The sequence below is a fragment of the Mustelus asterias genome, chromosome 8 (assembly GCF_964213995.1).
Source record: "Mustelus asterias chromosome 8, sMusAst1.hap1.1, whole genome shotgun sequence".
Taxonomy (NCBI): domain Eukaryota; kingdom Metazoa; phylum Chordata; class Chondrichthyes; order Carcharhiniformes; family Triakidae; genus Mustelus; species Mustelus asterias.
This window is the reverse complement of record NC_135808.1, coordinates 134,472,500-134,760,857: the sequence shown is the minus strand read 5'-3', so window position 1 is coordinate 134,760,857 and position 288,358 is coordinate 134,472,500. Positions and strand designations below refer to the sequence as shown.

General features: G+C 43.8%; 2 protein-coding genes across 2 annotated transcripts in view; both read left to right on the top strand.

Moving 5' to 3' along the window:
• Positions 1 to 1,913, top strand: part of c8h1orf52 (chromosome 8 C1orf52 homolog) — an 8,160-nt gene extending 6,247 nt beyond the window's left edge. Inside the window, exon 3 of the mRNA XM_078219012.1 lies at positions 1 to 1,913. This exon is cut by the window's left edge and continues 124 nt beyond it. Within this exon, the coding sequence (XP_078075138.1) occupies positions 1 to 37 (37 nt within the window). The 3' untranslated portion in view covers positions 38 to 1,913.
• A 165,383-nt stretch (positions 1,914 to 167,296) lies between these two features.
• Positions 167,297 to 285,987, top strand: syde2 (synapse defective 1, Rho GTPase, homolog 2 (C. elegans)). Its single transcript, XM_078219005.1, has 7 exons — positions 167,297 to 168,896; positions 181,490 to 182,188; positions 222,209 to 223,314; positions 237,329 to 237,455; positions 266,011 to 266,192; positions 275,358 to 275,589; positions 281,925 to 285,987. Exons 1-7 carry the CDS (start codon positions 167,354 to 167,356, stop codon positions 282,425 to 282,427), a joined length of 4,392 nt encoding a protein of 1,463 aa, XP_078075131.1. The 5' UTR covers positions 167,297 to 167,353; the 3' UTR covers positions 282,428 to 285,987.
• Positions 285,988 to 288,358: the final 2,371 nt, after the last annotated feature.

Sequence of the window (288,358 nt, the reverse complement as noted above, 5' to 3'; positions counted from 1 at the left end):
GCGAATTCTCAGACAGGAGTTTTGCTTAAAGGATTGATGAGAACGGTAACTGGGTAACCCCCGTCCCCCATCCAGCTTGTCCTACTCTGCCTGAAGACGAGTGGCTCACTTCTCTTCAGAAGATCAGATCACAGACTTGGTGTTCCAGATTAAACTGTTTTGTGAATGCTGTGTGGAGCCTGCAGTTGTGTGAAATAAAGCTGTATATATATTGTTCGCTCGTTCATCTCAAATAAACAGTCAAACCTTTTGGCTGAATGCTAAAAGAAAGCAGCGTGAAATCTACCTGCTGGTGCTGACTTCTCGGTGTGAACTTAACAAATTGCCCCTTGATTTGGTACTTTGATGTCATGCAGCCAAGACAAGCACTTTGATTAAGGAAACACTTCAAAAATGAAACTTGTGCAGCTGGCTCAAGAATCGAAAAACAGGCTTAATTTGTCTCCTATTAGTCGTACTTGTTGCACCACTCCTAATCTACAGAACACAAGAGCGTGAAGCCTTGGCACAACCTGCGCAGACTTGTCATCCATTGTTCTGACCACGTGTTCTGGTATTCTGTTGACTTTTTAATCCTGTCACATTTAGCATTGACAGTTTCATGTCTGCGGTTATGTATAAATTCCATCCTGTGTGAAACAATGTGGCCATGGTGTATGAATTAGACAGTTAATACAGACTAGAACAAGGGCCCATACTTAAAAACTGTTCAGTCACTAATAAATCCAATAGGGAATTCTTTACCCAGAGAATGGTGAGAATATGGGACTCGCTCCCACTGTGAGTGGTTGATGCAAATCATACGGATATGTTTAACGGGAAAGCTGGATACACCCAAGGGAGAAAGGGACAGAAGGATATTCTAATAGGGTGAGGTGAAAGGGGTAGAAGGGTGCTCATGGAGCAGAAACACCAGCATGGTCAGGCCGAACAGCCTGTTTGTGTGATGTAAGTACTTTCTAAATTGAGTTTCAATATTTAGTTGGCGTTAAGATTTGGAGCTTTTTTGGGTGAATGCAAAATACAGTTTTGGATGCTTATCATGCACACGTGGACATGCTGATCTTAATTAAATCCTTGTTTCTACATAAAATGGCCTCTCAAATGTACATGACTGAATCTGTTATGTGGTAATTAACTTGTCATTTGACTACTAACCATTGTGGTTTCAGTTGCGAAAGGGTTGTGTGGTAGCTTAGTTATGTCTCTGCTGAATGCAAGCTGTAGAGCAAGGGGATCAGGGGTTATGGGGGAAAGGCAAGAGAATGGGGATGGGAAAAAAAAATCAGCCATGATTGAATGGCTGAGCAGGTTCGATGGGCCGAGTGGCCTAATTCTGCTCCTATGTCTTATGGTAGACTTCAGGAGCAGGTGAAAAAGTAATGACCGGATAACTTTGACATGAGCAGAAAGACATCACGGGTTAACTAGTACAGAGGGTACAGCATGTGTTTAAAACATCTCTGTAGAACAAACAGCTCACATAGGATCAGACAGCTGGTGTAGGAATTAACCGTCCTTGCATGGAAATTGAAACACGTGACTTTAGGAGTGTGTCAAATAGTTAAGTGTGGTTACCACGAGTACAGAAGTAGAAAGGAGAAAGCACTGAAGAGAAACTTTGAGGAGATGAAGTTTTACAATCTGAATTACAGTACTGGATCAAAACCAGTTTGTACCACATTTCAGACTAGCTGATAGTGGCCGTCACAGCATTGGAGGAGAGGAGTTTGACGGTTGGTGTTCTCCGTCCTGTAGCTAGATATTGCACCTTGGCTGCCAGAGTTCAAACTCTGTGTCTAATTTAAGTTATTGTGGATGTGTGGGACTTGTATGTTTACTATGCTTGATATATCAATATGAGACAAGGCAGAGACTCAATCTTGTATTCCTTAATAAAGTATTTAAGTTGATTAATTCTTGGACTTATTAATTAATAAACACAATCTGGCACCGGGATTCTGTGTGAAGTGAGTTTAGGTATTTTCAGCCCAGTTATGCTATTTGGCTTTGAAGCAGCTGTGACTTCAATAGGATTGTCACTAAGCATCCACCTTCACTCTAGCCTGCACCAATTCATTAATTCGTAAACGTCTATCACTCTGTCTTGAATATACTCAATGACTGAGCATTCACAACTCAAGGGTGGGTGAGAGGAATAGAGAATTTCGAAGGTTCACAGCTCTGTGAGTGAAGAAATTGCTGCTCATCTCAGTCCCAAATAACTAACATCGTATTCTGACATTGTGAGCCTGTGTTCTCGACTGCCTTCTTCTTTGGGAAATATTCAAGGTCACTTCGGGCATTCGGCCTCTGATATTCGGGTAAGCGTTCTCCAAGGCGGCCTTCGCGACACACGATGGCGCAGAGTCGCTGAGCAGAAACTGATAGCCAAGTTCCCATTCCACACGAGGACGGTCTCAACCGGGATATTGGGTTCATGTCACACTATTTGTAACCCCCACAGTTGCCTGGACCTGCAGAGTTTCACTGGCTGTCTTGTCTGGAGACAATACACATCTTTTTAGCCTGCCTTGATGCTCTCTCCACTCACGTTTTGTTTCTTAAAGACTTGATTAGTTGTAAGTATTCGCATTCCAACCATTATTCATGTAAATTGAGTTTGTGTCTTTATATGCTCTGTTTGTGAACAGAATTCCCACTCACCTGAAGAAGGGGCTTGGAGCTCCGAAAGCTTGTGTGGCTTTTGCTACCAAATAAACCTGTTGGACTTTAACATGGTGTTGTTAAACTTCTCGACTGTCCAGCCAGGGGAAGCATTTCCTCAGCATCGACATTTAAGAATTTTATGTTTCAATTCGATATCTCATTCTTCTAAATTCCAAGGAATATATTTCTAGTCTATTCAATGGCTGGAATTCTCCCAAAAACGATTTTAGTGTTGAATTTGCGGGAAAACTGGAATAAATCACGCTAGTTTTTTCAGTGGGAGTTCATACTAAAATCTCCCACACTTTGTGCAATGCGGAGGCCACCAGTGCGAATGTCATTAGATTTCAGGGGGTGGGGCCTATTCCCACCTGAGAGGCTAACAGTTCAGGGTCTCTGCGCAGTGGCCCTGAACTGTCAGCCTCCTTTTTGCCGACCAGTTCAATTACTGGCCAGCCTGGGACCCCTGCAGTGCTGCCCCCTGTCCTGGACCGCCCAATCTCCAGCCCTGCCCCCCCCCCCCCTGCCCCACAGTGACGATCCCCCCCACTCCCGGGTGACCCCCCGCCACGATTGCTGGCCTCCCTCCTGCCCCTACTGGATCCCAATGCAGAGTGGTAGCGGGACCCCCCGATTGCCCCCTAGGTCCCACCCTCCATGGCTGATGGGCAGTGCCAAGGTTTCCCTGGGCATGGGCACTTTGCCCCTTGGGCAGTGCCAGGGGGCACAGGCTGGCACTGCCAGGATGCCTATGTCCAGGGGACACCACCCCTCTGTCGTCTGACTCTGGGGGGTCCCGATTGCCCCCCCTTCAGTTCCCCAAAAGTGGGGAGCTAGTTTGAACCCTGCTGGAGCGAAATATTCCTGGCAGAGTGGGAGATGCTGTCCCGGGCCCCCGAATAGCAATTAAACAGTATGCTAAATACTATTTAAATGCTCGCCCCGCCTCCCAGCTGACTTCTGGCAGTGTGCAGACATTGCCGGAAATCCAGGCCTGGGAGATGCAAGTGTGGTGTGAACACTCACGGGAATCCTACGAATTGGCCAACATGCGATTCTCCCGGCCTGCACAGCAGGATGGGAGAAACACCCCCTGTGAGTGTTAAGGATTTTCAATGCACTGCCTGAGTGTGTGGTGGGTGGAATAGCTGTCGGGATATTATTCTGTATTGCAGTGTGGTCAACATAATTACTTAAATAGTCAATCTAACTACTTAAACATTTCATACAACCTGATGATATGTTATATACTTGGAAATCTTTTATTCGTATTTCTTTGACATTGTTTTATCCCAGTTCTGCATTTATTTTCTTTCTCTAGGTATTTTCCGACTAACGTGACAACATTAGACTTACAAGAGAAAGTTGAATGATTATCAGAAAGTAGAAAAATATCCCTTGGTTGCTTGGCTGTTGGGAATCAGATGGGGCAGCGACTTGGGAAGCCCCTGATGTCTATCTACCTGCATTATCAGAGGAGCAGCAGGAAGGTCTCTATGGGCTATGGTAGTCAGGGAATGCTTTTTTGGCATAGGAAAATCTAAAGGAAAGCAGACAAAACACGCAGGACTGGGATAAAAAGATATCTAAGATAGAAGTCTCCCAAGTGTGTAGAGTACAGGACATATATCGCCACGTGCAGGATGTTTAATTATGTTGATTACACTGCGATACAGAATATCCTTTCAACCCTTTGCTTTCCCTGAATCGGAGTCACAGTTCAGTGTTTGCACCAAGGTGCAGCTGCTGAATTGCCCCCAAACACCAATGTGAGCTGCTAGCTCTGTGGATGTCCATGCTGGTCACACATCCAGACTCTTCGCTCATGGGAGGACCCACAGAAGACATTGAAGTCACTCACAGGATGGACGTACTCGAACAATGAAGAGTCAGCAGCTGAGTGGACAGTGAGGAAGGTTATTTCCAATTGCAGCGGGATCTTGATCAATTGGGCCAGTGGGCTGACAAATGGCAGATGGAGTTTAATTTAGACAAATGCGAGGTAATGCATTTTGGTAGATTGAACCAGGGCAGGACTTACTCAGTTAATGGTAGGGCGTTAGGGAGAGTTACAGAACAAAGAGATCCAGGGGTACATGTTCATAGCTCCTTGAAAGTGGAGTCACGGGTGGACAGAGTGGTGAAGAAGGCATTCGGCATGCTTGGTTTCATCAGTCAGAACATTGAATACAGGAGTTGGGACGTCTTGTTGAAGTTGTACAAGACATTGGTAAGGCCACACTTGGAATACTGTGTGCAATTCTGGTCACCCTATTATAGAAGGGATATAATTAAACTAGAAAGAGTGCAGGAAAGATTTACTAGGATGCTACCAGGACTTGATGGTTTGAGTTATAAGGAGAGGCTGAATAGACTGGGACTTTTTTCTCTGGAGCGTAGGAGGCTGAGGCGTGACCTTATTGAGGTCTATAAAATAATGAGGGGCATAGACAAGGTAGATAGTCAATATCTTTTCCCAAAGGTAGGGGAGTCTAAAACTAGAGGGCATAGGTTTAAGGTGAGAGGGGGGAGATACAAAAGTGTCCAGAGGGGCAATTTTTTCACATAGAGGGTGGTGAGTGTCTGGAACAAGCTGCAAGCGGTAGTAGTAGAGGCGGGTACAATTTTATCTTTTAAAAAGCATTTAGATAGTTACATGGGTACGATGGGTGTAGAGGGATATGGGCCAAATGTGGGCAATTGGGATTAGCTTAGGGGTTTAAAAAAAATAGGGCGGCATGGACAAGTTGGGCCGAAGGGCCTGTTTCCATGCTGTAAACCTCTATGACTCTGAGGAGCTTGAATTGAATTGATTAATAAACCTGCAATAAAAAGCTAGACTCATTAACACTGATCGTTATACCACCGGCTTGTTGTAAAAACCTCAAACAGGTTCACCAATGTCCTTCAGGAGAGAAAATCTGGCGTTCTTGCCTGGCCTGGCCTGGCCTACACGTGACTCCAGACTCGAGCAAGCCACTCAGTTTCGGGGCAGTAATGGATGAACAATAAACGCTGGTCTTACCAGTGAAGATCACCATCTCAAGAACACATTTAAAAACCATTTCAGTGAAGAGCAGGGAGCGCGCTCCAAAGTCCTGACCAACATGTGTCATTCAATCAGTCCCACAAAAACAAATGATCTCACCATTTATGTTGCTGCTGTTTGTGGGATCTTGCTGTGCGCATATTGGCTGCCACATTTCCTACGTTACCACAGTGACCACACAAATTCAAAAGCACTTGGGGAGATCCTGTGGTAGTGAATAGCACCAAAGAAGGGCAAGTCTTTCTTTAAATTGAAGGCTTGTTTTCAGACAGTGTGAGAGGGAGGCGATGACAAGTACTGACATGAGGAGAAATGTTTCTGCCCAGATTGAGACCGTGATCACCCACGGGAACTGCCTCTGAGGTCAGGTCAACTAGACTCAGGAAAAATAATCCTTCAGCGCTCCAGGCAGCTTGTGTCTTGCACGAATGGAGATAGATAAACATTCACTGGCGGTTTCGTGACAAATCTCAACAACTTTGACATGTCACTCAGATATGGCAGCGCCATCCTGCACCAGAGGAGCCCCCCTAGTTGTTTCACCAAAATGTGACCTCTCGCTTGAGGTAATGTATTATTAGCAATTTTCATAAGTGCCAGACACAGTCTACACTCACAAGCAGCGGCCTTTGTTGCAACAAGTATTTAAGTCCCTTCAGGCTACAGGCTGCCAGACTGGAGACTATCGTGAGAATTGTACATACTCTTAGCACAGCTATCAGTCTTTAAGATCTCCTTCTGTGACTGAGATATTTAGCTTTCAGTGTGGGTTTTTGCATGCCTTTTATAAAAACATTCTCGGGTTTAATGGAGCTGTTGGTGATCCCTTTGTCCACTAGGTAGCAGTCACTCACTGAGTTGCTTCAAACAAGGAATTCAATGAGCGGTTCTCAAATCATCAGCCCAAATCAATTCTTCATTGGTGATAACCCCAAAGCTAGAAAGTGGGTCAGAAAGGCCAGTCTTGGCCAACAAGAGGAGGTAGTTTGGTAGCCTAGCTTCGGCGGCACAGTGGTTAGCACTGCTGCCTCACAGCACCAAGGACCCAGGTTTGATTCCCGGCTTGGGTCACTGTCTGTGTGGAGTTTGCACGTTCTCCCCGTGTCTGTGTGGGTTTCCTCCGGGTGCTCCGGTTTCCTCCCACAGTCCAAAGATACCCAGGTTGGGTGAATTGGCCATGCTAAATTCTCCCTCAGTATTCCTGAACAGGCACCAAAGTGTAGCGATTAGGGGATTTTCACAGTAACTTCATTGCAGTATTGTAAGCCTTCTTGTGACTAATAAACTTTTTACTTTTACTCTCATACCTGAAGCATTAATGCTGCCTAGTCAAACAATCTCATTACCAAGAATCATAGAATCACTGCATCATAGAATCCCTACAGTGCAGAAGGAGGCCATTTGGCCCATCAAGCCTGCACCAACAATAATCCCACCCCGGCCCCATCCCCGTAACCCTGTACTTACCCTGCTAATCCTCCTAACACTAGGGGCAATTTAGCATGGCCAATCAACCTAACCCGCACATCTTTGGACTGTGGGAGGAAACCGGAGTGCCCGGAGGAAACCCACACAGACACGGGGAGAACATGCAAACTCCACACAGGCAGTCACCCAAGGCTGGAATTGAACCCGGGTCCCTGGCGCTGTGAGGCAGTAGTGCTAACCACTGTGCCACTGTTTCAAGCTTTTAAAATTATTTTCACAGGATCTGGGTGTTGCTGGCTCAACCAGCATTTATTGTCCATTCCTAGTTGATAGAAACATAGAAAATAAAAGAAGAGTCGGCCATTCAATCCTTCGAGCCTGCTGCACCATTCATTTGATCACGGCTGATCATCAAATTTAATATCCTGATCCTGCCTTCCCCTCATATCCCTTAATCCCTATAGAAACCTAGAAATAAAGAAACATAACTGCCCTTGAGAAGGTGGTGGTGAGCTGCCTTCTTGAACCGCTGCAGACCCTGAGGTGTAGGTACACCCTCAATGCTGTTAAGGAGGGAGTTCCAGGATTCAGCGACAGCGAAGGAATGGCAATATATTTCCAAGTCAGGATGGTGTGTGGCTGGGAGGGAACCTCTAGGAGGTGGTGTTCCCAGGTATCTGCTACGCTTGTCCTTCTAGATGGTGGTAGTTGTGGGTTTGGAATGTGCTGTTGCAGGAACCTTGATGAGTTCCTGCAGTGCATCTTGTAGATGGTACACATGGCTGCTGCTGTATTGAGGGGAATTAATTTTGAAAGTGATGAATGGGGTGTCATTCAAGCGGGGCTGCTTTCTCCTGGATGGTGTTGAACTTCTTGAGTGTTGATGGAGCTGCACCCATCCAGGCAAGTGGAGAATATTCCATCACACTCCTGGCTTGTGCCTTGTAGCTGATGGACAGGCTTTGAGAAGTCAGGAGGTGTGTTATTCGCCGCAGGATTCCCAGACTCTGACCTGCTCTGGTAGCCACAGTATTTATATGGCTGCGTCCAGTTCATTTTCTGCTCAATGGTAACCCTCAGGATGTTAACAGTAAAGGATTCAGCGATGGTAATGCCATTAAATGTCAAGGGGCAATAGTTAGATTCTCTCCTGTTGGAGATGGTCATTGCCTGGCACTTGTGTGGCGTGAATGTTATTTGCCACCTGTCAGCCCGAGCCTGGATATTGTCCAGGTCTTGCTGCATTTGGACATGGACTGCTTCAGTAGCTGAGGAGTTGCGAATGGTGCTGAACACTGTGCAATCATCAGTGAACATCCCCACTTCTGACCTTATGATGGGAGGAAATATCCCTGTAACCTCCCCCAGTCTGACAACCCTCCAAGATCTCTGCACTCCTCCAATTTTGGCCTTGTACATGCCTGATTTCCCCTGGTGTGCCTTCAGCTGCCTGGGCCCTGAGATCTAGAATTCCCTCCTGAAGCCTCTTGTCCCTCTCTCCCATCCTCTCCTCCTATAAAATGCATCTTATAAACCTACCTCTTCGATCTTTCCTGTTAACTCCTTACATGACTGGTTGTCAAAGTTTGTTTGATAACTTTCCCGTAAAGCACATTGGGATGTTTGCTACGTTGAGGGTGCTATAGAAACGTGTGCTGTTGTTGGTATCCCTATAGTAACACATATCTCAAGATCCAATTTAGCTTTGCTGACTGCTGTTCCACCCACCCTCCCCACCACTCCTCCCACTGCCTCACCGCACTGTGAGCTGTTCACCAATACTTGTATCACCTCTACCCATTACTTACCTCAGTCCATACCTCAGTCCATTTTCATCATTGGGTTTTTGCTGAACTCCCCTCTCCTGTTGTCCAATCCGGCACTAACACTTGCCTTCTCCATAGAACCACTGAATCCCTACAGTGCAGAAGGAGGCCATTTGGCCCATCAAGTCGGCACTGACTCTCTGAAAGAAATCAGGCCCACAACTCCCCCACCCCCCCGCCCTATCCCCAGAACCCTGCGCAATTACCATGGCCAGTCCGCCTAAACTACACATCTCCCTAAACCTCGATCTCAGCTATGGTTCAATGGCTCTTGCCTGGCTCTGACATCTGTGGATTCACCTCGCTATCCAGAGACTTGGGCAGAATAATCCAGGCGGATTACTCCCAGTGTGGTATGGAAAGAATGCCAAGCCTGAACATAATTTGAAGTTACTCATCAAGTGTCTGGCACCGAGGTTTAAAATATTGATTATGCTTGGCTGGTGGAGTGAAAACATGATTGTTTTTAAGTTTAAGTTTATTTATTAGTGGGCTTACATTAACGCTGCAATGAAGTTACTATGAAAATCCCCATAGTTTTCACATCAGAAAAACTAATGGGACTGAAATTGTACTGCTGTATACGTTTACAGATGCACCATAGATTGGTTGTATCACAGTTTGGTCTGGCTCCTGCTCTGCCCCAGACCGCAAGGAACTACAAAAGGTCATGAATGTAGCCCAATCCATCACGCAAACCAGCCTCCCATCCATTGACTCTGTCTACACATCCTGCTGCCTCGGCAAAGCAGCCAGCATAATTAAGGACCCCACGCACCACGGACATTCTCCCTTCCACCTTCTTCCTTTGGAAAAAGGTACAAAAGTCTGAGGTCACATACCAACCGACCCAAGAACAGCTTCTTCCCTGCTGCTGTCAGACTTTTGAATGGACTTCCTTGCATTAAGTTGATCTTTCTCTACACCCTAGCTATGACTGTAACACTACATTCTGCACTCTCTCCTTTCCTTCTCTATGAACGGTATGTTTTGTCTGTATAGCGCGCAAGGAACAATACTTTTCACTGTAAATACATGTGACAATAATAAATCAAATCAAATCAAAATGGCTGTGGTTAAATTTTGGAGCGTGTGACTTATTTCTCCCCGCTGGACATCTGAATTACATTAGAGGCAAAATCCCTGGCGGTCACAGCTATTAGGGCCTTAGATAGGCAAACAAAGGGCCTGACGTCTCATTGAGGTCCCCTCGCAGAAACTGTGAGTGCCAGGGGATCTCCAATCAGCAGCTGAGATTGGGCCCAGACATCCCCCAGCGTGTGTCATCCGGACAACGGCATTGCCGGTGACCGAGATTCCATTCGCTCCATCAAAGGCTACATACCCGCATGTTTCTGAGGTTTATCTTTGCACTCTGCATGATGTTGGAAACACAATTTTCCACATCTTGGTAATTGCTGTCAATCGTTCTGGGCTGCGATACGGTTCACCGAGAATGAAAATATCAAGCAGCCAGCAGAAATGGAGATCAAATGAGACAGAAAAGCTCACAGTAACCCCGGTGAACTTCAATCAAGGGAATGATTGCCAGCAAAAACGTAAATTAATGACGCACGTTTAACATAGTAAGATGTCCCAGGGTGCTTAACAAGAATGATAAAAGCATTTTTGGAATGTTTGACATCTAGCCATAGAAGCGAAGGTGACTAAAAGCATGATCAAAGCTGTAAGTTTTAAAGAGCAGCTTCACAGAGGAAAGAGAGGGAACAAGGTTTAAGCAGGGAATTTTAGAGTCATAGAGTTTGGCAGCACCGAATGTGGCCCTTCGGCTCATCATGTCTCTGCCAGCCATTAGACAGGTTAGTGCCGAGGCAGCTGAAAGCACAGGCACTGATGGTGGAGCAATGGAAATCGCGGATGAGCAAGTGGTTAGAATCAGAGGAGCACAGAGATCTCAGATGATCGTGGGACTGGAGGAGGTCTCAGAGATAGGGAGGGGTTGGGGCTGGAAGAGGTTTCCGAGATAGGGAAAGGTGTAAGAGCTGGAGGGGGTTACAGAGTTAGGGAGGGTTTAGGGGCTGGAGGAGATTGCAGAGATAGGGAGGTTTAGAGGCTGGAGGAGGTTACAGAGATAGGGAGTGGTGTAGGGGCTGGAGGAGGTTTACAGAGATAGGAAAGGTTGTAGGGGCTGGAGGAGGTTTACAGAGATAGGGAGGGGTGTTGGGGCTGGAGGAGGTTACAGAGATAGGTTTCCTCCTACAGTCTAAGGATGTGCAGGTAAGGTGGTTTGGCTGTGCTCAATTGCCCCTCAGTTTGTCTGTGTGTGTGTGTGTCCTGTGATGGGCTAATGTCCCATCCTGGATATATCCTGCCTGATGCCCAGTGTCTGTCAGGATAGGCTCCGACTCCCTTCGACCCTGAATTGGAGTGAGTGAAGTGACAATTCTAGTCTCTACAGCCTATCGTTATAATTTAACCCTTTTAGCCCCAGTCTCATTCTGGTAAATCTACACTGCAACCCCTTCAAGGCCAATATCTCCTTCCTGTGGTCTGGGACCCAGAACTGAACACTGTGCTCTAGATAGGGGTCTAACTAGAACTCTCTACACCAATAGCAGAACTTACATTTATAGAATTGTATCAATTGCTTAGTTTTAATCTCTCACTAGATTGCACTGTTTCCAAGTGTCTGGCAGTGAAATGGAGTTAGCTGAACCGTCCAACGATATGTAAAGGTTTTGTATGCAGCAACATAAATAATTTTTCACTAACAATGCTAAAGGTAGTTGTGAAATTAACAATCCTTTTCCTGCTTCAATTAGAATCACCGGGTTTGCTATCTGCCCTTGCTGTGTGTATTTCCAGCAGTTTCTGGTATTTCTTTTTCCAGAGTTCCTTCTTCAATCGCATGCTTTTATTGTTGTTGGCATTACTGCCATTGATCGAGCTGTTACCATGGGTCTCATCCCAATGTGAGTTTAGAGATTGCTTATACCCTCCTGTCGTAAATTACTTGGGTGACGGCTTGCCGAGACCTTGCTCAGGAACTGTGTCTGCTCTCACACGCAATGTGCCTCACTTTGTTTGTACGGCAGATGTTCTTTTGGACTTCTTTATGGGAGTCTGTAACCACTAGGAACAAGCCGAGAGTGGAATGCTTAGCGGGCATGATGCAAAACAGATGTTGTAAATCATAGAAATTCCTTTGTCCGTTTATGTGACGACAATGTGCGCCATTGAAAAATTACAATACATGTTATTTCAGTGACTAGTTTGCAAAAAGAAACCCTTTGAATTCCCAACCTATTTTCTTTACATGATTCTGAGCGTGTAACGCAATCCAGCAATATATTCCCCGCAGATGATAGGAATTGATTGCGAAAAGCACCCTTTTAACCTTTCAGGAGAATACTGACAAAACATTTCAGGTTTTCAAATTTCAGGCAAATGATCCCGAGACTCACATGAGAAGTATGTGTATGTTTTTGACACAGTGAGTTGTTGTGAGCTGGAATGTGCTGCCAGAAAGGGCGGTGCAAAAATATCCTTCATACTTTTCAGAAGGGATTGGATAATTACCCAAAGGCGTTTAAAAAAAAATTGCAGGGCGGGGGAGTGACATTAATTGGATAGCAAAGGGCTTGCATAGGTACGATGGGTTGAATGGACTCCATCTTTACTGCAAAATTCTATGGAAGTCGCAGAATGTTGGACTCCCTTCATTGTGAGGTCCAGCTATAACTGGAGATGAGGGGTACAGGTGAGTGAGGGGAATGGCGGTGATTGTGCCACCATTGGGATTGGTGACTGTGTCATCTATGTAGTGAAAACATTTCACCAGAACATCTAGGGTCAGCATTTCACTATTGTGTCAGACTGTTGTTGGGGCTTTTCCGGGAAGATGTGTAGGTTAGGTGGATTGGTCACGGTGTATGTGTGGGGTGGCAGGGATGGGGTGGGGTGATGGGCCTGGGTGAGATGCTCTTTTGGAGAGACGGTGCAGACTTGATGGGTTGAATGGCCTCCTTCTGCACTGTAGGGATTCTATGTGTCGGTACACCCACAGTATTGTTAGGGAGGAAGTATGACCCAGCAACAGTGAAGGAACGACGATATATTTCTAAGTCAGGATAGACATAGAACATAGAACAGTACTGCACAGAACAGGCCCTTCGGCCCACGATGTTGTGCCGAGCTTTATCTGAAACCAAGATCAAGCTATCCCACTCCCTATCATCCTGGTGTGCTCCATGTGCCTATCCAATAACCGCTTAAATGTTCCTAAAGTGTCTGACTCCACTATCACTGCAGGCAGTCCATTCCACTCTCTGCGTAAAGAACCTACCTCTGATATCCTTCCTGTATCTCCCACCACGAACCCTATAGTTATGTCCCCTTGTAATAGCTCCATCCACCCGAGGAAATAGTCTTTGAACGTTCACTCTATCTATCCCCTTCATCATTTTATAAACCTCTATTAAGTCTCCCCTCAGCCTCCTCTGCTCCAGAGAGAACAGCCCTAGCTCTCGCAACCTTTCCTCATAAGACCTACCCTCCAAACCAGGCAGCATCCTGGTAAATCTCCTCCAGCGCTTCCACATCCTTCCTATAGTGAGGTGACCAGAACTGCACACAATACTCCAAATGTGGTCTCACCAAGGTCCTGTACAGTTGCAGCATAACCCCACGGCTCTTAAACTCCAACCCCCTGTTAATAAAAGCTAACACACTATAGGCCTTCTTCACAGCTCTATCCACTTGAGTGGCAACCTTCAGAGATCTGTGGATATGAACCCCAAGATCTCTCTGTTCCTCCACAGTCTTCAGAACCCTACCTTTGACCCTGTAATCCACATTTAAATTAGTCCTACCAAAATGAATCACCTCACATTTATCAGGGTTAAACTCCATTTGCCATTTTTCAGCCCAGCTTTGCATCCTATCTATGTCTCTTTGCAGCCTACAACAGCCCTCCACCTCATCCACTACTCCACCCATCTTGGTGTCATCAGCAAATTTACTGATCCACCCTTCAGCCCCCTCCTCTAAGTCATTCATAAAAATCACAAAGAGCAGAGGACCAAGCACTGATCCCTGCGGCACTCCGCTAGCAACCTGCCTCCAATCCAAAAATTTTCCATCGACCACCACCCTCTGTCTTCGATCAGACAGCCAGTTACCTATCCAATCGGCCAACTTTCCCTCTATCCCACACCTCCTCACTTTCATCAGAAGCCGACCATGGGGGACCTTATCAAACGCCTTACTAAAATCCATGTATATGACATCAACTGCCCTACCTTCATCAACACACTTAGTTACCTCCTCAAAAAATTCTATCAAATTTGTGAGGCACGACTTGCCCTTCACAAATCCATGCTGACTATCCCGGATTAATCCGCATCTTTCTAAATGGTCGTAAATCCCATCTCTAAGGACCTTTTCCATCAATTTACCAACCACCGAAGTAAGACTAACCGGTCTATAATTACCAGGATCATTTCTATTCCCTTTCTTAAACAGAGGAACAACATTCGCCATTCTCCAGTCCTCTGGCACCATCCCCGTGGACAGCGAGGACCCAAAGATCAAAGCCAAAGGCTCTGCAATCTCATCCCTTGCCTCCCAAAGAATCCTAGGATACATTTCATCAGGCCCAGGGGACTTATCGACCTTCAGTTTATTCAAAACTGCCAGGACATCCTCCCTCCGAACATCTATTTCCTCCAGCCTATTAGCCTGTAACACCTTCTCTTCCTCAAAAACATGGCCCCTCTCCTTGGTGAACACTGAAGAAAAGTATTCATTCATCACCTCGCCTATCTCTACTGACTCCATACACAAGTTCCCACTACTGTCCTTGACCGGCCCTAACCTCACCCTGGTCATTCTTTTATTCCTCACATAAGAGTAAACATAAGGATGGTGTGTGACTTGGAGGGGAACTTGCAGATGGTGGCCCTTCTATATGGTAGTGGTTGCAGGTTTGGAAGATGCTGTCTAAGAAGCTTTGGTGAGTTGCTGCAGTAAGTGGTACACAATGCTTCTACTGTGTATCTGTGGGAGAGGGTGTGAACATTTAAGTTGGGGGATGGAGTGCTAATCAAGCTTTGTCCTGGATGGTATCGAGATTCTTGAGTGTTGTTGAGCTGCACTCATCCAGGTAAGAGGAGAGTATTCCATTTCACTCCTGACTTGTGCCTTATTGATGGTGGACAGACTTTAGGGAGTTGGGGATGGGTTACTTGTCACAAGATTCCCAGCATCTGACCTGCTCTGATAGCCTCAGTATTTAATGGTTAGTCCAGTCCAGATTCTGGTCAATGGTAACCCCCAAAAATTCCCTACTTTATATTTCATTCCCCTTGTAATAAATAACAATGTTCCATTGGCCTTCCTAATTCATGCTGTACCTGCATACTAACTTCTTGTGATTCATGCAATGCATTATTGTGTAACGAGATGATAAACTATCGGTCTTTATCTCATTTTGCTCATTGCAAAAGCTGGCAGGGGGATTGGAGGAGTGCTCCAATTCTGGACTATTAGGGATGTCAGCCCATCCAGTTCTGCTGGTTTTATTCTGGAAATTATAAACTGACCTCAATCATAATTGCAGCTTCAACCAAAGCCCTTCCTCCGTGCCAAAATCACAAAACCCTCACATTCCTGCTGAGGGAAATGTGAAATTCCTGCTGAGGTGAGAATGGTGCGATGTACTGCCCGGTGAACTATCTAAAAAGCTTTCGTTGCTAACAGTCTGAAAATCTGATTGTACACCACTTCCTCTTGAAGGTTTTGCAACCCCCAAATTGAGATAAAGACGGTCAGATAGATTAACATCTAAATTATGCAATTATACATTCCTTTCAAAAACTGTGCTCGTAAATGGTTTCTACATGATAATTTCTCACCTCTTGAGATTCCTGTTTCCTTCTGTGCTCTGAGGACTCATTCTACACAAACCTACCATCCAATTGAGCAACTCTGCAACGAGGTCTCAAATAGTCGTGTCTGCAGGTTTCTGGTTTATAACCTGCAAACATAAAACTTCAAACCGAATATCTGAAATCTCAGAATGTGAAGATTTGGAACAATAGCTGATTGTACTGAAACAATAAGAAAGATTAACCCAGGAAGCATACCTCTAACTAAACAGATTAGATTATGAGATAGGTGTCCTCATTAATAACCCAGACAGTTAGAGCCCAGTCAGCCAGACAGGGAGATATGGACAGAGAGGGAGATGTGGACAGAGAGAGAGATGTGGACAGAGAGGGAGATGTGGACAGAGAGAGAGATGTGGACAGAGAGGGAGACGTGGACAGAGAGAGAAATGTGGACCGAGAGGGAGATGTGGACAGAGAGGTGGATGCAGACAGAGAGGTGGTTGCAGACAGAGAGGTGGATGCGGACAGAGAGGTGGATGCGGACAGAGAGGTGAATGCGGACAGAGAGGTGGATGCGGACAGAGAGGTGGATGCGGACAGAGAGGTGGATGCAGACAGAGAGGAGGATGTGGACAGAGAGGAAGATGTGGACAGAGAGGTGGATGCAGACAGAGAGGAGGATGTGGACAGAGAGGAAGATGTGGACAAAGAGGGGGATGCAGACAGAGAGGGAGATGTGGACAGAGAGGGAGATGTGGACAGAGAGGGAGATGTGGACAGAGAGGTGGATGCAGACAGAGAGGGAGATGTGGACAGAGAGGTGGATGCAGACAGAGAGGGAGATGTGGACAGAGAGGTGGATGCAGACAGAGAGGGAGATGTGGACAGAGAGGTGGATGCAGACAGAGAGGGAGATGTGGACAGAGAGGTGGATGCAGACAGAGAGGAGGATGTGGACAGAGAGGTGGATGCAGACAGAGAGGGGGATGTGGACAGAGAGGGAGACGTGGACAAAGAGGGGGATGTAGACAGAGAGGGAAATGTGGACAGAGAGATGGATGTGGACAGAGAGGGAGAGACAGAGAGGGGACGTGGACAGAGAGGGGCATGTGTTCAGAGAGGGGGACGTGGACAGAGAGGGAGAAACAGAGAGGGGGATGTGGACCGAGAGGGGAATGTGGATAGAGAGGGGGATGTGGACAGAGAGGGGGATGTGGACAGAGAGGGAGATGTGGACAGAGAGATGGATGTGGACAGAGAGGGAGAGACAGAGAGGGGGATGTGGACAGAGAGAGAGAGACAGAGAGGGGGATGTGGACAGAGGGGGGACGTGGACAGAGAGGTGGACGTGGACAGAGAGGGAGAGACAGAGAGGGAGACATGGACAGAGAGGGAGACATGGACAGAGAGGGAGACGTGGACAGAGAGGGGCATGTGGACAGAGAGGGAGAGAGAGAGAGGGAGATGTGGACAGAGAGGGGGACGTGGACAGAGTGGGAGAAACAGAGAGGAGGATCATAGAAATCATAGAAATCATAGAAACCCTACAGTGCAGAAACAGGCCATTCGGCCCATCAAGTCTGCACCGACCACAATCCCACCCAGGCCCTACTCCCATATCCCTACACATATTACCCGCTAATCCCTCTAACTTACGCATCTCCAGACACTAAGGGCAATTTTAGCATGGCCAATCAACCTAACCCGCACATCTTTGGACTGTTGGAGGAAACCGGAGCACCCGGAGGAAACCCACGCAGACACGAGGAGAATGTGCAAACTCCACACAGACAGTGACCCAAGCCGGGAATCGAACCCAGGACCCTGGAGCTGTGAAGCAGCAGTGCTAACCACTGTGCTACCGTGCCGCCCTAGGATGTGGACAGAGAGGGGGACATGGACAGAGAGGGGGATGTGGACAGAGAAAGGGACATGGACAGAGAGAGGGATATGGACAGAGAGGGAGATGTGGATAGCGAGGGAGATGTGAACAGAGAGGGGGACGTGGACCGAAAGGGCGACATGAACAGAGAGGGGGATGTGGATAGAGAGGGGCATGTGGACAGAGAGGGGGATGTGGACAGAGAGGGGGATGTGGATAGAGAGGGGCATGTGGACAATGAGGGGGATGTGGACAGAGAGGGGGATGTGGACAGAGATGGGGATGTGGATAGAGAGGGGGATGTGGACAGAGAGGGGGATGTGGACAGAGAGGGGGATGTGGACAGAGAGGGGGATGTGGACAGAGATGGGGATGTGGATAGAGAGGGGGGTGTGGACAGAGATGGGGATGTGGACAGAGAGGGGGATGTGGACAGAGAGGGAACTTGGGTATTATAGCTGTTGCCCTTGTCCTTCTTGGTGATAGATGTAGAAATTTGGCAAAAGACCATTTGAAATTCTGCTACCTGTATGACTGAAAGTTATTTGAATAATACAGAAGGTAGGAGATAGCCCGAAGGAGCAAACTGGTTAGCACTGCTGCCTCACAGCGCCAGGGACCCGGGTTCGATTTCTGACTTGGGTCGCTGTCTGTGCGGAGTTTGCACATTCACCCCATGTCTGCATGGGTTTCCTCCGGGTGCTCCGGTTTCCTCCCACAGTCCGAAAGACCTGTTGGTTGGGTGCATTGGCCATGCTAAATTCTCCCTCAGTGTACCCGAACAGGCGCCAGAGTGGGGATTTTCACAATAACTTCATTGCAGTGTTAATGTAAGCCTATTTGTGACATTAAAAAATAAACTTTGAACTATAATCAGACCTGACACAAGAATACAGCAGCTACAATTGCTATTACAGGTTTTTTTTTTAATGACTCTTCTCCCTTGGATAAGAAGAAGAAAATGTAATTTTTGAACAATTTGAAACATCATTGCTGGTATCCTTGAAATTTAAAACAATTGCTTTGCACGATTGATGTGAAACATTGACATTCAACATTCTTTACTCAGAGTTACTGTACTGAATATCTATGCGTTTTAAGGTCACATGAACCAAGTGGTAAAGTTTTCACTCGCACTGACGAAATAGCCACTAATCTGGTCAAATGTTGAATCAAAATATTGTATATCATGCAGAGAATTAGCAATAGAGACAGAGCGAGGTAGTGAGAACACGGGAGACAGAGAGAGAGAGAGAGAGAATCAGAATTGGAGAGATAGAAACAGAGAGATAGAATGGGAAATAGATGGAGAGAGAGAGAGAGAGAGAGAGAATGGAAACAAGGGAGATGGAGAGATAAAGAGAATGGGAACGAGGGAGATAGTAAAGAGGGGGCAATGCCCCAATACCAGCGAAGTGTGTTGGGGAGGGGGGTAGGGAAACATGCTGCTGATGACGGGGGGTTCCTGATGTCTGTGGGAGGAGGGCAGGAGTCACCCAGTGCACTGTGAGACTGGGGTGCCCTTCCAAGACGACGCCCGGGTGCTTGCAACTGGGCTGACTGGCGTGTTTAGCACCCCCACCCCCCCTGCACCTCCCACTGAGAACCAGTTCTTAATTCACCACCCTCTAAAAAAACAAAGACATAGTGTGGGGCGACTGCGGACCGGACCATGCCACACAGACTGATGTGGATTGCTTCAGTATTCTCACCGATAAGTTTTTTTGGGGGAAAATCACAGCCCTTACTCCTGGTCCATCTTTGTCCTTTTCCATAGCTACCTGAAATCTTACTGAGTTATGGTCACTATCATGACACTGCTCCCCCACTGACACTTCCAGCACCTGTCCGGCTTCACTCCCTAAAATTTGGTTAAGTACCACCCATATCTTGAGCTTTTTACATGCTGGCTCAAAAAGCTCTCCTGGATGCACTTTAAGAATTCCACCCCCTCTAAGTCTTTCACACTTTGCCTTTCCCAATTAATATTTGGAAGTGGGAACCCCTATTGTTATTACCCTATTGTCCTTACCCTTCTCTGAGATTTGCTTACCTAACTGCTCTTGGTGAATATGCCTTACCTTTATTAACTTCTGGCCTGTGTCTAATTGCCCACTCGATCCTGTATCGACTTCGCTTGTTACAGTGGCTATAAACCTATTATTGAAAAACTATTCACTTTGGTTTTGATTTGATTTGATTTACTATTGTCACATGTATTCGTATACAGTGTTTCTTGCACATTATACAGACAAGGCATACCGTACATAGAAAAGGAAAGGAGAGAGTGCAGAATGTAATGTCACAGTCATAGCTTAGGTGTAGATTTAGATCACCTTAATGCAAGGTAGGTCTATTTAAAAGTCTGATGGCAGCAGGGAAGAAGTTGTTCTTGAGTCGGTTGGAACACGTCCTCAGACTTTTGTACCTTTTTCCCGATGGAAGAAGGTGGAAGAGAGAATGTCCGGGATGCGTGGGATCCTTGATTATGCTGGCTGCTTTGCCGAGGCAGCAGGAAGTACAGACAGTCCATGGATGGGAGGCTGATTTGAGTGATGTACTGGGCTTCGTTCACAACCCTATGTAGTTCCTTGCGGTCTTGGACAGAGCAGGAGCCATACCAAGCTGTGATACAACCAGAAAGAATGCTTTCAATGGTGTAACTGTAGAAGCTGGTGAGAGTTTAGTGGACATGCCAAATTTCCTCAGTCTCCTGAGAAAGTAGAGTCGTTGGTGGGGCTTTCTTAACTATAGTGTCAGCATGGGGGGGCACCAGGACAGGTTGTTGGTGATCTGGACACCTAGAAACTTGAAGCTCTCAACCATTTCTACTTTGTCCCCATTGACGTAGACAGGGGCATGTTCTCCTTTACGCTTTCTGAAGTCGATGACTATCTCCTTTATTTTGCTGACATTGAGGGAGAGATCATTGTTGCTGCACCAGTTCACCAGATTCTCTGTCTCATTCCTGTACTCTGTCTTGTCATTGTTTGCGATCGGACCCACAACAATGGTGTCGTCAGCAAACTTGAAAATTGAGTATCAAGAAGGTACCAAGAATAGAAAAGCAGAACTTTTGTATGGCTGTTAGGGCCTTCGGTTTACTCAGCTGCAGCTTATTTAAGTCAGCAGACGATTGACGGTTGTTAACTCTCACTTCTCTTGGCTCATTTCCCACCATGTAGGATTCTGCACTGTAGGATTCTATGATTCTATGACCATAGACAATGCCATTTGGAAAGTTGTGTCCAAAGTTAACTTTGGCAATGTCAGCAACTCACTTTATAAACCACACCCAAATCTGTGATTCTCCAAAATGACAATGGATGGACAGCTTTTTCAAAGCCACAATAAACTCTCCAATGTCCTCACTGGACAACTGATTCCTTGTTGCAAATCAATAGCTTTCTGCAATCATCAATAGCGTGGGAATGTAGTATTGCTCAAGTTACACAAAATGTCTGACAGCACCTCCGACTGCATGTGTCTTCTGGCTTAGCAAGGGCAAACATGTTCTTGTGCATACACTCCTGGATCTGTTTCTGCCAGAAATACCGCCCTTTTCCTTTCTCCCACTGCCTGATTAACACCTGGATTATCAAAATCTTTGAGGATATTATTAGCAGTAAAACAAACCTCGAGCCACTCCACATGGAAACCAAGTGACTATAATCTCCCCGTCATTGAATAATTCCTGCCGATGCAGCCATTTTCAATGTTTAGTTCCCCAAGTGTAGTCTTTTCACTAAGATCAGATTTTTAAGCTAATTTCTCAGCAAAAGTAACCTCATTGTTCCTCTGCAGGTCTGCTGGAAGCTTCTCCAACTAAATTTATTCACATAAGGAATCTATAATCATCTCTTCATCACTGTGATATCTTTGCAGGACAAATATACTGGAGCACATACAGTTCTGATACCCAACTAAACTGGTTTATTCCACTTTGAATTTTATATGCATACATATATAAATGGCCGCAAGAAGGTGCTGCAAATCTGACAGTGTAGCACTCCCTCGGTACTGACCCTGTGATGTAATGCAGCGCTCCCTCAGTACTGACTCTGCACTGCAATGTGGTGCTCCCTCAGTACTGACCCTGCGATGCAATGCGGCACTCCCTGGAATGTCAGTCTGTGTGCTGTTTACTAATATCACAGCTGTACACCTCGGAGGGCTCATTCAGCGAGGCAATATGGGTAGAGCTCAGGAATAGGAAAGGTGTAGTCACAATGTTGGGGGTTTACTATAGGCCACCCAACTGCCAGCGGGAGATTGAGGAACAGATATGTAGGCAGATTTTGGCAAGGTGTAAAAAAACAGGGTTGTTGTGGTGGGAGATTTTAATTTCCCCTATATTGACTGGGACTCACTTAGTGCTAGGGGAGTTGATGGGGTAGAATTTGTTAGGAGCATCCAGGAGGGCTTCCTGAAACAGTATGGAGATAGTCCAACGAGAGAAGGGGCCATACTGGACCTGGTATTGGGGAATGAGACCGACCAGGTGGTTGATGTTTCAGTAGGGGAGCAGTTCGGGAACAGTGACCACATTTCAGTAAGCTTTGAGGTACTGATGGATAAAGATAAGTGTCATCCTCAAGTTAAGGTGCTAAATTGGGGGAAGGCTAATTACAACAATATTAGGCAGGAACTGAAGAATATCGATTGGGGGCAGATGTTTGAGGGCAAATCAACATCTGGCATGTGGGAGGCTTTCAAATGTAAGTTGATAGGGATTCAGGACCGGCACATTCCTGCAAGGATGAAGGATAAGTATGGCAAGTTTTGGGAACCTTGGATAACGAGAGATATTGTGAGCCTAATCAAAGAGAAAAAGGAAGCATTTGTCAAAGCTAGGAGGCTGGGAACACACAAAGCAAGTGTGGAATACAAGGAAAGCAGAAAGAAACTTAAGCAAGGAGTAAGAAGGGCTAAAACATAGAACATAGAACATTACAGTGCAGTACAGGCCCTTCGGCCCTCGATGTTGCGCCGACCAGTGAAACCAATCTAAAGCCCATCTAACCTACACTATTCCAATATCATCCATATGTTTATCAATGACCATTTAAATGCCCTTAATGTTGGCGAGTCCACTACTGCTGCAGGCAGGGCATTCCACGCCCTTACTACTCTCTGAGTGAAGAACCAACCTCTGACATCTGTCCTATATCTATCACCCCTCAATTTAAAGCTATGTCCCCTCGTGCTAGCTATCACCATCTGAGGAAAAAGGCTCTCACTATCCACCCTATCTAATCCTCTGATCATCTTGTATGTCTCTATTAAGCCGCCTCTTAACCGTCTTCTCTCTAACGAAAACAACCTCAAGTCCCTCAGCCTTTCCTCATAAGACCTTCCCACCATACCAGGCAACATCCTAGTAAATCTCCTCTGCACCCTTTCCAGCGCATCCACACCTTTCCTATAATGCAGTGACCAGAACTGTATGCAATACTCCAAGTGCGGCCGCACCAGAGTTTTGTACAGCTGCAACATGACCTCCTGGCTCCGAAACTCAATCGCTCTACAGGGGTCATGAAAAAGCATTGGCCAGCAGGATTAAAGAAAATCCCAAGGCTTTTTATACATATATAAAGAGCAAGAGGGTAGCCAGGGAGAGAGTTGACCCACTCAAGGACAAGGGAGGGAATCTATGCGTGGAGCCAGAGGAAATGGACGAGGTATTAAATGAGTACTTTGCGTCAATATTCACCAAAGAGAAGGACTTGGTGGATGATGAGTCTGGGAAAGGATGTCTAGATAGTTTGAGTCATGTTGAGATCAGAAAGGAGGAGGTATTGGGGTTCTTGAGAAACATTAAGGTAGACAAGGCCCCAGGGCCTGATAGGATATACCCCAGAATACTGAGAGAGGCAAGGGAGGAAATTGCTGGGGCCTTGAGAGCAATCTTTGTATCCTCACTGGCTACAGGGGAGGTCCCAGAGGATTGGAGAATAGCCAAGGTTGTTCCTTTGTTTAAGAAGGGTAGAACATAGAACATAGAAAGCCACAGCACAAACAGGCCCTTCGGCCCACAAGTTGCGCTGATCATATCCCTACCTCTAGGCCTATCTATAGCCCTCAATCCCATTAAATCCCATGTACTCATCCAGAAGTCTCTTAAAAGACCCCAACGAGTTTGCCTCCACCACCACCGACGTCAGCCGATTCCACTCACCCACCACCCTCTGAGTGAAAAACTTACCCCTGACATCTCCTCTGTACCTACCCCCCAGCACCTTAAACCTGTGTCCTCTCAGAGGAAATAGCCTCTGAGAGTCTACCCTATCCAGACCTCTCAACATCTTGTAAACCTCTATCAGGTCACCTCTCATCCTTCGTCTCTCCAGGGAGAAGAGACCAAGCTCCCTCAACCTATCCTCATAAGGCATGCCCCCCAATCCAGGCACCATCCTTGTAAATCTCCTCTGCACCCTTTCAATGGCTTCAACATCTTTCCTGTAATGAGGTGACCAGAACTGCGCGCAGTACTCCAAGTGGGGTCTAACCAGGGTCCTATAAAGCTGCAGCATTATCTCCCGACTCCTAAACTCAATCCCTCGATTAATGAAGGCCAGTACGCCGTATGCCTTCTTGACCGCATCCTCCACCTGCGAGGCCGATTTAAGAGTCCTATGGACCCGGACCCCAAGGTCCTTCTGATCCTCTACACTGCTAAGAATGGTACCCTTCATATTATACTGCTGCTTCATCCCATTGGATCTGCCAAAATGGATCACTACACACTTATCCGGGTTGAAGTCCATCTGCCACTTCTCCGCCCAGTCTTGCATTCTATCTATGTCTCGCTGCAACTTCTGACATCCCTCCAAACTATCCACAACACCACCTACCTTTGAAGGTGACGTCACAGGTGGAGAAGGTGGTGAAGAAGGCATATGGCATGCTTGCCTTTATAGGACGGGGCATAGAGTATAAAAGTTGGGGTCTGATGTTGCAGATGTATAGAACGTTGGTTCGGCCGCATTTGGAATACTGCGTCCAGTTCTGGTCGCCACACTACCAGAAGGACGTGGAGGCTTTGGAGAGAGTACAGAGGAGGTTTACCAGGATGTTGCCTGGTATGGAGGGGCTTGGTTATGAGGAGAGATTGGGGAAACTGGGGTTGTTCTCCTTGGAAAGACGGAGGATGAGGGGAGACTTAATAGAGGTGTATAAAATTATGAAAGGCATAGATAGGGTGAACGGTGGGAAGCTTTTCCCCGGGTCGGTGGTGACGTTCACGAGGGGTCATAGGTTCAAGGTGAAGGGGGGGAGGTTTAACACAGATATCAGAAGGACATATTTCACACAGAGGGTCGTGGGGGCCTGGAATGTGTTGCCGGGCAAGGTGGTGGAGGCGGACACACTGGGAACGTTTAAGACTTATCTAGACAGCTATATGAACGGAGTGGGAATGGAGGGATACAAAAGAGTGATCTAGTTTGGACCAGGGAGCGGCGCGGGCTAATTGTTCCTGGTTTCTCGTTTCAAGGCTTCATTCTACGATCATCTTGCTGGTGCCAGTACAGAGTGATACTGCGGATAGTTGGGAACCTGTCTCGGGGGCAGGGGATTCATATGGTGTTCGTGGAAGTGGAAATGACTAGGGTTGGGAAGCATTTTCCGATCGGGGCCATTGTGATCTCCTGGACTCGTTTCGATCGCCTCAGGGGGTCGGAGAGGAATTTCCCAGATTTTTTTTTCCCCATATTGGCCCTGGGGTTTTTCACTCTGGGTTTTCGCCTCTCCCTGGAGATCACATGGTCTGGAATGGGGGGGTGGGGGTAAGTTAATAGGTTGTAATGAACAAAGCATCGTAGCTGTGAGGGACAGCTCGGTGGATAGGATATTGGTATGTAGATAGGCTGGAAAATTGGGTGGGGATCCTGGATTCAGGATTCAATCCTGGACTGGGGAGCGGCGCGGGCTTGGAGGGCCGAAGGGCCTGTTCCTGTGCTGTATTGTTCTTTGTTCTTGTTGTTCTTTGGTGTCGTCAGCAAACTTACCAACCCATCCCTCCACTTCCTCATCCAGGTCATTTATGAAAATGACAAACAGCAAGGGTCCCAGAACAGATCCCTGGGGCACTCCACTGGTCACTGACCTCCATGCAGAGAAAGACCCCTCCACAGCCACTCTCTGCCTTCTGCAGGCAAGCCAGTTCTGGATCCACAAGGCAACAGCCCCTTGGATCCCATGCCCTCTCACTTTCTCAAGAAGTCTTGCATGGGGGACCTTATCGAACGCCTTGCTGAAGTCCATATAGACCACATCCACCGCTCTTCCTTCGTCAATGTGTTTGGTCACATTTTCAAAGAACTCAACCAGGCTCGTAAGGCACGACCTGCCCTTGACAAAGCCGTGCTGACTACTTTTGATCATACTAAACTTCTCTAGATGATCATAAATCCTGTCTCTCAGGATCCTCTCCATCAACTTACCAACCACTGAGGTTAGACTCACCGGTCGGTAATTTCCCGGGCTGTCCCTGTTCCCTTTCTTGAATATAGGGACCACATCTGCAATCCTCCAATCCTCCGGAACCTCTCCCGTCTCCATCGACGATGCAAAGATCATCGCCAAAGGCTCCGCAATCTCCTCCCTCGCCTCCCACAGTAACCTGGGGTACATCCCATCCGGTCCCGGCGACTTACCAACCTTGATGCCATTCAATAGTTCCAACACATCCTCTTTCTTTATGTCCACATGCTCGATCCTTTCTGTCCACTGCAAACCAGCAGTACAACCACCCAGATCCCTTTCCACCGTGAATACCGAGGTAAAGTATTCATTAAGCACCTCCACCATTTCTAACGGTTCCGCACAAACTTTTCCCCCTTCACCTTTTAAGGGTCCTATGCCTTCACATCTCATCCTTTTACTCTTGACATATTTGTAGAAAGCCTTGGGATTCTCCTTAATCTTACCCGCCAAGGTCTTCTCATGACCCCTTCTCGCTCTCCTAATTTCCTTCTTAAGCTCCTTCCTACATCCCGTATACTCCTCTAAATCCTTAACACCTCCTAGCTCTCTGAACCTTCTGTACGCCTCTCTTTTCTTATTCACCAGGTTCATCACAACCTTCGTGCACCACGGTTCCCGTACCCTACCAACACCCCCCTGTCTCATCGGAACGTTGTCATGCAGAGCTCCAGACAAACATTCCTTGAAAATCCTCCACTTTCCTTCGGTACTTTTCCCCAAGAATGCCTCCTTCCAATTTACCCGTCTAATTTCCTCCCTGATGACACTGTATTTCCCTTTACTCCAGAGAAACACTTTCCTAGCCTGCCTGATCCTATCTCTTTCCAATGCTATCGTGAAGGAGATAGAATTATGATCGCTATCCCCAAGATGCTCACCCACCGAGAGATCCTCCACCTGTCCAGGTTCATTAGCCAGCAACAGATCAAGTACAGCCTCTCCTCTAGTAGGCTTATCCACATACTGTGTCAGGAAACTCTCCTGGACACACCTAACAAACTCCTCTCCATCCAAACCCCTAGCCCTAGGGATATTCCAATCTATGTTTGGGAAATTAAAATCTCCCATCACGACAACTCTGTTATTCCTACATCTCTCCAGGATCTGTTTCCCCATCTGCTCCTCAACATCTCTGTTACTATTGGGCGGCCTATAGAAAACACCCAGCAAAGTTACCGACCCCTTCCTGTTCCTAACCTCCACCCACAGAGACTCCGTAGTCAATCCCTCCACGGCGTCCACCTTCTCTACAGCCGTGACACTATCCCTGATCAACAGTGCCACTCCCCCCCGCTCTCTTGCCTCCCTCCCTGTCCTTCCTGAAACATCTAAAACCCGGCACCTGAAGCACCCAGTCCTGTCCCTGAGACATCCAAGTCTCCGTAATGGCCACCACATCACAATTCGAAGCAGCAATCCACGCTCTAAGCTCATCCACTTTATTCACTACACTCCTGGCATTAAAATAGACACATCTCAGACCTTCAGCCTGAGCACTTCCCTTCTCCATCACTCGTCTAACCTCCCTCTTACCCTGTCTACATTCCTTATCTATTTGCGAGCTAACCTCCTCGCTCTCAGTCCCCTCATTTCGATTCCCTCCCCCCAACCTTTCTAGTTTAAAGTCTCTCCAGTAGCCTTAGCCAACCTTCCCGCCAGGATATTGGTCCCCCTGGGATTCAAGTGCCACCCGTCTTTTTTAAACAGGTCACACCTGGTAGCAAGAATAATCCAGGTAATTACAGGCCGGTGAGCCTTCCATCAGTGGTAGGGAAATTATTGGAGAGGATTCTCCGAGACAGGATTTATTAGTGAGAGGCAACATGGTTTTGTGAAGGGGAGGTCGTGTCTCACGAACTTGATCAAGTTTTTCGAGGAAGTGACGAAGATTATTGATGAGGGTAGGGCAGTGGATGTTGTCGACATGGACTTCAGTAAGGCCTTTGACAAGGTCCCTCATGGCAGACTGGTGCAGAAGGTGAAGTCGCATGGGATCAGAGGTGAGCTGTCAAGGTGGATACAAAACTGGCTCGGTCAAAGAAGACAGAGGGTAGCAGTGGAAGGGTGTGTTTCTGAATGGAGGGCTGTGACAAGTGGTGTTCCTCAGCGATCAGTGCTGGAACCTTTGCTGTTTGTAATATATATAAATGATTTGGAGGAAAATGTAACTGGATTGATTAGTAAGTTTGCGGATGACACAAAGGTTGGTGGATTTGCTGATAGCGATGAGGACTATCAGAGGATACAGCAGGATATAGATCAGTTGGAGACTTGGACGGAGAGATGGCAGATGGAGTTTAAGCCGGACAAATGTGAGGTAATGCATTTTGGAAGGTCTAATACAGATAGGAAATATATAGTAAATGGCAGAACCCTTAAGAGTATTGATAGGCAAAGGGATCTGGGTGTACAGGTACACAGGTCACTGAAAGGTGGCAATGCAGGTGGAGGAGGTAGTCAAGAAGGCATACGGCATGCTTGCCTTCATCGGCCAGGGTATTGAGTTTAAAAATTGGCAAGTCATATTGCAGCTTTATACAACCTTAGTTAGGCCGCACTTAGAATATAGTATTCAATTCTGGTCGCCACACTACCAGAAGGATGTGGAGGATTTGGAGAAGGTACAGAAAAGATTTACCAGGATGTTGCCTGGTATGGAGGGCAGTAGCTATGAGGAGAGGTTGGAGAAACTTGGTTTGTTCTCACTGGAGGTTGAGGGGAGACCTGATAGAAGTTTACAAGATTATGAGAGGCATGGACAGAGTGGATAGTCAGAAGCTTTTTCCAAGGGTGGAAGAGTCAATTACTCGGGGGCATAGGTTTAAGCTGCGAGAGGCAAGGTTTAAAGGAGATGTACGAGGCAGATTTTTTACACAGAGAGTAGTGGGTGCCTGAAACTTGTTGCTGGGGGAGGTAGTGGAAGCGGATACGGTAGTGACTTTTAAGGGGTGTCTTGACAAGTACATGAATAGGATGGGAATAGAGGAATATGGTCCCCAGAAGGGTAGGGGGTTTTAGTTAAGTCGGGCAGCATGGTCAGTGCAGGTTTGGAGGGCTGAAGGGCCTGTTCCTGTGCTGTAATTTTCTTTATTCTTTGTTCTTTGTTCTAATGTCTAATCCCTGACACCATCATTCCAATCCACAATCAGTCTGCAAAATTATTCTAGTTTGAGGTAGATAATTGAGATAAAAGCATTTCTTTTCCATTTGGTCTCATTCCTGAGGCTGAAATTCCTCAGTGCCTCTGAACTGGTTAACTGAGAGAGTCAGATATAAGAAACCAAAGGAACAAAAACACCCACAATGTTCTAGTTAGGAGCCAAACGCTGGTTCACAAGCTCTTTTCTGTTTTTGTGATTAAAAATGAGATCTTTAACCTCGAGTTCCAACCTAATTAGAGGAGTGCACATATTACAGAGAAGGAGGTGCTGGAAGTCTGAAAGCGCATCAAGGTAGATAAATCCGTCTATATGGACTTCAGCAAAGCGTTCGATAAGGTCCCCCATGCAAGACTTCTTGAGAAAGTGAGAGGGCATGGGATCCAAGGGGCTGTTGCCTTGTGGATCCAGAACTGGCTTGCCTGCAGAAGGCAGAGAGTGGCTGTGGAGGGGTCTTTCTCTGCATGGAGGTCAGTGACCAGTGGAGTGCCCCAGGGATCTGTTCTGGGACCCTTGCTGTTTGTCATTTTCATAAATGACCTGGATGAGGAAGTGGAGGGATGGGTTGGTAAGTTTGCTGACGACACCAAGGTAGGTGGTGTTGTGGATAGTTTGGAGGGATGTCAGAAGTTGCAGCGAGACATAGATAGAATGCAAGACTGGGCGGAGAAGTGGCAGATGGACTTCAACCCGGATAAGTGTGTAGTGATCCATTTTGGCAGATCCAATGGGATGGAGCAGCAGTATAAAATGAAGGGTACCATTCTTAGCAGTGTAGAGGATCAGAAGGACCTTGGGGTCCGGGTCCATAGGACTCTTAAATCGGCCTCGCAGGTGGAGGATGCGGTCAAGAAGGCGTATGGCGTACTGGCCTTCATTAATCGAGGGATTGAGTTTAGGAGTCGGGAGATAATGCTGCAGCTTTATAGGACCCTGGTTAGACCCCACTTGGAGTACTGCGCGCAGTTCTGGTCACCTCATTACAGGAAAGATGTTGAAGCCATTGAAAGGGTGCAGAGGAGATTTACAAGGATGTTGCCTGGATTGGGGGGCATGCCTTATGAGGATAGGTTGAGGGAGCTTGGTCTCTTCTCCCTGGAGAGACGAAGGATGAGAGGTGACCTGATAGAGGTTTACAAGATGTTGAGGGGTCTGGATAGGGTGGACTCTCAGAGGCTATTTCCAAGGGCTGAAATGGTTGCTACGAGAGGACACAGGTTTAAGGTGCTGGGGGGTAGGTACAGGGGGGATGTCAGGGGTAAGCTTTTCACTCAGAGGGTGGTGGGTGAGTGGAATCGGCTGACGTCGGTGGTGGTGGAGGCAAACTCGTTGGGGTCTTTTAAGAGACTTCTGGATGAGTACATGGGATTTAATGGGATTGAGGGCTATAGATAGGCCTAGAGGTGGGGGTGTGATCGGCGCAACTTGTGGGCCGAAGGGCCTGTTTGTGCTGTGGCTTTCTATGTTCTATTTTAATCCCCGGGACCTGATGAAGCGTATCCCAGGACGTTGTGGGAGGCTAGGGAGGAAATTGCGGGTCCCCTAGCCGAGATATTTGAATCATCGATAGTCACAGGTGAGGTGCCTGAAGATTGGAGAGTGGCAAATGTTGTGCCTTTGTTTAAAAAGGGCTGCAGGGAAAAGCCTGGGAACTACAAGCCAGTGAGCCTCACATCTGTGGTGGGTAAATTGTTGGAAGGTATTTTGAGAGACAGGATCTACAGGCATTTAGAGATGCAAGGACTGATTAGGGACAGTCGGCATGGCTTTGTGAGTGGAAAATCATGTCTCACAAATTTAATTGAGTTTTTTGAAGGGGTAACCAAGAAGGTAGATGAGGGCAGTGCAGTTGATGTTGTCTACATGGACTTTAGCAAGGCCTTTGACAAGGTACCGCATGGTAGGTTGTTGCATAAAGTTAAATCTCACGGGATCCAGGGTGAGGTATCTAAATGGATACAAAATTGGCTTCTTGACAGAATGTGGCGATGCCGGCGTTGGACTGGGGTGAACACAGTAAGAGTTTTAACAACAGGTTAAAGTCCAACAGGTTTATTTGGTAGCAAATACCATTAGCTTTCGGAGCGCTGCTTGTGAGAGCACATTTGAGATGAAATGTGAGAGCACATTTCCACTCCATCTGACGAAGGAGCAGCGCTCCGAAAGCTAATGGTATTTGCTACCAAATAAACCTGTTGGACTTTAACCTGGTGTTGTTCAAACTCTTACTGTGTTCTTGACAGAAGCCAGAGGGTGGTTGTAGAGAGTTGTTTTTCAAATTGGAGGCCTGTGACCAGCGGTGTGCCTCAGGGATCAGTGCATGGCCCACTGTCATTTGTCATTTATATTAATGATTTGGATGAGAATATCGGGGGCATGGTTAGTAAGTTTGCAGATGACACCAAGATTGGTGGCATAGTGGACAGTGAAGAAAGTTTTCTCCAATTGCAATGGGATCTTGATCAATTGGGCCAGTGGGCTGACGAATGGCAGATGGAGTTTAATTTAGACAAATGCGAAGTGATGCATTTTGGTAGATTGAACCAGGGCAGGACTTACTCAGTTAATGGTAGGGCGTTGGGTAGTGTTACCGAACAAAGAGATCTAGGGGTACATGTTCATAGCTCCTTGAAAGTGGAGTCACAGATGGACAGAGTGGTGAAGAAGGCATTTGGCATGCTTGGTTTCATCGGTCAGAACATTGAATACAGGAGTTGGGACGTCTTGTTGAAGCTGTACAAGACATTGAACATAGAACATAGAACATTACAGCGCAGTACAGGCCCTTCGGCCCTCGATGTTGCACCGACCAGTGAAACCAATCTAAAGCCCATCTAACCTACACTATTCCAATATCATCCAAATGTTTATCCAATGACCATTTAAATGCCCTTAATGTTGGCGAGTCCACTACTGCTGCACGCAGGGCATTCCATGCCCTTACCACTCTCTGAGTGAAGAACCTACCTCTGACATCTGTCCTATATCTATCACCCTTCAATTTAAAGCTATGTCCCCTCGTGCTAGCTATCACCATCTGAGGAAAAAGGCTCTCACTATCCACCCTATCTAATCCTCTGATCACCTTGTATGCCTCTATTAAGTCACCTCTTAACCTTCTTCTCTCTAATGAAAACAACGTCAAGTCCCTCAGCCTTTCCTCATAAGACCTTCCCACCATACCAGGCAACATCCTAGTAAATCTCCTCTCCATCCTTTGCAATGCATCCACATCCTTCCTATAATGCGGTGACCAGAACTGTACGCAATATTCCAAGTGCGGCCGCACCAGAGTTTTGTACAGCTGCAACATGACCTCCTGGCTCCAAAACTCAATCCCTCTACCAATAAAAGCTAACACTCCATACGCCTTCTTAACAACCCTATCAACCTGGGTGCCAACTTTCAGGGATCTATGCACATGGACACCGAGATCTCTCTGTTTATCCACACTACCAAGTATCTTACCATTAGCCCAGTACTCTGTAATCCTGTTACTCCTTCCAAAGTGAATCACCTCACACTTTTCCGCATTGAACTCCATTTGCCACCTCTCAGCCCAGCACTGCAGCTTATCTATGTCCCTCTGTAACCTGCAACAACTTTCCACACTGTCCACAACTCCACCGACTTTAGTAAGGCCACACTTGGAATACCGTATGCAATTCTGGTCACCCTATTATAGAAAGGATATAATTAAACTAGAAAAAGTGCAGAAAAGATTTACTAGGATGCTACCGGGACTTGATGGATTAAGTTATAAGGAGAGGCTGAATAGACTGGGACTTTTTTCTCTGGAGCGTAGGAGGCTGAGGGGTGACCTTATAGAGGTCTATAAAATAATGAGGGGCATAGACAAGGTAGATAGTCAATATCTTTTCCCAAAGGTAGGGGAGTCTAAAACTAGAGGGCATAGGTTTAAGGTGAGAGGGAAGAGATACAAAAGAGGGGCAATTTTTTCACACAGAGGGTGGTGAGTGTCTGGAACAAGCTGCCAGAGGTAGTAGTAGAGGCGGGTACAATTTTATCTTTTAAAAAGCAATTAGATAGTTACATGGGTACGATGGGTATAGAGGGATATGGGCCAAATGCGGACAATTGGGATTAGCTTAGGGGTTTTTAAAAAAAAGGGCAGATGGAGAAGTTGGGCCGAAGGGCCTGTTTCCATGCTGTAGATCTCTATGACTATGACCTCTATGACTCTATGTGCCTGTTGCACTTTGAAATCCTTTACATTTTAGCAGCTGCCAAAAATTGCCAATATGACATTAATCAGATAAAAATATTTCAAAAAGTGAAAATTGCTTTGTCAACTTTCTTGATCTTACAGTTCCGAAAGCATTAGAGAGACACCACTAAGTTAACGTGAATTGACAAGACTGTGGCCCGAGATTGACCTTGTTCTCATTTCATACCGATCCGTTTCAGATGAGAAGGGCTAACAATAATGCTCAAAATGTAATGTTACCTTTGACTGTGAATTTGGTTTCTACCCAAGGCTCTGCAAGTTAATTAAGTTAATTAAAGGCACTAAAATAGTTGTTTCAAGAGATTACAGGATAACAATCCTTCGGCCTACTAACTGTAGATTAGAAATGACTATTGGTGGTTTGCAGGATGAATACTAAGTGCGATGCTGTGACACTCCTTTACCATTGTTCTAATTTAATCCATTGTCCTTTGTCATTTAATGCTACAACTAAAATACCAGAATGTTTCTATGAATGAGAAATCTATCTTTAAGGTATTGAGAAAGATGGGGGAGATAATATTTATATAGTCCTTTACACATCCCCATGATTCTTGAAAGTGCATCAGAACTAATGAAATAGTTTTGAAGTATGGATAACTGGCATTGACAGTGCCTTTAACCAGCAAACCCTCTGATCAACATTTCTACCTCTCCTCAGCTCTGCAGACGAGTCATATTGGACTTGAAATGTGAACTCTGTTTCTCCCTCCACAGACCTGCTGAGTTTATCCAGCATTTTCTGTTTTTAAATCCTCTCATCTATTTCATATAATGTACGGCCAATTCCCTTATGTTCGTAGGTCCTTTAAATTGTTTTTGTGCAATCACGATCAGACAGTAACTCCAAGGGGCAGCTTGGCCTGTGGGAGAACTTCCAGGCTGCTGCATGGTCACCCAGCTTAGAGGGAACATTACAAACATACAAAATAGGAGCAAGAGTAGGCCATCAGCAGTTCAAATCTGCTCCGCTATTCAATAAGATGGGATCTGCTTTAAAGTTTATTTATTAGTCACAAGTAAAGCTCACATTAACACCGCAATGAAGTTACTGTGAAATTCCCCTAGTCGCCACTGTCTGGCACCTGTTTGGGTCAATGCACCTAACCAGCACGCCTTTCAGAGTGTGCAAGGAACCCGGAGCACCCGGAGGAAACCCATGCAGACACGGAGAGAATGTGCAAACTCCACACAGACAGTGACCCAAGCTGGGAATCGAACCCGGGTCCCTGGCGCTGTGAAGCAGCAGTGCTAACCACTGTGCTACCGTGCTGCTTGTGTTTCAAATTCCACATTCCCATCTACCCCTGACAAATATGAACATTGCTCATTACTTGGTCAAGTGTTCCCAACATTTCTGATACAATCAAACCAAATTTTGCACTAAGTGAGGTGTGATGTGATCAAAAGTAGGCTTTGAGGAGGCTCTAAGGAGTAGAGAGAAGCGGGGAGGTTTAGGGAGGGACTTCCAGAGCTTAGGGCCCAGACAGCTGAAGGCATGACTGTTTGTGGTGGAGCTGTTAAAATCCAGGCTCTCCAGGATACCAGAATTTGAGGAGCATGGGTTTCAAAAACGGCAACCAGACTGCATGGCAAGATCTTTAAATAGCAAGGTGATAAAAGGGCTGATTAACCTGTTTCTGTGATTTAGGAATATTTGGCTAGGAAAAATGGAAAGTTCCTCTGCTCTTTTACAGAAAGAAAATGCCTTGGGATCTTTCAGGTCCGCCGGAGAGAACAGATAAGGCCTTATCCCATCTGAATGGCGGTACCTCCAACAGTGTAGCACTCTCTCAATACAGCGCGGAAATGTCAGCCATGGCTATTTGCTTAGCTATTGGATTGGGATATGGACCCCTTCACTTTCTGACCCACTGGAGTGCTACCAAAAAAACCAAGCTAATACTAAAATGTGAGTATCCTAAGAGTCATATTGTGTTTTCTTTTCTCGAGTAGTTTTCCTTTTGACTTTAGCGGTAAATCTACCCATTGCAGATAAACTCCATATTAGGAATTTACTAACAGTAATTGTGTCAGTGGTAAGATCAAAGTGTTGAGATAATTACCAGAGTCTATGAGATATGATAGATTGACCATGTTTTCTTGTTGTTCTGCCAACAGTGTGTAATGTTGTAGCTCAGAGAGATTAAAGTTTCTTCACCAGTTAGCTGCTTCTACAAGACTTAACAAAACAGGAGTAGGTCATTCAACTCCTCCAACATGTTCCAGCATTCAGTTAGATCATGGCTGATCTGTATCATAGCTCCATTTACCAGCCTTGGCTCTGTAACATTTCATACCCTCAGTTAACAAGAATCTATTTATTTCGGTTTTGAGATTTCCTGTTAACCCCCGCCTGCTTTTTAATGGAGAGAGTTCCAGATGCCCCCTGCCCTTTGTGTGAAGTAATGCCTCCTGATCTCACACCCCCGAATAGCCTGGCTCTAACTCTCGGGCTGATGCCCCCATGTTCTGGACTCTCCTCTGTCCCCAGCACCAGATGAAATTGTGTAACCGGAGCATTTTAGGCTGAGGCACAAATCCATACAGAGCAAAAGCTGTAACTTCCTCAGAGTGGCGATCAGCATCAGATTGCTACTCCATACCTAATTTCTTATGCAAAATTTCTTGTGTACCTGTCTCGCCCGATTTTCCGACTCAGGTTGGGTGAGATTTAAGCAGCAGTGCATCAGCTCGGAAGTCCAGCCTCGAAGTGCAGGCGAGGCGAGTTGAAGGAGGACACGCCACTCTTTTTACAGCACTAGCTACTGTAAAACAGGTAGGCTTAAAGCTGCAGTGAGGTTTATAGGCCAAGGAGGGGTAAGTGGATAGGATTGGGGGAGGGGGTGGGGGTTAACGGGAGATCGGCAGTCAGGTGGGGGTGGGGAGGGAATGGGTGTCATACATCGGGAGGGGGAATGTGCTTGGTGCCGGACAACGGGGAGATGGGACATTGGGAAGATGTTCGGACATTGTGGGGGGGGGTCGGATGTCAAGAGTGTCAGATATGGGGTGGAATGGGGGGGTAAGACATCAGGTTGGTGAACTTTAGGGGGGGGTTGGAAATTGGTGGATTGGGGGGTCGGTTATCAGGGTATCAGAAGTCGGGGGGAGGCCCAGCTGAGTTGGAAGAGGGGTTGGCGGGAATCTTATGGGGAGTGGTGAGGATCTTAAGGAATACTGTTTGTGGGCATTAGGGTGGTGGATTGGGGAGTCCCATGGGGTAGGGGGAGAGTAATTGGGGGTGAGGGGAATCCCCTGGGAAGTCGGTGTGTGCTTAGGAGTCCTTTGGGGTGGGGGAGGCCATCTGTGTCATTATCGTAGTTACTTGGACATTCTTCTAACTTTTTAAAGTTACAGTTTATTTATTCGTGTCACAAGTTGCCTTACATTAACACTGCAATGAAGTTACTGTGAAAATCCCCTAGTCATCACCCTCAGCCATCTGTTCGGGTACACTGAGGGGGAATTTAGCATGGCCAATGCACCCTAACCAGAGGTACTTCAGACTGTGGGAGGAAACCGGAGCACCCGGAGGAAACCCACGCAGACACGGTGAGAATGTGCAGACTCCACGCACACAGTGATTCAAGCTGGGCATTGAACCCAGGTCCCTGGTGCTGTGAGGCAGCAGTGCTAACCCACTGTGTCACCGTGCGGGTAACTATTTGTGTAACACAACCGGAACCATCCGAATTTGTGATTTAATCGAATTTTCAGATGGTTCCCAGCACTGGACGATTTCCCAGAGGAAGTTCGCACTTCTTGGCAATTGCCATTCCCTTACCCTTGTTGTTGAACTTCCGAGAGGGATTCCCCAGCGCTTCTTTGGTGTACGTCTCAAATCCAACACAGGGGAGCTCAGGACTTATGGCCAATTAATTTACCCACGCTTGAACCTGATGTGTCTAGCAGTGTCAGATAATCGGTCTTAATCAGTGTAGAACATTGTACTGTCGGCTCAATTGTTTAATCCCAGAAGGGAAGTCGTCTCCCATTAACAGCTTCCGAAAAGGAAATAATATTCTGCTAAAATATCCAGGGGAAATCTTCAAAACACCAGGACACAAGAGTGGAACATGATAATCAGCAGGAAGTTCAGAGGAGTACAGTCTGAACTGAGCTATTCTGGAGTCTGTGATCCCTGGCTAGACTACAGTCTGCCCCCACCCCCCCACCCCCCCACCCATCCAACTCCCTTGTGTATCCTGCGGCGAGTGGCCCCTGGCTAAACTACAGTCTGTGAACGCCCTGTCCACCAACCTCCGCCAAGAATATCCTGCGGAGTGTGACCTCAGCTAGACTACATTCTGTAACCCCGCCACCGGCCAGCATATCCTGCAGACTGTGGCCCCCAGCTAAGACAACAGTCTTTGAACCCCCCCAGTATAGGAACATAGGAATTAGGAACAGAAGTAGGCAAATTCAGCCCTTCAAGCCTGCTCCGCCATTCAATCATATCATGGCTGATCTCTCCCTGGTCTCAAATCCACCTCCCCACCTGTTCCCCATATCCTCTTTCCCTTTTTTATTAGAAATGTATCTATCTCCTTCTTGAAACCATTCAATGATTCAGACTCCACCGCGCTATGGGGCAGCGAGTTCCACAAATTCACCACCCTCTGTGAGAAGTAGTTCCTCCTCATCTCAGTTTTAAACCTACCATCTCTCAATCTATACCTGTGATGTCTTGTTCCAGATTGCCCCAGAAGAGGAAACATTGGGTCCACATTTACTTTATCAATCCCTTTTAAGATTTTATATATCTCGATCAGATCCCCTCTTATCCTTCTAAACTCCAGCGAGTATAAACCCAAACTGTTTAACCTCTCCTCATACGTCAACCCTTTCATTCCGGAATCAACCTGGTGAACCTCCTCTGAACTGCCTCCAATGCCATCACATCCTTCCTCAAATAAGGAGACCAAAACTACACACAATACTCCAGATGTGGGCCCACCAACACCTGTACAATTGCAACAACACTTCTCTACTTTTATATTGCGGAGTAGTATATCCTGCAGAGTGCGACCACCGACTAGACTACAGTCTGTAACCCCCTGCCCCTACTCCCCAGAATGTCCAGTGGAGTGTGGCACTCGGCTAGGTTACAGCGTGTGACACCTCCCCACCCCCCCCAACCCCCACCCCAGAATATCTAGCGGATTGTGATTCTCGGCTAGACTGCAGTCTGTGACCCCCTGCCGTCCTGCCTTGTCATTGTCGATCATTTGAGAATCACCTTGATTCTGGACGATAACCGAAAGGCAGGAACACAACATAAGATGCAGATGTAAATTACGTCTTGACCTGTTCTTTTGAATGTCATTCTGAGGGAGCATTCTCAGGATGGTGAGGGGCCTGGAAGGGATCTTGCAGGTGGTAGTATTCTGAGGTATCTGCTGCTCTTGTCCTTCTAGATTATCGAGGTTGTGTGTTTGGATGGTACTGTTAAAGGAGCCTTGATGAGTTCCTGCAGCGCATCTTGTAGATGGTGCACACGGCTGCCACTGTTTATCAGTGGTGGAGGCACTGAGTATTTAAGGTGGTGGATGGGGTGTCAATCAAGCGGGCTACTTTGTCCTGGATGTTGAGTTTCTTCAGTGTTGTCGGAGCCGCACTCATCCAAACAAGTGTGGAGTATTCCATCACACTCCTGACTTGTGCTTTGTAGATGGTGGACAGGCTTTGGGTAGTCAAGAGGTCAGTTATTCCCCACAGGATTCCCAGCTTCTGACCTGCTCTGGTAGCCACAGTATTTATATGGCTAGTCCAGTTCAGTTTAACATAGAAACATAGAAACTAGAAGCAGGATTAGGCCACTCAGCCCTTCAAGCCTGCTCAACCATTCATTTTGATCATGGTTGATCATTGAATTCAATATCCTGATCCCTCCTTCCCCCCACATCCCTTGATCCTTTTAGCCCCAAGAACTATATCTAATTTCTTCTTGAAATCACACAATGTTTTGGCCTCAACTACTTCCTATGGTAATGAATTTCACACATTTTCTTCTCACCTCAGTTCTAAAAGGTTTACCCTTTATCCTCAAACTATAAGAACATAAGAACTAGGAGCAGGAGTATGCCATCTGGCCCCTCGAGCCTGCTCCGCCATTCAATAAGATAATGGCTGATCTTTTTGTGGACTCAGCTCCACTTACCCGCCCGCTCACCAGAGCCCTTAATTCCTTTACCGTTCAAAAATTTATCTATCCTTGCATTAAAAACATTCAATGAGGTAGCCTCAACTGGGCAGGGAATTCCACAGATTCACAACCCTTTGTGTGAAGGAGTTCCTCCTCAACTCAGTCCTAAATCTACTCCCCCTTATGTTGAGGCTATGCTCCCTAGTTCTAGTTTCACCTGTCAGTGGAAACAACTTCCCTGCTTCTATCTTATTTATCCCCTTCATAATCTTATATGTTTCTCCCACTCTTTTTCATTTTATATATTTGTAGAAACTTTTGCTATCGTTTTTTATATTCTGAGCTCGTTTATTCTCATAATCCATCTTACATTTCTTCATAGCTTTTTTCATGGCTTTCTGTTGACCATCCCTAGTTGCCCATGAGAAGGTGGTGGTGAGCTGCCTTTTTGAATAGCTACAGTCCATGTTCTGTGGGTTGACCCACAATACCATTAGGGAGAGAATTTCAGGATTTTGACCCAACGATTGCGAAGGAATGGCGATATATTTCCAAGTCAGGATGGTGAGTGACTTGGATTGAAGGGGTTGGGGGTAAAGTAGTGACTTGGATTGATGATTGGCTGACTGATAGAAAGCTGAGCATTAGAATGACTGGGTCCTTCTCCAGTTGGCGATCTGTAACTAGTGGGTTCCCGTAGGGTTCAGTTCTCGGACCACAACCAATTACAATCTATATCAATGATCTACAAGCAGGGACAGAAAGTAACATAGCGAAATTTGCTGATGACACGAAAATAGGTGGGAAAGCAGGCTGTGATGAGGAGATAAAAAGTTTACAAATGGATATTGACAGGCTATGGGAATGGGCAGAATCTGGCAGATGGAGTTTAATGTGGATAAATGTGAGGTTATCCATTTTGGCCAGAAAAATGAAAGGGCAAATTACTATTTAAATTGGAAACAGATTCAAAAGGCATCTGTGCAGAGGGATCTGAGTGTCCTTGTGCATGAGTCTCAGAAAGTGGGTTTGCAGATACAGAATGTTATAAGGAAAGTAAATGGAATCTTGACATTTATTGCAAAGGGTCTAGAGTATAAAAGTAGAGAAGTGTTGTTACAGTTGTATAAGGCATTGGTGAGACCACGCTTGGAGTATTGTGTTCAGTTTTGGTCATCTTCGTTGAGGTAGGATGTGGTGGCACTGGAGGTGGTTCGGAAGAGGTTCACTAGATTGACTCCAGGTTTGAAGGGGCTGTCATATGAGGAGCGGTTGAGTAGCTTATGCTTGTACTCACTGGAGTACAAAAGAATAAGGGGGGATTTGATTGAGGTATATAAAATACTCAACGGGATTGATAAAGTAAATGTTGAACAAATATTCCCCCTTCTAGAAGAGTCTAGGACAAGAGGTCACAGTTGTAAAGTAAGAGGGGGAGGTTCAAGACAGAGATAAGGAGCAGCTACTTCTGACAGAGGTTTGTGAATCTATGGAACTCACTGCCCCAGAGTGCAGTGAATACAGAATCAATCAATGGATTCAAGAAAGAAATAGATAAATATTTGATCAAAAGTGGGATAAATGGCTATGGGGAAAAGGCAGGGAAGTGGAATTAGGATGTGATGGAGATCAACCATGATCATATTGAATGGCGGAGTGGGCTCGAAGGGCTGAATTGCAACTCTCACTCCTAATTCCTATGTTCCTAAATTCCTGTGAACTTGCAGGTGGTGGTGTTCTCATGTATCTGCTGCCCTTGTCCTTCCAGGTGGAAGTGCGTTTGAAAGGTGCTGTCTAAAGTGCTGGTTAATTGCTACAGTACATCTTGTAGACGTTACACACTGCTGCTACTGAGTTTCAGTGGTGGAGGGAGTGATGTTTGTAGATGTGGTGCCAATTGAGTGGGCTGCTTTGTCCTGGATGGTTTTGATTTGATTTGATTTGATTTATTATTGTCACATGTATTAACATACAGTGAAAAGTACTGTTTCTTGCGTGCTATATAGACAAAGCATATCGTCCATAGAGAAGGAAACGAGAGAGTGCAGAATGTAGTGTTACAGTCATAGCTAGGGTGTAGAGAAAGATCAAAGGTAAGTCCATTCAAAATTCTGACAGCAGCAGGGAAGAAGCTGTTCTTGAGTCGGTTGGTACGTGACCTCAGACTTCTGAATCTTTTTCCTGATGGAAGAAGGTGGAAGAGAGAATGTCCGGGTTACGTGGGGTCCTTAATTATGCTGGCTGCTTTGCCGAGTCAGCGGGAAGTGTAGACAGAGTCAATGGATGGGAGGCTGGTTTGCCCAATGGATTGGGCTACATTCACAACCTTTTGTAGTTCCTTGCGGTCTTGGGCAGAGCAGGAGCCATACCAAGCTGTGATACAACCAGAAAGGTGTCGAACTTCTTGAGTGCTGTTGGAGAAACATCTATCCGGGCAAGTGGGGAGTATTCCATCACACTCCTGATTTGCGCCTTATAGATGGTGGGTAGGCTTTGGAGAGCTAGGAGGTGAGTTACTCGCTGCAGTATTCGTAACCTCTGATCTGCACTTGCAGCCACTGTGTTCATGTAGCGAGTCCAGTTGAGTTTCTGATCAATGGTAACCCCAAGGATGTTAACAGTGGAGGATTTTCAGCGACTGATGCACTAGGCCACCAAGGTCTCGCTGGGTATCCACTTCTCTCAATTTACACCCATTCAAGTAATAATCTGTCTTCCTATTATTGCCACCAAAGTGGATAACCTCATTATACTGCATTTGCCATGCTTAGGCCCACACACTCAACCTGTTCAAATCACACTGAAGCATCTCTGCGTCCTCCTCACAGCTTACCCTCCCACCCAACTTTGTATCATCTGCAAATTTTGAGATAATACATTCAGTTCCCTCTTCTAAACCATTAGAAACACAGAAACATAGTAAATAGATGCAGGAGTAGGCATTCAGCCCTTCGAGCCTGTACCACCATTCAATATGGTCATGGTTGATCATGCACTTTCAGTATCCCACTCCCGCTTTCTCTCCAGACCCCTTGATCCCTTTCACCACAAGGGCCACGTCCAGCTCCCTCTTGAACATATCTAACCAACTGGTAGAGAATTCCACAGGTTCACAACTCTCTGAGTGAAGAAGTTCCTCCTCATCTCAGTCCTGAATGGCTTACCCCTTATTCTTAGACTGTGACCCCTAGTACTGGACTTCCCCAACATCAGGAACATTCTTCCCACTTCCAGTCTCATCAAAATTTTATATATTTCTATGAGATCCCCTCTCATTCTTCTAAATTCCAGTGAGTACAAGCCCAGTCGATCCAATCTCTCTTCATATGTCAGTCCTGCCATTCCAGGAATCAGTCTGGTGAACCTTCACTGGACTCCCTCAATAACAAGAATGTCCTTCTTCAGGCTAGTAGACCAAATTTTCACACAATATCAAGGTGTGGCCTCACCAAAGCCCTGTATAACTGCAGCAAGGCATCCTTACTCCTATACTCAAATTCTCTTGCTATGAAGGCCAGCATGCCATTAGCTTTCCTCACCGCCTGCTGTTCCTGCATGCCAACCTTCAGTGACTGTTCCACCATGATACCTAGGTCATGTTGCGCTTCCCCTTTTCCTAAACTGCCACCATTCAGATAATAATCTTCCTCCCTTTTTTGCCACCAAAGTGGATAACCTCACATTTATCCATATTATATTGCATGTGCCAAGTTTTTGCCCAGTCAGACAGCCGGTCCAAGTCACCCTGCAGCCTCTTAGCATCCTCCTCACAGCACACACTGCCACCAAGTTTAGTGTCATCTTCAAATTTAAGATATTGCATTCAATTCTTTTGTCCAAATCATGAATGTATATTGTGAATAGCTGGGATCCCAGCACTGAACCCTGTGGTACCCCACTAGTCACTGACTGCCACTCTGAAAAGGACCTGTTTATTCCCACTCTCTGCTTCCTGTCTTCCTATCTCTATCCACAACAATACATTACCCCCAATACCATGAGCTTTAATTTACTCACTAATCTCTTGTGTGGGACCTTGTTAAAAGCCTTTTGAAAGTCCAGATACACTGCATCCACTGGTTCACCCTTGTCCACTCTACTGGTCACATCCTCAAAAAATTCCAGAAGATTTGTCAAGCACGATTTCCCTTTAGTGAATCCATGCTGACTTGGACCAATCCTGTAATTTCTTTCTAAATGCTCAGTTATTACATCCTTGATAATTGACTCCAGCATTTTCCCCACCATAGCTGTCAGGCTAACCAGTCTGTAATTCCCCATTTTCTCTCTCCCTCCTTTTTGAAAAAGTAGGGTTACATTAGCTACCCTCCAATCCATTGGAATTCTTCCAGAGTCTATCGAATGCTGGAAACTGATCACCAATGTGTCCACTATTTCTAAGGCCACTTCCTTGAGTACTCTGGGACTTATCGGGTTTTAATCCCAGCAATTTCCCCAATACAATTTCCTGACTAATAAGGATTTCCTTCAGTTTCTCCTTCATGTTAAACCCTCGGTCCCCTAGTATTTCTGGGTGGTTATTTGTGTCTTCCTTAAAACAGATCCAAAGTATTTATTCAGCTGGTCTGCCATCTTTTTGTTGCCCTTTATGAATTCACCTGATTCACCCTTGAATCCCAGAAGACATTTGTCTTCCCCAGTTTTTTTCTCTCCACATATCTTTAGCAGTCAGTTTTCAGTCAGTTAATATTTAACGTGAACAGTTGGGATCCTAGCACAGATCCCTGCTGAGTGCCAATCAGAAAAAGACCTATTTACGCTAACTCTTTACTTCCTCCTATCTGCTAACCAGCTTTCTATCCATCTCAAGACTTACCTGCAATCCCATGTGCTTTAAGTTTACATAGTAGTCTGTTATGTGACATCTTGTCGAAACCCTCTAAGAGTCTAAATAAACCACATCCACTGGTTCTCCTCAGTCAACTCTACTAGTTACATCCTCAAAGACTTCCAATAGATTTGTCAAGCATGATTCACTTTTGTAAACCCATGCTGACTTTGTCTGATTATACCGCTGCCTTCCCAATGCTGAGTTATGAAATCCTTGATAATGGACTCTAGCAACTTCCCCAGTATCGACGTTAGGCTCACTGGTCTATAGGTCCCTGTTTTCTCCCTCCCTCCCTTTTTGAATAACGGGCTTACATTAGCTACCCTCCAATCTGTAGGAACCGGGTCTGAGTCTAAAAAATTTGGAAAATAACCACCCATGGAGCAACTATTTCTAGGGCCACTTCCTTAAGTACTCTGGGATGAAGATTATCAGAACCTGGAGATTTATCCACCTTCAATCCCATCAATTTCCCCAAAACCATTTCTCTACTAATGCTGATTTCCTTCAGCTCCTCATTGAAACATGTTTCTCTCAGAACTTAAGGTTAAATGTGTTTGAAATATTTGCTGAGCCTCCTCATTAACCGTATTTGGCTATAATTCTGAGAAGTATTATTGGGTAAGATATTTCATGTTATTTTACATTCCAAATCTGTTGTAATTATCAGAGAATTCCAAAGCACTTAGCAATTTCCTGCTCCTTCAGTACCCTTTATCATATCTTGTATGAATATACAATTCAGTTCTGTTTTCCTTTCCCGTTCATTCATGTTATTCTGATTCTGAAATAAGAAATTTCTCTAATCTCTGCAGAAATCAGTTTTCAGCTTCTTTTGCAAAGTGGAACTGCTGTAAGTTCTGGGTCACAGTTTCCTGTCAATGTGCCTGTGGCTATTGCATTGCTTGGGTGTAAGGAACATGAGAATGTCAGGACCTGGAGGAGGGGAGTTTTGTAAAGAAGCCTGACACATTGTTCACCCATTCAAGTAGATGTAATTTCCTGCCAGTTCCTTTCCTCCACTCCTGAAGACAGTCGGTGGCTTCACGAGCACGTGCAGCAACATCAAATTGCATTTGTATAGCACTTCTTAGTTAGCAAAATGTCCCAGGATGCTTCACAGGAATCATTATTCAATATAATTTGACACCGAGCTACATAAGGAGATATTCGGTTGGTTGATCAAAAGCATGGTCAAGGAGGTAAGTTTTAAGGAGTGTCTTATCAGAGTGATGAGACCAGAGTGAGAGAGAGGTTTGGGGAGGGAATTCCAGAACTTGGAGCTCAGACAGCTGAAAGCATGACCACTGGGGAGGCAGTGGCGTAGTGATATTGTCATTGGACAAATAATCCAGAGACAAAAACAGAAAATGCTGGAAAATCTCAGCAGATCTGACAGCATTTGTGAAGAGAGAATAGAGCCAAAGTTAAATGTCCCCCCCACTCCCCCCACCCCAATGTCCACCCTCCTGATGTCTCATCCCCACAACTCCATCCCATGTCCGATATTCCTGATGTCTGACCCCCCCCACAATGTCCGACACGCCTCCCAATGGCCCATCACTTCCATTGTCCGGCACCACCCACGTGCCCTCCCCACCCCCCCCCCCCCACCCCCGTGTCTGCAATGTCTGACACCCCTCCCCTATCCACCCCAGCTAACCTGTGATCTCCCCTACCCCCAAATCCAATCCACTTGTCTTAGGTACTTACCTCCTCCCCAGCCTATCAATTCACTGCATCTTTAAGCCTGCCTGCTTTACAGCAGCTAGTGCTGTGAAGAAGGTGGTATGTCCTTAAATTTGCCCGTCCTGCACTTTGAGGCTGATCTTCCGAGACTGATGCGCTGCCTGAATCTCACCTTGCCTGAGTTGGGAGATCGAACGAGACAGGCACGCATGAAATTTTAGGTAATTAGTAATTAGGTATGGAGTAGCAATCTGACACTGATCGCCACTTTGAGGAAGTTAGGAGGACGTTGAACATTGGCTCTATTCTCTCTCCACAGATGCTGGCAGACCTGCTGAGATTTTCCAGCATTTTCTATTTTTGTTTCAGCTTCCAGCATCCACAGTATTTTGCCTTTACCTATCATAATCCAGAGACCCAGGGTAATGCTCTGAGTACCCAAGTTCGAATTCCACTACGGCAGATGGTGAAATTTGAATTCAATAAAAATCTGGAATTAAAAGTCTACTGATCACTATGAAACCATTGTCGATTGTCATAAAAAGGCATCTGGTTCACTAATATCCTTTAGGGATGGAAATCTGCCATCCTTACCTGGTTTGGCCTACATGTAACTCCAGAGCCACAGCAATGTGGTTGACTATTAAATTCCTCAGTTCAATTAGGGATGGGCAATAAATGCTGGCCCAGCCAGCGACTCCCATATTTTATCCATTCATATCTCATGAATGGATTTTTTAAAAATCGAGGATGCACAAGTGACTAGAATTAGAAGAGTGCAGATATCTCAGAGAATTAGGGCTGTAGGTGATGCCAGAGATAGAGAGGGGTAAGGCCCTGGAGGCATTTAAAGGAAAGGAAAGTTTGAAAATTGTACCATTGTCGACCTAGGACCCATGGGCATGAGGGCAACGGATGAACAAGTCTTGATGCAAGAAAGGATACAGGGAGGGCAGTGGTGTTAGATAGAATGACAATGAAGCCCAGAATCAGACCATGCCATCCAATTAGTCTATGCCAGTGTCTATACTCCACACAAACCTCCTCCTATCTACTTCACCTAAACTTGTTAGGGATGCAACTGCTCTACCAGGCCTATCATTGTCCTTTTGCAAATGCTTAATCCACTAAAGTTTGTATTAACCAGCATATTTATTACCATCTGACACTCCACTCGGCAGAAGAAAACAACCATCAGATATCAAATATTCCCAGTTATGCAAAGCACAAACTGAGGAGGATCCATAAATTGACCTGATTCAGTAAATAGTGAAACAATTAAACCAGGTTCAACACAGACAATATGGAAGTTGTCCAAGTACACCAGCCCGTGATGTTTAACCAAGTGATATTGATTAAGAATCTAAGTAGCAACAAAGCTAAATGTAATGAAACATTTTCACTGTTTTGCAGGAGGTTTCGCTGGTATTCTGTTGACTACTTTACAAATTAAACAACAGTGATCATAGAATTAACGAATGATACCAGCACAGTATGCAGAGATTTGGGTCCATTAGATGGGTCCTGTCTCTTGAAAGAACTATCCACTTGGTCCCACTCCCCAACCTTGATCTTCACATCCTGTAAACATTTTTTCCTCAAGTATTATCCCATTCCCTTTGAAAACTGACAGAATCTTTACAGTGCAGAAGGAAGCCATTCAGCTCGTTGGATCTGCACAGGGCTCTCTGAAAGAACATTCTACCCAAACCCACTCCCCCTGCCTTATCCCCATAACCTTGCATATTCTTTCTTTTCAGAAAGCAATCCAATTCCCTTTTGAATACCTCGATCGAACCTGCCTCCTCCCTCTCAGGAAGTTCATTCCAGACTCCAACCACTCTTTGGGTGCAAAATCTTTTCTCACAACATTCTACTCCTTTTGCCATTATTTTGAATCTGTGCCCTCTAGTTCTTGGTGCTCTCTTGAGAGGGAACAGTTTCTCACTATTTACCCTATCCATACCCCTCAGGATCTTGAATACCTCTAACAAGTCTCCTCTCAGCCTTCCTTTTGCCAAGGAAAACAGCCCCAGCCTCTCCAATCTATCCTCATAGCTACAGCTCTTTAACCCTGGAATCATTCTTGTGAACCTCCTCTGTACTCTCTCCAATATCTTCACATCTTTCTCAAGTACTGCGCCCAGAACTGGACACAGTCTCCAGTTGTCTTATACAATTTCAAGGGTGGTTCATTTCCCATTCCCTTCTCTCAATCTACATCCATTCATATAATATTCCGTTTCCCTTTTTTTGTGACCAGCGTGGATAACCTCACATTCATCCGCATGATATTGCATCTGCCATGCATTTGCCCAGTCACTAAACTTGTCCAAATCACACTGCAGGATCTCTGCATCCTCCTCACAGCTCACCCTCCCACCCAGCTTTGTGTCATCTGCAAATTTGGAGATATTACGTTTAGTTCCATCATCTAAATCATTAGTATATGTTGTGAATAGCTGGAGCACTGATCCCTGCAGCACCCTGCAGATAGGGTGAACGGTGGGAAGCTTTTCCCCAGGTCGGTGGTGACGTTCACAAGGGGTCATAGGTTCAAGGTGAAGGGGGGGAAGTTTAACACAGATATCAGAAGGACATATTTTACACAGAGGGTGGTGGGGGCCTGGAATGCACTGCCAGGCAAGGTGGTGGAGGCGGACACACTGGGAACGTTTAAGACTTATCTAGACAGCCATATGAACGGAGTGGGAATGGAGGGATACAAAAGAATGGTCTAGTTTGGACCAGGGAGCGGCACGGGCTTGGAGGGCCGAAGGGCCTGTTCCTGTGCTGTATTGTTCTTTGTTTTTTGTTAGCACCCCACTAGTCACTGCTTGCCATTTGGAAAATAACCCATTTGTTCCTACTCTTTGTTTCCTGTCTGCCAACCAGTTTTCTACCCAGTTCACTACACCCAATCTCATGTTCTTTAATTTTACGCTCATCTCTTATGTGGGAGTTTATCAAAAGTCTTCTGAAAGTCCAAATAAACCACAGCCACTGGCTCCTCCTAATCAACTCTACTAGTTATATCCTCGAAGATTTATCAAGCATGATTTCCCTTTTGCAAATTTTTTGTAAGTCTTTGCGTGGCACGGTGTTGTGTGACTTGAGTTACTTCAGGAGCAGATGCAATGGACTGGAGGGAGTCACTGTGGAGGGGGCACTGGGGTGTGGATGGGGAAGGTGTATACTGCGATGGGCAGGAAACCTGGAAGTAAGGACAACACTTCACAACAGCATTGTAACTGAGGCAGCTCATTAACATTCACCGTCCAGCGTGCGGCAGCAAGTGAAATCTCAATTCCAGGAATTAAAGGGCCAGTTCAAAGCTGCAGTTTGGAGGAGTTTGGAGTTGCCAAGTAAACAAGAGCACTTGTTTTCAGATTAGATATGTCTGTCTGGAATTCATTAAATAGTGATAGCAGCTCTCTAGCTTTCAACAGCTGCAGGTTTCATGTTTACCCACCATGTCACAAAAGCCTGATTAAATATATCGACAGGAGACCAACATCAGCCTCTGCACGTGCCGGGCAGCTGTGTAATCAAGCCATAGTACCTGTAACCATGTCAACCATCAGAGCTGTAGATAAGACACGTTGGCCTGGATATTTGATTAAAATCCAAAATTGAGCTGGAAAGGGCTATTCAGGTGGTCACAGAAATGATAGTGAAATGGGTGGACAGCTTATTATCATGAGCTCGGTAAGTAATTTTAATTTCCTGCATGTCTTTTTTGGGGGTGTCGTATGGTCTGAAAACTGGGAGCATTGACAGCCCTTAAAGGCAGCCAGCTCCTCCTAAAGTGGAGATGCATTCTGGCCGCAGACACCAAGAAAACCTTGCTGGAGAGGAAATAGTTGGAGGAGGTTTAAGCAGGGCACCAAGACCCTGGTCCATGCAGGCAACAGCTCCACCAAGGAGGTCAATGCCAGGAGCTAAGCTCCCGGAATATGATTGCAAGGTGAAAAGAAATTCAATAAGCTCAGCAGAGTTGCAGAGTTGCCCAGGTAAAAATCTTATCTTTCAGCTGAACTACTCTCTCCTTACATCTATTTTACCTCCAGCCTCGCTACTCACAATGTTCTCCTCCCCCTAAAATCCCCGACAATCATCAAACCACATTTCACACTGCCACCTCCTCCTACTCAGATACTGCACAATTATTTTTCTCACTATTATCACAACTCTGACTTCAAACACCTCACATACTATTGAGGAGAATGTTGCGGTGCTAAAGAGAGAGGATGTTCGAGAGGAGTCAAGGATTAATTCTATTTAGTTAGTGTTAATTAACAATATACTGGATGGAGTTCTCCGGCCATGCTGGTCTAAAAGCTGGAAATTCCCGCCCGACCGTCAATGACATTTCACGTTCTGCGCAACCCGCCCGCTAAAATTCCAGTGGCGGGTGAGATGGGAGAATTCCGGCCATGAGTTTATTCTTCAGATCACTGATTAATGGAAAGATATTGAGGAACAAATTAGCAAGGAATTCAGAAAGGCGCAAGAACAAAATGTTGTGATAATGCTGGACTTTTATGATCCTAATATAGACTGGGATAGTAATAATTTTTATTCGTGGGACATGGGTGTTGTTGGCTGGTCAGCATTTATTGCCCGTCCCTAGTTGTCCTTGAACTGAATGGCTTGTTAGACTATTTCAGAGGGCAGTTGAGGGTCAACCACATTGCTTTGGCTCTGGAGTCACATGTAGGCCAGACCAAGTAAGGAAGGCAGATTTCCTTCTCTATAGGACATTAGTGAACCAGATGGATTTTTCTGACAATCGACAATGGTTTCATGGTTCTCAGTATTTTTTTATTCATTCAAATTCCACCATTTGTCATGGCAGGATTTGAACCTTGGTCTTCAGGATATTGGCTGAGTTTCGGGATTAATAGTCTAGCGATAATGCCACTAGGCTATCGCCTCCCCATAATAGTGTAAAGAGCCGAGTTTAAGAAATGTGTTCAGGAGCATCATCGACATCAATATGCTCCCAGTCCAATGAAGAAGGAGGCAGTAGGTTCTGGGGAATGAGGTGGAGCAGATGTTTGTTGGCGAACATTTAGGAAAAAGTGATCATAGTATCTATGTTACTATGGCAAAGGACAAGGGGCAATCTAGAGTAAAGGCTAATAGGCTGGAGGAAATAGATGTTCGGAGGGAGGATGTCCTGGCAGTTTTAAATAAACTGAAGGTCGATAAGTCCCCTGGGCCTGATGAAATATATCCTAGGATTCTTTGGGAGGCAAGGGATGAGATTGCAGAGCCTTTGGCTTTGATCTTTGGGTCCTTGCTGTCCACGGGGATGGTGCCAGAGGACTGGAGAATGGCGAATGTTGTTCCTCTGTTTAAGAAAGGGAATAGAAATGACCCTGGTAATTATAGACCGGTTAGTCTTACTTTGGTGGTTGGTAAATTGATGGAAAAGGTCCTTAGGGATGGGATTTACGACCATTTAGAAAGATGCGGATTAATCCGGGATAGTCAGCACGGATTCGTGAAGGTCAAGTCGTGCCTCACAAATTTGATAGAATTTTTTGAGGAGGTAACTAAGTGTGTTGATGAAGGTAGGGCAGTTGATGTCATATACATGGATTTTAGTAAGGCGTTTGATAAGGTCCCCCATGGTCGGCTTATGATGAAAGTGAGGAGGTGTGGGATAGAGGGAAAGTTGGCCGATTGGATAGGTAACTGGCTGTCTGATCGAAGACAGAGGGTGGTGGTGGATGGAAAATTTTCGGATTGGAGGCAGGTTGCTAGCGGAGTGCCGCAGGGATCAGTGCTTGGTCCTCTGCTCTTTGTGATTTTTATTAATGACTTAGAGGAGGGGGCTGAAGGGTGGATCAGTAAATTTGCTGATGACACCAAGATTGGTGGAGTAGTGGATGAGGTGGAGGGCTGTTGTAGGCTGCAAAGAGACATAGATAGGATGCAAAGCTGGGCTGAAAAATGGCAAATGGAGTTTAACCCTGATAAATGTGAGGTGATTCATTTTGGTGGGACTAATTTAAATGTGGATTACAGGGTCAAAGGTAGGGTCCTGAAGACTGTGGAGGAACAGAGAGATCTTGGGGTCCATATCCACAGATCTCTAAAGGTTGCCACTCAAGTGGATAGAGCTGTGAAGAAGGCCTATAGTGTGTTAGCTTTTATTAACAGGGGGTTGGAGTTTAAGAGCCGTGGGGTTATGCTGCAACTGTACAGGACCTCGGTGAGACCACATTTGGAATATTGTGTGCAGTTCTGCTCACCTCACTATAAGAAGGATGATTTACCAGGATGCTGCCTGGTTTGGAGGGTAGGTCTTATGAGGAAAGGTTGAGGGAGCTAGGGCTGTTCTCTCTGGAGCGGAGGAGGCTGAGGGGAGACTTAATAGAGGTTTATAAAATGATGAAGGGGATAGATAGAGTGAACGTTCAACGACTATTTCCTCGGGTGGATGGAGCTATTACAAGGGGGCATAACTATAGGGTTCGTGGTGGGAGATACAGGAAGGATATCAGAGATAGGTTCTTTACGCAGAGAGTGGTTGGGGTGTGGAATGGACTGCCTGCAGTGATAGTGGAGTCAGACACTTTAGAAACATTTAAGAGGTTATTGGATAGGCACATGGAGCACACCAGGATGATAGGGAGTGGGATAGCTTGATCTTGGTTTCAGATAAAGCTCGGCACAACATCATGGGCCGAAGGGCCTGTTCTGTGCTGTACTGTTCTATGTTCTATAATTAGTTGGGGAGAGTGAGTTTCAATGAGATAAGACTGGATCTGGCCCAGGTAATCTAGACTCAAAACCTAGCAGACAATATTGTAACAGGTCAATGGACTGCCTTTAAAGAGGAGATAGTACGGATACAGTCAAGGTACATTCCCACAAAGGGAAAAGATTGGAGAGACAAATCCAGAGTTCCCTAAATGACTAAAGAGATAGCGAGTAAGATGAAGCAGACCGAGGGCATATGACAGACTTCAGATTGATAAGTGACAGGCTCAATGAATGGAGAAAGTGCAGAGAGGAAATGGAAAAGAAAATTAGAGGGGTAAAGAGGGAGTATGAGAAGAAACTGGCAGCTAATATATAAGGTAATCCAAAAGTCTTCTATATGCATCTAAATAGTAAAAGGATGGAAAGAGGAGGGGTCGGGTAGATTAGGGACCTAAAAGGGGGTTTACCCACGGAGGCGGGGGCATGGTTGAGATAGGAAATGAACGTTTTGTATCCGTCTTCACTAAGGAAGAAGATGCTGCCAGAGCTGTCATAAAAGAGAAGGGAATTAAGATATTGGATGTAGTAACAATTGATAAAGATGAGGTATTCGAAAAGCTGGTTGAACTTCAAGTGGACAGTTGACAAGTACCCGATCAGATGCATCTGACGATACTGAGAGAACTACAGGTGAAAATAGGAGAGACGCTGGCCAAAATCTTCCAATCCTCCTTGGATAGAGAGGTGGTGGCAGAGGACTGGAGAATTGCAAATGTTTCACCCTTGCTTGAAAAAGGGTGCTTGGGTAAAACTGAGCAACTACAGATCTGTCTGTTTAACCTCAGCAGTGGGAAAGATTGCACAAATGATAATTCAGGAAAAAACTAACAGTCAGTCAATTGAACAAGTTTGGAATAATTAAGGAAAGTGATGAGGTAGCAGAGAGGGGTAACGCTGTTGATGTGGTGTACATGGATTTTCAAAAGGCATTTGATGAAGTGTCACATAACAGGCTTGTCAGCAAAGTTGAAGCCCAAGGAATAAAAATGACAGCATGGATACAAAGTTGCCTGAGAGACAGGAAACAGAGAGTAGTGGTGAGTAGTTCTTTTTCAGACTGGCGGAAGGTTTATAGTGGGATTCCTTGGGTTCAGTGTTAGGATCACTGCATTTCTCTATATATTGATGACCTAGAATTGGGTTTACAAGACACAATTTCAAAATTTTCAGACGCCATAATGCTTGGAAGTATTGTGAATTTTGAGGAGGATAATGATAGAGTTCAAGAGTACATAGACTAGTGGAATACGCAGACACATGAGTTACCCTTTACTGTACATCTCCCCACAAGGCCTCAGACTTCACAGGGTTTGATACTGTGATCTGCTTCTCATTTCATTTTGAGGTTTAGGACGAATTGCACTTTCTCATCGTTGCACAGAAGTGTTTTCCAACTAGATGGTTGTGGAGTTTCTACTTGTTCCTTGGCTCCATCAAGATCTGAATATTCTGTACAAGGGTCCATTGGTTTCCTTCCCAATGATATTGAGGCTCTCTGGTTCATTTTGATATTTCTATGGTCTGTCTCAATTCTATAAGATCTCCAAAGAAGTCATACAGACTCAAAATGTTAACTGTTTCTCTCTTCACAGATGATGCCAGACCTGCTGAACTTTTCCAACATTTTCTGTTTCTGTAAGATCTCAGTTGTGGAGCTTTCTATTACAATCCAAGCTTTCTGTCGATCTTGTATCCACACTCTCTGCCCGGGCTGTAGCATTTTCCAGTTTGTGCTCTGTGCCTGATGTTGAAATTAGAAGCTTGACAGTGTCTTTGTTGCTCCTCACGCTTCCCAACTTTCTCAGGATCATCTGAAGCAATGTCAGGCTGTAGTGTTTGTTATGGAGCTGGAAGCTGTCTTCACATCAATGGTTCTGATGGTGGGAACTGTTTTTTAACAGTGAGGTTTTGTAGTGAAGGAAAGCTAAGTTAATATCTTTGAATTTTTCATCAATTCCGTCACTGCTCAAACTCCTCTTTCTGCTCCTCTGTTAGACTGAGGATATCTGGGTGAACTAGTCACATGCATGAAACCATGTTCCTACACAAAGTTTTGGAACAACTTGTTAGCAAACTGAGGATGAATATCTGACATCACAACGTCCAGGATGCCATGAGTCACAAAGATTCTTCTCCACTATGATATTGTGCCATCTACCCATCTCAAACCATCTGGAGTAGTAATGAATGACAATGATAAAAATTTTGCCTTTGAACTCAAATAAATCCATTCCATTTAAGCAGTTGAAGCACCATGACATATAAGACTATGGACTAAGTGCTAGAAAATGGTGTCTGGTGCTTGATGGCTGGTGCAGACACAATGGGCTGAAGGGCTTCTTTCAGTGTTCTAATCACGTTATGGACCAGATGCTCCCACGGTAGTTAGTGCAAGTGGTTAGCTTTGCTATTTGATATTCTTTTTTAAAAATTAATTCATGGGACGTGGCTGTCACTGGCTGGATCAGCATTGCTGCCCATCCCTAATTGTCCCTGAACTGAGTGGCTTGCTAGGCCAGTTCGGAAGGTAGTTAAGAGTCAACCACATTGCTGTGGGTCTGGAGTCACATGTAAGCCAGATCAGGTAAGGATGTCAGATTTCCTTCCCTAAGGGACATTAATAAATCAGATGGGTTCTCATGATGATCGACAATGGTTTTAGTTCTACCGTGGTGGGATTCAAACCCAAGTCTCCAGAACATTACTCTGTGTCTCTGAATTACTAGCCCAGTGACAATACCACTGTGCACAACCTTCCCCTCTACTCTGCATACATAAAGCAATTTGTGATTAACGCTTCAGTGGAGTGACTGATGCCTGCTGGGTTCTTGTTCTGCATTTCACTGCTCCCACACGATAGCCTGGTAATTATCTGTCCAGCAAGTGTCCTGTTTAACTGAGCTTTTTTTGGTTGCATATATCTCACTATAACCGTATAAACCCAGAATGTAATAGTGACTAATGGACTGATGGGGTATAAACAGGTCGTAACAGTATCAGTGGAGAAGTATAATGGTGAAATCTTTCTTCCTGTAATGAAGCACTTGCTGAATTCACATGTGAGGCAACCATTGACTCGACATGTGAAATTCAGCTGGTGGAATTAAATTCATTCTTGTTTGAATCTGGAATATAAAGCTAGTCTCAGTAATGATGACCATGAAGCTAAAAACCCATCTGGTTCACTGATGTCCTTTAGAGAAGGAAATCTGTCTGACCGACATGTGACTCCAGAGCCACAGCAATGTGGTTGACACTTAACAGTTCTCCAAAATAGTCTAACAATCCACTTAGTTCAAGGGCAATTAGGGATGGGCAAGAAATGCTGGTCGAGCCAGCGATGTCCACATCCTATGAAAAAATAAATCAAATAAAAATCTGACATCAGGCACAAAACAGGATGAATATCGAAGAGACATGAAGACGACAAAAAGTACATCAAAATGGGATTTATTTGAACTGGAATGAGTGAATACCCTTAACATGCTGTGTTTTGTGATGTAGTCCCCTTGAATAACAGCCTTAAACCATCTTTTCTACACAGGCACTTCGATACAAAACATAACTCAAGGACCACCAAAATGTTTCACGCAGTCAGCTAAAGGTGAGTAAGACATTTCTGCACTCTGCTATTGCTGGTGACCATATTGAGCCCCTCAGGGGCTCACAGTTAGTGAGTTACAAGTCAGGAAAGTCTAACATCATAGCAGAGGTACTAATACTACCTTTGGATGCAGACATGGTGAGTATTATGCTTGGAAAGGAGGTCCAGACATTCAGTCAGTTCGTACCGTTATCAAACTTCACATTAATGTCATGTTTAATGTTATCCTGACTCAATTAGTGAATTGCGTCATCAGCAGCCAGTATTTGTACTGCAGCCAAATAAATTGACAGACATTAAATTCAGAGATGATATATCTCACTGTCTGGTGCATGTATATTTATGAAGGTGCAATATAGGAGGGCAGCACGGTGGGATAGTGGTTAGCTCTACCACCTCACAGCATCAGGGACACGGGTTCGATTCTTAGCTTAGGTCACTGTCTGTGCGGAGTCTGCACGTTCTCCCCGTGTCTGCGTGGGTTTCCTCCGGCCGCTCCAGTTTCCTCCCACAGTCTGAAAGACATGCTGGTTAGATGCATTGGCCATGGTAAATTCTCCCTCAGTGTACCCGAACAGGCGCTAGAGTGTGGCGACTAGGGGATTTTCACAGTATCTTCATTGCAGTGTTACTGGAAGCTTACTTGTGACAATAATAAATAAACTTAAACATTGTGTCTTGCCAGATGCTGCCTACCAGGAGATTTTCCCATTGCTTGACAGCTTCATGCATCGACAGGATATCATCACCTGGTCACAATATGTTGATGTTTGCATCAATGGAATTAAGTCAATGGTTGGTAGGAGCTTGTGCATTGACCTGTATCAGTGCAGTCACTCCAAATTGTTTTTTTAATTCATTCATGGGGCATGGACATCACTGGCTGGCCAGCATTTATTGCCCATCTCTAGTTTCCCTTGGTTGGTCCCTCCAAGGGCAGTTGAGGGTCAACCACATTGCTGTGGCTCTGGAGTCACATGTAGGCCAGACCAGGTAAGGATGGCAGATTTCCTTCCCTAAAGGACATTAGTGAACCAGATGGGTTTTTCCGACAATCGACAATGGTTTGATGGTCATCGGTAGATTCTTAATTCCAGATATTTTTTATTGAATTCAAATTTCACCATCTGCTGTGATGGGATTTGAACCCAGGTCCCCAGAACATTAGCTGAGTTTCTGGATTAACTGACTCGCGATAATCCCACTAGGCCATCACCTCCCCACAATTTGGGTGCACTGCAGTATACATAGGGTAGCAATCACTGCCCATAAACATACCTACCAACTTGAATTCCAAGAATATGATTTGCTCAATGGGTGGGATTTTATGGCCTCACTCGAGTGAGACCAGAAATTCCCATCCGAAGTCAATAGCCATTTCCGTTATCTGGCCCTCACCCGCTCCAATTCAGTGGTGGGCGGGACGGCAGAATTCTGGCGAATGTGTTGAAAAGGGAATTGGATTGCTATTTGAAAAGAAAGAATGTGCACGGTTATGGGGATAAGGCAGGGGAGTGGGACTGGGTAGAATATTCTTACAGTGAGCCAGTGCAGACCCAATGGGCTGAATGGCCTCCTTCTGCACTGTAAAGAGTCTGTGATTCTGTGATGCGATGAGATGAGAAGTGAACATCTTGATCGACTGCTCCACACGGGGGTTCGATGGCTGTTACGTGGCATGGCCTTAGCATGTTTCTTTGAACGTCACTCTGAGGTCAGACATCCAATCCCACCCTCTCACTGGTTGCAGGTCATGGCCTGACTCTCACGGATAGATTATATTCTCTTGCCTGAATAAGCTAAATCTAGGATTTGAGCTGCGAAATCATCAATGACCAGAACAAAACTGAGATTGTGTAAAAAAAGAACACCTTGAAATTGAGAGTGTTCCATCACACTCCTGACTTGTGCGTTGTAGATGGTGGAGATGATAGACGTTGGAGAGTCAGGAGGTGAGATACTCGCAGCAGGATTACATTAGGCTTTCATCGATGTTTTGCCTAGTATGTATACCTCAACTAACTTCTCTTTCTCTCTCTCTCTCTGATTTATTTCATCAATACATCTTTGAATGTAGCCATGAGGTGTCTCTGACTCAATGCACCAAATTCCTAAGGTAACATGATGCTTAATTTCATAAAAGCAAATTACTGAATCATTTCCTGTGGGAGCCACTTGTTTATGAGAGTTGCTGTTAAAAAGCACAACCAGAGTGGTTTCTTTACTGGTCTCCAAATATTAAAGATTTATTTTAACAAAATAAAAATATTTTGGCAAACTTCTAATTCGACATTCATCCCACCAATGGGAGATAGATTCAAATTCAGATCCTAAATACAAAAGGACAGTTTGGGGACTCATTCGACCATTCAGTTCACATGCTTGAATTGCTCTTGCATCTGAAGATTCTAGGTATAGCATCAAATATATTCATGGAATGTACTAAAGATATACATCAGTAATATCATCATGTGCTCAAAACCCGACAAGACTGGACAAAGATGGATTTTGTTCTTCATTCTTCCATGGGATGTGGGCATCGTTGGCAAGGCCAGCATTTGTTGTCCATCCCTAATTGCCCTTGAACTGAGTGCTAGGTCATTTCAGAGGGCAGTTAATAGTCAACCACATTGCTATGGATCTGGGGTTAAGCATAAGCCAGACCAAGTAAGGATGGCAGATTTAACTAAAAGGATATAAAGTTTTAAAGTTTATTTATTAGTCACAACTAGGCTTACATTCACACTGCAATGAAGTTACTGTGAAAATCTCCTAGTTGCCATACTCTGGCACCTGTTCGGATAGTAAGAAGTTTAACAACACCAGGTTAAAGTCCAACAGGTTTATTTGGTAGCAAAAGCCACACAAGCTTTCGGAGCTCCAAGCTCCTTCTTCAGGTGAGTGGGAATTCTGTTCACAAACAGAGCATATAAAGACACAAACTCAATTTACATGAATAATGGTTGGAATGCGAATACTTACAACTAATCAAGTCTTTAAGAAACAAAACAACGTGAGTGGAGAGAGCATCAAGACAGGCTAAAAAGATGTGCCTTGTCTCCAGACAAGACAGCCAGTGAAACTCTGCAGGTCCAGGCAACTGTGGGGGTTACAAATAGTGTGACATGAACCCAATATCCCGGTTGAGGCCGTCCTCATGTGTGCGGAACTTGGCTATCAGTTTCTGCTCAGCGACTCTGCGCCGTCGTGTGTCACGAAGGCCGCCTTGGAGAACGCTTACCCGAATATCAGAGGCCGAATGCCTGTGACCGCTGAAGTGCTCCCCAACAGGAAGAGAACAGTCTTGCCTGGTGATTGTCGATGTCGTGTGTCGCGAAGGCCGCCTTGGAGAACGCTTACCCGAATATCAGAGGCATGGGGAATACCTGTTCGGATACACAGAGGGAGAACTTAGCATGGCCAATGCACCTAACCAGCACATCTTTGGACTGTGGAAAGAAACCGGAGGACCCAGAGGAAACGGGGAGGAGGTGCAGGCTCCGTGCAGACCCGGTAATCGAACCCGGGTCCCTGGCGCTGTGAGGCAGCAATGCTAACCACTGTGTCACCGTGCCAGGTGGAATGGGCAGTAAAGTGCAGTTGGATTTTAACACAGAGAAGTGTGATGTAGTGCATTGAGGGAGGTCAAACAGTTATACGGAATACACAATAAATGGGAATATACTAAGAGGGATCGATGAAGTGAGAGATCTTGGCGTGCAAGTACACAGCTCCCTAAAGGCAGCAGTTGAAGTAGACATGGGCCAGGATTCTCCCAAAAAAATTCTAAGTGCTGAATTTGCGTAAAAACGGGAATAACACCTGTTGGTTTTTTAGCGGGATTTTCATTATGAATCTCCTACACTTTGAGCACTTCAGGGTGCCTCAGGGAGATTCACGCTGAAAATCTGGGGACGGGGCCTATTCCTGCTGGAGAGGCCGGCATCATAGCACTGAGAGGGCCACTATCAGCACCTATCTGTCAGCGCTGAGATCAGCGCATGTGCAGTGGCCCTGTACTGCCGGCCTCCCAATCGCTGGCCAGCCCTGTGACACCGCAACACTGCCCCGCTGACCTCCCCCATGCCCAATCGCTGGCTTTCCTGATGTCTCCGGGCTAGCCCCAACACCCACTCCCCGGCCTGTCTCGATCTCCCACCAGCACCCTCCAGCAGTCCCGATCTCCTGACCCCCCCCCCCCCCCACCTCCTCCCCCCCCCACCACCGGCAATCCTGAACCCCTGCCACAGCGCCGATTCCCTCCGAACCCCAATCACCATCCCCGATCGCTGCCCTGCCTCCTACTGCCACTGATTCCAAGTGCAGAGTGGGACCCCCCCTGCCCCGCTCCCAAGGCCCTATCCCAATAGGCCCTGCCCCACTGGCCCAGCCCCACGATACTGCCTGATGCCACTTTGCACCTTGGGCAGTGCCAGGGGGCCAGACTGGTACTGCCAGGCTGGCAATGCCCTGGGGGCACCCCCCTTTTACCCCCGACCTCCTGGGGGCCTCCATGATTCCCCCCTTAACTCCAGTGGGGTCGGGCCGCCAGTTGTAAACCTCGCTGGAGTGAACCACTCCTGCTGGAGGGGGAGAGGCTTGGGTGCCCATAGGCTAGCATGGACAAATGGGCCTTTAGACCTCCTTCTGTGCTCTAACCTTTCTATGGTTCTAGCTCCTTCTCTAAAAGGAGACGGGGGAGGTGCCGGAGGATTGGAGGATTGCAGATGTGGTTCCTATTTTCAAGAAGGGGAATAGGGATAGCCCCGGAAATTACCGACCGGTGAGTCTAACCTCAGTGGTTGGTAAGCTGATGGAGAAGATCCTGAGGAACAGGATTTATGAGCATTTAGAGAGGTTTAGTATGCTCAAGAATACTCAGCATGGCTTTGTCAAAGGCAGATCGTGCCTTACGAGCCTGGTGGAGTTCTTCGAAAATGTGACTAAACACATTGACGAAGGGAAAGCAGTAGATGTGGTTTATATGGATTTTAGCAAGGCGTTCGATAAGGTTCCCCCATGCGAGGCTTCTAGAAAAAGTGAGAGGGCATGGGATCCAAGGGGCTGCTGCCCTGTGGATCCAGAACTGGCTTGCCCAAAGGAGGCAGAGAGTGGGTAGAGATGGGTCTTTTTCTAAATGGAGGTCGGTCACCAGTGGTGTGCCCCAGGGATCTGTTCTGGGACCCTTGCTGTTTGTCATTTTCATAAATGACCTGGATGAGGAAGTGGAGGGATGGGTTGGTAAGTTTGTCGACGACACGAAGGTTGGTGGGGTTGTGGATAGTCTGGAGGGATGTCAGAAGTTACAGAGGGACATAGATAGGATGCAAGACTGGGCGGAGATGGACTTCAACCCAGATAAATGCGTAGTGGTCCATTTTGGCAGGTCGAATGGGATGAAGGAGTACAATATAAAGGGAAAGACTCTCAGTACGGTAGAGGGTCAGAAAGACCTTGGGGTCCGGGTCCATAGGACTCTGAAATCGGCCCCGCAGGTGGAGGAGGTGGTTAAGAAGGCGTATGGTGTGCTGGCCTTTATCAATCGAGGGATTGAGTTTAGGAGTCCGGGGATAATGATGCAGCTATATAAGACCCTCGTCAGACCCCACTTGGAGTACTGTGCTCAGTTCTGGTCGCCTCATTATAGGAAGGATGTGGAACAGATTGAAAGGGTGCAGAGGAGATTTACAAGGATGTTGCCTGGATTGCGTGGCATGCCTTATGAGGATAGGCTGAGGGAGCTCGGTCTTTTCTCCTTGGAGAGACATAGGATGAGAGGAGACTTAATAGAGGTATATAAGATGTTGAGAGGCATAGATCGGGTGGACTCTCAGAGGCTTTTTCCCAGGGTGGAAATGTCTGCTATGAGAGGACACAGGTTTAAGGTGCTGGGGGATAGGTACAGGGGAAATGTTCGGGGGAAGTTTTTCACACAGAGGGTGGTGGGCAAGTGGAATCGGCTGCCGTCAGTGGTGGTGGAGGCAAACTCAATAGGGTCTTTTAAGAGACTCCTGGATGAGTACATGGGACTTAATAGGATGTAGGGTTATAGGTAGGCCTAAAAGGTAGGGATATGTTCGGCACAACTTGTGGGGCCGAAGGGCCTGTTTTGTGCTGTAGTTTTTCTATGTTTCTATGAAGCAGATAGATTTTACAGCAATGGTGTGATGGTCACCAAACTTTTCAAGATTTCCAGATTTATTAATTGAATTTAAATTCCTTCCTGTCGTGGCAGGATTTGAACCCAGAGCATTACCTTGGGCCTCTAGATTACGAGATGAGTCACATTGCAGTTGTGGGAGTTTGCTGTATGCATTGACTGCTGTGTTTCCTACATTACAGCAGTGACTACAATTCAAACATCCTTCATTAGCTGGAAAGTAGAATAGGACAAATGCAGGTCATGAAAGGCGTTGAACAAATGCATGTTTTAAAATCTCCAACCTCTGATTATGTTCACCTGACCCTTATATACTCGCCCTTTAAGGATTGACTATGTGTGGGCATGGGCAAAATAAGACCATCATAGACGGATTGTGATGGTTCCCATATGTGGCATCTGTCCTGGCACATGATCTAGGTTTACGCTCAGAAACAAAGCACTTGAGAGTATGCCAGCGGAGAAAACTAGCCCATCGAAACATCTCCAATGAAGTAATCAACATCTTTAGAATCATAGGATCCTAAAATGGTACAGCATAGAAGGCCATTCAGTCCATCCAGCCTATTCCAACATTGTAAGTTACCCCAGTCCAACGCCGGCATCTCCACATCATGTCTATTCCAACATTCACAGGAACATACAAATTTAGAGCAGGAGAAGGCCATTTGGTCCCTCGAGCATGTTCTACCGTTCAATTAGATCTGAATCTGATTGTGGCCCCAACACCACTATCCTGCAAACCCCTTTTGACTCCCTTGTTAGTCAAGAATCAACATCTGCCTTAAAATCACTCATTAGCCCTGCCTCTACTGCTCTCCGGGTAAAAGAGGTCCAGACCCACAGCCCTCTGAGAGAAATAAATTCACCTCATTTCCATCTCCGTCTGGGGGATCTCGTATTCGTAAACTCTGCTCCTTCACTCTGGTCTCTTCCACAAGCGAAAACATCCTTTCAGCATCCGCCTTGTCAAGCCCCTCTGAAATCCTCGCTGATCTGAATCTTAACTCCATCCGCCTGCCTTGCCACAATCTTTTTATCCGCTTGTCTAGCAAATATCTACCAAACTCAGATTGAAAACTGATAATTGAGCTGACGTCTGTTGCTTTTTGTGGGTGAGAGTTCTGCACTTTCCCCATCCTTTGTGTAATTAACTGTTTGCTCACATTTCTCCTGAACCGTCTGGCTCAGGTTTGAGGTCCTCGCTGGACTATTCAACCAGCAGAAAAGCCTTCTTTCTATCTACCCCATGAGTTCCTTTCAAATTCCTGAAACTTCACTCACGCCATCCCATAAAACCTTCAGGGAAACCAGCCTAGTCAATGTAATCTCTCCTCATAATTGATCCCTTCTGTTAACATCTGGTGAAATGCATTATATTTCTTCTGAGGCCAATCTGTTCTCTCTAAATTGCAGCAGCCAGGACTGTAAGCAGTTCATTAGATGTGCTCTAACAGGGTTTACAGCCAGGATGTCATTTATTCAGCAAAACTGAACAGAGATTGATTCATGCAGGATTGAGTGACAAGAATGCAAGATATCAGTTTTTCCTGAATCTTGCATGCTGCAACAGACCCTGAGTGTAGCTGTAAAACTGGTCTGGCAGGATTGTAAGACCGATAGGCCAAACTACCTCCTCCAGCCCTGCAGGCTTTGACCTGCATTTAGATGAAAGTCCTGATTTGACCTGCGACGCATGCATGCACATCTAGATGACTCCAAAACAATAATAACCTCCTGTCTTAGTTTGCCATTTTTTAGCCAATATTCCCAACCAAACAAAAAATTTAAGCACTGGAAGTTGATTTTTGATAAACATTTAAGAAAAATATTGAAACGAAATATTGAAACGAAAGGCCAGGGAACACTGAGCAAGTCTGGCAGCATCAGTGGCAGAAGGCAGTTAGAATGCAACACCAAATATGGTTTGCGACATAGTCCTTTTGTTTGAAAAAGTCCAAACACACACAATTTGGGCAGGTTTGTAATTTGCTCAAAACCCATTCACTTCACAGGGTTAAAAATAGACCAACGTCTTTGAGTAATAAACATACAGACAAAGAAACAAGATTACCCATATTCCTCAGGTAGACAGTTGACCACCCTTGATCCTATTCTGACTCTCTCTATAAACTGTGAAGGAAAACTTTATAGGCCATCTGTCATGAACATTGTCATTGCTGATTCATTCTGGCAAGGCAAGTTTTATCTGATTTGATTTTGATTTGATTTATTATTGTCACATATCTTAGCATACAGTGAAAAGTATTGTTTCTTGCGCACTATACAGACAAAGCATACCGTTCATAGAGAAGGAAAGGAGAGAGCGCAGAATGTAGTGTTACAGTCATAGCTAGAGTGTAGAGAAAGATCAACTTAATGCAAGGTAGGTCCATTCAAAAGTCTGACAGCAGCAGGGAAGAAGCTGTTCTTGAGTCAGTTGTACGTGACCTCAGACTTTTGTATCTTTTTCCCGACGGAAGAAGGTGGAAGAGAGAATGTCCGGGGAGCATTGGGGTCCTTAATTATGCTGGCTGCTTTGCTGAGGCAGTGGGAAGTGTAGACAGAGTCAATGGATGGGAGGTTGGTTTGCGTGATGGATTGGGCTACATTCACGATCTTTTGTAGTTCCTTGTGGTCTTGGGCAGAGCAGGAGTCATACCAAGCTGTGATACAACCAGAAAGAATGCTTTCTATGGTGCATCTGTAAAAGTTGGTGAGAGTCGTAGCTGATGTGCCAAATTTCCTTAGTTTTCTGAGAAAGTAGAGGTGTTGGTGGGCTTTCTTGCCAAAACAGAACTGCAAACTCCACTGCCCCATGCAACAACATGGCCCCACTGTGGAAGAACTCATGCATCCAGAGTCGAGCTCCTCAGTCATCTGAAATCTCACCAAGCCTGATGAACATCATCCTCAATTTTAAGAGACCATCATCGACGACACCACAAGAGTAGTGGCCAATCTGCTGCAGTCATTCATTCATATGTTGCTTTATTGGACCATATGTTAGAGCTTCTTAACAGAAAGACTGGCTGCAAATTACATAATCAAGAGACAGGACCTTGTTGAACCCCTAGGGCTGCAATGTACCAGAGCAATGGAAATACATTTTGCATATTGGTGTGCAGTACCAGTGTTCTCTACTTAAACTCATTAAAAGACCCATTAAGATACACAATAAGAGGGTCAGCACGAGAGAACATAGATTTAAAATAATTGACAAAAGAATGAGAGGAAAGATGAGGAGATATTACATTATTTAGCAAGTTATTGTGATCTGGAATGTGCTGCCTGAAAAGCAGTGGAAGCAGATTCAATCATAACTTTCAAGTGGGAATTGGAAAAATGGTTGAGGAGGAAAAATTTACAATCTATGTAGTAAGAGTAGGAGTGTGAGACTAATTGGTAAGCACATTCAAAGAGCTGACACAGACACAAAGGGCTGAGTGGTCTCCTGTTCTGTAAGATCCTACATGCTAAGTGCAGCCTCCAAGAATCACTCCAATGAAAAAGAGTTGTAATGAGATAATAAAAATGGAGGCAAAATTTAAAAATGGGAAAACATCTAAGATCAAACCTGACCTAGTCTGGGTTTTGAAAATACCTGCCCCTTTTCATGTTTGCTTGGGGCATGTAATGTGTCAAAAGTATTTCTGTCTGTCCATTGTGTTTAAATCCCTCCATGGCCTCTCATCTCCCTATCTCTGTAATCTCCTCTAGCCCCACAACCCTGCCCTAATTCCTGTCCCTTGTACATCTCCAATTTTAATTATTCCATCATTGGTGGCATGTGCTCAGTTTCTCAATCCACAAGCTCTGGAAATCCCTCCCTAAACTTCTCCACCTCTCCATCTCACTTCCTTCCTCGAAGATACACTTTAAAACATTGGTTTTGATCATTTTGGTCATCTGATCTAATATCCCTTATATGATTAAGTGTTATTCTTTGTTTCATAATGCTCCCATAAGCGCTAGAGAGATGTAAATTGTTGTTGTTGTCTGACAGCAGCACATTATTGTCCTGCGTACGTGCTGCGTGGTCTAGGTAGGACATCGTGATTGGCGCAGGCTTAGTGGACCAAAGGGCCTTTACCTATGCTGTACTGTTCTTTGTTCTTTGTGCTATCATGTTAGCTTGGATCAGGCTGTAGTGCATTGCTTCTGAGTGAGAACTTTGCGGGCTTAAGACCCGGATATGACTCATAAAACTGGTGCTCAAGCACCGAGGGGGTACTTGATTGTCATGGGTTTGCATGTGCTACTAAATAAAGGTCAAGGAAGTGTGGAGAAATTGCGCCTGTTCTAGCCAATATTCTCTCTGGAATATTCGTGTTAGAAAACAGCTTGACTTCTCATACACTCCTTTGCTCTGTGTAACACTTTACTGATGCAGAATATTTTATTCTCTTAACAACAGTCAGCATAGCTCAAAATTGTTTTAACGGCATGAGGAGTTATATGTGCTGACTGATGTTTTATTTTCTGTCATATTTCCAAATCTATAATAAATGATTCTTTAACATAATAAGGGTAAAATCTTTGAGTTCCCAAATATTTAATCAATTAATTTTAGTATGATAAGCTACTTTTGGGGGGGAATGGATTGGGCTTTACTGCCTTAACTCCCAAAATGATAGAAGGATGATATTGCCTCCTAATTTATTTTATTTATTAGTGTAGCAAGTAGGCTTGCATTAACAATGAAATGAAGTTACTGTGAAAATCCCCTAGTCGCCACACTCCACCGCCTGTTCGGACACACGGGGGGCTGAATTTCGCGCGGCCAATGCACATAACCAGTATGTCTTTTGGACTGTGGGAGGACACACACAGACAATGGGGAGAATGTGCAGACTCCGCACAGACAGTGACCCAAGCCGGGAATTGAACCTGGGCCCCTGGCGTTGTGAGGCAGCAGTGCCAATCCTGCGAAAGTGCTGATCCTGCTTCTAATTGCAATGATTACTAACATTGGGGTGCAGTGGCAAGAAGAGAGAATCGGACACATGGTTTGCTTGTGGCAAAAAATAATATATAGTACAAAAGACACTTTCTGGTGTTGCAGCACCAGCCACATGCAATCCAATATTGTTTCATCCTGAAAATGATCCGTGGGTGACTCGCATTGACTCATAAATCAATAGAATTTACAAATATTAACCCAGTATTAACTGAAATCACTGTTTGGAGATTACACCTTTCTGCAGTTGCTATTTGGTTCAGAAATTGTGCATTGTATAAATCAATCTTCAGAGGAAATCACTTTCAATCGACCTCCTTTGAGATGGCATAGTTCGCCATTGTGGTCAATCAGTATGAAAGAAAAGTCAATATTCGTTAATTCCTGACTGCAATAACAACTTTAAGTTTATAGTTCATAATCCACCTGCTCTGCATTCAAGATAACTAATCAAATACAAACCATCATAAATGTATTGTTCTTGGGATTTGGATGGTTCTGATTGCACATTAATATTTCTGAACTTTATTAGAAATAATGAAACTAACTCACATTTCTCTCCAGAAAAATATGGAATAAAAATAGAACAATTCAATTATTTCTTGACCCTGTATTTTTCTTATTACATAGCCAGATTGTACAACTCACTAAAACACAATAACCCACAACCCTTTCCCTGAACCTTAAGCTTCCCACCATCCAGCTTTGACACAAGAGTTGGAATTCTCTGGCCTTTCAAACCCCACTGCCGCTGCCAGCAAGAATGGAAAATTTGGTGCTCTGTTAACTGCAGCGGGACAAGATAATCCCAGCTGTCGGCAAGGCTGGAGAGTAGTCGGATTTGGTGCTAAGAATGCTTCAACCACTCCCTGTGGAAGCGAGTTCCACATTCTCAGCACTCTCTGGGTAAAGAGGGTAAAGAGGTTTCTCCTGAATTTCTGATTGGATTTATTGCTGCCTTATATTGATGGCCCCAATTTTTGTCTCTCCTACAAACTGAAACATCTTCCCCACATCTATCATATTGAACAATTCATAAATGTCAAAGATCTTAACAGATTACCTGTTAAATTTCCCTTTTCAAGACAATAGAGCCCCAGCATTTGCAGCCCTTCCTCAGAAATATATTCTGTTAGTTCCAGTATCACCCCTGTATAGTTATGTAGTAGGTATAATACAATTTATGGTCTACTGATCTGTAAGTTAGCCTCTTTAAGGGTGGCATGGTGGCATTGCTGCCTCAGGCGCCAGGGTTCAATTCTGGCCTTGAGTGACTATGTGGAGTTTTTACCTTCTCCCCGTGTCTGCGTGGGGTTCCTCCGGGTGCTTCGGTTTCCTCCCACAGTCCAAAGATGTGTAGGTTAGGTGGATTAGCCATGGTAAATGTGTGGGGTTACAGGGATAGGGTGGGGCTTGGGCCCGGGAGGATGCTCTTTTGGAGAATCAGTGAAGATTCGATTGCCTGATGGTCTCCTCTACACTGTAAGGATTCTAGGTTCGAATTCTTTGATCAATTGTTAGATCTATTTCGCATATTAGTACCAATAACTTATAGTTTAAAGTTTATTTATTAGTGTCACAAGTAGGCTTACATTAACACTGCAATGAAGTTACTGTGAAAATCCCCTAGTCGCCACACTCCAGTGCCTGTTCGGGTACACTGAGGGAGAAGTTAGCATGGCCAATGCACCCTAACCAGCACATCTTTCAGAATGTGGGAGGAAACCGGACTACCCGGAGGAAACCCACGCAGACACGGGGAAAATATGCAGACTCCGCACAGACAGTGACCCAAGCCGGGAATCGAATCTGTGTCCCTGGTGCTGGGAGGCAGCAGTGCTAACCGCTGTGCCACTGTGCTGCTTTGAGAAATGGATCACAATATACTTCAATGTTGTGTGGCATTCTTAATTCATCACTACATAATATTGTTCACATATAACTGTAGCTAATGATTTTCAAAATGTTACCCAGTTAAACACCAGTTTGGAAGGACAAAGCCTTGCTGAGAATTTTCACAGGTTAAATGCACCACATCTTGTTCATCCATTACCTCTGTGCTTGTGGATTTACATCAGCTCCAAGTCTGACATTGCCTTGAGTTTAAAATTCGCATCCTTGCTTTCAAACTCCTCCATAGCCTCACAGCCACCCCACTATCTTTGTAACCTCCTCCAGCTCTGCAAGCTCCTGAGATATTTGAGTTCTTCCAAGTCTGATTGGAATTGCTTCACCATTGGTGGCCGTGACTTCAGCTAACTGGGCCTAAAATGCTAAATCCCTTCCTCAACCTCTTTGCCCCCCTAGCTCTCCCTCCTCCTTAAGATGCTGGTTACAAACAACCTCTTTGACCTTGCTTTTGGTCTCCTAATATCTCCTTGTGAATTAGGTCAGGCTTACATCATCTACTGTACTTCCCAATGGGAGTCCTGAGCCCACAGGGGCAAACAACAAGACTGCACCCTACTGTTGCTGGCCAATTAAGAGGCTGCGGCTGGGAGCACCAACTTGGCACCTCTGCAGGCTTGGTAGTGCCACTGATTGAGGTGGTCACTGCTGAGCCTGCAGGTAGAAGGAGAGTGCATTTCCATATTGAGGTGCCCTTAGAGGGACAGTAAGTGAGTCATGGGTGTCCAAGGGTGATTGGCGGGGTGATCCCTCCTCGTGCCAGATTTGGGGCCAGGCATGGCGGGCCCCTCTGAGCGGAAGGGAAGGCTTCCCCCATCCCCAGTTCCCAGGAACCGGTGGCAGGCTGCCTCGAAATGACTGATGGTCTCTCCACACATGATGGCAGCCATTCTGATTCATGTATAATCCAGGCAGCCCGGTACAATGCCTGTCAACAGGGCACTGAATTGGATGATCTGGCTGTCTGACTTCAGTTGCTGTTGTCCCATTGCTGGGAATATCCGCTGGTGGCAGAAACACATTGGACTTCTTTTCCAATGGCCATTTATCACCCTTCCCCCTCCCTACCTCTCTCCATTGGGCTTGTAACATTCTGCTGTCAAATTTTGTCTTATAATCACTCCCTATGAAGTGCCTTGGGAAGTTTTAATGTGTTGAAGGTAAATATATTCCTTTTATTCATTCATGGGATGTGGACGTTGCTGACTGAGCCAGCCTTTGTTGCCCATCTCGAATTGCTCTTGTACTGAGTGACTTGCAAGGCCATTTCAGAGGACATTGCTGTGGGTCTGGAGTCACATGTAGGCCAGACCAGGTAAGGATGGCAGATTTCATACCCTAAAAGGCATGAGCAATCAGCAATGGTTTTGTGGTCATGATTAGACTTTCAAATTCAACCATCTGCTGTGGTGGGATTTGAACCTGAGTTTTCAGAACATTACCCTAGATCTCTGGATTACGAGTTTAGTGACAATACCACCACAGCACCACTTCCTTCCAATGCAAGTGGTTATTTCATTAAAACATAAAGAAACATATTCACACAGAATTGATTTTGTTGAAATTCTTGTATTGTCTGTCTGTTATGTTATGTATCATTTTCTGATTCTAAAATCTTGATTACTGTACTCCCAAAACAAATCATTGTTCCCACTGCCCAAAATAAGACTTTGCATCTGAAATACCCTCATATTCAATTTTTTGTTTATAATTGATGCTGTGATCCCACATCGGGAGAGAATTTGAAATCTTTGATTTTGAGTTGATTTGATTTATGATCACATGATCACATGTATTGGGATACAGTGAAAAGTATTGTTTCTTGCGCGCTATACAGACAAAACAAACCGTTCATAGAGAAGGAAACGAGAGAGTACAGAATGTAGTGTTACAGTCATAGCTAGGGTGTAGAGAAAGATTAACTTAATGTGAGGTAGGTCCATTCTTTACGAAAGAACTATATTTTCTTGACACTCTTAAAGCAGTCACATTTCTGGCTTTTCCTTCAATTGGCCAATCAGCAATGTGGTAGTAGAATAAGCTAACAACTGCCTGAATCTGATTTTACTGACAAACTTCAACAAATATATTTCAGCTCATCCTCGATACGTAAAAATATCTCTGATTTTTACCTTTCACGTAAAAATACGCCTAAAATATTCATACCCAGGCAAACATTACCAAGTTCATAAAGAAAAACAAAATTAGCACGATCGATATAATTAATACAAATTTTAACCATTGACTTTGATATAAATGTTGTATCTCAGCATCAACATTTTACTTATAAGAGGAGTTTTTATTGGGGCTCTGTAAGGATTTAAGGTTTCCCACTCTAAGGACCTATAGACATGAACAAATACTGATTGAAAAGCAGTGGAACATGAAATGACTGATGGCTGGAATTCCAAGCATCTTTTGAGAAGCCGACACAAGTAGGATATTTGATCCGCACACAATCTGACGAATCTAAGATTTGTGTAGACACAGCTCCAGGCTGACGTTCGCTCCCAGTTTAGAGAGAATAGCTGAGATTACAATTCTGCTGGTATACAAAGTGATTTCAGACTAATTGTTCAGTCAATTCTGAGTCAGAGAATCATGGATTCAAGTTTCCTCCCAGGAATTTTGTACCAAACCTAGGCTGGCACTCCCATTGCAGTGCTGAGGGAGTGCTGCACTGTCAGAGCACCAATACTGAGGGAGTGCTGCACTGTCAGAGCACCAATACTGAGGGAGTGCTGCACTGTCAGAGCACCAATACTGAGGGAGTGCTGCTGGGGTCCTCCAACACTGTAGCATTCCCTTAGTAATGAACAACAGTGTCCACCTAGATTTCAGGTTTCTGCAGTGGGACATGAACCTGGTGATTCAGAGGTGAGACTGTTATCAGTGGAAGGAAAACTGATGCCACTAATGTCCATTTAAACAGACAGCGTGTCTCCTCATTTTTAAATCTCACCTGAAAGACAGTTCTAACAACCATGTAGCAATCTCTTAAAATATCAGTGTAAGATTACTGGCTGAACTTTCCTAGCTCATTGACGATGGGCTGGGAAGTGGGAGAGCTGGCAATATGGCAGGAGTAGGTATCCGCAGGTCAGCCTAACATCTTCCCACCAGCACGGCATATTGCCAACAGAGGAAACCAGAGGAAAAGCAGAGCAGCAAGACTGGCCACAGGCATCCAATTGAGACAATTAATTGCCCAATTAAGAGCCTCTTTCTAAACTCGCTCCAGCAGGTATTGTGTCCATGCCAAAGAACATACGACAGCTTGGGCAGCCTCCCAGCAGGTTCCTGAAGAGGTAATCCTCCTTAATGGGATCCCAAGTGGCAATGGGTAAACAAATCCTCCTCTCAATTACCAGGGCCTGTTTGCCTAGCGCCAACTACCATCCCCCCGCCCCCCCCCCCCCCCCCAACCCCCACTAAAAAAAAGCTCACCTCTCTTTGAGGCTGCCTGGGCATTGAAGCACCCTTTCCTTGATGATGCAGCAAATGTATTTGCTCTGGATTATTTTATTTCTGTCCTATGTGAAATCGACACGGTGGCACAGAGTGGTTAGCACTGCTGCCTCACAGCGCCAGGGACCTGAGTTCGGTTCCTGTCTTGGGTCACTGTCTGTGCAGAGTCTGCACGTTCTCCCGTGTTTTCGTGGATTTCCTCCGGGTGCTCCGGTTTCCTCCCACAGTCCAAAAGACATGCTGGTGTGGCCAATCATGCCATCTAAGATGGTGGTTTGCAAGAGCATGCTGGGATAATTGGACAAGTGCTGGAACATACAGGCTGCAGCTGCAGGAGCTAGAATACACAGGATATGGGCCATCTCCAGGACAAAGGAAACTTTCTGGTCAAACTGGATTGTTTACCAGACATAGGGGCGCCTTAACCCCTTATTTGGGAGGGAGGTATGTGACCTATGTGCCCCCAGTACCTACAGACATGGCCTTTGGGGACACACCCAGAGATTGGTGTGGCAGCACCTAATTGGACTCTATCGATCAGGGCAATCAAGTCCTGATCGATTGATTGGCAATGGCCGAAAGGGGCGTGAAAATTAATGGTGTATAAAGGGTGCTACGCAACAAAAGAATCTCTCTCTCTGACCCCACGAACGAGCAACAACAATGGTGACCATTGCCAGCAACGACCAGCACGAGGAGAGCCACCACACCCGAGAAGGAAGGAAGACCAGAGCCAGAGTATCAGACCAGACCAAAGGACCAGACTACGCAAAGGACTACAGAGACCAACGCACAGATAAAGGCCTATATCGGCTTGGGTACTTGCCAGTCACACAAAAGTTATGTCAAGGTCTAGTACTGGATTTGAACTTTAGTATTTCTGTAAGATAAGTTGGTTGGGTGGGTGATTATTGATTGTGTGTGTAAATAAATATTGTTGTACTAACAAGAAGTCTACTCGCAATTCTTTGTCCACCATATAAAGGTTAAAACAGACTGTGCGGCGGACACAACACTGGTTAGGTGCATTGGCCATGTTAACTCCTCCCTCAGTGCACCAGAGCAGGTGCTGGAGAGTGGTGACTAGGGGATTTTCACCATAACTTCATTGCAGTGTTAATGCAAGCCTACTTGTGACAATAATAAATAAACTTTAAAAAAACTTTTTAAAACTTTATCATAGAATGGTTACAGCACAGGAGGAGGCCCTGATGGGGTTGGCAGCTGTGCAGAGTGGACTGCCATCCTTGAAGCAGCCTGGCTGCTGCCCAGCAAATTGCTGCCCAGCATGCTGCCGCTTGCTGGAACAGCGTCTGCCAAAATCACAGAATTGTTGCAGTGCAGAAGGAGGCCATTTGGCCCGCTGTGTCTATATCAGCTCTCCAAATGAGCAATTCACTTTGTGCCATGCCCACGTTTTCACCCCATAACCCTGCACATTCTTCCTTTTCAGATTACAGTTTCATCCCTTCTTCAATGTCACGATTAAATCTGACTCCACCTCATTCTCAGGCAACACATTCCAGATCCTAATCGCTCACATTGTGACGACATTTCTCCTCGTGTCACCATTGCTTCTTTTACAATTTTCCTAAATCTGTGCCCTCTGGTTTTTGAATCTTCCACCAATGGGAACAGTTTCTCCCTATTTACTCCATCCAGACCTCTCATGATTTTGAACACAAAGAACAAAGAACAGTACAGCACAGGAAACAGGCCCTTCGGCCCTCCAAGCCTGTGCCGCTCCTTGGTCCAACTAGACCAATCGTTTGTATCCCTCCATTCCCAGGCTGCTCATGTGACTATCCAGGTAAGTCTTAAACGATGTCAGCGTGTCTGCCTCCACCACCCTACTTGGCAGCGCATTCCAGGCCCCCACCACCCTCTGTGTAAAAAACATCCCTCTAATATCTGAGTTATACTTCGCCCCTCTCACCTTGAGCCCGTGACCCCTCGTGAACGTCACTTCTGATCTGGGAAAAAGCTTCCCACCGTTCACCCTATCTATCCCCTTCATAATCTGGTACACCTCTATTAGATCTCCCCTCACTCTCCGTCTTTCCAGGGAGAACAACCCCAGTTTACCCAATCTCTCCTCATAGCTAAGACCCTCCATACCAGGCAACATCCTGGTAAACCTTCTCTGCACTCTCTCTAACGCCTCCACGTCCTTCTGGTAGTGCGGCGACCAGAACTGGATGCAGTACTCCAAATGTGGCCTAACCAGCGTTCTATACAGCTGCATCATCAGACTCCAGCTTTTATACTCTATACCCCGTCCTATAAAGACAAGCATACCATATGCCTTCTTCACCACCTTCTCCACCTGTGTTGCCACCTTCAAGGATTTGTGGACTTGCACACCTAGGTCCCTCTGTGTTTCTATACTCCTGATGACTCTGCCATTTATTGTATAACTCCTCTCTACATTATTTCTTCCAAAATGCATCACTTCGCATTTATCCGGATTAAACTCCATCTGCCACCTCTCCGCCCAATTTTCCAGCCTATCTATATCCTGCTGTATTGCCCGACAATGCTCTTTGCTATCCGCAAGTCCAGCCATCTTCGTGTCATCCGCAAACTTGCTGATTTCATCAGTTACACCTTCTTCCAAATCATTTATATATACACCTCGATCAAATCTCCTCAGTCTTCTCTTCTCCAAGGAAAACAGTTCCAACTTCTCCAATGTAATAGCGCGGCACCCCTTGAGCAACGTCAAGACACCTCAGGCTTTATTACGAACAAAAGGTATTTATTGATAAGGAGAAGTCAGTTACAGGGGATTGCAGCCCATTGCTACCTTACATATTGACTCGATGGCTGCTCGATGATTCTGCACGAAAGAGGACTTCATCCTCCAGGATGATCAACGCTCTCCATTCCCATTGGTTCCTCAAGCCAGGTGACCCTCTTTTGCTGTGCTGTCTTAAAGAGACAGACACCACACTCACTACACCAATCAATGCAGGTAACTGAAGCTTCCCATCCGTCAAACAATTCTCATGTATCTTTTCTGTACTAACCTTCCGGTTCCAGTGCTGGGACTTCCAACTCGTAAGAAAAAATCAGCCCTAAATTTTGAAGAGTTGGATTGGGGATTAAACGTCGGTCTTCTGCCTTAAAAATGGGAGCACTTCCAGCTCAGCCTTGCCCTTATAGCACTGCTACCTCACAGCATCAGGGACCAAGGTTCGATTCCCGGCTTGGGTAACTGCATGTGTGGAATCTGCATATTCTCCCTGTGTCTGCATGGGTTTCCTTTGGTTGCTCCAGTTTCCTCTCACAGTCCAAAAGGCGTACTGGTTAGGTGCATTGGCCATGCTAAATTTTCCCTCAGTGCACCCGAACAGGTGCTGGAGTGTGGCAACACAGGGATTTTCACAGTAACTTCATTGCAGTATTAATATAAGCCTACTTGTGACACTAATAAATAAATTTAAACTTAGCAATTCAAGTAACTGATTTGCTTTGGCTGTTGGGGTGGGTCTATTGTTAATGATTCTATGAAAACATTTTATGAAATGGAGGTAATGATGTGTGTTTAATGTGTTCTTCGACTTTTACATCATAAATATAACAATGTAAATATAGAATCAAAGAGGGTGATCTTACCAAACAAATTCTAGAGCTGAACGAGCATGAAAACAGGAATCGTGCTTTGTTTTGGGCGAGTAAAAAATCAAACTTTACTTCACTCTGTGAAAATAATAATGCAAGATCTGTTTCCTACGAGAAGGAAGGGGGCGGGATCCAAGCTTGCCAAAAGCCAATCGTTTGCAGCATAGGGTGCCATTGCGCATGGTCAGATCTCTGCGTTCCGTGATGAGGTGGCATGAGGCTGATCTCACCAGATATCCGGTGCTGGTAAGACCACAAGAGGCGTGAAATCGGGCAATTTCTTGGCTGTCTCGCGATCTTACCGGCTCAACTTTCCCATCAGCAGGCGGGGCAAAACTGTTAGATTGTGGCCATAGAGATTCACAACTCAGAAAGAGGCTCTTTGGACCATCGCGTCTGTGCTGGCTATTAAGCATTTATTTATTCTAATCCCATTTTCCAACATTTATAGAGTCATAGAGTTAATGAGCCTCGATAGAGATTTCTATGTTGGTACAATATAATTTCCCAATGAAGATTCTCAAACTGAAATAATAAATTATATCTTCTTCCTTTTCAGATGCTGGGTGATATGCAATTCTTACATTTTCTATTTTGCGTACCATTTTATATTACAACCAATGTTTATGCAGTTACATTGTGAATTGTTGAGTGAAATGGAATGTGCATTACTCAGTGGCTTAGAGCCTTTTTTTCATCTTCCCAATGGTAATTCTAGCCGTGGCCAATTGTAAGTGTCTTGCTGGTGGTTACAGCTGACAGTGTTCACATGCTGCGTCTGCTGGCTCTTCTGCCTCGCTAGTGCTGGGAAAATGTGGTCTACCTGAATAACGTGGGAAGTTTCTCTTTCTGAAAAAGTGAATTCAATCCATCTTCAAAGTCTGGCTCTCATGGGCCTGGAGGCAACGTAAATGAGTGCAGTCATGATGTCTCTCGGTGTGGTTCTTATTGTTTAGTTAAGAGCAATTCTTTACAACCTTTAAGTTCATGTCAAATATGTTTGGTGTGGCTCAAGTCATCAGGTGAAAATTCCCTCAGGGGTTTTTCGGTAAGCAACCGGAACGTGAGAACATAATAGGAGCAGAGAGAGACCATTCAGCCCATCGAACCTGCTTGGCCATTCAGTAAGACCATGGCTTATCTTCTACTTGACCTCCACCTTCTCGCACTCCACCTTGATTCCTTTAGTATCCAAAAATCTATTGACCCCAGTCTTTTATATACTCAATAACTGACCATTCACCAGTCCAGGGTAAAGAATTCCAAAGATTCTAACAGTTTGGATGAAGAAAGTTTCCTCATCTGGGTCCTTTTGTTTTGTTTCAAAAGGCTGAAGAGGAATGACTATTATGGGATAGGTAGTCTCGACACATGGAGAGGAGAATACCTCAAACCGTGTTTACGAATGAAAGGATTTTGAGAGACAGTTATTTGCATTATTGTGGAGCTCTCTATATCATAGAATCATAGAACCCTACAGTGCAGGAGGAGGCCATTTGGCCCATTGAGTCTGCACCAACCACAATCCCACCCAGACCCTAACCCCATGCATTTACCTCAGCTGGTCCCCCTGATACTAAGGGACAATTTAGCATGGAAAATCCACCTAACCTGCACATCTTTGGACTGTGGGAGGAAACGGGATCACCCAGAGGAAACCCATGCAGACACGGGGAGAACGTGCAAACTCTGCACAGACAGTGACCCAAGCCGGGAATCGATGCCTGGGTCCCTAGCACTGTGAGGCAGCAGTGCTAACCAATGTGCCACCGTACCGCCCTATGTGGGCACTTTTTCTCAAGGACCAAGTTTTCTTAGAGAAACCAACTGTTAAAGAACAAAGAACAAAGAACAAAGAACAGTACAGCACAGGAAACAGGCCCTTCGGCCCTCCAAGCCTGTGCCGCTCCTTGGTCCAACTAGACCAATCGTTTGTATTCCCCAATTCCCAGGCTGCTCATCTGACTATCCAGGTAAGTCTTAAACGATGTCAGCGTGTCTGCCTCGACCACCCTACTTGGCAGCGCATTCCAGGCCCCCACCACCCTCTGTGTAAAAAACATCCCTCTAATATCTGAGTTATACTTTGCCCCTCTCACCTTGAGCCCGTGACCCTGCGTGATCGTCACTTCTTATCTGGGAAAAAGCTTCCCACCGTTCACCCTATCTATCCCCTTCATAATCTGGTACACCTCTATTAGATCTCCCCTCATTCTCCGTCTTTACAGGGAGAACAACCCCAGTTTACCCAATCTCTCCTCATAGCTAAGACCCTCCATACCAGGCAACATCCTGGTAAACCTTCTCTGCACTCTCTCTAACGCCTCCACGTCCTTCTGGTAGTGCGGCGACCAGAACTGGACGCAGTACTCCAAATGTGGCCTAACCAGCGTTCTATACAGCTGCATCATCAGACTCTAGCTTTTATACTCTATACCCCGTCCTATAAAGGCAAGCATACCATATGCCTTCTTCACCACCTTCTCCACCTGTGTTGCCACCTTCAAGGATTTGTGGACTTGCACACCTAGGTCCCTCTGTGTTTCTATACTCTTGATGGCTCTGCCATTTATTGTATAACTCCTCCCTACATTATTTCTTCCAAAATGCATCACTTCGCATTTATCCGGATTAAACTCCATCTGCCACCTCTCCGCCCAATTTTCCAGCCTATCTATATCCTGCTGTATTGCCCGACAATGCTCATCGCTATCCGCAAGTCCAGCCGTCTTTGTGTCATCCGCAAACTTGCTGATCACACCAGTTACACCTTCTTCCAAATCATTTATAGATATATCACAAATAGCAGAGGTCCCAGTATAGAGCCCTGCGGAACACCACTGGTCACAGACCTCCAGCCGGAAAAAGACCCTTCGACCACTACCCTCTGTCTCCTATGGCCAAGCCAGTTCTCCACCCATCTAGCCACTTCTCCTTGTATCCCATGAGCCTTAACCTTCTTAACCAACCTGCCATGTGGGATTTTGTCAAATGCCTTACTGAAATCCATATAGACGACATCCTCGGCCCTTCCTTCGTCAACCGTTTATGTCACTTCCTCAAAATACTCCACCAAATTTGAAAGGCATGACCTCCCTCTTACAAAACCATGCTGTCTGTCACTAATGAGATTGTTCCGTTCTAAATGCACATACATCCTGTCTCTAAGAATCCTCTCCAACAACTTCCCTTCCACGGACGTCAAGCTCACCGGCCTATAATTTCCCGGGTTATCCTTGCTACTCTTCTTAAACAACGGGCCCACATTCGCTATCCTCCAATCCTCAGGGACCTCACCCGTGTCCAAAGAAGCGACAAAGATTTCCGTCAGAGGCCCAGCAATTTCATCTCTCGTCTCCCTGAGCAGTCTGGGATAGATGCCATCAGGCCCTGGGGCTTTGTCAGTTTTAATGTTCCCTAAAAAACCTAACACTTCCTCCCTTGTAATGGAGATTTTCTCTAACGGGTCAACACCTCCCTCCGAGACACTCCCGGTTAACATGTCCCTCTCCTTCGTGAATACCGATGCAAAGTATTCATTTAGGATCTCCCCTATTCCCTTGGGTTCTAAGCATAATTCCCCTCCTTTGTCCCTGAGAGGTCTGATTTTCTCCCTGACAACTCTTTTGTTCCTAACGTATGAATAGAATGCCTTAGGATTCTCCTTAATCCTGCCTGCCAAGAACATCTTGTGACCTCTTATTGCCCTTCTAACTCCCCGTTTGAGTTCTTTCCTACTCTCTCTGTATTCCTCCAGAGCTCCATCTGTTTTCAGTTGCCTGGACTTAACGTACGCCTCCCTTTTCATTTTAATCAGAACCTCAATTTCCCTGGTTATCCACGGCTCTCGAATCCTACCTTTCCTATCTTTCCTTTTTACAGGCACATGCCTATCCTGCAGCCTTATCAATTGTTCCTTAAAAGACTCCCACATGCCAGACGTGGACTTAGCCTCGAACATCCTCTCCCAATCAACGTCCACCAATTCCTGCCTAATCCAGCTATAGTTAGCCTTCTCCCAATTTAGCACCCCGCCCGTAGGACAGCACTCATCCTTGTCCATTACTATGCTAAAGTTAACAGAGTTGTGGTCACTATTTGCCACATGTTCCCCTACCAAAACTTTGACGACCTGACCGGGGCTCATTTCCCAGAACTAGGTCCAGTATAGCCCCCTCTCTAGTCGGGCTATCTACATACTGTTCCAAAGAACCTTCCAGTATGCATTTTACAAATTCCTCCCCGTCCGGAACCCCAGCTCTAAGCACTTTCCTGTCTATACCAGGGAAATTAAAATCCCCCACTACAACAACCCTATTTTTTCTGCACATGTCCAGAATCTCCTGACATATCCTTTCCTCCACTTCCCGTGGGCTGTTGGGTGGTCTGTAGTACACCCCCAGCATAGTGACTGCACCCTTCCTGTTTCTGAGTTCCACCCACAGTGACTCAGTACATGACCCTTCTAAGTTGTCTACCCTCTGCACCACGGTAATATGCTCCCTAACTAATTTCGCTACTCCCCCATCTTTTTTAGCCCCTCCTCTGTCTCGCCTAAAACACTTATACCCCGGAATATTCAGCTGCCAGTCCTGTCCTTCTTTTAACCAAGTCTCCGTCATCGCAACCACATCCAAATTCCACGTAAGCATTAAGGCCCTAAGTTCATCTGTCTTACCCGTTACGCTCCTCGCATTGAAGCAGATGCACTCCAGACCTCCAGTCTCAGTCAGGTCATCCTCCTCCAGAGTGCTCCTCTTCTTAGCTAGCCTTGCCCTGGCCCCCAGCTCAATCCCAGCCTCAGTACTTACTGACCTACTGTTTTGTTCCCCACCCCCCTGCCACACTAGTTTAAATCCTGCCGAAACACTCCAGCAAAACTCCCAGCCAGGATATTTGCTCCCTTCCAGTTAAGGTGTAACCCATCCTTTCTGTACAGTTGCCATCCTGACTTGAAGACTTCTCAGTTATCTATGAATTTGAAACCCTCCCTCTTGCACCAGTCCTTTAGCCGTGCGTTCAACTGTAGAATCTCCCTGTTCCGAGCCTCAGTTGCACTAGACACCGGGAGCAGTCCAGAGATTGCTACCCTGGAGGCCTTACTTTTTAGCCTAGCACCCATCTCCCTGAATTTCTCTCGTATGACCCCCCTGCTCTTCCTACCTACATCATTTTCACCAATGTGTATAATTACGTACGTTTGACTACCTTCCTTTTTTAATATGCTTCCTACCCTCTCGGAGACATCCAGTACCCCGGCACCAGGGAGGCAGACTACCATCCTGGATTCTCGTTCGCTCCCACAGAACTGCCTGTCCGTGCCTCTCACCATTGCGTCCCCCACCACTATCGCTCTCCTAAACTCCTTCTTTCCCTTCTGGACCCCTGAGCTTGTCTCCGTGCAGGCGTTCTGGTCCTCGTGGCTTACCCCTGGAGGGTCATCCCCCTCCACAGAATCCAAGACAATATACCATTTTGGAGGGGGACAACCACAGGGGATCCCTCCACAGACTGCTCACTCCCTTTCCTTATCCCATCTGTTGCCCATCCCTTTCTTTTATGAAAGACTGCCACTGGGGTACTTTCTGGCACATCACCCTTCTGACTATTACCCCTCCTAACTGTGACCCATGTGTCTTCCTTCCGAGACCCTGGTGTCACTACCTGACTATAACTTCTATCTATTAATCTCTCATTTTCCCTGACTAAACTGAGGTCATCGAGACGCAGCTCCAGCTCCCTTACACGATCCTTCAGGAGTTGCAGTTCCACGCATCTGGCACAGATATGGACTTCCGGGAGGCAAGTCGTCTCCAGGAACTCCCACCTCTCACACCGAATGCAGTATACTGGCCTCCCACTCATACCTGCCATTTCCTTTTTAGTTTTTGGAAGATCAACAAAAAGGGGGGGAACAGAAGACAAACAAACAACCTTCCTTGCCTCCGCCAAAGCCCTGTGAGCCAAAGCCCTTACAGCTCACACTCTGCTCCCTGCTCACGACACTGCCCCCTCCCAACGCTGCCCGCTCAAAAGTGTAGCCTGCTTTTAAACCCTCCAAAAACCTTCCCAGGCTTCTCCTGGGCCTACTTCCGGTTTTGGAAAAAACCTCTGATTTTTAACACAAAAATCACTGAAAAATAATTAAATAAATCAAATGCAGAAACAAACTCTCTTACCCTCACAATGCTTCTACGATTAAGCCATTGCTATTTAATGAAGAACTTTTTTAATATTGGAAGATAACCTTTCCAAAGGAATACTGGCCAGGCTAGAGAGAGTTGCTTTCTGCTCTGAGGTTTGGTTGATGACACAGTTTCCTGGAACATTACTCTGGGTTCAGTCCTGTCAGCAGTTTGTTGCCTTTCGTCTTGTCCATCTTTATTCATATTCAGAAGTTATTCTTAATTACTTCAGTCTGTCCATGAAGGGAATTGACTCAACATGCTTTCACAACTGCCACGCCATTCTGCTGCCTTGCTAAAATGATCACTTTTCAGAGATGAGGGGTATCTCACCCACTGGTTAGACAGACAAAAAGAAACCCGTGTTTTGCCTCTTTTAGGGGAGGTATCACTCAGGCATGTAAATGGCCAACAGCTGACCTTTCCTGAATCAAAGACCCCAGGGGGCAGAAATACTGCTTCCTGAGAGCTACTAGCCAATCAGGGCCAGCAGCTGTCCATTGCAGGCAGCTTCAGTAGTAATGTAGCCAAGGAGAAGCTGAAGGTTGTCAAGGGACACAGGCCAAGGTGAGTGAGGGCAGGATGGATGTCGCAGGGTGGTAGTTTAGGGCGAGGGGAAGAGTTTGAGACAGCAAGAGCAAAAAGGAGACTCTCGGTAAAGCCCCCACCCTGATGCCAGGCCCCTTGATCAGGAACTGCACCATTGAACCAGGAACCCCACCCCACCCCACTCTTTGGGTGGGCACAAGCAAACACAATAAAGTTTGCTTTTTGGACTTCCCGCAAGGTGACAGCCCTGCCAACCGGTGAAATGAGGCATTGATTGCTCAATTAAGGGCCTCAGTTGGCGATTGGACAGGAAGGACGTTCACAAACCTTCCCATCCCAGGCTTAATCAGGGCAGAGGCGGGAATGTGACGGGGTCACCACCAGAGACTCTCCTTCACCTGCTTAAATTCTCATTATGTGTGAGCCTACCCAATCATGTCCATCACAGTCACACCCAATCCTTTCACTCAATGAAATATCTGCTGAACCAAGGCTGACACCTATATTCAAATCAGGAGCAGGAACTGTGGAAGTGTACATTATTACCCTCTTATCCAATTGAAACTGAGGTTAACTCTCGAGTCCAACTACTGTCTAAGATCAGTTTAGTCACCACTGACCAGAGACTGAACCTGATGCCTTGTGCTTGCTATGGATTTTTTATTTCTGCCCTATCTGATATCATAGAATGATATGATGGTTACAGTTGAGAAGGAGACCTTTCAGCCTGTAATATCCATATTAGCTCTCTGCAAGAGCAATTTAGCTAGTCCCACTTCCCACCTTTTTCCTGCAGCTTTGTAATTTATTTTTCTTAGGTGATTATCCAATTCCCTTTGGAAAACCATGATTGAACCTGCCTGCACCACACTCTGAGGCAGTGCGTCCCTGATCCTAACCACTTGTTGCGTTGAAAGGTTTTTCCTCATGTTGCTGTTGTTTTTTTTATCTTAAACAGATTCTCTGATTCTCAACCCTTCCACCAATGGGAACAGTTTCTCCTGATCTACTCTGTCCAGACCCCTTGTGATTTTGAACATCTCTTTCAAATCTCTTTCAATCTTCTCTGCAGAGCAGACCCAGTTTCTTTTCAAATAACTTCACTCCTCATTCTTATTCTAAAGCCTTCACATCCTTCTGCCAGAACTGGACACAATACTCCAGTCGAGGAAGAGCCAGCATTTTAAAAAATCTTCATCATAATGCCCTTGCTTTTGCCTCGATTTATAAAGCCCAGGATTCTTGTGCCTTTTTCGTCATGTTCCCGAGCTACTCTGCCACCTTCAATGATTTGTTCACATATAACCCTGGGTCTCACTGTTTTTACATCCCTTTTAGAATTATTCTCATTGTTTTACATTCTACCTACCAAAATGATTCACGTCACACTTCTCCGTGTTAAAATTTCATCTGTCCATTGCACCGGTCTGTCTATGTCCTCTCTAAGTCTATCATTATCCTCCTCCCAGTTCACAAAACTTATAAATTTTGAAATTGTGTCCTGCACATACATTAATCTATGTCAAGAAGTTCAGTGGTCCCAGTACTGAGCCCTGGAAAACCCGTGTATGCCTTCCTCCAGTCTGATAAACAATCCTCACTCCTACCCTCTGTTTCCTGTCACTCAACAAGCTTCGTCTCCCTGCTGTCATTGCCCCTTTTATTCCATGGGCTTCAACTTTACTGTTGCAGACACGGTGGACCAAATAGCCTCCTTCTGTGCTGTAACAGTTCTATGAAACATAAACCCATTCTGTGACATTTCATCAAAATGCCTTTTGGAAGTCCATGGACAACACATTAACCACATTACCCTCTCTCTGTTACTTCATTAAAAAAATTAATCAATTACTTAAATCATTTACATGATCCATTCTGGCTTTCCTTAATTATTCATTTTGACTGTTAACTTTTCCTGGAATATTGTTTCTGTAAGTTTTCACACCACCAAAGTTAAACTAACCTGTAGTTGCTGTGTTTGTCCTTGGTCTTTTTTTGGACAAGGGTGTAACATTTAGAATTTGGCTCCACTCTTGAATCCACTCCAATGTTTCCACAATTTCCATCCACGCTTACCTTAGTATCCTGGGATGCACCTCATCCAGTCCTGCTGATAAATAAGTAGCTGATTAACATTTTCTGATCATTGCTGTACATTTTCCAATGATAGCAATCCAACTGCTTTCTAACACAGAAAATAGTCTTGCAAAACATAATTTTATCTGGTTCCTATTTATGTGTGGGTTTTTTAAAATCCCGTGGGTTGAAATCTGTATTCAGATGTGTGCAGTATGACTTTTTTCTTGTGGTTTTCTGTTGTGTATGTTCTGCCTCTCTGATTGTAAAATGTAAAAAAATAATAATTTTAATTGTATATATATGAGAATCTTAGGTATAGTTGATTCCAGAAAAGTATTTACAAGGCAACGATGAGCACTTGAAATATCATAACATGCAAGGAGATAGGACAAGTTCTGGAAAATGGAGTTAGTGCGAATTTAGTGGTAGTTATTGTCAGTGCAGACTTGATGGACAAAAGGGTCTTTTCTGCACTGTATGCCTCTGACATTGGACCTCAAATCAAGGAGAATCTAGTAACAAATAAATAGTACTTTAAAAAAACTTAAATTGGGAAATTGAAACTGGAGGCTCATAATACATGAAATCAATCTACAAAACTGTGATACAGTAGAACAAGTAAAATATGAATTACAATCTTCAAAGGCTGGATAAAAACTATTTCCAGGGATTTATTTTACCTCTTTCTATTGCCCTCTCCTGAGGGCACTAGAGTGTGTATGGCTCTCAAAGTAGCTGCTTTTGTTGCGTTAGTTAGCTGGTGTGGAAGCTTCACAAGTGTCCTGGTCCTTTCCTTACCTGAACTCTACAGCAAGTCATTTTATAGCGTCTACCCTTTCCCTCTCGGAAAAGGACGAAAAGTGTATATGCACTGTGTCACGGATGCGCCTAGCAGCAACATTAACAAGAATTTAAAAATACCTGATAGGTAGAAATTTGCTGAGCAACAGTAACAGCTGCATTTCCGGGGCAGGCAAGCCTCTAAAAGAGATCAGGGCAAGAGCATCTCTAGATTCCAAGATGGCGCCAGAGTGAGGCGACTTCTTGCAAGCTGTGCCCAGCATACCTTCTAATTCTATCTTTTACTCTCGTTTTATGCTTCTAAAACTTCATTACTTTTGAATGGACTTACCTTGCATTAAGTTGATCTTTAGCTATAACTGTAACACTACATTCTGCACTCTCACATTTCCTTCTCTATGAATGGTATGCTTTGTCTGTATAGCGCGTAAGAAACAATACTTTTCACTGTATGTTAATACATGTGACAATAATAAATCAAATCAAATCAAATCAAAGCATCTAAAGATGAATAGATGTGAACTGCTCTAGAAGTAGAAACAGCTTACTTAGATGACTGCTATAGAAATGATAAGTTACCCAAGCAGAAACAGTTTACTTAAATGATTGTGCGATTCAAGGTGATAGAAATGCTAAGTTTCACAAAAGGAAATAACTCAAACTGTGTAGACAGTCAACTCTCAAGTTTGAAATAACAAAAGGGGAACAAGTTTAACTGTTACTCCTTCTCAGAAGCAGAGAGGCCAACCCATACCTCTCAGCCAGAAGCCAGTCTGTAATTCACAGCCAGGAGACTAGGACTAATTTCACAGCCAAGGGATCCTGTAACATCTTTTAATTCTCAGAGATGCTATAGTGTTGCATCAAAGTCTTGGAGCCAAAGCATTGCAGGAAACCTTCATAAAGGCAGTTTAAATATCTTCGCTGGACCAGACTTGATTATCAGCCTTGTATTATGTGGTAACAATAAGCTAGATTTGACTCTTAGAATTATTTAATTTGGATATTGTTTGGGAAAGGGAAAGGGAAATCTTAGTGAGTTCAGGGATTATGGAGATATTTTGGAACAAGGAGCTGTGTGTGTGTTTAGTTATTTATGTACTTAAGTATCTTAGAGTATTTTAGTCCTTTTCATTGTGCATTTTTCTTTTAAGCTAATACAAATTCTTTGATAATTATTATATGATGACTGGACTGGTTCCTCATAGGGGTTTTACATGACTCCTCACGACATTCCAAAAAACTGTACACCAGCACGAACCTGCGTTTCAAGTTGGGACAACCTCATTAATAACATAGGCGTGGTTCACGACAGCAAATCCCTAAAGGTAGCAGTTAGACGGATAAGGTGGTTAAGAAGATATATGAAATACTTACCTTTATGCTTTTAGGGATCATTTCTATACTTTTTTACTTGAGAAATGTGTCCTAAAGTGGTAGATCTATAAAAAAATAGTTGGTGCATAGAATACAAGAGCAGATAGGTTGTGCTGGAACTGTATGAAACACTGCTTAGGCCACAACTGGAATACTGTGTGCAGGTCTGGTCTCCACATTATAGGAAGGATGTGATTGCAGTGGAGAGAGTGCAGAGGAGATTTACCAGGATATTGCCTGGGCTGAAGAGTCTGGGCTATGAAGAAAGATTGGATAGGCTGGGGCTGGAGTAACGAAGTTGGAGAGTTGATCTGATCGAGATGTGTAAAATTATGAATTTATTTAAGTTTTATTAGTGTCACAAGTAGGCATACATTAACACTGCAATGACGTTACTGTGAAAATTCCCTAGCCGTCACACTCTGGTGCCTGTTTGGGTACACTGAGGGAGAATTTAGCATGGCCAATGCACCTAGCCAGCATGTCTTTCAGACTGTGGGACAAAACCAGGGTATCCTTAGGGTACCCACACAGACACAGGGGGAACATAAAGACTCCGCACAGACAGTGACCCAAGCCGGGAATTGAACCCAGGTCCCTCGCACTGAGAGGTAGCAGTGCTAACCACTGTGCCACCGTGCCGCCCAACATGGGGAACAAAGAGGTCTAAATGCTGGAAATCTGAAATAAGAACAAAAATCACTGGAAAAACTCAAGAGATCTGGCTGCATCTGTGGAGAGAAAACAGAACATTTCAGGTCGATGACCTTGCGACAAAATTGAAGAAAGAAGTGTAAGAGTTTTTTAAGCCAGTGGAAGTGGGGAGGGGGCAGGAAGAGAAAAGGTAAAGGTCTGTGGTAGGCTGGAGGTCGGGGTAGATTAAATAACAAAAGATTCCAAGATGGAACAGACAAAGAGAGTGGTAATATGTAAAGAACTAAAGGTTGTGTCCAAATGAGGCATGAATAGCTACAGAAAAATCATCTGAATATGACATGAAGGGATAAGGAAATGAAAAGTTAATAAAAAAAACACAATAAGGTGGAAGCAGAGGTTATGATCTAAAATTGTTGAACTCTTACGTTCAGTCCAGAAGGCTGTAGAGGGCCAAGTTCAAAGATAAGGGGCAGGATTTGCTGCACAACCTCCTCTGGTTTCGCCATGGTGGGAGGCGGCCCACCACTGGTCAGTGGCGGGGTCTTCTGGTCCTGCTGTTGGCAACGGGGTTGAATGCTCCTCTCGCTGCTGTGGAACCTGTGGTCGGGGTACACTGTCGGCAGGACCAGAAGTGGGTGGCATGATGATACAGTGATTAGCACTGCTGCCTCACAGCACCCAGGTTCGATTCCCGGTTTGGGTCACTGTCTGTGTGGAGTCTGCACGTTCTCCCCGTGTCTGCGTGGGTTTCCTCCGGGTGCTCTGGTTTCCTCCCACAGTCTGAAAGACGTGCTGGTTAGGTGCATTGACCCGAACAGGCGCAGGAGTATGATGACGAGGGGAATCTCACAGTACCTTCATTGCAGCGCTAACGTAAGCCTTACTTGTGATTAATAAACTTTAAAGATCTTGCTGGTGAGGGCAGCTGGAAAGTTCTGGCCAAGGTGTGGTTCCTAGAGCTTGCAATTAGCTTCACTGGAACATTGTAGCAGATCTTGGACAGGGAGGTCAGCATGGGGACAGGGTAGATAATGAAAGATGTCCTTTCTTGGTCCAAATATTCAAATGCATTTTGTGGCAGCTGTGACTCAGTGGGTATCACTCTCTGAGTCAGAAGGTTGTGGGTTCAAATTCCACTACCTCAGGAATTTGAGCACAAGATGTAGGCAGACATTCCCAGTGTGGTCGCAAGGGAATGCTGCACGGTTGGAGGTGTTACATTTTGGATGAAATATTAAACTGAGATCCCACAACACTATCTTGAAGAGTAGTAGGTGAATGCTCTCGAGCTAATATTTATTCCTCTAGCGAAACACTTAAAAATACAGATTACTTGGTCGTTATCACATTGCTGTTTGTGGGAGCTTGCTGTGCACAAATTGGCTGTTGTGTTACAACAGTAACCATGCTTCATTGGCTGTAAAGCACTTTGGGACATCCTGAGGTCATGAGAAGTATCATTACAAATGCAAGTTCTTTCTTTAACACAAAGGAAAATATGGCAGATGCTGGAAATTTGAAATATGAACAAAAAAATGCTGATTCTGGTGAAAGGTCTTCGACCTGAAGAATCCACTCTCCACACATGTTGCCTGACCTGCATTTTTGTTCTCATTTCACATCCTTTCTTTCAAAGGGGGAATAGAGGAGGCAACCCGGCCTCAATAACTGCTTGTACTTACCGCTGTGGGTTTGCTGAAGCGATGTAATTGAGTTGAGTTCATGGCTATGCTTTCTGGTCCCGATAATTGTGTAATTGTGCCAGAGTTTAGTCTGTTGGAGTGTACATAGCTGTTAATAATCAGCAAGCTGATCCTTTTACTGTGTCTTACAGTGGTTTAGAAACAACAGTTCTTTCATTCTCCACATATTTGGAATACTTTGTTTACAAGTGGTGGTACATGAAATGATTTACAACCAAGGGTCTGCTTTGAGAGGTTCAACTGCAAATATGGCCCGACAAGTTTTAAACAGTCCAAAAATGAACATTAGATCTTGCTCAAAGTAAGGATTTTAGATGGTCAGAGAAATACCACAGATGCCAAAACTAACAAATGCTGACAGCTTCAAATTAAACCCAAATACTGAGAAACAGACCAGTTTGTTGTAGTTACACAGAAAATGCAATGGATTTGCCATGAGCTTAAAGGCAGATATATCCAAATAATTAGATTATACTCATATGGTTAGAAGATTATAGCAGATTCCAAAACATTTCCACTTTTTATGGTGAAAGTGCAGACTATCATGTACATTGTATAGTGACTTTCTTGCTGTGTTAAATTGTTCATGTGTCTGTCATAGTAATGCCGAGGGTGGTCATGCGGATGCTGTGTTAACGTGGGTACCTAAGGGGTCACATGTTGCTCATGCGGAAGTTCTCTCCGGAGCGCATTTAAGAGCTGCTCAGGGTATGCAATAAACTATTGTTGCAAGTTGGAGGATTGCAGATGTGGTCCCTATATTCAAGAAAGGGAACAGGGACAGCCCGGGAAATTACCGACCGGTGAGTCTAACCTCAGTGGTTGGTAAGTTGATGGAGAGGATCCTGAGAGACAGGATTTATGATCATCTAGAGAAGTTTAGTATGATCAAAAGTAGTCAGCACGGCTTTGTCAAGGGCAGGTCGTGCCTTACGAGCCTGGTTGAGTTCTTTGAAAATGTGACCAAACACATTGACGAAGGAAGAGCGGTGGATGTGGTCTATATGGACTTCAGCAAGGCGTTCGATAAGGTCCCCCATGCAAGACTTCTTGAGAAAGTGAGAGGGCATGGGATCCAAGGGGCTGTTGCCTTGTGGATCCAGAACTGGCTTGCCTGCAGAAGGCAGAGAGTGGCTGTGGAGGGGTCTTTCTCTGCATGGAGGTCAGTGACCAGTGGAGTGCCCCAGGGATCTGTTCTGGGACCCTTGCTGTTTGTCATTTTCATAAATGACCTGGATGAGGAAGTGGAGGGATGGGTTGGTAAGTTTGCTGACGACACCAAGGTAGGTGGTGTTGTGGATAGTTTGGAGGGATGTCAGAAGTTGCAGCGAGACATAGATAGAATGCAAGACTGGGCGGAGAAGTGGCAGATGGACTTCAACCCGGATAAGTGTGTAGTGATCCATTTTGGCAGATCCAATGGGATGAAGCAACAGTATAATATGAAGGGTACCATTCTTAGCAGTGTAGAGGATCAGAAGGACCTTGGGGTCCGGGTCCATAGGACTCTTAAATCGGCCTCGCAGGTGGAGGATGCGGTCAAGAAGGCGTACGGCGTACTAGCCTTCATTAATCGGGGGATTGAGTTTAGGAGTCGGGAGATAATGCTGCAGCTTTATAGGACCCTGGTTAGACCCCACTTGGAGTACTGCGCGCAGTTCTGGTCACCTCATTACAGGAAAGATGTTGAAGCCATTGAAAGGGTGCAGAGGAGATTTACAAGGATGTTGCCTGGATTGGGGGGCATGCCTTATGAGGATAGGTTGAGGGAGCTTGGTCTCTTCTCCCTGGAGAGACGAAGGATGAGAGGTGACCTGATAGAGGTTTACAAGATGTTGAGGGGTCTGGATAGGGTAGACTCTCAGAGGCTATTTCCAAGGGCTGAAATGGTTGCTACGAGAGGACACAGGTTTAAGGTGCTGGGGGGTAGGTACAGAGGAGATGTCAGGGGTAAGTTTTTCACTCAGAGGGTGGTGGGTGAGTGGAATCGGCTGACGTCGGTGGTGGTGGAGGCAAACTCGTTGGGGTCTTTTAAGAGACTTCTGGATGAGTACATGGGATTTAATGGGATTGAGGGCTATAGATAGGCCTAGAGGTAGGGATATGATCAGCGCAACTTGTGGGCCGAAGGGCCTGTTTGTGCTGTGGCTTTCTATGTTCTATGTTCTAAGTCCTTGGCCTCCAGTCATTGGATCCCAGCAGTAAGGGTGGCATGGTGGCACAGTGCCTCACAGCACCAGAGACCTGGGTTCGATTCCCGGCTTGGGTCACTGTTTGTGAGGAGCCTGCACGTTTTCCCCGTGTCTGCATGGGTTTCCTCCGGGTGCCCCGGTTTCCTCCCACAGTCCGAATGACGTCCTGATTAGATGTTTTGACCATGCTAAATTCTCCCTCAGTGTACCCAAACAGGCACCGGAGTGTGGCGATTAGAGGATTTTCACAGTAACTTCATTGCAGTGTTAATGTAAGCCTACTTGTGACACTAATAAATCAATAAAATTCTACATGGTGTCAAGAGTTGGCAGAATGACACAGAGACTTTGCTGCATCAACCCACTCGTGTTCAACGAAAACATTATGGACAACTGTGCCAAATTTGAAAAAGAGTACTGGATCCTGAACTTCCTAACCCACAGACCATAATCAGTAAGGATAGGCAACATCACCTCCTCCACGATCATCCTCAATACCGTGCCCCACAAGGCTGTGTTCTCAGCCCCCTACTATACTCCTTATACACCTATGACTGCATGGCCAAATTCCCCTCCAATTCGATTGTCAAATTTGCTGACGACACTACCGTAGTGGGTCGAATCTCAAACAATGGCGAGACAGAGTACAGGAATGAGATAGAGAATCTGGTGAACTGGTGCGGGAACAATAATCTCTTCCTCAATGTCAACAATATGAAAGAGATTGTCATCGACTTCAGGAAGCGTAGTGGAGAACATGCCCCTGTCTACATTAACGGGGATGAAGTAGAAAGGGTTGAGAGCTTCAAGTTTTTATGTGTCCAGATCACCAATAACCTGTCCTGGTCCCCCCACGTCGACAGTATAGTTAAGGAGGCCCATCCAATGCCTCTACTTTCTAAGAAGACTAAGGAAATTTGGCATGTCAGCTATGATTCTCACCAACATTTAAAGATGCACCATAGAAAGCATTTTTTCTGGTTGTATCATAGCTTGGTATGGCTCCTGCTCTGCACAAGACCGCAAGGAACTACAAAAGGATGTGACCTTTCACGCAAACCAGCCTCTCATCCATTGACTCTGTCTACACTTCTCGCTGCCTCAGCAAAAAATTAAGGACCCCACGCACCCCGGGCTTACACTCTTCCACCTTCTTCCATCGGGAAAAAGATACAAAAGTCTGAAGTCAAGTACCAACCGACTCAAGAACAGCTTCTTCCCTGCTGATATCAGATTTTTGAATGGTGCTACCTCGCATTAAGTTGATCTTTCTCTACACCCTAGCTATGACTGTAACACTTCATTCTGCACTCTCTCATTTCCTTCTCTCTGAACGGTATGCTTTGTCTGTATAGCGTGCAAGAAACAATACTTTTCACTGTGTACTAATACATGCGACAATAATAAATCAAATCAAATCAAATCAAATCTACTGTGGTGCTGGTCTATCAGATAAATCCAAAAAGTTACAGGCATAACTTTACTAAACCTCGCAGGCCCCAAGGCCATTGAGAAATTTGAATCTTTTGCTTTCCAAATGGAGGCGGAGAAAGAGGAACCCAAGATACTGCTTGAGAATATTGGCATGCCAGTAACGAACATCATACCCGATAGACACACATTTAATACTACCAACCAAAACTTTAATGAATCAATTCAGTCGTATTCCACGGGCCCTATTTTACCATTTTGATTCTAAGTGCTGGATGGACTTGAAACTGGGAGTGTTTCAGGTCCGACTTTTAGACCCGTTCTCAGGCGCCCCCATGCGCACTCTGCCTGAAAAAATAACAGCAATTCCGAATCGCACTGCACAAGCCTGTGGGCGGGGCTTAACGTGCCCGAAATCCTGCAGCTCCAAGTGCGCATGCGCAGACAAAAAAATATTAGAATGCTGCTCCCCTGCCACATCCCTCCCGGGCCGGATAATGCCTCCAACAGACATTGCCCCACCCCAAAACATTACTGACTGCCTTATCCCCCACCGCCCCCGCCACTCAGACCGATCGCAGGTCACTCCCCCTTTCCCCCCACCTATCTCAGGCAGAGTGGCGCTAGACTCCCCTTCCCCCCCCAACTGATCTCAGGCAGAGTGGCAGCGGATCCCTTTCCCCTCCACCGATCTCAGGCTGAGTGGCAGCGGACCCCCTGTTCCCCCCCACTAATAACAAAGAACAAAGAACAAAGAACAATACAGCACAGGAACAGGCCCTTCGGCCCTCCAAGCCCGCGCCGCTCCCCGGTCCAGGATTGAATCCTGAATCCTGAATTTGGGCGGCACGGTAGCACAGTGGTTAGCACTGCTGCTTCACAGCTCCAGGGTCCCGGGTTCGATTCCCGGCTCGGGTCACTGTCTGTGTGGAGTTTGCACATTCTCCTCGTGTCTGCGTGGGTTTCCTCCGGGTGCTCCGGTTTCCTCCCACAGTCCAAAGATGTGCGGGTTAGGTTGATTGGCCAGGTTAAAAATTGCCCCTTAGAGTCCTGGGATGTGTAGGTTAGAGGGATTAGCGGGTAAATATGTGGGGGTAGGGCCTGGGTGGGATTGTGGTCGGTGCAGACTCGATGGGCCGAATGGCCTCCTTCTGCACTGTAGGGTTTCTATGATTTCTTCTATGATTTCTAATCCAGGATCCCCGCCCAATTTTCCAGCCGATCTACATACTAATATCCTATCCACCGAGCTGTCCCTCACAGCTACGATGCTTTGTTCATCACAACCTAGTAATTCACCCCCACCCCCCCATTCCAGACCATGTGATCTCCAGGGAGAGGCGAAAACCCAGAGTGAAAACCCCAGGGCCAATATGGGGAAAAAAAATCTGGGAAATTCCTCTCCGACCCCCTGAGGCGATCGAAACGAGTCCAGGGGATCACACTGGCCCTGATCGGAAAATGCTTCCCAACCCTACTCATTTTCACTTCCACGAACACCACATGAATTCCCTGTCCCCGAGACAGGTTCCCAACTATCCGCAGTCTCGCTCTGTACTGGCACCAGCAAGATGATCATAGAATGAAGCCTTGAAACGAGAAACAAAGAACAATTAGCCCGCGCCGCTCCCTGGTCCAAACTAGACCACTCTTTTGTATCCCTCCATTCCCACTCCGTTCATATAGCTGTCTAGATAAGTCTTAAATGTTCCCAGTGTGTCCGCCTCCACCACCTTGCCCGGCAACCCATTCCAGGCCCCCACGACCCTCTGTGTAAAATATGTCCTTCTGATATCTGTGTTAAACCTCCCCCCCTTCACCTTGAACCTATGACCCCTCGTGAACGTCACCACCGACCCGGGGAAAAGCTTCCCACCGTTCACCCTATCTATGCCTTTCATAATTTTATACACCTCTATTAAGTCTCCCCTCATCCTCCGTCTTTCCAAGGAGAACAACCCCAGTTTCCCCAATCTCTCCTCATAACCAAGCCCCTCCATACCAGGCAACATCCTGGTAAACCTCCTCTGTACTCTCTCCAAAGCCTCCACGTCCTTCTGGTAGTGTGGCGACCAGAACTGGACGCAGTATTCCAAATGCGGCCGAACCAACGTTCTATACATCTGCAACATCAGACCCCAACTTTTATACTCTATGCCCCGTCCTATAAAGGCAAGCATGCCATATGCCTTCTTCGCCACCTTCTCCACCTGTGACGTCACCTTCAAAGATCTGTGGACTTGCACACCCAGGTCCCTCTGCGTCTCTACACCCTTTATGGTTCTTCCATTTATCGTGTAGCTCCTCCCTACATTATTCCCACCAAAATGCATCACTTCGCATTTATCAGGATTGAACTCCATCTGCCATTTCCTTGCCCAAATTTCCAGCCTATCTATATCCTTCTGTAGCCTCTGACAATGTTCCTCACTATCTGCAAGTCCTGCCAGTTTTGTGTCGTCCGCAAACTTACTGATCACCCCAGTTACTCCTTCTTCCAGATCATTTATATAAATCACAAACAGCAGAGGTCCCAATACAGAGCCCTGCGGTACACCACTAGTCACAGGCCTCCAGCCGGAAAAAGACCCTTCCACTACCACCCTCTGTCTTCTATGACCAAGCCAGTTCTCCACCCATCTAGCCACCTCCCCCTTTATCCCATGAGATCCAACCTTTTTCACTAGCCTACCATGAGGGACTTTGTCAAACGCTTTACTAAAGTCCATATAGACAACATCCACGGCCCTTCCTTCGTCAACCATTTTGGTCACTTCTTCAAAAAACACCACCAGGTTAGTGAGGCATGACCTCCCTCTCACAAAACCATGCTGACTATCGTTAATGAGTTTATTCCTTTCTAAATGCGCATACATCCTATCTCTAAGAATCTTCTCCAACAACTTCCCCACCACTGACGTCAAGCTCACCGGCCTATAATTACCCGGGTTATCCTTCCTACCCTTCTTAAATAACGGGACCACATTGGCTATCCTCCAATCCTCTGGGACCTCACCTGTGTCCAGTGACGAGACAAAGATTTGCGTCAGAGGCCCAACGATTTCACCTCTCGTCTCCCTGAGCAGCCTTGGATAGATTCCATCAGGCCCTGAGGCACTCAGGCAGAGTGGCAGCGGATCCCTTTCCCCTCCACCAATCTCAGGCAGAGTGGCAGTGGACCCCCCTTCCCTCCCCACTAATCTCAGGCAGAATGGCAACGGACCCCCCCTTCCCCCTCACTGATCTCAGGCAGAGTGGCAGCAGACCCCCCTTCCTCACCCACTGATCTCAGGCAGAGAGATCCACCCTCCCCTCTCCACACTACAGATATCAGATAGAGTGATCCCCCTCACCCCCACCCTGGACCCTCCTGCACAAGGCCCCGTCTCCTCCGGACTCCGATGGCTGTGTGGCACCTCCCTCTCTCTCCCCTGTCCCCAATCATTGAGGCACTGATCCACCACCCTTCCCTCCCCATCAGCACACCTGAAAGTGGTCACTTGCAGGTAACCCATATCACCCACGAGCCACCCCCACAGCCTGGGCTCCTCCTCAAATCCCTCCGGGATGTCCGAGTTCCTGACAATGAAGCTGTTGTGCATGCTGCCTGGGTGTCTTGGAGACATGCATAATGTTCATGTTATGGTCGCATACTAGTTGAACATTCAGGGAATGGAACCCCTTTCTGTTGATGAATCTCTGCGGGTTCTATCGGGGGGCCTTGAGGGCGACGTGTGTACGATCAATGGCCCCCTCTACGTTAGGCATCCCCGCAATGGCTGTGAACCCTGCAGCCCGGGCTTCCTGCTGGGCCTGTTCCAGGTTAAATTTGATGCACTGTCCAGACCGGGCTACAAGGCTTCTGTGACCTGCTTGACACAGGTGTGCACAGCTGATTGGGAGATGCCACAGACATTTCCACTAGGAGTCTGGAAGGAGCCAGTCACATAAAAGTTCAGAGCGGCTGTCAAATTGACAGCCATCGAGAGTGGGTGCCCCCCCTCCCCCCCCCCTCTCTGCCTCTAGGTGCCAGGTCCTCCAACAGATCACACACGTGAGCAGCAAAGAGCCATCGGATGCTTCACACTTACCTCCTCACTAACCCTCACTGATGGGAGCGCCCGAATCGGACTTTTATGGAGCATGTCTTTTTCACGCCGATTCCCGATTGGCGAACGTGGTGGTAAAGGGGGAAGTGCCGTTAAAGTTGGGCATGCAGCCCATGAATTCAATTTAAATGCATTCAAAAGCATTTAAATGGCCGTCGCACCCGTTTTGGGCGCTGGACTGATTGCGTCCATTTTCGAGCCTTGGTAAAGGGGGAACCGGCGCGGAGGCGGGCACGGATTGCACTACTCACCTCACGCCTGACTTTACCAATTTTTCACGCCTGAAAATGGGCACAACTTGATGGTAAAATTGGGTCCCATGACTCTAAAAATCCAAACAAAAAATGTGCGTTTGGTACTCTTACTAACGAACTCATCAGGGTTTGTGATGTGTGTGGGGTCCACAGTGATCTTCTCCACAAGCAGTTTCTTCATGAGAAAGATCTAACATTGTAATCTGCCATCAACATCTGTAGGCTGAATGAACAGTCAGAAAAAAGCAGGTGGGAAACAGAAGTTTTCACAATACAGGGCATGTCCTGTCCCAACTGTTCCCTGTCCCAGGGAAGGCGATGGCCTAGTGATGCTATCGCAAGACTATTCATCCAGAAATTCAGCTAATGTTCTGGGGACCCGTGTTTGAATCCCACCAAGCAGATCATGGAATATGAATTTTTAAAAAAATCTTGAATTAAGAATCTACTGATGACCATGAAACCATTGTTGATTGTCGGAAAAACACATCTGGTTCACTAATGTCCTTTAGGGAAGGAAATCTGCCATCCTTACCTGATCTGGCCTATATGTGAGTCCAGACCCACAGCAATGTGGTTGACTCTCAACTGCCCTCTGGCAACTAGGGATGGGCAATAAATTCTGGCCAGCCAGCGATGCTCATGTCCCATGGATGAATTTTTAAAAACTGCAGCGGCCATCACTCACAGAGCAGAGCTGCACGTTTGGCCAACAGATGTGGCAAATGAAACCATTTTGTAAAATGCTGCAGGTCTAAAAGACAGTAGCCTTCATACGCCACCAACCACATTGCAGCTGGTCAATTCTCCAGGGTTCAGAGCATAAACGGAGTGGAAGATCAGGAGGATCTTGGGGTCCGAGTTCATAGGACGCTCAAAGCAGCTGTGCAGGTTGAGGCTGTGGTTAAGAAGGCGTATGGTGTACTGGCCTTCATCAATCGAGGAATTGAGTTTAGGAGTCGTGAGATAATGTTGCAACTATATAAGACCCTGGTCAGACCACACTTGGAGTACTGTGCTCAGTTCTGGTCGCCTCATTACAGGAAGGATGTGGAAGCCATAGAAAGGGTGCAGAGGAGATTTACAAGGATGTCGCCTGGGTTGGGGAGCATGCCTGACTTTACCAATTTTTCACGCCCGAAAATGTGTGTGAGCTCGGCCTTTTCTCCTTGGAGAGACGAAGGATGAGGGGTGACCTGTTAGAGGTGTATAAGATGTTGAGAGGTATTGATCGAGTGGATAGTTCAGAGGCTTTTTCCCAGGGCTGAAATGGTTGCCACAAGAGGACACAGGTTTAAGGTGCTGGGGAGTAGGTACAGAGGAGATGTCAGGGGTAAGTTTTTCACTCAGAGGGTGGTGGGTGCGTGGAATGGGCTGCCGGCAACAGTGGTGGAGGCGGATTCGATAGGGTCTTTTAAGAGACTTTTAGATAAGTACATGGAACTTAGTAAGATAGAGGGTTATAGGTAAGCCTAGTAATCGCGAAGGTAGGGACATGTTCGGCACAACTTTGTGGGCTGAAGGGCCTGTATTGTGCTGTAGTTTTTCTATGTTTCTATAAACAAGGTGAACGAACTGGAGATCATTCTGAACAACCAAACCACTGAGTCTCCAACAACACTCCACTGTCAGAGTGCTGACTCCATCACAGTGAAGGGCGAGATTTGTGCTTCTCCAGAAGTGTGCCCCAGATCACACAGTTTACTATGCTGCACTCCCCAGCCTGCAAAATGTGCCCAGAAAGCATCTACCCTGGTCAGGGCAGTGACTCTTCTCCAAGTGCAACAGAACCACAATCCCCATTACCAAGGTCTTCTTGCAGCTGAACATCAAAACCAAAGTGAATGGCACTGGTAAAGTGGGAAAAGGTATAATGATCAAAATGCTCACAGACTCTGTCCTTTAACACTTGGTCACACAGTCAGGATCCAGCCCACGCACGGCCATAACAAACTGCCGGTGGTACACGGCCATGACCCACAGTCAAACAGCTATGTGGTTACCTCAGACAGTTCTCATTATGTATGAAACTGGCATACCTACTGAAGGTATTAGAACTAGCACCATCACCCATCATAGTGCCCCAGCCATCCAGTCTACAATCCAGGCCCCCTACACCAGTGAAAATGAAGGCTCCTCCAAAGACTGATGCAGCAAGGCCTACGGCCACTGGATCATAGAGGTTTACAGCATGGAAACAGGCCCTTCGGCCCAACTTGTCCATGCCACCTAAGCTAGTCCCAATTGTCCGCATTTGGCCCTTATCTCTCTGTACGTTTCTTACCCATGTAACTGTCTAAATGCTTTTTAAAAGACAAAATTGTACCTGCCTCTACTACTGCCTCTGGCAGCTTGTTCCAGACACTCACCACCCTCTGTGTGAAAAAATTACCCCTCTGGACACTTTTGTATCTCTCCCCTTACACTGAAAGGACGCCTGATATTGTCCACATTGAGGATACCAATCCGAGAGCATTTCCATTACAGCAACTGGCACAATCACACACTTAGGGTGTATGACTAAACCAAATACAAGGTTCCAGGATTGGTCTACAACTGGCGTTCACCTTTTAAAAAAGGGGGAGGGTTGGCTATGCATTTGGCCATACATCGGCCTAATCCGTGTTTTGCACAATATAAATAGTTACATGTTGTTAGCCTTTCCATTTTGTATTTTGTAAATAGTTTGCATTCAGTGACAGTTCACTACTACCGGTTGCCCCAACTTGAATGGGGAAGATATACACTGGCTTGTCATGTGGACACTGCAATCGGTATTTTAGTTCGGGAATACATTTATCTCTTTGTAAAACTCAGGAAACTTGACTGGAAAGGAACATAGTTTATTACAGAAAGCAAAGTAAAATCACTATTACCTGCCTGGGACTACTATTCAGCAGGCCCTGTCCTGGGCCTGTCTTATAAAAAGCTCAGGTAATGAGTTCCAGTTGGGCAGACTCTTGCCTGTTACCAGGGGAACTCATTCCCAATGAGCCCCAGAGCAGATAAATCAGTGCTTTCCCCAAGGACCTCGTGGGGGTTATCACACTCTTGTAATCTATTTGTGTTTTTTAAAAAAACCTCTTAAATTGAAACTTCAAGTAACCTCAACTATTTCTGTTGATTTGTCTCACAGCTGTCACAATTATTTAAAGCTTCCCAGAAGGCATTTTGTGCTGTTAGCAAGATGTAATCTTTTAAAGTAAAAATAAACAAATCATTTACAAATAAACAAACATTAGGGCATAATCCACAAAGACTCTCATGTCTTGAAATCCTTAATCTGCATAAATCTCCTCTAATGTACTGTCCAGCCATCTCTTCATCTGTGTTCACTTTTATAATGCTCTACTTCACCCATACCAATTGATAACTAGATTTTACTTTTGCATTGAAAATGATGAAACAATGCTCCAGTGTCTGTTGGAAAGTGCAAGTGGTTTCTGAGAATGCTAACGTGAAAAGAATGATCACATCTACAGTGTCAGACATACACTCAACGTAATGTGCAGCAGAAAAAAAAGATAATTCAACCCTGGAAATGGTATTTATGCTGCACTCAAGGTATCACAATAGCAGTATAAGGGTCTGTCACAGTTACAATCCCAGTAGATGTTATTACTGGATGGGAAGATTCCAGAATGGAATCCTGGCTCAAAAGACTGCAACTTTTACTTTCGCAAACAGCATCAAAGGACCATGAATTAGATTTAACAACAAGAAAAAACATTTATTAATCATAAAAAGTTGGATTATGATACAATACTCCTTTTCTCCCACTTAGCTTCACAAATATACACAGATTTTAAGGTTAACATGGATTACAAAGCATATCTTAAAATACCATTGTCTCAGTAACACTAAATCCATTTAAATACACAGACTGGCTTTGTCAAAACACATACTCTGCTCTGAACCCAAGTTAGCGTCAGGGGATTTCTCCTCAGAATCCCCCAAATGATCTTACATGAGAATTCCAAATTCCAGTCCCCCAAAAAAAGACTTTAAAATCTTCTTCCACAATAGTGCTTTCCACCAGCAATTTTCATTCCAAAGTCAAGCCCAGGTTTTCCAAATTACTGGTTTTCTAAATTACTGGTTTTCCAAATTACTCTTTCAAACAAAACTTCTGCTCCACTGAATGAATCCAGTATCCAGGTTTTACACCTCCCCCTTCAGGATTTCTTTGTCTTGACTGTGATGATAGGTGCCTTTAAGAAATGTATTTATACTATGTTTCTTGTGAGGGTATGTGTGTTTTACACAGTGCCGGTTTTTCTGCAAAACAGGCAGCTCACGTGCTGAGATTGCAGGCTAATAATTTAAATTAGCTCGGAATGTGTTTGTTTAAATCTGAGTTCATGCAGTTTTGTTTCTTTGTTTTTTCCCCTGGGGTTTCAGAGTAGGGTTTGGATTAGGTTGATTGATGGAGGCAATCATGTGTTTAAGGGGAGGAGCTAAGCTTACAGGGAAAAGCAGGCAGTTACTGCTGAGTTCTGAAAGAAGAAGTGTTTCTCTCACTCTGGAGGCTACTGTTTGGTACCTGCTAGGAGAAATAGGTCTCTTTCTGTCTTTTTCTCCAGAAGTGCCCTGGCAGCCCAAGATCAAGCATGCAAGATTATGTGTTGTGAACTGATTTTGAAGAGGAGTTTAAGTCTACAAGAGGGATATTGCGTGAATTGGAACTAATAGAGAATTGTATCTTGTGATGTTTAATTATTTCAATTGGTAAACGTTAAGCTAATAGATTCGTTATAGTTAAACTGTATTGTTGAAATAAAGTTTGTTTTGATAAAGGAAGAAGTCTCACAACAGCAGGTTAAAGTCCAACAGATTGATTTGGAATCACGAGCTTTCAGAGTGCTGCTCATTCATCAGTTAAGTGGATGTAGGTTTACAAACATGGCATAAATAGGCAAAACACAATAGCAAGATAATTACAGATTGGAATGTGAAGAATGGTTGGAATGCAAGTCTTTACAGATACAAACAGTGTGTGTGGAGAGAGGGACAATCATAGGTTAAAGAGGTGCGACTTGTCTCAAGCCAGGATAGTTAGTACAAGTAGTAGAAACCCCACCATACTGCCTGGGTTTGTAAAATCCTACTAACTGTCCATTCTTCACATTGCAACCTGTAATTATCTTGCAATTGTGCCTTTGTCTATATATGCCGTGTTTGTAAACCTATCTCCACCCACCTGATGAAGGAGCAGCGTTCTGAAAGCTCGTGATTCCAAATAAACCTGTTGGACTTTAACCTGGTGTCGTGAGATTTCTTACTGTGCCCACCCCAGTCCAACACAAACATCTCCACCTCATGTTTTGATAAAAACTTCCTAGTGTGACAATAGAATCACACCTGGAGTGAAACATCTTACCCTCATAGTAATGCCAAAATAGAAACAACTGTTGGGTCTAGTCGGGTTTCATGCTCTGGTATCCTAACATGACTGCTGTACAAACTGTTCACAATTGGTTTAATTTGCAATTCTCATACTTTATTAAAATGGCAACAAAGTTTTGATTTACTTCTGAAGTCTGCTTTCCCAAATTAACTCTGGTTACTGCAGCTATCTCTCTCATTCACAACACTTTGTCAGTTTTTCCCTTTGAGTTCTCCTCTGAACAACACCTTGGTCTCTATTGTCTTAACTTCAGTCTTCTTAAGACATTCCTCTGTCCGAAGTCCCTAGTTATCTGAACTGTATCTGGTTCTTTGGGAAGCCTATCTCTTTGCAGCTTCCTTGTACTGTCCAGCCTCTCCTGGCAGAGTTAAGGGATGTTTATTCTCCAGTGCCCTGTCTTCAACTGCCAACAATTTCAGCTATGAACTATATTCAAGAGCCTTTCTACCTCGTGAGTGTGGCCAACCTCTCGATGGAGAAAACCATGTGCGCACATGCCTGGGACATGGGAGAACTCATGACCTGGATAGAACCTTCCATCATCCACATGTGGCTGTGTACAACCTCTGGCAGCTTTTCCAGATGTTACATAGAAACATAGAAATTTGAAGCAGGAGTAGGCCATTCGGCCCTTCGAGCCTGCTCCACCATTCATTTTGATCATGGCTGATCATCAAATTCAATATCCTGATCCCTTCTTCCCCACATAACCCTTGATCCCCTTAGCCCCAAGGACTATAACTAATTTCTTCTTGAAATCAGACAATGTTTTGGCCTAAACGACTTTTTGTGTTTGTGAATTCCACACATTCACCACCCTCTGGGTGAAGAAATTTATCCTCACCTCAGTTCAAAAAGATTTACCCCTTACCCTTAAACAATGACCCCTAATGGTGGGGACTCCCCCACCATTAGGAACATTCTTTCCAAATCTACCCTGTCTAACCCTGTTAGAATTTCATATGTTTCTGTGAGATCCCTTCTCACTCTTCTAACCTCCAATGAATATAATCCTAACCGACAAAGTCTCTCCTCATATGACAGACCTGCCATCCCAGGAATCAGTCTGGTAAACCTTTGCTGTACTCCCTCTATAGCAAGCACATCCTTCCTCAGATAAGGACATCAAAACTGCACACAATACTCCAGATGTGGCCTCACCAATGCCCAATGCAATTGCAGCAAAACATCCCTGTCCCTATACTCAAATTCGCTCGCTATGAAGGCCAACATACCATTTGTCTTCTTTACTGCCTGCTGTACTTGCGCGCTTACTTTCAGTGACGGATGTACATGAACTCCAAGGTCTCGTTGAGTATCCACCTCTCTCAATTTACATCCATTCAAGCAATAATCTGTATCGCTATTATTGCTACCAAAGTGAATAACCTCATATTTATCCACATTATTCTGCATCTGCCATGCAAATGCCCACACACTTAGCCTGTCCAAATCACACTGAAGCATCTCTGCATCCTCCTCACAGCTCATCCTCCCCCCAACTTTGTATCATCTGCAAATTTGGAGATACTACATTCAGTTCCCACTTCCAAATCATTAATATATAATGTGAATAGTTGGGGTCCTTGCACAGATCCCTGCGGAACCCCACTAGTCACTAACTGCCAATCAGAAAAATGTTCCACTGTGCTAGCCTGCAACTCCAGCAGGTTCATTGTGGCTGACAGTAGAGGCCCTTCATCAGTCTGGGACTCAGCATGGGCTGGTCTCCGACTGTTTTCTGACAATTACGGTCCTTGTCTCCTTTTCAGGGTCACAGCCTTCATCAACTGCTAGGTTGCAACTCAGATCTTTAATCTATTCTTGAATGCACAGTGAGAATATCCTCGATGGTGAGGTTGCGGGCGAGCAATGTGATGTTGCAACTTCTGAAGGTCATTCCTCCTTCTCCTTAGAGGCTGACTGCAGGCCTCCAGTCTTGGCACAGTCCACATTTGTGAACTGCCGAGACCGACACAAGAGAACACCATGACGGACGGGATTAGGACTTCACTTCTCCTCCTCCCATCCATGTCCACTGCCTGTTCTCTCCATTTATTGAGTGGTTGACTCGTGAGATCGTTATTTTGTTTGCTTGCAACTCCAGTTTTGCTATCTGTGATTGCCTGGCCATTCTCTACTCCAGCCAGTTTATGGACTTCCCCCTCTCTTGTGGTCCACTCTCCAATGTTGGGCACTCTACCACAGGTTTTGCCTCTCTCCATGCTACTCATGGCCATTACTCCTGCAGGCAGAAGGAGGAATGGTGTGAGGCTCCACACAAAGACCAGTACACCACATATACTGCCGGCAGCTTTCTGGCCCATGGTGGAGGCCCCCAAATGCTTCCTGTATACATCTACTCTCAAGGCACATGGAGGAGGTAAAAGAAAGAAAGGAAGCGGGGAAGCAAAGATAAAGCTGTTGGCCAGATGCATGGTAGTTCTGATGATCCCCATTGCCAGTGCCTGGTTAGCCATTCCTTTCCCATGTGGCCTTCCATCCACATTGCCAATTGCCAGCTCCACAGTATGTGGGACTCATCCCAGTGGAGCAGAGGAAGATATTTGCCCAGCATTTCTAGGATTGGGACTGATCCCACAGCTCCTGAACTCTATCCAGGCATGCTTGGTCAGGTGGGAGGGTGTCTGCTTGCTGTCCGTTGGGAAGAGAAACTGCTACCTTTTCCCTGGAAGGGAGGTACTGCTAAACCATGGGGCCATCTAGTGTCTTCCCTTCCCTCTGGAATGTTGGTAGTAGCCTCCTGGTCCACTCTTTGGGCCTTCAGCCAAGCCACGTGGGATTTAGGGTTCTTCAGTGTAGACAGAGTGGGAACAGGGTCGAGAATGTATCCACAGAAGTCTTAAATTGCAGTGGCAATCCTGGTGAACAAGACTGCACTGCATTCTGGGATGGCAGCCTTTTAAAGATGGTGCCAGCACCTACCTTTCAGTCAAGTGACACTGAGATCAGCGTCTTGTGGTCTACCCCTATTGGATGGGCCCCACGCCTCCAGGGTAAATCCAGATAAATGCGAAGTGATGCATTTTGGAAGAAATAATGTAGGGAGGAGTTATACAATAAATGGCAGAGCCATCAAGAGTATAGAAACACAGAGGGACCTAGGTATGCAAGTCCACAAATCCTTGAAGGTGGAAACACAGGCGGAGAAGGTGGTGAAGAAGGCATATGGTATGCTTGCCTTTATAGGACGGGGTATAGAGTATAAAAGCTGGAGTCTGATGATGCAGCTGTATAGAATGCTGGTTAGGCCACATTTGGAGTACTGCATCCAGTTCTGGTCGCCGCATTACCAGAAGGGTGTGGAGGCGTTAGAGAGAGTGCAGAGAAGGTTTACCAGGATGTTGCCTGGTATGGAGGGTCTTAGCTATGAGGACAGATTGGGTAAACTGGGCTTGTTCTCCCTGTAAAGATGGAGAATGAGGGGAGATCTAATAGAGGTGCACAAGATTATGAAGGGGATAGATAGGGTGAATGGTGGGAAGCTTTTTCCCAGATCAGAAGTGACGATCACGTGGGGTCACGGGCTCAAGGGGAGAGGGGCGAAGTATAACTCAGATATTAGAGGGATGTTTTTTACACAGAGGGTGGTGGGGGCCTGGAATGCGCTGCCAAGTAGGGTGGTGGAGGCAGGCACGCTGACATCGTTTAAGACTTACCTGGATAGTCACATGAGCAGCCTGGGAATGGAGGGATACAAACGATTGGTCTAGTTGGACCAAGAAGCGGCACAGGCTTGGAGGGCCGAAGGGCCTGTTTCCTGTGCTGTACTGTTCTTTGTTCTTTGTATTCGTTGGCCAGCTGCTGTGTGATCATTTGGCTGCATTTTGCTTGCAGCAAGAATGCCTGCTACTGGATCTGTCAGGGAAAACCAGATCATCCAAATTAAATGCAGCTCTTTGTTTTCAAGGATATAAAATACTGAAAATACTCAGCAAGTCAGGCAGTGAATGTGGGGAGAGAAACACAGTAAATGTTGCAGATTGCAAAACTTTCATCAGAACTGGAAGAAGTTAAAGACTTGAAAAGGCTTTTTCAGAAAGTACAGGGATAGGGAGGATGTACGGTCATGTAAGGAAGAAACATTTACCAAAACCTGAGATTATCTTACTGCATCCCAGCACTCACACAGTTTACATCCCACCCCAATTGGATGTGAAGATCGTGCTGGACGAAATATACACCACTACGAATAGCCTTGAGACAAAACATTCCGAGGCCTCGTTAATCGTGGCCAGGGACTTCAATCAGGTAAAGTTCAAGAGCGTACTACCAAGTTACCACCAACATGTCTCCTGTTCTACCAGAGGCCCAAATATCCTAGACCCCTGCGACACAAATATCACAGTAAGAAGTCTCACAACACCAGGTTAAAGTCCAACAGATTTATTTGGTAGCACAAACTTTCAGAGCGTTGCTCCTTCTTCAGGTAAGTGAAGAGTTGTGTTCACAAAAAGGGTATACATAGACACAGACTCAATTTACAAGATAATGGTTGGAATGCGAGTCTTTATAGGTAATCAAGTCTTTACAGGTACAGACAATGCAAGTGGAGAGAGGATTAAGCACAGGTTAAAGAACGTGTGAATTGTCTCAAGCCAGGACAGTTAGTGACATTTTGCAAGCCCAGGCAAGTCATGGGGGTTACAGATAGTGTGACATGAACCCACGATCCCGGTTGAGGCTATCCTCATGTGTGCGGAACTTGACTATCAGTTTCTGCTCGGCGATTCTGCATGTCATGTGTTGTGAAGGCCGCCTTGGAGAACGCATACCCGAAGATCAGAGGCTGAATGCCCGTGACTGCTGAAGTGTTCCCTGACAGGAAGAGAACATTCCTGCCTGGTGATTGTCAAGCGGTGTTCATTCATCCGTTGTCGTAGCGTCTGCATGGTCTCGACAATGTACCATGCCTCAGGACATCCTTTCCTGCAGCGTATCAGATAGACAACGTAACATATCAAACATGCCTACCGCTCTATCGCCCGCCCACACTTAGGCAAATCAGACCACAAGGCAGTGCTCCTGCTCCCGGCTTACAAGCAAAAACTGAAGCGGGAGAATCTATCAAAGTTGTGCAATGTTGGTCTGAGGAATCAGATGATCTTCTACAGGGCTGCTTGGAGTCAGTGGACTGGTCAATTTTTAAAAACTCTGCAACTAGCCTGAATGAGTGCGCCACTACAGTAGCTGACTTCATTAGTAAGTGTGCAGAAGACTGTGTGCCAAAGAAGCAAATCCATGTGTTCCCCAACCGGAAACCATGGATGAACAGGGATATCCACTGCTTGCTGAAGTCCAGGTCTGAGGTGTTCAAGTCAGGTGACACTGACCTATACAAGAAAGCCAGATACGGTCTAAGGAGATCCATCAAAGAGGCCAAAGGATAGTACCGGACCAAGCTAGACTCCCAGGCTAGCAACACTGACCCCCACCGACTATGGCAAGGTATGCAAGACATAACAGGCTACACGATGAAGGCATATAAAATCGCAGGCTCCAGTGCACCCCTCCCTGATGAACTCAATGCATTCTACACCCCTTTTGAGCAAGAGGTCAGCGAGAGCATGCCCTCCATCCTGGAAGCCCTGGATGAACCTGTATCTGAGGTGAACATTGCAGATGTTGGAGCAGCTTTCTCGCAGGTCAACCCACGGAAAGCGACTGGCCCGGATGGGGTACCCAGACGAGCGTTCAGATTCTGCGCAGATCAGCTGGCGGAGATATTCACAGACATCTTCAACCTCTCTTTACAACAATCTGAAGTCCCTATCTGCTTCAAGAAGGTGACCATCATCCCGGTACCTCAGAAAAACCAAGCAGTGTGCCTTAATGACTATCGGCCAGAGGCTCTGACATCCATCATTATGAAGTGCTTTGAAAGGCTAGTCATGGCATGAATCAATTCCAGCCTCCCGCACTACCTGGATCCGCTACAGTTTGTCTACTGCCACAACAGGTCCACAGCAAACGCCATCTTCCTGGCCCCGCACTCAAACCTAGGACACCTAGATAACAAGGACACCTATGTCACACTCCTATTTATTGACTACAGCTCAGCCTTCAACACCATTATTCCCATGAAACTCATCTCCAAACTCCATAGTCTGGGCCTCAGCACCTCCCTCTGCGACGGAATCCTGAACTTCCTAACTCATAGACCACTATCAGTAAGGATAGGCAACAATACCTCATCCATGATCATCCTCAACACCAATGCCCCACAAGGCTGAGTTCTCAGCCCCCTACTATACTCCTTATACACCTATGACTGTGTGGCCAAATTCCCCTCCAATTCGATTTTCAAGTTTGCTGACGACATCACCGTAGTGGGTCAGATCTCAAACAATGATGAGACAGAGTACAGGCATGAGATAGAGAATCTGGTGAACTGGTGCAGCAACAATAATCTCTCCCTCAATGTCAACAAAACAAAGGAGATTGTCATCGACTTCAGGGAGCATAAAGGAGAACATGCCCCTGTCTACATCAACGGGGCCAAAGTAGAAAGGGCCAAGAGCTTAAGGTTTTAGGTGTCCAGATCACCAATAGCCTGTCCTGGTCCCCCATGCCGACACTATAGTTAAGAAATCCTACCAACACTTCTACTTTCTCAGAAGACTGAGGAAACTTGGCATGTCAGCTACGGCTCTCGCCAACATTTACAGATGCACCATAGAAAGCATTCTTTCTGGTTGTATCACAGCTTGGTATGACTCCTGCTCTGCCCAAGATCGCAAGGAACTATAAAAGGTCATAAATGTAGCCCAATCCATCAGGCAAACCAACCTCCCATCCATTGACTCTGTCTACACTTCCAGCTGCCTCGGCAAAACAGCCAGCATAATCAAGGACCTCACGCACCCCGGACATTCTCTCTTCCACCTTCTTCCTTCGGGAAAAAGATACAAAAGCCTGAGGTCACGTACCAACCGACTTAAGAACAGCTTCTTCCCGGCTGCTGTCAGACGTTTGAATGGACCTACCTCGCATTAAGTTGATCTTTCCCGATACTCTAGCTATGACTGTAACACTACATTCTGCACTCTCTCCTTTCCTTCTCTATGAACGGTATGCTTTGTCTGTATAGTGCGCAAGAAACAATACTTTTCACTGTATGTTGTCACTGCATGTGACAATAATAAATCAAATCAAATCAAAATCAAAACACACAATTTGATTGTAAATCTCAAACTTTTTCTAATTCCAACAATATGCCAATCCTTCCCCAGAGGCAATGGGGTCCCCCCCGGCATCCTCCTGCCTGATTAAATGTTGAGGATTGGGTCAGGTCCAAGGGGTCTAGTCGGATAGGGTGGGGGGGGGGGGGGGGGGTCAGGTAAGGTAAGGGATGAGAGTCGGGCCCATGGGTTGGGGGGGTGTGGGGCATGGGTAGTCCCTTGTGGTTGAGGATCGGGTGTGTGGGAAATCCCATGGGGGGTCGGGGGAGGGGGGCGGGGGCTGTGGGGAATACTGTGTGGGGGGATGTGGTTATTCAGGGTGGGGGTTGCTCCTGGGGGTTCCAGGGTATGGTGGGAGCCTCATGCAGAGATCAGTCTGGGTGTTTGAAATAGTTGCCCAGAAATTAGAAGAAGTTTTAATTTTTTTGGAGTAACTATTTAGTGTAACCCTGGCAGAACCATCCAAAGTTAGCAATTTAAATCACATTTTGTGGACGGTTCACAGTGCATCACAATTGCCCAGCGGAAGTTAGTGCTTCTGGATAATTGCCTAACAAACACTCACCTGGGAAATTCCGAGAGGGATTCTCCAATGAATCTTTGGGGTAGCTCCCATATCCAAAACTGGGAAGCCCGGAAGTTACGCCCCATGGTTTTGTGTGGGTTTATTCAGCCTTTGTATACAATAAGCCAGCACAGAAAGAGAAAGCGATTGAATTGTGGAATATTATGAAGGTGCTGGCAGTGGGTGGAGAGGTGTAATATTGTAAAGTCATGTTCAAACACACTCAGTGAAATAAAAGAAACAATCTATTTGTAATTTCACACCAAAGACCTGGAATGAAGCCCTTTTGATTGACAATCTGATAGTCAGCCAAGTTGATCATTTTCAATGTAAGGAGCTGCAGGGTGTAACAACCACAGCAGTTGGAACATCTGGTTTATATATCGTTATACCAGTGAGTGTGGATTTACAAGGAGCTTTTAAGTCACAATGTCATTTGATCTGATTGCTGGGGTATTTTTTCAGACTCAGTGATATTACTGAATTTTCAGCAGGGCTTTCTTCCTTCCGAGTGAGTTATTTAAAGTCAAATCCCCGCATGCTTGTTTAGGCGAATGTAAATGATCCCACAGCACTATTTGACAGGGGTAGCAAGTTCCTCTGGTAGGCTGATGATCCTTCCTTTCTCGAACAACCTTGCCAAAAGCAGATCATGTCACCAAACATTCATTTGCTGTTCATGGGACCTTGGTCTCTGTGAATTGCATTGGCTGCTGTACTTGCCCACAAAATGACACTCATTGGAATTCAAAAGTTGCAAAGTGGTTTACGTGCTGAGAATGTGTTCAGGTGCTATATATAAATACAAGTTCTTTCATTCATCAAAAGCTGGAGACGATGACCTTGGTGCTCAGTATACCATGCAGTCAATGCTCTGTATGAAGAGGTTCATTGCAATCATTGCATGGGACTAGATGTTACATTAAAACGTTGGTGAGGGACATAATCCAGGATCCAGATGGCTGCCTGGCAGTAATAGCCCTTGACACCAATGAGCCCCAGCAAAACTGAAGTCAATGGCAATCAAGGGAAAAAGTCTCTGCTGGTTGGAGGGATATCTGGCACAAAGAAGGATGGTTCTGGTGGTTGGAAGTCAATCATCTCAGTTCCAGGACATCACTGCAGGGATTCCTGAGTAGTGTCCCAGGCCCAACCACTTCAGCTGCTTCATCAATAATGCTCCCTCCATCATGAGGTCAAAAGCAGTTATGATTGCTGATGACTGCACAATGTTCAGTACCATTCACACTCCTGGGATAGCAGTCCATGTCCAAAATAAAGTAAGTCCTAGACAGTATCAATACTTGGACTGACAAATGGCAAATAATAATTACGCCACACAAGGGCTAGGCATGTATATTCTCCAACAAGAGAGAATCCAACCATCTCCCCTTGACATTTAATGGTATTTCCATCACTGAATCCTCCACTAGGGGATTTTCACAGTAACTTCATTGCAGTGTTAATGTAAGCCTACTTGTGACTAATAAATAAACTTTATCAATATCATTATCATTGGCCAGAAACTTAACTGGACTAGCCGTATAAATGCTGTGGCTACCAGAGCAGGTAAAAGGCTGAGAATTCTGCCGTGGGTAACACTCTTTCCGACTTCCCAAATTCTGTCCACCATGTACAAGGCATGAATGAGAAGTGAGATGGAATACTTTCCAATTGCCTGGATGAGTGCAGCTCCAATTCACAAAGCTGAACACCATCAACAAAAAAGCAGCCCAACTTACTGGCACCCCATCCACCACCTTCAACAGCCACTCCCTCCACCGCCGACACACAGTAGCAGCAGTGTGCAATATCTAAGATTCACTGCAGCAACAGCACATTCCAAACCTACCATCTAGGAGGACAGGAGCTGCAGGCACATGGGAACACCACCACCTGCCCCCTCCAAGTCACTCATCACCCTGACTTAGAAATATATCACCATTCCTTCATTGCCACTGGGCCAAAATCTGAAACTCCCTCCCTAACAACACTATGGGTGTACCTACACTCAGGGACCGCAATAGTTCAAGGAGACAGCTAACCACAACCTTCTCAAGGACAATTAGGGATGGGCAATAAATGCTGGTCTAACCATTGACGCCCACATTCTATGAAAAAATAAAAATCTGACACTGTGCCACAAATAAGGATATTTAGCAACTGACCAGAAGCTTGGTTGGTCAAGTGGTTTCAAGGAACATCTTAAAAGAATTGCTGGAGGTAGAGAGGCGGAGAAGTTTATGGAGGGAATGCTGGGGCTGAGTGCCCAAGCTGAAGACATGGTCACCAATAGTGGAGCAATTAAAATCAGGGATGAGCAAGACAGCAAAGTTGGAGGAGTCAGAGACTTGTGGGAATGGAAAAGTTGAAGAGACAGGCTGAGGGTCCATCATCATAGAGTCACAGAGTCATTGAGGTTTACAGCATGGAAATGGGTCCTTTGGCCCAACTTGTCCAAGCCGCCCTTTTTTTAAAAACCCCTAATCTAGTCCCAATTGCCCACATTTGGCCCATATCCCTCTATACCCATCTTACCCATGTAACTGTCTAAATGCTTTTTAAAAGACAAAATTGTACCCACCTCTACCACTACCTCTGGCAGCTTGTTCCAGACACTCACCACCCTCTGCGTGAAAAAATTGCCCCTCTGGACACTTTTGTATGTCTCCCCTCTCACCTTAAACCTATGCCCTCTAGTTTTAGACTCCCCTACCTTTGGGAAAAGATATTGACTATCTAACTGATCTATCCCCCTCATTATTTTATAGACCTCTATAAGATCACCCCTCAGCCTTCTACGCTCCAGAGAAAAAAGTCCTAGTCTATCCAGCCTCTCCTTATAACTCAAACCATCAAGCCCCCGGTAGCATCCTAGTAAATCTCTTCTGCACTCTTTCTCGTTTAATAATATCCTTTCTATAACAGGGTGACCAGAACTGTACACAGAATTCCAATTGTGGCCTTACCAATGTCTTGTACAACTTCAACGAGACGTCCCAACTCCTGTATTCAATGTTCTGGCCAATGAAACCAAGCATGCTGAATGCCTTCTTCACCACTCTGTCCTCCTGTGACTCCACTTTCAAGGAGCTATTAATCTGTACCCCTGCATCTCTTTGTTCTGTAACTCTCCCCAATGCCTGACCATTAACTGAGTAAACCCTGCCCTGGTTCAATCTACCAAAATGCATCACCTCGCATTTATCTAAATTAAACTCCATCTGCCATTCGTCAGCCCACTGGCCCAATTGATCAAGATCCCGTTGCAATCCGAGATAACTTTCTTCACTGTCCACTATGCCACCAATCTTGGTGTCATCTGCAAACTTAGGAACCATGCCTCCTACATTCTCATCCAAATCATTAATATAAATGACAAATAACAGTGGACCCAGCACTGATCCCTGAGGCACACCACTGGTCACAGGTCTCCAGTTTGAAAAACAACCCTCTACAACCACCCTCTGGCTTCTGTCATCAAGCCAATTTCGTATCATTTAGCTACCTCACCCGGGATCCCATAAGATTTAACCTTATGCAACAACCTGCCATGCGGTATCTTGTCAAATTCTCTGGACAGAGAATTCCGAAGAACCAGAAGAAATCTGAGTGGAAATATCTCTTCACCTCAGTCCTAAAATGCTGATCCTGGTCTGAAAACAATACCCAGATTTGTTGTATATATTCATGATTATGATTGGTAGATTTTTGGTTTAAGGGAATCAAGGAATGTAGGAATCAGCCAAAAAGGTGGGTGTAAGATCAATCATGATCTTATTGAATGGCAAATCAGGCTTGAGGGGCCAAATGGCCTATGTTTGCTGCTATTTCTTATGTTCTAATGAACAAATTATTCTTTTACCCTATAGGAACTGGGTTTTGAAGTCGCTGTATACCTGCCTATCCATGATACTTGAATCCTCTCATAAAAATCCACCTCTTTAAAATCATAAGATCATAAGAAAAAGGAGCAGGAGCTGGCCTTTCCCACTTCACCATTCAATAAGATCATGGCTAATCTGATTGTGGTGTTAACTCCACTTTCCTGCCTATCCCCCACCATAACCCTTGACTTCTTTGTGGATCAAAAATCTGCCTAACTCACCCTTGACTAAATTCAATGACCGAGCCTTCGCTGCTTTCTGGGGTGGAGGATTCGAAAGACTAATGATTCTCTGAGAGAATAAATTTCTCTTTGTCCCCATCTTAATTTTATATATGGGTTATGCTTTCTTGTCGACGCTTCTGGTATCTACTTTTTTTTTTTACATGTCCTGCACCTTGGAGTGCGTTTTAATATTAAAGGTGCTGTGGAAATGTAAGATGTAGTAATTGCTGGTTAAGCAATTATGAGCTATTGTGAGCATAAATTGGCAAACACACTCCGGGTGAGTTATGGTTTATGGTCTTATGGGTGAATGGATGTGGGACATGGATAAAAAGAATATTGATGCATTAGCTGGTGCGCCTCTAAGGATTAAACCATTACATTGAGTACATAATCACAATCAAGACAGTAAGCATTAGACCATAAGACCAAAAGAAATAGGCTATTCAGCCCATCAAGTCTGACCGCCATTCAATCATGCCTGATATGATTCTCATCTCCATTCTCCTGCCTTCTCCCTGTAACCCTTGATCCCCTTATTGATCAAGAACCTATCTAACACTGTATTAAAGGCACTCAATGACCTGGTCTCCACAACCTCTGTGGCAATCAGTCTCATAGATTCAACACCCGCTGGCTGAAGAAATTCCTCATCTCAGTTTTAAAGGAGCATCCCTTCACTCTGAGGTTGTGCCCTCGAGTTCTAGTCTCTGTCACTAGTAGAAACATCCTCTCCATGTCCATTCTATCTAGGCCTCTCAGTATTCTGTAAGTTTCAATTAGATCCCCCTCATCCTTCTAAACTCCTTCGAGTATAGGCCCAGACACCTCAACCGCTCCTTATATGACAAACCATTCATTCCTGGAATCAATCTTGTGAACCTCCTCTGGACTCCCTCCAAGGCCAGCACATCCTTTCTTCGAGCGCAAAACTGCTCACAATATTCCATACGGGATCTAATCAGAGTCGTATACAGCCTCAGCAGTACATCCCTACTCTTGTATTCTAGCCATCTAGAAATGAACACTAACATTGCATTTGTCTTCCTAACTGCCAACTGAACCTGTATGTTAACCTTAAGAGAGTCCTGAACCAGGACTCCCAAGTCCCTTTGTGCTTCAGATTTCCAAATCCTTTCCCCAAGTAGAAAATAGTCTACGCCTCTATTCTTCCTACCAAAGTGCATAACCCCCCTTTTTGCCACATTGTATTCCATCTGCCACTTCTTTGCAAACTCTCCTCGCCTGTCCAAGTCATTCTGCAGCCTCCCCACTTCCTCAACACTACCTGTCCCTCTGTACATATCTTTGTATCATCCACAAATTTAACAACCATGCCCTCAGTTCCATCTTCCAGATCATTAATGTATATCGTGAAAAGTTGTGGTCCCAGCCTTGTGGAATACCACTAGTCACCAGTTGCCATCCTGAAAAGGACCCCCTTATCCCCACTCTCTACCTTCTGTCTGTCAGCCAATCTTCTATGCATGCCAGTACCTTGCCTCTAACACCATTGGCTCTTAGCTTATTTAGCAACCTCCTGTAAGGCACCTTGTCAAAGGCTTTCTGGAAATCCAAATAAATCACATCCACTGGCTCTCCTTTGTGCGGTTGCTTTAAGAGGAAGTGTTTTGTTAGGAGAGTCAGTTTGTCTGGTAAACATGCAGCAAATGCTAAGAATGCAAGCTAATAATGGGCGGTATGGTGGAACAGTGGTTAGCACTGCTGCCTCACAGCGCCAGGGACCCAAATTCAATTCCCGGCCTTGGCTCACTATCTGTGTGGAGTTTGCACGTCCTCCCCGTGTCTGCATGGGTTTCCTTCGGGTGCTCCGGTTTCCTTCCACAGTCTGAAAGATGTGCTGGTTAGGTGCATTGACCCGAACAGGTGCCGGAATGTGGCGGCGAGGGAATTTCACAGTAACTTCATTGCAGTGTTAATGTAAGCCTTACTTGTGACTAATAAATCAACTTTAACTTTAACCAGGGATGTGTTGCTTTGTAGAGTTAATGGACCTTTTGTCTATTTAGGTTCTCCTGGGATTTTAGATGAGATATGCAGAGTCATGTGAGTTTTGATTAGGTTGATTGACACGGATAGAGTCATGTGTTTAATGGGAGGCACTAAGCTTGCAACAAAGCCGACTTTCATTTTCATTTTAAAGTACAAGTAGTTGCTGCCTGGGCTGCTAGAAGAAAGCAGTGTCTCTCTGTCTCTGTCTCTCTTAAGGTTTTCCGAAAGCTCCAATCCTAAGTCAAAACAAGTATGCCTGTATTTTTCTAATTAATTTTAAACAATGGTTTAAGTCTATCGGAGAAATATTGCTTGATTGGATCTCATAGTGATAGGTTAGCAGTTAGGAATTATGCCTTGTCATGTTTAAGTATTGTTCAATAGTTAAAAGTTAAGCTAATTCATTTGTTAAATTAAACTGTGTTATTAAATAAAGTTTGTTTTGATAAAAATCTCCTAGTTTGTCAGTAGAATCATACCAGGAGTGAAACATCTTATCCTCACACTAATGCAAAACTAGACAAATTGTTGGGACCAAGTTCGGTTTCATAATATACCTTGAGATTTCTGATCTGGTACCCGGACAAGAATGATGAACGATCATGGTCGCACTCAAGAAATCGTGGGTCCAATTGGTTCATTATTACTTCAGTAAGAACAAGTTTATTCTCTGCCCTGGACATGTTCTTGGAAAAAGGACGGATTATCAGCCTCAGTGAAGAATATCGAAAAATCAGCACTGAAGTCTCGATCGAGGTCATCAGATAATTTGCCAGTTTGAGGGGTTCTGATTTGGTATAATCCATGATTGTCAGTTCATTGACATCTTCTATTGTTTTGATGAATTTGAGAGCAGCACAGGTGATTCAGCTGAGAAGAGAAAATTCCTGATTTTGAATAACTGACGTCAAAATCTTGCTTCGGTGGGATCTTTCAGTCCCGCCAGTGCTGTACCCTGCTGTGGGTTTCCTGGCTGTGAGGGGTGTGTTTAGTGGGAAACCCTATTGACATCAGCAGGACCACAAGATCCCATCATCAGCGAGTGGCATGCTGTCTCCCACTAGCATGAAACACCCCCTGGAGGGAGAGGAAAAACCTGCCCATAATGTTTCCAGTATCATTTTGTTCCTGTATTGGAGCATTGTTTGCAAGGTGCCTATTTCCTGTAGTGTGGTTCCTCCTGGACCACACAACTGGGTTCCAGTTGTCCTCAGCCATTGGCTTATTAGTCACTGTATGGAAAAGGCTATTACACTTGTTTCTGTATCTGAAATTAGTGATGTATCCATTGACACAAATGTCCACATTCCAGAAAGTGTATTTTGGATCTTTGCTCTCGACTCAGAAACATTGTTGTATCTCTTTCTGGTGAGACTCCTCTATTTCATTGATGATCTTGTGTGTGAAGAGTCTCTCATTATCCTCTGTGTATCTGGAGGTTTTACTTCTGCACATCTTTCAAAGTATCCCAACCTTTTAAAATGAAAGTATTCTGCAATTCCTAGCCACCACAGCACTGGCATGGATTACTGGCATCTTTAGCTTTTGTTCAATAAGGTTTCTCTTACCCCAGAGTGTCTTTGGCAGTCTTTTGTTTAATAAACTGTATGGTTATTGAGGGTTTGCTGACCATGGTTTGTTCTTCCCACATATCACAGCTCTATTTTGCTGACTAATTGTAATTGGATCTGATTGTCTGATTAACTGTATAGGTTTCTCTGAAATTCAGTGTTCTTTGGTTTCTGTAGGTCAGAAAGAATGTTATCAGTTACCTCATCAATGATCAGGTCTGCTATCAGCTCAGATTTAAGATCACCATCTTTTCAAACATCAGCTAGTCAATACAGGTCATTGATAAAGGTATCAATGTGTTCACCAGGTTTATATCATAAAATGGAGGAGCAGAAGTAGGCCATTTAGCCTATTAAGTTTGAGATTTATGGACATTTTTGTTAAACGTGGCTCTAATATCTTGTTACTCCATTAAACAGAATAATTATCAAAAGCTTTAACAACTTCTTCAAATTTGTCTGATGTCTCATTGTTTTGTCTTGCTATCACATCATCAGCAATTGTACCAATAGAGTACAATACGAATTGACATGTTCAGCCTCCAATTTATTGTTTAATCTGGTTTCAATTCAGAATCTTAAGCCAAAATTGGTCTACCATTGCGAATTTGGAATCCATAGCTATTTTAAGCTCTGAGGAGGTTTGTCTGGATGTTTTAAACTTCTGTTCCAGTTGTGGAGCTTTCCTGTGCTGATCAGCCTTTCTGCAATATTTGATTTGATTTTTTTTTTATTTGATTTATTATTGTCACATGTATTAACATACAGTGAAAAGTATTGTTTCTTGCGTGCTATACAGACAAAGCATACCGTTCATTGAGAAGGAAATGAGAGAGTGCAGGATATAATGTTACAGTCATAGCTAGGGTGTAGAGAAAGATCAACTTAATGCGAGGTAGGTCCATTCAAAAGTCTGATGGCAGCAGGGAAGAAGCTGTCCTTGAGTTGGTTGGTATGTGACCTCAGACTTTTGTATCTTTTTCCCGATGGAAGAAAGTGGAAGCGAGAATGTCCGGGGTCCTTAATTATGCTGGCTGCTTTGCCAAGGCAGTGGGAAGCGTAGACAGAGTCAATGGATGGGAGGCTGGTTTGCGTGATGGATTGGGCTACATTCATGACCTTTGATAGTTCCTTGCGGTCTTGGGCAGAATGGGAGCCATATCAAGCTATGATACAACCAGAAAGAATGCTTTCTATGGTGCATCTGTAAAAGTTGGTGAGAGCCGTAGCTGACATGTCAAATTTCCTTAGTCTTCTGAGAAAGTAGAGGCGTTGGTGGGCTTTCTTAACTATAGTGTCAGCATGGGAGAGAGAACCAGGACAGGTTGTTGGTGATCTGAACACCTAAAAAAATGAAGCTCTCGACCCTTTCTTCTTCACCCCCATTGATGTAGACAGGGGCATGTTCTCCTTTACGCTTCCTGAAGTCAATGACAATGTCCTTCATTTTGTTGACATTGAGGGAGAGATTATTGTCGCCGCACCAGTTCACCACATACTCTATCTCATTCCTGTACTCTGTCTCATCATTGTTTGAAATCTGACTCACTTAATACCCACTGCAGTCACTAACCCTCTTTGGTAGTCATTCTTAAATTTTGAAGAACTGCACAGACAGTGACCCAAGCCAGGAATTGAATCCGGGTCCCTGGTGCTGTGACCTCAGACCTAAGCTATCAGGTGTATTAAAACCCGCGCTCATTAAAATGGAATTCTTCCAGAGCAACCACCTACTGCTCGACTAAATTGAAGATTTTAGTTCTTTTTCAACATTTGTTCACCATTCCTCGATCATCACCAGGTTCTTTGATTCTGCTGCTGGAATGGGATTTTTCATGGGCCACTACATGCTATGGTGTAGCCCTTCGGAAGTTGAACAGTTGATTTCTTCTCTGACTCTCAGGCTCCACTGCTGGAATTCTGCCACCCCGCCCGCCACAGAATCAGAACAGGCGAGAGGTGGACAATGGAAATGTCTGTTGGCGTTGGGCGGGAATTTCCGGTCTCGTTCAAGTGAGTCCGCAAAATCCCACTGCACATCTTTTGTGGAGCTCTCGGTGATTTTTCCACTGTCTTACTAAAGTATTCAGTTTTGGCACCTTCTTTTCAGGTCTCACTTGCAATTTTTTTAAAAGCTAATTTTCTGACAGGTGCCACCGTGTTGTATTGTGTTTTTGACTGGTTAAGGAACAGTTGCAGAGACAGAGATATATCTGACCAATTACTGATTTATTGTATCAACATAACTATTTTACAGATGTACATGACTAGGTATTACCCAGTCGAAGCCATCAGCATTCTCCTTCCAGACTCTTAGTCATGTAACTCTCTTACATCATCATGTGGGTGGTAATGTTTCTCCAGTCTCACACATTGGCCAGGACTTTATGGGTCCTCCTGCCCAGCGGGATATGACAGTCCTGCCAAAGTAAATGGCAATTTAAATCACTTGCCTCATCCACCAGGAGGAGACCATGAATTCCTGACCATTAACTCTTTCAGCCCTGAACATCCTAATACTACAGCGTCCCTGATCCATCATATTCTGGTGATCTTGGCATGGGATCATTTTAGCATTATTTGGGGAGCTGGGTGGGGTGGTGCTTGGGTGGGGATGAGATTTTGGGTCATTTTGAGTGAAGAAACTAACATGCACCAAATGGCCATCCTTAGCTGTATTGAACTTGTGGACGGACACAAGGAGTAAACCGACAACACCACTTTTACATTGCTGCCAAATTGGAAAGAGTGCAGAAGAGGTTCACAACAATGGCTCCAGAGATGAAGAACTTCAGTTACAAGGATAGATTGGAGAAGTTGGGACTGTTGGGGCAGCACAGTGGCACAGTGGCTAGCACTGCTGCCTCACAGCGCCAAGGACCTGGGTTTGATTCCCAGCTTGGATCACTCTCTGTGTGGAGTTTGCATGTTCTCCCTGTGTCTGCGTGGGTTTCCTCCGGGTGCTCTGGTTTCCTCCCACATTCTGAAAGACGTGCTGGTTAGGGTGCATTGACCCCAACAGGCGCCAGATTGTGGCGACTCGGGGAATTTCACAGTAACTTCATTGCAGTATTACTGATAAATAAATTTTACTTTACTTTTTACTTTTCTCCTTGGAGGCAAAGAGGATAGTTGATAGAGATGTTCAAAACTATGAGTGGGCTTGACACAGTAGATTGGGAGAAACTGTTCCTGCTTGTAAAATAATCGAGAACAAGAAGTCACAGATTTAAAGTGATTTTGAAAAGAAGCAAATGTGATGTGAGAAAAAACTTTCTCAGACAAGTGGATTGGGCCTGGAATGCACTGTCTGGATGTGTGGTGGAGGCAGGCTCAAATGAGACATTCAAGAGAGCATTTGATGATTATTTGAATAGAAACAATGTAAGGGGTCTAGGCAAAAGGCAGGGGAATAGCACTAAGTCACAATGCTCATTTGGAGAACTGGTGCAGGCACAATGAGCCAAATGGCCTGCTTCTGCATGATAACAATTCTGTGATTCACCTCTAAGTGTGGAATTCAGCCCTAACCTTCTTCGAGAGCTCAGCCTCCTGAGTGAACCCATCACATCGTGTTCATTGCCATGTGGTCTAGAAATACAATGTGATGAGGATAAAACATACTTACATCCTTACCAATCTGCCGACTACAGATGCATCTGTCCATGACAGTATCGGTAAGAGTGACCACAGCACAGTCCTTGTGGAGACAAAGTTCTGCCTTCACATTGAGAATAATCTCCATCGTGTTGTGTGGCACTATCACCGTGCCAAGTGGGACAGACTTCGAATAGACCTAGCAACTCAAGACTGGGCATCCATGAGGTACTGTGGGCCATCAATTGCAGCGGAACTGGACTCCAGCACAATCTGCAACATCATGGCCCGGCATAGACCCAACTCAACCATTTCCATCAAGCCAGGGAATCAACCCTGTTTCAATGGAGAGTGCAGGAGGGCACGCCAGGAGCAGCACCAGGCATACCTAAAAATGAGGTGTATAAACAGCAAGTGACAGACCGAGCTAAGCGATCCCACAACCAATGGATCAGATCTAAGCTCTGCAGTCCTGACACATCCAGTGGTGCATGGTGGTGGACAATTAAACAACTCACTGGAGGAGGAGGCTCCACAAATATCCCCATCCTCATTGATGGAGGAGCCCAGCACATCAGTGCAAAAGATAAGGCTGAAGCATTCACAGCAATCTTCAGCCAGAAGTGCTGAGTGGATGATCCATCTCGGCCTCCTCCAGTAGTCCCCAGCATCTCAGATGCCAGTCTCCAGCCAATTCACTCCATGTGATATCAAGAAACACAAGTTGGAGACATTGGATAAGCAAAGGCAATGGGCCCTGATAACATTCCGGCTACAGTACTGAAGACTTGTGCTCCAGAACTTGCCATTCCCCTAGCCAAGCTCGTCCAGTACAGTTACAGCACTGGCATCTACCCAACAATATGGAAAATTGCCCAGGTATGTCCTGTACACAAAAAGTAGGACAATTCCAACCCGGCCAATTACCGCCCAATCAGTCTACTCTCGATCATCAGTAAAGTGATGGAAGGGGTCATCAACAATTCTATAAAGCAGCACCTGCTCAGCAATAACCTGCTCAGTGACGCCCAGTTTGGGTTTCGCCAGGGTCACTCAGCTCCTGGCCCCATTACAGCCTTGGTTCAAACGTGGACGAAAGTGCTGACTTCCAGAGGTGAGGTGAGAGTGATAGCCCTTGACATCAAGGCCATATTCGACCGAGTGTGGCATCAAAGAGCCCTAGCAACACTGGAATCAATGGGTATTGGGGGCAAACTCCCCGCTAGTTGGAGTCATACCTGGTACTTAGGAAGATGGTTGTGGAGGGTCAGTCATCTCAGCTCCAGGATATCTCTGCAGGAGATACCCCTCAGGGTAGTGTCCTTGACGGAACCACCTTCAGCTGCTTCATGAATTACCTTCCCTCCATCATAAGGTCAGAAGTGGGGATGATCACTGATGATTGCACAATGTTCAACACCATTCATGACTCCTCAGATACTGAAGCAGTATGTTCATTAAGTATGTTCAAGGCTGAGATAGACTTTTAATCAGTAAAGGAATCAATGGTTATGGGAATCAGACGGGAAAGTGGAGTTGATATTAGACATGCACAGGCTGCTGCCTGCAGTCCTGTTCTCAAACAGAGACTGAAGATCCAACAGCTGGTTAAAGGAATTCAGGCTCCCAAGTCATAGTGTGGTTTTGGGTTGACTAACGAGGGCCTTGGTGAAACTCATTCTGTTTGGGAGCAGGTAGCAGTTGGGTCATTAACATCATATTGGATATTAGGGGTCACAAACAGCTGCCTTTGTCCTTGGAGACACTGTGTCTTTGATGGCCAGAATTCTTCGTTAGAAATGCTAAGAAGCTTTGCATCACACCAGAAAGGAACATTAGCATCTTTTTTTGAAAAGGTAACAAGACAATTGCTTTGTCTGAAAGTTAAAAGTTCATCTGGTATGACTCGGCTAGACAGGGTCTAGCCTTGACCATTTAAACAAATAGAAATGATAATTTTATCGAGTAGCCCAGCTGATGAAGATATGTATTTATGTTTTCCTTCCAATCTCAACTGGGACATCACTCAACCAAATTGTGGAAACTTGTAATCTGCATATTGACTATCCAACACTAATTTGTGAACTCGCATGAGGATATAATTACACAGCTACTTTTGCATTGCTTCTAATTAGTTTCCTCACTCATTTTATAATACACTGATGCAACATATTATTGTATCCTTTTATCAACCCATAGTTTTACCAAAATACCAGTCCAAACTGATGGCTATGGGGAGCAGTTTGCAGCAGACAGCACTGGAGTTATATAACAGACTGCCCACAACTGGGGATCAAGATCTGCATTTGCGCTGTTGTAAGAGTGCTCTCTTCGTACACGGGACCTATTAAACCTCTTTCCTACCTCACATTGGATTTCTAGACATGACAATATGGAAAGGGTTCACTTAGGAGTCTGCCCTCTGGTATCATAGAATCCTGCTGTGCAGAAGGAGGCCATTCGGCCCATTAAGTCTGCACCGACCACAATCTCACCCAGGCCCTATCCCCATTACCCCATGCATTTACTCCAGCTAGTACCCCTGACACTAAGGTGCAATTTAGCATGGCCAATCTGCCTAACCTGCATACCTTTGGACTGTGGGAGGAAACCGGAGCACCCGGTGGAAACCCACGCAGACACGGGGAGAATGTGCAAACTCCACACAGACAGTGACCCAAGCCGAGAATCAAACCTGGGTCCCAGGCGCTGTAAGACAGCAGTGCTAACCACTGTGCCACCATGCCAGCCCCATCAGCTTAGAGTTGACCTCCAGACATTGGGGGGACATGAGTGAGAAACATGGTATGCAAGATGACTGAAGGGGGCAATGGCAGGTTGAGGTGCAGAAATAAAGTCAGTTACGCATTCGCGATGTGTTGAGCCTTGCACTGGCCTATGATGGCTTTGTACTTAGAATACATTTGCATGTTGTGAGTGCTTATTAGTGTAATTTTAAAAAATAAAGACACATCTTCAAGATAAAATCAGTGGTGGATGTTGGCTTTGTGCAGTTGTGTCTGAGGAAATCGTACTGTACAAGTGAGGGGAGTAGGAGCTTGCTTGGAGGCTTGGGACAGGCAAAGGGCAAGTCTGGGGTGAAGGGAATGATGTGGAATGGGGATGGCAGCATGTTGGAGCAGAGGAGGGATCCACAGAAGGACAGACGATGGGGTTGGAGACTTTGAGGAGTGGAAGGGGGATCAGGACAGAGGATGGGATTGGGACAAGGTGAAGTGAGAAGAGCCTAGTGTCCTGGATCTGGTGGTGGTGGTGGTGTTGGGGGAGGGGGAGGTGTGGGGATGGGGGGTGGTGTCTTGGGAGGGGGGTGTGGAGGGTGTGATGGGGATGTTCATAGAATCATAGAATCCTACAATGCAGAAGGAGGCCATTCAGCCCATCGAGTCTGCACCGACCACAATCCCACCCAAAGCCAATCACCATAACCCCGTGCATTTACCCCAGCTAGTCCCTCTGACACTAAGGGGCAATTTAGCACGGTCAATTCACCTAACCTGCACATCTTTGGATTGTGGGAGGAAACTGGAGCACTTGGAGGAAACCCACGCAGACATGGGGAGAACGTGCAGACTCCGCACAGACAATGATCCAAGCCGGGAATTGAACCCAGGTCCCTGGCACTGTGAAGGAGCATTGCTAACCACTGCGCCACCGTGCCGCTGGCTTTGCATTGAGGACACTCAGTCAAGAAAATTAGGAACCTCAGTCCTGTCCACATGTGGCCCCATCTCAGGATGTTCACTGACAGAGTCTTGACATTTAGTGCGCCTATAACATGTCAATTATCCCTGCTGGGAGTGATCTCAGACAACGTCCTTTATAATGTATAGAAGGGATTGCCAGCTGGGTCTGCAAGATCAGCCATATGCCACAGAGTGGCGAGTACAGCTACGGACACTCACATGAACATTCAATAAAGAGTGAACAAATATACACGTTATTTCTTCTACAATGAAGAAAATATCCCAAGTGATCATCAATGTGTGCCAGTCCTGAGGTATGTCAGTACATTTAGCTCTCTGATTAGGATTAGTCTCAATAAATAACCATGATGCATACATGAATAAATATGGAATATTTAGCTTGTGCTCTCAATGAATCTACTGTTAATGGCAGTGAGTTGGATAGGATAGTTATGGCCTTGATGCAGAGTCTCCCTGTTTGACCAAGAGGTTCTTTTCTAGATCAGGCCTAGCTAGAGAATTGTCAGCTGATGGCAGGTTTCACCATTGAAAAGCTTCTGCATTGCGCAATTGCACGTGATCGCACGTGTCTCCTGTGCACTCTGTCAGCGCTTGGAATTTTAATTATAATCAGGTGAGAAATGGGGAAAGGCAAGAAAGAGAAGAGCCCGACTGGATGACCCATCCAGCGGAGGATATAGTAATACCAACACGCACCTGCTACAATAAAGAATATCGAACCCTGAAAACGGGAACGGGAATTATGGCTAACAACGCCGAAATTAAAGAAGATAGCGGTACCGAGGTTGCAGTAGCCTTCATCGAAGGAGTGATTATTGAACCATCTCAAGACCGAACAGATGTAAGGGAAGTGACCATCCATTACCCTACTGATGCGTTGTTCTGCAAGGCCTGCAACACCATCCTTCCAATGGTCGGCTCGTTTAATAAACATCTAAATACAGTGCATAAGATCAAGACAATTTTCTGGTTACACCATTGGAAACGGCACACTATTGACAAAATTTCCGCAAAATTGGATCATGACTACACTCCAAGAGTATTTCATTGGGTATAAAGTATTTTGGGACATCATGGATTTGTGAAAGGTTTTGTGAAAAGTTCTTTCTTGATGAATTTACTCTCATATTGTGTGGCGTTTACCCACTGATGCCATCAGGAAAGCTATTGTAAGTTGTGTGTAAATTAAACAGTGCTACATAATGAGGTGTGAATTATTTTTAAAAATTCTTTCATGGGATGTAAACGTTGCTGGCTGGGCCAGTATTTGTTGCCCATGGTGATTGGCAAGATGGATACAAAACTGGCTTGGTCAAAGAAGTAGCAGAGGAAGGGTGCGTTTCTGAATGGAGGGCTGTGACAAGTGGCGTTCCTCAGGGATCAGTGCTGGGGCCTTTGCTGTTTGTAATATATATAAATGATCTGGAGGAAAATGTAACTGGTTTGATTAGTAAGTTTGCGGACGACACAAAGGTTGGTGGATTTGCAGATAGCGATGAGGACCACCAGAGGATACAGCAGGATATAGATCAGTTGGAGACTTGGGCGGAGAGAAGGCAGATAGAGTTTAATCCGGACAAATGTGAGGTAATGCATTTTGGAAGGTCTAATACAGATAGGAAATATACAGTAAATAGCAGAACCCTTAAGAGTATAGATAGGCAAAGGGATCTGGGTGTTCAGGTACACAGGTCACTGAAAGTGGCAATGCAGATGGAGAAGATAGTCAAGAAGACATACGGCATGCTTGCCTTCATCGGCTGGGGCATTGAGTTTAAAAATTGGCAAGTCATGTTGCAGCTTTATAGAGCCTTAGTTAGGCCACACTTGGAATATAGTGTTCAATTCTGGCCACCACACTACCAGAAGGATGTGGAGGCTTTGGAGAGGGTACAGAAAAGATTTACCAGGATGCTGCCTCGTATGGAGGGCATTAGCTATGAGGAGAAGTTGGAGAAACTTGGTTTCTTCTCACTGGAACGACGGAGGTTGAGGGGCGACCTGACCGAAGTCTACAAGATTATGAGAGGCATGGACAGAGTGGATAGTCAGAAGCTTTTTCCCAGGGTGGAAGAGTCAATTACTAGAGGGCACAGGTTTAAGGTTCGAGGGGCAAGGTTTAAAGGAGATGTACGAGGCAGATTTTTTACACAGAGAGTAGTGGGTGCCTAGAACTCATTGCCAGGGGAGGTAGTGGAAGTGGATACGGAAGTGACTTTTAAGGGCCGTCTTGACAAATGCATGAATAGGATGGGAACAGAGAGATATGGTCCCTGGAAGGATAGGGGGTTTTAGTTCAGTCGGGCAGCCCGGTCGGTGCAGACTTGGAGGGCCGAAGGGCCTGTTCCTATGCTGTAATTTTCTTTGTTCTTTGTTCTTATCCCTAATTGCCTTTGAACTGAGCGGCTTGCTAGGCCATTTCAGAGGACAGTTAAGAGTCAACCACATTGCTGTGGGTCTGAAGTCACATGTAGGCCAGATCAGATAAGGACAGCAGATTTCCTTTAAGACACTAGTGAACCAGGTGGGTTTTTACAATATTCAATGTTAGTTTCATAATCATCATTTGACCTTTGATGCCAGATTAAGTAAAGGTGGATCAACTGTTTTTTAAATCAGTTGAACAGAAACAGATCAGTGATCTATTTCTCCAGTCATATTCTTGACGTGTAATTGTGAATCGCGATGAAAATCAGAAAGCAGGAGAATTCGTAAGTCATGTTGAGTCATGCTAAAAGTGAACAAAATCTCCATTTATTAAAGTGTCAGTAAAAAAGAATGAACTGATGCATTTTTATCTGAACATTGCGATTCAGTTGCAGTGTAGATCAGTGATAACATTGGGTTTTCAAAGCACAATTGATAAATTAAGCCAGCCACCACCTCAAGATTCTCACTCTTACTTAATCAGTCATTTCCATTGTACTTAATCAGTCATAACCTTCATGGAATTCAACTTAATGATTCTTTTTGTGCCACATAGATGGAAAGTAATGATCATATTCCTAAACTAAATGGATTTACAATGCAATCAGAATGCTCTTTGGTAATTCAATCTCTTTGAATAGATATTTGAGCAACAAATGGTTGATTCTGCCATTGATACCATTGTTCAGACATCAAAAAAATTCTTGCACAATAATACTCAGAGTAATATGGCATAGGCGTATAATCTAAAGAATGTACAGAGACTTGAAATAGAAGCTTGGTTCAAGTTATGAAATTCTCTTTGGGCTGGGTTTTCATTTGTGGATCCCAATCCCGCTGTCAGGTGGTGGCTCAGAAACCCATGCCTGCATCGGGACCCAGAAGAGGCAACTAATTAAATGATTGCCTCTGGGAGCAATTAAGGGCAGACTCTCAAGGCTGAAGGGCCAATGGAAGGCCCTCCAGCACTGACACATCAGCAGCCCCACCGTCAGAGGTGGAAGCTGCCAGTGTAGGCTGGTGAAAGAGAGGGCTGCTGAAGATGGAGATGTCCTCTGAAGAGTTTTTTCGAAGTTGAAAAACAAGCAGTGGCCACGGCTGCCAGGCCATCACTGTGGAGGAGGAACAAACCACAGGGTAGTCTGTGTACACTGCTCGGCATGCTGGCTGCAGGGGATGGATTTATAATAATGCTGGAAAGCTGGTCCCCTCACCCCCAGTCTGCCACTGGGATACTACCTCCATGCATCAGGTGGACTTTGATGGTCACGAGAAACCTAATATTGGATTTAATAGGCAATTTAGTTGCTTTAACAGGATCAATCCTGCTTGGGCTGGGTAGCTGTCACCCACTCCATTCCCCCACCCCCTCCCAGACAGGCTCATCGAAAATGGCATCGAGGCAGGATCATGTGAGCAAATCATCACATCGGCCAGTGACACAAAACTGCAGGCCCTGTGGCCACTCACAAATCTGGCCCTATGTAATTGGATGTAACTCTAAGTTATTAGAATCTCCATGTTTGCTGTGCCATATTTTAGAAAAGATTTCAAAAACCTATTTAAGCGTAAGCATTAAAATTTCAAGTCTAGTTTGTGCACTGTCTCTTCACCTGACGTGTTTGAATTGTACTGTTTTCTTTTTCTTTTCCTTCATTTCCTTTTTACTGACATCCTTCCTCATTTTATTCAATCATTCATTTTCACAATATATTTGTCTAACATATAACATTTAGGGTCAAGGATATGTCGAAGCGGCTGCAGAAAATTCTCAAGGGGAGGGTGAGCAGCCAGAAGTCATTGCGCACAAATTACGTAAATAAAAATAGGGATGAGGTTCTGAGGAGTGATTATAGAGAGCGAGGAAAAAGGTTAAGAAGCAGGACCTCGAGGGTGGTAATCTCTGGATTACTTCCAGTGCCATGTGCTGGTGAGAGTAAGAACAGGAGAATATGGCAGGTGAATGCGTGGATAAAGAATTGGTGCAGGGACAGGCATTCAGATTCTTAGATCATTGGGAGTTTTCTTGGGTAGAGGTGACCTGTTTAAGAGAAACGCGTTGCATCTGAACTGGAGGGGGACCAGATTTGCTCATGCTACAAGAGAGGGTTTAAACTAGATTGGCAGGGGGGTGGGATCCTCAACAGCAGGGAAGCAAATGAGGGGCTGAAAGGAGGCACAGTACTCAGCGAAGGCAGGCTGAATAGACATGATAGGCAGGAGAACAGCAGGGAGTAGGAAAAATCTGTTGGATTAAATTGCATCTATTTCAATGCAAGAAGGCTGACAGGTAAGGCTGATGAACTCAGGGCATGAATAGATACATGGGACTGGGATATTATAGCCATAACTGAAACATTGCTAAGGGAGGGACAGGACTGGTAGCTTAATGTTCCAGGGTGCAGGTGCTTTAGGCGGGACAGAGGTGGAGGAAAGAGGAGGGGAAGTTGCATTTTTGATTAAGGGGAGCATCACGGCAGTAGTCAGAGATGAAATAACTGAGGGATTATCCAGCGAGGCTTTGTGGGTGGAACTAAGAAATAAGAAGGAGATGGTGACCTTATTGGGGTTGTACTATAGGCCCCAAATAGTCAACAGGAATTAGAAGAACAAATATGCGGGGAGACTAGGGAGACTTGCAGGACTAATAGGGTTGTCATAGGAGGGGATTTTACTTTTCCTAATATAGACTGGGACTGCCATGGTGTTAGAACATAGAACATAGAACAGTACAGCACAGAACAGGCCCTTCGGCCCACGTTGTTGTGCCAAGCTTTATCTGAAACCAAGATCAAGCTATCCCACTCCCTATCATCCTGGTGTGCTCCATGTGCCTATCCAATAACCGCTTAAATGTTCCTAAAGTGTCTGACTCCACTATCACTGCAGGCAGTCCATTCCATTCCACACTCCAACCACTCTGCGTAAAGAACCTACCTCTGATATCCTTCCTGTATCTCCCACCACGAACCCTATAGTTATGCCCCCTCATAATAGCTCCATCCACCCGAAGAAATAGTCTTTGAACGTTCACTCTATCTATCCCTTTCATCATTTTGTAAACCTCTATTAAGTCTCCCCTCAGCCTCCTCCACTCCAGAGAGAACAGCCCTAGCTCCCTCAACCTTTCCTCATAAGACCTACCCTCCAAACCAGGCAGCATCCTGGTAAATCTCCTCTGCACTCTTTCCAGCGCTTCCACATCCTTCTGGTGAGGTGACCAGAATATTCCAAATGTGGTCTCACCAAGGTCCTGTACAGTTGCAGCATAACCCCACGGCTCTTAAACTCCAACCCCCTGTTAATAAAAGCTAACACACTTTAGGCCTTCTTCACAGCTCTATCCACTTGAGTGGCAACCTTTAGAGATCTGTGGATATGGACCCCAAGATCTCTCTGTTCCTCCACAGTCTTCAGGACCCTACCTTTGACCCTGTAATCCACATTTAAATTAGTCCTACCAAAATGAATCACCTCACATTTCTCAGGGTTAAACTCCATTTGCCATTTTTCAGCCCAGCTTTGCATCCTATCTATGTCTCTTTGCAGCCTACAACAGCCCTCCACCTCATCCACTACTCCACCCATCTTGGTGTCATCAGCAAATTTACTGATCCACCCTTCAGCCCCCTCCTCTAAGTCATTCATAAAAATCACAAAGAGCAGAGGACCAAGCACTGATCCCTGCGGCACTCCGCTAGCAACCTGCCTCCAATCCGAAAATTTTCAATCCACCACCACCCTCTGTCTTCGATCAGACAGCCAGTTACCTATCCAATCGGCCAACTTTCCCTCTATCCCACACCTCCTCACTTTCATCATAAGCCGACCATGGGGGACCTTATCAAACGCCTTACTAAAATCCATGTCTATGACATCAACTGCCCTACCTTCATCAACACACTTAGTTACCTCCTCAAAAAATTCTATCAAATTTGTGAGGCAAGACTTGCCCTTCACAAATCCGTGCTGACTATCCCGGATTAATCCGCATCTTTCTAAATGGTCGTAAATCCCATCTCTAAGGACCTTTTCCATCAATTTACCAACCACCGAAGTAAGACTAACCGGTCTATAATTACCAGGGTCATTTCTATTCCCTTTCTTAAACAGAGGAACAACATTCGCCATTCTCCCGTCCTCTGGCACCATCCCCGTGGACAGCGAGGACCCAAAGATCAAAGCCAAAGGCTCTGCAATCTCATCCCTTGCCTCCCAAAGAATCCTAGGATACATTTCATCAAGCCCAGGGGACTTATCGACCTTCAGTTTATTCAAAACTGCCAGGACATCCTCCCTCCGAACATCTATTTCCTCCAACCTATTAGCCTGTAACACCCTCTCTTCCTCAAAAACATGGCCCCTCTCCTTGGTGAACACTGAAGAAAAGTATTCATTCATCACCTCGCCTATCTCTACTGACTCCATACACAGGTTCCCACTCTTGTCCTTGACCGGCCCTAACCTCACCCTGGTCATTCTTTTATTCCTCACATAAGAGTAAAAAGCCTTGGGGTTTTCCTTGATCCGACCCGCCAAGGACTTCTCGTGTCCCCTCCTAGCTCTCCTAAGCCCCTTTTTCAGCTCATTCCTTGCTAACTTGTAACCCTCAATCGAGCCATCTGAACCTTGTTTCCTCATCCCTACATAAGCTTCCCTCTTCCTTTTCACAAGACATTCCACCTCTTTCGTGAACCATGGTTCCCTCACTCGGCCATTTCCTCCCTGCCTGACAGGGACATACCTATCAAGGACATCCAGTATTTGTTCCTTGAAAAAGTTCCACTTTTCATTAGTTCCTTTCTCTGACAGTTTCTGTTCCCAACTTATGCCCCCTAATTCTTGCCTAATCGCATCATAATTACCTCTCCCCCAATTGTAAACCTTGCCCTGCCGTACGGCCCTATCCCTCTCCATTGCAATAACAAAAGACACCGAATTGTGGTCACTATCTCCAAAGTGCTCTCCCACAACCAAATCTAACACTTGGCCCGGTTCATTTCCCAGTACCAAATCCAATGTGGCCTCACCTCTTGTCGGCCTATCCACATATTGTGTCAGGAAACCCTCCTGCACACACTGCACAAAAACTGCCCTATCTGAACTATTTGACCTACAAAGGTTCCAATCAATATTTGGAAAGTTAAAGTCCCCCATGACAACTACCCTGCGACACCCACACATATCCATAATCTGCTTAGCAATTTCTTCCTCCACATCTCTATTACTATTTGGGGGCCTATGGTAAACTCCTAACAACGTGACCGCTCCTTTCCTATTTCTAACCTCAGCCCATATTACCTCAGTGTGCAGATCCCCCTCGAAGTGCCTTTCCGCAGCCGTTAAACTATCCTTGATTAACAGTGCCACTCCTCCACCTCTTTTACCAGATTCCCTACACTTAGTGAAACATCTATACCCTGGAACGTCCAACAACCATTCCTGTCCTTGTTCTACCCACGTCTCCGTAATGGCCACAACATCGTAGTCCCAAGTACCAATCCACGCCCCAAGTTCATCTACCTTGTTCCGGATGCTCCTTGCATTGAAGTAGACACACTTCAACCCACCTTCCTGTCTACCGGTACCCACCCTGTGTTAAGGGCTTAGATGGGGTGGAATTTGTTAAGTGTGTTCAGGAAAGTTTCCTCAGGCAATTTGTGGAGGGTCCTATTTGGGAAAGGCCAAAACTTGACCTACTCTTGGGAAATAGGGCAGGGCAAGTGACTGAGATGATGGTGGGGACCACTTTGCGACCAGTGACCATAGTTCTATTAATTTTGGGCAGCACGGTGGCACAGTGGTTAGCACTGCTGCCTCACAGCACCAGGGACCTGGGTCCAATCCCCAGCTTGGGTCACTGTCTGTGTGAGGTTTGCACGTTTTCCCCGTGGGTTTCCTCTGGGTGCTCCGGTTTCCTCCCACAGTCTGAAAGACGTGCTGGTTAGGTGCATTGACCCGAACAGGTGCCGGACTAGGGGAATTTCACAGTAACTTTATTGCAGCATTAATGTAAGCTTTACTTGTGACGAATAAATAAACTTAAAAAAAAACTTTAAACATTAAAATAGTTATGGAAAGGGACAAAACTGGTCCACAAGTGCAAGTTCTAAATTGGGGCAAGGTGAATTTTGATGGAATTATACAGGAGCTTGCAAGGGTTGATTGGAGTAGCTTGTTTGAGGGCAAAGGGACCTCCAGCAAGTGGGAGGCCTTTAAAAGTGAAATAGCTAGAGTTCAGGGTCTATATATTCCTGTTAGGGTGAAGGGCAAGGCTGGCAGGAGTAGGGAACTCTGGATGACAAAACATACTGAGGTTTTGGACAGGAAAAAGGAGGCGGCATGTTTCAGGTACATGGCTCTGGAATCAAGGAATTCCCTGGAAGTGTACAGGAGATACAGGAGTATACTCAGAAAGGAAATTAGGAGGACAAAAAGGGGGCATGAGGCAACTTTTGCTGAGTGGATTAAGGTGAATCCAAAGCGATTATTTAAGTATATTGAAGGAAAAAGAATAACGAGAGAGAATAGGACCCTTCAAGGACCAAAGAGCACACATGGTCAAAGTTCTCAATGAATATTTCTTCTCTGTGTTTACTATGGAGAAAGACATGAAGACTTGGGAACCTGGGAAAGTTAGTGGTGATATATTGGGGACAGTTCACATTACAGTAGAAGAGGTGATGGATGTATTAAAATGTATGAAGGTGGGTAAATCTCCTGGTCCTGACCAGGTATATTCAAGAACACTGTGTGAGGCTAGAGAAGAAACTGAGGGAGCCCTGCTGAGATATTTGCATCATCGTTAGCTATGGGTGAGGTACCAGAATGTGGAGATGCTGGCGTTGGATTGGGGTAAACACAGTAAGAAGTCTCACAACACCAGGTTAAAGTCCAATAGGTTTATTTGGTAGCACAAGCCACTAGCTTTCGGAGCGCTGCTCCTTCGTCAGGTGAGTGGGAGATCTGCTCACAAACAGGGCATATAAAGACACAAACTCAATTTACAAAATAATGGTTGGAATGCGAGTCTTTACAGGTAATCAAGTTTTAAAGGCACAGACAATGTGAGTGGAGAGAGGGTTAAGCACAGATTAAAGAGATGTGTATTGTCTCCAGCCAGGACAACCAGAAGACCCGAGGGTAGCAAACATTGTGCCCTTATTTAAGAAGGGCTGCAAAGAAAAACCTGGGAATTATAGACCGGTAAGCCTAACGTCTGTGGTAGGTAAGTTACTAGAGAGGGTTCTGAGGGATAAGATATACAGGCATTTGGAAAGACAAGGTTTGATTAGGAGTAGTCAACATGGCTTTGTGCATGGGAGATCGTGCCGTACACATTTGTTGGAGTTCTTTGATGAAGTGACCAGGAAGGTTGATGAGGGCAGGGTGGTAGATGTTGTCTATATGGACTTCAGTAAGGCCTTTGATAAAGTTCCACCATGGTAGGCTGCTCTGAAAGGTTAGATCACATGGAAGCCAGGGAGAGCTGGTAAATTGGATTTACAATTGGCTTGATGATAGGAAGCAGAGTGTAATGGTGGAAGGATGCTTGTCGGACTGGAGGCCTGTGACTTGTGGTGTTCCCCAGGGGTCACTGATGGGCCCGTTGTTGTTTGTTATCTATGTCAATGATTTGGATGAGAATGTACAAAGTTAAAATTAAAATTTATTTATTAGTCACAAGTAAGGTTTACATTAACACTGCAATGAAGTTACTGTGAAATTCCCCAAGGCATGATCAATACGTTTGCGGTTGACACTAAAATAGGTGGTATTGTAGACAGTGAGAAAAGTTATCAAAAATTGCAGCAGGATCTTGATCAGCTAGGGAAGTGGGCTGAGAAATGGCAAATGGAGTTCAATACAGATAAGCGTGGGGTGTTGAACTTTGGAAAGTCAAATCAAGGTTAGATTTTCATGGTGAATGGTAGGACTTTGGGGAGTATCATGAAACAGAGAGAGTGCACGGTACTGTAAAGGTGGTGTCACAGGTAGGCAGGGCAGTGAAAAAGGCTTTTGCCATGCTGGCCTTCATCAGTTAGGGCATTGAGTATAGAAGTTGGGAAGTTATGTTGCAGTTGTACAGGACGTTGGTGAGGCCGCACCTGGAGCATTGTGTTCAGTTTTGATCGCCATGCTATAGGAAAGATGTTATTAAACAGGAGAGAGTGCAGAAGAGATTAAGCAAGGATGTTGCCAGGACTCAAGGGACTGAGTTATAGGGAGAGATTGGACAGGCTGGGACTTTTTCTCTTTGGAGCATAGAAGACTGAGGGGTGATCTTATAGAAGTGTATAAGATCATGAGAGGCATGGATAGGATGAATGCACTCAGTCTTTTTCCCAGGGTTGGGGAATCGAGAACTAGAGGGCACAGGTTTAAGTTGAGAGGGGAAAAAATTAATGGGAACCTGAGGAGCAACGTTTTTTACACAGAGGGTGGTGCGTGTGTGGAATGAGCTGCCGGAGGAAGTGGTTGAGGCAGGGACATTGACAACATTTAAAAGGCATTTGGACAGATACATGAATAGGAAATGTTTAGAAGGATACGGGCCAAATGCAGGCAAATGTGGTTAGCTTAGATGGGCATTTTGGTCGGCATGGACCAGTTTGGGCCAAAGGGCCTGTCTCCGTGCCGTAGATTCTATGATTCTATATAACAGTATCCATTTTTTAACATTCCAAAACTGGTGGCTAGAGGGAGCAGTGTACAGCAAACAGAACTGGAGTTATATCCCATGTTACTCACCTGGGGATAAAATCAGAAACAGAAAATGCTGGAAAACCTCAGCAGGTCTGGCAGCATCTGTGGAGAGAGAAACAGAATTAATGTTTTGAGCCCCTATGATTCAACTTCAGAGGAAAAGAGACTAAAGAAGAGTCATAATGGATGTGGGTGTCCCTGGCTGGGCCAGCATTTATTGCCCATCCCTGAGTACATGTAAGAATCAACCACAATGCTGTGGATCTGGAGTCACATGTCGGCCAGGCCAGACCAGGTAAGGATGGCAGATTTCCTTCCCTAAAGGACATTAGTGAACCAGATGCGTTTTCACTACAATTGACAATGGTTTCATGGACAACATGAAACTTAATTACAGATTTTTTTCATTGAATTCAAATTCCACCATCTTCCATTTAAACTTTTCTCTCTCCACAGATGCTATCAGACCTGCTGAGTTTAAGTTCAAGACACAAACAACCACAAGAGGGTAAAATAGTGTGAGGAAGAACAGAGAAGCATCCACGCTTGAAGTTTAATCCTAGGTACTGAGCATGTGAATTACCAGTGCTGAAGCCTGGTGAGAGAAACAGAAACTAGGTGCAATCATTGAAAAAATGCCACAACCAAGATCATTGAGACAGACCAGTCTCATAAAGAGAAAACAAAATGGATGGGATTCTCCGGCTGCGTGCACCCCAAGACCGGAATCGGGAAGGAGGAGAACATTCAATCTGGTGTAGAAGTCTAAAGGTATAAATACTCCTGCAAATTGAATGGTTTCACTCAAGCTTCTCCACGAGACGTCTCCTTCCCCATGAATAATTGCCCGATTCTATTTCCTGAGTTCAATTTATCCTTACAATTAGCACTGCTTTCTTTCTTTAAATCCTCTCTTGCCTATAAGAAACCTGAAATGCTTTGTCCAGGACCCCAACCATGATTCTGTCGCAAAAGAGTTAATTCTTTAAAGTGTAATTACAGTTTCCTGCAGCCAAAATAGATTGTTGATGAACAGATTTATGCTTTGCTTCCATTTATTATGTGGAGATGCCGGCGTTGGACTGGGCTGGGCACAGTAAGAAATCTCACAATACCAGGTTAAAGTCTAACAGGTTTATTTGGTCGCATGAGCTTTTGGAGCGCTGCCCCTTCATCAGGTGATGAAAGAGACAGCCTGATGAAGGGGCAGTGCTCCGAAAGCTCCTGCTACCAAATAAACCTGTTGGACTTTAACCTGGTGTTGTGAGACTTCTTACTCTTCCTTTTATTAAATTTATTATTAAAATCTGACAGAAGCTGAAATAAGAGTCGAACGTTTGCAGGATTTCTTCACAAGAAATTGAAGTTTCATCAACCCCCAGGCTTGCTATCATGTCATCAGTGATAGATCCAACTGCATAAAGTAGTGTACTGACCTGGTCTCTTTGCTCCCTTTTCTATAATCCTGAAGTAATTCTCTACCTTGTGAACCTTTTTCTCCAGTTGTTCTAGCTCTGGGCTTGTTATGAGCCTTCTGGAAGTGGTGGTGCAGATTCCATGCTTCTGCTGAGCCCTGGAATTATTCCTGCTTCTGTGCTGCTGCTTGCTAGGTCTGTGCTCATTGTTGTCCCATCTCTGGGATCTGTGCCTCAGCTCGTGTCTGTTGCATACATGATGTTGCGATGTCTTGGTGAGTTTTAAATTATTTTTGTCCTTCCTTTGAGGATCTCTTTTCCTGCCAGCCCTGTATCTTCCTTTCAGGGTTCACTGGGTCTCTACTCACTGCCACCATGTTTTGTTGTGTTGTCAGGGTCTAGACAGGGTTTGGGGGTTGCCTATTCTTCCAAAGTATGCTGCTACACTCTGTATTTTCTCGGGGACATTGTGGTTAGCATTGTTGCCTCAGTGCCATGGACCCGGGTTCAATTCCAGCTTCAGGTCACTGGAATTTGCACATTCTCCCGATGTCTGCGTGGGTTTCCTCCCACAGTCCAAAGATGTGCGGGTTAGGTTGATTGGCTATGATAAAATTGCCGCTTAGTGTCGGGGGACTAGCCGAGTAAATACATGGGGTTACAGGGATAGGGCCTGGGTGGGATTGTTGTTGGTTCAGGTACAATGAGCTGAATGGCCTCCTTCTGCACTGTCATGATTCTATGATTCTCAAAGCCATTCGTCTTTATTTACAGCAAGTTTTTACATCTTTGGACCTCTAGGGAAGATTGGAGCTTTTCCTTGTTCCAGCTCCCTCTTACTTTTCAGTCATGTGATCTGACATCATTATCACATCAGCATCATATAAAGGTAAAGTTGCCACAATCCCAGATGACCATAGGCTGTTCAACCCTTTGAGAGGGAAAGCTGACTGATGGTGATTTAACCTGAGGATTACCACACCTCAGGCAAGGGGCAAGGTTGAGAAGATGAGCCTTTGTGAATAACCTCAGCTAGCACAGGAATTGAATCTGTCCTGTTGGCATCACTCTACCAGCCATCCAGCCAACTCAGCTAACCAACTCTATGATTCCGATTTTAACCCTTTACGTTGCAGATACATTACTGGATTAATACTCCAGAGACACTGTGATGAAGTGAGATGGGAAGAGTTGGGCTGAATGGTCAATGTCTGTGCAGTCGATTCTTTATGATTATTCAATGATGGGTCAAAAGCCAAGCTAGCTGAACATTGTCACAGAAACTGGAGCCCACAAGTAAAATCAAGAACAGGAACCTAGGGTTCCAGTGCTCTAACCCACCCCCACTACCAACACTCCCCTTCTGGACCCCCAAATCCAAGAGCACAGACTGTGGATCAAATCCAGTTCCTTCCTGATTTCTTTGGCACATTTACTGACTGAATAAACTTGCTGAACTATCTGGGGAGCTCTCAACAGAGGTTTAATTATACCCTTTAATATGCTTCCATTAGGTTGTGCCTCAGGAAATTCTAACATTTACAGGCACTGATTGTAAGTATAACTTCTGCTCCTTCGTATTGTGTTTACAAGTCTGAGAAATTATTTACCTCATGTAAATATAAATATTTTGCGGTTATGCTTGTCATTGACAAGCATCTAATTTAGTGCTTTGCCGACCATAAAGTAATATACAAACCAGATGTTCTTGTTTTTATGGGGGAATATTTTGGTTGATTGCATCAGATAAAAAAATTGCAAACTAAAGCAAATATTTAGCACATCATTCTCAAAACATTTCCAGATCTGTCGAAATACATTATTGCAACTATTTTTGTAGCCAAATGCTTTTACATTTTCTGTCAGATTTACAACATACTTGGAAAGTGTTACTTGAAAGAAGCTAAGAAGGTTTCAAGTCCAATTCTCGATCTATGCTGTTATAGTTAATCACTGGCAAACAGTAATGCTGAGTTTAAGTGAAGAAAAATTATGTTGGCTGCCCATCTCCATTCCTGCCCATACAATTGGATGAATAGAGAGTCAGATTTGACTATGATGGCCCCAGTGACAAAATAACCCACTTGTCACTTCACACGAACATAATAATTAAAAGTAGGAGCAGGCCATTCAGTCCCTCGAGCCTGCTCTGCCATTTGATAAGAGGCTGTCTAATATAGCATGAAGCATTATATGAAGATGGAGTTAAGATGGAGCATTTGAGCTATAAGGAGAGACTGGATAGACTTGGATTGTTTTATTCAAGCAAAGAAGGCTGAGGGGGACATGATTGAGATGTTTAAGATTATGAAAGGTATGGACAGGGTGAATAGGAAGCAGCTGTTCCCCTTGGTTGAGGGGTCAATCATGGGTATAATTTTAGGGTGAGGGGCAGGAGATTTACAGGGGATCTGAGAAAAGAAATTTCACTCAGAGGGTGGTGAGAATCTGGAATGCACTGCCTGGGAAGGTAATGGAGGCCGGATGCCTTCCAACATTTAAAAAGTATTTGGGTGGGCACTTGAAATATCAAAACATTCAATGATATGGGGCAAGTGCTGGAAAATGAGATTAGCGTGACTTTAGTGGTAGTTATTGTCGGTACAGAGTTGATGGGTCAAAAGGCCTTTTCTGCACAGTACAACTCTATATGACTGACTCTATGATGATAAAATCTTATCTAATACAAAAACAAAACACTGCTGGAGTGTTAGCGGTGAATGTATCCCTGCCGACTCTGACAGACCCGCTGCCATTTTACATTTTAATGAGTTTTGATTGGCAGCAGGGCAGGACTTACATCCTCACTTGGAAGGAGAGCAGTGAGCTAATCAGATTGGCCCATCAGCTCTCCAACCCATCCATGCACTGTGGTGCAGTGGCCGGAAAAGGCACAGCAATGCTCTGCCTGGCATTACATGCAGGGTAAACACAGTAAGAAGTCTCACCAACACCAGGTTAAAGTCCAACAGGTTTATTTGGTAGCAAAAGCCACTAGCTTTCGGAACAGGCTGTTCCTTCGTCAGGTTGGTGGGAATTCTGATCACAAGCAGGGCACAAAGACATAAACTCAATTTACATGAATAATGATTGGAATGTGAGTCTTTACAACTAATCAAGTCTTAAAGGTACAGACAATGTGAGTGGAGGGAGCATTAAGCACAGGTTAAAGAAATGTGTATTGTCTCCAGACAGGACACCGAGTGAGATTTTGCACATCCAGGCAAGTTACAGATTGTGGTAAACCACTGTCGTGCCTTCAGCACGGTTGAGCTGTATATATCGTTGCCACTACTGTTCGTATATGAGACACTCCCTGACACCTTTAATTCGGCTGCACCTTTAACTGGAGGCTCCGCCCTCAGGGTATAAAGGCTGCAGCCCTCCCCCTCCGGCCTCAGTCGGGAGATCCTCATGCTCAGTATTGTTCTGTTTATTGTCTGCTCCACATCGTTCCTTTTTAGCGAATAAAAGCCTTCTGTTCCTGGCAACATCAGCCTTGTCTATTTATCAGACGCGCCACACAGATAGTGTGACATGAACCCAATATCCCGGTTGAGGCCGTCCTCGTGTGCGGAAATTGGCTATCAGTCTCTGCTCAGCGACTCTGCACTGTCATGAGTCGTGAAGGCCGCCTTGGAGAACGCTTACCCGGAGATCAGAGGCTGAATGCCTGTGACCGCTGAAGTGCTCCCCAACAGGAAGAGAACAGTCTTGCCTGGTGATTGTCGAGTGGTGTTCATTCATCCATTGTCGTAGCGTCTGCATGGTTTCCCCAATGTACCATGCCTTGGGACATCCTTTCCTGCATCGTAACAGGTAGACAACGTTGGTTGAGTTGCAAGAGTATGTACTGTGTACCTGGTGGATGGTGTTCTTGCGTGAGATGATGGCATTTGTGTCGATGATCCGGCACGTCTTGCAGAGGTTGCTGTGGCAGGGTTGTGTGGTGTCATGGTCACTGTTCTCCTGAAGGCTGGGCAGGGGGACAGTGTGAGATAAGTGGCAGGGACCCCGGTAAGTGAAAGAAAGAGGTTTCACTGGAGGCTCTCAGAGTGAGGGGTGGTGAGTGAGCAATTGCAGGATAGGCTGGGGAGGAGGGAGGTCTGGAGGTGTTCAGTCGGTGGGGGGAGGGTGCCCCTACTCAGAAGGGGGGGTGGGATTTTGCACTTCCCCCCCCAAACCTGCCTCAAAACTTGCCAGGGGAGTAGAATTCAGCCCTTTGTTTCTCTTTGTCCAGGTGCCACCAGAGTTACTGCCTGCCATTAGGAAATTTACCCGTTTATTCCTACTCTGTTGCCTGTCTGCCAACCAGTTTTCTATCCATCTCAACATGCTTTAATTTTACATGTTAATCTCTTCTGTGGGACTTTGTCGAAAGCACTTCTGAAAGTCTAAATAAACCACAAGCACTGGCTCCTCCTCATCAAGTCTATTAGTTATATCCTCGAAGAGTTCCAGTAGATTTGTCAAGAATGATTTCTCTTTCGTAAATCCATGCTGACTCTGTTTGATTCTACCACTGTTTACCAAGTACTCTGCTTGGTGAAATCGATAATAGACTCTAGAATTTTCCTCATTACCGATGTCAGGCTGACTGGCCTATAATTCCTTGTTTTCTCTCTACCTTCCTTTTCAAATAGTGGGGTTGCATACTGGGGTTACGTTAGCTACCTTTCAATCTGTAGGAACTGTTCTAAAGTCTATAAAATCTTGGACTATGATATTAACGCATCTGCTATTTCTGGGGTGACTTTGTTAAGTATTCTACTGGGATATACATTATCAGGCCCTGGGGATTTATTGGTCTTCAATCCCATCGATTTCCCCAATGCCATTTCTCTACTAATACTGATTTCCTTCAGTTCCTCCTTCTCACTAAACCCTGTGTTCCCCAACATTTCTGATGTTATTTGTGTCCTCCTTTGTGAAGACAGAACCAAAGTACATATTTCGTTGGTCAGCCATTTCTTTGTTTCGCATTATAAATTCCCCTGTTTCTGACGTAAGGGACCTACATTTGTCCTCACCAATCTTTTTCTCTTCACGTACCTATAGAAACTTTTACAGTGAGTGTTTATGTTCCCTGCAAGCTTAGGCTTGTACTGTATTTTCCCCTTTTTAATCAATCTCTTCGTTCTTTGCTGAATTCTAAACTGCTTCCAATGCTCAGGTCTGTTGTTTTTTCTGGCTAATTTGTATGCCTCTTCCTTAGTTCTAATGCTATCTCTTATTTCCCTTGTAAACCATGGTTTTGCCATCCCTCCCATTTTACTTTTGCACCAGACAGGAATAAACAATGGTCGCAGGTCGCCTATGCGCTCTTTGAATGTTTGCCATTGCCTATTCATCATCATCTCTTTAAGAAACATTTCCCAATCTATCATAGCCAACTTGTACCTCATACCATCGTAGTCTTTTTTATTAAGATTCAGGATCCTTGTCTCAGAATCAATTATGTCATTCTCCATCTTGATGGAAAATTTGATCATATTATGGTCACTCATTCCCAAGGGGTGTCACACAACTAAATTGCTGATTATTCCTTTCTCATGACACAATACCCAGTCTAGGATGGCCTGTTCTCTCATTGGTTCCTCAATGTATTGGTCCAGAAAATGTATGCACTCCAGGAATTCCTCCTCTATGATATTGTGACTAATTTGATTTGTCCAGTCTATATGCAGATTTCACCCATAATTACAGATGTTCCTTTATTGCCTGCATCTCTAATTTCCTGTTTAATGTCATTGCCAACATCACCACGATAGTATGGAGTCTATATGCAACCCCCACTAACATTTTTTATTCCTTAGTTTTTCTCAGCTCTACTCATACGGATTTCACACCATCAGAGCTAATATCTTTCTTCACAAATGTGTTAATTTCCTCTTTGACAAGCAGTGCATCTCCACCGCCTTATATGTTTCATGAAGATCACCTCTCATTCTTCTCATTCCAGTGAGTATTGGCCCAACCTGCTCAACCCTTTCTCACGAGACAAGCTCCTTCATCCCACTAATCAGTGGATTGAACCTCGACTCCAATGGAACCATGCTGGCTCCAATGATTTCTCTTTTAATCATGAATGCCCTTACAAAATCGCATTCAAGAAAATATTCTATTTCAAATTCTTTTATTCAAACAGGTCCAGGCTTCCAAACGTATTCTCTCCTGATATGCAGCTTCTAATTGCATGCTCATTTAAAATGAGTTGGAAGGCCAGAATGAAAGCAGAGCTCAGTAACAAGCAAGCCCCCTGAAACATCCAAAAGAGACAGATTTTTCAGAATGTCAAAGGGAAGAAATTATTTCATCACCTGACTGAAGTAAATTGCCATTGTCTTTCCAACTTTATATTTATCCCTGCATAATAATTGTCTGCTGCTCTATTTGAAATTAGAAAATTACAAAAAAGATGTAAGGACATTTGTAACATTGAATAGTTTTAGCACTAGACTGAGACTAGACAAGACCTGAACAGGGTGTTTTATATTAAGCTTCACGGAATACGTAATAGGTCTTTTCCTAATGCCTAGTCATGGAAACAATTATTTAAAGTGAAGGTGTGATATCATAGAAAGTTATTGCTTTAGGGATCCAGAATTCCCTGTGATATTGCAGCCACAGTTAATGGGACTTGCTTTATTAATGCACAGATCTCTCTTCCCTTTAAACATACTGAGATGCCTAGATAGAGTGGACATGGAGGGGATGTTTCCACTAGTGGGAGAGACTAGCACTCGAGGGCACAACCTCAGAGTGAGGGGATGCTCCTTTAAAACTGAGATGAGGAGGAATTTCTTCAGCCAGAGGGTGGTAAATCTGTGGAGCTCATTGCCACAGAGGGCTGTGGAGGCCAGGTCATTGAATGTCTTTAAGACAAGATAGATAGGTTCTTGATCAATAAGGGGATCAAAGGTTACGGGGAGAAGGCAGAAGCATGTGGATGAGAATCACATCAGCCATGATTGAATGGTGGAGCAGACTCGATGGGCCGAATGGCCTAATTCTGCTCCTATATCTTATGGTCTGATCTCAGAAGGATGTGCAGATAGAATAGTTGAAGAGGGGGCTCATGTGAATCGCAAAAAAACCAATAACGGTTGGGTTGAATAACCTGTTTCTGTGCTTTAGACGCTATGTAATTCCAAACTCAAAGATACAGCTACAATGTGCAGAACATTCTTCATTGATTTGCTTTGATTTATTATTGTCACATGTATAAACATACAGTGAAAAGTATTGTTTGTGTGTGCTATAAACAAAGCATACAGTTCATAGAGAAGGAAACGAGAGAGTGCAGAATGTAGTGTTACAGTCATAGCTAGGGAGTAGAAAAAGATCAACTTAATGCAAGGTAAGTCCATTCAAAAGTCTGACAGCAGAAGGAAAGAAGCTGTTCTTGAGTACATGGCCCCAGACTTTTGTATCTTTTTCTCAACGAAAGAAGATGGAAGAGAGAATGTCTAGGATGCATGGGGTCCTTAATTATGCTGACTGCTTTGCCGAGGCAGCGGGAAGTGTAGACAGAGTCAATGGATGGGAGGCTGGTTTGCGTAATGGATTGGGCTACATTCACGACCTTTTGTAGTTCCTTGCGGTCTTGGGCAGAGCAGGAGCCATACCAAGCTGTGATACAACCAGAAAGAATGCTTTCTATGGTGCATCTGTAAACGTTGGTGAGAGTCGTAGTTAACATGCCAAATTTCCTTAGTCTTCTGAGAAAGTAGAGGCGTTGGTGGGCTTTCTTAATTATAGTGTCAGCATGCGGGGGGGGGGGACCAGGACAGGTTGTTGGTGATCTGGACACCTAAAAACGTGAAGCTCTCGACCCTTTCTACTTCATCCCTGTTGATGTAGACAGGGGCATGTTCTCCACTATGCTTCCTGAAGTCGATGACAATCTCCTTCATTTTGTTGACATTGAGGGAGAGATTATTGTTGCCGCACCAGTTCACCAGATTCTCTATCTCATTCCTGTACTCTGTCTCATCATTGTTTGAGATCCAACCCACTACAGTGGTGTCATCAGCAAACTTGAAAATCGAATTGGAGGGGAATTTGGCCACACAGTCACAGGTGTATAAGGAGTATAGTAGGGGACTGAGAACACAGCCTTGTGGGGCACCAGTGTTGAGGATAATCGTGGAGGTGTTGTTGCCTATTCTTACTGATTGTGGTCTGTGAGTTAGGAAGTTCAGGATCCAAATTAGCTATGCTGGGGAAACTGATTCATTCTCTTGACCCCTGTACAAAGAGGTGCCATCTGTCAGACAGGACATTTAGATAGATGGAAAAGATTCCATGGCACTATTTTGAAGAAAAGCATAAAAGGTCTCCTTAATATCCCAGTCAACATTTATTCTTCCAGCAGCATCATTCAAAAAAGCAAATTATTTAATCTGGTTATTGTCTCTGTGCTTTTTATTGTACCTTGCTTTCTGCAAATTGGCAGACCCATTTCCTACAGTGCAACCGGTATTATTTCCCACCATCATCATGAAGATGTCCTTTATCCCAAATAATAATTTTTAATTCACCAACTAGAAACCTGAATTCACCAATTAGAAACCTGAATTTTTAAAACAGACTTTTAAAAAACGCAGAGACTAAAGTGACATGAATGCACAGCCTGAGATGGCTAACCCAATTTGCATTACTGCACATTCCACATGCCAATTCACTGGAGTGGAGTCAGTATGTCTGCAGAATCCATCAGTGTCATGTGAAGGACTCACATCTCTCTCATGAGCAAGGCATCTATGGCAATCATCTGAGGTACTCAACTGTTGGAGGGGGTGTGGTGGGGGGAGGCGCATTAAGACTAATCGCTTGGATAATAAGACCCTAGCTAACTTAGTTTCCAGACATGAGCTAATCAAGTAATCTTTGGAATTTATGGTCAATGTCCTTTCTTGAATTGCCCTGACAGTTGGAGAAGGAAGGAATACAAAGTCAATCCTTTGGATGTTTAAGCACGTTTTCTCAGCAAAACTGAACAAGCAGCTTAGGGAGAATACCTAAGCGGGGTCCCTCTTGCTTCTTTTTCTTCAACCCACCTGTAAGCTTCAAGACCATTTGCTGACTGTGATCATCCAGAGACACCCTGCTGCAGTCAGAATTCTTAAAAGAATTCAACCAGCACTATTGTCTCCCAAGGAACAACCATTCCGTTGTCTACATTTTTGAATTGGCTGCATCAAAACCATCAAACTCAGCTGAAGCCAGCTGAGTCACCAAACTACAGAATGTACACTCTCTTACTGTTTTTACAACTTCTAATTTGGCCAACCTATCCTTTCCCAATTTGTTGTCTGTATATGTATGTCTTCTTTTATTCTTCAATAGAATGCAAGTGTTGCAGGCAAGGCCAGCATTTATTGCCCATCGCTAATTGCTCTTGAACTGAGTGGCTTGCCAGGGCAGTTAAACCCTGTCACATGTAGGCCAGACCAAGAATGGGTGTTTTTCTCCCAAAAGGACATCAGTGAATCAGATGGGGTTTTACAACAATTGATTATAATTGTCATGGTCACCATTACTAAGTCTAGCTTTCAATTCTGGATTTTATTAAGTGAATTTAAGTTACACCAGCTGCCAAGGTGGGATTTGACCTCATATCCCAGAGTATGTTATGTGTGTGCATGTGTGAAAGTCAGTGCATACTTCATTACTTAACTTAGATCAGTCTAAGTATAATAAAACTAACCTCTTTCTTTGTCGAACTCAAGTAAACCTGCCCTTTTGATTCTTTTATGATCACAGCACATAATCAGCTAAGTACTCACGGAATTGGCAAGTGTATACTTTGCAAACAAAAAAGCCTACTGTGGTCAAATGAGGAGAGGGCAAAGAAGGGAACCATTCAACTGCTCCTCACCTGGTCACAACATTTCTATTTCTCAGCTTCCAAATTAATCTCTCTGTCTCCACTGTGCTACAAGGTCATAGTATAGGATGGTCCACTGCACTAAATCTTTGTAGGCTGAATCAAGGAAAACCTTCATTTACCTTCGACAAAGTGTACCCCTAGGTACTGCAGTATGAGATTCCTCCCCAGCTGACTTGGCTGTGACTCAATTGTGAAAGGCCAAACAGGGATATCGTTTGAGAGATGGCCTTGAAAATAGACTCTTTGCAGTGAGCTCAGACTATTGTAACATTGCACCAGTCTACTTTATTTGTATAGACTGCTTAACTTTAGGAACTTTGCTGCAGCATAAGCCCCGGGCATAATTGTACATTAACTTAATGCAGTGAGCAGTGAACCCAATGTGTTTTTTTAACTGAGCTGGAAGCTGAATTCAGGAATCTAACAGTTTAGCCTCTGAATACAGTGAAACCAGCCAAGATTTACTCGATGTGTGGTGCATCTGTGACAGCTGCTCCACTCGATTTCACCAAGCAGAACTGATGGTCCGACCTCCAGCATGCCTGTCCAGTTGAGCAGTTTTTTATTCTAAGCTGCTCACTGTTTACTTGCCATCAGAGCTAGCAACCGAATAGTAACTAATGCATAGTTTTAATGAGTGAATTAAGTAATAACTAACAAGAAACTGTGTATTAGATGCAGGGATTTGTTCAGAGAACAACATTTATTCAGGCAAGAAGTGAGACTTGAAAAGTAGCAGAGTGCATTAAAATCTATAAGCACACTTCCAATATTATCATTAAGCAATGTATATTTTTTGATTAGATGGTTTACTTCTATTTTTCTTCAGATTTCAGGCAGAACATTTGTGAAAGAAAGAAAGGCTTGCATTTATATAGCACCTTTCATCACCTCAATGTCCAAAATGCTTTCCAGCCAATTAAGTATATTATTAAATACTTTAGTATAAAAAAAGGCAAATATATCATAAACTCTACTGGATTTGGGGTTGGACTGGGTGTTCATCTCAACTTAGCTCATGAATTTGAATGTTTACAAACTTGTACTTTGTTTACATTGAGTTACATCTGGTTTACAACACAAAAACAGGCCATTCAACACAAATGGTCTGTGTTGTGCTTGTTAGACAAGTAGACGAGGAATCCAGAGTTGGTACTGATGATCCAGAGGCATGAGTTTAAGTCCCGCTACAGCAGCTGGAGGAACTTAATTTCAGCTAATTAGATAAATCTGGAATAAAAACTAGTTTCAGTAACAGTGATCAGGAAACAGTGGGGTTGTCATTAAAAAAAGGAAAGAAAGGAAGAGGGGTGATAGTATTGATTAAGGTAACAAAGAGGTTGTGCTGGAATCTTTGAATGGCATCAAGATAGATAAGTCACCGGGTCCGGATGGGATGTACCCCAGGTTACTGTGGGAGACGAGGGAAGAGATTGGAGAGCTTCTGGCGATGATCTTTGCGTCGTCGATGGAGACGGGAGAGGTGCCGAAGGATTGGAGGATTGCGGATGTGGTTCCTATTTTCAAGAAGGGGAATAGGGATAGCCCAGGAAATTACCGACCGGTGAGTCTAACTTCAGTGGTTGGTAAGCTGATGGAGAAGATCCTGAGGGACAAGATTTATGAGCATTTAGAGAGGTTTAGTATGCTCAAGAATACTCAGCATGGCTTTGTCAAAGGCAAATCGTGGCTTACGAGCCTGGTGGAGTTCTTCAAAAATGTGACTAAACACATTGACGAAGGGAAAGCGGTAGATGTGGTTTATATGGATTTTAGCAAGGTGTTCGATAAGGTCCCTCATGCAAGGCTTCTCACAAAAGTGAGAGGGCATGGGATCCAAGGGGCTGCTGCCCTGTGGATCCAGAACTGGCTTGCCCATAGAAGGCAGAGAGTGTGTACAGATGGGTCTTTTTCTAATTGGAGGTCGGTCACCAGTGGTGTGCCCCAGGGATCAGTTCTGGGACCCTTGCTGTTTGTCATTTTCATAAATGACCTGGATGAGGAAGTGGAGGGATGGGTTGGTAAGTTTGCCGACGACACAAAGGTTGGTGGGGTTGTGGATAGTCTGGAGGGATGTCAGAAGTTACAGAGGGACATAGATAGGATGCAAGACTGGGCGGAGAAGTGGCAGATGGACTTCAACCCAGATAAGTGCGTAGTGGTCCATTTTGGCAGGTCAAATGGGATGAAGGAGTACAATATAAAGGGAAAGACTCTTAGTACTGTAGAGAATCAGAAGGACTTTGGGGTCCGGGTCCATAGGACTCTAAAATCGGCCCCGCAGGTGGAGGAGGTGGTTAAGAAGGCGTATGGTGTGCTGGCCTTCATCAATCGAGGGATTGAGTTTAGGAGTCCGGGGATAATGATGCAGCTATATAAGACCCTCGTCAGACCCCACTTGGAGTACTGTGCTCAGTTCTGGTCGCCTCATTATAGGAAGGATGTGGAACAGATTGAAAGGGTGCAGAGGCGATTTACAAGGATGTTGCCTGGATTGCGTGGCATGCCTTATGAGGATAGGCTGAGGGAGCTTGGTCTTTTCTCCTTGGAGAGACGTAGGATGAGAGGAGACCTAATAGAGGTATATAAGATGTTGAGAGGCATAGATCGGGTGGACTCTCAGAGGCTTTTTCCCAGGGTGGAAATGGCTGCTACGAGAGGACACAGGTTTAAGGTGCTGGGGGATAGGTACAGGGGAGATGTTAGGGGGAAGTTTTTCACACAGAGGGTGGTGGGCGAGTGGAATCGGCTGCTGTCAGTGGTGGTGGAGGTAAACTCAATAGGGTCTTTTGAGAGACTCCTGGATGAGTACATGGGACTTAATAGGATGTAGGGTTATAGGTAGGCCTAAAAGGTAGGGATATGTTCGGCACAACTTGTGGGGCTGAAGGGCCTGTTTTGTGCTGTAGTTTTCTATGTTCTATGTTCTAAGGTATCAATAATGGTGACTATGAAACTACCTGATTGATCTAAAAACCTTTCTGCTTCTTTTTTTACTTCCATGAGATGTGGACATAGATGGCATGGCCAAGATTGGTTGTCCTTTCCTAATTGCCCTTGAAGAGAGCAGCTTGCATTGCAGAGGGCAGATAGGGTCAATCTTGAGTCACATCACAGAACAGAATCCCTACAGTGCAGAAGGAGGCCATTCGGCCCATCGAGTTTGCACCAACTCTCCAACAGAGCCTCCCACCCCATAACCCCACATAATTACCCCGCTAATCCCCCTAACCTATACATCTTGGAACAACTTAGCATGGCCAATCCACCTAACCTGCATATCTTTGGACTGTGGGAGAAAAACGGAGTACCCAGAGGAAAACCACTCAGACATGGGGAAAACATGCAAATTCCACTCAGGCAGTCACCAAGACCAGAATTGAACCTGGGTCTCCGGCGCTGTGAGGCAGCTGTGCTAACAATTGTGCCGCGCATGTAGGATGACAGATTTCCTTTCTTAAAGGACATTAGTGACTCAGATGGCTTCTTAAAATAATCAATTATAGTTTTCATGGTCACCATTACCAAAACGAGCTTTGTATTCCAGATTTATTATTTAGATTGAAATTCTATTAACAGCCATGGTGCGGTATGAGCCCATAACCTCAAGCATAGTGGTCTCCATTAATGTCTTTTAGGGAAGGAAATCCTCCATCCTTACCTGGTCTGGCCTACATGTCACTCCTGACCCACAGCAATTAGGGATAGGTAACAAATGCTGGCCTTCCCACGACACTCGCATCCCAAAAGCTTGTTGCAGTTTGCCAACCTGAAAATGACCCAGTTATCCTGAGATTTTGGTTCCTGTTAGCTAACCAACCCCCTATTGATGCTGAAAGATCACCCCTACGCCATGAGCAGATCTTTTGCAGAAACCTTTCATGTGGTTTGCTCAAAAGAGTACAAAGATAAACACAGCAACTGCAGCCAGTCAGTTTAACCTCAGAGGTGGGAAAATATTGAAAAATGATAACCTGGGACAAAATTAACAGTCATTGGTCGGGTGGTTAACAGGGAGGCAAAGTATCTTGGGCTACAAGAAGATGTAGACGGAATGGTCAAATGGGTAGATAAGTGGCAGATAGAATATAATGCTGAAAAGTGTGAGGTAATACACTTTGGAAGGAATCATTTGATAAAGAAGTATTCAATGAATGGTAGGATACTAGGAAGGTCTGTGGAACAAAGGGGCCTTGGCATGCTTGTCCACAGATCTCTGAAGGTGGAAGGGCATGTTAGTAGGGTGGTGAAAAAGGAATATGGGACACTTTCCTTTATCAATCGAGGCATAGCTTACAAAAGCAGGGAAGTCATGTTCGAGTTGTATAGAACTTTGGTGAGGCCACAGCTGGAGCACTGTGTGCAGTTCTGGTCGCCACATTATAGGAAGGATGTGATTGCGCTGGAGGGGGTGCAGAGGAGATTCACCAGGATGCTGCTTGCGATAGAACATTTAAGTTATGAAGAGTGGTTGGATAGGCTTGGGTTGTTTTGTTGGAGCAGAGAAGACTGAAGGGTGACCTGATCAAGATGTACAAGATTATGAGGGACATGGACAGAGTGGATAAGGAGCAGCTGTTCCCCTTAGATGAAGAGTCCGTCATGAGGGGACGTGGGTTTAGCCCGGGGGGGGGGGGGGGGGGGGGCGGGAGGCGGGGGCGGGAGTGTGAGGAAAAACGTTTTTTTACCCAGAGTGTGGTGACGGTCTGGAATGCGCTGCCTGGGAGGGTGGTAGAGGCAGGTTGCCTCACATCCTTTAAAAACTATCTGGATGAACACTTGGCACCTTCAGGACTATGGGCCAAGTGCTGACAGATGGGATTAGGTGGGAGTTCAGGTGTTTTTAATGTGTCAGTGCAAACTTGATGGGTCGAAAGGCCTCTTCTGCACTATATGATTCTATGATATGTTAAAAGCAAATTGTGTTTAGCTAATTTCATTGAGATTTGTGTTGAGCTAATTTCATTGAGATTTGTATTAAGTCAACAGATATGGTTGATGCAGATAATATAGTTGATATGGTGTACAATATGGTATTTAATTTTTTTTCTTTGAAGGGACATAGACATTATTGAAAAAGCCCACATCTGATGCTGATCCTTAATTGCCTTGAATGGAACATTTAGGGGCAATTAAGAGTCAACCGTATTGCTGTGGATTTGAAGTCACATTTAGGCTAGACTGGCTAAGGACAGCAGATTTTCTTCCCTAAAAGACACTAGTTAACCAGATGAGTCTTTATAACAATCAATTGTAGTTTCATGGTTGCCAATACTGAGATTAGCTTTATAATGCAGATATATTAAATGATTTTAACCCCAATGGCTGCCAAGGTGGGATCTGAATGCATGTCACTAGAGCATTAGCCTCTGTTGTAATAGGTAGCTTGACATCCGTGGTAGGGAAGTTGTTGGAGAGGATTCGTAGAGACAGGATGTATGTGCATTTTGAACGGAACAATCTCATTAGTGACAGACAGCATGGTTTTGTAAGAGGGAGGTCGTGTCTTACAAATTTGGGAGTGTTTTGAGGAAGTGACAAAAACGGTTGATGAAGGAAGGGCCGTGGATAGAACAAACAAAGAACAAAGAACAATACAGCACAGGAACAGGCCCTTCGGCCCTCCAAGCCCGTGCCGCTCCCTGGTCTAAACTAGACCATTCTTTTGTGTCCCTCCATTCCCACTCCATTCATATGGCTATCTAGATAAGTCTTAAACGTTCCCAGTGTGTCCGCCTCCACCCCACCTTGCCTGGCAGCGCATTCCAGGCCCCCACCACCCTCTGTGTAAAATATGTCCTTCTGATATCTGTGTTAAACCTCCCCCCCCTTCACCTTGAACCTATGACCCCTCGTGAAGGTCACCACCGACCTGGGGAAAAGCTTCCCACCGTTCACCCTATCTATGCCTTTCATAATTTTATACACCTCTATTAAGTCTCCCTTCATCCTCCATCTTTCCAGGGAGAACAACCCCAGTTTACCCAATCTCTCCTCATAGAACCATAGAACCATAGAAAATTACAGCTCAGAAACAGGCCTTTTAGCCCTTCTTGTCTGTGCCGAACCATTTTATGCCTTGTCCCACTGACCTGCACTTGGACCATATCCCTCCACACCCCTCTCATCCATGAACCCGTCCAAGTTTTTCTTAAATGTTAAAAGTGACCCCGCATTTACCACTTTATTCGGCAGCTCATTCCACACTCCCACCACTCTCTGCGTGAAGAAGCCCCCCCTAATATTCCCTTTAAACTTTTCTCCTTTCACCCTTAACCCATGCCCTCCGGTTTTTTTCTCCCCGAGCCTCAGCGGAAAAAGCCTGCTCGCATTCACTCTATCTATACCCATCAAAATCTTATACACCTCTATCAAATCTCCCCTCAATCTTCTACGCTCCAGGGAATAAAGTCCCAACCTATTCAATCTCTCTCTGTAACTCAGCTTCTCAAGTCCCGGCAACATCCTTGTGAACCTTCTCTGCACTCTTTCAATCTTATTTACATCCTTCCTGTAACTAGGTGACCAAAACTGTACACAATACTCCAAATTCGGCCTCACCAATGCCTTATATAACCTTACCAGAACACTTCAACTTTTATACTCGATACTCCGATTTATAAAGGCCAATGTTCCAAAGGCACACTTTACGACCCTATCCACCTGTGACGTCACTTTTAGGGAACTCTGTACCTGTATTCCCAGATCCCTCTGTTCAACTGCACTCTTCAGAGTCCTACCATTTACCCTGTACGTTCTTCTTTGGTTTGTCCTTCCAAAGTGCAATATCTCACACTTGTCTGCGTTAAATTCCATTTGCCATTTTTCAGCCCATTTTTCTAGTTGGTCCAAATCCCTCTGCAAGCTTTGAAAACCTTCCTCACTGTCCACTACACCTCCAATCTTTGTATCATCAGCAAACTTGCTGATCCAATTGACCACATTATCATCCAGATCATTGATATAGATGACAAACAACAATGGACCCAACACCGATCCCTGCGGCACATCACTAGTCACAGGCCTCCACTCAGAGAAGCAATCCTCCACAACCACTCTCTGGCTTCTTCCATTGAGCCAGTGTCTTATCCAATTTACTACCTCCCCATGTATACCCAGCGACTGAACCTTCCTAACTAACCTCCCATGAGGGACCTTGTCAAAGGCCTTGCTGAAATCCAGGTAGACAACATCCACCGCCTTCCCTTCATCCACTTTCCTGGTAACCTCCTCGAAAAACTCTAATAGATTGGTCAAACATGACCTACCACGCACAAAGCCATGTTGACTCTCCCTAATAAGTCCCTGTCTATCCAAATATTTGTAGATCCTATCCCTTATCACACCTTCCAATAACTTGCCCACCACCGACGTCAAACTTACTGGCCGATAATTTCCCGGATTTCTTTTGGAACCTTTTTTAAACAACGGAACAACATGAGCCACCCTCCAATCATCCGGCACCTCCCCCATGAATACTGACATTTTAAATATGTCTGCCAGGGCCCCTGCAAGTTCAACACAAGCTTCCCTCAAGGTCCGTGGGAATACCCTGTCCGGTCCTGGGGATTTATCCACTCTGATTTGCCTCAAGACAGCAAGCACCTCCTCCCCTTTAATCTGTAAAGGTTCCATGGCCTCCCTACCAGTTTGCCCTATTTCCGTAGACTCCATGCCCGTTTCCTCAGTAAATACAGATGCAAAAAAACCATTTAGTATCTCCCCCATCTCTTTTGGTTCCATACACAGTGTACCACTCTGGTCTTCAAGAGGACCAATTTTATCCCTCACTATCCTTTTGCTCCTAACATACCTATAGAAGCTCTTTGGATTTTCCTTCACTCTGTCTGCCAAAGCAACCTCATGTCTTCTTTTAGCCCTCCTGATTTCCCTGTTAAGTAGCTTCTTGCACTTTTTATACTCCTCGAGCATCTGATCTGTTCCTTGCTGCCTGTACATTTCATACAACTCTCTCTTCCTCTTAATCAGTGTTACAATCTCCCTCGAGAACCAAGGTTCCTTATTCCTATTTACTTTGCCTTTAATCCTGACAGGAACATACAAACTCTGCACTCTCAAAATTTCTCCTTTGAAGGCCTCCCACTTTCCATTTACATCCTTACCAGAGAACAGCCTGTGCCAATCTACACTTCCCAGATCCCTTCTCATTTCATCAAATTTGGCCTTTTTCCAGTTCAGAACTTCAACCCGAGGACCAGATCTATCATTATCCATGATCAGGTTGAAACTAATGGCATTATGATCACTGGATCCAAAGTGTTCCCTCACACTCACATCCATCACCTGCCCTAACTCATTTCCCAATAGGAGATCCAATATCGCATCCTCTCTAGTTGGCACCTCTATATACTGATGTAGAAAATTCTCCTGAACACATTTTACAAACTCTACCCCGTCTAAACCTTTAACAGTATGCGAGTCCCAATCTATATGTGGAAAATTAAAATCCCCTACTATCACAACTTTGTGTTTCTTGCAGTTGTCAGCTATCTCTCCGCTGATTTGCTCCTCCAGTTCTCGCTGACTATTGGGTGGTCTATAATACAAGCCCATTAATGTGGTCATACCTTTCCTGTTTCTCAGCTTCACCCATAGGGCCTCTGTAGACAAGCTCCCTAATCTATCCTGCCTGAGTACCACTGTAACATTTTCCCTGACCAACAATGCCACCCCCCCACCTTTATCCCTCATACCAGGCAACATCCTGGTAAACCTCCTCTGTACTCTCTCCAAAGCCTCCACGTCCTTCTGGTAGTGTGGCGACCAGAACTGGACGCAGTATTCCAAATGCGGCCGAACCAACGTTCTATACATCTGCAACATCAGACCCCAACTTTTATACTCTATGCCCCGTCCTATAAAGGCAAGCATGCCATATGCCTTCTTCACCACCTTCTCCACCTGTGACGTCACCTTCAAGGATCTGTGGACTTGCACACCCAGGTCCCTCTGCGTATCTACACCCTTTATGGTTCTGCCATTTATCGTATAGCTCCTCCCTACATTATTTCTACTAAAATGCATCACTTCGCATTTATCAGGATTGAACTCCATCTGCCATTTCTTTGCCCAAATTTCCAGCCTATCTATATCCTTCTGTAGCTTCTGACAATGCTCCTCTCTATCTGCAAGTCCTGCCAATTTTGTGTCGTCCGCAAACTTACTGATCACCCCAGTTACACCTTCTTCCAGATCGTTTATATAAATCACAAACAGCAGAGGTCCCAATACAGAGCCCTGTGGAACACCACTAGTCATGATGTGGAGATGCCGGCGTTGGACTGGGGTAAACACAGTAAGAAGTTTAACAACACCAGGTTAAAGTCCAACAGGTTTATTTGGTAGCAAAAGCCACACAAGGCACCGAAAGCTTGTGTGGCTTTTGCTACCAAATAAACCTGTTGGACTTTAACCTGGTGTTGTTAAACTTCTTACTGTGAACACCACTAGTCACAGGCCTCCAGCCGGAAAAAGACCCTTCCACTACCACCCTCTGTCTTCTGTGACCAAGCCAGTTCTCCACCCATCTAGCCACCTCCCCCTTTATCCCATGAGATCCAACCTTTTTCACCAGCCTACCATGAGGGACTTTGTCAAACGCTTTACTAAAGTCCATGTAGATGACATCCACGGCCCTTCCCTCGTCAACCATTCTGGTCACTTCTTCAAAAAACTCCACCAGGTTAGTGAGGCATGACCTCCCTCTCACAAAACCATGCTGACTATCGTTAATGAGTTTATTCTTTTCTAAATGCGCATACATCCTATCTCTAAGAATCCTCTCCAACAACTTCCCCACCATGGACGTCAAGCTCACCAGCCTATAATTACCCGGGTTATCCTTCTTACCCTTCTTAAATAACGGGACCACATTAGCTATCCTCCAATCCTCTGGGACCTCACCTGCGTCCAGTGACGAGACAAAGATTTGCGTCAGAGGCCCAGCGATTTCATCTCTTGTCTCTCTGAGCAGCCTTGGATAGATTCCATCAGGCCCTGGGGATTTGTCAGTCTTTATATTCTCTAACAAACCTAACACTTCCTCCCTTGTAGTGGCGATTTTCTCCAACGATTCAACACTCCACTCCGAGACAATCCCAGTCAACACATCCCTCTACTTTGTGAATACCGACGCAAAGTATTCATTTAGGATCTCCCCTACTTCTTTGGGCTCCAAGCATAATTCCCCACTTTTGTCCCTGAGAGGTCCGATTTTTTCCCTGACAACCCTTTTGTTCCTAACGTACGAATAAAATGCCTTGGGATTTTCCTTAATCCTGTCTGCCAAGGAGATTTTGTGACCCCTTTTTGCCCTTCTAATTCCCCGTTTGAGTTCTTTCCTACTTTCTTTGTATTCCTCCAGAGCTCCCTCCGTTTTTAGCTGCCTGGACCTAACATACGCCTCTCTTTTCTTTTTGACCAGTCCCACAATTTCACTGGTTATCCATGGTTCTCAAATCCTACCCTTCCTATCTTTCTTTTTTACAGGCACATGCCTGTCCTGTAGCCCTAACAACTGTTCCTTAAAAGACTCCCACATGCCAGATGTGGATTTACCCTCAAACAGCCTCTCCCAATCAAGAGCTGCCAATTTCTGCCTCATCCCACTAAAGTTAGCCTTCCCCCAATCCAACACCTTACCCTTGGGACACCACTCATCCTTTTCCATTACTATCCTAAAGCTAACAGAATTATGGTCACTATTTGCCACATGTTCCCCTACCGAAACTTTGAAGACTTGACTGGGCTCATTCCCCAGTACTAGGTCCAGTATAGCCCCCTCTCTAGTCGGGCTATCTACATATTGTTCCAAAGAACCCTCCTGTACGCATTTTACAAATTCCTCCCCATTCAGAGTCCCAGCTCTCCGCGATTTCCAGTCTATATCAGGGAAATTGAAGTCTCCCACTACAATGTCGTAGGATGTCATCGATATGGATTTCAGTAAGGCATTTGACAAAGTCCCACATGGCAGGTTGGTTAAGATGGTTAAGGCTCATGGGATACAAGGAGAAGTGGCTAGATGGGTGGAGAACTGGCTTGGCCATAGGAGACAGAGGGTAGCGGTCGAAGGGTCTTTTTCCGGCTGGAGGTCTGTGACCAGTGGTGTGCCGCAGGGCTCTGTACTGGGACCTCTGCTATTTGTGATATATATAAATGATTTGGAAGAAGGTGTAACTGATGTTATCAGCAAGTTTGCGGATGACACGAAGATGGCTGGACTTGCGGATAGCGATGAGCATCGTCGGGCAATACAGCAGGATATAGATCGGCTGGAAAATTGGGCAGAGAGGTGGCAGATGGAATTTAATCCAGATAAATGTGAAGTGATGCATTTTGGAAGAAATAATGTAGGGAGGAGTTATACAATAAATGGCAGAGCCATCAAGAGTATAGAAACACAGAAGGACCTAGGTGTGCAAGTCCACAAATCCTTGAAGGTTGCAACACAGGTGGAGAAGGTGGTGAAGAAGGCATATGGTATGCTTGCCTTTATAGGACGGGGTATAGAGTATAAAAGCTGGAGTCTGATGATGCAGCTGTATAGAACGCTGGTTAGGCCACATTTGGAGTACTGCGTCCAGTTCTGGTCGCCGCACTACCAGAAGGACGTGGAGGTGTTAGAGAGAGTGCAGAGAAGGTTTACCAAGATGTTGTCTGATATGGAGGGTCTTAGCTAGGAGGAGAGATTGGGTAAACTGGGCTTGTTCTCCCTGTAAAGACGGAGAATGAGGGGCGATCTAATAGAGGTGTACCAGGTTATGAAGGGGATAGATAGGGTGAACGGTGGGAAGCTTTTTCCCAGATCAGAAGTGATGATCATGCGGGGTCACGGGCTCAAGGTGAGAGGGGCGAAGTATAACTCAGATATGAGAGGGATTTTTTTACACAGGGGGCCTGGAATGCGCTGCCAAGTAGGGTGGTGGAGGCAGACACGCTGACATCGTTTAAGACTTACCTGGATAGTCACATGAGCAGCCTGGGAATGGAGGGATACAAACGTTTGGTCTAGTTGGACCAAGGAGCGGCACAGGCTTGGAGGGCCAAAGGGCCTGTTTCCTGTGCTGTACTGTTCTTTGTTCTTTGTAGGTACAGTTGCCATATGCCAGGTAACATATGCCACCATCATCCCGTTTTTAAGTGCTATGTGGTTGTGCCAGCAAAGCTGACGCCCATAGAATAAAAGCTGAAGTGGCAGCTTAGATATGAAGTTGCTGAGTGACAGGAAATAGAGAGTAGTGGTGAACAGTTCTTTCCTAGACTTGAGGATGACACAGTTAGATTTCTCTGGGGTCAGTATGAGGACTGCTGATTTTCTTAAACATATCAATGACCTATCTTGGGTCGATGATACCGCACAACCAAAAACAGACCATTGTCCGTCGCAAACTACCCAGCCTTCAGGAGAATAGTGACCACGACACCACACAACCCTGCCACAGCAACTTCTGCAAGACGTGCCGGATCATTGACACAGATGCCATCATCTCATGTGAGAACACCATCCACCAGGTACATGGTACGTACTCTTGCAACTCAGCCAACGTTGTCTACCTGATACGCTGCAGGAAAGGATGTCCCGAGGCATGGTACATTAGGGAGACCATGCAGACGCTACGACAACGGAAGAATGAACACCGCTCGACAATCACCAGGCAAGAGTGTTCTCTTCCTGTTGGGGAACACTTCAGCAGTCACGGGCATTCGGCCTCTGATCTGCGGGTAAGCGTTCTCCAAGGCAACCTTCACGACACACGACAACGCAGAATCACTGAGCAGGAACTGATAGCCAAGTTCCACACACATGAGGACGGCCTCAACTGGGATCTTGGGTTCATGTCACACTATCTGTAACCCCCATGACTTGCCTGGGCTTGCAAAATCTCACTAACTGTCCTGGCTGGAGACAATACACATCTCTTTAACCTATGCTTAACCCTCTCTCCATTCACATTGTCTGTATCTTTAAGACTTGATTACCTGTAAAGACTCACATTCCAACCATTATTTTGTAAATTGAGTTTATGTCTTTACATGCCCTGTTTGTGAACAGAACTCCCATTCACCTGATGAAGGAGCAGCACTCTGAAAGCTTGTGGCTACCAAATAAACCTGTTGGACTTTAACCTGGTGTTGTGAGACTTCTTACTATCTTGGGTGTACAGGGCAAAATGTGTACATGACATCTAACTTGGAACTATTGTAATGATATTGATAGACTCAAGAGGACATAGACAGCTGGTAGAATGGGTAGACACATAGCAGATGAAATTAATGGAGAAAATTGTAAAGGGGTATTTTGGTAAGGAGAATGAAGAGAGGTAATATAAAAGGGCACAACTCTCAAGGAATTATACCCTGGGGTATGACAGCACAAATCATTGAAGACAGGATGAAAAAGTGGTTGAAAAGCCTATGGAATTCTGGGCTCTTTAAATTCATGAGTAGAGTAGAAAAAAAAGGAGGTATTAATAAAATATTACAAACCCCGAGTTGGGCCTCAACTGGGGTATTTGTCCAATTCTGGGCACTATGCCCAGAAGATATTGGAAAGGATACAGAAAAGATTAATGACAATGCTGCCAGGGCTGAGGGACTTCAATGACATGGATAGATTGAGGAAACTCAGGCTGTTCCCCTTAGAGATAATAAGTTTGAGAGGAGATGAAATGGAAATACAAATCATGAGGTGTATAGAGTGCAGATGGAGTGAAATAGTTTCTATTCAGAGTAATGAACCAAAGGGTTTAAAGTGATTGGCAAAAGGACCAATGGCAATGTGAAAAAAAATCTTTTTATGCAGCATTTGTTTAGGATCTGGAATGCAGTGTCTTCAGAATGTGACAGGGGAAAATTGAATCTGGGCTTGCAAAAGGGAATTGGATAAGCACCCGATTGAGGCCGGTAGAGAACAAAACTGTAGAGCTGTGCGGAAAAGATTTGGGAATGGAACTAGCAGAGTTGTTCTTGCAGGGAGCAGGCACAGATACAACAGGCTGAACAGCCTCCTTCTATGAGTCTATATTCCTTGGAGTTTAGAAGGATGAAAGATCATCTAATTGAATTTATGAAATTCTTGAGGGACTTGACAGTGTAGATAGAACATAGAACATAGAAAGCCACAGCACAAACAGGCCCTTCGGCCCACAAGTTGCGCCGATCATATCCCTACCTCTAGGCCTATCTATAGCCCTCAATCCCATTAAATCCCATGTACTCATCCAGAAGTCTCTTAAAAGACCCCAACGAGTTTGCCTCCACCACCACCGACGTCAGCCGATTCCACTCACCCACCACCCTCTGAGTGAAAAACTTACCCCTGACATCTCCTCTGTACCTACCCCCCAGCACCTTAAACCTGTGTCCTCTCGTAGCAACCATTTCAGCCCTTGGAAATAGCCTCTGAGAGTCTACCCTATCCAGACCTCTCAACATCTTGTAAACCTCTATCAGGTCACCTCTCATCCTTCGTCTCTCCAGGGAGAAGAGACCAAGCTCCCTCAACCTATCCTCATAAGGCATGCCCCCCAATCCAGGCAACATCCTTGTAAATCTCCTCTGCACCCTTTCAATGGCTTCAACATCCTTCCTGTAATGAGGTGACCAGAACTGCGCGCAGTACTCCAAGTGGGGTCTAACCAGGGTCCTATAAAGCTGCAGCATTATCTCCCGACTCCTAAACTCAATCCCTCGATTAATGAAGGCTAGTACTCCGTACGCCTTCTTGACCGCATCCTCCACCTGCGAGGCCGATTTAAGAGTCCTATGGACCCGGACCCCAAGGTCCTTCTGATCCTCTACACTGCTAAGAATGGTACCCTTCATATTATACTGCTGCTTCATCCCATTGGATCTGCCAAAATGGATCACTACACACTTATCCGGGTTGAAGTCCATCTGCCACTTCTCCGCCCAGTCTTGCATTCTATCTATGTCTTGCTGCAACTTCTGACATCCCTCCAAACTATCCACAACACCACCTATGCGGGGGAAAATACTCCCACTGGCTGGGAAATCTAGGACTAGGGGTTGATTGTTGAAGACTGAGATGAGGAGAAATCTCTTCGCTCATAGGGTTAAGGACATTTGGAATTCACCACTCCAGAGAGTTCTGGTTGCTCAGTTATTGAATAAATGATAAGTGTAACAAGGGAATTGAGGGATAAGGGGATAGTGTGGAAAGGCGGATTAAGATAGAATATTAACTGTGAACTTGTAGAATGTAGTAAGAAGTCTCACAACACCAGGTTAAAGTCCAACAGGTTTATTTGGTAGCAAATACCATAAGCTTTCGGAGCACTGCTCCTTCGTCAGATGGAGTGGAAATCTGCTCTCAAACAGTGCAAACAGACACAAAATCAAGTTACAGAATACTAATTAGAATGCGAATCCCTACAGCCAGCCAGGTCTTAAAGGTACAGACAATGTGGGTGGAGGGAGCATTAAACACAGGTTAAAGAGATGTGCATTGTCTCCAGACAGAACAGCTAGTGAGATTCTGCAAGCCCAGGAGGCAAGCTGTGGGGGTTACTGATAATGTGACATAAATCCAACATCCTGGTTCAGGCCGTCCTCACGTGTGTGGAACTTGGCTATCAGTTTCTGCTCAGCGACTCTGCGCTGTCGTGTGTCGTGAAGGCCGCCTTGGAAAACGCTTACCTGAAGATCCAAGGCTGAATGCCCGTGACTGCTGAAGTGCTCCCCCACAGGAAGAGAACAGTCTTGCCTGGTGATTGTCGAGCGGTGTTCATTCATCCGTTGTCGTAGCGTCTGCATGGTTTCCCTAATGTACCATGCCTCAGGACATCCTTTCCTGCAGCGTATCAAAGATTTGCCTCCCAAAGAGACACAAGGCAAACACACCCGGCTGTCCCATCGTTTCAGGCAATGGAACCCTGTGCGAGAACCTCTCCGGCTATGTCGAGGGCATCTTGAAACCCATTGTACAAAGAACCCCCAGCTTTTGTCGCAACACTACGGACTTCCTACAGAAACTCGGCACACATGGAGCAGTTGAACCAGGAGCACTCCTCGTCACAATGGATGGCTCGGCACTCTACACCAGCATCCCCCACGATGATGGCATTGCTGCAACGGCCTCAGTACTCAATGCCGTCAACTGCCAGTTTCCAGATGCAATTTTACAACTTATCTGCTTCATCCTGGACCACAATGTCTTCACCTTCAACAACCAGTTCTTCATCCGGACACACGGAACAGCCATGGGGACCAAATTCGCACCTCAATATGCCAACATCTTCATGCACAGGTTCGAACAAGACTTCTTCATCGCACAGGACCTTCAACCGATGCTATACACTAGATACATCGATGATATTTTCTTCCTTTGGAGTCATGGTGAGCAATCACTGAAACAACTGTATGATGACATCAACAAGTTCCATCCCACCATCAGACTCACCATGGACTACTCTCCGGAATCGGTTGCATTCTTGGACACACGCATCTCCATTAAGGATGGTCACCTCAGCACCTCACTGTACCGCAAGCCCACGGATAACCTCACGATGCTCCACTTCTCCAGCTTCCACCCTAAACACGTTAAAGAAGCTATCCCCTATGGACAAGCCCTCCGAATACACAGGATCTGCTCGGATAAGGAGGATCGCAACAGACACCTCCAGACGCTGAAAGATGCCCTCATAAGAACAGGATATGGCGCTCGACTCATTGATCAACAGTTCCGACGTGCCACAGCGAAGAACCACACCGACCTCCTCAGAAGACAAACACGGGACACGGTGGACAGAGTACTCTTCGTCGTCCAGTACTTCCCCGGAGCGGAGAAGCTACGGCATCTCCTCCGGAGCCTTCAACATGTCATTGATGAAGACGAACATCTCACCAAGGCCATCCCCACACCCCCACTTCTTGCCTTCAAACAACCACGCAACCTCAAACAGATCATTGTCCGCAGCAAACTACCCAGCCTTCAGGAGAACAGTGACCACGACACCACACAACCCTGCCACAGCAACCTCTGCAAGACGTGCCGGATCGTCGACACGGATGCCATCATCTCACGTGAGAACATCATCTACCAGGTACACGGTACCTACTCTTGCAACTCGGCCAACATTGTCTACCTGATACGCTGCAGGAAAGGATGTCCCGAGGCATGGTACATTGGGGAAACCATACAGACGCTACGACAACGGATGAATGAACACCGCTCGACAATCACCAGGCAAGACTGTTCTCTTCCTGTGGGGGAGCACTTCAGCAGTCACGGGCATTCAGCCTTGGATCTTCAGGTAAGCGTTCTCCAAGGCGGCCTTCACGAAACACGACAGCGCAGAATCGCTGAGCAGAAATTGATAGCCAAGTTCCGCACACATGAGGACGGCCTGAACCGGGATGTTGGATTTATGTCACATTATCAGTAACCCCCACAGCTTGCCTCCTGGGCTTGCATAATCTCACTAGCTGTTCTGTCTGGAGACAATACACATCTCTTTAACCTGTGTTTAATGCTCCCTCCACCCACATTGTCTGTACCTTTAAGACCTGGCTGGCTGTAGGAATTCGCATTCTAATCAGTGTTCTGCAACTTGATTTTGTGTCTGTTTGCACTGTTTGAGAGCAGATTGCCACTCCATCTGACGAAGGAGCAGTGCTCCGAAAGCTTATGGTATTTGCTACCAAATAAACCTGTTGGACTTTAACCTGGTGTTGTGAGACTTCTTACTCTGTTCACCCCAGTCCAACGCCGCCATCTCCACATCATAACTTGTAGAATGACAGAGCAGACTTGACACACCAAATACCTTGTTCCAGCTCCTTCTTCTGTTTTTATGTGTGGCCCGGACTCTTATCTTTTACTTTTTTCTCACCCTTTTTTTCTTGGTTTCTCCATTTCTCTTCTGTCCTTTGCACTCTTCTGTCTGTTCCTCCACTTTCCTCCAACTCAAGCTTCCCCATTTTTTCATTCCCTTGCCCTCTTTTATCTCATTCTCTACTTTTCTCTGAATCTTTTTCTTCTAAGTTTTCTCATTTTTCTTTATTCCCTTGCACTATTTTTCTTCTCTTCTCCCAATCTTTTCTTCAAGCTTTCACATTTTTTCCTTTGCACTGTTTTGTTCTCATCCTCAAGTTTTCACCAGTTCCTTTCTCCCTCATGAATCCAGGTGTGTTGTGAAGGAGGCGGGGCAGATACCTGGTGCCGCGCCTGCGCACTCGTACAGTCGCGCGATGCCGTGGGCCCTGCTCTCCCCCCCCCACCTTCGGCAACCCATCTCTGGGCTCCCATTGGTTCAGCCGGTGAGGTAGGCGGCGCCCGGCGGCTCCGCGCCTGCGCACTGCCCGCCCCGGCCGGCTCGCGCAGCGGCGGTTGGCGAGCCGAGCTTCAATCTGGGGGGCGGGGATGGCTGACGCGTGCGCGAGAGGCGCCCAGGCTGAGCGAGAAGGCAGCCCGAAGCCTGGAGCCAGTCAGATCGCGCAGGAGCGCGGCCAGAGCGGCGGTGTGCCTCTTGCTGGCCGGGCAGCAACAGTTAGCCTAGGAGGGGAGAGAGAGCGAGAAAGACATACACATACATACACACACAGAGCGATGGCTGATCCCTTACGCCGGACTCTCTTCGCCAAACTTCGGGGCAAGAAGTCCAAGAAGTCGGCGGGCGGCGGGACGAGGAGCCAGGAAGGTAAAGCGAAGCCTCCCGAGGAGCGGCGGCGGCGGCAGCAACAAGAGGCTGGGCCCGGGGTAGTGGTTGGCGGTGCGAAAGTTTTAGCAGGGTCGGGGAGCAACGGAGGAGAGGAAGAGGAGGACGAGGAGGAGGAGGCGAGGAGCCCCGGCGGCATCGCCAGCGGGCTGGGAGCGCAGAGCCCGGTGCCAGCGGACCAGCTCGCCACTGAAGCCCAGGAGGTGCCAGGGGGGAGGTGGGGGGGAGCCGGCTGCCCGCTGGAGGCGGACGGCATCGGCGCCCTGAGCGGCTCGGACGTGCCGGGCTCCCCTCTCCCCGCTCCCCTGCATGTGTCCCCCAGCTGTGGGCAGCAGCAGCCCGGCCACAGGCAGTCCGTGCACTCGCTGGACAGCCAGGAGGAGGAGGAGGATTACTATGATAACCAGTGTTTGCAGGGCTACTACCAGCCCCACACCCGAGGCTTGAGGTGCCCCAAGCTGCCCACTGCCCAGCAGTCCCCCTTGCAGGCTGCCCTCTCCCAGAACTGTGACTGCAGCAGGCACAGGAAGCACAGCCTCGACAGTGCCCAGGAGAAAGAGAGGCTCAGGAGCCAGTTGCAAGAAGCCTATTACCTGCTCATACACGCCATGCATGACATGCCAATGGGTAACCCTGCCAGCAGCAGGTTGGCTGGTGTGAGCTGCCATTCACAAGATAGTGTTTGCACTCAGTCATCAGCTAGGGTGGTAGACAGTGACGCTTGGTCCTCTGATGAAATTAGCCTACAGCAACAGGTATCCGACACAGAATCTCTGCCAGGTAAACACACTGGGTCCCCCAAGAAAGAATTTGCCAGCAAAAGCACTGCAGACCTAGTTAGCGTGTCAGGCAGACCGTCCTTGCAGCGGTCAGTGAGCGATGGAGTTATTAATTATGCTAATGTATCTTGTTTTAATGACTCGGAATCGAAAGATGAACAGTCAGACAGTGGGTATTATCATGTTTCCAGGGGTCTTCAAAATGAAGGCCAGGCTTCTTGGGATGCTGGAAGCTCAAATCCTGGTCATTCGCCCTTAGTTAACACTTCAGAGCGCATTAAGGATGTCACTCAGCCGTCTGACGGTAGCATGATGTTTAAGGACTCTAGCTGTGATGTGAATAAGTTGAGAGATTCCACTGACATGGTATGTGGATCATGTGACAAACAAGATGATAGCCAGGGATGCTCTTTAAAACCACCTGCGGTGACAGTCAACAAAATGCAAGAATGGATGCACAGAGGACGCATGCTGTCCTTGGAGATGAAAGAGCGTATTAGTGGGTCTGTCAGAGTCAGTATGCCATCTGGTTCATTGCCAGGTCAGGCAACCAGCAAAGAAATAGAAGTACAGAAGACCAGTTTCCCTGCTGCTATAAGAGTACAAGGAAACAAAACAGCACCGTCCTCTACCAGCCAGAGAGTCTTGCTGACAGGTAGGAAGTTGCTATGGCAACTGGATCACTACTTCATCGGGCCTTTTGCACGGATCTGTCGTCCACTGTGAAGTGTCCAGCTGGTGTCTTACACTCCAGAATAGGCTGTCTGCAAATGGGGTTCTGCCTCTTGTCTGTTTGATTGGTGACTAACTCTGGTGGAGGCTCTTTCTTTCCTTAGATAGTTGAATTGGAATTTTAAAGGTGGTGATAGGCTGCCACTAACACTGGGTTATGATGCATGACATTACTAACTTTATACACCAATGCAATACATGGTGAATTGTTATTACTGTCTCATAATCAAGTAGGTATTGAAAATGCTTGTGAAATCAGTTGGCAATTCATATTGTAAGTACTGTATGGCATTAGTTTTGTACTTGTTGCATACTTATTACTGGTTTGTAAACATTTCTAAATATTTATTCATGACAATGTTCATGTAAAATACGAAAAAGCTGTGGAACTGGAAGTAATGCTTGCTTCACCCACAACACCCCCTGCCATTTGCAAGTTTCTATTTGCATTCTGGCAAGTGTTGTACTTGTTGGTACTATCTATTGCTTCGATCTATCGGATGAAACTTGGGAAGTTTGTGTGTATTTTCTCTTTTTCTTGCAACTCGCATTGGATTTGCATATACAGAATTGTTGTAGGTGACTATCTGGTAACAGAAAATATTTTGTGAAGAAAATGTTAAGTATTGGTTTGAACAGTGCAGTGATTTAATTGAACTGCAAACTTACTGCAGAATAAATCAAAGTAATTGTTGAAATGTATCTAAGTAGTACCAGGCGGCAGTGTCTAGTTTCACCGTTGAAGCTTTATAGTATATTTTAGAAATACATATTCCTTAAGCCATTTAGTTTTTTAAAGCAATTTATTCTATTTATAGCAAAACACTTGTTATTATTTCATTTATCTTCTAATGGCACAAACTCCTTGATATTTTGTTGATTTTGTGTATATCTTGCATCATTTTAGCATATTGGAAAATGTTTCTTTTTTGCATCAATCACTTGTTTACAAGTCTATTTACAATGCTGAAAAAATGGCAGTTGAACATGTTGAAAAGATTAATTTGGTTTAAAACATTTATTAAAAACATCTTATCCTGACCATGTGCAAAGTTCCATTCTGCTGAAACAAAATGAGTGCCAGCCCAAATGGTAGAAGGAATTCATCGCACTCTACCATCAATGTCTGTAGCAAAGTAAGAATACAAATGTATTTTGAAGGCAATCTTTTTCCTGTCATTGAACAAGGTTCACTTTCGCAATGTCACATTGATTTTTCTTTGGTATTATGGTCATATGATATGCAGTGGAAGTATCATGCTAAACAGTTCATGTTCTGTATTGATGGTCAAAATTGTTTTTAACCCACATGCATTTCTGTAATTCATCAATCATCTTTAGAGGTGAGCCAAAGAACAATGTTTATCAATTTAAGATAATTACATAAATACAAAATAGATGCAATTATTCTGCTATTGTACGCTTGTATGCACTAGGAGGTAAACAATGAAGACATTTTTGAAGTGTATGAGTAATCAGTGTTGCAGGTGTTAGATGCCTGTTTTATGGAATACATTTTAATTAAATACAATATAAGAACTGTGTTTGGAGCTGGCAATCAGTCACATTTAGTCCAGTATAAGGAAATATAAATGTTGTTTCACTCTAATTACAACCGTGCATCAATGTTGACATTGTAGCATCTGACGGTTGTATTCTTTTCAGTTCCTCAGCCGGATTGAACAGAAACTCCTTTATTTCAGTCAGATGTACTTCCCTAATTGCCTTAAATTTTGTTCTTTATTGTTAAATAATATTGATTCCAAATAATATGTCAAAATAAGTACAGAATGGAAATTGAATTGCATCTAAATGCCCTGGCCATATTTTCCATTTGTAATCTTGCTTCACTTGAAGACTTGATCTTGACTACACCTGTGCAACACGATGGAAGATCTAATGGTGATTAAGTGCTTTCTGATGTGTTAACTCAAATAGCACAATATGAATATGAAAACTTTCCAAACTGATTTGCTGAATGAAGAATTAAAATTTCAGTGAAATAATAGGATTTGATCTAATTTAAGTTGCATTTAGTTGCTGCCCTTCTGGGGAAGACTTTGGGCTATGTGGTGATGTGCCCCCCACCCCACCCTGATGGCATGACTTATCAAGAATTCTTAATCTGAAGTGCCACATTCATGCTAACTCTACTGTAGTATGTTTGTGTTGTCTTGTGACTTAGCTTCGTTCCCCTCTTGAGTTTTCTTTTATGTTACCCCGAGCAAAGATAGTGACTTGTGATGCAATATAGTTCCAAAATTTGTAGCTGTACAATATTTTGCCGATGTGGCCATCTTAATGAAGGAGGCTTTTGAATTGCTGATGGACGCATGAACAGGAATGAGAGTCCTCGGATTTGCCTGTTTTAATTCTCCTTTTAATCTAGGATGTTTATTGTGCTCCTCTGCTGCATGAAATCGGAAAACTTAGCATATACTGGGAAGGGAAATATGGATATTCTTTCGATGAAGGAAATATCCAGGGAAAAATGAGACTTTTTTTATTTTGCACAATTTAATTGTATTCAGAGCCCTGGGTTGGTGGATGGGGTGAATTCTGCTGGAGTTGTAATTCCTGGCTTCATTTTGGAGCTGCTTGCTGAAGAAGCTGATCTTAGGCAGCAGGGAAAATTTGGAGGGTTGGGCTGATGTTTTTAATATATTACACCCACTAAATTATAACTGTGATTTTGCAAGACTCATCCCATCGCCCACTTTTATGTGGACCAAAGTACTGTCAGCAATATGTTTGTCTCAAAATCAGCCATGCTGTGTGGAACTTAGATTTTTGCTAGAAAATATAAATCTGCATTTACACTGCAGTTAGCGATCTTACAGAATTGTGCTCACGTTCTTTCAAATCCTAGCAGTATTCTTTCCCACTTCAACAACAACATGCAGTTATGTCCCACTCCTACGCTGTTTGAGGGAAATTATGACCAAACCTATACATTCTTCCTTTTTGAAATGCCCCATTTCTCTGAAATGTGACTTGTTAAAGGTTCTTGGGCATAAATTAGTGTAAATTATTATAATTCTTGGAAAATGCTGAATGTGGCTGGTATGTAATTTGCGGTAAACTACAGTATTATTACCACCATTTACCATTGGATGTAGCTATTTCCAGCCAGCTTTAGTTCTGTCCAAATACTGCAGCAAAGGGAACGAATCACAGATACTGAAAATCTGAAATAAACAGCAAATGCTGGAAGACACTCGGCATCTGTGAAGAGAGAAACCAAGCTAATGTTTCAGGTTGATGACCTTTCATGTGAGTACCTGCGTTTGATGAAAGTAAACATTGCTGCACTGAATCGGATTACAAAAGCAGGACTATTAAAGTAAATGATATTCATGTTATAGGCAGAGGATTACACATGGGTCAACTATATACTGGTCCAACATTTTTATTCCTGAAGTGACTGTTAATACTTTTTACAGCTGGGGTAGATTTTTAAAAAATAAACTGAATACTAAAGGTCTGTTTTAGAGAGGAAATTGCCCAGGCATTCTAATATCTTAAATTTCAAATACACAATTTGATCTTTGAGATTCCTTTTAAAATTGATCTTTAATTTTAAGTTGTATGTATATATGAAATACTGCTGTGAAGGTTGTCAAAATTATGGCCATACTAAAGACTGGGCATGAGAAGAATTAGTAGCCTTGGGCACTGATTCCAGACATGTGTATGGTCTGTTGATTCTGGTATGTGGAATATTCTGCAAGAGTTTTCTTCAGTGAATGTCCGTGTTTGTTGAATTACTGGTCTTAAGTTCAGCCTCAAGCTACAAATTCCCTTCTTTTTTACCCCTTCCCCTTTATCTCCCTACCCCTGCAAAAGTGTCTGATTAAATTGTAAGAATGTTTGGGTATTAATCAAAGCAGTTGATTTGTTGTATGAAAGCTTTAATTGGTGTGTAAAGGAGCTACTGAGCTTAGCCATGGCGGTGTCCAGTAAAATCTACAGACTTAAAGCATGACTAAATGAAAGGTTGTATGTTGGGAAGGTTGTAATTGCAAATGGGCAGCTTGATTAAAGGATGAGGCCATGCTAAAAATCCTTTGGTCTAGTGGCTGCCCTCCATCATTATTGCGGTTCAGTTTATTTTCTAACTCGGTAGAATCAGGTGTAGCAGTGAAAAGCAAATAAAACAGACCAGTGCCACTTCTAAATAAATGTTTTAATGGGTAGGTAAGAGCAACGTTAGCAAGAATTCTTTCACCCATTTACATTGTTCCTTCAATAAATTCAGTAATAGGGTACAGTGAAGCTGACAGCAAACTGAGGCACCACTGTTCAGTGGTTGGGAAATGTACTTGGTTATATTTGCAGTAAGAAGCTGCTAACTCAAAAGTGAGTGACATTATCTGATGTATATGAATTTCACGCTTTCTCTCCTATTTATTTATTTTTCTTCATGCTCTGGGAGGTAGATCCGTAGCTGGCAGTTGTCCTTCAGTACCTCACTGAAATGCCTATTCATTTGTGATTCATAAGTTTAAACATCAGGCCAATCACAGGGTTTTACAGCCAAGTTGAATCCATCTTTTCATAGATCGTAGAATCCCTACAGTGCAGAAAGAAGCCATTTGGCCCATTGAGTCTGCACTGGTCACAATCCCTCCCAGGCCCTATCCCCATAACCCCATTTATTTACCCTGCTAGCCCCCTGACATTAAGGGGCAATTTAGCATCACCAATCAACCTATCCTGCACATCTTTGGAAGGTGGGAAGAAACCGGAGCACCTGGAGGAAACCCACGCAGACACTGGGAGAATGTGCAAATTCCACAGACAGTCACCCAAGCTGGGAATTGGACCTGTCTCCTGGCGTTGAGGCAGCAATGCTAACCACCATGCCATCCTGATGATCACAATTGTGTTTTCAACACCGGGTTACTGGATAGTGCTTGGGCACAGGAATCCTGTCTATCTGACGTGGTTCTTTTCCATTCTCAAAATCAAGAACACTGGAGCTAATAAAGTGAAGAACTTGGGACCTTTCTTGTCTGGAGCTCAGTATTTAATGAATAAGGCTCTAAACCATAAAATAAGTTTCTGTTATCAAATAATTAATCAAAGTTAAACTGGTAATATAGAATGCACAAGGTAGCGTACTTGTTCAGATAAGGCCCTGTCACCTGTGAGGCCTGGGTTTAATTTTTTAGCCATATAAGAGAAATCTTTTCGCTCCATTGAGGATCAGAAACAAAAAAAGTTTAGGAAGATTTAATGACATTTCTGGCAAAGGCAAACTCAGAGTAACCACCTGCCCGTGAGCAAGACCAGTTACATAGGAACATAGCTATGCTGTATATCTGAAGTATATTTATCATTTGCCACTTCATTTATGCTGGTTAGATTGTCTTTGCGTTCATAAATTGGCTAGTTGTAATGGTGCTTATATCTAAAGAAGCCAGAAACCCAGTGATGCTCACATCGTATGAACAAAAAATAAAAACACAATACATGCAACGGGTAACCCAGCTGCACGGACTGTTGTGTACTTAGAATCATACAATCCCTATAGTACAGAAGGAGGCCATTCAGCCCATCGAGCCTGCACCGACGACAGTCCCACCCTATTCCCATAACCCCACATATTTACCCTGCTAATCCCCCCCCTGAAACTAGGGTCAATTTAGCATGGCCAATCAACCTAACCCGCACATCTTTGGATTGTGGGAGGAAACTGGAGCACCCGGAGGAAACCCACACCGACATGGGGAGAGCATGCAAACTCCACACAGACAGTGACCAAATGTCACATTTGGTGGATATGTTCTTGATGTGAACATCATGGGTAAGGCAAGTATTTATTGCCCATTTCTAATTGCCCCAAAGAAAGTGATGGTGATGTGCTGCCTTGAACTGGTGGGGTCCATGTGGTGTAAGTAGAACCACAGTGCTGTTAGGGAGGGAGTTCCAGCATTTTGACCCTATGAAGATACAGTAATTATGGTCCCAAGTCAGGATGGTATGTGGCTAGGAGGGGAACCTGCTCTCATCCTCCTAGGTGTAGAGGTTGCCGGTTTGGTAAGTACTGTTGAAGGAGGCTTGGTAAGTTGCTGCAATGTATCTTGAAGATAGTATACACTGCTGCTACTGTGCACCAGTATGAGATTCATTGCGGTAACTTCAGTTTAGCAGGAGTTGCCAAGTGTTAAATGTTGCCATCACTGGGTGTGATTGAAGGGAAAACAGGAGAGGAAAGGGGAGAGAGGTTCCATTATCCAATACTAGCAGCTGTAAATATTTGTATTCAGAGTCATGGAGTTATACAGCACAGAAAAAGGCCCATTGACCCATTGTGTCTGAGCTGGTCAATGACAAACCATCCAACTACTTCTCAAATGTTATGAGTCTCTCTGCCTCGACCAGCCTTTCAGACTCCCACCATCCTTTGTGTGAAAAAAGTTTTTCCTCACTTCTCCTCTAAACCTCCTGCCCCTTACTGTTAATCTATGCCCCCAAGTCATTGATCCTTCCACCAAGGGGAAACGTTTCTTCCTAGCTACTCTTTCTATGCTCCTCATAATTTTATACATCTCCATCATGTCCCCCTCTGTCTTCTCTGCTCCAAGGAAAAGTCTATCCAATATCTCTTCTTAACTAAAACTCTCCAGGCAGCGCCCTGGTAAATCTCCTCTGCACTCTTTCCAATGCTGTCACATCCTTCCTATAACATAGATTCCAGACTGTACACAATACTCTAGCTGTGGCCTATCCAACATTTTATATAGTTCCAGCATAACCTCCCCGCTCTTAAACTCCATGCCTCAGCTAATACAGGCAAGTATCCAATATGCCTTCTTAACCACTTCATCCACCTGTCCTGCTATCTTAAGGAATGGTGTACATGCACAACAAGGTCTGTCTGATCCTTGGTGCCTCCCAGGGCCCTGCTGTTCATCATGTAATCTTTGCTTGTCCTGCCCAAGTGCATCACCTCACATTTATCTGGATTGGATTCCATTTGCCACTGACTAGCCTATATGTATCCTCCTGTAATCTAAGGCTATCCTCCTCACTATTTTCAACCCCACCAATTTTCGTATCATCTGCAAATTTACTGATCAACCCTCTTTTAAGTGTAAAATACTTATATAAACCACAAACATCAAGGGCCTCAATACTGATCCCTGCAGGACTCCATGGTCAGTCTTCCAGTCTGAAAAACACCCCTCGACCGTCACCCTCTGCTTCCTGCCACTCAGTCAATTCTGGATCCAATTTGACAAATTTCTTTGGATCTCATGGGCTCTTAGCTTCGCTATCGGTCTCCCATCTGGGACATTATCAAAAGCCTTGCTGAAGTCCAAGTAGAATATATCAAATGCATTGCCCTCTACCTAATCACCCCTTCGAAAAGTTCAATCAAGCTGGTCGGATATGACCTTCCCATAACAAAACCATGCTGACTGTTCTTGATTAATCCCTGCCTCTCCAAGTGTCATTTGGTAGTACAATAGTATTGCTTGGAAAAAGGAGACACTCGTTGAAGCTTTTTGTCTTGTATTCATCAGGATAATTTACAAGAATATCAAAAGGAAATGACAAATTTGGAATGAATGAGAAAAAAGTGCTGACTGGTTGAGGCATTGCCATGGCAAATACACCAGTTGATAGTGACTGACAGTTAAATGCCAAGCATTGTTTGAAATTTAATCCAGGCAGTTTGGCTTTGGTCGAGGCATTTCCCTGAGGAACGAACCAACAAATGGCTGTTACTTTTTTGCACCTTGTTCTGTTTAGCTGAAACATGTGTGTACATATTATTTCTGTTTGCAAAGAACAGGGCCCTGTGTATTAATTAATAAGTAGCTTCCAGTACACGCAAATGCACTGACAATCTTAAGTTGGTTGTCAGTCTAACTCATTGAGTATCATTTAGCAAATGTTACCCAATTGCAGAATCACATCCAATGTTGGACACTGTTTTCTAAGCATAGGCCGTTTGGGTACGGTCTGTACCTTGCCCATAGCAAATATATCTGCCTGCCAGTGTTCGGGATGTATAGCCTATATACATAGAGCTATGCTGACAACCAATGGTGGCAAGAGTAAGTGTTGACTTGAGTGAGATCCTGAGGGGTCTTGACAGGCTGGATGTGGAATGAATGTTTCCTGTTGTGCAGAATCTAGAACTAGTGATCACTGTTTAAAAATAAGGGTAAGCCATTTAAGATGATAAGAACAATTCTTCTCTGAGGGTGGGGAGTCTTTGGAACTCCCTTCCTCAAAAGATTGTGGAAGTAGAGTCTTTGAATGTTTTGAAGGCAGAGGTAGATAGATTATTGATAACCTTTTACCCCTAATTTATCGAGGGTTGGCAGGAGGTTGCAGTCGGATCAGCTATGATCTTATTGAATGGTAGAGCAAGCTTGAAGGGCCAAGTGGCGGCTTCCTGCTCCTAATGCACATGTTCATATGTATGCGACACCTATACCAGTCAGCGCGCTCGTACAGTATAAATTTGTTTTCTCTTGCATTTAGTATTCTTGCAATGTGTCCTGATGAGTGCATGATGAAAACCTTTGACAACATGTCTCCTTTTCAGTAATATTTAGATTGTTAACCAGAGAGCATTAGGTCATTTTTTTGCCAATTGGATATGAAAATCCTTATGAGGAATTTTCCAATTTCTTCTAAAATAGGTAGCAATAATTAAAAATTGCTATGCATAGTTGGTTGCTGGGAGGTTGAATGTTTGTTGCTGATAGTCTTTTGAAATACTGTTCTACAGAAAGTGAGAGCATTGTTTGAAACTTAGTCTGTAATTGGCAGAAATGTTTCTGTTGAAGGAGAATGGTAGACCTGCTGGTATTTCATAGCTTGCCACTTCAAAGGAGAATGTGTATTGCCTGATAGTTAATTAGACACTAGAAAAACATAGTGGCATGAGGATTATTGTTTTACTTCATTAGAATCTGTCTATGCATTCCTGGTGTTATAAGAACACCATTTCTGAAGCAACATAGTATTTTGTAGGCATGGATTATTAGGCCAGAACTTTTGTGCTCCTTAGCATTGGATTTGGGAGTTCCCCAGAGAGGCACTGGGAAAAGTCCCCCACCCCCAGAGGTTCCTAGGTAAAACTTTTCATGGCAATTACTCAGAAGTGCTAGGTGCAGGAAGGGTACCTGGGTGTCCTCGGGCTGGCATGGACAAGATGGGCTGAATTACCTTTGTGCTGTAAGTGCAAACTTCATCTGGACAATTACCCTGCATTGATAACCTTCCGAAAATGTAGTTTAAATCGCAAACTTCAGATAGGTCTGCCAGTGTTCCACCAATTATTACCCAGAAAAAGTTAAAGAACCGCCCCGTGACCATTCAATATAATTATGGCTGATCTTGGGCTTCAGTTTCATTTCCTTGTCCATTCCCCATATCTCTTGATTCTTTGAGAGACCAACAGGCTGTCTGTTCCAGCCTTAGATCGTCCACAACTGTCTGGGGTAGAGCATTCTAGATTTTCAACCCTTTGAGTGAAGTAAGCTCCCCTCTCCCTAGTCCTAAATGATTGGCCCCTAATCCTGACACTGCACCCCCGACTCTGCATCTCAGATTCCCCAATCAATGGGAATGTTGTATGTTTCAGTAAGATCGCCTCTTATTATTCTAAGTGAAAGTGATATTAATGCTATACAGTTTGGCCCAGAAGTGAACCACTTTTCAACTGGAAACAACATCTTAAAGAAAGGTGCATGGCAGCTCACTAGGGATGGCTTGTTCTAGGGCAGCATGGTAGCACAGTGGTTAGCACTGCTGCTTCACAGCTCCAAGGACCTGGGTTCGATTCCCAGCTTGGGTCACTGTCTGTGTGGAGTTTGCACATTCTCCTCATGTCTGTGTGGGTTTCCTCCGGGTGCTCCGGTTTCCTCCCACAGTCCAGAGATGTGCGGGTTAGTTTGATTGGCCAGGCTAAAATTGCCCTTAGTGCCCTGAGATGCGTAGGTTAGAGGGATTAGTGGGTAAATATGTAGGGATATGGGGGTAGGGCCTAGGTGGGATTGTGGTCGGTGCAGACTCGTTGGGCCGAATGGCCTCTTTCTGTGCTGTAGGGTTTCTTTCTATGATTCACAAGCATGTCTGAACCCACCAACTACGAAACAACCACATTTTATAATACTAAACATTTATCAGTAATCAAAGTTCTTGTTACTTCGAATCAGCTAGTTCAAATGCTACAAAGTGTTTTGAGACATCAAATGGTCTTGAAAGGTTTTTTATGAATGTGCCATCTTTTTCTGAGGTTCAAGTTTGTTGGCCCTCTCAGGTGGGTGCAGAAGATATCACGGCACTGTTTGGGGGAGTGAACTGGCCAATGTTTATCCCTCAATCAACATCACCAGATCAGGTTGCTATGAGAGGGGTCATAGGTTCAAGGTGTAGGGGGGGAAGTTTAACACAGATATCAGAAGTACATTTTTTGCACAGAGGGTGGTGGGGGCCTGGAATGCGCTGCCAGGCAAGGTGGTGGAGGCGGACACACTGGGAACGTTTAAGACTTATCTAGACAGCCATATGAACGGAGTGGGAATGGAGGGATACAAAAGAATGGTCTAGTTTGGACCAGGGAGCGGCACGGGCTTGGAGGGCCGAAGGGCCTGTTCCTGTGCGGTATTGTTCTTTGTTCTTTGAGTCGGAGCTTGTGTGCAAATTGGCTGCCACATATTCAACATTACAACTAGAGACTGACTACACTTGGAAAAAGTACTTCATTGGCTACAAAGTGTGTTGAGACATTAAGTGGTCTTGAAAGGTGCTTTATGAATGTGCCATCTTTTTCTGAGGTCCAAGTCTTAAAATCTGGACAAGCTTACAGAATTTATTTAAATACTCAAACAGTCCCACTTTACATCTCTAAGTGGTTCTGCATGTGAACTTAGCTGATTCGAAGAAACAAGAACTTTGATTACTGATAAATATTTCGTATCATAAAATGTGGTTGTTTCATAGTTGGTGGGTTCAGACACGCTTGTGAATGAAGAACGCTGAGCAGGGACTGATAGCCAAGTTCCACACACGAGGACGGCCTCAACCAGGATCTTGGGTTCATGTCACACTATCTGTAACCCCACAACTTGCCTGGGCTTGCAAAATCGCACTCACTGTCCTGTCTGGAGACAATACACATCTCTTTAACCTGTGCTTAACGCTCTCTCCACTCACATTGTCTGTACCTTTAAGACTTGATTACCTGTAAAGACTCGCATTCCAACCATTATTTTGTAAATTGAATTTGTGTCTTTATATGTCCTGTTTGTGAACAGAACTCCCATTTACCTGACGAAGGGGCAGTGCTCCGAAAGCTAGTGGCTTTTGCTACCAAATAAACCTGTTGGACTTTAACCTGGTGTTGTGAGACTTCTTACAATGAAGAACAAGCCATCCCTAATGAGCTGCCATGCACTTTTCTTTAAGATGTTTCCAGTTAAAAAGTGGTTAAGTTGTGGGTTAATTTCTAGAGCAAGTACATGTTTAGTAAAACGCACCTGATATCAGCATTGAGAGAGAATTGAGAACTAGTTGAATCTGTTATCTGAATTCAGTTGGAATGTAATGCAAGTACAAACGTGTTGATTATTTGTAGTCCCTTAAAAGTGGTAGTATACCAAAGTGTTGCAGTGCTTGCGTGTTTTGTGACCACTGCATTCCTGTGAAAGTATTTGCCTAGAAGGCAATATGTGGTATAGCCAACTACTACTGCAAAGACTGGAAGTAAACACATCTTTGTCAATGTGACTCAGTTGTGTTTACACCCAGCACAACATAGCCGTCTTGAGTTGCCTGTTCTGCCAGGAGCAATTGGACATATTATTTTCATGTTAAATTGCAGTGTTTTAATCCAAATATTGGATTGCTTGTTCCAAATTCGAAGTGTGCCCACGTACAGCTCAACTGTAACTTACTGAGGCCAGATATAGCACACGGCAGATTTTTCAGGAAATAGCATATACCAATTGGTTTTCCTTTTAACTATTTTAGGTCCACTACTATTTCTTATTGCTGTACGGACAAAATTCGGCCACTTGAATTATTTGTGGAATAACACCAACTTTTGTATTTCACATAATGGATATATATCTAGGATTTTACAGGACATCCATCTCAATTCTGAAGACTAATTAAAATCTGTCTGTGGTGCTTATTGTGTTTACAAATCCAGGGACTTGCAAGAGAACTGAGCAAATTCACATCTGAAATGTCAACATCTGTAACTAAGTATGCAACAATAATAAATATGAATATTTTTGAATATAATTGTAGCTATTGGCAAATCTAATTCCATACAGTGCGTAGGCACTTGGGTTATAATGAAATACTGTTTAATTCCAGTGAACTCTGGATTGCAGGGTTTGGAATGCCATCTATTTTAGGAGGTGCAATAAATTTTGTACCTGGATATGTATTTCCTGTTTTGCATGTTTTGGTGTAAACACTCCCACTGTTTTCACCTGTGAAACTGATCAGCTGTTTCTTTTTTTTCCCCCCTCGATAAAGACTTCATTGAAAATGTTCATACATCTTCAGTTAACAAGAGAGAATTGAAACCCGTTGATGCTAATGAACTCAACGACCACAGGCCACACATAAACAACATTACGGTGTCCAAAAAAAGAAACTGGCTGCAGCAAAGTACTCTCAACCCTTATTTGAATGAAGAGACCAATGCCCCCGTAACAGTAGAGCTAACAAATAATACAAGTGGCCCAAGCTCCTTACAAGAAAGCAGGCAGCAGTGTGCAGATCTACCAAGAGAGCATATCCGACAAAATGAGCCAAAGCATGCTGTGGAGCACATTCTGGATCATAGTGAAGAAAATGATGCAGATGATGAGGGGGAGATATGGTACAATCCCATCCCAGAAGATGATGAAGCTGATCTACCACAAATTCAGTCCCCTCCCAGGATTTCTGTGACTGGAATTGATAATTCCAGCAGCAGTATGCAGGTGAAGCAATGTTCATTGCCTGCTGGTGACTTGACTAAGGGACCAATGACTGTGGCGACCTTTTCAAATTGCTGTGAAAGTGTGAAGGAAGTCCAGATAACTCCAGCAATTGATCAGAACCAGGGGAATTCTGTGAATTCTACAAATTCCACAGACAATGGGCAGCTGCATAGGCAGATCTGTGTATGCAAGTTTCGGAGTGGGGTGAGTGTGGAGGGGATCTGTGTCCACAGACCTCCATCTTCAGGTAAGCTGTTTGTATTGCATAACGGAAAACCCTTGCCTTCGAAAGATTATGCGAATTCTTTAAAGTTATCAAAGCACTCATTGGAATTTAACTTGTTTAGTTTAATTGTTTAACTCCGAGTTGGAATTTAAAATTGTGTAGTTCCAGTTGTATTTACTTTTTTTTTTACTGAGAATTGTCTCATTTATTGTTCTCAAATTTTCTAGAACTTCAATAATTAAGTTATAGTTCCTCCATGTAGATTTGCACTTTTTTGGGGAGCATTGTAAACACTTAGCTATACATATTTGAGCCTTGTATCTTGTTAAAGTCTCTACATTTTTCGTTCTTCAATTTTGTGTACAAATCTTCCCCGATTCATGACCACCACCACCATCGGGTTGACTATTATTTGCTGCCGCAGCAGTAACATGCTTTGCAGTTGAGGCATATTGAGTTATATTGCTGTTGCTGGTGGGATGGGCATCTTTGGTGGTGTGCAGCAATTTAACTCGCTGTACATTTGCTGCAATTGGAGAGTTGGATTGTAAAACATTTAATGAAAAGGAGAGAAATTATGAGCCCTAAACATTTAAAGATTTTTGAGACAACATTTAGCTCTGGTTAGACTGCATCTTAAATACTGTGCAGCTGAGCACCCATGGCACCACTGACTTGGCTCTGGCTGCACTCTTTTGAGAAATCATCATCCCACCAGTATCCAAAATGGAAAAGCAGTTAGTGAATGAGATGGATTTGTGACTCCAACACTACCTTCCCAGTCCATCTAGACTGCTTGGCGGTCAACCATTCCTGTCTGCCTTCACTCTCTCAACCTGTGGTCTCACTGCCTCCCTAAGTGTGCTACCCATGTAGTTCTTAGCCTTGCGAATACCCCACAGAGACTCCAGCTATTGCTCCAATTCTAAAAGTCGGAGCTCAAGTTTCTACAGCCAGTGACATTTCCTACACATGGTTGTCTAAGTCATTGGAAGTGTCCACAACTTCCCATATGCCACAGGGTGCACAGTCTACATGGCCTTGCTGCCCTGTCATGCATTAACTTTGCATCACTTCCCTCCTGTTTAAATTTCTGATTTGCTGTTTATAATTGTTTTGAATTTTCAGCTATTTATAAGCACCCCTGAACAGCAGTTTCCCATCTACCAATCAACTTGCAGCTTTCCTGTGATGTCACTTTGGTTTTTTTTCCAAACACTCTCAGCTCTTGAGGCTCCTGATTTTTTTATTCATTCGTGGGCGTCATTGGCTGGCCAGCATTCAATGTCCATCCCTGGTTGCCCTTGTTTAGAGGGCAGTTGAGAGTCAACCATATTACTGTAGCTCTGGAGCCACATGTAGGTCAGATTGGGTAAGGACGGCAGATTTCCTTCCCTAAAGGATATTGGGTTTTTCTGAAAATCGGCAATGGTTTCATGGTCATCAGTAGATTCTTAGTTCCAGGTATTTTTTCTATTGAATTCGAATTCCACCATCTGTCGTGGCGGGATTCGAACCCAGGTTCCCAGAACATTAACTGAGTTTCTGGATTGATAGTCTAGTGATAATACCACTAGGCCATTGCCTCCCTCTCAAACAGCTCCGGTTTCCTTCGGCTCCCTCTCTTCACCCACTCTGTTAAGACCCTTCAGGAACTTGTATGTTTCAATCAAGTTTACTCTTGCTCTTCTGAACTCCAGTGGATACAAGTCTAGCCTGTCCAACCTTTTCTCATAAGACAACCTGTCCAGATATTAGTTTAATTAGATTCTAGGTTAATAAATCTTCTCTGAACTGCATCCAATGCATTTATATCTTTCCTTAAGTAAGGCGGCCATTGTACACAGTACTCTAGATGTGGTCTCACCAGTGTGCTGTTTTCCACTTTCTCATATTATACTCCATTTGCCAGGTCTACCTATCTTTGTGTCAAATTTAGCAATCATATTTTTGATCCTTTCATCCAAATCATTTATATAAATTGTAAACAGTTGAGGCCCCAACACTAATCCTTGTGGCATACCACTTGTTGCATTTGGCCAACCAGGAAAAAGATCAATTTATGCCTATTTCTGTTTCCTGTTAGCTAACCCATCTTCTATCCATGCCAGTATGTGATTTGATTTTGATTTATTATCGTCACGCATATTAGTATACAGTGAGAAGTATTGTTTCTTGCGTGCTATATGGACAAAGCATACCGTTCATAGAGGAAAGGAGAGAGTGCAGAATGTAGTGTTACAGTCATAGCTAGGGTGTAGAGAAAGATCAACTTAATACGAGGTAGGTCCATTCAAAAGTCTGATGGCAGCGGGGAAGAAGCTGTTTTTGAGTTGGTTGGTACGTGTCCTCAGACTTTGGTATCCTTTTCCCGATGGAAGAAGGTAGAAGAGAAAATGTCCAAGGTCCATGGGGTCCTTGATTATGCAGGCTGCTTTTTTGAGGCAGCGGGAAGTGTAGACAGTGTCAATGGATAGGAGGCTGGTTTGAGTGATGGACTGGGCTTCGTTCATGACCCTTTGTAGTTTATTGCTGTCTTGGACAGAGCAGGAGCCATACCAAACTGTGATTAAAAACAGAAAGAATGCTTTCTATGGTGCATCTGTAGAAGTTAGTGAGAGTTGTAGCAAAAATGTGAGATTTCCTTAGTTTTCTGAGAAAGTTGACGTGTTGGTGGGCTTTCTTAATGATAGCGTTGGCACAGGGAGACCAGGACAGGTTGTTGGTGATCTGGACACCTAAAAACTTGAAGCTTTCGACCATTTTTACCTTGTCCCCATTGATGTAGACAGGGGCAAGTCTTCCATTACGCTTCCTGAAGTTGATGACAATCTCTTTCGCTTTGTTGACATTGAGAGAGAGAATATTGTCATTGCATCAGTTCACCAGATTCTCTATCATTCCTGTACTCTGTCTCACATTGTTGGAGGTCCGACCCACTACGGTGGTGTCATCAGCATACTTGAAAATCGAGTTGGAGGGAAATTTGGCCACACGGTCATAGGTATATAAGCCAACACAATGAACTTTTACTTTTTGCAACAGCATTTGATGTGGTACCTTATGGAAATCTAGAACAGTATATCACAGGTTCCCCTCTATCCCTTGGATGTATTATTTCTTCAAAGAACTCCAATAAATTGGTTAAACATGATTTCCCTTTCACAAAATCATGTTGACACTACTGATTATCCTGAAATATTTCCAAGTGCCCTGCTTTTAGATCTTTAAGCATTGCTTTAACATTTTCCCTATGACGGATGTTTGACAAACCTATTGGAGTTTTTTGATGATGTAACGAACAGAATAGATAAGTGGGTATGGTATGTATTAAAATTTTCAGAAGGCTTTCAATAAGGTTTCACATATGGTTTGTAAAAAAAATAGAGCTCGTAGGATTAGTGTTAATATACTGGCATCAATTGAGAAACAGTAAGAATAAGACATAGGAACAGAATTAGGCCACTTGGCCCATCGAGTCTGTTCCGCCATTCAATCATGGCTGATAATTTTCTCATCCCCATTCTCCTGCCTTTTCCCCATAACCCCTGATTCCCTTATTAATCAAGAACCTATCTATCTCTGTTTTAAAGACACTCGATGACGTGGCCTCCACAGCCTTCTGCGGCAAAGAGTTCCACAGATTCACCACTCTCTGGCTGAAGAAATTCCTCCTCATCTCTGTTTTAAAGGATCGTCCCTTTAGTCTGAGGTTGTGCCCTTTTGGTTCTAGTTTTTCCTACTGATGGAAACACCCCCTCCATGTCCACTCTATCCAGGCCTCGCAGTATCCTGTAAGTTTTAATAAGATCCCTCCCCTCATCCTTCTAAACTCCAACGAGTACAGACCCAGAGTCCTCAACTGTTCCTTATACGACAAGCTCTTCATTCCAGGGATCATTCTTGTGAACCTCTTCTGGATCCTTTCCAAGGGTTAGCGTTACCCTAACCCTAACCCTTTCCAAGGCCAGCACATCCTTCATTAGATACTGGGCCCAAAACTGTTCATAATACTCCAAATGGGGTCTGACCAGAGCCTTATACAGCCTCAGAAGTACATCCCTGCTCTTGTATTCTCGCCCTCTCGACATGGATGCTAACATTGTATTTATCTTCCTAACCACCGACTGAGCCTGCCGGTTAACCTTAAGAGAATCTTGGACAATGACAATGAACTTCTTCTCTCAGAGGGTGGTGAATCTCTGGAATTCTCTGCCCACTGAAGTGGTGGAGGCTACCTCGTTGAATATGTTTAAGTCACGGATAGATGGATTCCTGATCAGTAAGGGAATTAGGGGTTATAGGGATCAGGCGGGTAAGTGGAACTGATCCACTTCAGATCAGCCATGATCTTATTGAATGGCGGGGCAGGCTCGAGGGGCTAGATGGCCTACTCCTGCTCCTATTTCTTATGTTCTTATGTTTCTGATTTCCTAAGCATTTCCCCATTTAGAAAATAGTCTATGCCTCCATTCCTCCTTCCAATGTGCACAATCGCACACTTTTCTACATTGTATGCCATCTGTCACTACTTTGTCCACTCTCCTAACCTGTGCAAGTCCTTCTGCAGCCCCCCCGCTTCCTCAATACTACCTGTCCCTCTACATATCTTTGTAACATCTGCAGACTTAGCAACAGTGCCTTCAGTTCCTTCCTCCAAATTGTTAATGTATATTGTGAAAAGTTGTGGTCCCAGCACTGACCCCTGAGGCACACCACTAGTTACCGACTGCCATCCTGAAAAAGACCCTTTTATCCCCACTCTTCCTTCTGCCAGTCAACCAATCCTCTATCCATGCCAGGATCTTTCCTGTAACACCATGGGCTCTTAACTTATTTAACAGTTTCCTACACGGCACCTTGTCAAAGGCCTTCTGGAAATCAAAATAAATCATGTCTAGTGGCTCTCCTTTATCTAACTTCCTTGTTACCCCCTCAAAGAACTTCAACAGATTTGTCAGACATGACTTTCCCTTGACAAAGCTGTGCTGACTCAGTCCTGATTTTATCATGCACTTCCAAGTACTCTGCGAGCTCATCTTTAATAATAGACTCTAAAATCTTGCCAATGACCGAAGTCAGGCTAACCGGCCGATAATTTCTTGTCTGCTGCCTCCCTCCCTTCTTAAACAGCGGTGTTACATTAGCTACTTTCCAGTCATCTGGTACCTTCCCTGTCTCCATTGATTCCTGAAAGATCACTACCAATGCCTCCACAATTTCCTCAGCTCTCTTTTAGAACCGTGTGGTGTAGTCCATCCGGTCCAGGTGATTTATCCACCTTCAGACCTTTCAGTTTCCCCAGAACCTTCTCCTTAGTGATGGCCACTACACTCACTGGTGCCCTTTGATTCTCCTGGAGCTCTGGTATCCCACTGGGATTCAGTTCTCCTGCCATTTCTTTGTTTCCTATTATTACTTTTCTAGCCTCATTTTCCAGTGGTCCAGTATCTATTTTTGCCTCTCTTACCTTTTATATAGAAAAAAACTCTTCCTATCTTTTTATATTACTAGCTAGCTTGCACTCATACTTCATCTTCTCACCCCTTTTTGCTTTTTTAGTTGTCCTCTGCTCGCTTTTAAAGGCTTCCCAATCCTCTGGCTTCCCAGTAATCCTTGCCACTTTGTATGCTTTTTCTTTTGCTTTTATGGTGTCCTTGACTTCCCTCGTCAGCTATGGATGCCTCGTCCTCCCCTTAGCATGCTTCCTCCTCCTTGGGATGGATTTCTGTTGTGTCTCCCGAATAACCGCCAAAAATCCCTGCCATTGCTGTTCCACTGTCTTCCCTGTCCAATTCTCTTTCCAATCAACTCTGGCCAGCTCCTCCCTCATGTCTTTGTAGTTACCTTTATTTAATTGTTATTTAATTACATCTGATTCCAGCTTCTCCGATTCAAACTGCAGGGTAAATTCTATCATATTATGGTCACTGCTCCCTCAGGGTTCCTTTACCTTCAAGTCTGCCTCATTACACATCACCAAATCCAGAATTGCCTGTTCCTTAGTAGGATCTGTCACTAGCTGCTCCAAAAAAACATCTAGACATTCTACAAATTCCTTTTCTTGGGATTCACTACCTACCTGATGTTTCCAGTCCACCTGCATGTTGAAGTCTCCCATGATTATTGTAATATTGCCTTTTTTATATGCCTTTTCTATCTTCTGATTTATTTTCTGCCCCATATCCTGACTACTGCTAGGGGACCTGTACGCAACTCCCAACAGGGTCTTTTTACCTTTGTGATTCCTCAACTCTACCCACAGAGATTCTATGCCTTCTGATCCTATATCGCTTCTTGCTATCGATTTAACTTCATTCCTTGCTAACAATGCAACCCCAATTGCCCATCTGCCTGTTTTTCGATAGGGCACATATCCTTGGATAGAGTCATAGAGGTTTACAGCATGGAAACGGGCCCTTCGGCCCAACATGTCCATGGTGAGACTGTAGTGTGTGCAATTATGGTCTCCTAAGGAAGGATCTATTAGCCACAGCGATGTTGCAATGATGGTTCGTCAGACTGATACTGGGATGGTGGGGTTGTCCTGTGAGGAGAAATTGAGGAGACTAAACCCATATTCTCTAGACTTTAATGAGAGGTGATCTCATTGAATCGTACAAAGCTTTCACAGGGCTCAACAGAGTAGATATAGGAAATATGTTTCCCCTGGCTGGGAGGGGATATGGAACCAGGATACAGACAGAATAAGAGGTAGGTTATCCAAGATATGAGGAATTTCTTCACTTAAACCTGTTGGACTTTAACCTGGTGTTGTGAGACTTCTTACTGTGAATTTCTTCACTGACAAGGTAGTGAATTTTTTGTAATTCCTTATTCCGGAGGTTTGTGGACTCAGTCATGGAGTATGTTCAAGACAAAGATTGATAGATTTCTAGTTATTAAAGACTTCAAGGGATATGGGGATAGTGTGGGAAAATGGTATTGAGTAGAAAATCAGCCACAATCTGGTTGGTTGGCAGACCAGTCTTTGAGGGGCAGAATGGCCTGCTTTTCCTAGTTCCCATGTTAAGAGATGTGACATGAAAGTGGGTAAATAAGCCTTAATCTTGACAGCCACAAAGGACTGGATGACCTTGTCCCTATGTTTGAATTTTTTCCAAAATAGGAGTCACAAATGGCATAATGTTTTGAGTTAATTAAAATCACTTGTTTGGTGCGATCACTGTTCAGGCGTTCAGTTCACCATCAAAAAGTTAATATAGCTAATAAATATGACAAAGTGAGGTTCCAAATGCATTGTATTTCTAGTGTGGTGTCCAAGTCGGTGTGCATGATTTGCAGAATAGGTGTGTTTGCACATTGTCCTTTCACTTTTGAATCCTGGCATCAAATGCAGCCAATAATTGGTGAAGTATAAATAAAGTAGATTGGACAGTCTCAAACTAATGAACTATTCTTAACATTAAATGCTCCTTTTTGGCGTTTGGTAACTTCATTTGGTGGTAACACAGGATAGTTTGTGTTGGAAATGTCGTTGTGCACTTGTGTATCTGAGACACTTGTCAGGTGAGAGCAACGTGGACTCGGGATTGTTTGCTGGCACTGGTATCTAAAATTTATCTGTTCTGAGTAGAATTAAACATCATAAAATAACTGCTTAACGTACATGGTCTAAAAATAGAATTGAGATAATCAGCATTAATCTTATTGTCTGATGGAGCAAGCCTGGGAGACCATATTTATTTTTATTTATTTGTCTTTATCGCCATACAGTGCAAAGCACATTACACAGTATTAGAAACAACAACGCCAGACAGTACATGCTTAGAAATCACACTCTTTCTGACAAGTCTTCTAAAGATCATTTTCAGCATTTCACCAAAATCAGACAAAGCATTCCAAGTATCAGCAGTTTTGTGAAAAATAAATTGTGAATATCAAGATGTGACCAAACTTCTGTAGTTTATATTGATGATCAAGCAAAATACTGTAATTGCAAATAAAGAACCTTTTGAGCTCCGAGGTAGTCAGGCCGTGTATCAAGTTCTAAACTTCAACTAAATCAAAAATCAGTCTTCCCTTCTCTAAAGATTGTAATCCAAGAATTCTTAAATGATACGATATACCATTCCTTATGCCTTCCATTTTCCTGGTAACATGTTTTTGCAGGCACTCTAAACTGTGTATCTCTCTCGAAGTGTGGATTCCAAACTGTGGATGCAGACTCCAAATGTGGACATACCAGCTGCTTATCAAGTTTAAGATGAATGCTGACATCCTGACTCAAAATGAATGCATTCAGCATTTGTAAAACATTTTCTACCCACCCACAGTATTGCCTGAGTCACATGATTTACGTACTTCAGATTACTTGTAACAGTCGCGCCCAAATGCTTATCGATAGTTGAAGGTGCTGAAGGTTGGCTTTTGATATGGTACTGTGAATTAGGATTATTGTGATCAAAATGGAGAGCTGAACACTTTGCCACACTAAATTACAACTCCTTGGACCACTGCATCATAGTAGAGTTCACTCTGGAGAACTATATTCAAGAGCCCTGGATTATTTTCTTAATTTACGAAATCATCTGCATATTTCAAAATGTACAATGCTGAATTTGGCTATTATTTTAATATAAGCCACAAATAAAAGGGGCCCTAAAACACTCCTTGAGAGACTCCAGAAATCATATGTTAGATTTTATAATTGCCCATTAACAATGACCACTTCCACATAGTCCAACAAAACTGGTAAAGTTTGCCTTTAATCCCCAATGCAGATAACTTGTTCAGTATCTTCACAGTAACTTAATTGCAATGTTAATACAAGCCCTCTTGTGACTAATAAACTTTGTGGCACTGAATTAAAGGTTCTGAAAATCTAAGTGGCTTTAAATTGAGGGGGGGTAGTTATAGAACCGATGTCAGGGGTAGGTTCTTTACCCAGAGGGTGGTGAGGGATTGGAATGCCCTGCCAGCATCAGTAGTAAATGCGCCTAGTTTGGGGGCGTTTAAGAGATCCGTAGATAGGTTCATGGACGAAAAGAAATTGGTTTAGGTTGGAGGGTCACAGTTTTTTTTTTTAACTGGTCGGTGCAACATCGTGGGCCGAAGGGCCTGTTCTGCGCTGTAATGTTCTATGTTCTAAGTAAATAGCATCACACCATTTGCCCTTGTCAATTGTAGCAGTTACATCTTCTAAAAATTGAAATAATTGTGAGGCACGTGAACCCCCAGGAATGAAGCCAAACTGCTTCCACCCCCCCCCCCCCCCCCCCCCCCTCTCAAAGACCACACTCTTTCCAAAAGTTCCATTAAGGCGGCACAGTGTAGCACTGCTGCCCCATAGTGCTAGGAACCCAGGTTCAATTCCAGTCTCGGGTGACTGTGTGGAGTTTGCACATTCTTCCCATGTCTGTTTCCTCCGATTGCTCCAGTTTCCTCCCACACTTCAAAGATGTGCAGGTTAGGGTGGATTAGCCATGTTAAATTGCCCCATGGTGTCTCAAGATGTGTAGCTTAGGTGGATTGGTGGGGTAAATACTTGGGGTTACGGGGAACAGCTCTGGGTGGGATTGCCCCTTAGTGTCAGGGAGATTACGTGGGGCTACAAGGATCGGGCCTGAGTGGGATTGTTGTCGGTGCAGACTCGATAGGCCAAATAGCCTCCTCAAAGAACAAAGAACAATACAGCACAGGAACAGGCCCTTCGGCCCTCCAAGCCTGCGCCGCTCATGTGCCCACTAGACGATTCTTTTGTATCCCTCTATTCCCAGTCTGTTCATGTGGCTATCTAGACAAGTCTTAAACAATCCCAGCAGTGCTAGGAACCCAGGTTCAATTCCAGTCTCGGGTGACTGGAGATTACTTGCCCACCCTCTGGGCACCCTCTGTGTAAAATACGTCCCCCTGACATCTGTGTTGAACCTTGCCCCCCTCACCTTGAACCTGTGACCCCTTGTGTTCGTCACCTCCGACCTGGGGAAAAGCTTCCCACTGTTCACCCTATCTATGCCCTTCATAATTTTATACACCTCTATTAGGTCGCCCCTCATCCTCCATCTTTCCAGGGTGAACAACCCCAGTTTACCCAATCTCTCCTCCATAGCTAAGACCCTCCATACCAGGCAACATCCTGGTAAACCTTTTCTGTACTCTCTCCAAAGCCTCCACGTCCTTCTGATAGTGTGGCGACCAGAACTGGACGCAGTATTCCAAATGTGGCCTAACCAACATTCTATACAGCTGCAACATCATATGCCAACTTTTATATTCTATGCCCCGTCCAATAAAGGCAAGCATGCCATATGTCTTCTTCACCACCCCCTCCACCTGTGCTGCCACTTTTAAGGATCTGTGGACTTGTGCACCCAGGTCCCTCTGTGTGTCTATACTCCTGATGGTTCTGTCATTTATTGTATAGCTCCCCCTTACATTAGATCGACCGAAATGCATCACTTCGCATTGTAGGGATTCTATGGTCTTTACAATAATTCCAATGTGGCAAGTCAAACTGACTGTCTGATAATTCTGTGTCCTTTCTGGTCCCTTTTTTAAAAATACGTACAATACGAACAGTTTTCTATTCTTTAGGTGTTTCTCCATCTCTCAAACAGCTTTTAACAAGCAGACAAAGCAGATGCAATTAAAAAAAAATCTCCTCTTTTCAGAGCATAATAAGGTATGTTGTCTAGGAGAGGCAAAATTCTTGCCTTTGTTGAGGACCATTAGTAAAGTTTATGGTCTCCAATCAGTTAGCTGTACATTGAGAGGCAATCAAGACTTCATCTAAATCTTTGGTGCAGATTGTTGAATAAAAGTCACTGAATATTTGTGATCCCCAGTTACTGGATTAAATAGTGGGCCAGTAAGATTTTTGGTTTACTGTTTGGATTGCACATCGTTCCAGAATGGTTTACTGTCCCCACTTGCTGCAACTATAAGTTCAAAATTTAGCACTGCTTGTCGCACTGCAGATTTGAGATTGTAAGCAAATCTAATCCGATTTTCCTCTGTCCTGTGCGCACTCAGTCAACTTGGCTAACCACTGTTGTCTCTTTGTTCTGATCCTATTCCTTTTTCTTTTGTTTGATATTCTTTGCTCACTACCCATATTTTAGTTGCAATAAACTTCATTCATGCTGTGATGCACTTGTGTTTAAATTGATGCTTGTATTGCTTTTAACGTCATCAAAAACCCCTAGACTGCCATGCAACTTCAATACAGCGCTTTACAATGAATAAAATCAAAACACAAATTATCTTCAGAATTGTGTCTATGGAAAATAGTGTGGTTTGTGTAATCCACTGTTTATTGTTAAACTATTTTAAGCCTTTAAATTTCCATCTATTTGAAGTACTGTCTTATACCATCAGGTCTTTTTTCAATGTTAGTAATTTTAACTACTGTGAAGATAGCTCTGTCCAAGGGTTCTCATGTGCATACGGTTCTGATTCTCCCACTCAGCACTGCAGTTTGCAATGCGAACATCAATTGCATGTCTGCACCATTATTTAAGGTACTATACACTTCCAACATTGCGGGATTAATAAATTCTCAGTGTACTACAGACACACTGTAATATTATGGATAATGGTATGTAATTGAGTACTGTGTACTTTTTTCCTGCTTAAATCTAACCACAGAAATCATCAGGGCATATTTGAGACATTTGTATCAATTACATATGCATCAACTTCTTTGAACCAAGTTTAATATGTAGGGCAAGGATAAAGATCATAAATTAAAGCATTGATATCCAGTCGCTGTGATCTAAATATGTTCTCTCCGGTTGCCTTTAAATAGCAGCATATCTGTTCTTAAAAATACCAGTGCATATTTGAATCTTCTCTAAACTGGGTATCTCTGGGATTAATTTCACAAAGGGAAGTCTTTACTAATTTATTAGAAACCCTTTATAATCTTGTAGTGAATACCAACCAACTCCTCGCATGAATTCAGTATCTTGGAGGTACAGTATTTATCACTTGATCCTGGCCGCCATTCTGAAAGTTTGAACTTTTCTCCCACTGGCTCTCTTTTTTTTATTTGAATATATTTCATCACAGGAACATGCAATCTCATTAGTATTAATACAACACTAATTTGTTTTTGCCTGCTGTCATTAGTTGGATTTAATTTGACAGATGAGCTGATGTGTTTGTTCGTTGTCAGAGGGCATTGAAATCAGATAACAGGATGTATCTTTTAAAGCAGCCATGCTGATCACTTGACAGTCATGTGGAAATGATTTTGAATAGCAGTCAAACAGGAAACTAGACATTTTTCAAATTCCATCTAGCCTCCCTGTTGAAATCAGGATTATAAGACATTAGCCAGCTGGGAGGTTGAGGCTTTAAACTTCTATGTAGAAGACATCCTGATGCTGGAAAGACGCACGGATCACTTTGCTGTGCACACTCCAATAGCATGGGGCACTGAAGTGTAATTAACCTGAAACTACCAATAGTGGAACTGGATTATGAGTGCGTTGATAATCTGTTCAGTGAATCTGGCCTCAATGATCTTTTCTGCTGGTTCACCATCATAACGGCTGTTCAAGTCTGCAAACAAAATACCATGTCCAAAGAAATATGTGTGGAGTTAGAAAAAAAATAATTGGCGAAGGAGTTTGTTTATGTTCTTGAGGGGAATTTCCTGTCAAGGGGCTCAATAGTGATCCATGAAGTTGTGTATCTAAGCATTTTTCTAAAATTGTTACCAAATGAATTTGAGTAGTTCATCTCCTGGTGTTAAAGCTCCAGGTTACCACAAGGTTTGAAAATGCACCTGGTTTATATTTAATGAAATGTGCAACTGCAGTTCATAAATGGAAAAATAAATGTTATTAATAAGACTCATGCTGTCAACAGCTGACACTTAATCAGAGAAGGAAGTTGTTAGACTTTTTCCTGTGACTGACTTGGATGCTTTCTGTGCGATAGTAGCCGTAGCTCATATTCTGCATCAGCCAAGCTGACTTGGTTGGAGGAAGGAGGATGCATGTTTTGATTGAAAACAGGAAACTAGACAAAAATTAAAGGATAATTTTTATGATTCCGGAGGTAAATTTTGACACCAAGATTTTTGTTTGAAATAAATTTTGATCTGGAAATTGGCCGTCATGTTTAAAATAGTATTCCGGTTATTACAAAGTGATTGAAAAAAATGACCCTGGAAAAGTTTGCATTGGCTATTTAAGTTGCAATTCAGTTTAAGCAACCTGGGTGAAATTTGAACTCTGTTGCTCAGGAGAGAATAGTGAGTATGCTTCTATATATTTGCAGAGCTCCCCTCCGAGCAGTTAAATTTTAAATAGTAAGATGTGTAGCGGCACCTGCACTATCTAATTGCAGATAAATGTACAAGGCTCAAGGTGGCCCCAGGACTTCTGGGCACAACCCCTGAATTGATTGCACTATGCTTAAGACCGCACACAAAGGGTATATCTGACATGGTGGCACAGTGGTTAGCACTGCTGCCTCAGCGCCAGGGATCCGGGTTCAATTCCTGGCTTGGGTCACTGTCTGTGCAGAGTCTGCACGTTCTTCCCATGTCTGCGTGGGTTTCCTCCGGGTGCTCCGGTTTCCTCCCACAGTCCGAAAGACTTGTTGGTTAGGTGCATTGGCCATGCTAAATTCTCCCTCAGTGTACCTGAATAAGCGCTGGAGTGTGGTGACCAGGGGATTTTCACAGTAACTTCATTGCAGTGTTAATGTAAGCCTATTTGTGACACTAATAGAAACTGAATCCACCAAGAAGTGATGCACTACTTTTCTCCAGCAACAGCATTTGTATAGCATTTAAAACATCTTGAGGTGTTTCATGGGGGCATATTAAAGCAAAAACTGGCAGAGGCACCTACGGTGATGTTAAGACAGATGGTCAAAAGCTTCTGAAGGAGAAAAGAGAGGCTTATGTCGGGAATTCCAGAGTTTGGGGCCCAGGCAGCAGAAGCACAGCCACTTTTAGTTTGCAATTTAGTTTCGGAATTTAAAAAAAATCAAATCAAAATCTATTCAAGGGATCTGGGCATTTCTGGCTAGGCCAGCATTCATTGCTCCTCCTTAATTGTCCTTGAGAAAGTGATGGTGAGCCATCTTCTTGAACTGCTGCAGTCCATTTGTTGTAGGTAAACCCACAGTGCTGCTAAGGAGTTCCAGGACTTTGACCCGGTGACAGTGAAGGAACAGCGATCAATTTCCAAGTCAGGGTGATGAATTGCTTAAGCAGGGAGCTTCTAGCTGGTGGTCGCTCTAGAAATAGTAGATCCAATAGTAGTCATTTTCCAAAATTCTTCGGATGTTCCTACAGATTGGTGGGTAGCTTATATAAGCCTGCTATTCAAAAAGGGAGGTAGAGAGAAAACGGGAAACTATAGACCAGTGAGCCTAATGTCGGGAGTTGGGAAGTTGCTCGTGTCCATTATCAAGAATTTCACAGGCAGTGGTATAATCAGACAAAGTTGGCATGGATTTACGAAAGGGAAATCATGCTTGACAAATCTAGAGGAATTCTTTGAGGATGTAACTAGTAGAATTGACCGAGGAGAACCAGTGGATGTGGTTTATTCAGGCTTTCCGAAAGCTTTCGACATGGTCTCATATTTTAAGTTTATTTATTAGTGTCACGAGTAGGCGTACATTAACACTGCAATGAAGTTACTGTGAAAAATCCCCTAGTTGCCATGCTCCGGCGCCTGTTCGGGTACACAGAGAATTTAGCATGGTTGCTGCACCTAACCAGCACATCTTTTGGACTGTGGGAGGAAACCGGAGCACCTGGAGGAAACCTGCGCAAACATGGGGAGAACATGTAGATTTCGCACAGACAGTGACCCAAGCTGGGAGTTGAACCCAGGTTCCTGGAGCTGTGAGGCTAACCACTGTGCCACCATGCCACCCACTTTGTGTGAAGAAATGTTTCCTGACATCCCACCTGAATGGCTTGACTTGAATCTTGAAAGTTTGTTTCCTTTGTTCTGGGCTCAGAGTTTTGTGCATAAACCTGTACTCCTATTTCCAATTGTGTAATATGGTCATCAGAATTATGCACAGTTGTCTAAATGAGTTATAACCAAGGTTTGATACAACTTTAGCAGAATTTCTTTCTCCAAGCATCTGTGTCAACACAGACTTGGTGGGTTGAAGGGCCTGTTCCTGTGCTGTACTATTCTCTGCTCTTTGTTCAGTTTTAGCATCACTTAATTTCTTAAAAATGAAAGACAACAATTCGAACTGTGTAGCACTCCCTCAGTACTGCACTAAGTACCGGCTGGATTATGTGCTCAAACCTCTGGATCATGATCACAACCTTCTGACGTATTTTGTTTTCTAAAAATTAAGTGGAAAAGATTGATTAAATATTTGCTATTCCTTCCCAATTCATCCTCCCTCCTCGCCCCCAACCAGTACCATCATCTTGGAAATGAAGGGCAGCCAACAAACATTTAAAATCTAGGTTATCAGTTGCTCTCGAGATCCGAGGCTGATGAAAAACATGATGTACTGTTGAAATTGTACTGACATAAACATGTAAAAGTTGGTTTTCATTTTCAATATTAAATCGATATTTTATCCTTGTCCATTGATCTAACATTTCTTGGAGTACAAGAGCTAAATGCAGAAGTATAGATGGGGTCTCAGATGGTTAACTGGCTGATGTATGCATTAATTCTAGCAATTACTACTTTACAGAAGCACTAAACTTGTACTTAATTTTTCCATCTGGATATTTGGATCAGCAAGGACTCGTGGCTAACTGTTCCAGTGTTGGGTAATGTGATAAGTTGTATAAAAATGTTTCCAATAAAAGAATCATGTCACAAAGAAGACTTGTGCTTGGTTGGCTTTTCATGCAAATTTGTTATCTGCAGCATTTTTTTTCCAGTTCATGGTCGCAAGATATTTTTGTGCTGTTCCATGTGGTACTCACATAAACTGTCAAAAGTACCAATTCAGTAGAATCATGAATGCTTACAGCACAGCAGGAGCTCCCTTGCCCTTTCCCTGCAGCCTTGCTAATTTCTTTTCCTTCAGGTGCTCGTCCAATTTGAAAGCTACAATTGAATCTGCCTTTACAGCCGTTTGGACAGTGTGTTCCAGATCGTAAACACTCAGTATAACAAAGCTTTTCCTCACAACACCTCAAATCTGTTCTCCTGTTCTTGACACTTTTGCTCAGAGGACCCCTGATGATTTTGAACACCATAAAATCTCTGCTCTACTTTCTGTTTTGTAAGGAGGAAAGCCCCAGTTTCCCACTCTATTCATGGAGTTGAAATCCCTAATCCTTGGAACCTGCCTTGTAAAGCTTTGCTACACCTCTCTAAGCCTTCACATCCTTCCCAAGTGTGGGGTCCGGAATTGTATATACTCCTCTATGCCACCGAACCACTCTCTTGTTAAAAATAAATCATCATGACATCCTTGCTTTTGTACCTTGTCCCCATTTTTATGAAGCCCTGGATCCCCCAGGCCTTTTTAACCACTTTCTCAGCATTTCCTGTCACCTTCAGTGACTATTGTGCAGATTTGCCCCCTGGGCTTTCATACATTGAATTGTATTAATTTGAAACAACAACAAATAATAAATGTTAATATTTTTCCCAATTTTATCCTTTTTCTCCTCTTCCACCATCTCTTCCTGAGGCCAATAGTGTGTAGCGTATGAATTTGTGGAAAGCTGGTGTCTTCACACACGTGAAAATTCTACAAAGGTGGAGGAGTGGATGCGCCACAGTTGAATCCTATTTTGTTCTCATTTTGATGCCCTTATGCATGCTCTTTCCAATGGAGCTTGATAGAGGGTGAGATAGGAAGGTTGTGTGATGCAGTGGATAGTGTTCATGTTTCTGAGTCAGAAGTTCTGGGGTCCTTCATGGTCACTGGATCAAAATCCTGGAACTCCCTTTAAAAAACACTGGATATTCCTACAACACCTGCATTGCAGCGGTTTAAGAGGAGGCTGCTAATGACTACCTTTTGAAGGGCAATTAGGGATGGGCAATAAATAGAACATAGAACATAGAACAGTACAGCACAGAACAGGCCCTTCAGCCCACGATGTTGTGCCGAGCTTTATCTGAAACCAAGATCAAGCTATCCCACTCCCTATCATCCTGGTGTGCTCCATGTGCCTATCCAATAACCGCCTAAATGTTCCTAAAGTGTCTGACTCCACTATCACTGCAGGACTAGCCAATGCTGGGCTAGCCTGCAACACGCACATCCAAAGAACGAATATTACAAAAAGTCCTACTCCAGGATTTGATGGCCAAGGAAGGTGCATTTATAATGCGGTCAAACTAGTTGATTATCAACCTTTAAGTCCTTCCAACATATGCCATTGGCAGGCAATTGTGTAAGAGAGATTACTGATCAGCTGTGTGATGGAAAGAAAATTGGAACCTCCACCATTACTATTCATAGCTCCAGACCACAGCATGCACGTGAAAAAGTGCATGTTACCACAGCAACTTGGACTCTGGTTGGTTGGATGGTCAGTGTGGATCAGGTTGGTGCCTACCAGCATGGCGTTTGTTCTCTGTTCTGGCTGGGGTGGATTTAGGAGCTGCTTCCTTACCGTACTTGTGGTGGAGGTTGTGGAGCTGTGGGCCGGACCTGTCTTCAGACTGAGAACCAAAGAAGAAGAGGATTAGATAGAAGCTTCCTTTGGCTTTTTATTTCATTACCCACATACCAGACAAATCTGGGACACGGGTGTGCTGCGATAATTGCTTTTCCGAGTGGAGAGAAACAAGCTCAAACTCTGCAGGAAGAGAAGGGCCTTTCTTGATTTGTTCTCGCTAATACAGTGAAGAGCTTTAATGTAATTTTGACCAGTTAATGATCTTTAATGAAGGAGTGATTCTGGCATTGTGCATAATATCCAGTACTGAATGGAATTGTTTCTCAAAGTACAGAAAAATAAGGTTCAGCAATTCGTATTTTTTCAGTTGTCTAAGTATGTTTAATGAGCGATCAATTGTGCCCCTAGTAGAGTGAATAGGCTGCTGATTCCTGCTGTTACCTACTTCGTTCTCCTGTCATAGGAAAATAGTGGATTAAAGCTTTTTCAAACATTACCTGATCAAAGGTAACTTATTTTAAGAAGTAAGTTGCTGGTGTGGAAATGATGTGGAATGAGTCAATTTGGATTGTGTGCAGATCTTAAAAAGTTTCAAGTTTCACAGCCTATCACTTCATGTAGGAACTGTTGATACTGAAACCGTTTAAGGCTCCTACAGCCAATTACATTAGTGACATCCATTTGTTTAATGATGTAGAAGCATGGTGCACTGTACGGAGTCTGGGGACCACCTTCTACACTGCAGTCTTTCAACTAGTAATTCTGATACAGTTAGAGGTATGTCATGAAGGCATATGTAGTTATTTTTACGAAGTAAAGTATGAGGGTTTGTATTTTTTTTTAAAAATTATTTTAACGGATTTTTTAAGTTCAAAAAAATAATTTTATGTTAAGTAGAATTTCTTGGCACACCAGAAAATGTGGTGTCAACCTGGTGAGGTTACAAAACAGGACGAACATGCCAAACAGTATAAGCAGCAGGTAAAAGACAGCTAAGTGATCCCACAATCAATGGTTCCGATCTAACCACTGCAGTCCTGCTACGTCCAGCTGTGAATGGTGGTGGATAATTAAACATCTGACTGGAGACAGAGGCTCCACAAATATCCCAATCCGCAATGATGGGTGAGACCAGCACATCTGCAAAAGATAAGGTTGAAGCATTTGCTACTATCTTCAGCCAGAAGTGCCGAGTAGATGATCCACCTCAGCCTCATCTGGAGGTCCCCCGCATCACAGATGCCAGCCAATTCGATTCACTCCACATGATATCAAGAAATGGATGATGGCACTGAATACTGCAAATGCTATGGGTCCTGCCAGTATTCCAGCAATAGTACTGAAGACTTGTGCACCGAAACTTGCCACAGTCCTAGCCAAGCTGTTCCATTACAGCTGCGACAATAGCATCTACCTGGCAATGTGAAGAGTTGCTCAGGTGTGTCCTGTACACACAAAGCAAGATAAATCCGACCTGGCGAATGATCACCCCATCAGTCTACTCTCGATCATCAGGAAAGTAATGGAAGGGATCGTCAACGGTGCAATCATGCATCACTTGCTCAGCAATAAGCTGCTCACTGATGCTCCATCTGGGTTCTACCAGGGCCACTCCACTCCTGACCTCACTACAGAGATAGATAAATAGTTGATCGAAAGTGGGATAAAGGGCTATGGGAAAAAGGCAGGGAAGTGGAGTTAGGATGAGATGGAGATCAGCCATGATCATATAGAATGGTGGAGCGGGTTCGAAGGGCTGAATTACCTACTGTCGCTCCTAATTCCTATATTCCTATGTCCAGTCTTCATGCAGACATGGACCAAAAAGATGAACTCCAGTGGTGAGGTGAGAGTGACTGCCCTGACATCAAGGCAGCGTACGACTGAGTGTAAAAACAAGGAACCCTAGTAAAATTGGAGTTGATGGGAATCGGGGGGGAAAACTTTCTGCTGGTTGGAGTCATACCTGGGACAAAGGAAGATGGTTGTGGTTATTGGAAGCCAATCATCTCCGCTCCAGGACATCACTGCAGGAATTTCTCAGAATAGTGTCCTAGGCCCAATCACCTTCAGCTCTTTCATCAATGACCTGCCTTCCATCATCGATGTGGGTAAGTTGTGAGAAAGTATTCTGAGACCGGATCAACAGGCATTTAGAGAGGCAAGGACTGATTAGGGATAGTCAGCATGACTTTGAGAGTGGAAAATCATGTCTCAAGAATTTGATTGAGTTTTTTGAAGGGTTAACCAAGAAGGTAGAGGAAGGTAGTGCAGTCAACGTTGTCTACATGGACTTTAGCAAGGCCTTTGACAAGGTACCGCATGTTTCTCTCCCCTCTCACCTTAAACCTATGTTGTCTAGTTTTAGATCCCCCCTACCTTTGGGAAAAGGTTTTGACTATTTTATCTCAGAGGAACAATTTTTTTGCACAGGGCGGTGAGTGTCCAGAACGAGCTGCCAGAGGTAGTAGTAGAGGCAGGTACAATTTTTTCTTTTAAAAAGGATTTAGACAGTTATGTGGGTAAGATGGGGTTACATGGGTAAAATGGTATAGAGGGATATGGGCCAAATGCAGGTAATTTGGGACTAGCACAAGGTTAAAAACTGGGCAGCATGGACAAGTTGTACCAAAGGGCCTGTTTCCATGCTGTAAACCTCTGACACTATAAGGTCAGAAGTGGGGATATTCACTGATGATTGCACAACGTTCAGCATCATTTGTGACTCAGATATTGAAGCAGTCCATATCCAAATCAGCAAGATGTGGAGATGCTGGCGTTGGACTGGGGTAAGCACAGTAAGAAGTCTCACAACACTAGGTTAAAGTCAAAAGTTTATGGTAGCACAAGCCACAAGCTTTTGGAGCACTGCCCCTTCATCAGGTGAGTGGGAGTTGTGTTCACAAACAAGGCATATATAGACACACACCTCAATTTACAAGATAATGGTTGGAATGCGAGTCTTTACAGGTAATCAAGTCTTAAAGGTACAGACAATGTGAGTGGAGAGAGGGTTAAGCACAGGTTAAAGAGATGTGTATTGTCTCCAGCCAGGACAGTTAGTGAGACTTTGCAAGCCCAGGCAAGTCGTGGGGGTTACAGGTAGTGTGACATGAACCCAAGATCCCAGTTGAGGCCATCCTCGTGTGCAGAACTTGGCTATGATAGCCAAGTTCTGCACACATGAGGACGGCCTCAAATGGGATCTTGGGTTCATGTCACACTACCTGTAACCCCCACGACTTGCCTGGGTTTGCAAAATCTCACTAACTGTCCGAGCTGGAGACAATACACATCACTTTAACCTGTGCTTAACCCTCTCTCCACTCACATTGTCTGTACCTTTAAGACTTGATTACCTGTAAAGACTCGCATTCCAACCATTATCTTGTAAATTGAGTTTGTGTCTTTATATGCCCTGTTTGTGAACACAACTCCCACTCACCTGATGACGGGGCAGTGCTCTGAAAGCTTGTGGCTTGTGCTACCAAATAAACCTGTTGGACTTTAACCTGGTGTTGTGAGACTTCTTACTGTGCAAATCAGCAAGACCTTGGGTTGACAAATGGCAAGTAACACTCAGGCCACAAGTGTCAGGCGATGACCATCTCCAAAATGAGAGGATCAAACCACCACCCCTTGACATCACTGAATCCCGCACTATCAACATCTTGGGGTTATTATTGACCAGAAACTGAACTGGCCTAGCCATTTAAATACTGTGGCTACCAGATCCGGTCAATAGTTAGGAATCCTGCAGTGAGTAACTGACCTCCTGACTGCCCAAAGCCTGTGCACCATTTGTAAAGCATAAGTCAGGGTTGTGATGGAAAACTGTCCCCTTGGTTGGATGAGTGCAGCCCCAAAATACTCAAGAAACATGACACCATCTAGGACAAAGCAGTCCACTTGATTGCGACACCTTCCACAAACATTCAATCCCTCCACCACCGATGAACAGTGGCAGCCATTTGTACTGTCCACAAGATCATAGATCATAGAAACACTACAGTGTAGAAAGAGGCCATTCGGCCCATCGAGTCTGCACCGAACACAATCCCACCTAGGCCCTACCCCCATATCCCTACATCTTTTACCCGCTAAACCCTCTAATCTACGCATCCCAGGACACTAAGGGGCAATTTTAGCATGGCCAATCAACCTAACCCGCACATCTTTGGACTGTGGGAGGAAACCCACGCAGACACGAGGAGAATGTGCAAACTCCACACAGACAGTGACCCAAGCCGGGAATCGAACCCAGGTCCGATGCACTGCATGAAATCACTAGGGTTACTTTGGACCTTCCAAACAGACAACCACTACTGGACAAGTGTGCAGAATCCTGGGAGTACCACCACCTCAAAATTCCCCTCCAAACCACTCACTATCTTGACTTGGAAATTCACCATCACTGGGTCAAATTCTGAATCTCCCTCTCTAACAGCATTGTGGGTGTATCTACACTTCAGTGACTAGTAGTTCAAGAACGCATCTCACCACCCCCTTATCAAAGGTAGCTAGGGATGGGCAATAAACGCCGGCCTAGCCAGTGGCACCCATAGCCAATAAATGAATGTTTAAAAAAAATATATACTTTTTTCCTTTCTTACCTTTTATGCTGCCCACTGCTCCGCGAAGTTTTCTGACCTCCCTGTGTACATAGCTATACAATTCTACACTATTGCAGATAAAGGTCAGTGCAATCAAACTCTACTGCTTATCTTTGTTGAAATTTGATTTAGGACCATCGTTCTTCAGTTGTTCTCAAACAGTATGCCATAGTGGCAGGAGCCCTCGTAAAATTGAAGATGGAAACAAAGGAGAAAACTCTCCATTGGCTGGTGGAGTCATACCATGCACAAAGGAAGATGGTTTTGGTTATTGGAGACCAATCATATGTAGACAATGCTAGTGTCCCTTAGGGCAGTGTCCTTGGACCAACCATCTTCAGATGCATCATCAATGACTTTTCCTCATTAATAAAGGTCAGAAGTTGTGATGTTCACTGAGGATTGCACTGTTCAGTCCAGTTCACAAGTACTTTATATAGAAGTAGGTTGTGCCCGCATCAGGTTAGTGTTTGGAATGCTCCCCACTTGCCTGGAAGAGTACAGTTTCAATAACACTCGAAGCTCAACACAATCTGGTATACTAGTGCCAGCTCCTGAACAGGCATGAAGTGGCAGCAGTGTATACAATTTACATGATGCACTGAACAACTTGGCAAGGCTCCTTTGACAGCACCTTCCAAACCCATAACCTTTACCACCTAGAAGCAGAAGTGGAGCAGATGCATGGAAACACCACCACCTTCAATTTCCCACACACAGTCACATACCATTGTCACTTGGAAACATGACTGTTCCTTCACTGTCTCTGGGTCAAAATCCTGGAACTCCCTCCCTAACAGCACTGTGTGTGTACCTACACCACATGGTCTGCAGTGGTTCAAGACAGCTCACCACCACCATCTTGAGGGCAAATAGGTATTGGTGATAAATGGGATACCCACATCCCATGAATGAATTTTTTAAAAAAAACACATACTGTGGGTATAAATGCAGTTCAGAGACCTGGAATTGTGTGCAAGTAACTCACTACCTAACGCCAAACAACTTGTTCACCATCTACAAGTCAGGATGGAAAACTCTGCACTTACCTGGATGCGTGTGGCCCCAACAGCACTTGAGCTCAAAATCATCAAGGACAGAGCAGCCCCTTTGATCAGCAGCCCACACACCAGCGGTGTGTACCATCTACGAGATGCACTGCAGCACCTCACCATACTTTCTTTGACAACATTTTCAAACTCGCGACTTCGAACACTTAGCAGAGCAAGCGCTTTCCCACCAAGTTTTCCTCCAGGCTTCACACCATTTTGACTTGGAGCTGCATCCTGTTTCATAGTCATTGCTGGGTCAAAATCCTGGAAGACTCCCAAACAGCACTGTGGGTGTATCTTCACCGCATAGACTGCAATGGTTCAAGGCAATGGCTCACCACCACCTCTAGATAATTGTGGTTAGGCAGTAAACGCTGACCTTGCTAGCAATGCCCATATCCCATGAACAAGCTAAAAATGAGGAATGTTAGTGGACAAATTCAGTTGTAATCCCAACAAGGCTGTTTCTGGTGAAAGGTCACCACAGTAACTGAACTATTAACTCTGTTGCACCTGCACAGGTACTGCCAGACCTGCTGAATATCTCCAACATTTACTTTTTAATTAATGACATTTTGGAAATTTGAATTCATTTTTAAAAAAGCCTTAAAAGCTGCTAGATTGTTATAAAACCACACTAATGTCCTTTAGTGAAGACAACTCTTTTCTAGCCTGGCCTATATGTGACTACAATATTGTACCAATATGGCTGACAACTAGTTTCTAAGTGGTCTGGGAAGCCACTGGCTTTACCAAACCACAAATGACAATGCAAGAAGACAGCCCAATGCAGCTGCCTTCATGAGGGCAAATAGGAATGGGCCACGAATGCCATGCCAGCTAGATCCTGAGAATGGCACCATTAGCAACGCAATAATGGAGTTGCTTGCTTGTTGCCTCTTTACATGGGTCGTATGGGTAGCAGAATAAGTTGGGGCAATGGTGAGAGTCTAAACTTCCTAAATTTCCATTAGTGTTCTTAATCAGCATTCGGAATGGTGGTGTTCTTTTAAAATTTAACAGATTCAGAAATGACCAGTTGGAACTTCAGATATACCGGCAGCTTTCCTTGTTTCATTTTCCACAGAGCTGCCCGGCCCGAGTAGTTCTAGCATTTTGTTTAGATTTTCAGCACCTAGAAGATTTTAGCCTTTATTTTCACTAGTTTAGCTACCTATTTGTGCAATATATATATAAATTGTTAGTATATACATTGGCAATTCCGTGGCCATGGAGTTGAATGTTCAAATAGAATATTCCGTTAATGCTTTACACTATGCCTCACTATCTTACCTGCAGTCCACATCAACGTATAGTACATTGTAAAAGAGAAAAGTATTTGTAGTCCATCTAAAACATAAGGAAGAACATGACTTGGGGATATAGAAGCACATTGGTTATGTTACTGGACTATTAATCCAAAATCCTGGATTAATAAAGCAGAAAAATCAGATTAAATCTCACGACAGCTGAAATAAAATGTTACTAATGGTGACCATGAGCTACTTTGTTGTCATAAAAGTCCACTTGCCTCACTTTGGGAAGGACATTTGTCATCCTTAAATGGTCTGGCTTCTCTGGGCTCTGATCCTCAGTAATGAAGCTGACTCTTAACTGCCCTCTGAAATGGCATGGCAAGCAACACAGTTGTATTGAAGAAAGCAGCTCATCACCACCTTCTTGAGGGCCTTACCAGCAATGCTCACATACAGTGAATATATGTTTTACAAAGGCAGGAGGTAAAAATGAGAATATATTGAAAGCAAATGGGGAGGAGGGTGTTGCAAATAATAGAAACATAGACGATAGGAGCAGGAGGAGGCCATTTGGCTCTTCGAGCCTGCTCTGCCATTCATTATGATCATGGCTGATCATCCAACTCAATAGCTTAATCTTGCTTCTTCCCTATAACCTTTGATCCCATTTGCCCCAAGTGCTATATCCAGCCACCTCTTGAATACATTCAATGTTTTGGCGTCAACTACTTCCTGTGGTAATGAATTCCACAGGTTCATCACTCTTTGGGTGAAGAAATGTCTCCTCATCTCCATCCTAAATGGTCTATCCTGAATCCTCATACTGTGACTCCTGGTTCTGGGCTCCCCCACCATTGGGAATATCCTCCCTGCATCTACCCTGCCTAGTTCTGCTAGAATGTTATAAATCTGAGATTCCCCCCTCATTCGTCTGAATTCCAGTGAAAACAATCCTAACCTAGTCAATCTCTCCTCATACATCAGTCCCGCCATCCCCGGAATCAGCCTGGTAAACCTTCGCTGCACTCCCTTGAGAGCAAGAACATCCTTCCTCAGAAAAGGAGACCAAAACTGCATACCAGTACTCTGGGTGTGGCCTCACCAAAGCCCTGTGTAATTGCAACACATCCCTGCTCCTGTATTCGAAATCCCTCGCAATGAAGGCCAACATGCCATTTGCCACCTTTACTGCCTGCTACACCTGCATGCTTACCTTCAGTGACTGGTGCACAAGGACACCCAGGTCTTCAATATACAAAGAGATTGTTGTGTCACCTGAATTAATAGTTGTCTTTAACATTTATCTTGTGTATTAAACATAGAAATTAGAAGCAGGAGTAGGCTATTCGGCCCTTCGAACCTGCTCCGCTATTCATTTTGATCATGGTTGATCATCGAATTCAATATCTTGATTTTCCCCCCCCTTCCTCCCATATCCCTTTAGCCCCAAGAGCTATATCTAATTTCTTCTTGAAATCAGACAATGTTTTGGCCTACTAAATTATGATTTGTCCTTGGAATGTGGGCGATATGGCAAGCACTCGTGTCTAATGGTCTGTCGTAGGGTTCAGTACAAGGCCATTGTTTCTGATCCTGAAAAGCTGCAGTAGAATGAACGCAAGAAATAGAAGCAGGGGTAGGCCACCAGGCCCTTCAAGCCTGTTCCACCATTCAGTGCAATCATGGCTGCTCTCTATGCTGGCCTCGACTCCTCCTTTTGTGCCATTTCCCCATAGCCTTCTAATTTGTCAAGCCTCCACTTCAAATACTTCTAGTGATCCAGCCTTCACCACCCTTCGGGACAGAGAATTCCAGAGATTCACCACCCTCTGCGAGAAGAAATTTCTACATACCTCAGTTTTAAATGACTGGCCCTTTATCTTGTAGCCATGTCCCCTTGTTTGAGACTCTCCCACTAGTGAAAACATCTCGCCATCTACCCTGTCAAGCCCCCTTAGGAACTTATATGTCTGAATAAGGTTAGCCCTCACTCTTCTAAAGTCTAAGGAATACAGACCCAGACTATTTAGTCTCTTTTGATAGGACATCCCAGGAATTAGCTTGGTGAATCTCCTTTGAACTGCCTCCAATGTTACTATATTCTTTTTAAGGTAAGGTGACCAAAACTGTGTAGTATTCCAGGTGAGGCCTCACTAACGCCCTTTACCTTTGCAACAAGGCTTACCTATTTTTAAATGCCAACCTCGTTGCAATACAGGCCAAAATGCTGTTTACATTCTTAGCTACTTGTTGGACCTGCCTGCTAGCCTTTTGTGATTCATGTATGAGAACGCCAAGATCCTTCTGTGCTTCACTCACCTGCAGTTGCTCTCCACGTAGATAATAATCTGCCCTTTGATTCCATCTATCAAAGTAAATGACCTCAGACTTCCCCACAATAAACTCCATTTGCCAGGTTTACACCCAGTCACCCAATCTATCTATATGCTGCTGCAGAATCACAATAGCCTCATCACAACATGCCCTTCCAACTATCTTTGTATAATCGACAAATTTGGAAATATTACAATCTGTTCCTTCCTTCAGTTCATTCATGTAAATAGTGAGCAATTGTGAGCCAAATACTACATTAGTTACATCTTTCCACTCTGAAACTCTTCAAGCTCTTTGTTTTATACATGATAGCATGTTTTGAATCTATGTTCACACATTTCCTCCAATTCCATGGATTTTTACTTCATCTACCAGCCTCTTATGCAGCACCTTGTCAAGTGCCTTTTGGAAATCTAAATACACTTCATCTACAGGTTCCCCTCTATCTACCCACTGTGTTACATCTGCAAAGAATTTGAGCAAATTTGTCAAACATGATTTACCTTTCATAAAACCATGTTTGATTATATTCAGCTTTCCTAAATGATTAGCTATTTCCTCTTTGATTATTGACTCCAGCGTCTTGCCAATAATAGTTGTTAAACTAACTGGCCTATAGTTCCCTGCCTTCTGCCTTTCTCCCTTTTTGAACAAGGGAGTCACGTTGGCTGGTTTCCAATCGTCTGGCACCCTTCCAGAATTTAGCGAGTTACAAAAAATTTCAACTAATGGGTCCACTGTCTCTGTAGCCACTTCCATTAAAACCCGAGCATGCAGTTCATTGGGTCCTGGTGACTTGTCCACCGTTAGCCCCTTGAGTTTCTCTAAAACCCTATCCCTTGTGATTGGGATTTTTATAAGTTCTACCATGTTATTTGAAATCAGCCCATCTGATAACTTAGGGATATTTGTAATGTCTTCCACGGTGAAGACTGATGCAAAACATTTATTTAGTGTTTCCTTGTTTGCTGTATTCAATTCACTCGCTTCGTTAAGTCGAGGTTCCACATTTACCTTAGCTGCCTGCTTCTCTTTCTATAATGTGGAGATGCCGGCGTTGGACTGGGGTGAACACAGTAAGAAGTCTCACAACACCAGATTAAAGTCCAACAGGTTTATTTGGTAGCAAATACCATAAGCTTTCGGAGCGCTGCCCCTTCGTCAGATGGAGTGGAAATGTGCTCTCAAACAGTGCACAGAGATAGAAACTTACTGTTTTTATGCTGCATGCAAGTTTTCTTTCAACATTCATTTTCACTCCTCTTAGAGCTTTTCAGTGTTTTGCTGCTGGAATTCCCTTTTTAACAGCACTCTGAGGTGTACCTACACGCATGGACTGCAGTGGTTCAAGAAGGCGGCCCACCACCACTTTCTTGAGGGCAATTAGGAATGGGCAATAAATGCTGGCCAGGCCAGCGATGTTCACATCCTACAAAAGAATACATTTGAAAAAGTTTATGATTGCATTTTGTGATTTCTTAAGTCCGTACTTCTGTTATGAATGTTGTAGCTTTTGAAAATGTTTCCATTTTTAAAGCGAAGTGATGCTGGAGCAATTTACCTTCTGTAGTAAATTATCAATCTCTCCTGGTGGACAATCTATCCTTGGTATTTGATGAGTTAGTCAACCTATGCCCAACAACTGTAGTTTCGTGTGCTGATATATATATATCACAATGGTAAACCAGCATAGATTGAAATATGTTTGTTATTTCCATCCATTTGCTCCACTTTTTATCAAACTATAAATATCCCAATGCATGCTGCCTTTTTTGGTAAATAAGCTATTTTAGACCCATAAAACTGATGGATGGATATTTCTGATTCCAGTAATGCTACATCCGAAACCCCAGTTGTGATATTTCTTGATACCATGATAATTATGCAAATTTAATTTTGATGCTAATATGCACTATTACTACAACTTCAATGTACTCCTTGGGACTTGTTAAATGCTTTAGATTGGCAGAGTATTTAATACATTTTGTGGCGTGTGAAATGTATGTATGATATCACTGGGAAACCCTTTTTGGACATCTATTTTTTAAGATTAGCATTATGATTAAAGGGTAATATGTTACCTGTTATAAATACACAAACTCTGAAATTTTTGTACTTTAAACGTGTAGGTTCCATTCTCATTGTTTTCCATAGTAAATATTAATTTTGGGTGTTGCATCCAAACCACCTGCTTAAGTGTGTGTAAAACTCCACCACAGACTTCTTGTGATTTTTTTTATACATTACCTGATATCATAGCAAATGACAAAATTTCCCCCAGTTTTGGGGCATTAGCGTCTGCAATTTTTCCAGCAATCCATTGTATAGTTTTTATTCTCTTGCTTCTCTTTTTCTCGCCAGACCATAATCTTTTCACATCCTATCTGGGCATAACCTCCCCCCTCCCCCAAAGTCTTGTACTGTTGCTAATGATGGCTTTGAAATTTGTGTATCATGGTTGTGATCAGTAATTTTATTTAGATTTAATTTCTAGAAATGATGAATATGCTGGCTCAGTATGAGAGAGAGTGGGTGAGTTTGAAGTGGTCTCGCTTTTGAAGAAGTGACGTGTATTGGCAAACTTCCAAAATAGATGAAATGTAAAACTAAATTGACTATTGTGGTTGAGGGTTCATTTGAAAAACTAAAAGATAATCTGAATTTAATTTCTAATTCCAGTGGTATTAGCTGACTGGGAATTAATTTGGATAACTTGACAGGTGTAGACAGCAGTCATCCTAAATTGCAAAGAAGTTGATTCCTTGAAGTCCAGTGAAGTTTGGAGTGGGGTGAGGTGAGGACGAAGAATGATCAATGGTCTTGAAATTCCATACCTAGAACATTGATTTATTTTTGAGTTTGCCAACTATGGCCAGAGGATAGAATGATGTTTGAGAGACATGTCTTCAAGTTTCCAGAATACATTTGTGGTTTCTCCTCATGAATGGGAAATCTCAACTTTTGGCTTCATTAACAAGGAATGTCCTTTTCACCTTGTGTTTGTTGGAAGTATTGGGTGCAATCGATACAGATTCTGATCTCCAGCAATGTGGGTGTTTGGTGGGCCTGAGCGGCGGGGGTGGGGGGAGCTTTCTACTAAATTACACAACAAAATCTTGGGGAACCACTTTGTATTGATTTCATCTTATTTTCATAAGGCAGTCAGCCTTGTACCTTGTGGCTCTCGTATGGAATTGGAATCAATGGGCGTGATCAAATCTAGGATTTCATCCCGCATACTCTGAATCCAAAATCAGTGTAAATATAAAGTCAGTGAACATATTTTCCTTCAAATAGGGTTCTAACATAGTTCCTTTAATTTATGGGATATGGGCATCTATGGTAAGGTCAACGTTTATTGCCAATCCCTAATTGACTATAAGGAGATGCTGGTGAGGCACCCTCTTAACTAGGTCTGAGGAGCTTATAGAACATAGAACATAGAACATTACAGCGCAGAACAGGCCCTTCGGCCCACGATGTTGCACCGACCAGTTAAAAAAAAAACTGTGACCCTCCAACCTAAACCAATTTCTTTTCGTCCATGAACCTATCTACGGATCTCTTAAACGCCCCCAAACTAGGCGCATTTACTACTGATGCTGGCAGGGCATTCCAATCCCTCACCACCCTCTGGGTAAAGAACCTACCCCTGACATCGGTTCTATAACTACCCCCCCTCAATTTAAAGCCATGCCCCCTCGTGCTGGATTTCTCCATCAGAGGAAAAAGGCTATCACTATCCACCCTATCTAAACCTCTAATCATCTTATATGTTTCAATAAGATCCCCTCTTAGCCGCCGCCTTTCCAGCGAAAACAATCCCAAATCCCTCAGCCTCTCCTCATAGGATCTCCCCTCCATACCAGGCAACATCCTGGTAAACCTCCTCTGCACCCTCTCCAAAGCCTCCACATCCTTCCTGTAATGTGGGGACCAGAACTGCACACAGTACTCCAAGTGCGGCCGCACCAGAGTTGTGTACAGTTGCAACATAACGCTACGACTCCTAAATTCAATCCCCCTACCAATAAACGCCAAGACACCATATGCCTTCTTAACAACCTTATCTACTTGATTCCCAACTTTCAGGGATCTATGCACACATACACCTAGATCCCTCTGCTCCTCCACACTATTCAAAGTCCTCCCGTTAGCCCTATACTCAACACAACTGTTATTCCTACCAAAGTGAATTACCTCACACTTCTCCGCATTAAACTCCATCCGCCACCTCTCGGCCCAACTTTGCAACCTGTCTAAGTCTTCCTGCAGACTACGACACCCTTCCTCACTGTCTACCACACCACCGACTTTGGTGTCATCAGCAAATTTGCTAATCCACCCAACTATACCCTCATCCAGATCATTAATAAATATTACAAACAGCAGTGGCCCCAAAACAGATCCCTGAGGTACACCACTTGTAACCGCACTCCATGATGAATATTTACTATCAACCACCACCCTCTGTTTCCTATCCGCTAGCCAATTCCTGATCCAATTTCCTAGATCACCCCCAATCCCATACATCTGCATTTTCTGCAGAAGCCTACCATGGTGAACCTTATCAAACGCCTTACTAAAATCCATATATACCACGTCCACTGCCTTGCCCCCATCCACCTCCTTGGTCACTTTCTCAAAAAACTCAATAAGGTTAGTAAGGCACGACCTACCTGCCACAAAACCATGCTGACTATCACCTATCAATTCATTACTCTCCAAATAACTATAAATCCTATCCCTTATAATTTTTTCCAACATCTTGCCGACAACAGAAGTGAGACTCACCGGTCTATAATTCCCGGGGAAGTCTCTGTTCCCCTTCTTAAACAATGGGACAACATTCGCTAACCTCCAATCTTCTGGTACTATACCAGAGGCCAACGACGACCTGAAGATCAGAGCCAGAGGCGCTGCAATCACTTCTCTTGCCTCCCAGAGAATCCTTGGATAAATCCCATCCGGACCAGGGGATTTATCTATTTTCAGACCCTCCAGAATATCCTGCACATCCTCCTTATCAACTGTAATACTGTCTATTCTACTCCCTTGCAACCCAGTGTCCTCCTCAGCTATATTCATGTCCCCTTGCGTGAACACCGAAGAGAAATATTGGTTCAATGCTTCACCAATCTCCTCCGGTTCCACACATAACTTCCCTCTGCCATCTATAACTGGCCCTAAACTTGCCCTAACCAACCTTCTGTTCTTGACATACCTATAGAACGCCTTAGGATTCTCTTTAACCCTATCCGCCAAAGTCTTCTCATGTCCCCTTTTAGCCCTTCTAAGCTCGCTCTTCAACTCCCTCTTAGCCAATCTAAAGCTTTCTAGTGCACTACCCGAGTGCTCACGTCTCATCCGAACATAAGCCTCCTTTTTCTTTTTAACCAACAAAGAAACTTTTTTGGTGCACCACGGTTCCCTAGCCCTACCAATTCCTCCTTGCCTGACAGGGACATACCTATCACAGACTCGCAGTAGCTGCTCCTTGAAAAAACTCCACATGTCGGACGTTCCCAGTCCCTGTAATCTCCTAGTCCAACCTATGTTTCCTAATTCTCTCCTAATAGCCTCATAATTACCCTTCCCCCAGCTAAAACCACTGGCCCGAGGTTCATGCCTATCCCTTTCCATCACTAAGGTGAACGTAACCGAATTGTGGTCACTATCACCAAAATGCACACCAACTTCCAAGTCTAGCACCTGGTCTGGCTCATTTGATGGGCTGTTTCGGAGGGCAGTTGGAGTAAACGAGATTCCTGTGGGTTTGGAATCATATGTAGGCCAGACTAGTTAAGGGTGGTAGATTTCCTTCCCGAAAGAGCGTTGGAGAACAAGATTGATTTTTTACAACAGCTCTAATTTGTGGCCACTATAACTGAAATTACTTTTCATTCCGGATTTTGTTAAATTAAATGGATTTAAATTGTCCAGCTGCTGCCGGATAATTGAACTCTTGCCTCTGGCTCTTTCAATAGGTGTCTGGATTAATAGTCCAGTAACATAATCACTAAGTAACTGTGCCCATACGCCATTGTATTCCATGCCTTTATCAATGAAATGTAAGATGCCATCATGATGGTGTCAGTAGCTGTTGCAGATATTCTGTAAGAATTGCAGTGGTTTCTATGATGTATTATTGGTGGAGTCACCAGGGCACCTAATACACTGCACTCTTGAACAAAGAACCAAACAGCTGGTTGAGTGGATGCTCCTAAATGTTGTAGTGTTGCTCTGTTTGCCTCAAGAGAATCCCAAGATATGTATCCAATATAAGGAGTTTCTGCCCCAGTTTAAGATTCATATTGCTCCCAGAAATCTTTGTTAGAAATTTCACCTTGGACATCATTCTTCAGGATTGCACTGGGGAGGTGAACACTCTACTGCTTTAATGTCTGGAGGGAGTATCAATTGTACAATAGGCACACCTCTTTCCAAGTTCCCAACATGAGGACCTGAATTAAAAATTTGGTGATATACTCAAGATCAAGGTAACTGCACATAAGTTCTCTAGTATATGTCCATCAGCTTGATAAGCAGATATCCATGAAATAGCTGATGGGGAAACTGGCTTGGATCATGAGATCCTAGGAGACATCTGGTCTGTGAACAAGAGTCATACATAGAGAATGTGGTCCATGTGCATATCCATCTGAACACACTTAGGAGTACCTTAGCACTTGCCAACCTGCATTGAGATTTTCTGGACTTAGTACTTGAGTTGTGTCCCCACAAGAAAAGAACGTGCTCTCCTTAACAGGGAAACATTTTTAAAATACATGACTCAAGTAAAAAAAAGCAAATTTCATATAGAAGATAAATTTGGAGAATTTCGAGAGGAATAGAAATGAAGAGTCTCAAAACCAAGCATGATGAACAAGAGAAAAACAAAATGATGTAAGAAATGTATTTGTTTTTCTACTGTTATGACAGTTATCCTTGTATTTTAAATTGTAAACTCCTAGCTGTTAGGAACTGGATTGAAGTGATCCAATTTATTTTGTTTAGGATTCCTTTAGTTGACGAAATTCCATTGGACTAGATTGAAGTTAAGCCAGATTCAAGAGATGGTGAGCTGTGTGTTGACCAATTGCCCTATCCATTTGTGAAGTGTGCATTTATTTGGTGGATTATTATGGATAGGGTTCAAATATTTTCTACTTCGTTGCTGTAAGGAATGTAGGGGTTAGCTTTTTATAACTTGAAGTTGTCAACCATAACTTTGCTTGTTTAATTCCCAGTTTACGATTAGAAGTTATACTTGCTGTTTATGCTGTGTGCAAATAGTATATGGGAGAGAGGAAAGATAGCGATCACCAGTCACTTTCTGGCTGCTTTTCAGGCATTTTGCAAACACCCATCACAGATATGGCTTCTCTCTCATTCCAAAAAATACTTTAAAAAATGATGTTTGGTCGTACAGAACTTGAGTATTGCTGAAAAAAGAGATGTGCTGTCAAAGCTTTTCATCTTGTAAATTCTAAGAATACTAATTGTAAAGGGATCAATTTGTATGCATAAGGAGAGAGTGCTGTTTGGTTGGCAAATGGACTCTGGTAGATACACTGCCATGGAGAATGCACTAGTGAACAATTAACTGCTGAGTTTTTGTTTAAATTCAAACGAGTCAGATTGACTGTGATCAAGGCATTGCCATGGGGAATGAACCAGGGAATGGCTGTCCCCAGGCTTTGGTTTCATTGAAAAAGGCACAATGTGTGGACGTGTTACATAGGACAGAGTCCTGTGTATGAATATATGTAGCTTCTAGTAAGTGTACACGAGCCATACTGTGAGCCCAACCAATAATCTTAAATTGGTTGTCAGTGTAATTCTTAGCACAGGATTGTTTCAGAAATGTTGTCCAATCGTAGAATCACATTTTATGTTTGCCACTGTTTTGAGTCTTATAAGCATGGTTTGATTGGGTATGGTCAGTATCATGTCTGTTGCGAACAGCCAAAGGGATGTGTTGTTTGGTACAATCCACCAGTCGTTGACATGGCCTACATAGCTGGAATCACGTTGGCACTGAAATTTATATAGCACATTATCCACTGTGTGATAGGCAGAACTGCTTTTTGGCTTGATGGTACTATCTTAGTGGAGATTACCACTTGTGTTGGTACCGCATAGTAACAGTGTGAAATCACTCGCTTCACCTGTGGCTCAAAGTTTTTGAGACACCTTACCCTTCTAGAGTAATCTGAGGTAGACTGGGCCTCAGGCTCATTTATGAGTTTGCACAATATAGTAAGCAATGATCAGGATGGCTATTGTCCCACAAGATGGCTTTACTGTACCCTACATACAGAGGAATCTGGGCGTGCAGGTCCACAGTTCCCTAAAAATGACAATACAGGTGACCGAGGTGATTGAGAATGCATATGGCATGCTTGCTTTCATCAGCCGGGGCATTGAGTACAAGAGTTGGAAAATCATGTTGCAACTATATGAAACCTTGGTCAGACCACATTTGGAGTATTGTGTGCAGTTTGAGTCGCCACACGACCGGAAGGACATGGAAGCTTTGGAGAGCGTGCAAAGAAGGTTCGTCAGGATGTTGAGAGAGAAAAGAGCTGACGTTTTGAGTCCAGATGACCCTTCGTCAAAGCTTTGACAAAGGGTCATCTGGACTCGAAACATAGCTCTTTTCTCTCCTTACAGATGCTGCCAAGCCTGCTGAGATTTTCCAGCATTTTCTCTTTTGGTTCCAAATTCCAGCATCCGCAGTAATTTACTTTTATACTTTTGTCAGGATGTTGCCTGGCCTCGAGGGTGTTGACTGAGGAGAGGTTGAATAAACTAGGATTGTTTTCACTGGAAAAATGGAGGCTGAGTGGAGGTCTACAAAATTGAGAGGCATGGACAGGGAGGATATCAGAGACCTTTTCCTAGGGTGTAAGTATCAGTTACAAGGGGATACAGGTTCAAGATGAAAGGGGGAAAGTTTAAGGGAGATGGGCGGGAGAAGTTTTTCATGCAGAGAATGGTGGGTGCCTGGAATGCACTGCCAGAGGTGGTGGAAGCAGGCACATGAGAGGCATCTGGATGGGTACATGAATAGGGAGGGAATTGAGGGATATGGATCCAGTAAGGGCAGGGGATTTTCTCAGTTGAGCTAGGACATCATGATCGGCACAGGCTTGGAGGTCGAAGAGCCTGTTCCTGTGCTGTACTTTTCTTTGTTCTTTGTTATTTTAACATCAAGCTTTCATGGTGAGCAAATGGCTTGAAGGCCTACTTACCAGGCTACCAATAAGGACAATCTGATAGTGCGTGGATCTGTAGGAATCCCAAACTGCATATTGACCAGTGAAGGTAGACTTGTGGTGGATGAAGTTGAGACCCATTGATAGATTTCTACCAATCAAGAGTTCACTTGCCAACCAATCAGCACTCTCTTTTCATACAGTATAAATTGTTATGCCCTTTACAGTTGGTATTTTTGCAAATTTTGCCCTGATGGGTGCAAGATGAAAAGCTTCAACAGCATGTTTGTTTTTTCCAGGAATGTTGGTGTTTGGGGAGACAGATCAGGCTGTTGGGGGAATGCTTGTAGCAGGTGGTCCGACAGGCTTGTGAAAGCTGCTGAGGAATAGCCAGGTTAGACGCAGCCACATTATTGGCTGCAGTTCTGAGTGAAATGAGAGCTCCAGAATAAAAAGGGTTAAACTATCCGGGTTTCATTAATTGCAAATGATCTAAATGAACACTTTATAATCTGAGGGCAATCCATGTTTTTCATCACAAACTATATGTAATTGCTCTGGGGTAACTTTCACTGAAAAACTGGCTTATACAATAATAACTTGGGCGTTGCAACATAAATTGGTGTTTCATTGTTTACTCCTCCTCTCCCCTTTGCTTTTAAGTATTTGCCATGAAAGGAAAGATTAATATTTCATGGTCTAAAAATGGCGCATATTAATGAATGCTGTTTTTGCTTGCTATTGGGATTTCTGTAATTTACAGTACAATGAGTCATATTGTCTGAATTTTATCAGATGTCCCATTTTCTTGGACTAGTTTCTTGCCCAAATCACACAGCAAACAGCTGACATATAAACCTTTTACTGTTCGGAAATGTCTGCTGCTCCAGTACAGAGATGATGTGGAGATGCCGGCGTTGGACTGGGGTAAACACAGTAAGAAGTCTCACAACACCAGGTTAAAGTCCAACAGGTTTATTTGGTAGCAGAAGCCACTAGCTTTCGGAGTGCTGCCCCTTTGTCAGGTAAGTCACTTACCTGACGAAGGGGTAGTGCTCTGAAAGCTAGTGGCTTTTGCTACCAAATAAACCTGTTGGACTTTAACCTGGTGTTGTGAGACTTCTTACCCAGTACAGAGATGCAGATAACAAGAAAACTCTGCTCTTATTTCCCTAAAAAAAAAATCCAACCTCATTATTATGTTGTCTTATGTGGATTTAGGAATATGTTCATCCGTCAGGCTTTCAATGCATATGCCAATGCTTCAGTTTCAAGTGCAAAAGCACAGTTAACAGCATGTACAGTTCTAGCTCTCTACTTAAGCTAAACAGGCTAGAATTTAAGTATGATTTTCAACAGATTATTTATTGGCCATTATATTCTTTTGCTGTACATCATTTATAAAGCCTGGCCACAGATTGATTTAATTAAACTGATTTATTGCTCCCAAATGCTGATGTGAGATCATATTGACATGGTTATATTACTTAAAATAAACTAGATGCTATGCTGAAAGTGCCTAAATGCGATTAGCTTCAGGATAATAGGTTCTCTTGGGGCTGCGTGCATCTGTCGACTTAAGTGGTGTCTGTTTTGTAGTTTCTTGTATGAGGTGTTCTGTTGAACAGTTGATACATTAAAACATGCAGTGTGAATCAATCTTTTTGCTCGATTTAAAAGGAAGACAATTCAAAGGCTGAAGATTCTTTTCACAGAGGTGATTGTCCTGAATCTTTCTAATTAATAACAAAGTATAATGTTATACTTGTTTTGGGGATTCCTTGCCTATCCTGCTGAAAGCATTGACTTCTTGCTGGGATGCTGTTATATGAGTACCTGATGCACTCTGATATCTTGCTTAAATTACCATTATAATGCATGAGACTTTGCTGACTGCCAGCAAGCTACTTCACTGGGTGGGAGGAGAGGAGTGAAGGTGAAATTGTATAGCATTGTTGTGGCGCAGAATGAAGCCATTTGGTCCATCAAATCCATGCCATCTCTCTGTAGAGCAATCTAGGCAGTCCTGTTCCCCCACTCTTTCCCCATATCCCTGTAAGGTTATTTCCCGATGTGGAGATGCCAGCCTTGGACTGGGGTAAACACAGTAAGAAGTCTCACAACACCAGGTTAAAGTCCAACAGGTTTATTTGGTAGCAGAAGCCACTAGCTTTCGGAGCGCTGCCCCTTCATCGGGTAAGTGGGAGTTCTGTTCACAAACAGGGCATATAAAGACACAAACTCAATTTACAAAATAATGGTTGGAATGTGAGTCTTTACAGGTAATCAAGTCTTAAAGGTACAGACCATGTGAGTGGAGAGAGCGTTAAGCACAGGTTAAAGAGATGTGTATTGTCTCCAGACAGAACAGTTACCTTGTACCTTTAAGACTTGATTACCTGTAAAGACTCGCATGCCAACCATTATTTTGTAAATTGAGTTTGTGTCTTTATATGACCTGTTTGTGAACGGAACTCCCACTTACCTGACGAAGGGACAGCGCTCCGAAAGCTAGTGGCTTTCGCTACCAGATAAACCTGTTGGACTTTAACCTGGTGTTGTGAGACTTCTTACTGAGGTTATTTCCCTCCAGTGCCCATCTAATTTTCTGTTGAAATCATTCATAGTCTTTGCTTCTACCATTCTCATGGATAGAGATTTCCAGATCACTAGCACTTGTTGGGTTTAAAAAGAAAAGTGCTTCAGCACATCTCCTTTCTATCTCCTGCTTAAAACCTTAAATCTGCCTCCCCTCTGCATTGTACCTCCAGTTAATTGTCTACGACGTCTAAGCCTGTCCATAAGCTTACCAAATCTCTCCTCAATCTCCTTACCCAAGGGGAAGCACCTCAGATTCTTCAACCTAGCCTTGTAGCTGAAATCCACCATGCCCGGAACCATTCTGGTAAATCTCAAGGGCGCTCTCATCCTTCCTGAAGTGGTGATCAGAACTGGATGCAATCGATACTCTATGGCCTAATCAGAGTTTTATAATGTTTCAGCATAAATTGAGTACAAAAGTTGGCAAATTATGAAACCCAAGGTTCCATATACTTTGCTAACTACTCTCTCAATATGTCCTGCGACCTTCACAAGATCTATGCACATGAGCCCCAAGTCCCTTGTTCTTGCACACTCTTTCAAACTGTGCCAATAAGACTATATTAACTCTCCTCATCTCTCTTACCTCACACTTCTCTATATTAAATTCCATCTGCCACTTGTGTGCCCATTCTGCTAGTCTATCTATCTATATACATATATATATATATATATTATATATATATATATCCTTTTGCAGTCCATTGGTGTCTGCCATACCTCCAAGCTTGGTATCATTGGCAAGTTTTGAAATTTTACTCTGTGTCCTAATCAGTTATATATCAATAAAAGCAGTGGTCCAAAGCCCTGACCCTGACTGTCTACCATCCTCCAGGCTGAAAAACAGCCATTTACTGTGACTCAGTTTTCTGTCCTTGAGGTATTTGTTTTATTCAAGCTAACATCTCCTATTCCATGAGCCTCAATTTTGTTAATTAACCTTTTGTGTTACTAGTCAAACACTTGAGGCCAGATGCACAGCAACCACTGAATTCCCTTCAAATTTCTGTTACTTCATCAAAAAATTCAGTTATCAAACATGATAGAATTATTTATTATTAACAATATTTAGTCAGATTCTTTCTCAATTCATAGTCCCAATAAAGACTAATACCATCAGGAGTGTGAGCCACCTTTAATATTTTCTTTACACTTGTAATCCCCAACTCCGTTGCAGCACCCTTGCTGCCACTGAGCAACACCATATAGCCTGGGGATTGGACTATATAGCTCATCCACCTGTTAGATATACAGGCTGAACTATTGGGAGAAGCCAGCTTTATTTTAATAAATGTTATCAATGTCAATTGCAAATATGTTGCTAATTAAGTTTTAGTTTTTTTAATTTTCAAAGATTCACGTTACTGTTTGAATTGAGTTTAATATAATCTTCATTAATTTTGGTTTTAGTAGCTGCCACTGATCCTTCCAATGGTCCTGTGTGTGCAGTAGCAGTAGTAGCGACAGCAGGAACAACGACTGAGTTTTCTCCGCCATCCAGCCCCAATCCTTTGAAAAAGGGGACTACAATTATTTGGCCCTTTCCAGAAAAGATAAAATCTCCACGAACTGTGAGGAAGCTTTCGATGAAAATGAAAAAACTTCCTGAACTCAGCAGAAAATTGAGTGTTAAAGGCACTTCAAGTTATAACTGTAATGATAATCATAATTCATCACCCAAAGGCAACCATGGCTCCTTGTCTCCTGGAATTGTGACGAATGCTGCTAGGAGGAATGTCATCAGTCGTTATCATTTGGATACAAGTGTTGTTTCACAGAACTACAAGAAGAAAAGTTCAGGAAACTCCAAATCGGCCAGCAAGGGTGGTTACCTTAGTGATGGAGATTCACCAGAACTCGTAGCTAAATCGGGTAAGCACTCCTGTGAAAGCAAACCTGCAAAGGGGAACATTGCAACCTCTCACAAAACACACAGTACAGAAATTGATATTGATGCTTTCAGGCATTACAGCTTTGTGGACCAGCCTAAGTGTTCTCAATATATTTCAGGACTAATGAGTGTACATTTTTATGGTGCTGAGGATTTGAAGCCGCCAAGAATTGATTCTAGAGATGTATTCTGTGCCATACAAGTAGATTCAGTCAACAAAGCCAGGACAGCCTTATTGACTTGCAGAACCACATTTTTGGATATGGACCACACATTTAATATTGAGTTGGAGAATGCGCAGCATCTCAAGCTGGTAGTCTTCAGCTGGGAGCCAACGCCTCGTCGGAACCGCGTTTGCTGCCATGGAACTGTTGTGCTCCCAACGCTCTTCAGGGTTTCCAAGATGCATCAGCTAGCAGTAAAACTCGAACCCAGAGGGCTCATTTATGTGAAACTGACTCTGATGGAGCAGTGGGAAAACTCATTGGACAGCCCTGATGGAGAGCGGGAACCAGTGATGTTTGGCGTTGAGGCACGGAAAATAGTAGAGAAAGAAAATATGGGCTTGAGGGTGCCATTGTTGATGCAGAAATGTATTGTGGAAATAGAAAAGCGAGGCTGTCAGGTAAGTCCATAGTCCATTTTTAAGCTATAGTTGGAAAATTCTGTTTTTAATAATAATATGTGACAGATTCTGTTTGCTCGAAAAATTTGTGGATTCATGGCCTATCCCAGAGGATTGAGTACATTATCAAGGCTGGCAACCAGTGTAGTATTGAGAGAGTGCTGCACTGCCAGAGTTAATGTCTGCTGGATAAAATGTTAAACGCCAGCCACATAAGGTGATGCAAAAAATTCCATCGTGCGCTTTTGGAACAAACCTGGGAGTTCTCCCGGTATCCTGACTGGCATGCATCCTTCAATGAACACTAAAAACAAAATTGCTGTTCAAAGATTCTTAATATGTGTAAGTTGGCTGCTGCATTTCCCTACATTATACTTTAAAAACACCTAATTGACTGGGTAATGCTTTGGAACATCCTGAGAACATGGAAGGTGCTGTATAATGCAGATTCTGGGATTATTCTTCTTGGAGTAGAGGTGCCTAAAGAGAAAATGTAAGAGCGATATGTAAAATTTTGAGTCAATGGCAAGAAGCTATTTTACTGGCAGGAGGTAACCAGAGATCACATCTAAAAAACCACCAGGGAAGTTTGTCACTTTTTCAGATGCAGGAGGTTCGAATGATCTGAAAGGGTTGTGGAAGCAGATTCAGTAGTAACTTCAAAAGGAAATTGGATAAATACTTGAAAAGGTAAATTTATAGATTAATTTGATAGAAGGGTGTGGAACTAATTTGATAGCTCTTTCAAAGAGTTAGTACGGACACGCTGGGGGAATGGCCTGTGTTGCATGATTCAAAGTTCCTGCTGCCTTCTGAGAAAACTGCAAATTTACAGATTAGAAACATCAATGTATGTCATAGCATAAGACTAGATGTTTAATTTACTCGTGACCAAGCACATGAATGCCCCCAGTTTCTGCTAAAAATTAATGCAGAAATCATTTGTCTGCCCGAAGAAGTAAATTACTTATGAACTGCCAATTTAAGGCATACAGTCCTGTAACGCAAGATGAGATTTATCTTGTTTGTCCTGTTTGGAACAAGATGTTTGACATTTTATTTCTTCTGTGAAGAAGTTGTTGCATGAAGGTGAGATTCTGGCAAACAGGGTAATCTTAACATTCATCCTTGTAGTGCCTGAACAATGGTATCTATACCTAGTGCAACTGAGTCCTTTTGAACAGTCATGCTATTTTCTTTAAAAGGGGGAATTCAGTGCTGTGCAAATAGGAATAAATAAGCACAAACAATGCTTCATTCATTAGTGACTGAAGATATTAAATGTTATTTAAAGGACAGTGGTGACCTTCACTATCCAACAGATTAATACAGTATACCCCTCTGTAAAACTACATTTTAGTGAGCTGTATGAAAAGTATGTAGTAGCGAGTATGTCATATTTTGTGACCTTTCTTAGGTGATGCAAATCATCATTGTGATGTAACAGTTTGTAGTATATGTCTGATATAAGATGAGAAGAAGCTCTGCTAAACTGATTTGAACTTGAGGTGTTGACAGGTTGTGTGAAGAGTCCTAAATGTATCAACTACTAGTTTGTCCTAACTAATAATTAGCTTTTCTTAGAGGTAGAAAAGCTATCAAATGCCTCCTTTCCAAGATAGAAAACGCCTAATCTGTCCACTCATTTTTTTGCTCTTAACATTTTAAGGGGGTGAATTTCAATGGACTGCAACTTCTGAGCTCCCTGGCGTCGGATTGGGGGTGGGGGTGGGGTGGAGGGGGCTACCCTGCAGAGGTGCTGGGGAATCCCTCTTGGAGTTCAAAGATGAGGTATGGTAGCTTCTGGGTAATTGCCCAGAAGTGCAAATTTCCTCTGGGAAATTGCCCATTGCTGGGAACCATCTGAAAATGTGATTTTAAAATTGCAAACCTCAGATGATTCTGGTTGTGTTACACACCTATTTAAGCACAAAAAGCTAGAAGAATTAAAACCTCTTTTAACATCTGAGTAACTACTGTAAAGATACAGACCGTCCCCCTCGATCTTTGACCCATTGCCATCCCCACTCCGCTCCAGAGCCTATCCACTTACCTCAGATACTTCCCCAGGCCTGTCCATTTCAATGGACATTCAAACTCAGCTGGTTTATGGCAGCTAGTGCTGTTTATAAAAAAAAAGGGGACCTGTTCTCCTTCAATCTGGCTGCTGGACTGTGATGCTGGGCCTTGAGGACTGCTGCACTGCCTGGATCTTGCCCAGTCTGAGGCAGAGGTTGGGCAAGATGGGACAAATTAGGGGTTTTTCATCTTGGAAAGGAGGCATTTGATAGCTTTTCTACCTCTAAGAAAAGCTAATTATTAGTTAGGACAACAGGACATAAAATCAAACTAGTAGTTGATACATTTAGGACTCAAACTCTTCACACAACCTGCCAATGCCTGAAGTTCAAATCAGTTTAGCAGAGCTTCTTCTTATCATATATCAGACATATACTACAAACTGTTACATGACGATGATTTGCATCACCTAAGAAAAGTCACATCAAATATTTCACGTAAGTAATTGGACACAGAATGGCAATCTGATGCTGATTGCCACTCTGAGGAAGGTTCGGCCCAGGGTCTTTCTTTCCTGCTGTGATGGATGAAGATGTGTGCAGCACTCGGGGTCTAATCAGAGGACTATGAAGTTTGATCACTTTGCCTGGCTTGTATTCTGATGTTTCGGCTATATTGTGCAACATTCTACTGGGTTTGATTACTACTTTGTATTGTTTAGTTCTCCTGACCATCGAGACTATTAAAACCTTTTCATTAGCTATTTTAACTCCTTCCTGGTGTGTGTCTGTGTGGATCATTTACATTTTATTTTCTAAGTCTTTAAATTTTATCTGCTCTGCTTCTGCCCACTTAGATATTTTATTGAACACATTCTGTAATTTGAGCTGCCGCCTTCAATTTCACTGCCCCTTCTAGTTCTGTATTATTTACAAATTTGACTACTTAGAATTGAGTTTCTGAGTGCAAGTTATTTATGTAGAAAGGGTAGTTGCCCTTAGCCTTCACACTGGGCCATATCCCTTTCCTCATTTTAGCACATTTCTTGTACCCATTTCTATCTACTTTACAGATAATTTTTATCATCAACAACTACATTGGATCCAAATCCTTTCATGTGACCATGTGGTTTAGGTTAACCACATTGTGGCATTCTATAGTCTCTTCAGGATGCCATTTCTTTAAAAAAACAAGAGGATTGGTCATTAAGAGTTTCACCCTAAATGCATGCTGACTGTTTTTTGCTGGGTTGTTATTGTACAGAAGTCTGAACAGCAAAACTTACTCTTGGCTGAAATGAAGCCAGTTCTAATTTACTAAACATGAAAATCTGTTTGTTTACACCACCAAAGAACAAGTACATTGCAGAAGCCTATCATTCACTTTTTTTAAACTACCATTTCCCAATTAACAAATTGTCCTGCGGTCAATGCGAGTGCGCTGCACTGGGATTTCGAGTGGGGGTCCACAATTGGCCAGTTTTATGTAAGAGGAGGTCACGATTTCTAAGTGAAATCAGAAAGCAGTTTTTCACAAATGGTAGCAGAAATATAGAACGCTCTTTCTCCCAAAAGCCTGTGGGTACTGGATCAAGGCTGAGATTGTTAGATTTTTATTGTCAAGCACTGACAAGGATTTGGATCAGACTGGGTAAATGGAGTATAGGTCCCAATCAACTCCATTTTTACAGCCCAGAGGGTGGCCATTTGATGTACTGTCCCCATGCATATTCTTTTTGAAAGATCTGCAATTTAGTTCAACACTCGGCCTTTTCCCTATAACCCGCAGATCAGTCTTTAAATACATGTCCAGTTGCTGTTTGGACATTCCTATGGGATGTGTTTCCACCACCCTTTCAGCTTGTGCATTTCCCGTGAGAAAAAATTCTAATATTCCTTCTGGTTTGTTTTTCTAGTTCTATAAATCTGTGGCTTCCAGTTACCTGCAGAAGAAAATAGCTGCTCTCAATTGCTCTATCAAAACCCCTCATAATTTTGGATCTACCCATTAGAACTCCCATTAACCTTCCCAGCTTCTCCAATCTCCCCATATAACTGAAGTTCTTCATCTTTTTAAAAAGTTAAAGTTTATTTATTAGTCACAAGTAGGCTTAAATTAACACTGCAATGAAGATACTGTGAAAATCCCTTAGTCGCCACACTCCGGCACCTGTTTGGGTACACAGAGAATTTAGCTTGGACACTGCACCTAACCAACACGTCTTTCATACTGTGGGAGGAAACCCGTGGGAGACACGGGGAGAATGTGCAAAACTCCACACCGACAGTGATCCGACCCTGGGAATTGAACCCTGGAGCTGTGAGGCAGCAATACTAGCCACCGTGCCACCCTGGTAAACCTCCCCTGTACTCTTACTCAGGCCTGGTTATCCTTTCTGAAATGCAGCACCTGCACCCAGAATTGTATGCAAAAATCCAGCTGGGGTCTGAGGAGTGATCTGTAAATCTTTTGCAGAACTGTCTTGCTTTTGTATTCCATGTTGTAAATCACAAAGCAGTTATGCCATGTGCTTTCTTATCTATGCCTTTAAAGATGTGTGAAAATTCTGTACCAGATCCCTTTCCTCTTCCATGCCTGTGAGTTGTACCATTTAGATTTATGCAGTCTCTCAAAGTTCTCACTTCACACTAATTTGCATTTAAATGCCTGTGCCTATTTCACAAGTCTGACTGCCCTTCTGTACATAAGAACACACAAATTAGGAGCAGGAGTAGGCCATTCGGCCCCTCGAGCCTGCTCGACCATTCAATAAGATAATGGCTGATCTGCTTGTAACTTCGGTCCCGCATTCCTGCCTACCACCCCCACTCCCCCACCCCCCCCCACACACCCCCCCACCCCACTGATAACCTTTTCATCACCTTGTTAATCAAGAATATGTCTAGTTCTGCCTTTAATATTCAAAGACTCCCACAAAAGACAGTAGAAGCAGTTCCAGAGATTCACGACCCACTGACAGAAAAGATTCTCCTCATCTCCGTCTTAAATGAGTGATCCCTTATTTTTTAAACAGTGACCGCTAGTTCTAGATTTTCCGACAAGAGGAAATATCCTCTCCACATCTACCCTGCCAATACCCATCCGGATCTTCTACTTGTGACTACTATGTTACCAAGTTTTGTGGCATCTGCAAAGTTTGAGATTGTGCTCCCGATTTACAGGCCATTTTATGTCTAAAATAACAGTTATAATACTGACCTGTAGGAGATCTACTGCTACTCCAGTTTCATAAATACCCCTTAGCCGATTCTGTGGCCACATTGCCACCATCTTTTTAAAAGCCTGTGCTTTTGTTTGGCAAGTATATATGCTATAAGGTACTTTATATCCAAAGCAAAATATTGCAGATGCTAGAAATCTGATATTAAAACAAAATGCTGGAAATACTCAGGTCAGGCAATACCTGTGGAGAGAAATCTGAGCTAATGTATCAGGTCGATGACCTTTTATCACAAAAGAAAGAAATATAAGAGTTTTTAAACCAGTCGATGGGACTAGGAGCCATGAAGAACGAAAGGGAAGCTCTGATAGGGTAGAGGGGAGATTAAATAACCAAATCTTTCATGATATAGTGACTAAAGAGATTGGTATTGAGTATAGTGAAGAAACAAATGTTGTGTCTGAATAAGGCGTGAATGACTATATAAACCATATAAACCATCTGAATGCAAAGCAATAAAGAAACAAAACCACACGAGCCGGCAAAACAAAAAAAGACTCAGAACAAGGTGAAGGCAGAGGTTATAATCTAAAGTTGTTAAATTCAGTAAACCCCTTCTCACATCACTGAAATTTGTTCCGTGATGGTTGGGTATTCCCGCCACTGCTTTTTTCTGTCTGTTTCTGTAAATATTTTAAACCTATTTTATGATCAGTTTTATCCTGATGTTCTCCAACTGCAGCACACTCCACTTTTTCTACTTCATTCTGTCATACTAGATCCAGCACAACTGCGATTAAGTTTTTGTGTGTGTGCATTAAGAATTCACCGCCCTCCTTGCTCCTTTACACCTTTTGCCCTGATCTATGTTGGAGCAATTGAAGTCCTCCCATTTTTTTTTTTATCTTCCTTCGGTTTGCTCACAAAGTTTTCTCCTGTATTCCCCTCCCTCTATTTTACCATCTATTGTAAACACCCAGCAATGCAACTCTCAGCCATGAAGACGTATGGATCCAAGGTGGGTAAATATAGTTGGGGTACAGATCAGTTAATATGGCAGAGCAAGCTTGAGCAGCTGAATGACCTGTTCCTCTTCCCACTGGAACTAATGTCTGTATTGGAAATACTGTCAGCAGTCCATTATGACATGAGTCAAACGTTAAGCAATTTGTTTTCTTTTGATGCCATTTTGGTCTATAATTGTTAGTGAATGCATTCTGAGGGTGTTGTGTGATTTTTCTGGATTTGTCTGCCTCTGGAGCAATACAGTTGATTTGAGTTTGCGTGTCTACTGTTTGAATTGGCAGTGCTCCAGGACAGAGCTCCAGTGCTCCTGAGAAATGATATAATTGCAGTACCCTACCCTAGCAGAACGGCATAGTGGTCTCACACCCTCAGCATTAACACTATTTAAATGAGGGATATTTTTGAGACTGATTTGTCTTTAATAAGGAAAGTAATTTGAATAAAAAGTAAACTGTCTTCTCCTTTAAATTCAAAAGGCCATTATTCCAAAGAAAAAAATGGGGAATAGTATTTGTATTGAAACAATATTAAGTAATTATTTCGGCCAGTGCTCTTTTAAAAAAAGAGTGCTTGGTTGAGTTTGTTATGAAATTAGTTTCATTCTTCAGTCGGTGGAAGTATTTCTCTCACGTCTTTGTACATGAGTTTTTTTGCCTGCAGGACATACAATCCTCCATTGTTTGCACTGAACATGATACATGAACTGCCACCATAACAAATAACCTGAGGTGTACATAGGAAAGTAGGACTCCGAAGTGGCAGTAGGCCATACGGCCCTTTGAACGTGCTGTTCCATTCCATAAGATCATGACTGATGTGGTGCTTGGGTATATCTAAGCAGTCAATCTACTGGAAATAAGTTTGTTTGAATTCATTGACCTCTGGATTCTAGTGGGTATTTATTATAGACACTTGGTAGCTCGCCACCACCTCCTTGAGGGCATTTGGGGATGGGCAACGAATGCTAGCAATGCTCAGAGCCCATGAACAATTTTTTTAAAAAGTGAGAAGCTGTGTACATTTGAGTCTTTGGTATCCACACCACCACCTCTGTTAGCTGGATGAAAAATCCGGAGACTGTGTCTACATCATGACATGGACTTGACCTTCTGGAAGCAAGTACTAATTTTGTGGATTGCTGAGTTGCTGCTCGCCAAATGTGGTGAAACTTAAGCCAGACAGTTTGGACTTGTTAATTGTGTATGTAGAAAAAATGACCTCCTTCCGAAAATTATTTTAAAACATTGCATTGTACTCCGAGAATGAGAATGGCGAGCCTTATGATCAGGGCCGTTGTGACCTTTAATGGCAATTGGTAAGCAAAGCTCTGGCGTTTGTACAGGATCCAAGTAGCATAGCGAAGGTTTGGATGACCCCTGCATTCCTGAACATTTTCCTTTCCCTCGTTCTGGATTTTTATAGGTGGACGTTGCCAAATTCCATTCTAGAGCGCTGTTAATTTATTGCTTGATCCTCCTGTAAGAGGATCAGGAGCAGTCTGTTAAAGGTGTGGTCCAGGTGCAGAGTCAGTGGAGCTTACAGAAGTTGTGTGGTTGTGAATTCCTTTCATGTGACCGAGACAAAAAGGACAAATAGTGATGGATGTAGCATCAAGGGCACAAATTGAGGCCATATTTTACAGGAAAGGTAGATTGGTATCCTACCCTCTGCTTAGCAGCTGGGTTGACATTTTAAGTAGCATAAATCATTCTAAAATTTATAGTACTTTTGGCTACAGTTGAAGGAGACAACCAAGAATCTATTCTGGTAAATAAAATGTTGATTATGTTGGTGAAAAGATAATTTTCTTGCTCTAGAAAACTGCCCTTTTAAATTAGCACACCTGATTTTTTTTTTTGTTTTAATGCAAGATGAGGGAAAACTAAAAGACAGGAAATTAGTAAAGTGTAGGTCAAGGTGCGTTTATAGCTTCCAGAAAAGCAAATATTGCTTTGCTGGTTTTGTGATTTCTGCTGCACTTCCATTAGAAAAATGGAATTGCAGTTAAAACTCAGGAATATTTACAATAATCTAGAAATATATAGTGCTTATAGGTGAATATAGATGAAAACTGACCAATGATTGTGATGTTTACACAATTTTGTTGGTATCACTCCATTGTAGGTAACCAAATGTCTCTCTAATTGTCCTGGTGCCCAATTCCTCCAAATTGCTCAAAGATTTTCGGTTCCACTGAGGCCCCTTTCCCTTTACCCTGCCCCATATGTTCCATTTACATACATGTGGCTCGCAGAGGTCAGTGAGAGCATTCTGACAGTGGCCAATCAGGGGGGGGGGGGGTGAATTCTGTGCGCCAAGTTCATGGTTAATGCACTAAGTATCATGCAGTGGGGTAGGTTGCACTGGCAATGACTGCCCCCCTTCTCATCTGAATGGTGTTCTTAACCACTTGCGTGCAGGGTGAGGCTCTGAATTTCAGCAGCATTGTGAGCATGCAGTGAGATGTGACTGTGGTTACCAAATGTGTGCCGACACCTGGGACTTTCTCAATCTTCATTAATTTTTGTGATGTTGCAGGCACAGCTATAAGATGTTTGCTGTGATTTTCAGTATTCATTTGACATTGGAATGACACCAACTGTGAAATTGGGCATAAAGGTTGCACATCTTGTGCTCCAAAGGGATTCCATGAATAAGGAGCCATTAAACACAGAGTGACTCACATGCCAGGTTTTACAGTAGCTGGGTAAAGCAGCTGCCTTTTATTGGCCTCTTCCATCATTGGCTTATTGAGGTATGAAGTTATGCTTTATAAATCACTGGTTAGGCCCCAGCTGATCCAATTCTGAGCACAGAAGAATGTCGAGGCCTTTGATAGAGTGCAGGGGAGATTTACCAGAATGGTAGCAGTGATGAGGGACTTCAGTTACATGGAGAGATTAGCAAAGCCCTGTGCTCCTGAGCAAAGAGGAAATTTAACTGAAGTGTTCAAAGTCAGAAGGGGTTTTAATAGAATAAGTAAGGAGAAATCGCTTTCGGTGGCGAATGGTGAGTAACTGGAGGGCACAGACTTAAGGCAGTAAGCAAAAAGACTATAGTCAAGAAATGTTATGATCTGGAATGTACTGTCTGAAAGAGTGGTGGAAGCATATTCAGTAATCGCTTTCGAGAGAATTGGGCAAATACTTGAAAGAAGAAACATTGCGGGCTCTGGGAAAAGGACAGGAGTGTGAACTCACTGAAGAACTCTGTTGTAAGAGGGAGGTCGTGCCTTACAAATTTGGTGGAGTTTTTTGAGGAAGTGACAAAAACGGTTGATGAAGGAAGGGCCGTGGATGTCGTCTATATGGATTTCAGTAAGGCATTTGACAAAGTCCCACATGGCAGGTTGGTTAAGAAGGTTAAGGCTCATGGGATACAAGGAGAAGTGGCTAGATGGGTGGAGAACTGGCTTGGCCATAGGAGACAGAGAGTAGTGGTCGAAGGGTCTTTTTCCGGCTGGAGGTCTGTGACCAGTGGTGTTCCGCAGGGCTCTGTACTGGGACCTCTGCTATTTGTGATATATATAAATGATTTGGAAGAAGGTGTAACTGGTGTAATCAGCAAGTTTGCGGATGACACGAAGATGGCTGGACTTGCGGATAGCGAAGAGCATTGTCGGGCAATACAGCAGGATACAGATAGGCTGGAAAATTGGGCGGAGAGGTGGCAGATGGAGTTTAATCCGGATAAATGCGAAGTGATGCATTTTGGAAGAAATAATGTAGGGAGGAGTTATACAATAAATGGCAGAGTCATCAGGAATATAGAAACACAGAGGGACCTAGGTGTGCAAGTCCACAAATCCTTGAAGGTGGCAACACAGGTGGAGAAGGTGATGAAGAAGGCATATGGTATGCTTGCCTTTATAGGACGGGGTATAGAGTATAAAAGCTGGAGTCTGATGATGCAGCTGTATAGAACGCTGGTTAGGCCACATTTGGAGTACTGCGTCCAGTTCTGGTCGCCGCACTACCAGAAGGACGTGGAGGCGTTAGAGAGAGTGCAGAGAAGGTTTACCAGGACGTTGCCTGGTATGGAGGGTCTTAGCTATGAGGAGAGATTGGGTAAACTGGGGTTGTTCTCCCTGGAAAGACGGAGAATGAGAGGAGATCTAATAGAGGTGTACAAGATTATGAAGGGTATAGATAGGGTGAACAATGGGAAGCTTTTTCCCAGGTCGGAGGTGACGATCACGAGGGGTCACAGGCTCAAGGTGAGAGGGGCGAAGTATAACTCAGATATCAGAGGGACGTTTTTTACACAGAGGGTGGTGGGGGCCTGGAATGCGCTGCCAAGTAGGGTGGTGGAGGCAGGCACGCTGACATCGTTTAAGACTTACCTGGATAGTCACATGAGCAGCCTGGGACTGGAGGGATACTAACGATTGGTCTAGTTGGACCAAGGAGCGGCACAGGCTTGGAGGGCCGAAGTGCCTGTTTCCTGTGCTGTACTGTTCTTTGTTCTTTGTTGTTTGTTCATAGAGCCAGCAGGAAGCCAGCGGGGAAGACACTGATTTATGAGTTACTGGGGTTAATTTAATACGAGGTCATGGGGTAATTCACCCCCATGATTTCCGATAAATGAAACACATGACCACTTGGGAGCCTTGATGGAGTCAACCTCTCGGTGATGACAGAATGTCGACATCAATCTGCAACTGCAGGTCACGCTTGAAGCGGTAGTCTGACAGTGCCATTGGTAAACCATCAACCAGGAAAGTGGCAGGAAGTTCGGTTGAATTGTGGCACATTCAACCAGACTTCTCATTGAAAGATAGTGCTTTCCTGATTGTGGGTCTGGGTGCAAACAAAATCTCCCATACTTGTGGTATGTTTTCTAGTTTAAAATCCAGCTTCTAGATGCGAGAAACCTTTGTATCCTCACTGGCTACAGGGGAGGTTGTCTACATGGACTTCAGAAAGGCCTTTGACAAGGTCCCTCATGGTAGATTGGTGCAGAAGGTGAAGTTACATGGGATCAGAGGTGAGTTGGCAAGGTGGATACAGAACTGGCTCAGTCATCGAAGACAGAGGGTAGCAGTGGAAGGGTGCGTTTCTGAATGGAGGGCTGTGACAAGTGGCGTTCCTCAGGGATCAGTGCTGGGACCTTTGCTGTTTGTAAACCAGCCTCCCATCCATTGACTCTGTCTACACTTCCCGCTGCCTCGGCAAAGCAGGCAGCATAATTAAGGACCCCACGCACCCCGGACATTCTCTCTCCCACCTTCTTCCTTCGGGGAAAAAGATACAAAAGTCTGAGGTCACTTACTAACTGACTCAAGAACAACTTCTTCCCTGCTGCTGTCAGACTTTTGAATGGTCTTACCTTGCATTAAGTTGATCTTTCTCTGCACCCTAGCTATGACTAACACTACATTTTATGCTCTCTCGTTTCCTTCTCTGTGAATGGTATGTTTTGTCTGTATAGCGCGCAAGAAACAATACTTTTCACTGTGTTAATACACGTGACAATAAATCAAATCAAATATAAATGATCTGGAGGAAAATGTAACTGGATTGATTATAAGTTTGCGGACGACACAAAGGTTGCGGATAGTGATGAGGACCATCAGAGGATGCAGCAGGATGTAGATCGGTTGGAGGCTTGGGCAGAGAGATGGCAGATGGAGTTTAATCCGGACAAATATGAGGTCATGCATTTTGGAAGGTCTAATACAAATAGGAAATATACAGTAAATGGCAGAGTGATCTGGGTGTACAGGTACACGGGTCACTAGAAGTGGCAACGCAGGTGGAAAAAGTAGTCAAGACTTACGGCATGCTTTCCTTCATTGGTTGGGGCATTGAGTTTAAAAATTGGCAAGTCATGTTGCAGCTTTATAGAACCTTAGTTAGGCCGCACTTGGAATATAGTGTTCAATTCTGGCCGCCACACTATCAGGAGGATGTGGAGGCTTTGGAGAGGGTACAGAAAAGATTTACCAGGATGTTGCCTGGAATGGAGGGCATTAGCTATGAGGAGACGTTGGAGAAACTGGGTTTGTTCTCACTGGAACGACAGAGATTGAGGAATGACCTGATAGAAGTCTACAAGATTATGAGGGGCATGGACAGAATGGATAGTCAGGAGCTTTTTCCCAGGGTGGAAGATTCAATTACTAGGGGGCATAGGTTTAAAGGAGATGTACGAGGTTTTTTTACACAGAGGGTGGTGGGTGCCTGGAACTCGCTGCCGGGGGAGGTATTGGAAGCAGATACGATAGTGAGTTTTAAGGAGCGTCTTGACAAATACATGAATAGGATGGGAATAGAGGGATATGGTCCCCGGAAGGGTAGGGGGTTTTAATTCAGTCGGGCAGCATGGTCGGCGCAGGCTTGGAGGGCCGAAGGGCCTGTTCCTGTGCTGCAATTTTCTTTGTTCTTTGAAACCAGAACCCAATGTGCAAATGCAAATAAATGAAGCTTTCAAATCTAGATTGGTCTTACCATTGTGCATTACATAATAATGGATTAGAGGATTCTGGCTGGGTCTTGCGACAAACAAAGCTTTGGCTCATTTTCTTAAGAAAATGAGGCAGAAATGTCATTGAACCAGAAGCTTGTGGTTCCTACCTGCTCTCTTCAATAATTAGGTGTCTTAATAGGGTTACCAACTCTGGCAGGACATGTTCTGAGAGATGTCATTGCATAGGAACAAAGGACTTGGGAGTAGGCCATTTGGTCCTTCGAGCATGCTCCATCATTCAGTAAGATCATAATTGAACTGATTGTGGTCTCAGCTCCACTTTCTTGCCTGGGCAACCCCTCAACCCCTTCTGTTGAAATCTATCCAATTGAGCCTTGAGTGAATTCAGTGATCCAATCCTCCGCTGCTTTCCAGGGAAGAAAATTCCACAAAATTTAACTTTGTCCTGTGTCGCCCAGTTCTAGTCCCTCCACTGGAGAGAATATCTTTCCATTATCCATCCTATCTCAAAAAAGATCACCTCTCACTCTTTGAAGCACCAGTGTATATAAGCTGAACCTGTTCAACTTTTCCTCATAAGATAAGCCCTTCATCCCAGGAATGAGTTAAGTGAATCTTTTCTGAACTGCTTTTAATGCATTTATATCCTTTTTCAAATAAGGAGACCAAAACAGTACACAATACTACAGATGTGGCCTCACCGATGTCCGGTACAGCTGCAGCAAAATGTCCCTACTTTTATATTCCATTCCCTTAGCAATAAAAACCAACATTCCAATTGCCTTCCTAATTTACTTACTGTATGTAAATACTAACTGTTTTGTGGTTTGTGTACCAGATTCCTCTGTACCAGTGAGTTCTGCATCTCTCTCCATTTAAATAGCATACTGCTTTTCTATTCTTCAGCCTTCAACTGCCCTTTTCCCAGACGCCTGCCATTGGTCACCAAATGTGTCACCATCAGAGCCCCACCTTCTCAAATGTTTTCAAAAGGGAGAATTTTCCTGTCCCGCTCACCACGGGAATTGTAGCAGGAGAGGAGCGGACCATGGAAAGATCTGTTGACCTTGAGTGGGATTTTCCGGTTTCGGGATGAACGTGGCCGGAAAATCCTACCCAAAGTGTCTCGGTTTTGACTTTTGAAAACCTGTTCATGCTACTTCATTGCCCTACTCTGCTCTAACCTCTCCTTATTCTTGCTTTCACTCCTCCAGAATCTCAAAATAATGAGTAGAGCTTGATGCACGTGATTTTTAAAGTCTTGCGATGACTGGTCTGAAAGAAATATTTGTAATCAGGTTTGTGCCTTTTTAAAATCTGAAGCAGCCATAGTTTACCATCCTGTGCCTCTGTTTCTAGGTTGTGGGCCTTTATCGCCTTTGTGGCTCTGCTGCAGTTAAGAAAGAGCTTCGCGAGGCTTTTGAGCGTGACAGCAAGGCCGTTGGCTTATCTGAAAACCTATACCCGGATATCAATGTCATTACAGGTAAATGTGGCATAGCTTCTCTGCTTTTGTGTTTGAATAATATCAATCTCCAGAGACTTTTTAGGCCCTTGTTGCAAAATTGAGGAGCTCCTGAAACGCCTAACCCAAGGTTTGGTGCCACATATATAGGCGGATTTCAGCTGCCGGAGAACCCGTGATGGAGGGTTGTAGTTGGCGGGACTGGGAAGATCCTGCCAGCATGAAAATGGCCAGAAAATCCTAACCATAGTGTTTGTTATAATTACAGCGCTTTACTTTTCTGATAATAGAACTAATTTTATTAAACTTTCCATGGACATATTTTTAGGCAAAAAAAATCTATCAAACCCTTTCCAAGTATTTGTTTATATCAAAGCTCCCGAATGCAACTATCTATTGAAACAATACTGAAGAAAGTACGTGAACAGAAGCTTACATTTCAAGCCATTTTCAAAATGGGGCGGCGCAGTGGTTAGTACTGCTGCCTGACAGCGCCAGGGACCTGGGTTCAATTCCAGCCTTGGTGACTGTGTGGAGTCTGCACATTCTCCTTGTGTCTGTGTGGGTTTACTCTGGGTGCTCTGGTTTCCTCCCACAGTCTGAAGCTGTGCAGGTTAGGAGAATTGATCATGCTAAATTGCCTTTAGTGTCCATGGTAAATGCAAGGGGGTTATGGGGATAGAACGGCGGCGAGAGCCTGGATGAGATGCTCTTTTGGAGAGTTGGTGCAGATTTGTTGGACCGAATGGCCACCTTCTGCACTGTGGGGACTCTATGGATTTTATGGTTTGTGCTTAAAATTGGAAGATCATGATGATCTAAGGGGCCCAAAGTATTTTTTACCAACCCCCCCCACCACCTCCTCATAAAATGACTTTGTGGCTTTGAGTTTTCATCAGCTTTGAGATGAAAAGAAGAATGTATACAAAGTGTAGATACAGTGAGCAAAATCTTTGGTATCCCATTTCAGCTACATGTTAAAACAGTATTGACACTGGGGCTTAGTCAATTTGATTGTTAATGCACTCCACAAAATCCTCAAATTAACCCAGTCTGCTTTTGTGTTCTCCTCTATTCTTGTGTGTAGCTCATCATTCATCACATTCAACTTGGTCACATCACTAGTGACAGATCTTTAATCGTCAGTAATACACCTGTTATAAACCTCCATGATCTCACCAGGCACAGTCAGGTTTGGAAAGACAGATCTATAATTAAATCACTGGGTTTTTTATGCAGTTTTATAAGTATCCCTTGCAAACAAACTTTGTAGTCTGATATACTTTGCTTAGGAGTGCAGTCGGGAGTGGAAGGGGTTAGAAAAGGGGTCACATTCTCAGGGTAAGGGGTAGACCATTTAGAACTGAGATGAGAAATTTCTTTACTGAGTGGTGAACCTGTGGAATTCTCTATCACTGAAGGCTGTGGAGACCATAGCCATTGAATGTATTTAAGAAGGAAATAAATGGATTTCTAGACTATCAAAGTGTCGGAGCCATGGGGAGAGCACTGGAGTATGGTGCTAAGGTAGAGGATCAGCCATGGTCATGCTGAATGGTGAGCAGGCTCAAAGGACCCAGTGGCTTACTCCTGTTTCTATGTTTATGTTTCTATCTCTGTTTCAGTGTATTGGATAAATGCAACTCGGTTCCAAAATTGTTATGGATATGAACACATTGAGCACACGCTTTCAAAAATCTCAATCATTTAGAGCATGAGACATAGGAGCAGAATTAGGCCACTCGGCCCATTGAGTCTGCTCCGCCATTCAATCATGGCTGATATTTTTCTCATCCCCATTCTCCTGCCTTTTCCCCATAACCCCTGATCCCCTTATTAATCAAGAACAATCTATCTCTGTATTAAAGACACTCAATGACCTGGCCTCCACAGCCTTCTGCAGCAGAGTTCCACAGATTCACCACTCTCTGCCTGAATAAATTCCTTCTCATCTCTGTTTTAAAGGATCGTCCCTTTAGCCTGAGGTTGTTTATCCTCCTTGTTAAACATGCAACAATCCTTTTCCCATCATTCATCCCTCTTGACGTCCTAGCTTAATATTTAATACTTCATAAGTATAGTAAGAAAGCTCCAAAAAATTGACACTTTTCAAAGATAGGAATAATTGGAGCCTTCCTTGGTGGCATAGCAGTTAGCACTGCTGCCTCAGCGTCAGGGACTCAAACCAGCCTCCCATCCATTGACTTTGTCTACATTTCCCGCTGCCTCGGAAAAGCAGCCAGCATAATTAAGGATCCCACGCTCCCCGGACGTTCTCTCTTCCACCTTCTTCCGTCGGGAAAAAGATAAAGTTCTGAGGTCACGTACCAACTGACTCGAACAGTTTCTTCCCTGCTGCCATCAGACTTTTGAATGGACTTACCTTGCATTAAGTTGATCTTTCTCCACACCCGAGCTATGACTGTAACACTACATTCTGCACGCTCTCCTTTCCTTCTCTATGAATGGTATGCTTTATCTGTATAGCGCGCAAGAAACAATACTTTTCACTGAATGCTAATACATGTGACAACAAATCAAATCAAAAGATTTGATTATAGACTTGGTTGTATGGAGTTTGCACATTCTCCCGCGTCTGTGTGGGTTTCTTCTGGTGCTCTGGTTTCCTCCCCACAGTCCAAAGATATGCAGGTTAGGTGGATTGGCCATGTTAAATTGCCCCTTCATGTCTCAGGACGTATAGGTTAGATGGATTAAGGGATAGGGTGGGGGTAGGACCTGGGGTAAGACACTCTGTCAGAGAGTTGGTGCAGACTTGATGGGCCGAATGGCCTCCTCCTGCACTGTGGGGATTCTGCGATGTCTGTGACAATGGATTTAACACCAGTTTATTTCCCTTCAACCTCAGAATTTTGAAAATACTCAACAAAAGAGTGCTGTAGTAGATGTTGTTTCCCAAACAACAATGCATTTACCTTAGCAAATTGCCTACTAGAATTCAGCATTGAATAGAATGGACATCAAACTTTTGTCCCAGGACTGCAGAGAACTGTTTCCAACAATTTTCTTACTGTATAATATTTTTTTCTTGGCAGGAAATATGCATATTAATATGGGAGAAAGCAGTAAAAGTTCAATTGACAGTCCAAACTCCAGGGTGAGGCAACACTGCAGAGAGGGAAACCTTAGACTAAGGGAAAATCCATTAAATTTCTGAGAGCTGCCTGTGAAGGCAAGCAGCAAGGGCAGATGGCAACCATGATGGCATGTTACCAAAGACAGCAGGTAGCACCTTGGAGGGCACTGAGCACAAATGTGGCCAAACTACTAAATGGAAGGTAAAATGGACAATCTGGCACAATGTCCGCCAGCTTCCGAATTTTTTTGCCAAAAAAAAATTAACTAACTTCTGCTCACTTTGAGTCTGACAGCTGTGCACTAATGTTCACCAGACTGTTTGAGTTCAGCATTTTCAACTTTAAAAATTCCTTTCTTATCCTCCCTGGCTCGTTAACAAACTCCTCAAGGAATTTAATGGGCTGTTAAATAAGAATCCAGGGGTTTTCTGGCTCCATCCTCATTTTGAAAATTGTGTTGTGTTCTGGCAGCATCGGGACCAGTGTCACCCTCCAGGAACGCAAACTTAAAATTGCGGCCACACTTGGTCCTGACTCCACTAGCAGGTGATAATTCGATCCCTTGTTTCTGACGAACATGTTTCCTGGGCAAATCAAGTGGTTGATTGCTTTCAGGCGAGATCAGAGCCAAAGCCTACTTCAAAGAGCTGATGGCAGCAGTAATCATTGGAGTCTGAGTTAGCAGACTTTTTGTGTATGCTTGAAGAGTTCTTTCATTGTTCTATTATCATATAGGCAGAAAAAAAGAATGTCACAAAATGTTCTCCACATCTGTCTTCATTGCATTAAAGCCTTGGGCAAAACTTAAAAGTACAATTCATTGGTTCAGAGAATAAACTCATGCTGAAGCTCATTTTATATTAGCAATCAATATAAATGAGTTTCAGGTATTACCTGAGATCTCTAAAGAAGATATAGTGAGCTATTTTTAGAATTTGGCCGCAGCAGAGCTGTTTGGGAAAGCAAATGGCTGACCTTATGCCCTGAGGAAATTAGAGTTTCCTAATGCAGCAGATTGTATCTGTGTTTCATATATTTTAATCCCTCTGATTCCCTTACTTCTCCCTTTAAACCTTTTCTGGCTGCTAGTCATACAAGGTCCATTATTTAGGTTATACAAGGAAGGAAGAGGCTTTGCTGATGAGAACTAAAGGTCTAGAATGACCTCCCAAGTGTTTGACCTTTTCATCATGTACAAAGAGCAGGTTAATAAGAGAGGTGAGTTTTTTTTATTTTTTTATTATTAGTGTCACAAGTAGGCTTACATTAACTCTGCAATGAAGTTACTGTGAAAATCCCCTAGTCACCACACTCCTCTGCCTGTTCGGGTACATAGGGAGAGAATTTAGCATGGCCAATGCACCTAGCCAGCACGTCATTTGAACTGTGGGAGGAAACTGGAGCACCCGGAGGAAACCCACGCAGACACGGGGAGAACGTGCAGACTCTACACAGACAGTGACCCAAGTCGGGAATCCCACCTGAGTCCCTGGCACTGTGAGGCAGCAGTGCTAACCACTGTGCCACCGTGCATGTTCCACTGTAGGAGCAATTAAACAACTACTGTACTTCTTTCTTCACAGAAGAAGGCACAACCTTGCCCAGAAATGCTAGGGAAGCAAGGATCTAGTGAGGAGGAAAAATTGAAGGAAATTAGTATTAGAAGATCAGCCATGACCGCACTAAATGGTGGAGCAGGCTCGATGGGCTGAAGGGCTGACACCTGCTCCTATTTTCTGTGTTTGTCTGATTAATGTTGGGGCTGGCATTCTCATCTTGGAAAGTATAAATTAGGCTTTCTATTGGGAGCAGGGCAAATGGCAGAACCTCATTCGCATGCAGTTTTGGTCTCCTTATCTGAGGAAGGATGTTTTTGGTATAGAGGGAGTGCAGAGAAGGTTTAGCAGACTGATTCCTGTGATGGCGGGACTGATGTATATAGAGAGAGAGAGAGTCAATTAGGATTATATTTGCTGGAGTTTAGAAGAATTGGGGGGGGGGGGGGGGGGAGAATCACCTAGAAACCTAAAAAATTAACAAGACTGGACAGTGTAGATGCAGGAAGGATGTTCCTGATGGTGGGGGTGTCCAGAACCAGGGTTCATAATCTAAGGATGCGTGGTAAACCTTTTAGCACTGCAATGCGATGAAATTTCCTTATCCTGTGGTAAACCTGCAAATTCACTACCACAGAAAGCAGTTAAGGTCACAACATTGTATGTTTTCAAGAAGGAATTAAATAAGCTCTTGGAGTGAAGGCGATCAAAGGATATGGGGGGAAAAGCAGATCAGGCTGTTGAGTTGAACGATCAGCCATGATCATAATGAATAGTGGAGCAGGCTTGAAGGGCTGAATGGCCTCCTCCTGCTCCTATTTTCTATGTTTCCTATCAAAATGTATAACCTTGTATTTCTCCACATTGAACTTCATCTGCCACCTATCGATCCATTCCAACAACTTCTATATCCTTTTGAAATTCTACACTATCTTCCTCACAGTTCATAATGCTTCTAAGTTGTGTATTGTCTGCAAATATTGAAACTGTACACCAAGGTCTCAATCATTAATATATGTGAAGAAAAGCAAGGGCCCCAATACTGACCCCTGGTAACTCCACTACAGACCTTCCTCCAGCCCAGGAAGCATCCATTAATAAATTCTCTCCAGCCAATTTTGTATCCATGTTGTTACTCTCCCTTTTATTCTCTGAACTATAATATCTCTCAAGCCTGTTGTGCGCCAATGTATCAAATGCCTTTTGGAAATCCATGTACGCTGCATCAAAGACATTGCTCTCATCAGCCCTCTGTAACCTCTTTGAAAATTTTTTTAAAAAGTTAGTTCTCTGTTAGTTAAGCACTATGTTCCCTTAAGAAATCCTTGCTGGCTCTCAGCTAACTAGCATTTGTCCATGTGACTACTCTGTCCCGAATGATAGTTTCTGAAAGTTTCCCCACCCCATGGTTTTACCTGAGACAGGGCCTTGGTTTTAACATCTCATCTAAAAGACAATGGATTTAACAGTGCCATTCTCCCTGATGTTTTATTGCGGACATAACGCTCGAGTCTCTAGAGTGGGACTTGGAACGCAATTTCTTACAAGAGGCAGGAGTGATGCCCCTGAACCGCAGCTGGCAGTAATTTTAGTTTAGAATGAAAAACCTAATTGCAAATTCCATTCTTGTTGAAATATTTAGACCTTCCAAGTCTTATTTTTCATCCAAATGATTGCTCTTCTTTCGCTTTAGGAACACAATTAAGTGTTGTAAGGCCAAGAAGGGTTAATCCCATCAAACAAAATGACAGTTTGAAACTTAGTTTTATTTATGTGCTCTAGTCTTGCAGGGGAACGGCAATGTCAAATTCCAGTTAAATTTTATTAGTACAAAGCTGTTTTACATTAAGGTATCAATAGTTAATTTAAAAATGTCAGATTCATTGTGACATTTTTAGCTAAAGAAAGAAACAGCATTGAGAGAGGTCTATATTCATTAAATTATTGGTATCGTGAACATTTCATAGTAAAGGCTTTTTAAATTTGTTGAATTTGGGTCAAAATTGGATAAAGATATTGATGGAACAGTTTTTATTTTGCCATTTTTAGGTTTTTTGGAGCATTTAATTTGCGCTTTCTTTTTAAATATGTAATACTTTATTGACTTTCTCAAGCAATGTGGTCCTCATCCATTTGTACATGATATCAATCCTCCATTTACCTACATTAGCAAAGCTATTCAGTAGTTCTGAAGGGGCTTGTAGCCTCCCTGCACTTGTGTATTTTTTTGGTAAATGAATGAACTATTTGAGTAACAGGGTTCACCTCTGCATGTATATTATGTAGTTATTTAAAAATAACATTGGTTATTTGGCATTCCAGCAGCATTAATGAAATCCAGTTAAGGAAGAAATGCATAACACCACATTTTGGCGCCACTCGTACACTTAGACAGGGCATAGTTCAGGTAATTGACCATCTAAATGTATAACCCCTAGGGTGCTTGAAAGTCTGTGACCCTGGAATGTGAGTCTATATCATTAAACGCAACAGGGACCAATTAATGCTAGCAGACAGCAATATCACTGACTGAAAGTTTACTGTCGTCTGTGACAGACTCTGAAAACAGTGCTGCTCTTGTACCTAAATTTTGAGGACTCAACATTTTTTTTGCCATTTCAGTTGTTTGGCACGGAAGAAGTAATGTTTTGTGGAGGCCAACAAATTTGATACTTCATTTTCATTTTGTCTTGTAATTAGCTGTGTTAGTTTTGGAAAAAAGTACAAGCAGCCATATAGTGTGGAGTCCGTGTATTGATTATTCTAAGCTTGCTTAGGTGTTGATGTGCATTAGAATTTTAAAAATGCATACACACATATATAAAATGGATTTCTTGACTAAATACTTGAAATTCTCAATAGTGGTCGATTTACTGGTTTAATAAGTTGCTTGAGGGGTGGGGGAGGGGGTGGTGGAAGAAAAGAACGAGCAATCCAGATGAATTCCATGGATAGTTTTATACACATTTCCATTTCTTCCTCCTGTTTTCTTTTGGAATTAGTGATAGTAACTGCAGATTGCTGTGTAGTCATTTTCTTGTATATTCCACACCTTTATTTTATTTGCAGTTCATGTAAATAAAACATCTGAAGGTAAATTAAAATCATGAATTGTCCTATTTTTCTAGTAAGTTGAAACATAACCTGCACCAAAAAATTTATCTTGAATATAGAGGAATTGGCAATGTATTATATAAAAAACCACTAACAAACTGGATGATAATGGGTTGGAGTTCTGTCCTTCCAAATTTGTGATAGTGATAGCCTTTTTCCTCTGATGGAGAAATCCAGCACGAGGGGGCATGGCTTTAAATTGAGGGGGGGTAGTTATAGAACCGATGTCAGGGGTAGGTTCTTTACCCAGAGGGTGGTGAGGGATTGGAATGCCCTGCCAGCATCAGTAGTAAATGCGCCTAGTTTGGGGGCGTTTAAGAGATCCGTAGATAGGTTCATGGACGAAAAGAAATTGGTTTAGGTTGGAGGGTCACAGTTTTTTTTTTAACTGGTCGGTGCAACATCGTGGGCCGAAGGGCCTGTTCTGCGCTGTAATGTTCTATGTTCTATGTTCTAAATTTGTGATTTAAGTTCTGATTAAGGTTGTATGTTTGGAGGGTTTGGTCAATTTCGAAATTCAATTTTGATCAGGTGAACCTAGTTCCCTTCTAAAGCTGCCCATGATTCAACGCAAATTGTAATTCTCACCTAGGCTGGAAAGATACCTGGAGTGCAAATGGAAACGAGCAGCCTTGATATTTGAGGTCTGATTCTGAAAATGTATTGAACCAGGATAAAAGTAGCTTTTTTTTTGCATCTAATCCATACTAAAGGACTGGGCGTAATCACGGGTTGCCAACAGCTTCTTTGACAGGTGAAAAAGGCACTCAATTATAATAACGGCAGATCAGTGGGAGAGGGCACCATTATCCTGGCAACAAATGATGAGTGAATTATACTGTTGATCAGGGAATGGATAATAGACAGCTTCCACTGTCATTCTGAAGTAGGTGAGTGATTGGCCACTTTCATTGGCACTTGGGAGGAGCAGCTAATTGGAGACGATTGTCCATTAAGAGAACCATTACTCCTGTAGAATATGGAGGAGATATTGTGAATGGGGTGGCATCAGCATTGCACATGGAAGGCCAATTAAACATGCACAAGAGACATTTACAAGGATATAGCGCAGTTTCTCTGACATGGGGTAGGAGGTTGGTTACAGTAGGTTAGCAGTTGCATGCAGCGCATGCATAGTTAATAGTTGACCATGTTTTGGGAGAAGTGATTTTCTTGAAGAGCAATATAGATGTTATCCGCTTGAAAATATGGTACTTTTGGCTCTATATGGTTTCACAATTCTATTGTAATGAAATAAAATGTGCGGTAAGTGGTACAAGTTTTTTTTCAGTAAAGTAATTATTGAAAGGGATAAGTATCCCAGATATTTTCATGTGCCTGTACTTTGGTTCCAGTGCCCGCAACATAGCATGTCCTGTGATGATTTGACCTGGTCTCATAGCTACCTATTTTTTGTATTGTAAGAGGTTCAAGAGTAGGTCATGTACTGAGTTATTGATTATTATGGAATGTCTTAGTGCTTTTGGCTTGTCAGTCAGGAGAGGCTTTTAAAAGAAACTCGGCAATAGATGGAGTGACTTCTATTCCTGCAGTATCATGAAAAGTAAAATTTATTTGTGTTGATGGTTTAAAACGTACTTGCTATTGGGAGCTTGATTTGTGTGTGATGATGTTTTATTTCATCCACGTTTTTTTTTTAGGGAATGGTTTTGTGCTTCTTAGCCAAGAAGGAATATTTCACATTCATGTAAACGTTTAGAGCAGAATATCAAATCATTTCAAAACCCTGGAAAATTCAGTGTGAAAAAATGAATTTCGTAGTGGATTTGTGGAGATGTGGGCATGCCATGAAACACGATACAGGAAATATACCTTTCCATTCAAAAATCGCAGAATCCATCACTGCAAAATTTGGATTTTGTGCACTTCGGTCTTTCCTCAAATAGAAAATGGAAGCAAAAAACATACTCTACTATGCTTTGATTGAAATTATTTTTTGTGCATCATATGTGAGACCATTGCATTGCTGTTTCCACAAAACAATAGGGCTATGGAATGTGATCTGAAAATACTAATTAAAACTGAAAATCGTGTAATTATTTTAAGTTTTATCCTTACAGCTGTGATCTTAGTTATGGGTCTTTATTCAGGTTTGAGCTGTTGAGTTACATCGTTCTTTGAATTCTCAACTTCATTTGCTTTGTTGAAGGTGTTAATCAGCTTTTCCGGGGTTGTGTGTTGGCATGTGTACAGACTTTAACAAATGATGTATGAATCAGAAAATGTTCAATGAGCTGAATAATAAGGGGATGCAGTCTGACATTTTGGTGAAATCTAGATTTGGAAAAGATTGGTGTTAGCATGCGGAGCTGCCATAATTTGGGAGAGGAGAAAGACGGTATCTTCATAGATTAGAAACTCCTAATGTCAATCCACCTTCTTAAAAAGTATGCATTTTCACTTTTGTTTTCAAAGACACGTGATGCATTCAAGTTGGAATTTGATTTACCGTGAATACATTAGGAAGCTGTGAATCATAGAACCATAGAAAATTACAGCTCAGAAACAGGCCTTTTGGCCCTTCTTGTCTGTGCCGAACCATTTTTTGCCTAGTCCCACTGATCTGCACTTGGACCATATCCCTCCACACCCCTCTCATCCATGAACCCGTCCAAAAGTGACCCCGCATTTACTACTTTATCCGGCAGCTCATTCCACACTCCCACCACTCTCTGCGTGAATAAGCCCCCCCTAATATTCCCTTTAAACTTTTCTCCTTTCACCCTTAACCCATGCCCTCTGGTTTCTTTCTCCCCTAGCCTCAGTGGAAAAAGCCTGCTTGCATTCACTTTATACCCATCAAAATCTTATGCACCTCTATCAAATCTCCCCTCATTCTTCTACGCTCCAGGGAATAAAGTCCCAACCTATTCAATCTCTCTCTGTAACTCAGCTTCTCAAGTCCCGGCAACATCCTTGTGAACCTTCTCTGCACTCTTTCAACCTTATTTACATCCTTCCTGTAACTAGGTGACCAAAACTGTACACAATACTCTAAATTCGGCCTCACCAATGCCTTATATAACCTTACCATAGCACTCCAACTTTTATACTCGATACTCCGATTTATAAAGGCCAATGTACCAAAGGCACTCTTTACGACCCTATCCACCTGTGACGTCACTTTTAGGGAATTCTGTACCTGTATTCCCAGATCCCTCTGTTCAACTGCACTCTTCAGAGTCCTACCATTTTCCCTGTACGTTCTACTTTGGTTTGTCCTTCCAAAGTGCAATATCTCACACTTGTCTGCGTTAAATTCCATTTGCCATTTTTCAGCCCATTTTTCTAGTTGGTCCAAATCCCTCTGCAAGCTTTGAAAACCTTCCTCACTGTCCACTACACCTCCAATCTTTGTATCATCAGCAGGTTTGCTGATCCAATTTACCACACTATCATCCAGATCATTGATATAGATGACAACAATGGCCCCAACACCGATCCCTGTGGCACACCACTAGTCACAGGCCTCCACTCAGAGAAGCATTCCTCCACAACCACTCTCTGACTTCTTCCATTGATGTGGAGAAGCCGGCGTTGGACTGGGGTAAACACAGTAAGAAGTTTAACAACACCAGGTTGAAGTCCAACAGGTTTATTTGGTAGCAAAAGCCACACAAGCTTTCGGAGCTCTAAGCCCCTTCTTCAGCGCGGTGGCACAGTGGTTAGCACTGCTGCCTCACAGTGCCAGGGACCCAGGTTCAATTCTGGGCTTGGGTCACTGGGGAAGGAAGCACTTTTTGGGGCGGCACAGTAGCACAGTGGTTAGCACTGCTGCTTCACAGCTCCAGGGTCCCGGGTTCGATTCCCGGCTCGGGTCACTGTCTGTGTGGAGTTTGCACATTCTCCTCGTGTCTGCGTGGGTTTCCTCCGGGTGCTCCGGTTTCCTCCCACAGTCCAAAGATGTGCGGGTTAGGTTGATTGGCCAGGTTAAAAAATTGCCCCTTAGAGTCCTGGGATGTGTAGGTTAGAGGGATTAGTGGGTAAAATATGTGGGGGTAGGGCCTGGGTGGGATTGTGGTCGGTGCAGACTCGATGGGCCGAATGGCCTCCTTCTGCACTGTAGGGTTTCTATGATTTCTATGATTTCAGGTGAGTGGGAATTCTGTTCACAAACAGAACTTATAAAGACACAGACTGAATTTACATGAATAATGGTTGGAATGCGAATACTTACAACTAATCAAGTCTTTAAGAAACAAAACAATGTGAATGGAGAGAGCATCAAGACAGGCTAAAAAGATGTGTATTGTCTCCAGACAAGACAGCCAGTGAAACTCTGCAGGTCCACGCAACTGTGGGAGTTACAAATAGTGTGACATGAACCCAATATCCCGGTTGAGGCCGTCCTCGTGTGTGCGGAACTTGGCTATCAGTTTCTGCTCAGCGACTCTGCGCTGTCGTGTGTCGCGAAGGCCGCCTTGGAGAATGCTTACCCGAATATCAGAGGCCGAATGCCCGTGACCGCTGAAGTGCTCCCCAACAGGAAGAGAACAGTCTTGCCTGGTGATTGTCGAGCGGTGTTCATTCATCCGTTGTCGCAGCGTCTGCATAGTTTCCCCAGTGTACCATGCCTCGGGACATCCTTTCTTGCAGCGTATCAGGTAGACAACGTTGGCCGAATTGCAAGAGTATGTACCGTGTACCTGGTGGATGGTGTTCTCACGTGAGATGATGGCATCTGTGTCGATGATCCGGCACGTCTTGCAGAGGTTGCTGTGCCAGGGTTGTGTGGTGTCTTCGTCACTGTTCTCCTGAAGGCTGGGTAGTTTGCTGCGGACAATGGTCTGTTTGAGGTTGTGCGGTTGTTTGAAGGCAAGAAGTGGGGGTGTGGGGATGGCCTTGGCGAGATGTTCGTCTTCATCAATGACATGTTGAAGGCTCCGGAGGAGATGCCGCAGCTTCTCCGCTCCGGGGAAGTACTGGACAACGAAGGGTACTCTGTCCACTGTGTCCCGTGTTTGTCTTCTGAGGAGGTCGGTGCGGTTTTTCGCTGTGGCACGTTGGAACTGTTGATCAATGAGTCTCTGAGTTGATCAATGCCACAGCAACCTCTGCAAGACGTGCCGGATCATCGACACAGATGCCATCATCTCACGTGAGAACACCATCCACCAGGTACACGGTACATACTCTTGCAATTCGGCTAACAACGGAACAACATGAGCCACCCTCCAATCATCCGGCACCTCCCCCGTGAATACTGACATTTTAAATATGTCTGCCAGGGCCCCTGCAAGTTCAACACTAGCCTTCCCTCAAGGTCTGTGGGAGTACCCTGTCCGGTCCTGGGGATTTATCCACTCTGATTTGCCTCAAGACAGCAAGCACCTCCTCCCCTTTAATCTGTAAAGGTTCCATGACCTCCCTACCTGTTTGCCCTATTTCCATAGACTCCACGCCCGTTTCCTCAGTAAATACAGATGCAAAAAAACCATTCAGTATCTCCCCCATCTCTTTTGGTTCCATACACAGTCTACCACTCTGGTCTTCAAGAGGACCAATTTTATCCCTCACTATCCTTTTGCTCCTAACATACCTATAGAAGCTCTTTGGATTTTCCTTCACTCTGTCTGCCAAAACAACCTCATGTCTTCTTTTAGCCCTCCTGATTTCCCTCTTAAGTAGCTTCTTGCACTTTTTATACTCCTCGAGCATCTGATCTGTTCCTTGCTGCCTGTACTTTTCATACAACTCTTTCTTCCTCTTAATCAGTGTTACAATCTCCCTCGAGAACCAAGGTTCCTTATTCCTATTTACTTTGCCTTTTATCCTGACCGGAACATACAAACTCTGCACTCTCAAAATTTCTCCTTTGAAGGCCTCCCACTTTCCATTTACATCCTTACCAGAGAACAGCCTGTGCCAATCCACACTTCCCAGATCCCTTCTCATTTCATCAAATTTGGCCTTTTTCCAGTTCAGAACTTCAACCCGAGGACCAGATCTATCCTTATCCATGATCAGGTTGAAACTAATGGCATTATGATCACTGGATCCAAAGTGTTCCCTCACACTCATATCCATCACCTGCCCCAACTCATTTCCCAATAGGAGATCCAATATCGCATCCTCTCTAGTTGGCACCTCAATATACTGATGTAGAAAATTCTCCTGAACACATTTTACAAACTCTACTCCGTCTAAACCTTTAACAGTATGCGAGTCCCAATCTATATGTGGAAAATTAAAATCCCCTACTATCGCAACTTTGTGTTTCTTGCAGTTGTCAGCTATCTCTCTGCTGATTTGCTCCTCCAATTCTCGCTGACTATTGGGTGGTCTATAATACAAGCCCATTAATGTGGTCATACCTTTCCTGTTTCTTAGCTCCACCCATAGGGCCTCTGTAGACAAGCTCCCTAATCTATCCTGCCTGAGTACCGCTGTAACATTTTCCCTGACCAACAATGCCACGCCCCCACCTTTTATCCCTCTGCCTCTATCCCGCCTGAAACATTGGAACCCTGGAACATTGAGCTGCCAGTCCTGCCCCTCCTGTAGCCAAGTTTCACTAATGGCTATAATGTCATATTTCCATGTGTCTATCCACGCCTTCAGCTCATCTGCCTTCCCCACAATACTCCTGGCATTGAAATAGACACACCTCAAAAGATTATTTCCACCACACTCAACCCTTCCATTTGTGATTTTGCTTAAACTAACCTGTCTTTTTACCCCTGCTCCACTATCTGCTCTGGCACTCTGGTTCCCATCCCCCTGCAAATCCCCAATAACACTAGCAAACCTCCCTGCAAGTATATTGGTCCCCTTGTAGTTTAGGTGTAACCCGTCCCTCTTGTACAGGTCCCACCTGCCCCAGAAGAGGTCCCAATGATCCAAGAATCGGAAACCCTGCCCCCTAGACCAGTTCCTCAGCCACGTGTTCATCCACCCGAGCATCCTACTCCTGCCCTCACTGGCAATCCTGAGATTACTACCCTCGGGGTCCTGCTTTTGAACTTCCTTCCAAGCTCTTTGTACTCACTCTTTAGGACCTCCTCACTCTTCCTACCTACGTCATTTGTACCGATGTGTATCACGACATCTGGCTGATCACCTTCCCACTTTAGAACGCTGTGCACGCGATCAGAGACATCTCTGACCTTGGCACCCGGGTGGCAACAGACCATGCAGGAGTCTCTGTCCCGACCACAGAACCTCCTGTCCGTACCTCTGACCATTGAGTCCCCTATCACTACTGCTCTCCTCTTCTTCCTCCCACCCTTTTGCGCTGTAGAACCAGACTCTGTATCAGAGTTCCGGCTGTCACAGCTTGTCCCAGGTAAAGCATCTCCCACAACAGTATCCAATTCAGTAAACCTGTTGTGGAGGGGTATGGCCACAGGGGAACCCTGCTCTGCATGTCCTTTCACATTTCCATTTCCTCTCCTTACAGTAACCCAATTTCCTGTGCTCTGCTGCTTAGGTGTAACTACCTCCCTGAAGCTACTGTCTATAAACTTCTCATTCTCCCGAATTAGATGGAGGTCATCAAGCTCCTGCTCCAGTTCCCGAACACGCTTTGCTAGCAGCTGCAGCTGGATGCATCTTTTGCAGGTGTTGTCGTCAGGGATACCAGAGGTCTCCCTGATCTCCCACATCCTGCAAGAGGAGCATTCCAACATCTTGCCTGGCATTTTTTTTAACTCTGGGGAAAAACAGGTACAAACATTCTGGGGAAAATGAAAAAACCCTACTCTCGCCTCTGTCTGTTCTCGCCGAAGCCCGTCTTGAGCCAAAGCCCTTCAGCTCTCACTCTGCTCCCTGCTCACTCCGCTGCTCGCTGGATAGTGCGGCCTGCTTTTAAACCTCCCGCACACGTATTTTTAAAAAAAAACTACATAATCCCTTCCCACGTCACCCCGCGCCCGACCTACTTCCATTTTTCCCTTACACTCTGTGGTTGTACATTAGTATTTTTTTCATTCATGCTACTTATTATTCATGAAATCAGATACTATGAAGTTTGTTTGGATGATGTACAAATATTAGTAATAGGCACTTTGCAGGTGTCACGAGAACTTAATCTTGTAATTTGCATATATCATGTCGGAAGTGGCTTTATCTGTTAGGTGTTTCAGCATACAGGTATATACTAAATAGTGGAAGGGAAACTTCACAGCACGGTGGCACAGTGGTTGGCACTGCTACTTCACTGCCAGGGACCCAGGTTCAGTTCCAGCCTTTGGTGACTGTGTGGGGTTGGCACCTTCTCCCATGTCCGTGTGGGTTTCCAGCAGGTGCTCCGGTTTCCTCCCACAGTCCAAAGATGTGCAGGTTAGATTGATTGGTTATGCTAAATTGCCCCTTAGTGTCCCAAGATGTGTAGGTTAGTGGGGGTAAATATGTGGGGTTACGGGATAGGGTCTGGGTAAGATACTCTGTCAGAAGATTGGTGCAGAGTCAATGATTCTGTGGATAATGAAAGGTAGTAAAAGCTTTGAAATAAAGCAAAGGCATTCTAATGTGCAAGTTGCCTGGGACAGAGTGGTTTACAGTTCAGAATAATTTGAAATCGAGTGTGTAAGAAATCTATTAATGTTTTTTATATATATATGATTTTAGATTTACTAAGGAAATTACAAAATGTTTGTGTATATGCATATAGAGCACAATTTATATAAATTACTTGGATGAAGGGATGGATGGGATGGTTGCCAAATTTGTTGATGACACAAGGTAAGTTCTGTACAGGATACAAGGAAGCTACAGAAGGACAAAGATAGGTTAAGTGAGTGAGCAAAGATCTGAGAAATGGAGTATAATGTGGGAAAATGTGAAATAGTCAATTTTGGCCGGAACAATAAAAAAGCAGCCTATTAGTTCAATGGTGTGAGATTACAGAGCACTGAGGTGCAGAAGGTTCAATGTCTTTGTGAATCACAAAAAGCTAATATTCAGGTACAGTAAGTAATTAGGAAAGCTAATAGAATGTTGATATTTATTGTGAGAGACATTCAATACAAAACGACGGAGATTATGCTTCAGTTGTGCAAGGCACTAGAGACCACATTTGGAGTGCTCTTTATTGGTCACCTTATTTAAGGAAGGTTGTAAGTGTGTTGGAAGCAGTTCAGAGCAAGTTTACCAGACTAATACCTGGAATGGATGGGTTGATGTATGAGGAAATATTGGACAGGCAAGGCTTGTATCTGCTGGAGTTTAGAAGATGAAGCAGCAGCATGATTGAAACATACAAGATAATGAGGATCTTGACAGGCTAGATGTGGGAGTATCTAGAACTGGAGTTACTGTTTAGAAATAAGGAGTCGCCCATCTGAAATGAAGAGGAGGTGAATTTTTTTCTGAGGATTGTGATCTTTAGAACTGTCTTCCTGAAAAAGTGGTGGAAGAAGAGTCTGAATTTTTTTAAGGTAGAGGTGGATAGATTCTTGATTCACAAGGGGTGATGAGTTATTGGGGGGAGATGGGATGCAGATTTGAAGTTACTATCAGATCGGCCATAATATTAAATGGCAGAGCAAGCTTGAGGGGCTGAATGGCCTACTCTTGCTCTTTGTTCATATGTTCGAGTACAGTTAATAGAAGTATGAGTCAAGATTACTAAATACGTAAAATAGCCAAAGGGCAAAATGGGTTCAGTCTTCGGAACTCAAAAGTTGTTATCTATAAGAGAAGGGAAATACAGTATAGCAAATGTTTCAAAGGACCGAGTTGAGTAATAGAATTAGTTACTATTAAACTGGTGGCTGAATATTTGACAAAAATCCAACTAAGAAATGCACTGGCCTTTTGGCTAAGATCAAGTGTAGTTTCGACATGCTGTGCTTGGTTGAAGTCATTAGGTTACATTTCAGCTTCATTTGAAGCAATTTTTAAAAGCGGCATCTCGGCCTTTTGGCTGAGATGCAAATGAGATCAAGCCTTGGAGGAGGAGCTATGCCTACTCCAATTAGCTTGGATCATGTAGATCAAGCCCAAGACAGGAGGTGAGAGCCTTGTCTTCTCAGCTTGGATCGGGAATGTCTCAACTTGTTGAGACTCTGAATTGGACCTGATTTGATTGAATTGGAATAAAACAAAAAAAAAGAAATGCACCTGGCCACAGCAGGCTACTGTGGAGGATGGGCTAACTACACTGCTGTTAAGTATATCAAAATGTTAGGAAGTAAATATAAATGATCAAGGGCTATTTTTGCTGCCATGAGACAGTACAACAGCAGCATGTGAATTTAAGATCAATAGAGCCAGATTCAGATGCAATTCAGGGAAGCATTAATTTGATTAAGGGTAGTTGATTGATGAAACAGTTTGAAAAATGTGTGTATGGAAGCTTAGATACCTTCAAAGCACGATTAGAAAAGTAACTTGAAAGGAAATGCATTATTAAATACATGGGCTGCATGTTCCTGTAAGCCAGGGTTTTGTGCTTTTGTGCTTGCCAACCTGCAATATTTTGTCTGTCCACTTCAGTATGTATAAAATTATGGGCCAACAGCATTGAAGCAGATAACAGTGGCTGTAGTTTTAAGTTTTCTAGATCTCTCGTTTTAACCAATATTAATTTGATTTCTGAATTGGTAGCTTAGTATGTTTACGGCTGACTCTGTTTTGCTTATTATTTGAATAAATGTCACCATATTAAAGTTTTAAAAGTAAGAATTTACATGCCTTGCCAACTGCTAACGTTTGTGTGACTTAAGGTTAAGGCAAAATTTTCGAGATGTCTAAATTTGTTTTCCCAATAAAAACTAAGTCAACTTTTTAAAATGTGCTGCCTCAGCATGACCACGAATAACCACAATTTAAGCTGGCATAGCTATGATCTAATTAAATGAAATGACATTTTAAAATTTGCTTGCCAAGTTTTTGTGACAGGTTGTCAGGTCCTATTTGATAATGTATATTATCTAATCTATCAAAATGATTGCGCTTGAGAAAAAATGTTGCAATTTTTAAACATGCAGCAATGTTTGCAGTTTGTTATGAAATGAAAAACTGTTTTGAGTATTAGTGACGTTGAAAGCTGACAGATTTACAATAGCTCAGGAATGGGGCATTAATGCAGCAAATCTTGACCCAGAAAACAACTGGGCTGATATTGGCTTGCTTATAATGAAGTGCACTGGCTGCCTGCAGTTTGCCGTCCTGTGTTGATTTTGGGAACAGGTCCATAGCAATGTTCTTGCGTCGTCGCTGCATTCATTCGTGTAAATTTGCATGTCAAAGTTAAGCATGTATGCTTAACAGTTCAGTGAGTAAGAAAAATGAGAAAGCAATGAAGTGGATTCTGGGTTTAGTTTGCTGTCTAAATTTGTTCAGTACAGATTCAGGGTAAAACACAGCAGTGAGCTGGCAATTGGGGCAGTAAAAGTTACAGTGGAACAAAAAACAACAGCTGTTGTTTTTCACGGGGCTAATTTAACTAGCGGAGTGAGACTATTTACAAGAATCGCAGTTCATCATTGTTCCTACACTTCAGGATTAATTTATTGGACTGATTCTAGGCATTTGACTTTAGTGGCAGCGTTGTCACTTTTTAATTATTTCCGGATATGGTAATTCATAGAATCATAGAATCCTACAGTGCAGAAGGAGGCCATTCGGGCCATCAAGTCTGCATCGACCACATTCCCACCCAGACCTTATCCCCATAACCCCATGCATTTACCCTAGCTAGTCCCTCTGACACGAAGGAGCAATTTAGCATGGCCAATCCACCTAACCCACACATCTTTGGACTGTGGGAGGAAACCGGAGCACCCGGAGGAAACCTACACAGACACGAAGAGAACGTGCAAACTCCACACAGATAGTGACCCAAGCCGAGAATCGAACCCGAGGTCCCTGGCGCTGTGAGGCAACAGTGCTAACCACTGTGCCACCGTGCCGCCCCATTTGGAAATAGAATTTCTAGTGACCTAATTATTATTCTTCCATAAGAACACAAGACATAGGAGTAGGAGTTGGTCATTTGATCTTTTGAGTCTTCTGCATCATTCAAGATGATCGTGACTGATCTTCCACCATAGCGACTTTTCTTCACCCTTGTCGCATCCCTCGATTTTCTTCATATCCAAAAAATCTATCAATCTCTGCCTTGAAATTTAACCCCACTATTTAGGAAAGGGGGGAGAGGGGAAATGGTCCTACAGACCTGCTAGCCTGATATCAGCAGTAGGAAAAGTGCTAGAATCTATAATCAAGGATGTGATAGCAGGACACTTAGAAAATAGTAGTAGGTTTGGGCAGAATCAAAAGCACAGGAGTTAAGAAAGGAAGACCATATTTAACAAATCTGGTGGGTTTTTTGTGGCTGTAACCAGCAGAATCGATAAGGGTGAACCAGTGAAGGTAGGATATTTAGATTTTCAGAAATTATTTGATAAGGTCCTACACTAGCGGCTAGTAAATGTAATTAGAACATGTGGGATGGGAGGGGGTGGTGGGGCTGTGGTTAGTGGAGGGGCATGGTGGTGGAATACACTGGCATGGATTGAGAACTGGTTAACAGAAAACAATAGAAATAAATGGGTCATTTTCAGGTTGGCAGGCAGTGACTAGTCGGGTACCATAAGGATCAGTGCTTGGGCCCCAGATATTCACAATATCTATCAATCATTGGATGCAAGGATTTAATGTAATATTTCTAAGTTTACAGATGACACAAAACTAGGTGGAAGTGTGAGTTGTGAGGAGGATGCAAAGATGCTTCAAGGAGATTTGAAGAGGTGAAACGAGTGAGCAAAATTTGGCAGATGGAATACAATGTGGAGAAATGAGGTTTCTGCTTCGGGAGAAAAAACAGAAATGCAGAGTATTTCTTAAAATAAATGGTGGGAGCCACGGAAGTGTTGAATTTCAAAAGGACTTTGGTGTTCTTGCTTATGAGTCACTGAAAGCTAACCTGCAGGTACAGCAAGCAATTAGAAAGGCAGATGGTATGCTGGCCTTTATTTTGATCTCCTTACTGAAGGAAAAATATAATTGCCATAAGGGGAGTACAGCATGGGTTGACTAGAATATAATTCCAGGGGTGGAGGGATTGTTCTATGAGGAAAGATTAATTAGACTGAGCCTTTATTTTGGGACCGTGATCCCCTGCTACAGATTCCATAGCCAAGGAAAACATCCTCCCGGCATCTACCCTGTCAAGAGACTGAAGAATTTGTGTTTCACTGAGATCAGATCTAGGAAGTATAGACCCTGTCTATTATATCTCCTCAAAGGGCATTTTCCACATTTTAGGAGTCAGTCTAGTGAACCTTTGTTGCACTCACTCCAAGGCAAGTATATCTTTCCAAGGGTAAGGACAGCAGATTTCCCAGCTGCTGTGGTGGGATTTTGAATCCATGTCCCTGGAGCATTTACCTGGGTCTCTGGATTGCTATTCCAGTGACATTACCATTATGCCATCATCTCCCCATACAGCTGCTCCCCTCCCACGTCCTCTCCTTTCTTGAACCGTGGGATTTATTATTTTCCAACCCACGAGGATCATTCTAGATTCTAGGGAATTCTAGAAGATCAAAATCGTGCATCCACTATCTATGTAACTATCATTTTAAAACCTTAGGGTGTGGTCCATCAGGTCTGATTTGTCAGCTTTTAGTTCCGTACCTTTCTCCAATATTCTTGCTTTGCTGATACTATTTCCTTGTAAGCTTCTCATTCTCGCTCAGCACTTGGTTCTCTGATATTTCCGGAATTTGTTTTGACTTCTCCTCTGAAGACAGATGTAAGATATTTGTTGAAGTGTCTGTCATTTCCTTAGCCCCCATTAAAATGTCTCCTTTCTCTGCCTCTAAGTGACCCACATTTACATTTGCTAATTCTTTTTACATATCTGTAGAAGCTTTTGCAGTATGTTTTTATCTTGTTAGTTTGCTTTAATCATCCGCCACTGCCCATTAAAATAAAACTCCTCTGAGGCTGACATTTTCATATACTGTAGTTTACAAAATATACAAATATTTGGAGAGAATATAAATAACAAAGGCCTAGCTACAGCAAATTTTGCACATAGACTTGTTCTCCAGGGGATTCTACCTCTGAGGTACCCCAGAAGGTGCTGTGGGGAAGCCCACGCTGCATGGGAAGTTCAATTACCCTGCACTTGGAACCATTCAAAATGCAGATTTCCATAAAATCCCTACAATGCAGAAAAAGGTCATTCGGCCCTTTGAGTCTGCACTGACTCTCCAAAAGAGCATCTTACCAAACTCCCCCCTTCCCTACCCTCATACTAGCCCCGTAACCCTGTGCATTTACCATGGCTAAGCCATCTAACCTACACAGCTTTGGACACTACGGGGCAATTTAGCATGGCCAATCCACTTAAATCTTGGGATTTAAATCAGAAATTTTGGATCATTCTGACTCACTTAGCAGAATAGATAGGAAGAATTATGAAGATTAAAACTGCTTCTAACTCCTGGGTAACTGTAGTTATGACAACCCTCCCCTTGACTAGTGCTGCTGCATTCACCCCCACCCCTGCATTTTCATCTGATTGTGGGTATGGCCTAAGGGGCAAACCTTTGTAACCAGATTGCTGCTGCAAGGTAGATTTTTAAAGAATAACCTGAAAATTAAACACTTTCTACAACTTCTCCCATTCGACAATTCCTGTATCCTCCAAGTTTTTCACTCTGCGGCTAAACAAAATCTGAGGCATTAAGCAGGGTCACAGCAAGAGAGAACTTGGGAAGCACTGCCTTACACATTTACTTTCTTCATGGCTTCTCAAAGTTGCAGCAACCTTTAAATTTACTTGCTTTATCCCTGCTAGTGCCATAAAAAAGAGAATGGCTTCATTTACCCTGACGCTGTTGGCCTGGGCTGAAGAGTCCCAGGAGCCGGTACACTGCACATTTCTTATTAGGCCCAAGCGAGGCGAGGTGAGAACTCCAACTCTTGCGTAAGATCAGTCAAAAGGAGCAGTGTGGTTGCCACTCCTTGGGATGGCACAGTGGTTAGCACTGCTGCCTCTCGGCGCCGGGGACTGGGTTCAATTCCGACCTCGGGTCACTATCTATGTGGAGTTTGCACGTTCTCCCTGTGTCTGCATGGGTTTCCTCCGGGTGCTCCGGTTTCCTCCCACAGTCCAAAGATGTGCAGGTCAGGTTGATTGGCCATGCTAAATTGACACCATTGTCAGGGGGATTAGCAGGGTAAATATGTGGGGTTATGGGAATAGGGCCTGGGTGGGATTGTGATCAGTGTAGACTCAATGGGCCGAATGGCCTCCTTCTGCACTGTAGGCATTCTATGATTCTATGAAGTTCTGACCCATTAACTAGTAAATCATAAAGTCTCTACAGTGCAGGAGGTGGCCATTAAGTCTGCATCAACTCTCTGAAAAAGCATATCTTACCCAGGCCTCCTGCTCTAACCCTGTAATGATGTGGAGATGCCAGCGTTGGACTAGGGTAAACACAGTAAGAAGTTTAACAACACCAGGTTAAAGTCCAACAGGTTTATTTGGTAGCAAAAGCCACACAAGCTCTCCGAAAGCTTATGTGGCTTTTGCTACCAAATAAACCTGTTGGACTTTAACCTGGTGTTGTTAAACTTCTTACTGTGCTAACCCGGTAACCCAGCACACTCAGCATGGATAATCCACCTAACCTACATACCTTTGGACTGAGAGAGGAAACTAGGGTACTCAGAGGAAATCCAGCCTTGGGTACAGCCTTGAAGTTGAACTTAGTTATGTTTTTATTGTTCGGGAAATAGTGCAAAAAATCAATTGAATCTCACTTTGTTAGAAAATAAACACCGCAGGAGCGTGCCTTGGGAGTTAGTTTCAGATGGTAGGAAGGTGCTGCAAGGAAACTTACCTGACTTTAGAATCTGCCCCCATTTTTCTGCATGAGTAACAGTATAGCTGTGTGGCACAGACCTGTTGGTGTTTATGCATAAAACTTTATGCAGATTAAAATATGTCTATGGAGTCTGTTTTTGTGTATATCTACCTGCCCACTTTTCTATAATTTGTTATGCTGATAACAAGCATTGAGATATGGTCAAGACTTGAGTGTGGATAAATAACATGTGGTTGGTTGATATGAGAGCTGTAATAGTTAATTCCTGTCATTTGTACAGAATTTATTATTTAAGTTCTAAGATATGAACGTGGTAACATTGTATGTCAAGGATTTGGATAATTGTAATGATAAAAGTCATTCACAAACAATGGTGAGGAAACGGTCAGAGCAGCAGCAACTTTTGACCAAGGATGTCAGCCAGATTGTAAGAGTTCTCCCAAGTTCAAAAGTGTCAAAATTCTTTTGTTTGGGTCCATTTTATTGCTGGGTCAAATAATGGAGTATTTGGCTTAAGGAGGGGTCAGATAATCAGTGGAATAAATTACTGTTTGAGGCAGCCTCACTGACTGCACAACCCAAAGATGGCAAACAGCTAGTGCCGCTATGGAGCTTTTACTCTTGAAATTGAAGAAAAAAATATTTACTATCAAATGCGTTACTTTTGAATGGCCAGACGACAAAGTTGCTCTGGATAAGTATAACCTATTTATGAAATGAGCGTACTGATTTATGCCACAATGAACACTTTTACTATGTCAGGATTGCATAAATTACTATTTAGAACTGAAAGATTGATTCTCTAGTCTTTGCATCCTTCAGCTGGTTTTGCAGAACAGATGGGTTAATGTTTTAATTTGCTAAAAGCACCTTGACGAAGCTTGCAGATATGTTTTGCTTGTCAGCCTTTTCCCACAAGTTGTCACTGGGTTTTCGCTCCGAACCAGAAACATCTTTCCTAATTAAATTAGGAAAAAATTGATTGCGCTGTTAATGTGTCATTAATACAAAAATCAAATTACCTTGTTAAAATTACAAAACCCTTTTAAATCCGCTTAGCGATGAATCTTTTGGTTTCTATCTGACTTTTAATGTTCTGGATTTTAGTATAGTTTATAGTGCTTCTTCCAGTTGCAATTACTTTGAATTTATTGCCCTTTTTATAGTAACCCAAGGATATTGGTTCTCGGCACAGTATGCAAACTCCATAGCACTGAAACAACAGCTGTGTGTCACTATTCAAAAGTTTGATTTAAAACTTCTATTTGCTAATGTATGTAGAGGCCAGTGAAATTGAAGCTGAGTGCTCATGATTTTGACACCTCTATTAAATCTCCCCTTAACCTTCTATTCTAGTAAGTCTCCGCTCCACTTTCTCAAAGACCCTGATGTCCTTTCTAATGCACGGTGCATGGAGTGTGGAGAGCAAATTGTAGCTGCAGTCTAATCAGCGATTTATAAAGATTTGGTGCAACTCCCTTGCTTTTTGCATGGTGTCTCTGTTTATAAACCCAAGTATGGTGTATGTTTTTTCAACAGTCTTATCAAATTGTCCTATCACTTTCAACAATGTGTGATTTCTGTTCCTTTACCCTCCTTCAAATTACACCATTTTGTTAGATTGAGTCTTTGTTCATTTTGAAGCATGAAGGAGGAAGAATCACTTACACTGCTCTGCATTAAATTTCATCTGCCAGGGCTTTGCTGATTCCAGCATTCCAAGTCCTTCCGAATTCTGCTGTTATCCTCTTCACTGTTTACTACTTTTGAAAGTTTTGGGCAATCTGCATACTTGGAAATTATCCCCCTTAAATCCCAATCCCTAATGTGTATCAGAAAGCAGTGGTGCTAATCCTGATTCCTGCGTATCTCTGTATATTTTCTTCCAGTCTGAAATTCCTATGTATCATTCCTCTCTGCTTTCCATCTCTGAACTGATTTTTTTTTATCCCTCTTGCCGCTGCCTGTTTACTCCCATGGGCTTCAAGTTTGCTAACAAGTTCAGTGTGGTACTTTATCAAGCACCTTTTTGAAAGTCCATATACAAATCAACTGCACTACTTTCATCAACTCTCTCCTTTATTTCATCAAAAAACTCAACCAGGTTTGTCAGACACTAAATTCCCTCTAGACCCAGCGTACTAAAACCAAACACAGTACTCCAGGTGGGTTGAGCCCAAGGCTCTAGACAACTGAAGCATCACTTCTACCTTATGAGATTCAGGTCAATACTCCATTAGCCTTTTGATTACTTTTTGTACTACCTGTGCTACCTTTGTGACTGCTTATCTGGATACTTAAATGCCTTTGCTCCTTCAGTTTCTAGACTCTAACTATTAAGGAAATCATTTGATTTATCTTTCTTAGTCCAAAGAGGATGAGCTTGTACTTTCCCACGTCGAACTCCATCTGCCATAGTTTTCCCTACTAACCTAATATGGGAAATTATAGCTTTCTGCTTCCATCCACACAACTTAACTCCTAACTTGGTGTCATCTGCAAACTTGGAAATACAACTCTGTTCCTTCACCATGTTATACAAATACAGATTCCTGGGTGATATCACTTGTCACATCCTGCCAAACGAGTACATTCACTTTGTCCCTTCTCTCTACCTTCTGCCTCCCTGCCAAATGCTAGCTCCTGTCTGAAGGTTACCTTCCACTTCATGCTTTCTAATTTTTGCTGCTAATCTCCTGTAACCTGTCTGTATTCTGAGGTCTATATAGACAGTATTTATATAGATGTTCCCCTGACCACCATGTGAATAATTTCCTTCAAAATAAAAATTGTGATTTTCACAATAACTTCATTGCAGTGTTAATGTAAGCCTACTTGTGACACTAATAAATAAAGTTTAAAACTTTAAATTACCTAGATCAGTCAGAATTGGCCTATCCTTCTCATTTACGCTGATTCTGATCAGTTCATACTCGTTCAGGTGCTTGGTCTATCTGTCCATGATGGATTCCATTAAATTCCCTATAATCGTTATGAAACTAACATCTGTACTTTCTGGGTTTTCCCCTTTGTACATGTATTAACAAAAGTGACATTTGGCATTTTTCAATCCAGTGGCACAATTCCTGAATTGGGATGAATATAACTGCCCTGTCAAAGAATAAAGAAAATTACAGCACAGGAACAGGCCCTTCGGCCCTCCAAGCCTGCACTGACCATGCTACCTGACTTAACTAAAACCCCCTACCCTTCTGGAGACCATATCCCTCTATTCTCATCCTATTCATGTATTTGTCAAGACACCCCTTAAAAATCACTATCGTATCTGCTTGCACTACTTCCCCCGGCAACGAGTTCTAGGCACCCACCACCCTCTGTGTAAAAAAAAAATCTGCCTCATACATCTCCTTTAAACCTTGCCCCTCGCACCTTAAACCTGTGCCCCCTAGTAATTGACTCTTTCACCCTGGGAAAAAGCTTCTGACTATCCACTCTGTTATTGCCTCTCATAATCTTGTAGACTTCTATCAGGTCACCTCTAGACCTCCGTCATTCCAGTGAAAACAAACCAAGTTTCTCCAACCTCTCCTCATAGCTGATGCCCTCCATACCAGGCAACATCCTGGTAAATCTTTTCTGTACCCTCTCCAACACCTCCACATCCTTCTGGCAGTGTGGCAACAAGAATTGAACACTGTATTCCAAGTGCAGCCTAACTAAGGTACTATAAAGCTGCAACATGACTTGCCAATTTTTAAATTCAATTCTCCGGCCGATGAAGGCAAGCATGCCGTATGCCTCCTTGACTACCTTCTCCACCTGCGTTGCCACTTTCAGTGACCTGTGTACCTGTACACCCAGATCCCTTTGCCTATAAATACTCTTAAGGGTTCTGCCATTTACTGTATATTTCCTATTTGTGTTAGACCTTCCAAAATGCATTGCCTCACATTTGTCCGGATTAAACTCCATCTGCCACCTCTCCGCCCAAGTCTCCAACTGATTTATATCTTGCTGTATCCTCTGATGGTCCTCATCGCTATCCACAAATCCACCAACCTTTGTGTCGTCCGCAAACTTACTAATCAATCCAGTTGCATTTTCCTCCAAATCATTATATATATATATGTGTATATATAATTACAAACCACAAAGGTCCCAGCACTGACCCCTGAGAAATGCCACTTGTCGCAGCCCTCCATTCAGAAACACAGCCTTCCACTGCTATGCTCTGTCTTCTTTGACCGAGCCAGTTTTGTATCCACCTTGCCAGCTTACCTCTGATCCCATGCAACTTCACCTTCTGCACCAGTCTGCCATGAGGGACCTTGTCAAAGGCCTTGCTGGGTCATTGCCAGTCAGGCTCTGGAAGTTCCTCCCTCAGCTGGTCTGCAATTTCACCTCCCCCCTCCTTGTTTAAAATCCTCCTTTAAAATGTACCTCTTTGACCAATTTTATGCCTTTTTTTGGTTTACATCTCTAAGAAGCCTTGGAACGTAAGGCACTATGTAAATACATGGAGCAAATTCAAAGAAGCCCAAAGTTCTGACTTGATATTGACATTTCAAAAGTATCTGATGTTGAATTTAGCAACCAACTTTAGCTACGGCATTCACATGTAATTTCTGCATCAGTCTACTTTCACTCCAGGTGGATATGATGTTTTGGAATATTTTGCAGTTTATATTATCTTTAGCCAGACTGGCTTTGTACTTATTGATATTTCTACCATGATGTATTGAGACCTTCTATAATTTTTTAATAAATATATTTATGGGGAGTTCTTTTTGACTGTTCCTTTTTTTAGAAAAAAAGCCCAGTATTTGGCTTGAAATTTGCTCTCACTATCATTTTGTTTACCCCTCCTCTCACGGTCACCAGGTTTAATTTGTAAATGTCTTACTATGTCTTTGAGCTTTGCTGCATGTTTACTAGTAAGTAGTGAAAGGATTCTAGAAACTTGTTCGTTATGTCTAAATGTTTTGAGCAAATATCAAATGTGGCCTCATTTATTGTTTTCTTTCAACACATACAGGGGTTCTGAAGGATTATTTGAGGGAATTGCCATCTCCTTTAATAACAAAGCAGCTATATGAAGCAGTTTTGGATACCATGGCTAAACAGCCCCTCAAGATCACCTCTTCTGGATGTGAGAATGACTTCAGTGACTCTGAATACACAGTTAGTCTCTTGGACTGTCTGCCTGAAGTGGAGAAGGTAAGCATGAAGAACCTGTGACTGAACAAACCTCTCTCATTTAGAATTGATTAAGATTTGGCGAACAAGAAGGGACATGTAAGTATCGTGGATCCAGTTAGTGTATATTCCTGTCTCTCCTGGTCTAATAATCATGCATTACAGTCAGACGTGTATCTTTTTCCATCATTTTGTTTATTTAGTCAGAAAAGTGATGCAACTTTAATCTTCAAAATATTAGTTCAAATATGAACTGGCTAATAATTTTAATATGAGGAAAGCTACAATACATTGGAACAAGATTGCGCTATTGCCATTATTTGACATGCAGTAACATTAATGATTCTGCTCCACATTGCTAAAGAGTGATCTGCTTTGTTATAATCATTGCATAAGTATGTGGGATAAACACTTAAATGATGAAATCATTTTAGTAGAATAGATTGTTTCTACTAAATATGCTTAAAGACATGGGAAGACATTTACAAATTAAATTTGGAGACTCTGTGCTTCCAGTGTTCAGCCTTTGAAGAAAGGGCTATTGGACTGTAGCCATGATTTTTCCATCTGTGCTCCCTTCTAGTGCAATTCGATACTGAGTTGCTTAATTTACCCTGTAGTAGTATTCATACAGTTGAATATTGTTAAATATTGAATATTGAGGTGTTAATGACTAGCTAGTTTAGATGTAGTATTTACAATGATGAGGACAGAACATTGAACTGTGTGACTGTGGCATTGTAAATAAAACTATGTTTTAGAACTGTTTTGTCACTTTATTGTGACTGTAGAAACTCTTGCATGTAAAATCCAATGGATAAATCCCCCCCAATGAATGTTTGACAATGAAACCTTTAAATAAAACTATTCTACCCGAAGATTGAAGATTTTTGAAGCAAGTAATGAGCTGAATTGAAATTATTAACCTGATCCAAAGTCTTAAATTTAATTATGAAAGTGGGGCAGACGATTCCGATAAAATGCAGTTCTATTGTGCTTTCAACTGAAGCCTTGGCTGATGGCTGGTTTCCAGGACCACAATCAAATGAAAGTGAAATGATCAAAGCTTTAAAGCTTCTGTGATGTCAAAACATTGTGCGTGACTATGTATGTTAATATAATTACATTAGAAAGGCTGCAGAGAAGATTCACAAGGCTGGAGTGTTTCAGCTATGAAGAGAGGCTGGTTAGGCTGCGGTTGTTCTCATTGGAGCAGAGAAGGCTGAGGGGGCATCTGATTGATGTATACAAAATTATGAGGGTCATAGATGAGGTAGATGGGAAGAAACCTTTCTCCTTGGCAGAGGGACCAATAACCTGGGGGCCATAGATTTAAGGCAGGAGATTTAGAGGGAATTTGTGGAAAATTCTCTTTGCTCAGAGGGTGGTGGGAATCTGGAACTCTGTGCCTGAAAGGCTGATAGAGGCGGGAACCTTCACAGCATGTAAGAGCATTTAGATGAGCACTCAAAATACCATAGCATACAAGGCCATGGACCAAGTGCTGGAAAATGGGAATAGAATAGTTATGCGTTTGATGGCCGGTGCAGACATAATGAGCCGAAAGGCCTCTTCTATGCTGTAAAAGTCTGACTCTAAATTGATAAGCAAAGATTCACTGGGACGAAGTGACAAGTGAATGAATATGTAACCTTTGATCTTGTGATACCATAGGTTCTGTCAAATATTGAAGTGAGCCATAGCGGGTTATAAAGCCGGCCTTGATAATTCTTGGACAGTATCTTTCATGTTATCTGAGAACTATGGCCCAAAACAGACAACATTCTAATGACCCTCAGTAAGACTTGTTGCAGTATCTTGTATGTGGCCTGGATTCCAAAATTATGCACATTACTCAAAATGTGGTCTTAATGAATTTCAATCCACCATTGCATTTTAATTGTTAAATTCTATTTCTTTTGCTGTAAACCCTAGTGTTCAATTTGACTTTTCAATGATATAGAAGTACTATTCCAACTTGTGAACTTGAAATCCCCAAATTCTTTCTTTCATCCATATCACCTCATCTTCCCTTATAATAATGGTACATTTTAGTTTGAATGTAACTTTGTTTCTCCTGGTTTCACAGTCTTATCAATATCTTCTTGCAGCTTCTTTGCTCCTTAAACATTATTCGCTGTGTCTCCTATTTTAGTCTAGTAGCAGATGCACCTTCCCCTCAGAGGTACCTTCCTCTAGATCTAAATCCAGGATGTACACAGTGAGCACTGAGACAGTGCTATCCACTTACCACCAATTTGAGAAACTGCTTTTAACTTGTCTTGTGCCCCCCCTCCATTCAACCAACTTAGTGCCCCCTAATTCCACAACCCCACTTCTCCATAGTCTCCAGTTTCTTCAATCCCCAAAGACTCTGTACATCACATTCACCGTATGTATCCCATCCATCTTAGCTGTCACTTCTTCAAATTACTCTCCTCAGGATCAGATAAAATGTTTAAACATTCCCAGAATTACAATTACTTGTACTAATTACACTTTATTACAATACAAGCAGAAATGTAAATTAAACAGACTTGGCAAGTTTGATGAATGAATCCTTGCTTTATAAAACTTGGAAGGTATATGTATGATTATTGAATTCCCTTGAAGTATCATCACAAGCGACACTTCCTATTGACTGTGGCTCCCAATTTATCCACGTTGACCTTGCTGCTTCTTGTGTGGTTGACCACACTGTTCCTCTAATGCCTCTCCTCAGCTTTCTGTCTCAACGGGAGTGCTCTTCCTTTGTTCTACCTTAACTATCCAACCTTAGCCAGAGTATTTTGGTTGGCTTCTACCCTCCGTAGAACTCTGCACCCTCTCCTTTCCTCCTCTATCAACAGTATGCTTTGTCTGTATAGTGCGCAAGAAACAATACTTTTCACTGTATACTAATATTTGATTTGATTTATTGTCACATGTATTAACATACAGTGAAAAGTATTGTTTCTTGCGCGTTATACAGACACAACATACCGTTCGTAGAGAAGGAAACGAGAGTGTGCAGAATGTAGTGTTAGTCATAGCTAGGGTGTAGAGAAAGATCAACTTAATGCAAGGTAAGTCCAATGTGACAATAAATCAAATCATTGTCTCTCCCCTTCACCACTCCCTCTGAAGTTGCTAACCCCCTCCCCCTGTACGTGTGCTATTCTTTGGCAGCATTCACTAAAGACATGGAGCCAGCTACAACATATCTGTTGACAATGCCCAGCCCTGCCACACCACCATCTGCCTTTACTGTTCCATTGTCCCTGTTGTCAAACTGCTCATCTGACACGCAGTCCTGAATGAGTTACAATTTCCTCAAGCTAAGCACTGTTAAGAATGAAACCATTGTTTTCAACCCCTGCGATAATCTCAGTAACCTTGCCACACCTCATTTTCTTAGTTTGAACCAGACTGTTAACCCTGAACTGAGCTTTTGACCACACATCCTCTCCACTACTTGCACCTCCAAAAGGTTGCCTACCACATCTTTTCCCCCCCTCAAGGTTCCTGCTTAAAATTTCATCCATATGGTATTACCTCCAGTACCCACCGAGGTGTCTTCGACATCCATAAACTTCAGTTGATCTAAAACTCTGGAACTCGTTAGCCTATCCTGTAATAACAAGACAGATTTGATGATGATTCCTGCTGAGCACAGTGTGATTATTCAGTCTGTAAGACTGGATCAATTTCAATTTCTGGGAGTGAAAGTTACCACAAACAGGGATAGCAGCGCTGAAATCAAGCCAAGACTCGCAATTGCCCTCTCTCACCCGTCATCTGAATGAAGTGACTTTTAAGGGGCATCTTGACAAATACATGAATAGGATGGGAATAGAGGGCTATGGTCATAGAGTCATAGTCATAGAGGTTTAGAGCATGGAAACAGGCCCTTCGGCCCAACTTGGATGATTGGAGGGTGGCTCATGTTGTTCCGTTGTTTAAAAAAGGTTCCAAAAGAAATCCGGGAAATTATCGGACAGTAAGTTTGACGTCGGTGGTGGGCAACTTATTGGAAGGTGTGATACGGGATAGGATCTACAAATATTTGGATAGACAGGGACTTATTAGGGAGAGTCAACATGGCTTTGTGCGTGGTAGGTCATGTTTGACCAATCTATTAGAGTTTTTCGAGGAGGTTTCCAGGAAAGTGGATGAAGGGAAGGCGGTGGATGTTGTCTACCTGGATTTCAGCAAGGCCTTTGACAAGGTCCCTCATGGGAGGTTAGTTAGGAAGGTTCAGTCGCTAGGTATACATGGGGAGGTAGTAAATTGGATAAGACACTGGCTCAATGGAAGAAGCCAGAGTGGTTGTGGAGGATTGCTTCTCTGAGTGGAGGCCTGTGACTAGTGGTGTGCCGCAGGGATCGGTGTTGGGTCCATTGTTGTTTGTCATCTATATCAATGATCTGGATGATAATGTGGTAAATTGGATCAGCAAGTTTGCTGATGATACAAAGATTGGAGGTGTAGTGGACAGTGAGGAAGGTTTTCAAAGCTTGCAGAGGGATTTGGACCAACTAGAAAAATGGGCTGAAAAATGGCAAATGGAATTTAACGCAGACAAGTGTGAGATATTGCACTTTGGAAGGACAAACCAAAGAAGAACGTACAGGGTAAATGGTAGGACTCTGAAGAGTGCAGTTGAACAGAGGGATCTGGGAATACAGGTACAGAATTCCCTAAAAGTGATGTCACAGGTGGATAGGGTCGTAAAGAGTGCCTTTGGTACATTGGCCTTTATAAATCGGAGTATCGAGTATAAAAGTTGGAGTGTTATGGTAAGGTTATATAAGGCATTGGTGAGGCCGAATTTGGAGTATTGTGTACAGTTTTGGTCATCTAGTTACAGGAAGGATGTAAATAAGATTGAAAGAGTGCAGAGAAGGTTCACAAGGATGTTGCCGGGACTTGAGAAGCTGAGTTACAGAGAGAGATTGAATAGGTTGGGACTTTATTCCCTGGAGCGTAGAAGATTGAGGGGAGATTTGATAGAGGTGTATAAGATTTTGATGGGTATAGATAGAGTGAATGCAAGCAGGCTTTTTCCGCTGAGGCTAGGGGAGAAAAAAACCAGAGGGCATGGGTTAAGGGTGAAAGGAGAAAAGTTTAAAGGGAATATTAGGAGGGGCTTCTTCACGCAGAGTGTGGTGGGAGTGTGGAATGAGCTGCCGGATAAAGTGGTAAATGCGGGGTCACTTTTAACATTTAAGAAAAACTTGGACGGGTTCATGGATGAGAGGGGTGTGGAGGGATATAGTCCAAGTGCAGGTCAGTGGGACTAGGCATAAAATGGTTCGGCACAGACAAGAAGGGCCAAAAGGCCTGTTTCTGAGCTGTAATTTTCTATGGTTCTATTGTCCATGCCACCCTTTTTTTTTTAAAACCCCTAAGCTAATCCCAATTGCCCGCATTTGGCCCATATCCCACTATACCCATCGTACCCATATAACTATCTAAATGCTTTTTAAAAGACAAAATTGTACCCGCCTCTACTACTACCTCTGGCAGCTTGTTCCAGACACACTCCACCCTCTGTGAAAAAATTGGCCCTCTGGACACTTTTGTATCTCTCCCCTCTCACCTTAAACCTATGCCCTCTAATTTTAGACTCCCCTACCTTTGGGAAAAGATATTGACTTTCTAGCTGATCTATGCCCCTCATTATTTTATAGACCTCTATAAGATCACCCCTCAGCCTCCTACGCTCCAGAGAAAAAAGTCCCAGTCTATCCAGCCTCTCCTTATAACTCAATCCATCAAGTACCGGTAGCATCCTAGTAAATCTTTTCTGCACTCTTTCTAGTTTAATAATATCCTTTCTAGAATAGGGTGACCTGAATTGCACACAATATTCCAAGTGTGGCCTTACCAATGTCTTGTACAACTTCAACAAGACATTCCAACTCCTGTATTCAGTGTTCTGACCGATGAAACCAAGCATGCCGAATGCCGCCTTCACCACTCTGTCCAGCTGTGACTCCACTTTCAAGGAGCTATGAACATGTACCCCTAGATCTCTTTGTTCTGTAACTCTCCCCAGCTCCCTACCATTAACTGAGTAAATCCTGCCCTGGTTCAATCTACCAAAATGCATCACCTCGCTTTTATCTAAATTAAACTCCATCTGCCATTCGTCAGCCCACTGGCCCAATTGATCAAGATCCTGTTGCAATTGGAGATAACTTTCTTCACTGTCCACGATGCCACCAATCTTAGTGTCATCTGCAAACTTACTAACCATGCCTCCTATATTCGCATCCAAATCATTAATATAAATGACAAATAACAGTGGACCCAGCACTGATCCCTGAGGTACACCGCTGGTCACAGGCCTCCAGTTTGAAAACCAACTCTCTGCAACCACCCGGAAGAACATAGAACATAGAGGGGTTTTAATTCAGACGGGCATCATGGTCGGTGCAGGCTTGGAGGCCCAAAGGGCCAGTTCCTGTGCTATAATTTTCTTTGTTCTTTGTTCTAAGTATGGAAAACATCCAACGTAGGATGACACTTGAAAAGGTGACTTGCAAAATCCCTGGTATGGAGCATTGCACAGCATGGCTATGCAAGGATCACACTTGGAAATTTGGCCTTGGGTAGGGTCCTTAGAATCAACTGGACAAATCATAGAATCCCTACAGTGCAGAAGGAGGCCATTCAGCCCATTGAGCCTGCACTGACAACAATCCCACCCAGGCCCTATCCCCATAACCCCATATATTTACCCTGTTAGTCCCCCTAACACTACGGGGCAATTTAACAAGGCCAATCAACCTAACCTGAACACCTTTGGACTGTGGGAGGAAACCGGAGCATCCGGAGGAAACGCACACAGCCACAGGGAGAACATGCAAACTCCACCTGGAGAGTCAGCCGAGGCCGGAATTGAATTGCTGTAAGGCAGCAGTTTAACCACTGTGCCGCCCATGGACAAAGCGATGAACCAATGAATTTGAGCACAGCAATATCATCTCATGGGCTTTTAAGCTGGAGTGAAGAAGCTGAAATTGAGAAGTATAGCTGCTGGAAAAAGTAGGGTGAGAGACTGGTGTTGGCGACAATGGATGGTTGAACATCTGGAAGAAAAGACCAGGTTGGAGAAGGCCTGGACAGAGGGAGAATGACAGTGGCACACATAATTTCAGTGAAGAAAGAGAGTTGCTTATGGTCCCTCGTGGAATATGGCTAATTATGGATTAATGGTAGTGTTCGATGACCAGCCAGTTAAGGTTGCTTCTGTCCACCCATATGGCTGGCATCTTGATTTCTTGATGTGGAGATGCCGGCTATGCTACCAAATAAACCTGTTGGACTTTAACCTGGTGTTGTTAAACTTCTTATCTTGATTTCTTGCCAGGTTTGCCATCTTCCCGGGTCACCAGTTTTGCCATTTAATTAGCATGGAAATTTCAATTGAGAGTTTTGTTCTGTTTCAGTCACTGTCATGGTTTAAATGTTTATTAACCATTGCAAATAGTAGACTAATCCTAACAATGTTTAACTGAGGTTCTGAAGTAATGTGCAACTAGTAACTTATTTGTAAAAATCCTTAGTGTCTTTTAGTTACGATGTGTTTGATTATTTTTCATATGAATAATGTCTGAGCATTGATTGAAAGCTGAAATGCATATTCAGCGTTTGCAAGATTTCTTGGTTATGGAAAGAAAAGTGATTGCCATTTCAAAACTTAAAAGGAAGAAGGTGCGAGTTCAGAGAATCTTTTGTACTGATTAGCAGTTGAACCTTTCAGTTTGCTGTTGGGGTTGTGCTGTGATTGAATCCAGGAGGTCTGGAGTATATTTGCAGTGCCATCATGCCACGTTATTGATGTGCTTTACACTGGCGCAGCTCAAACATTCTTATCACTGCTTTTGTTCCTTTTGCATTCTTTGAATGCCAGCAATAATCTAAAATTAAGTGGGATGACTTTCTGGGATGAAAGATTTGCTGGTATTTAGGTATTGGAAGCAACTTCCATTCCTGCTTGAATTTGAAAGTCTGCTTTACACAATGAATCAAACGAGCTTAATGCAAAGTTGCACAATATTTTAGTTCAATCCAGTCCACTAAAATTAGAAGTGCTGAAATAAGTGTAGTCAGAGCGTGCCAGTTCTGAGAATGACTTCTATGTGTTTGGACACACAGTGGACTCCCTTTTAAAAAGCTGGCTTCAAAAACCATGGAGGGTGTTTAATAATGACTCTCTCTTTGTGAGACTTCACAGTGGCTTTTTATATTAAAGGCTGTGATATATTTGAGAGCCTTACAAAGGAAGCCTGTTGTAGGACATTAAATGGTTATTTCCGACGACTTCTGTCATGCAGCTGTGTCCCTTCCTATACGTCTGATGCCATTTATTAAAATGCATATGTGTCGAGTAAAGCAGAGATTCTGGAAACCTTGTTTACACTTTTTTTCTATAACCACGTAATGGATATTTTTAATGTATAACTTTACCAGCTAACAGGCTTGAAGTTATTTTGTTAGGTTTAAAAACAACCTGGGTTGACAAATTTATCATTTTGATATGAAAATGTATTCAGTTAATACAAAGGTTTTGCCTTGTGAATTGCTGATATCTAAAAACATCCAGAAAATAGTTTTTAAAAGTTTACATTAGCATTAAGCTAAATTCATTGACAGATTTTCATCTAGTGCACATTTTTCAGGAACTCTGCGGATGCTTGAGGCCCCATAAAGGTGGGCAAGAAGTCTGTGCACACTTCCAATTAGAAGTGTGAAACTCTCCAAATTGGAGCAAGGATAAACAAACTGTTGTTACCCATGCCTGAAGATGTTGGGGCCTGACAAGTTCCCCTGCTCCGAGGTTAGCTTGCCCTCAGGTAGCCTGCGGCATCACAGGCTTCGTATGGAAACACGTCCTACAATTGCCAGCAAACAAGAAGACATTAACTGAATGAAGCCAGAAAAGTTAGCCTTCATCAATGGGCTACTGTGTTACTTTTGCCTCATTACAGTGAGGCCCAAAGGCCAATATTTGGGGTGTCTTGGATATCACTATTCAGGACTCACGGTGCTCTTCCAAGTCCAGATGTTCAGGCCATTATGTCTAAATACTCCTGTACTGTGTTGCTTTCAAAAGTTAAAGCCCTCATCCTTTTAGTGGATGTTATTACTGCTTTTTTTCAGATGTACATTGCTAATCCTATGTATTATCTGTCTTAGGCAACACTGAAGATGCTACTGGATCACCTGAAACTTGTAGCTTCATATCATGAGGTCAATAAGATGACTTGCCAGAACTTGGCAGTATGTTTTGGCCCAGTGCTTCTCAGTCAGCGTCAGGAGACTTCCAATCATAGCCACAGGGTTTTTACAGATTCAGAGGAGTTGGCCAGTGCGCTGGACTTCAAGAAGCACATCGAAGTATTGCATTATTTACTGCAGCTTTGGCCAGGTGAGAGCAATTTGGCAACGTCTTTGGGTATTTAACTGCAGCAAATGTTTTTTTAATAATTAAAAACAGAAAATGTTGGAAAACTCAGCACACCTGGTAGCATCTGTGGCGACAGAAAGAGTTAACATTTCAAATCTGATATGACTCCTCTTTGGAACACCAGGGTTTTCTGTTTTTATTTCAGATTCTCAGCATCTGCATTATTTTGCTTTCTTTATAAATTGTGTTGAAAAAATAAAAGTAGCTGATCAGTGTTGGGCCAAGGCACCATCTTCTGATCTAAATCAGTACTGTACTTCAACACTGAATATTTCGACTGAACGTCATCACATAATTGAACTTTTAACACGGGGTATTGTGCTGTGTTGGAAGGTATTGGTAGAACTTTTAACAAATGGCAGAATTTTGTTCTTTTCTTGAATTATTCTTATTTGCATCTTTGTCAGTTTCTGAACTGCGGTTCTGCAGGCAACCTGCTCCGTTGTCTGATCCAAGTGTTCGAAGGCTGCTTAAGGAGGTGGATGGGGTGCCATTCAAGCTTTGTCCAGGATCATGCCCAAATTAATAATCGAAGAATACAGGAAGAAAATGCTGTCCCTGCTTTTCTGATGAAGGACTGCAATTTTGCAATCAGAATTTGTCAAGAAATGAATTTGAATCCAGCTTGAGGTCAATTACAAATTGTGTAGATTGCAGGTTTTCCTGTAATGTGTAAATGGGTTTCTTCAAGTGCATTTTCTCCCTGCTCCAATCTACTGCTGTTTAAGAAATCGGGTATAAATTGGTGAGAACAATGCAGGAAACAAATGCATTTTTTTATTGGACATGGAATGGACAGTAAATATTCTGCGAGTAATGCCCACTGAATCAAATAAGTTAATTCTGGAAGGATTCATTTCCTCTGTCTCTAATTTCAGTTTTAGGCAGTAACAGGTATATGCAGTGTAAACACCATGTGTTAAACTCAGAAGTTCAAGCACTTTCTATGATGATGCATTGTAAATTAATTATTGAAATGTTTCTATCCTCATTAAATAGATTGTTCAGCCACCCAAGTTCAGTGGTAGTCAGAGGTTTACAGCATGGGATCAAGCCCTTCGGCCCAACTTGTCCATACCGCCCCTTTTTTATTTAGCCCCTAAGCAAGTCCCAATTGCCGAGTTTGGCCCATATCCCTCTATACCCATCTTACCATGTAACTGTCTAAACGCTTTTTAAAGAAGAAAATTGTACCCGCCTCTACTACTACCTCTGGCAGCTTGTTCCAGACATTCACCACCCTCTATGGAAAAACTTGCCCCGCTGAATCCTTTTGTATCTCTCCCCTTTCACCTTAAACCTATGCCCTCTAGTTTTAGGCATCCTTACCTTTGGGAAAAGATGTTGACTATCTAGCTGATCTATGCCCCTCATTATTTTATAGACCTCTATAAGATCACCCCCTCGGCCTCCTACGCTCCAGAGAAAAAAGTCCCAGTCTATCCAGCCTCTCCTTAAAACTCAAACCGTCAAGTCCCAGTAGCATCCTAGTAAATCTTTTCTGCACTCTTTCTAGTTTAATATCCTTTCTATAATAGGGTGACCAGAACTGTACACAGTATTCCAAGTGTGGCCTTACCAATGTCTTGTACAACTTCAACAAGACGTCCCAACCCCTGTATTCAATGTTCTGACGAATGAAACCAAGCATGCCGAATGCCTCCTTCACCACTCTGTCCACCTGTGACTCCACTTTCAAGGAGCTATGAACCTGTACCCCTCGATCTCTTTGTTCTGTAACTCTCCCCAACGCCCTACCATTAACTGCCCTGGTTCGATTGACCAAAATGCAGACTGAATTTAACCACTGATAACTAATATAGTGCAAGACCCAAGAATTTCACTTTGAATGAAATTTTACTTTTGACAATAAAATAGATACATACGTTCTTTGAGATACAAGCAATAGATAAACGTTTTCAATGAATGAAATCTATATATATTTCAAATTTAATAAGCAAAATTTGGAAAGGAGTAATTCACTCCACCATGTACTTTCCAATATAAATATTTAGTGTCAGCATACCTTGATTGAGCTTTGGTTATAATCCATTTATTTTTACAAATGGGTGTGCAGTCCCATATAGTGTAACAACCTGGTTAATTGAAGGATCAAAGTGCACATTTTCACATTTTATATGAAGAAACATTTGTGAAATGCCCTCTAGGGATTTATTTTGTCATTAATCCAAGAACTCTGATTTCCTAAATTACTTGCAGTTCCACTATACCATCACCCTGGTGCACAGAAGGTATTTCTTTCCTGGCACTTATAATGGGAAAGGGTACTGCTGACTTTTCCACTGCAATTCCACTTTTGCCAATGAAGCTTGGAATTGGAGTTAAATTGCCTGGAGCTCAGTTATTACTGTTTTAATAACCTGAAATAATTTTACAGCTTAATGCAGATCTCTGTTTGAGAATTTATTTAAACTGCCTAGTCCTCTGACTGTTCTGGTAAGTACTTAGCAAGAAACAGATGTGTAGCATGTGCTGACTTTTGAGGAAAATTTCCTGAAAGCTTGTTAAAAGGAATGATAGACCTTGAAGTTTCTAGTTTTGGGGAACTGAATTCTATTTTTTTTAAATGAAAGCACTAGCGCAACATTGCCATCATCTCCTAGATGGCAATTGGGAATGGGCAATAAATGTTGTCCAAGACAGCCATACACATCAGATGAAAAAATAAAGAAAAAACATGTAATATCAGTGTCAGCCAACTCTCATCTGAGTAGGAAGGTTGAGGCTCAAGTCTTGCTCCAGAAACTTAAACACTGAAATGTAGTCTGATGCAGTATTGCAATGTTGGTGGTGCCACCTTTCAGATGAGACTTTAAAACAACTCTGCCTGCTTTCTTACATAATATAAATCCCATGCTCACTACTCTTTCAGGAGGATATGGGGAGAGGAGGTTTATTAGAGGAATTTTAACAATATCAAGATCACATATGAAATTTGCAGATGACATCCTGTAAGGATTGGTTTGGTAGTGTGGAAGGGCAGAAGTCTGATGGGATAGTTGGAAAAATGGAATTTTGGGCAAGGGGATACACATTTGGGAGGTGTCAGCAATTTCAAGATTGTTTGCTTTTGAAGTTTTTTGTGTTAATCTTAAAACATCTTTAATGAATACAATGAGTTGGCCATTTACAAATATAGATACAAACGTAAAAGCAGGACTAAACAATTAGCCCCTTGAACTTTCTCTGTCATTTCATAAGATTGTGGCTGATCTGATTGGGCCTCAGCTTTACTCTCCTGTTTACCCCCTCAGAAATGATCATGGGTGGGGATGTTTGCTGATGATTGCACAATGTTCAGGACCATTTGCAGCTCCTCAGATACTGCAGCAGTTCATGGGCAGGACAATCCAGACAACATCCAGGCTTGGGTTGATAGGTGGCAAGTAACATTCGAGCCCTACAAGTGCCAAGCAATGACCACCACCACCAAGAGATCTAACCATCGTCCTTGACATTCAATGACATTACCATCATTGAACAATAAACTTCTGAGGTTCGGGGGATTAGTCGGGTAAAATGTGGAGTTACTGAGAGAATGCAGGGGGTGGGTCTCGATAACCTGCTCTGTTGGAGAGTTGGTGCAGACCTTGTTGGGCTGAATGGCCTTCTGTACTGTAGGGATTCAATGAAGTGATCCTTAGCGCATCCACTATTTCCTCCCTGGCTTCTTTTAACAAACTTTATTAAAGAAAGACTTGGACGAATCCCAAATCTTGAGTGGTTTACATTTAAAAATAGTTAGAGTTGCCCAATTTTAACTTCCATTGAAAAAAAATATGATTTTTGTAGAACAGAACTCTTGTCCACTGTGCTTGCTGCTTTCCCGTATCCATTCCTCAGTTAATTATATTGAAACACCTTGCCTGGAATGCTTTGCAATGCTTCTGTTTTGACATTGAATAACTGTTTTTGGTTTGAGTTAATTGTACATGTCTAATATGACATTGACAGTGGTGCATTACATTTGCAGACTGTCCCTTTGGGATAATTTCATAGCAGTTAACACAGTAACAGAGATAGCTTGATTAGAAGTGGTTCTGTAATGTAAATGTGGCAAAAATATTTGCCATTTATTGGAACTAATATATGTGAAACACGGAACTGTAAAGCAGAGTGCAGGAGTAAACCATGGGATTGAAATGACTAGAAAACTGTTGTGCTACTGGAAATTATGTTTGTAAAAGCACCACACTGACTATAAATATAAGTTCGAGGTCAGTAGTTCTTTGTGCTGCAGAATGAGCGAAGCTGACCTGCTTACGGGGAACAAGCCTTCTCGGTATTGCAAGTTTCAGTAAATAAATTGCACAACATAATGGTCACCTTATCAATCAAGACCTTTTCTGAAATGAAACTAGGTGATGCTATGTAACCACCAATATTTACTTTAAATGTACAGTTGGGCAACAGTAAGTGTGTAGCACGCTTTAAAATTTTAAGAAAGAATGCAATTGAAGGTGGTTTTCACGACCCTATAAATTGAATCACCAGGGTAATAATTTTTGTGCTAATGTGGTTGTCCGGGTTGGCATGTGTTTGGTGCAATTGAAGCTTGAAACAGAATCATCATAATGAATGATGCTTTTTTCTGCAACCAAATTTAGCTTTGCATAAGAATTCTTCAACTTTGCACTTCCTTTAAAACATAAACGGTAGCACAGTGGTTAGCACTGTTGCTTCACAGCTCCAGGGTCCCGGGTTCGATTCCCAGCTCGGGTCACTGTCTGTGTGGAGTTTGCACATTCTCCTCGTGTCTGCGTGGGTTTCCTCCGGGTGCTCCGGTTTCCTCCCACATCCAAAGATGTGCAGGTTAGGTTGATTGGCCAGGTTAAAAATTGCCCCTTAGAATCCTGGGATGCGTAGATTAGTGGGTAAATATGTGGGGGTAGGGTCTGGGTGGGATTGTGGTCGGTGCAGACACGATGGGCTGAATGGCCTCCTTCTGCACTGTAGGGTTTCTATGATTTCTATGATAATGGGGGCGATTCTCCCATCCTGCTGCGGGGCCAGATTAGCATGATCCATGCTGGGTGTCCAGCCCCGAGCACCTCTCCCAGTGCCAGATTTCTGATCTGAAGCCTCTGGGCCTGCTAACTTCCGCCCGACCCCACTGAAGTGAAGGGGGACAATTGGGCGGGGGGGGGGGCCCAACACAGTCGGGGATGCCTCTTGGGTGTTGGCCCCCCGACACTATCCATGGGCAAAAAGTGCCAATGCCCAGAGGCACCTTGGTACTGCCCACCTGGCATGGGGCAGTCAAGGGGGCGGGGCCTGGTGGGGTGAGCGGTGGGGGTGGAGGGTCCCGCTGCCATGCTCAGACAGGATTGGTGGGAGAAGGAGGGAGACCAGCAATTGGCGGGAGTGGGGAGGGGGTCTTGGCTGGGCCCGGGCATGGTCGGGAGGCCAGTGATGGGCGGGGGGGTGGTCTTGGCTGGGCCCGGACATGATAAAGGGGTCAGCGATTGGGCCAATGGGGATGGGGGGGGTTCCGCACGGCCGGCAATGCATGGGTGGCGGGGCCGGCCAGTGATTAGGAAGCCGGCAGTGTGGGTTACTGCGTATGTGTCGATTCCGGTGCTGACAGATCAGCGCATGTGCCGTGGCCCGCTCAGTGCTATGCTGCCGGCTTCTCCAGCGGGAATAGCCCCTGCCCACTGAATTTCAGTGTGATTCATGCTGAGGCACTCTGCAGTGCACAGAGTGTGGGAGATTCATTTTGGAAAATCCCACTGAAAAAAAACAATGTGATTTACTCTAGTTTTTTTACGCGATTTCGGCACTGAGAATTGCCCCCAATATCTAATACTTCAATTTCAAACTGATCAAAGTTAGTGAAGGAGCTAAAGACGTTTAATTTGTGAAGGCACCATATTAATGACAAACCTTCACAGGGAAAGGACTTTGCCATTGACTGCACCACCGCAGCTAACTAATGTTAGCAACAGTTATAAAATATTGCACAAGTTAAGAGTATCCTGATTTACCATCAGAATGCTTGATGACCTGTGTATAAGTGTATAAGCACCACACTGTAAAATGAACACATCTGTTGCTACTGTGTGAAAGTTGTGTTCAAACCAGCTGTAAATTAGAAAAATAGTAATTCTAAACTAGCTATTTAAGGTACACACAAACATTGCAATTACCGTAAATGCTAATTTGCAATGAAATATTGTAGCTGAAGATCTTTTCTTTAAAGCTTAGGCAAGAACCAATATTTCATTTTTCATACATAAATATTTCATGTTTTCCTCCATGTTTTTCTTTTACAGTGCAAAATGTGGGTACCAAAGACCATATGGAAAGTAATGGATGTTCTGAACAGAATAAGCCAATTAATTATGTGCGGAGGAGGAAGCAGCGACCTGCAGTGCTAAACTTGGCAAATGTTGATGCAACTGGGGTACTCCGACCCAGGCAGGTTAGGCTCGACAGTCCTAGTAACCGCTATGCTGGAGACTGGAGCAGCTGTGGTGAAAGTTACCTTCTGAGATCAAAGGAAGATAGTATAGAGGCAGACTATGATGATGTTCCTTCAGAGGATACTGGAAGTGAAGAGGAGAATACAGTAGGAAACAGGACAAACTGTATGTTGGAACTGCATGCAGAGGCCAAGTCCAAACAGCAAACATATGAGGCCTATGTAAGGATGCAGAAGATTAATCCAGCACTTCGGCATAGAGTGAACCTAAAAGATCTTCAAGAAAGTATTGACACACTAATTGGAAATTTAGAACGAGAACTCAGCAAAAACAAGCTGAATGCCACTTATTGAAGCAATTCTCCTCATTCTGGGATAGAGGAATAGCAATGCAGACCCAATGGAACAGTTTTATTTGCTATTTTTTTAATAGTATACTTCTGTATCCAGAAGTAACATGGACTATCTTGGGTCATCTGGCTCATTCAGGCATTCCAGGACATTTGTATGTAAACTTTTTTCTTCTTATTGGAAGAATTCCAGCGGATTGACCCTTAGGGGTATGTGGTGCCTTAGAGGCATATTTTTTTTAAGTGTACTGTAGACTGAGCACTGTGTTCAGGTAGGAATGTTAACTGATGCACTTATAAAGCAGGCTTTTAATAAGGACTTTTTGAAGGAAATTAGCCATTGCCACTCAGCAGACACTCTTAAGGACTGAACCCTGAGTCATCTTTGAGAAATTAAAGTGTTTAATTCTGATCATTCTCGTTGTTGAGAATGGTGCTGCTTGGCAGATCTTTCTGCAACGTGACAGAGTATTTTCCCTTTCAGCAATAATTACCAGTTAGTGATTTGCCGGTCACCTTTCATTTGCAATGTAATACCAAGGCTGCTATGAAGAGACCATTTCCACAAAAAAACCCTGCACATTTTTTTGGGTGATGACAACTATTGTAAACTGTTTCCTTTCTTATTAACACGTCTCTGTAACTGTATTTAAACCCAAATCAAAACAAATGGTATATTTTTCTAACCCAGTATATTTTTGATAAAGTGTGGACACATCATTTATAGTGACGCACCTACCAGAAGGCCAAATACTGTTAGATGTACTGCCTGGAAAATGTAGCATATATAAATATATACAGTAAAGTGCACGATGATGAGAGCTGTGAGGAAGTGTTCTCAACTTAATGTGGCTGATCATTTGCAATATCTGCTGTGGTATTATGTTTTTGTCACGTCAGTATTGATAACTAAGATTATTAACAGAGCATTAAAACGGGTGTTTTCTATTCAAATGGTCCATATCTTTACGCAGATAGGAAATGTGAATGAATAATGACTCTCAGTTAAACCTGTTAACCTGTGGTTTTTAAAGAGAGGCTGATTTGTGTATAGAGTTGGGTACGTTTTACTTTTTTATCTATTTCCGGTCACCTTTCTGTGATAACTGATGAATTTCAGTTTTAATGATAAGTCAGATGAGAATCTGCAATATAAACATGAGCAAAGTTTTTGACAATACTGCAAGTGGCACACTAAATGCAAAATTTGAAATTTCTTCAAACCAAATACTTTGTACAAAGTGTAGAGTGGATTTTCATTTAAAATCTTTTTTGCAAGCAAATTATTTGTTATAATCCACTGAATATAGAAAGCCGAGTCATAGGAACAGAGCATCCAAAGAATGTCAGACTAAATGGAGATTTAGTCCTGTCCTGTCAAGGAAGACATACAGGGTGGTCTCCGAACCAACATTTGTCTTTGTACTGAAAAAAGAATTATATATCTCGATTTTTAACCTGGGTGATACTATAATTAAAACAATGGTTCGAAGATCAATACAGATCAGAAAGCCATGACGTCCAGAAACTTTTCAGTTCCCGTTCCCCCGCCCCCCCCCCCCCGCCACCCTGTCCCCTCAGCTACCACAAATTTGAGCTATTTCTAACCAATGCCAGGCTTACACCTGTATAAGGAAGTCCATTCAGCAGATTAATCATTCTATCCAAAATTATTTTGCCATCAATTCTAAATTTGTCCCCAACTAGATTGAATTGGTGTCCCTTTTTCTGCGCAATTTAGTTTGAAGTAGCATGTAGGGTTTACTTTTTCCCGGGATTTCCAGAGTCTACATCTGGCTGATATTCACTGGACACTACAGCCAGAGTTTAAACAGCTGCTGGTCGGCAATTTGCCCCATTCATTTTAATAGAGTGGAAAATCTCATGGTAGAGAGTGTTGTTGAAGTGACTGGTGGAAACAGCAACAGAGAAAGCAGCCATCTCAACCAGGCAAGTCTTTCATTTAAAAGTTCATTTTGAAATAGGAGGAGTGGTAGTTCAAAGAATCATAGAATCCCTACAGTGCAGAAGGAGGCCATTCGGCCCATTGAGTCTGCACCGACAACAATCCCATCCCAGGCCCTATCCCCACAACCCCACACATGTACCCCGCTAATCCTTCTAACCTACATTATGGGCAATTTAGCCTGGCCAAACAACCTACTGAGCACGTCTCTGGACTGTGGGAGGAAACCGGAGCACCCGGAGGAAACCCACGCAGACACGGAGAATGTGCAAACTCCACACAGACAGTGACCCAAGCCAGGAATCGAACCCAGGTCCCTGGAGCTGTGAGGCAACCGTGCTAACCACAATGCCACCATGACGCCCCATTATGTCGAAGGTTAAGGACACGGTCTTGTTAAGATGAATGGATGTTGATATTTTTCTCTCTTCCCATCTCTCCCCAATATTTTCATCGGCTCAGAGTATTTATGCTAGTTGTAACCTATATGCTGCAAGGTGCTGATTTCTGGTCCATTAACGTGGGTATATCCAATGCCACCCTTTTGAGTACCATTAAAATAGCCCTGATACAGAATCATTCCCATTTCAGTCGCCCTAAAATGAGGTGAGATGTTGAGCAGATAATCGCTGGTCTGCACCTCATTCTTGCACCTTGGGCTTTGTTTCATTTTTTCCCCTTAGTTTTTGCCTGTTTCCTTTGTTCTTTGTGCTTCTTGCCTTGGCTAGGTCTGCCGTAAATTGAGGTGGATTTTGAGACTCTCAGCTTTCAGAACTGTGATTCTTTTCAGTCTGTTCAAATTTAAATTACACTTGGTTCTTGGCCGCGTGACCTATTCCGATCTGCAACCAAAAAGGAGCCGACCACAGCAAATTGAGCGCAAACAGTATATTTATATTTGAGCATGCCAACAGACTATTGTAGCATAGCCTTTGTAGGTTAACATCTGGAATAAAGATTCACAGTATCCTTAAATTTTCTAGTTCAATGACATGGTATGTGAAAAATATTTAATTTGAAGAATAAGAAATACAAAAATAAAAATAAATTAATCTACACTTGAGCAATTACATTTGGGAGTTTCATTTACATCCAAATCTGTAATGATGGGATTAAAATTTAAACTATTTGAAACTGGTACTTTTATTTTTCAAACATGTTGACCTTAATTTTTCATTTGAAAAACTGGTGGATGTAAGCTCAAACACCTACTGAAAATATTAAGTCTTGTCATAAAAGAATGAGTTTTCAAAAAAAAATGCCAGTGCAGTAATGTCACAGTTGTATCCTCTGTTCTTTAACTTGCTTTTAAAATGGTTGACTAATTTGTATACAGTGTATAATATGAACAAATTGGATCATGTTGGTTTTAATTGACACTCCTCACAGCTTAAAGATTCTTTGTAAAAGGGTTTTCAGGCTCTAATTTATCAGTTGAAAATTTTATTCTTGTGTTTTCGTAATCCCATATGCATTATCTGTTACGCAAATATATAGTTACTTTGAACCTGATAAAATATCACTAAACTTGTAAATATGACTATATATATGCTGATTTTTGAGTATGTGCTGTACTGTGACATAAATATTAAAAATGCATATTTAACATTCAGTTTTGCTGATACTGCTAAATATGGATAATTTCCATATTGGGTCACTGTCTGTGTGGAGTTTGCACATTCTCCCCATGTCTGCGTGGGTTTCCTCCGGATGCTCCAGTTTCCTCCCACAATCCAAAGATGTGCTCGATAGGTTGATTGGCCAGGCTAAATTGCCCATACAAATAATATACAATATTATTTGTGCCATCTGGAATAGTTTGAAGACACAGTTTATACATATCAATATATGCAATATATATATAGTTTATAAATATGTAATTTTCCAATGAGGTTAGTGTGTTCACTGTGCAATTAACTTTTGTTAGTTTTTAATATTAGTCCACAATATAGTTTACTGTACCTTAGCATAGCTTATAAAATAGGATATGTTTTCAGAAATTAAGTTTTTCAAACGCTCAGCAATAAAAAAGGCATTAAATAGTCCTGCATTATAGACTAAAGAACAAAATGCTTTTTGAATATTGTTGAAAAGAGTCATATTGCCAAAGCTTTTCATCTTGCACTCATCAGGCCAAATGCAAGAACGCCAAGTTTCAAATGATCACAGCAATTTATTCCTCAGGAGAAAAGGGTGGCAAGAGATTGGTCGGTAAGGTGACTCTGGCCAAGGTGTTGTCATGAAGAAAGTAGCTGGGAACTATACGCACCCTAGTCTCCCAGGTAATTCAGAAAAAGTGCAAGGCTTGAACATATTCCTTTCATTTTCAGAGAACGGGTCACTGCGTATGAATGTATGTCACTTCCAGCAGGCATAAATGAACCATGATACAAGCTTGACTGGTTATCTTGAATTGGTTGTTGGTGCAGCTATTAGGGCACTCCGGAATGTTCAAGCACTTCCCAATTGCAGAATCGCATCGAACAATAGGTGGTTTGTTGTGGGTTTTGCAAGCGCAGGCTGGTTGAGTATAGTCTGTACTCCTGCCTGTTAGAAACAACCAAAGGATCCTACTACTGATTCAAACAGCCGATTGTTGGGATACACGGCCTATGTAGCTGGCACTGCACGAGCAACTGCAATTCATACAAAACATTGCTCAATCAAGTGGTAGGCAGAACACTTTTTGGACTGACAGCAGCATCCTGTTCATGGTAAATACCACTTGTGAAGCTACTGCATGTTAGCAATGTGAAATGGCTTGCTCAAATTAAATTTTTGAGAAACTTTAGCTGGCAAGTCAGCTCAATCTAAAGACAATCAACGCACTTTTCACCTGTTGAATCAATTGTTGTGAAATTTGACACTCTTGCATTTTATCCTGATGAGCGCAAGACATAAAGCTCCAGCAACATGTCCCTCTTTTCAACAATGTAATTTTTTTTGGAGAAAAAAAAAATCTCCCCATAGATAAGCGAACAGGCAAAATCTGCACTGAGTGGAATTAATGTTTGGACATTGTAAATTCGACAAGTTCACCTGTAGCTTTGGTGTTTGCTACTGAACAAAAGTCTCCGAGAACTGAGAATCCATTAAAATAAATAAAAATTTGCTGACAGATTAAATTCAATTCAGCCTTAAATCATTGAACAAACAAGAGTACCATTGATCATAATGCAGCAAGTATGTGTGGAAAACATTTAATTGTTAATATATTTTGACCATCTATCTGGAGCACCCAATTTGTAATGTTGGCTTCTCAATCACTGTAATTTTAGTTTCCTAATTATAGCATTGTAATCTATTCGAAGTATGTTGAGAATTATGGAAGCAGTGCCTGCTAAAACGTGCGTTGAGATCTCATTCTACTAAACAAAATCCCAAGTTCGCTTATCAGTATTTAGTATGAATGGAGCTTTCCAATGTCTAATGAAATTCCATGGAATGTAATGGATACAGGTACGTTAGACAAGAGTTATTTTCATAGCATCCTTGGCTCTATAGTGTAACCAGCTTTGATTGCATTTATTTTGGCAATATGCTTAGTTGAGGAAATCCAATGATGATTTCCTTTGGTTCTGCTTTGTGGTCACAATTAAGAAGAATCAAGAGCACACAAACTTGCCTTTGATGTTATACGCTACACAAGTCACTTCCCAATCTAATAACCTCTTCCCACTCTGCTCCTACTCACGTGAGCACTGCCTGAGAGTGACGGAGGCAGATTCACTTGTGGCTTTCAAAAGAAGGGGAGGCAGTGGCATCGTGGTATTGTCACTGACTAGTAATCCAGAGACCCAGGACAAGATTTGGGGATCAAATCCCATCATGGCAGATGGTAAAATTTGAATTTGCTAAAAATCTGGAATTAAGAGTCCAATGGTGACCATGAAACCATTGTTGATTGTTGTAAAAACCCCTCTGGTTTACTAATGTCCTTTTAGGGAAGGAAATCTGCCATCCTTACCT

Coding starts and splice junctions, on each gene's coding strand:
- syde2 (XM_078219005.1), top strand. CDS start 167,354: ATGGCTGATCCCTTACGCCGGACTCTCTTCGCCAAACTTCGGGGCAAG. Junction 223,315..237,328: donor TAGAAAAGCGAGGCTGTCAG/GTAAGTCCATAG, acceptor CTCTGTTTCTAG/GTTGTGGGCCTTTATCGCCT. Junction 275,590..281,924: donor TTTACTGCAGCTTTGGCCAG/GTGAGAGCAATT, acceptor TTTCTTTTACAG/TGCAAAATGTGGGTACCAAA.